Below are 281,544 nucleotides of genomic sequence, written 5' to 3'. Positions count from 1 at the left end.
TCACCACCGTGCCCTGGGCTGTCACTCCGTCAGGCCTCTTGTCCCTCCATCTCCCCTCCATCCCATCTTACCCATCCTCTTCCAACATGGCAGCTGAGGGAGCACATTCAGGCCCTCCCTCTCCCAGCATCCCCTCCACACTGCTTTAGGTGAGGCCACGCCCCTTGCTTTGGTGTCCTGGTCCTGCAGATCTCTCCCCAGCCCAAGGAAGACCCAATTGCACCTCCTGTGAGGTTGCTGATACTCAGAATGTTATTCCTGCCACTGGTACTCGTCCAGTGCCACGCAACTCCCAGGCTTCAATCAGTCCCAGTGGGCACCCACCTAGCCTCTACCTTCTCTCTGTAGAATTCTCAGGGATTCATGCTTGTCCACCAGGCCTTGGAGTTAGGCCAAGGTCCCTACCAGAGCTCCTCCTGTCTCTTGGTCTCCAGTGTGGGGCAAGGAGCACTGGGCCATGGGGCAGGGAGCACAGAGCATGGGTCATAATCAGAATTGTAAAAGGAGCTGCAGACTCCATCAATAGAAGTAATATTTCCCCCATCCCTAGATACAGGAGTCTCGATACACAGAGTCTCGAGCTGTTAGAAAAGGGCTATGTAAGTCAACTGTGAAACCATAAATTTACCAGGAATTGCCTTCCATCCCTCTTTAACCATATGTTGGGTCTTTTACTTTTTCTTCCTCACTCTTCTTCTCCCGACTACTTGACTGAACCGCTGATAATCAAATTTGTGCTATGGTGTCAGTGACTACCATGGCTTGGTATTATAAGCTGTAGTTATATTTATATAGGAAAAGAGGATAAATATGTAGGAAGCCAAGTAGATGAATTGGAGAGTTTTAGGAACTGGGGTCAGGGAGGGCCATACATTCTTGTCCTCAGAAAGCAGCTGGCTGTGGTAACGTCAGTGGGTGGCATAGTTAAATTAAAGAGCTTGGTTGGGAATTATTCTTGGATAGTTGGGACCAGGCCAAAGATTTAAGATTCATTTGTGCTTCCCTGGGGACAGCAGTGTCCTGGGGGTGGGGGAATAAAGCTGCTTGCTCCTCTGGAGTGACTGGACTGTGTGACCCTGAAGACAGTGTGTTACCTCTCTGAGCCTCAGCTGGCAGAAGATGGGAACATGGAGGGCTTGATCCAAGCTATGGGGACTGACACTACCAGCCACAGCTGTGTCCAGGGCTCATGTCTCTCCAGAACCCAGGAGGAACATCTGTTGACCAGGAGCACCATTAGTGCTAGTCTGCCCACTGCCCATACGCAGAGCCTCAAGTGCCCTGAGACCCGCCTCCTCTCCTACTTCTGGGAAAATAAATGTTTACCAACATTTGTCTGCCTTAGTTCCTTGTCATCTGTGTCACTGTGAGATAGAATGGGCACTATGACCTGTGCCATTTAATGGAGAAGGTTTGGCATTTAAATATAAAGAGACTTGTATAAGGTCACCCTATGGGTGGATACAAGACTTGGGGGGGGCAGCTACACAAATATGAACAGAAAAGCCTGGAATTTGTCCCCAATGCCCCCACTGACTTGGTTGGTCATGCAGAAGATCACTGCTTCCTGCTGGGTTCAGAGCTAGGCATTGAATGTTCATTCAATAGAAGAGTTCTTTCTCATATAGGTATATCCAACATTTTGATCAATGGACAGCCTCCCAGATGGATATCCAGTGACCTACAGCCTTCCTTCTCCTGGTCCTGTCTTTCTTCAGGGTCTGAACCCCTCCATGGAAGAGAAGGGAGGCTTGTGGAATGGTGGGAGAGAGTGTGTGCCCATTATGCCATGTGTCCTTGGTAGGACTCAGTCACATGGGTATCCTGACAGCACAGGAAGCTGGGAGACAGAGTTAGGTAGTATGGGGGCTCCCTAGGGTTGACCTCCTCAATCCTTCACAGGCCCAGCCCCTCTTTTGGGTCCCCAGTGTCTTAAGGTTTCTATTGCTGTGAAGAGACACCATGAGACTGGCTTAGAGTTCAGAGGTTCAGTCCATTATTGCCATGGAGGAAAAGCAGGATAGCATGAGGCAGACATGAATGCTGGAGAGGTGGCTGAGAGTTCTGCATCTGGATAGGTATACAGCATGAAGAGAGAGAGAGACATTGGGCCTGGCTTGAACGTCTGAAACCTCAAAGCCCACCCTAAGTAACACACTTCCTCCAACAAGGACTCAATTTCCAATAATGCCACTTCTTATGCGTCTATGGGGGCATTTTCATTCAAACCACCACACTCCACTCCCTGGTCCCTATAGGCTTGTAGCAATGTCATAATGCAAGATGTGTTTAGTTCAACTTCAGAGTCTCCATCGTCTTTAACAGTCTCCTCACTGTCTGAAAGTCTAAAGTCCAAAGTATCTTGAGACTCATACAATTTCTTAGTTATCACGCCCCATAAAATCAAAATCAAAATGCAGATCACATGCTTCCAACATACAATGGCAGAGAATATACATTATCATTCCAAAAGGGAAGAGAGGCAGCATAGTGAGCAAGGAACTGGACCACAGCAAGACCAAAAACCAGCTGGGCAACCTAACTCTGCGTCTCCATGTCTGATGTCAAGACGCTCTTCAGATCTCCAACTCCTTTCGGCGTTGTTGACTGCAACACACTCTTTTCCCTTGGGCTGGTTCCACTTCCTGTTGGCAGCTCTCCTTGGCAGGTGTCCCATGACACTGGCATCTGCCACATCTTGGGGTCTCCAAGGAAATCCGGGCTTCACCTTCACAACTTCACACAATGGCTTCCCTAGGCATGCACACAGGGACACCTCTGACATATTCCTGGCCTCAGTGGCTTTTCTTAGTCAGAGAGAGAAATTCCATAGCCCCTTTCTTCCATCCTTGACTCTAAAGCCAGAATCATATACCAAGCTCTGCCTCTTGCTGGGGCTGCAACATGGCCCTCTCTCTCAAATAGTTTTTACCAGCTTTCTGTTTTCAGTGGTTTCCTTCAGTGCCTAAGCTTAGCTATCCTGAAACTGCATCTGTAGGGCAGGCAGGTCTCTGCATTTCAGGGCTCTTGCAGGCCTAAGGTTGGCAAACATGGCTCCAGCAGATCTTGCCCCCCCCAACCCCCTCTTCCTTCCTAAACTGTTAGATTACAGTCCTAAAGCTGGCCACCGAGTGGCTAAATAAAGCTACTTCCTTCTATGGAGACTGTCCACCAAAGTCCAGCTACCAAAGTATTGAAGTCCAGCAATCAAAAGCCACTTTTGGCTCACCTCATTAACATAGTCAATTAAAACATGGAGTTTTCCCCTTTATCTTTATAAACTGCCATTTATTGCCTACGAGCCAATGTCTGTCTCCTCTCTATCCAGGGGCAGTCTTTGTCCCTCCAGGACAATGATCCCATCACTCCTCCCCTGTTCCTTTTCCTTTCTTCCTGGTCCTCTGTCTCCTGTCTTTGTCTCTTATTCCCTGCCCTTGTCCCTCTGGGACAAATAAATCTCCTTTGTGTGAGAACTTGGTCTTGAGGCGTCCTGTACTGACTCCAGTCCTTTCACATCCTATCAACGAGGGTTCACTTCATGTCTGCCTCATGACTCTCCAGGCAGGAGTTGCAGATGCAAAGCACTTGCCACAATGAAGCATCTGGAAGGGCTCACATAAAGGACTCAGGCAGGTGTAGGGCTTCTGAGGGTGTACCAAGACTCTCTGCCCCAGAGCCTTGGTTCTCTCTGTGTGAGCAAGGAGGAAATCAGTATGCATCAGTGAGAATCTGACAAGACAAAAAGATTCCAGCCACCAGCCAAATCACAAAATAGACAAGGTGTCAGAGGCAACAGGAATGGAGACACAGCTCCATGCTGGTGCCCACAGCAGCCTGGAGAGTTCTCAGAGACCTCTACTCAGGTGAAAGCAGGGCCTTTCCTTTGCCACAGAAAAGGATCCCAGGACATTCAATGTGAAGCAGACTTAGAGTTTACTCACAGGCATTTTTTGAGATGGATTTTGAAGCAGGAGTTAATGGGGAGGAACTCAGGAGGAAAAAAGAAGCTGATTGCGTGGGTTGGGGGTTTCTCAAAGACAGCACTGCCATGTTGTCATTTAGTATCTACCAGCCTGGTGAGTTTTGAGGTTTTTATCTTCAAAGGGTTGTTAAGGAATCCAAATGGGACCCCAGGGTGGTTCCTGGGGAGCATGTGACAGGAAGACAATTGATAGGTCTCCTTCACTGTGGACAAAGTTAATGTTTGAGATTTCCCAAGAATGTCTGGGAATAGAATAGACACTTCTCCAGGTCACAAGCACCTGGGCCTCATGCTTGTTTGCTGCTGTGCTAACATACCATGTCTATTAGAAACACTATTTCTGTGTTGACTTCTTGTGCCAATGTTAACAGTGCTGGCTAGAGGCTTCAGCTAGACTCTAGAAGGAGACTCTCCTTTCCCTTCCCATGTCCTTTCACAATCTTCCCTGTCTCCTGGGACTTGAAGAGACCTTCCTCCACAGAAGACACTTGAATAGTCAAGAAAAAAATATGAAAATATGCATAACATCACCACTCATTAGAGAAACAGGAATAAAACCCACAGAAAATACAACAGAAAACCTAAAAGGTAACAAGTGTTGGAAAGAATGTGGAGAAATTTGAACTCCTGGGCACAAGTTCTCAGAGCACAGAATGCTGCAGCTGCTGTTGAAAACACTGGCTGTTCTTATAGATATCGAGTTGCTGCAGCCATGTGACCCCGCAGTGTTACCTGTGGATGATATGTATACATACCAACAAATCAAAAGCAGGGTGTCTAAGAGATAGCTATACATTCATGTTAACACTCTTTGCAGTTGTCAAAAGGTGGGCACAGCCTGAGCATCCACCAGCAGGGGAGTAGAAAGCAGATGTACACAGCCATGGTAGCAGCCAGCATTTACAGAGGGGGATTCTGACACACGCTATCACACGTGTGACCTGTGAGGACATTATACTAATGGAAATAAATTTGTCCAGTCACAAAGGGGTAAGTATTCTATTTTTCTGTTTGTAGGGGGATTTTTGTTGTTGTTTACCCTTTTTTTTTTTTTTTTGACAGCCCTCACCCACCCTCACCCCTGGTGGTGACTGAACCAAGGGCTCCATTCTTGCAAGGTTTGTGCTCTATACCAGACCAAGAAGGCCCTAAGAGGAGTCAAAAACTCAGGGTGTGGTTAATCTCAGGACAGAAAGTAATGAATTAATATAAAGAATCAATGAAGCAAAGAGTTGGTTCTTTAAAAGGACAAGACCGACAAACCCTCAGCCAATTAACCAGAAGAAAGGTGAGGAAGCCCCGAATGTACAAAGTCAGAAACGGGGAAAGGAGACACCACATGACAGAAGAGATCAGAAAGTCATCAGGGCATGTTTTAAGATTTAAATGAGTGCCACTCATTTAGACTGGAAGATCTAACAGAAGTATATGACTCTCTAGAGCAATGGCTCTCAAACTTCCTAAGACTGTGACTCTTTAAAACAGTTCCTCACGTGGTGACAACCCAACGTAGAATTGTTTTGTTACTTCTTCATAACTGTAATTGTGCTACTATTATGAATCATAATGAGAATATCTGGTATACAGGATATCTGATATGTGACCCCTGTGAAAGAGTTGTTTGTACCCCAAAGGGGTCACGACTCATAGGTTGAGAACCACTTTTCTAGATAATTATGATTGTGGTGTTTGGAAAGAAAATGGCCCCCATAGGCCCATAGGGAGTGGCACTATTAGGAGGTGTGGCTTTGTTGGAGTAGGTGTAGCCTTGTTGGAGGAAATGTGTCACTGTTGTGATGGGCTTTGAGGCCTCATATATGCTCAAGTTATGTCCAGTATGGCACTCAGTCTCCTTCTGCTGCCTTCAGAACAAGATGCAGAACTCTCAGCTCCTCTCTAGCAACATGTCTGCCTGCATGCAGCTGTGATCATCGCCATGATGATAATGGACTGAACCTCTGAAATTGTAATTGAGCCCCAATTAAATGTTTTCCTTGTAAGAGTTGCCACTGTCTCTACACAGCAGTAGAAACTCCAAGATAATTACCTACCAAAGTTAAACAGACCTATGACAAGCAACATGATTGTACTAATAATTTTTAAAAATCTCCCAATTGAGAAGAGGTCTGGGCTAGGTGACTCTAATACAGAATTCTACCATGTCTTCGAAAAGAAGAATGAAGAGCAGCATCGAGCTATTTCACAAAACTGAAAGGAAGAGGGCCGGTAAACGACTCACCAGATAAAGGTCCTTGCTGTGTAAGCCTGGCGATCTTAGTGTGGCTCCTGGAATCTACATAAAGGTGAGAAGAGAGAAGTTAAAAAGTTGTCCTCTTGTTTCTATGCTTGCCCACACCCCATGCTAATAAATAAATAAGTAAGATTTTAAAAATAGGAAAGAAACACTTACAAATTCTTTTTAGGAAGCCAGTTTTATTTAGATGCCAAAACCAGATAAATACACAACAAACAGAAAATTATAGGCCCAATCTTCCCAATGAAGATAGAAAAAAAAATTCTCAATAAAGTACAAACCCAATTCAGTGTCACATCAAAAAGATCATCCACTCTGATCAAGGTGGCTTCATTCCAGGCATGCAAGAGCAATTCCACACACAGCAGTCACTAAATAAAACTCATCACATGAATGGACTAAAGATGAGAATCATGGTTACCTCAACAGAGCCTGAAAAGGCCTTTCATAAACTCCAACATCCCTCCAAAATAAAGCCCTAAAGGGGCTAGGAATAGAGAAAATGTGTTTTAAAATGATAGGCTCTACCTGAAACGTCTCTTTCTGCTATCATGACAAATGGAAGAAAAGAAACCCAAAGCATTCCCCACTAAGATCAGAAACAAGACAGAGGTGTCCACGCTTACTTCTATCCAATATAGTGTTTGAAGTCTTAGCTATAGCAATAAAACAAGAAAAAGAAGTAAAAGGGACATAAATAGGAAAGAAAAAGTCAAAGTATCCATATTTGCAGATGATGTGATTCTGTGTATCAGAGACTCCAAAGACTCCACAGAAAACTCTTAGATCTTACAGATATTTTCAACAAAATGGCAGGTTACAAAATTAACACTCCCCAAATCACTAACCTTCCTAACTATCAAAGACAGACACACTGAACAGCCAGGCCAACAATTCCATCCACAATTGCCTCTAAGAGGGAGGAGGGAGCTGGAGGACCACCTAGAGGTTAAGAGCACTTGCTACATTTGCAGAGGACCAGAGTTTGAGTCCTGAAGGGTCTCTAGCAGGCCAGAGCATGGCAAACATGGCGTGCCTTGCCTTTCCCCCATTCCCTCTTCCTTGCTAAAAAACCATCAGGTTACATTCTTTTTTTTTTTTTTTGAGACAGGGTTCCTCTGTGGCTTTGGAGATTGTCCTGGAACTCACAGAGATCCTCCTGAGTGCTGGGAATAAAGGTGTGTGCCACCCCCATTCGGTTTAGGTTACATTCTTAAAGCTAGCCACCAAGGTCTATTCCCTCATTTGGCCATGTCCTCCTCCTGAAGGTGAACACCAAGGTCCAGCTATCAAAATATTGAAGCCCACAATCAATAGACCCCCTTTGACTATCCTAATTAACATGCCCAATCAAAATTAAACACCTCATCCTAGCACAGGGTTTCCCCTTTTTCCTGTATTAACTGCCACCTGCCTACAGGTCACATCTGTCTCCTCTCTGTCCAGAGGCAGTCCTTTGTCCCTCTAGGGCAAATCTCCCTTCCCCCACTTCCCTTGTCCCTTTTCCCTTCTCCTTTGTCTTCTATCTCATGTCCGAGTCTCTTATGTGTCCCTCTGGGACAAGTAAATCTCCTTTGTGCTGAGAACTTGGTCTTGGTATGTCCTGTGCTAACTTCAAGGTCCTTTTGGGTCCCAGCACCTATGCTGGGTGGGTAAGCCACCTATAACTCTAATTCTCTGGGATCTGATGCCCACTTTGGGCTTCTGAGAGTACAGGTACACATGCACTTACCTATACAGGGCCTTGATTTTTTAAAAAGTTAAACAACAAGAAACCATCAACCTCAGCTTGATGTGGTGGCCCACACCCATAATCCCAGCACTCAGGAAGAGGAAGCAGGTGGTCTACAAAGTAAGTTCTAAGGTAGACAAATCTACATGGAGAACACTGAACTGAAAAACCAAATAAAATCAAACAACTGCCAGGCATGGTGGTGCACTCAGCACTCAGAAGGAAAAGGCAGGCGGGTTTCTATGAGTTTGAGGCCAGCCTGGTCTACACTGTGGGTTCCAAGCCACTCAATGCTGCATAGCAAGACCCTGCCTCAAATAGATAAGCAAAAACAAAGAAGGAGCAAACCCAGTTAGAAAGAGGGTTGTGGAGCTGAAGAGAGTTCCTAAAAGAGCTACAAATGGTAAAGGAGGGCCTGTGAGATGGCTCAGAAGATAAAGGTGATTGCTGTATAAGCTTAGTGACCTGAATTCAAACCCTGGAACCTAAGTAAAGGTGGAAGGAGATACTGGCTTCACAGAACTGTCCTCTGACCTCCACATACAAGCTATGGCACATGTGTGTCTCCACCAAGCACACAGAGTTGCAACGGTAACAAATTATCAACTTTTAAAAAATATATAAAAATGCTTAGAAATACTTTTTAAAGATTTGTTATTTTATTTACATGTACGTGTGTGTGATAGAGCTAAGCTTGTGTTCAATGAGATACAGAGTTTAAAGAAAACCCTAAATGCTAGATGGAATAAAGAGAGTGATGACTTCAGGGCAAGACCCCATCCAACAAAGCTTCCAACTTGTGAAAAGGAATTAAGGAAAAGCTTTAGCAGTGAAGGAAACCATCCAAAACAAAGATGATGAAAGTGTGTTTGAACAAGGAAGCCAAGTTCTAGCCCCAACAAGAAAAGAGCTTGACAGCTTCACTTTCATAGTTCTGGACTCAGAGTCAAGGGTACAAACAAGGAAGGGGTTAGAGACTCTCCCTCTGTGGCTAAGGAAAGCTGCCGAGGCCATGCATGTGTCAGGGCTGGCCCTGTATGGAGGCCCAGAAAGGACTTTGCACAAAGCTGAGAAAGTGAAGGCTGGATTGCCTCAGAGACCCCAAGATGTTGGAGATACTGGAGTTGTGAGATACCTGCCCGGAAGAGCTGCTAAGAGGGAGTGGAATCCAGTCCACAAGAGAGTCAACAGAAATGAAAAGGGCGGGGGTGGGGGTGGGGGGATCTGAAGAGCACTTTGACAACAGACATGAATCTACAGAGTGTGGAGTTTGTCTGCCTGGTTTTAGGTCTTTCTTTGGTCCAGTGTTTTCTATGTTCCTTTTCCCTCCTTTTGGACTGTAATATATATTTGGTGCCATTGTATGTTGGAAGTATATAACCTGCTTTTTTGATTTTACAGGGCGTTACAGTTAAATTGCCGTGAGTCTCAGAAGAGACATTGAACGTTAGACTTTTAACAATGTTGAGACTGTTATAGACCATGGGAACTTTTCAAGTTGACTGAATGCATTTTTTTTACATTGTGATATGCTTACAAGCCTATGGAGTCCAGGGAGTGGAATGTGGTGGTTTGAGTAAGGATGGTCTCCCATAGGCTCGTAGATTTGAATGCTTAGACATCAGGGAGTAGAAATACTTGAGAAGGATTGGGAGGTGTGGCCTTGTTGGGGGAAGTGTTTCGCTGGGGGTGAGCTTTGAGATTTCAAAAGCCCAAGCCAGGCTCAGTGTCTCCCTCTTCCTGCTGCCCCTGGATCTGTATGTAGAATTCTCAGCTCCTTCTCCAGCACCATGCCTGCCTGCACATCACCATGCTTCCCACCATGCTGACAATGGACTAAACCTCTGAGACTATTAGGAAGGTTTAATTAATGCTTTCTTTTATAAGAGATGCTGTAGTCATGTTCTCTCTTCACAGCAATAGAACAAAGGGTTTTATCAGGGGTGGGAGTGTAGGGATGAGAGAAGGTAACAGGGGATGAAAATGATTAAAATATGATACACTTTTAAAAAAATCTCACAGGCAAAAAGTAAAATTGTGGTTACTAGGGGCAGAGGGATGCAAGAACCAGTCATGTTTTAATGGCCTCAGTGGGGGGAAGATGAGAATTCCAGAGACAAACTGCCATGGTCAGACAGAGTAATGTGCTGGAAGCCTCCAAAAGAACCAGCTAAAGGGGCATCGGGGTGTACACAAAGGAGGGCCTGTATAAGGTCACATGTCTCACTTCTGGAGGATGACAATGGTAGGCTCAGGCAATGAAGGTAGTGGGACCCAGATTGGAACAGTTCCACCCAGACTGGTCTGCTTGCTGGGTCTTGCCCACAGTCCAGAAGTACTAAGACCAAGATGATAGGAGAGCCAGGACAGCAGAGAGTAGACAGACTTACACATGTGAGAGACCAGTCAGAAGCACTTCTGAATTAAGACCATGGACTCTGCGGTGTGGAAAAGCACTGAGACTTGAAGGTGAGTGGGCCTGGCCAGGCACTGCAGGAGATTGAGCAGCTGAAGAAGCAGATCATAGATGCTCATAAAGCATGTGCAGATGCATCTCTCTCCCAGATCACAGGCAACACGGATGCAGTGGGAATAATCCAGATGTGAACCAAGATGCTGAGGGGGCAGCTGGCCAAGATTTATGCGATGCACTGAGGCACAGACTCCAGGCTCCTTGTCAGTTCCTTCATGATGGAAAACACGTCATCTGGGAAAGCTACACCACAAACAAGGCCCATCTGCTCTCCTCCTGGGTTATGACTTACGCGGACATTCTTCCTGGGAATTATATGGCCTGTAATGGCCTGGATAACATTTACTCTTTGTAATCTGAAAATTTCTTAAGAGAATGTATGTGAGAGTTGACTGGAAGAATACACAGATTATCTGTCCTGTTGCTGGTTCCTGGATAGCAATCAGATAGTCACCAGTTCTGGAGACACCACATGTGCCCTGTGGGATGTCAAGAAGACAGGCCAGCAGATGACCACATTAACTGGACACATTGGAGATGCTGTGACTCTGTCCTCATGTCACGAAACAGTTTGTCTCTGGTGCTTGTGATGGTTCAGCCAAGCTCTGGGATGTCTGAGAAGGGACGTGCCCGCAGACCTTGACAGGATATGAGTCTCACATTAAAGTTATTAGTTTCTTTCCCAATGGCAATGCCTTTGCCACTGGCTTAGATGATGCTACGTGCTATTTGCCATCCATGCAAACCAGGAGCTCAAGACATCATCTGTGCGATCACATATGTATTCTTCTCCAAGAGTGGCTACTGCCTCCTCCTCCCTGGGTACAATGATGTCTTCAACGGCAACATCTGGGAGGCACTCAAAGGTGACAGAGCAAGTGTCTTAGCTGAACACTACAACAGCATCCGCTGCTTGTGGATGCCTGAAGATGGCGTGGCTATAGCAACAGGGTCCTGGGATAGCTTTCTCAAGATCTGGAACTAAGGCCACAAGTGGATGTCACAGAGACTAGACGACCATTCCAACCTTGAAGAGTTATATAGCAATAGCACCTCATATCCAACCATACTAACTTGGACACCTACACCTCTCCTCAGAACTTCGAAGGGGCAATATCTTTTCCCCTTTACTTATTGCTGAAGCAAAGAACACAGTTCCCATTAAAGAAAGAGATCCATACTATTAACTAAAACACATTGTGTTTTTCTTCTGGGTCATTGTCTCTGTTTTCTTTTTCATCTTGGATGAATTTTAAAAGGAAATACTGCAGTAAAATGTTATCACAGGATAACCCTGAGTACAACCATGAGACAGACACCTTTTAGACCAGTGGTCCTGTTTTGTGTCTTCATCAAAAACTAGTTGAAGACTTTATCTATAACTGTTTTTAAATATCATTTGTAGCATTTGTAGGATTTTGAGAACATTCCCATACCTTTCTTTATATATATTCCTTTATGTTCAGCAGTTAAGAGAACCAGAGCTCACAGTCTGTAGAACCACAGAGCATAGGTATAGAGTGAGTCTACAGGGAACAGATAGATCTTATCAGGAATGGGAAGTAGACTATGGATGGACAGGGACAGGAGGATTGGAATGGGAGGATCATGAAGGGATGGAGAGGGAAGAGGGAATTGAGGGAGGAAATACAAGGAGAAACAACCAAAATTAAGAGGTATTTGAGGGGTAGTATGGAAACCTAATACAGTAGAAACTTCCTAAAATATATACATATATGAAGGCAATCCAAATGAAATTTCCAAATAATAGGGGTGACAGAGTCCTGTCTATCTTTTGTCTCTGAATGCAGCTTCCAGGACCAGGACTGAGTTCCATCTAATTGAGTTGTTGGGGTCTCATGGAAATCCCCAAACAACCCAGGCTATTACCAAGACAATAGGTTGCTCTCCATAAATTGACAAGGCCCCATTTCCAAAGACAACATCTACACAACTCACTGAACATGGAGATGTCAAGCTGGTGCCTGCATAGAGCCTTAATCCCTATGTGCTAGTGCCTTTGGTACAGGAAGGTACTCTACAGGCTACCATAAGAGAAAAGTTAATACCAAGTCAATCACAAACACTTTGATCTTCAGCGGTGTCTGACTGCCAGACATGCTAGGGCAATGGTGGCACAAAGATTGTGGAGGTAACCAACCAACACTTATTTGATTTAAGGCCCACTCCATGAGAGGGAACCCATACCTGACACTGCTTGGTTTACCAAGAACCAGAGACTAAATAGCCTAGGGACCTAGCATAAAACCAAATACTATTGGTCAAAAAGGGTGGTGGGCGTAGAATAAAATCAGTGCCTTGTTCAGCCATCATCAGAGACGTTTCCTCTTGCAGCAGATAGAACAAATACAGAGACCCACAACCACACATACAGAGAGTGACAGATCTTGCAACAACCGGCCGTAAATGAGATGTCTCCATCAAATCCCTCCCCTCAGAGCTCAATGAACACAGAGGAAGAGGATGTGGAAAGAATGTAAGAACCAGCGGGGATGGCAGACACTAAGGAAACAAGACCCTCCTCAACGTGAGCAAAGTCCACGAGAACGCAGAGACTGAAGCATCAATCAGCAAGCACAGGGCCTGCACAGGGCCACAGCAGCTCCTCTCCTGGGTGTACACATCATGGCTTTCGGTTTCGTGTTTTTATGGGGACTCCTGCATATGCAAATGAGCCTCTGATTCCCATGCCTTCTCTTGGGCTCTTTTCCTTTTGTTGGCTTGTCCTGCCCAAAGTTGATGTGATAATGTTCATGTTCTCATTTTGTGCTATATTTTAATATTGTCTCTTAGAAGCCTGATCTTTTCTAATGAGGCAGAAAAAGAGTGGATCCTGGTAGGAGGGGAGGCGGGGAAGCATTGGGAGGAGTAGAGGGAGTGGAAACCATATCTGGAAATAATACACGAGAAAATCTATTTCCAGTACAAGGTGGGGGGAGGCTGAGAAAGCCAGAGGAAGCAAGCCAGTAAGTAGCACCCTTCCATGGCCTCTGCCTCAGATCCTACCTCCAGTTTCCTGCCTTGTTTGAGTTTCTGTTCTGACTTCCTTCAGAGACTGACTACAGATGTGGACGTGTTTGGCAAATAAACCCTTTCCTTCATGCCTCAGCTCCAAAAGAGAGAACCAGGGCTCATGGCAGCCCCTGACTTGTCAGTGATGCAGTTTTATCCCTGGTTTTTGTTTTTTGTTCTGTCTCATGTCACAGATGGCTGTTCCACATAACACAGCGTAGTGGCAGGAAAAAGATTCGGAAGCAAAGTCACCATGCACGTGTTGCAATGGCCATGAATGCTTGGTCAGAACCCTTGCGCTTTGCTGATCAGCGAACCCATTCCAGCACCCTTCCCTCCCAACATGTTCTCACTGTCTAGTTTCTGCTCATAGCCTGGGCTTCTGAGGAAGTCGGAGGGAAGTTTGTAGTCATGTGATACTAGGTAGCCATCCCGCTCCTCCTGTCAGAAAGTTGTCCAGAGACAAAGCACCTGCCCTGTACTTTGACAGTCAGTTGGTTATTTGTGTGTGAAAAAATGTATAAATTAACATTTTGAAAATAATGATCTCAGATTTCGTAAATTAAAATTTAAACAACTTTATTTGCTGTATTGGGTGGGTTTATTAGAATTGCTATAGAAGTGCTCTGTAGTGCATACAGGACTCAGTCCTTAGACAGTTTTTCTTTGAATTTTAATAGCAGTAGCTTTGCCCATTCCTGTTGTTTCTCTGCAAACACTGGAATTAGCAAGGGCTTTGCAAGTTTGAATAATGGGATAAGTCACTGTTTTCTTTACTTAAAACAAAACAACAACAAAAAAGAAACAGTTCTGTTGGGAATGATTGCTGTTGAACGCATGGTGTGTGGCAGGAGAGACACACGCTACCTTTGCCACTTCCTAGATGCCTGCCTCCACCTCCTCTACAAGAACAGTGTTTGCATGTGAGAAAGACCACTTTTACACAGGCCGTGCAGATCTTTATGGTTTTCATCTTGAGTCATGTTCATCAGCAGCATTTGGAGCACAGTGTTCTGTGAGGTTTTTGTTGTTTGCTTGTTTTCTAAGGTGGTATACCGTAAAAGCTGCCATGACTGTGCTGTAGGCCTGAACCTGAGAAAGGGAACACAGTGAAGCCCTTCTCTTCCCACCAAAGGACTGCAAAACTCTCAGTATCTGCTCCCTTCTCAGCTTTTGCATTTAATTTTTTAAAGTGTGTATACTGCAAGGAGTCTGTCTGGAGGCTGGATGCAAGACAGGTATTATATTAACTTATACTGTTATTTAAGACGTAATACAGCAGTTTGACATGAGAAAAGAAAAAAAGTGCCATTTCTTAGATTGATCATGCCACTGTTGTATTTAGCCACACATTTACTTGGAGGCAATCAGGAGTGGGTTGAGGGTACTATAAACAAAAATTCCAAGAAGTTCCCTGTGGTCTTCTGGGCAAAGGAAGGACTTTTTTTTTTTTTTTCTTTTCAAATTACAGGGTTTGGATGGGCACCTAGTGGCCTAAAATATGCTTTCTATTTTTGTACACAATGGCGTCTTGCTATGCATCCAAGGCTGGTCTTGAACTCCCATCCTCCTGCTGCAGCCCCCTAAGGGCTGAGATTATTGGTGTGAACAACCACACACCACACTTTACCCCCTGTGGTCTTTTGTTTAGAATTCTGTAGACACTAAGTGTTTTGTCTTGTCTTGAGTTTTTTCATGAGCTGAGACTTGGTATCCTGTATGTCTGTTCCGAAGCCAGGAACTTGAACCATGCTGTTTGTGCTTCTCAAAGCTTGTTACAACTCTGAGGGATGGCATTCAGTATAGGTTTCCACTCCTGCCAGCTTTCCATGTTAATTAAGGGTTAGGGAAGGTACTTCATACAACGATTGATGAAAAACATTAAGAGTTCATCTATATGGTACTGGGGATGTGATTTTAAAGAGAAAAAAAAAGTGTGTAAGACTATAGTCTGTGGATTAAAAGCAGTTTCACCTAAGAACATAGCAAATCTGACACCTCAGAATCAATTTTGTATTTATACTTGAGTTTATTTATTTATCTTGCTTGCTATATAGAGAAGCAGTGTGCTTATGGACAGAGTATGTAGCTTCGCATCCCTAGATCTTAGATAGGCTTTCTTACCTCAAAGCATCACATAAGCATAAAATGTGAATGAAAACGCTGTCCCTCCTATGCAAGTACACACAGTGACAGCAAATACCACACCACTCAAGAGTTTTTTTAATTTGGCTGTTTGTTCTTCTTACCAGGAAGGCTGTTAGATAGTTCCCATGCCTAAGATCCCACAGATGATGGTTTTGGAGTCCTTCAGAGAATTCTAGTGTCATGTTCAAGTTTTTTTGGCAGAGGACTCTGTCCCCTTTATCTACAAATCCAGTTTCTCTCTGGATCCTGAGTCACTGGTTTCCCTGAGAATTCAGTAGAATCACTAGATTTCCTCAGTATCCCCCACACTCATCAGCTCATCTCCCTTCCCCAACTCCATAGCCTCACTACCTGTCTTGTTGTGTATGACTAACATCTGACCCACACAGACATCCCTTCCTCATCCCTGAAATTGCATGACAGTTTAACCACAATATTCAACATCTGCAATGTAACAGTAACAACAACCCTCTCTATTGTCTGTTGTTTTGGGTAACACTGCATAGTTCTGGGTTTCAGCTCAATTGGTAGAGTGCATGCCTAGCATGCCTACAGCCCTGGCTTCAACCTCTTTCCTATAAAAACCTGGGGCCTGGTAGAGTATGCCTGGCATCTCAACACACATGAGATAGAGTCAGGAGGCTCCAGAGCTCAAAGACAGCCTGGGCTACATAAGAATCTGCTCCCCCACTCAGAAAATACCCCCACTATATAATGATAAAGAATAAAATGCACATTTTAAACAAATAAACTAATAAGTGAGGTGAAAATAAAAATAGGAGAAAGGGTGAGGCATGGACAGTCAACAGCCCCCTGAACGTATAAGTCTGTGGGTGGGAACTGGAGGAAGAGGCGGGGTTGTGGCTGTGCTCTCCTGACTGGCCAGAGTGAAATGAGAAGAGCTGGGGGGGCCTGAAAAGGCAATGACCCCCCATAGGTGGTCTCAAAGTCACCCTCAGTGGGGCTATAGGAAGCTCCCCCTTCCTCATGCACAATTTAAAATTGCTTCCCTGGTCATTCCTTAGATCAAAGCCCCTCCCCCTATCCCCAACTTTCCTGTCATTCCTTGTCTGTGGTCCAATTGCAGCTTCCCCAGAGTCCCTTCCTGAGAGCCTGTCATAGACATCCCCCTTGTTATGAAGGGGCCTGCACTTTCATCTGGATTAGGCTCTTCCTGAACCTGCCCGTAAGCCTGGTGTCACTGCATGCTTAGGAAGTGCAGGCAGAGGATTCCAAACTCAAGACTAAAATGGATTATATAGTGAGTCCTTGGCCAGCCTAGACTACCCCAGAGAAAGATGAGTGGATAAATGAACAAATAAACAAATCAAGCCTGCCTGTATGCATATTGCGAGGCTAAGACATACCCCAACATTTGTGAGTCACAAGACAATAGTAGTTATACAATGAAGTAAACTCATGCACCTGCCAATCCATCTATTCCATCAAAAGTAAAAGTGTGAGCATCCTGCACATACATGCCTCACACTATTACTCATACCAGCATCTTGCCTTGAATACATAATCTGGGTCTCATCCAATATGTCGGTTGAAGTTCTGGTTTATAGGAAGCACACAGGATAAGGATCAGGAAGTAACTAGATAATTTAGAATGAGAACATTGTATAAACACAGTCTTGACTCTGAAAGGTCGATGTCATAAAAATAAAAACATTCAAGTGATCTACCAGGGCTAACAGAAAATAACTCTGCAGCACACACACCTAGTTTTAGTTGATTCAATAAAATAAAAGCAGGAGCTGCCAAGTGTGACTCAAGCCTGGGTTCTCCAGCATTTGCGAAGCTGAGGCATGGGGATTTTGGGCTATGTATTAAGAACTTGTAAAAGAGAGGGGAAGCGGGGGGGGGGGGAAGGAAAGGTAAAGAAGGGCTGGAGAGAGGCTCAGCAGTTAAATCACTTACTGCTTCTGCAGAGGACCTAGGTTCAGTTCCCAGCACCCACACGCATCACATGGCTCACCACTGCCTGTCACCCCTCTCCAGAGGATATCATATTCTTTTTTGGCCTCAACAGGCACCTGCTCACAGGTGGCACTCACGCACATGCATGCACACACGCACACGCTCACACACACACACACATACACACACACTCATAAAAATAAATCCTAAAATAAAGAAGAAAAATCAAAAGAGAAAGCAAGAAAAGGATTTGAGGTAGGGAAAGGGAAAGAATACATTTGAATGTGAGCTGGGTACTGGATGACATAGAAGAGTTACTACTAAGTCTGTGAGGTGGGACAGTTATAATTGTATCGTACTTATGAATGAAAATGGAGGTGCACACTGGGTTATTAGGGCCAAAATGCCAAGCAGCCAGAATTTACTTTGCAGTAGTTTGGCCAAGGGGGAAAAAAAAGTTGAAACAAATATGAAAAATGTTGACTGTTGAATCTTGGAGGTTACAATATGAAAACCCTTCATGCCATTCTTCTATCATTCTTCTATTTTGTTTGATATTTTACAAAAAGTGGTTGAGGAACCAAACCTCCTTTGCTTGCCTTTGAGCTGGGAATTCATCTCCCTCTCCTTCCTTTCTCTGTTCCTCCTCCCCCTCCCCCGCCCCCTGGATCTCCTATGTCACAGGCTGGGTAGATGATGATGATGATTTTTTTGAATTCTGATCCTCCTGCCTCCACCTCCCAAGTACTGGGATTGGGGGTGTGAGCCAGCACACCTGGTTTCATGTGGTTCTGGAGATGGAAGCCAGGCCCTCACTTACGCCAGCCAAATGCCCTACCACTGAGCTACCCTGTCAGCTTACTGCTTTCTTGCTTCCTGCTTCAGCCCCACAACCTGAGAGTCCTTGTATCTTCCTCCTGGTACTGAGCTGGGGCTCATGGAGGCCAAGGATTATGATTTATTTACTTGCCCCTGGGTCTCTTTGTCTTACCACAGTCCCACACACACACAAGGGCTTTGTAAACACTACCACTCTTTCATGCCAGGCACGAGAAAGCCATTAGTTTTATTCACTCCCCAGGGACTTGGTGAGGTGACCATTGGCATTCCAGTATATAGATGGGGATACTGCACCCTGCCTAGTGAGACCTTTAGTGGTGGCAGAGTTGTGCTTGTGTTGGGTCCAGTGGACCTGAAAGCCTGGCTACTGTGTCCAAACTGCACCACAACAGCTACTTCTCGATACCTGTAAGTGAGAAGTTGAACCCATGGGGAGCACACACAGGCTGTCTCTGGAACTGAGCAAGTTAGAATAAAGCTGTTTTTGTCTTTTCACCTACAGTGTGGGCATTTGAACACTTACAAGTCAAATGGTTCCTTGCCAAGGGATGGAGACTCAAACCCAAGAGACAGCTAGCTGGGTCAAGCCTTCCTTCTTCACTTCCTACCTTCAGCTACCACAGTGATAAGTATTAGTCTTAAACCCTGGGTTTGTGATCATGACTACATGGGTTAATTGTGGAAAACCCCCTTAAGTTTCGTTGTGTGGTATTGGGGATACATTCCAGGCTTTCTGCATGCTAGATGATGAGCTATGCACCCAGCACCTTCTTAGAGCCTGACTCACAGTAATTTAGCATCTCCTTTCCGGTTTTACAGAATACAAACATTGTGCAACAACTCCAGAACCAGTCCTGCATCCTGTCTCTTCTCTCTCCCCTCCCTCCAGAGTCTCCTCTGGAGCACACCATCAGGTCAGGGATGCCAGGTTCTTAATTCTACATCCTTCTTTAAAAAACACAAGTGCTGTTTTCCCACAATGCTCCCTTTTCATCTCCTTCTCTCTTTCTCCTCTGACCTCATCTTATCCTATCTTCTGCTCTTACATAGCACAGCACAAAGAAGCCTGGGCCTCTGGATTTCTGTGCTTGTTTTGCCAGGCTGACCTGGAAGTAACTATGTAGCCCAGGCTAACCTGCAACTTCAGGCAATCCTCCCTCAGCCTCTTCAGCGCTGACCTTGTTGAGTCCTTTCCTTGTTAAGTCTCTCCAGCTGTAAAATGAGACTTCCTAGCTTATCTGGCCAGGTAAGGGCAGGTCATCTGGGCCCGAGTTGTACCTTGACCTCACCAGAGGAGCCGCCCCCAACTCTGTAAGTACCCAGCTGCCCCACACCCATTCCAGGTGCCAGCTCTGCTTTAGTGGGTAGCAGGGGAGAACAGAGGTCCTCTGATGTGGCAGCTGCAACCATTCTGCTTGACCAAGTATGGACCAGGCTGGCTATGATCCAGTTGGCTCCATAGCCAGGGACACTTTTCTAGACAAACTGGTTTTCCCCTGCTGGCTGGCTGCCCAAAAGAGTAGCATAATTCATTTCTGGCTGAAGAGGCTCTAGCTGACTGTTCTAGAATCCCAGGACTATACCCCCTGTTTTCAGGAAAGCCTGCTGTGAAAGCAGGTTATGTGCAGTACCCCAAGCCTTGCTGCTAGTTCTTGCCTGGTCTCGGCTTCTACTAGAAGATCAGATCCTCCCCTTATAGCAGCAGAGCTGCCAAGGCTCTGCATTAGGGTTCAGGGAGAGTCGAGAGGCCCATGGCTCTGACAAGTTCATGGTTTGGAATGGTCCCTCCCCTCTCCGGGTCTCAGTTTCCTCATCTGTCCTTGGGAGGCAGGACTGGATCATTCTTTCAGCAAAACTGTTTGCCGGGCTGTGTGCTGAACCCCGCAGACACATTCGAGGAAAGGTACTTGGGAGCTGGGGTTCGGCATCCCATGCGCGAAAGACCCTGACTGCCCCCAGACAAGAAAGGGCTTGGCAGATCCGGAATGGCAGGGTATAGCGTTGTGCATGTCCTTGGCTCATTGTCCATTTAGACGACCAGACCTAGGCTCTTCAGGGAAGGTGGCCCAGTGCAGTGTGCCCCCGGATTCCCGCCGCCGCTCCCGGAACAGAGCTATGCGCGCGAACGGTTCCTTGGCAACCTGGGAGGAATCCAGCCTCAGCCACAGGCTCTTCCTCTCCCCTCCCACCGCCTCCTACTGCGGGCGCCGGGGGCGGAGGCTGCCAGCCCATTATAAAAAGCAACCGAGGCTGGTGGCAGAGGGACTAATTGGAACTGCGACGTGGCCCAGCCTTCTAACCCACCGGATTCCTGCACTCCAGCCATGGTTCCCTCTCCGCTCGCGTGGCTGCTGTGCCTGGCCGCGTTCTGTCATCTAGGCACCCTGCTGGAGGGTGAGTGGGTCTCGACCCTGCTTGGGGGAGAAGGGAGGAGTGTGTTGGTGTGCAGACAGCATCTCCCTGGGGGAACTCGCCCCCCAATCCCCGCTAGTCCCGGCCATCCTAGTGGGGCAGGAGCAGGGGGCGACAGCCTGGAGGGTCTGTGGGAGGCACAAGGTGTGTGGGGAGGAGAGTAAGGGCTATGAGAACCTGAGCAGGCAGATTGGTCTAGTTCTTCCTACTGAGGTTAACTATACCTTTATAAGCCCTGGTCCGAGGCCAGAGAAGAGTCAGGACTTTCTCCTGCCCTGGTTTTCAAGGCCCCCAGGAGTAGTTAAAGTCAAGGTCACTGCAGCTTACGGATGGATGGGGCTTGTCTCTGTACTGCTGTGCAGCTTGTTTGTGCACCTCTCTGTCCGTGTCTTCCCCATCATCCTGGCCACTTCCTCCAAACCCAGCTTAGAACATATTTTATCTCCACGGACTTGCTTTCTGGACTCCACTACCTGGTAGTACAAGGTGTAGGGATACCTAGAGACATAGGCAAGATGAAGACCCAGAGCCGGTCAAGGATCTGAGGATGCTCAGCCAGCAATCAGAACTGGAGAGGATGATGCTGACCGCCCCACCTCGGCTAACCCCTAGAGTTAGCCTCATCTCTGGGAGGACCCAGGCCATTTGGCAGGTTGATGTTCAGAGAAGGTTGCACGTTACCTTAGGGCACACAGTGAAACTGGGAGAATAAGAACCAACCCCCAGCTTCCAGGATATCTCCATGGACCTAAATCCCCAGTGCCACAAGGAGCTAGTGAAGAGTGTGGGTGGGGAGTGGGGGAGGAGGAACGAAATTGTGCCTGGCTTTCTGCTGTCTGAGCTCTGGCCACAGGCCTGGGATATTTAGGGACAGTGAGCACTGGGAAATGGGAATCAGGTGGAGGGTGCTTTGCCATCACTTGCTGTGTGTCCCTGAGCTGGGTCTTGACTTCTCTGGTCTCAGCTGCTGTACCTGTCAGTGTAGCCATTGCTTTGCTGGTGAGAAGGCTCCAGTGTCTAGGGAGGCATTTTGGAATGAGTGTTTGGTGGCAGTGGGATATCACTTTTACTAAGCTTGTAGGAAAATCCCAGGCCAGGGAGGAAAGGAGAGCCTGAATGTTTGAGGTCTGAGGACCCTAATCATGGTTGCTGGCTTTGCTAGGAGATGGTGAGCAAGCTGCAACCCTCCTTTTCTTCTCCCTCTAAATGAGGTATTCAGCTAGATCCACCCTGGTGCTCCCCAGCAGGGGGTCTCGGGCTTTAGGGCTGCTGGAGGCAAGTGCATGGCTGGTGCAGGGAGGGCATCTGCGTCAGTCCCCAAATGTGGGTCTGCCAGGCTGTGTCAGGCGACAGCTCAGTGCTTTATGTAACAAACCTGCAAATGCAAGTTAGAGCAGGGAATACTGCTCCCCAGCACTGACGCATTCACTCCCACTCAAGTCTCAGCAAGAAAGAAGAGAGAAAAATCTGTTTTTGGCTGTTACAGCCTCCTTTCCCCACCCTCAGTGGGGGTGGAGGGGGTAGAGGCAGACAGCTTCGGTGTCAGATCCAGGGCCCTGTGGATTTAATTAAAAGCTCTCGCTTCTCTGTTGGTCAAGGTTTTATATGCCAGTAAGCATTCCCCAGTGCATCTTGTCTATTCATTTGGCAAACACAAGCAGGACACCTGCTGTGTCACAAGCACACATCCTGGTGCTGGGACCCCAGAAGTGAATAAAGGGGCCGAGGAGCCCAGCCGAAATTTGATGCAGTACACAAAATAAACCCTAAGCCCTTTGGTCTATTAGGAGGAAAGAGAATTGTGACTTGTGTGGTTTGCTTGGTTTTTGTTGTGTTTCTGAGACAGGGTCTTTCCATGTAGCCCAGGCTGGCCTCAAACTCATGCTCATCCTGTCTCAGCCTCCTGGGAGAGGGCTGGGCTGGGAAATGTGCTGGTCCTGGCCTACCATGCTGACATTATCTATGGGACAAACATTAGGGAAAGGATGAGCTCTCTCTAAGGTGATAGTCCTCGCAGGTGATATTTGGCAATTTCCAGAGACATATTTTATTATTACAGATGTCCCAATATTTTTGGCTCCTGGCATAGAGTCCACAGCATCAGCCTCCACAACAAAGAATGGGTAGACCTAAAATGTGAATAGTATGGCCGTTGAGAAAAGCTGTCCCAAGGGCAGAATGCTCCAACCATTAAAAAAAAAAAAACAGCTACTCTCTAGCCACTACATAGTGTCATGTCCATTTTAAAGGTGAAAAAATTAAGACCCAGATGAGAAAAGGCTCAAGCCCTCTCTGTTAGTGCACCCAGGACCCAGTGTGTCTTCGAAGTCCTTAAGAGACAACCTAAAACACACTTCTTCTAGGAAGCCTCCCCTGATTACTCACATTTGAAAGTTATCTCACATTCCTATAAATCCTAGTATGTTTGTGTGTGGCCGGAACATTTAACCCTTTACTAGGATTAAACCAGATCTGCCACAAAGTAGACTGTGTTCTGGGCAAGACTGAACCTCTTGGATCTTCAGATTCTGCATCTGTAAGAAGAGGGTAACAATGTGCCCTTTGCAGGGTCTTGGGGGCAGATAGCACAGGAGCTGATGCACAGTAGGTGCTAGCAGAGAGGCTCTCATCCCCAGCATCTTACCTGCTTGTAGATCTGGGGCCCTTCTGAAGACAGAGACAGGCCCTATTTACCCCCTCTATGTCTCACAGCAGTAAGAGAGAGGAGCCAGCATTTATCCATTGCCTAAATAAACAGTGATCACTACAGACAACATCACCATGTGCAGGAGGAAGCTGTCTGTGTTAAAGACGAGAAGGCTCCTGGCTGTGCATAGACTCAGAAGTAATTCAAGCTGATGCTGGCTGATTGATGAAATGCATGCATGGATGGATGGATGACTGGTGAGTGGATTGGTGACAGGCAGTAGGTGGAAAGAAACTGACGAGAAGGGTGGGACTTAGAAAGAGTGACAGATGGGCAGGTGGGTGAGTAGTGTGGGTGATAGATGGATGGGGATGAGTGGAAGGTAGCTAGGAGGATGGAGGAAGTAGGAGGATAGAAAGATGGGTGGGTGACGGATGGATAAGTAAATGGGTGCATAAATGGATGGATTAGTGGGGTGGGCATATCCAAAGGAGGGACAAGTAGACTGAAATGTTGCTTTATTTTATGAATGTTTACTGAGAGTCCATGTTGTGGTCAGTGCAGAGATGCATGGTGACATTGCGACAGACACAGTGCAGTCTCTGGGTCCCTGACTCGTTTGGTGGACAGTAAATGGCTGGCTGCATAGAAGCTCTGCCTCCCTTTCTAGAAATGAGAACTTTGTTCTGAAGAAGGAAAAGGCCTCCCCGAGTTAGTGACGTAGCTGTCCTGGTAGAGCCAAGTTCTGACCCCAGCCAAGGGCTCTGTACCGCTCTGCAGGTAGCAGTGGTCTTCTCTATGTTAGTCTGGGCTCTTCGCTGCTACACAGCCTCCTATTCCTCCTCCTATTGGAGGTCACCCCAGGGCTTTCTCAGGAAGGTATCTGCCAGACCAATGCAGGAGTGGCCACCAAGCTACTGTCACCAGGGACTGGGCGAGGAGTGAGGATACAGCTAAGTTATTCTTAGGTCCACTGGGAATGGAGGAGGAGGGTGACAAGTCTGCACTATAATTGTGTGGTGTGTGTGTGTGTGTGTGTGTGTGTGTGTGTGTGTGTGTGTGTGTGCACCAAGGATCAATCCCAGTGTTGTTCCTCCACCTTGTTTCTGAGACAGTCTCTTCACTGGGATCTGGAGCTCACTGATTCGCCTCTATTGGCTGTCTCAGCTCCTCCAGTGCTGGGATTACAAGCACACACCACCATGCCTGGTTTTCTATATGGTTTCTGGGGCATCAAACCAGATTCTCAAGCTTGTGTGGCAAACACTTAACCTACTGAACCATCTCCCTGGCCCTAAACTGACTTTTATATCCTGCTTCTTAGGGGAGAAAGGACAGCACTGTGATTCAACCAGTGAGTTCAGGAGCCACTCATGCTGGCCTTCAATAACCCAGCTCAGACCCGTAGCCCAAGCTTCCTTTCCCACAATGTGGAGTGGCCCATGGCCCAGGAGCAATGCGGAGGAGAGTTGGTTAGGAAGTCCGGGTGTATGTTTGCCTTTGGCTATTTCTATTTTAGAGGTTGTGCTGAGGATAGCCAGCCTCGTGCATACCAGGCAAGCACTGGATCCCTGAGCTTCACCTCCAGCCTCCTATGTCATTCTTGGTGAGATGGAGCGTGCGTTTGCACATCCATATGTGTGTGAGTATTTGTGCAAAAGCAGTGTGTTTTGGTGGGGGGCTGCAGAACATCTAGGCTCCCAGGTCCTAAAGACTGAGCCAAATCCACACTGCTTCCTGGAGAGTCTCAGGTTCTAGATGTTTGACATGGCCTTTACTCAGATATAGAACCTGGGCTCCTCTTCATTTTTTCTTCCCATATTCCATGAGTACACACTGGACAGACAACAGGACACTGCTGGAAATTCAGAACAGTGGTTCTCAACCCTTTGGGGGGCTGTCGAATACCCTTTCACATGGGTCTCATAAGACCATCTGCCTATCAGATGTTTACACCATGATTCATAATAGTAGCAAAATTGCAGTTATGGAGTAGCAGTGAAAAGGATTTTATGGTTGGGGTCACCACAACATGAGGAACTATATTAGGGGGTTGCAGCGTTAGGGAAGTTGAAAACCATTGATTAGAAGGGGATTGGCAGAAATAAAATGCTAAAGAATGCAAGAAATGTCAAATGTTTATATCAGATAACTGGGTTTCTCCACTCACAGAAACCCCTGCCCAGGGGCTTTTGCAATGTAGCTATCTGGATGTCCTTATGCCCTGTTCTGCTGCCCTTTTTCCTGAACTTAACTCAGACTCACTCTGCAGAACACAGAAGCAACCTGCTCAGCAGACTCCCCACTCCCATTTCCAGGCAGGGAAGTTACCTTTACCATGTGTGAGGAGCAGGAGGAGGGTGCAGGTGTAGGGTGATGACTAAGTACATGATTTATTGTGCCAAAGACAGGAATGGGCAGAGCAGGTAAGACTATGGGCCAGGGAATGGGACTGGGCAGGGCAACTACCTCCCCATGCAGACGGTCTGTGTCTCCCTTAAATTCTTCTCCCTTGCTATGACTTCATTTTAAAAATAAAACCCTTCCTGTCTGGGCACCATGGCCCGCACCTTTAATCCCAACACTCGTAAGGCAGAGGCAAGTGGATGTTGGTGAGTTTGAGGCCAGCCAGAGCTACATAGAAAGATTCCCTGATAAACAACAACAAAATTAAATGCCTCCTAGGTGCTACGCAAAAGGAGATTTATAGATAAAGGTTTATTTCTACCAGTCCAAAACAGCTCCAGAGGCAGACTCCTGATGTGTGACAGGCTAGTAAGGGGTGAGTTGGATGTGGGTTAGTGCTCTGGCTTGGGAGTATATCCAGAAGAAGACTGAAATGGGAATGGGACACCAGATGCCCAGGGGTCCTACTGACTGGGGGCCTCTGTGGACTCAGGTCAACACCTCGGCGTGACGAAATGCAACATCACCTGCCACAAGATGACCTCAGAAATCCCGGTGACATTGCTTATCCACTATTGGCCGAACCAGGAATCGTGCAGCAGGCCCGCCATTGTGTAGGTATCACTTGGGCCTCAGAAGGCTCTGGGACATCCCAGCCCTCTCCTGCCTGCCTCACCCTGGGCTTCCTGCCAAAGGCCTTGCCAAGTTCCCCCTTGTTGCAGTCCCACAACCTGCCTCACTGACCTTAAGGTCAGTGGCAAACAACAGAGGTGAGGAATGGCTTCCTGGATGGTTCACGGTGGTCCAGGGGGTCACCCAGGAAGGTGCTTCCTCTCAGGATACAGTCTGTTTACACAGCCCGCAGCCCACTAGATCCCATGGGGAGGTTGAATGAGGTGGCCTACCAGAGCAGGATCCAGACTCCAGCAAGTCAGTGGGGGACCCTGGTCACTTCTTACCTCTGTGCCTTGGTTTTCTTACCTGGGAGGCGGGTAGCAGGAGGGTGGAAGAAGGTGGAGGAGCTAAAGTGGTTGGGTAAGCGCTTGGAAGGCATGAGGATGGCTGTCAGCAAGTGACAGAAGAGCAGAAACCCCAGAGCCTCTGAGGAGGAAACAGGCCCAGTCAGCCATTTTCTACCTGGCCAGTTTGGTCCCTTGTTCTGTCTGGGGCACATGGTGAGTATTGCCCATTTGCTCAGTCTGAGTCTGCTCCCCAGGGCTGACGATGGCCCCCTGAGCAACCTCAGCCATGCAGGAAATGACCAGAGACCTTTTTAACTCGGGCTTTGCTAGCGGAAATCCAGTGCTTCCTGTCCCCCAGACAGCTCCCCCAAGGGGCGAGATGCAAAATGTATTCCTGCCTGCCCTCTGTTTCTCCACCAGACACCCACAAATAGTTCCTTCTGTCTTCTAAGGAAAGTGGAAGGGGAACATGGCAGCCTTGGGAGCGCTATGGCTTCCCAGGGTACCGCAGTTGGGCACATCATCTATCAACTTCATCTTTCCAACTGTTAAATGGGGTTTGCATGGTAGCTGCAATGCAGACTGTGTATGACCTGCAGAGGTTGTAGCGTGGAATGGTAATCAGCTCTAAGCTGCTGATGGGGCGAAGCAGCCATGCATAGCCTCACAGAAGGCTCTAGATTTAGACCACACTAAACAGCTTTGGCTCTGAGAAGCTGCTTCAGCCTGAGGACAAAAACCTAGAGGAGAAAGTTGGGGTTCAGAGGGCAGCCATCACCATGAGACAGGGAGCTTATGCACAGAGTGCGAAAACCTGCCTTGACACGTTCCTGGTGCCAGAGAACACCTATGGCATCCCCAGGCATCCCCAGAGAACGATGGCATCCCCAGGAGACCTGAGTCCAGAGCTGCTTGCCTTGATGGTAGTGATGTAGTTATTAACACTCTAATTATCCCTCAATTTTATGAATTTGATTTATTTATTTTTCTTAACAATAACACAGAAGTAGGTTTCCCATTTGCCTGGGACTTTCCTGGTTTTGAAAGGGGTAGTCCCTCAAGCTGAGAATGCCTATTCTGAGGTGGTGGGTTTCCCTCCAGACCACAGGCATTCATGTCTCAGCCAAGGGCTAGGAGACATAGAGGATGGAGTGACCCAATGCCTCATGCTAGTAAGGCTGGTCAGTTTGCTTGCAGGGCACGTGGGCAGTGCTCCCCACCACCCCAGCCTGGCTGTCTAGCATCTGGCATCACCAGCCCCCTGTCTTCCTTATAGCTTGGAGACGAGACTGCACAGACACTTCTGTGCTGACCCAAATGAGAAATGGGTCCAAGACGCCATGAAGTATCTGGACCGCAAGGCTGCTGCCCCAGCTCAGAATAATGGCAAGTTTGAGAAATTGGTCAATGTGACATCTGGGATCACCCCAGCCACCAAGGGACTGCCCCCATCTGTTCTGACAGAGCCTGAAGCCACAGAGACCTTGGAGCTGACTACTATTCCCCAGGAGTCCCAGAGGCCTATGGGGACTTCCCAGGAGCCACCAGCAACAGTAACTCAATCATCTCTCTCCACTTCTGAGGCTCAGGATGCAGGGCTTGCCACCAGACCTCAAACCACTGGGATTTTTGAAAAGGCTGCCATCTCTACCACCATTTGGCAGAGTTCTGCAGCCTACCAATCTAAATCTAGGCTTCAGCCGGAGGAGAAGGCTACTGGATCCCCATCCACTACAGCCCCATTGACCCAGGCACCCACCACTTCACATTTAACCCCGGAGAATGCTGGGTCTAAGGGTCAGACCCCCAGTCCAGTGATGTCTGCTGGGTCTAAAGGTCAGACCCCCAGTCCAGCGACGTCTCTAGGGTCTGAGGAGACAAATCAAGCTCATACTGATAATTTCCAGGACAGGGAAGCTGGCAACACAGTCCATCCCTCAGTGGCCCCCATTTCCTCTGAAGGGATCCCCAGCCCGGACCTGGTGGCTTCAGGCAGTTGGCCTCCCAAGGCAGAGGAGCCCATCCATGCTACTGCAGAGTCCCAGAAGCGGAGTGTCTTTATCACTCCTGTCCCTGACTCCCAGGCAGCCACCCGGAGGCAGGCAGTGGGGCTGCTGGCATTCCTGGGTTTACTCTTCTGCCTGGGAGTGGCTATGTTTGCCTACCAGAGCCTCCAGGGCTGTTCCCGCAAAATGGCAGGGGAGATGGTAGAAGGCCTCCGCTATGTGCCCCGTAGCTGTGGCAGTAACTCATATGTCCTGGTGCCAGTGTGAGCTACCTGACTGCTGGTGTCCATAGTTTGATTCAGACAGCTGTCTGGGGACCCCCATCCTCATACCCACCTTCACCCAAGCTGGGACAATGGGAATGGGGAGGTTGGGTCCTCCAGGAGCCATGTGCTCCAAGCCCCCTATTGTGGCCCTGGAGGCCACCTTCTACCATTACCCACTCATGAGAGACAGCAGGTGGCCCTTCCTGCTCAGCGATATTTGAGAGACTCCTCTGCTGCTGGCTGGTTGGAGGGGCCCTTGACATCCCAACCCTAGTGAACAATTATTTATTGCGTTCCCAGCCCCCATGACACCTGTTTCCTGTGAGCACCGTGGTCCACCCATCTCATAAGCAGCAGGTCAGGCCATCTGCCTGTGCCCCTGGCCTCCTCATGTCTCCTGGGTTTGCTGCAGTCGCCAGCCCTTCCCCCTCCTGGCCAGCTGCGGTGCTATCTCTCCCTGTCCCCTGTACAGAGCACACCTCCACCACCATCACCACTTTGTCCTTCTTTGCATGAGGTTAACGCTGTGTTTCCTGGAGCTCTCTGGGAAGGGAGATGAGCTAGTGTGGGGTTTTAATGCATTCCTCCCCAGACTGCTGTGACGGCATGCTGCATCTAAAGGCAGGGTCTAGTCCCCACTCGGCTACTGCACTCCGTCTGTGAAAGAAAAGAAGCATGGCCCTGATGTCATCACTTTCTCTGAGATCCTTGTCCTCCCGGGATGCAGTTCCCAGCCCTTATCAACACTGAGGTCACTGCCATCCCACTGGACTGACACCTTTGCAATCTAGACTCCAAGGGCAAGGGGTGACTTGAGAGTTCAGGTCCTACCCTGTGGGCCCCCAAATGGAGGCTGAGTTGGGGATTTGCAGGAACAGAGGCCAACTCAGAAGGCTCCTCTGTGTCCTCACTAGTCACCCCCTACCTGGCTCACCAAGATTACAGCTATAGGTCTGCCCTGCCTGAAGGACAAGCCACAGGAGAAAGGGGATGACAAGCCCCCGGGAGGCAGAGGATCCAGGGCAGGCATCTGGAGTGGCCACACAACTGATTTAAGTTCAGGGACTTGCACTTGTACCTGCACAGCCCAGATGGTTAGGAGGCTGGATCTTTTCTCAACTCTGAAAGCACTGTTCACGCCAAGGTCTCACCTTTGCCCCACTACAAGCAGGACCAGAACTCCCGTAACATTCTCCAAGAGCCCTGTGAAAATGTCTGGAAGGGACTCTGCCCTGGGCACAAAATGACTGCTGCAGCTTCCAGGGTGTCCAGCTGGGGACAGTTGGGTAGTACCCTAGCTGGAGCAGGACCTGCAGACCTCGCCCCTCAGGGCCCTTGGTGGCAGCTCTCCCCACCCTGCTCCTGATAGCCCCAACCCTCCACCTTCAGAGCCTCCCATGGGCAGGCTTTTCCCGGTGACTCACTTCTTGATAGGTAAAGGAAGCTCAGAACAGTTGGCTCTGTCCCAGAGTGAGGAAGCCAGCCCCCAGGTGACCCTCCCTCCTGGGAAGCTTGTGGGAGGCTGTGGTCTGGCTCCAGGGTGCAGGAGCTGCAGCCTGAGTGCACTTTGTCCTGGCTCCTTCAGTGGGGAGCCATCAGGGGTTGATGAAAGCTGCTGGGGCATGTGGTCCCCTTGATGGACTTTGTGGGTTCTCCCCAGCAGAATGTGGGCCAAGACGATCTGGGGAGTTGTTTGGAGGGAGTTGGTCAATCCTTTGGCTTTTTCAAGCATCATTATCAATGTCTGTGCCATTTTGTATTTTACTAATAAAATTTAAAAGTCTTGTGAATCAAATAAGGGTGCTTTTCTCTGGGGCAGGCCTGGACAGGAACAGGAGAGGTGGAAATGGGGGGAATGGCAGGAGAGGGGACAAATTCTGAGACCCTGTCCTTAGCTCATTTGCACCAGGAGCAGGGATTCTACAGAAGACCATGCAGGTGGGAATAGGGAGGACCGGAGCCTGGGCTGGCTCGGTGCTGCCTTGCTGCTGAGCAATGGTAAGCCAATGCCTTCACCTCTCTGGAGGTCTCTTGGTCTGGCAAGACTCAGGATCCGTGTGGGTCCTACTGAGTGTTCCAGGATCCACCACCTAGGTACCCCTGATCTTGCTGTCACTTGTCTGGTGTCCACATTTTCCTCTACAGTGTCGACTCATTCCTGCTTCATATAACTTCTCAAGAAACCAGGAAGTTCATAGACATGACCCACGTGTGAGCTGTTATGCGGGCTGAGAACAGCACAAGGGTGTCAAGGTCAAGTCCAGCCTATTGGTGTCTTTCGTGAATTCTAAGATGGACATATTTTTTAAGCAGGCCCTTCTTCTCATCATTTTATATATTTATTTACTTATTTTTGTTCCTTTGGAGTAATACTAAAACCCAGGGATACCAGCATGCTAAGAAAATGCTAACTATGTCCTTGACCTGCACCCTCAGCTCTTTTTAATGGTTTTTGTTTGTTTGCTTTTTTTGAGACATTATCTGAATTGCTCAGATTGACCTTGAACTCATTCAAGGCAGGGCTTACAATCCTCCTGCTTCAACCTCTTGAGAAGCTAAGATTACTTACTCTGCAATTATTAAATATTGTTGTTATTAAATATCAGAACCTCTTTCTATCAATAACATCTTAGATTTAGTGTCTATATCAGAGTCTTAAAATTTAGAGCAATCCAGGGCTGAAGGGGTAGCTAAGCAATTATGAGTGCTTGCTGCTCTTGCAAAAGGCACGGGTTTGGTTCCCAGCATCCACATCAAGCAACTCACAGGAAATCTGATACTCTCTTCTGACCTCCACAGGCACCTGACATACACATGCAGACACCCACACATACACATAAAATAAAAATAAGTTGTTCTTTGAAAACAAAAGTAGAGACAGCACTTAAAATCAGGGAGCTGGCCACATACATTCATCTTTCTATATTCTCTCAGTGACCCCAAAGATCCAATCCCATGGGCCTGTGTTCCCTCAAGGTGGCAGGTGGGGGTTGAGAGAGGGAGTTAGAGCCTGTGCATCAGCTGTCCTTTGCATCTCAACCACTCTTGGTGCAGTGCTCCAGACTCACTAGGCTGCATCAGTTGCCATTTGTCACCATCATCATCCTCTCGGTTTTCCTATGATAAGAATATTTTTCTTGGTGCTCCTGTCTCTATCAAAAACATATCAATGAAAGGCAGGCCATGATTTCACTTCCCTCACTTCTGGGGTCTCCCAGTGTTTCTTATCCATTTGCACCAGGAGCAGGGACTTGCAGTTCCTAAAGGATAGGGGATGCATCCTCCCCTCCATGCAAGCTGCAGTCAGCTCTCCCTCTGTGATGGGAGTGCTTCAGATCTGCATCCTACTGACCTGATTCCCACATCCAAGAAGGAGCCACTGCAGCCTGTTGTCCCAGGCACTTCCCACCCTGCAGGGCATGGCCACGGGCTTTTGGCTGGCATTTCTGGAGGTGTGAGCAACATCCTAGGAAAGTACAGGAAGAGGAAGGGGGTGGGGGAAACCTGGATCCCCGTTCAGGGATCCCTAGGGATCTTGCAGCACTTTGGCCTCTCATTTTCTCTTTCATATAGCAAGCTAGACTTAGCCAAAGCAATTCCTACCACCAGTGCCCAGTTTGAAAGGGCAGTCATCCTGAAACCCCCTGCAATCATGCTGATAGTGGCCATTCTTTCTTCATGGTTTCCACATGCCAGTCTGTGTGGCAAATTCTTCTAGCAGTGAGCTTTGCTACGCAAGTAAAGTTTGCCAAGGATATGTGAACTCCGGCCAAGGGTGCATGCAGGTCAGTGGTAGAGCACCTGGTCCAATCCCAGAGATGCATGGCTTGCTCCAGTTCACAGGTGCTGAAGAGCTGGCACTTGACCAAGCCTTTTTCCAGAGCTCAGATCTTAGGGAATGTGCCATTAGGCTTTGAGGGTTTTCGTTTTGGCTCATGAGACCAGCTCTTCCCTATGTGGCCCAGGCCTGCTGCTTTGGTGCTCTCTCCCCTGACCTCTCTCTATTTACTACACTGCAAGGAGTCCAGCAAGCATAGAGGAGCAGAGCTACCTGCCAACGAAGCCTAGATAATCTACCTCCTACCTCACCCTTCCAAGTTCTTGGATGTGTGCCACCATGCCCAACAAAGCCCTGTTTCTGCAAGCATGAGCCCCAGAGTTTTTAATGTGCAGACGCCTGAGCCCCCTGAGAACTCCTGCAGACAGCCCCTAGGAGTGTGGGCCAAGCTGCAGCCCCTCCTCCTCTCCGTTTGCCTCCATCTCACACTTAGACTTTGCTGGATGGCCAGAGTCTTAGAGCCCACTGCAGCAGGTGCACCCCTCCCCCCAGGGCATCAGGGACTCTAGGCAGTAGCCAGCCTCAACTTTCCTACTTTAGGCCTTTTGCCCTTAGATTCCCCTCCATTTGTGGCTTCGATGTGCATTCCCCAGAAGGGCGAGGCCAGACAGAAAAACATACAAATGAATGGCTGGGAATTTCCAGCTTTGAGCTGAATGATGGATGTTTTGGATAGTGTGCGTGTGTGTGTTTGTGTATGAATATGTGTGAGAATGAGTGTATGTGTGTGGAGTGTTATGAGAGTGTGTGAATGTGTGTGTGTAAGTGTGTAGAATGTATGTGAGAGTATGTATGAGTGTATGTGAATGTGTGTGTATGTGAGAATGTGTGTGAGTGAGTATGTGAATGTGTGTAAATGTAATTGTGCATGTGTGTGAATTGTGTAATTGTGTGTGTGTGAGTGTGTGTGAATGTGTATGTGTGAGTGTGCATGCACACACATGTATGTAAAGTATATATGTTCAAGTGTGGTATGCGCATATATACAGCTCCTCTGAGTGGTGGGGAGAACCCAGGGTCCTCAAGGGCCCATGCACATGTACTCAATAAATAATGTTTCGACTCCAAAGACTTGAAAACCGAGTACCAGGCTGGCTTGCCTGAACCAACAGCCAAGTTCAGCAACTAGAACCCCAAAGGGACCTCTGTAATGTCAACACATTGCAGTCAGTGTTGCCTCCACAGCCAGGAGAATTCCAGAGCAGATGTCCTTCCTTAACCTCCCGGGAACTCTGTTGTCCCTAGGGGGCAGAACAGAACTGTTCAGGATGAGTGCCATGTCTCTAGCAATACAGGGATACAATATGACATGAGGCTTGCTGGCTGTGTGACTTTGGCCAAGTTACTTAACCACCTTGGCTCTTGTTTTTCTCCTATATAAAAGAGGAATAATAACTGATCTCAGAGTAAAGAAGTCACGACATAATCCTCACCAAACATTTAAGAAAAGTGATGTGCGCCAGTGAGTTCTCAGTAAGTAAGCAGAACCCATGATTCATGTTTGCAAATGATTTGACACCCCCAACACACACACACACACTTTTTAGACATGATCTCGGGGCTGAAGAGATGGTTCAGAGGTTAAAATCACTTGCTGTTCTCCCACCCACAGCAGGCAGCTCAGAACTGCTTGTAACAATAGTTCTAGGGGATCCAATGCCCTCTTCTGGTTTCCAAAGTGACCGTGTCATGTACATATACTCACACCTCACACAGAGACATACATATAACAAATACATAATGAAAAAAGACAAGGTCTCACATAGGCAGGACAGGCCTCAAACTCACTGTGTAGCCAAGGGTGATTATGAATTCCTAATCTTCCTGCCTTTTCCTCCCAAGTGCTGGGATTGACACCATGCCTATTGGAAGGGAGGGGCTCAGGATATCCCAAGCTGCCCAGGCTGACCGCCAACTGCTGGGCACAGGATCCTCTCAACCTTAGCCTCCTAGGTATCTGGGAGTACACAGTGTTACTGAGTAGTCAAATAAGAGCATAGAACCACAGGTTCCCAGTCTTCAATGAAGGAAATGAAGAAATACCATATCTGGCCTCAGAGTTCACATGTGCTTGTAATCCCATCACTAGAGAGGCAGAGGCAGGAGGATTGCTGAGAGTCCAAGGCCAGTTGGGGCTATAGTGTAAGACCTGTTTCAAAATCAGGGAGAGGAGGAGGAAAAGGAAAGGAGAGGGAAGGGAGACAGGAGATAAGGGACATTATGGCATTATTAAGCAAATAAGAATAATCTAAAAAAAAGAAAGAAAGAAAGAACGAAAGAATAATCTGTAATTTGGGGCTAGAGAGATTGCTCAGTGGTTAGCAACACTGGCTGTTCTTCAGAGGACCCAGGTTCAGTTCCCAGTACTCACAGCAGTTCATAAGCATCTTTAACTCCAGTCCAAGATTCTCAATGAATCTGACGCCATCTTCTGGCCTCCTCAGGCACTGCAGGCACATGGATACAGGTCTGTAAACATAAAAAAATAAATAAATAAAAATAACATGTAAAAAAAAAATGCACTATTTCCCCCTAGGCTGTTTCTTGCTGTTTAAGTTGATAGGGGTTTTCTCCTCTCTATTGTTTTGGACTTTAAAGTAAAATTATTGACTCACAAATGATTCAACCCAGACAATCAAGAAGCTTGGACAGAAAGGGAAGCTTTTAAATTTTCAAGTCCTTAGAGACTGGGATTGTTATTAATGTTCCTGGCTTGCTGCCTCTCAGGCACATGACCTGGCACTCCTGTTGGGCCTGTGGGGTTGGGCTGGCAGTTCTGGTGAGTGAGATGGGAATTGTGTAGACCTCAACTTGGCAGAGTTTGTAGCAGCTGATTAGATGGACTCCCGTACCACAGGGAGTAAGTGGAGTCAGAAGTGAATTTGTGCTGTTGACTTGGCCATGGTCCTGTCAAGGGCCCAAATGCCTCAGCCCCATAGGAGTGCCAAAGCCTTCCTCAGGTGAGGCTCAGAGGGATGGCAAAGCCTTCATTGGGTCCAGTGAAAGTATTGGCCGTGTGTTCAGAAAATGTTCCCCCAAAATTTTCTCTTCCCCCCCCCACTCCCAAGTTTGTGGCCTAAGGGCTGCTTCTCTGCAGAGCCTGCTCCCACCCAGATTAATGAAACCTGCCTCCTTGCTCAGCTGTGAGCAATTACCCTGCCTCTTCATTTATCTGTAGGTAACAACCCCACCATCTGTCAACTGTATATATAAGTGTACCGAATTTCTGGGGTGCTGGGGCTTCTCCATCAGATGTTTGTACCATTTCTTCATCAACCAGCAGAAAGAGGCATGGTACCTCTGACTAAGCCTCTACAACCTTCCAGGAAGTGCCAGAGCTTCTGTCTGTGGAAAGAGCCCAACTGATCAACATAAACATGCAGAGTTAGAACAAATAAGCCTTTGTGGTTTTAATCTGGGAGGGTGGGAGGTTACTTATGAGTCAGCATTACCAGCCCATCTGGTTGGCTCTGATGCTATCAAGAAAAGACAAGCTCTGCTTGGAGGGTGACTGGGCATGATGCCATTTTGTGACATCTTATTTGGACACAGGTCTTGTATCAAAAGCATCCCAGACTGGCCTTGAATTTGCTATGTAGGAGAGGATGACTTTGAACTCCTGATCTTCCTATCTTCAGGTTTCAAGTGCCAGGATTATTACAAGCAAGTACCACCATGCCCAGCTGAACATTGTCTCTTAATGAACATAAATATGCTGCCCACATACTGGCTCTTTACTCATTACCCACACTCAGTAAAGAGGGCATGGGCATCTACATGGGCCTTCGGCTGCCTTTGACTCTCATCAAATGGGTTCTAAGGACCTGGATGAGCACATAAGGGAGTAAACAGAGAGAATGCTAACACCATCAGGCACAGCTCTGTTAAATGCCCTGGCCAAGCTAATGCTTTTCAAGTATATTCTCTAAGTCACAAGTGGAAACCTGAGCTCTCTGGATCTCAGGGTGCATTGTCACAGTTCTGGCACAGGATTGACAAAGGCACTTTCTGTGTCCTACAAAGATTCCCATCGGTCAGCTGAGCCCCAGCTTTGTTCACCTATTGTGGTTCCTGCATCCTTGTCCCCTATTATGGCTATTCTTGGTTGTCAACCTGACTACATCTGAGATTTACTGAAAACCCAAGCTGGAACATCCATGAAGGGTTTTTCTTGATTGGATCATTTGAGGTTGGAAGACCCGCCCTAAATCTGGGCTGTACCAGGCTTGGCAGCCAAGCTTTTGAAAGCCAGGCTGATTGTTCTTGTTAACTGAAGTGTCTACCCAGAACATGAGAAAGGCTCGGAGCTACACTGGGATCCAAAACACCCAGTGTAGTTGCTAACCAGCTGATAAAGACTTTCTATTGACTTAAACCCATGTCCAAGCAGTCTTTGTGGTGAATACCCACAACACTGATGAAGGGATTTTAAGGCTCAGGGGAACCACAATACTAGAGTTTGTGTAAAGCCTAATCCTCCACAATGGTAAGGCCCAAAAGATATGCCCTTCACTAATCCTATAAGATGCAAAATGGTGAGAGGGGCACTATCATATCTGAAGAGCTTTGTGGTTGTCCTTTTCCTATTGGTTGATTGAATTCAATGGGTTTTATTGAGCCCCAAAGTAGCAGAGGCCAGTGGCAGCACTGAATGCCAAAAGCAAGGTGATTGTAGTTATTGTAATGCGCAAAATAGGCAAGGCAATGTCCATGATGGCCTGACATGGACTGAGTACCACAGGTAGTGATGTGTGTGTGGCCTTTATGGACCTTTGGTAGTACCTAATGAGCCATGGTGTTTCCAAGCACAAAATAGATAAGAAGCCTACTGCATTTTTGCTTGATCTGTACAAGCAGGAAAAGACCTAAACAAATGAAAGAAAGGCTACATTGGATCATGGCAAAAGGGATTATGGTCCGGGTTCCCCTGAGGAAGGACCTTGATAAAATATCTAGGAGTTTACTGTCAGCCTTTCCCCAGTCATTCAGGACTGATGGCTTTTTTTTTTCTGTAGACCAGAGATCCACCTGCCTTTGCCCCCCAAGTACTGGGATTAAAGGTGTATGCCACTACCACCAAGCGACTATTGTTTCCTTTCCTCCAGCGTACAGTTACCTGACTAATAGCCTTTTACACTGGCAACTGTACCTTGGGGAAAAGGAAACAATCAGACTTTCTGGGTATATTGGATCCTGCTTCTGAATTTATTCTAATTCCAGGAAATCCCAAGAAGCATTGCGGCCCTCCAGTTAAAGTAGGAGCTTATGAAGGTCTGGTGATTAACTGAGTTTTGGCTGAGGCCCAATTCACTGTAGGTCCAGTGGGTCACTCATCCTGTGGTTATTTCCCCATCACAGAATGTATAATTGGGATAGATATACTTAGAAATTAGCTGAATTTCCACTCTGGTTTCCTGACCTGTGGAGTGAGGATTATTGTGGTTGGAAAGGCTAAATTGAAGCTTTTGGAGTTATCTTTACAAGGGAAAATAGCAAACCCAAAACAGTATAGCATCCCTGGAAGAATTGCAGAAATTAGTGCCACATTCAAGACTTGAAAGATGCAACACTTCTTCCTCTCCCTTTCCTATTTGATCTGAGCAGAAGACAAACGGTGGATGGAGAATGACAGCTGACTCCACAAACTTCACTTGAGGGTAGGAAGGGGACAGTTCCACTCACTACCACCCCTAGTGGCCTACTAGGAAAAGTTTGTTTTCCTGTTCCAGAGATCTCAAATTCTGCTAAGTTTTTGGTTCCAGAGTGGAGAATGCTTCTGCCTGGAGACACAGCAAGCATTCTATTCAACTGGAAACTCAGACTTCCATTTGGCCACTTTGGGGTTCATCTGATGCCCTTAAGCCAACAGGCTAAGGAATGAATAACAGTGTTTGGAGGGGTGGTTGACCCAAATTACCATGGGGAAATTAGATTGCTTCTCAACGGGGATAAGAAAAATTACATCTGGAGTGCAGGAGATGCTTTAGGGCATCTCTTGAAATTATCACACCCTGTGACTAAAACTACAGCAACCCAATACAATCAGGATGACAGAGGGCAAGAGCTCTTCAGAAATGAAGGTATGGATTGCTACTCTAGGAAAAGAGCCAAGACCTTGGAAGGTGATTACTGGGGGTGGAGGACATACAGAATGGGTAGTAGAGGAAGGTAGCTACAAACACCAGCTAAGGCTGCATGACCAATTGCAGAAATGAGGAATATAATTGACGTGCATGTTTCTGTCACATTTTGTTAAGAATGTGTTTGTGCAGATGTCTGTTTTCTTTCCTGGATTTCTTTACCATGTGATGTGACATCAGTTGAGGCTCTATCAGTGCTTATCATATTTGACTTATGAGACACTACAAGAATGCCCCTCAAGCAACATTGCTTCCTGTTCTATAATGCATAAAGTGTTTGAGGTTGTATGTGGGATAGTTATATTCTGTTAGGCATAACGATGACCTGGTTATTGTTTTTATTTGGAGATTAGGCATGACATAAGGAGATATGAGTGTGTGTCAAGGGGTGGACATGTGATGGCTATTCTTGGTTGTCAGTTTGACTACATCTTGGACTAACTAAAAACCCACAAAGCTGGGCACACCTGTGGGGGATTTTTCTTGGTTGGATCATTTGATGTAGGATGGCTCACCCTAAAGCTGGGCCACACCTTCTCATGGCATCCCACATATAGGACATGGAAGAAAGAAGCTCTTCGCTTTGCCTGCTTGCCCTTGCTCTCACTGGCAAGTCTATCCCTTCCCTAGCATCAGAGATTACTTCTTAGAGAATTGCAACATATACTGAAGACCAGCTGAGACTTACAAACTTGTGGCTTGAAAAGCTACTGGATTCTTGGACCTTCTGTTGAGAGACAACCGCTGTTGGACCAGTGGACCACAGCCTGTAAGTCTTTTTTTTTCCACACAGAGTTTCTCTATGAAACAGCCCTGACTGTCCTAGAACTCCCTCTAGACCAGGCTGACCTCGAACTCACAGAGATCTGCCTGCCTCTGCTTCCTGAGTACTAGGATTAAAAGTATGCATCACCACTGCCTGGCTGTAGGTCTTCTTCTTTTTAAAAAGATTTAATTGTCTGTCTGTCTATCTATCTATCTATCTATCTATCTATCTATCTATCTATCTATCTATCATGTATACAGTGTTTTCCCTGCATGTATACCTGCACTCCAGAAGAGGGCACCAGATTTCATTAGAGATAGTTGTGAGCCACCATGTGGTTGCTGGGAATTGAACACCAGGCCTCTGGCCCTGTGTATGGAGGAGGAAGTTTATTATAGATTTGTGGGAGAGCACAGCCAGAGGCAGGGACATCTGGGGGAGTCCAGAGTGGACTGAGCTGTGTGAGGAGTGTGAGGAGAGGGCACAGAGGAAGGGAGAGGGGAAAAAGGGGAATCAGGCACAACAACCAGGAGGCCCAAAAGAGAGGAGATGAAGGGGCCAGGTGACCGAAATGGTTTGGATTATATAGAGAAGGGCAGTCCAGCCCCTGGGCTGGAGAAGTTTAGGGTTAGGGGATGGGGTACACCAACCGGGAGGGCCCTGTAACAGGTAGGGACTGAGGGATGCAGGGAGAACCTGGCAGCCAGGTCCACTTTGGTGTGTTAAATAGGTACCTCATCCATGTGTCTCAGGTTTGAAACCTGACACACCGTGCTCCTTGTGAGCTTCCTGGATAAGGGGTTCCTGCTCCCGTCTCCATGGCAGTGCCTTCATGGATACTGGAAGTAGTGACAAGAGGAAGGGACAGAGCCACCTGTGTCCCTTGCACTCCCTATCCGATGTCTATGCTATGTGGGAGCTGCATGACTGGTGCATATACCTAATTGCCTCCATGAGGCGTGAGAAGTCGATGGCTGTCAGTGCAATGCACCCAAGTCCCTGTTGAGCTGGATGAGACTCCACCCACCATCACATCCTGTCAGGATATTGCTTCTCAGGCCAGGCCAGGACTCCCAAGAAGCCTAGGCTGACAATGCCCTATTTGTCCTCCAACTTCCTTAGACAAATGGCTAATAGAGGAGTCCAGCAGGACAGAGCTCTGGGCAGTCTGAGAACCTAAGCTCATACCTAACTAATTTCCTGGTCCATATTGCTCTCAGCTGCATGCATGGGACCCCTTTCCAGTGGCCCCTGTGTTATCAACCATGCCACCAGATACATAGGATTGGAGTGCCATCCACAGGGCCCATCTTGTTACTGGGTATGATGGCTAAGAACAGGTGAGGAGAAGAGCCACTGTCCGTTGCCAGAGACTCTGATCTCACTGACAGCTCCTGAGAGAGGTCCTCTTAAACAAAAAGCCATGACCTTTGGGGTCTCTCTCTCTCTCTCTCTCTCTCTCTCTCTCTCTCTCTCTCTGAGTGTGTGTGTGTGTGTGTGTGTGTGTGTGTGTGTGGTGTTGGGAAGAGCAACCAGAGCCTCATGCATGCTAACCACCAAGCCAGATCTCATCCCTGCTGGGAGCCTTCAGACAAATGTTCTCACATAACTCCTGTACTAAGAGTTCAAACTTATAGGAGCCACATTTTCCAGAGGAAAAAAATCCAAAGTCACACAGGTAGTAAGTGACTGAGCCAACAATCCATCATTTGTGCTGTAGAATAACATGCAGTCATGGGAAGAAAGATGCAAGCACCCACTAACACAGAGGGTTAGTGAGCAATGCCAGGGGATGGGAAACACAGACACAATGTGATCCTGTTAGTACAAAACTAAAGAATGCTTTCAGAACTCCACACAGCCAACCCATACCCCAGGGTCCACACACAAAACCAACCAACCGTGAGCCCAAAATATCAAGTACAAAATTTACAATCAGGTGTGGTGACACACACCTTTGATCCTAACCACAGAGAGGCAGAGTCCAGTGCAGCTCTGTGAGATTAAGGCTGGCCTGGACTACATAATGAGTTCCAGGCCAGCCAGGGATACTTAATGAGAGCCTGTCTTAAAGAAAGAACAAACAAACAAAAACAGGGCCCGGTATGTAGCTCGGTGGTAGAATGCTTGTCTTCTATGCATAAGGCCCTGAGTTCTGTCTCCATGAAAAATTATATCTCTGTTGAGCACATAGGACTCTTTTCCTTTATCATTTATTATCCTCCAGAGGTCCTGCATAGATACCATTTATGCAGTGCTTACATAATAGCAAACAATGTAAGTGATCACCTAGAGATGAATATGTAGGAGGATGAGCAGAGAGGCTAGGCAAATACTATGTCATTCCACAGTAGGAACTCAAGCATCCTCAGATGTTGGTCTGCCTGGTGAGCCTTGGACCCATCTCCCTGAGGTACTGAGAAACAACTGTATATTAAGGGTGTACTAATGTTTAGAAAACACAGAGGAACATGCGGGACCAGCAGGTGCCAGGTTCTGCTCTCCCTAGTACAGGAGGCTGTGACTGGAGAAGAACCTGAACCTTCGGGGACGTGGCTAACACATCTAAGGGTCTTGGAAAGACCCATGGCCATGGCTTAAGGTGTTGATGCCCGACTGGGGGTCCCTTTGGTTGGTCTGACTTCTCACACTCCTGAGCAACCTGGGACAGCATACAGAGGTTACCCTTCCGTTTGTTAAGTCACTCCACCACTTCCTTCTTACTCTCCGACTCCCTCACCACTTCCTTCTCCACCAGATGCTGCATTTTGTTTTGTTGAGATTGAGCCCAAGGCCTCATATGTATCCAGACAAAGGCTATTCTACTCCTTCCCATTCCCACCTCTCTTTTTAAAATGTTTCAATTATTTATTTTATGTATATGGATATTTTGCTTGCATGTATGTCTGGGTACCATAGTGTACCTGCAGCAGCCAGAAGAGGGCGTCAGATCCCTTGGAATTGGAGTTACAGGCAGCTGTAACGTGCGTGCAGGCATGTGAACTCGGGTCTTCTGAAAGAGCAGCCAGTGCTTTTAACCCCTGAGCTATCTCCCCAGCTGCAGCAAACTCCAATCTTACTTTTGTATTTTGAGACAGGGCCTCGCTAAGTAGCTCAGGCAGGCCTTAAACTTGTGACCCTTCAGCTTCAGCTTCCCAAATAGCTGGATTACAGGCCTGTGCCACCAGGACTTGCCTACATATCCTTAAAGACCCACCTAAGAGCCTGGTGGTGGTGGTGGTGGTGATGCAGGACTTTTATCCCAACACTCAGGAAGCAGAGCCAGGCATATCTCTGAGTCAAGGCCAGCTTGGTCTACAGAGTGAGTCCCAGGATGGTCAGGGCTACACAGAGAGGAAAGAGCCCCAACACCTGCTCTGGGGAAGAGAAAAGGTAGAACATCTGGCTGAGGAGGATTAAGGGAGTAGGGAGGATGGATAAGACACATGTCCATCCTCCCTAAGTAATCTTCAAAGTCAATGAAACTCCAGTTGTCTGTGGAGGTGGATTGGGCTCTGCTAGTTTCATTTAAAAATAGAAGCAGCAGTGCTCAGTGAGAGCTGGAAGGAGCCTAGCGAGGCAGCAAGGTGGGGATGTGCAGCAAGCAAGACAGGGAGGAAGCTGCTGCCCCTCCTGGCTGGGGCAGAGGCTGTGGGGTGCCTGCATCATCTCTCTGGGGTCTCCAGGGTCATGTTTCCTGGGTCTGGACCCTGCTCAGGAGCCACGCCCCTTCCCAATCCTGCCTGCTAGGGAAAGGTATGAAGTGGCTAGGAGGTCAAATTACCAAGTGATGATGGGGCTTAACCTCTTTCCCTGATGGTCTTTGGCTCTGGCTGGGGTTGGATAAGGTTATAGGGGGATTCTTCAACACAAACCTTTCAACCAGGCCGGATCCAGTAGATTCCTTAGAGCCACCTCCTAGACCTGGGTGCCTAGCGCTGGCCCTGGTGCTGAACTAAGAGGGTTTGAATGAGCAGAAAGAGCCCCTTGAAGCCTAAACAAGTTGTCACCCTGTGAAAAGTAGACAGCTGATTCTCAATGGCTTCTTTCATTCCATCCACCAATTGGGCCTTGAACTGTTGCAGTTCAAGGGCCAAGAACCTGACTTTGAGCAACTGGAATAAGTGCTCCTTGGAAAGAGCTGGAGGGGAGTTCAGTCTGAGGTTTAGACATTAGATATTAGAGATGTGCAGACAGGTTCATTATCATGAGTGAGAGCTTGTGCAAAAGCTTATGCACTCTCAGGAATGACACCAAGCTACTGCTCTCTCTCTCTCTCTCTCTCTCTCTCTCTCTCTCTCTCTCTCTCTCTGCTGACTTTGGGCCATGGGATAAACTTCACTGGACAAAAGACACATTTTGACCCAGTGGGAATGTGGTTGGGGTGCAGCTGGGAAACACGTGACAAGCACCTGAGAAGGAGTCTGCAGCAGAATGCCAGCAGAGAAGGAGCCAAGGAGGGGTGGGATGCCAGCTGAAACGGTGCCTCGTGGGACATCCAAACAAGGGTCTTGATGTTGTGCAGATGTCTTTGGACAGTTCTTCTAGGAGAGAATGTGTCTGCATGTGAGGTCAGTGTGGAGGCCAGAGTAGGGCAGACTCGAGAAGGCTGGAAGTATCACAGGAGGGCTATGGACTTGTTCCCTGAGTGAACACAGAGCCTTGGGGAATTCCTAAGCATGGCAGAGCTGTGATTTTTGGGCACCTATGTTGGGGACAAAGTGCAGAGTAAGTGTGGCAGAAGTGGCCAAGAGGTAGAGGGGGGAATCCAAAGGAGGGAGGATGGATTGTGAGGCTCTGAAGACCACACTGGGAGCTCTCCAGCAGATGGAATGGAGAGAGAGAGGAAGAGGCAGTAAGACAGCACCCAGGCTTCTGGCCTGTTCAACCGGAAGGAAGAGGCTGGTGGAAAATGGGGGTGGAATAGGAGTGGGGGCGAGGGGATTGGGAACTCAGCTTTGGACGTGGGGATTGAAGATGCCTATTTGGTGTGTTGAGTAGGAAGCTGTGTGTTTGAGACTGCAGTTTGTGAAAGTAGGAGTCACCAGCATATAGATGGCATTTAAAAACAGAGACACGCTCAGTTTGCCGGCTATAGTCACAGAAGGCACCATAGACCTCTGATGTCATTGCTATTATTATTATTTTCATCTTGCAGTTGTAGAGATGAAGGCTAGGAGGGAGATAGCTTTGAACCAACGTGTCATCACCCGTGAAAGGTAGACTGAAGTCCCAGCCTGGTACCCAGCTTACCATTTGCTCCTAACTCCACTGCTGCGAGGAACTCTGGCTTTGCATCTTCCAGGATATTATGCTTCAGGAGTAGACAGATTTGGAGACATCCTCCAGGACTGAAAGGGACAGCCCCAGCCACACAGAGATGGAAGGATATAGGGAGCCTGTGTTGTCAGCTTTTCTAACCCTGTGACAAATATCTAGGGGAAGCAGGTCAAAGGAGGAAGGACTCAGTGTGGTGTATATTTTTAGTGTGTTCACTCAGGTCTGTGTTGAGTCAGAAAAGCACGACAGGGGGACATGATGGAGCAAGGTTGCTTGTCTCAAGGAGGCCAGGATACAGAGGAAACTATCTAAGATATTTTTTATAAAGCACAAACCCCCCCACACACACAGTGATTTACTTCCTTTATTCACATCTCATTTTCTCACAACCTATTTACAAATTCATCAGTGGCTAAACCAAAGAGTGACATTAGCACATTAGCACCCTTGTGAGCTAATTGCCTTTCTCTATTTTTTTAATTACTGTTAAAAAAATGTAGAGTGTGTGTGTGTGTGTGTGTGTGTGTGTGTGTGTGCGTGTATCTGTGTCTATGTGTATGTGTGTGTCTGTGACATGTGCCACCATGTGCCTGTGTGGACCAGAGGACAACTTGCTGGAATTGGTTCTTACCTTCTATCACGTGGGCTCCTAGTATCAAACTCATGTTGTCAGGCTTGGCCACCAGTGTCTTTAGCCACTAAGTTAATTTGCCATGTTTGTTTATTTTATTTTATGGGTATGAATGTTTCTCTAGATGCCTGGTCTCCTGAAACTGGATTACAGAAGGTAACATGTAGGTGCTGGGAATTAAACATGGATCCTCCAGAAGAATAGTAAATGCCCTCAACTGCTGAGCCATCCTCCCCTCCAGCATGAACATATAAACCTTTTGGGGGACACTTCATATATCCAAACCATACAGAGCCATTTATGACTATTTTGGTGGGGTTCTCTATTTAATCCTGGCTGTTCTGGAAGTCACTATGTAGACCAGGTTATCCTTGAACTCAGAGACTCTCTTGCCTTTACTTCCTGAGTGCTGACATTAGAGGTATGTGCCACTACCTTGAGCAGTGGCTACTTTTTGAGAGAGGACAACATCTCACTCTGTAGCTTAAGCTGGTCCCAAGCTTTCAATCCTCCTTTCTCAGCCTCCTGGATATTGGGATTCTAGGCATGCATTACTGTACCTGTTCCACTGATAGTCCTTAGCCAGACATTCCACGGTCATAGTGGGCTTGTGCAAAAGTCACCAGGGGCAGGTCCACAGGCTAGGCGGCAGTAGGAGAAACTTCCCAGGAGGAAGTGGGCCCTGTGGGCTGTATTGTGTGGGTGATAGGGAAGAGAGTGAGGTGGTGGAATGAGGAGGAGGCGAGGAAGACTGACAGAGCAGAGCCTCTGTCTGATGAGGTGTGGGGGCTGGAGACCAGGGATGAGTCAAGGGCAAAACTTCAGACTGGGATGATGACAGGGAGCTGAGAATGATGCTAGTTTGAGCAGAAAGGGGGAAGCTGGTCCTGAGGCTGAGTGAATCTGGAGAAGATGATGTTCTGCCTTCCAGGAGCAAATCTGTTATTGGGACAGACTTCACAGAGCTGGCAGACTACAAGGCAAAGGACTCAGGGAATTCAGACAGACAGGTGAATGAGCCAGAAGAAGCGAAGACCTAGTGATCAGTGTCTGGAGCTGAAGGTGTAGATTAAGGGAGTGTATGTCCAGAGGACAGAAGCTTGAAGAAGATGTCATAAGGAGGGTAAAAGCAAAGTCTAGAACAGAGGCCTGGGCATGCACCTAACATTGTTTTCCCTATGCCCTGGGATAAGTTTCTAAATCTCTCTGAAGGTTCCCATTTTCTCACCTGAAAATGCAGAGGATCCTGTGGCTGTCCTGACCATTGCTTAACCACAAGCTATCATTGCTGAGTGCCCCATTGCAGGAGCATGGGGATGCTCTGGAGGAAGGAGCTCCAGGTAAACCAGGGGAGGAATCCTGTCCAACATCCCAGAGAGATGGAGTATCAGGAAAGGAATGGGATCTCAATGGGAGCTGAGAACAAGAAACTTTACACACTCACCTCAGCTCATTCACCTACAGCACAGTGAAGGAGAATCCAGCATCATGCCTTGGGCAGACAGAAAGGTGAGGGTCACAAAAATATCCTTGGCTATACCAATGTGGACACATGAAGAGAGACAGGACCCAGGAATGGTGATGTTGATCCCAGGGTGTCTGCTGAGTGGCCACACATCCTGGGATGAGTAGCCTTGGAGGATGCAGAGGCCCACATACAGCAGCTTCCCTCCAACTATACTGCCAAGGAGCAGTCACCTCATAGCTGGGCGGAGAGGAAGTATTAGTGGGAAGGGTGGACCACACAAAGGAGAAGGTGGTGCTGTCAGTGAAAGAAGTAAAAAGGCATCAAAAAGGGCGTGGGTCAAGCAGAGTTCTTTGTGAAGCAGAGGGATGGATAGAGAGGGCTCCTGGGATCCTACCATGGGTGGCATGTGTAGATCCTCATCAGTAGTAACTGTTACTATTATTATCAGTCATTATTGTGTCCATTGTTTATTTCCCCTCACCTGCTCCTGGCAGATTTTTCTGGCAGAAGCTGAGTCAATGTTAAAGCTATGGATGAGAAAGGAGGCTGCTCTGAGATGAAGGAAGGGTTGTGTGTGTTCTATGGTCAGCTACCATAGAAGCAATTCAGTTTGTCAGGCATGGCCACAACCCACAGGAAGTTGTGAACTAGATGAATGTTGCAGAGGTTCTTGTCCCACCAAGTTCTGCAGCCACCTTGTCCAAAATGAACACAGATGCTATATTCATTATAAACTGTTGGCCGACTAGAGCTTCTTACTAGCTATTTCTGTCTTAATTATTAACCCATTTCCACATGGCCTTGGCTTACTGGAGAATGTCTGGACCTTCTACTCCTTTGTGGACTACATGGTGACTGTTCTGGCAGGCTACCTCTGCCTATCTTTCCCAGAATTCTCCTTGTTTCCTTGTCCAGCCTATCTTCCTGTCTTATTGGCCAACAGTATTTTATTCATCAACCAATAAGAGAAACATATATACAAAAGGACATTCCCCATCAGATGAAGGGTCATGTCTACACCCTAACCACCCTGAATATGCCTGATCTCATATAAGAAGCATTTAGCTTAATTCTCCATCTCATTCAAGACAGAAAGACTCTAGAGACTCATGAGTCGTGGTACACACTGAGGCAATAAGTTAAACCCCATATGGTAGCTCACACCTAGGATCCCAATGGGAAATTGAGGCAGGAGAATTGTAATTTCAAGGCCAGCGGGGCTACATTAGAGAAACTCTATTTTAATAATAATAGTAATAACATTTGTCAAACTGGGTATTGTGTTGCATCCCTCTAATCCAAGTATTCAGGAAGCTAAGGCTAAATAGAGGAGTATGAGTTCAAGATAGCCTGCACAACACAGGAAAATAGATATTAAAGTAAAATAAACAAATTATTGTTCTAAAGTGAAGGCTCTGAGCATGAATTTGCCTGCAGCTCAGAAATTGGTAAGTGGCCATGCATGTATACTTACATCTATCTGTATGTTCATCTCTTAGTCCATCTGCATATTCACCTATCCAATCATTGACCCATCTGTCACATCTATCTGTATGTTCAGCTCTTAGTCCATCTGCATATTCACCTATCCAATCATTGACCCATCTGTCATCCATCCATCCATCCATTCACACACCTCTTCCATTCATTACCAGATGCATTTTACTGAGCACCTGCTAGGTTCTCTAGGTTCTCCTTGATTTTTTGCAGATTCCACCATCTTTTGAGTATAAGACAGCATAAAATACAATGTGAACACAGGCATGACAGGAGATTGATGACCTTTGAACACACAGCAGGTGGGGGAGGTCAAAGGCACAAGAAGGAGTCCCAGGGGTGATCTGAGGAAAACTAGAATAGAAGAAAGGTAGGAGTTGGGGGATTCTTTGGACAAGAGGAACAGCCCTGGGTGTCAGTGAACTAAGGACTGAGAAACTAACTGGAGGTGATGGGCTGTAGGAAGGGCTGAGGCCAGGGAAGTAAAGAGGGAGGTGACTGCATGAGGGTCGTGGGGATGTGAGGAGTAGCCTTCCTCGGATGATGTTGGGGAAAGATTCCTGGGTGTTATAATTGAAGACTTACTGGACAAGGCCTTGGGGTGACACTTCTGCCCCAAACCATTGAAGACAATGAAGAGCTTCTGGCCCAGCTACTTGCTCCTAATTTTGACTCAAACCTTAGGAACAGGCTTTCTCTGAGCCTAGGAAGTGTCTGAGACAGGAACAGGGACATTTCCTACCTTTCAGGGTAAAACACCCATAATTTCACTGGTCCAGCTCTTTCTGGTACAAATAGGGAGGAGGGCTCCCAATGCCTCTAGCAGCTACAGTTTAGCTGATTTTGCTCCAAGGATTCCCTTGAAACAGGAGCTCAGAGGTGGAGGCAGGAGAGGGAGCCAGAGCACAAGTCATGAGTTTGGCTCCCTTTAGGTGGAGGACTCTGAACATGGCATGCCCAAAGATGCTAAGGCATCCTGTTTGGAAGGTCCCCAGGAAATTCAGTTCACTGCTGTGATATTGGGGCAGGTATGGTGTGGCTAATCCCTGCTGAGGAAAGCCCCTCACAATTGTCCCTTGATGTGGCTTCCCCAACAGTGTTGAACTGTAGCCTGGCCCTGTATTCACCTCTTCTTCCCTAAGGAGTGTCACACTGCAGTTCTGACCTAGTACTTGGGCTGCTCCCCCACCCCACCCCTACCAGGTCCATCCTAGTCTCCCCAGCTTATCTCTGCCTGTGCTCCCCTCTGTATCTCTGCCTATTCTATGCCCTGGGTATAAATGTCCCCTCCAGTCCCTGGGAATCTACCTACAAAGACCTGAGAACTGCCCCTCCTCCAAGTGCCTATCTTCCCTGCAGCCCCCCTACTTCCTGGGAAACCTCCCCAAGAGTGGGGAATGGGCTGCAGGGCCCTGGGGGCACACCCAGGTGACTGCTCTGCTGCTCTGCACCTGCACCCCTCTTGTCAGGAGGTGACAGTTCAGAGCCTTTGGTTCCTGTTGCCATGGCTGCTTCCCTAGAAGGACAGGGAATTTGGGTCTTTCTGGAGAAATGATCTGAGTGTACAGTAGAACAGAGGCCTTGAAACCCACATGGGCGGGTGGGGAGTTTCCGAAGTGGTTCTCAGGCTGTGTCCCCAGTAACAGAATTGTTGATTGCAACAGAATCAGCCCTTCTTGTACCCTAGCACAGACCAGCATGTGCTGGCCTCTGCAACAAGAGGCTGGGAAGGGTGCAGGGGGCCTGGAAGGGGTGTTCAGTGTGGCTTGGAGAGATCCAAAAGGGGCAGATGGGCAGACAGATCTGTCCCACCCCCCTCCTCAAGCAGGGCTCCTGTCTCCAGGTTACAGCCTCCTGCCCCCTGGCTCTCAGACCAGCCCAGCCCAGCCTTAACTGAGACACCATTAGGTATGGATACCCTCTGTGGCCATAAGGGCATGCATCCTCCCTGCCACTCTCTGAAACACAGGAAGCCTGGCCTGGGGAGCAAGGTGCCCAACCAGACAAGCTAAAGGCAAAACCCCTACTCAGCTATTGCAGCAGCGGTGGGACTCAAGGCAGGCAGAGGACAGCTGGGTGAGTCCTGCCAAAGGGAGGCTCCATCTTTGCCAGCTCTGCCATCTTAAGTAGGCTCCTAGAAACGGTCTATACTTCCCTCTGCAGAGAATGAAATTGAGGTCCAGAGAGTGTTTATGAAATGCCCCAGGTCACACAATGGAGCAGTGGAGGAGGACCCTGTCCACAGGGAAGTTTGGCCAAAGTAGGGGAAAACCCAGGGCTCAGTCCTGAAGCAACACAATCTCCTGCAGTAGGGAAAGAACTCCTAGACTTTCTCTTCTTGACCTCAAGTGCGTTACTGCACACTGTTCTGAGGAGTCTGGTCTCTACAGACAGTGGTTGCTGTTCCTGCCATCACTTCTAATAGAAATGTAATGGCAGTTCAGTGATTAATCCGAGGCCAGGCCTGACAGCATGAGACGGAGTGAGGAGGCATGGGGTGTTATTGCAAACAGCCTCTGGTCACTTGCAGGCCCCAAACTCACGTCAGAATCAAAGCTGAGGCACCTGCAGACATCCACCACCCTGTCCCGCCAGAAGAGGATGGGAGTTTCGGCCCGGGAAGGCCTTAGTCTGGGAGACTGACCAGATTCAGTGATGCTGTGGCCTTGGGGCTGGAGAGAAAGAAAATGAAGGAGACATGGGAAAGGAAAGGGGCCTTTGCCCTGGTTCATTTCTAACTAGCTGAGAGCCAAGAGTTCCAACATAAATTGTGGGTGGAGCTGGGTCGGGGCTCAGTTCGTAGGGTGCTTGCTACAGTGCCATACATGCAAAACACCTGTACACATAAAAATAAGTAAAACTTGGGACTGGAGAGATGGCTCAGAGGTTAAGAGCACTGACTGCTCTTCCAGAGGTCCTGGGTTCAGTTCCTAGCAACCACATGGCAACTCACAACTGCCTGTAACTCAAGTTCCTGACACCCTTATAGAATCATACACATGCAGGCAAAACAGCAACATGCATAAAAAAATAAATATTTTAAAAATGAGTAAAATTTAAAGATTAGAAGCAAATACCCAAACAAGCCATGGTGGCTCACATCTTATCTGTGGGATTATGGGATACCCTAGGTTACACAGCATTGTGGGATACTCTAGTTTACACATTGAAGCAGTGCATACTCTTTTATTTTGTGATAGTTTCTTGCTAACTCCCATGGACTCTGGTAGACCAGGGTGACCTCAAAATTGAAACCTCCCTGCCTCAACCTCTCAAGTAGCCAGGGTACCAGGCCTAAGCCACTAGGCCTGATACTTTTTCTCAATGAACCCTGAGTTTGCTTCATAGTGACTTGTCCTGAAATTCTTTTCTGGACACTAATGTGATAGCTTCAGGCTATGCTGAAAGTTCTACATGGCTTTCTAAAAAGTGTGTCTGGGGCCTGAGAATACTGATCGACATTCCAGAGCAGCCTCTGGCGTGAGGCTCCTATAGAGGTGAATATCACCATCTCCGAGTCTCTTCACCCCACTCAGCAGAGGCAAAGCGCCAGCATGAGGGAAGGTCACCAGCATTAGGGCAAGGGGTGGAATGAGCTGAAGCTGAGGCCCTGGGCTCTGCTAATAGAGGAACCAAGAAATGTTCCCTTTGAAAAGAGAGAAGTATGTCACTGTTGTGGCCCCAGACGTACAGACTCCCACCTCCGTCCTGAGTGGAGTGCCCATTCTCTGGAAAGCCGCAAACATTCCCAAGCTGGACTTCTACTGAATTATCTCAAATTCTTTGAATTTCTCTAGTCTGGAAGGATTGAAGGAGGGGACAGGAGGCGGGGAATGACCTCCAAAGAGTTTAAATAGGTCACCTCAATGCTAGGCACCAAGACAAGCTGAGAGACCCATGAAGATCTTCACCTGTGTTTCTGACACCATGATGTCACTTCGCATACTGTTCCTGGCTGTCCTGCTTCTGGGGACTTCTCTGCAGCACGCCAGCACTGGTGAGTGCTGGGCACAGATAGGAGAGGGCAGGGAAGGAGCCCCTCTGCCACACAGACCACAGCAGAAACACAAGCTGCATGATTGATACCCCATCTGTCCTTACAAAGGTCACAGGGACTGGCAGCATGAGCACTGTGGGGAGAATAATGGTGCTGATGGTGGTGGGGCTGACGTTGATGGTGTCAGGCATCTGACCTGGGCATCCTCCTGGTGAAGAGCCACAGGCAGCACATCTTATCATGAGATGTTAGGACATTGTGGCCTTGATGGTAGGCTTATGATGTAGAATGAATGATTCTCAGAATTGTGATCATTTGTTTCACTAATGGGCGTCATCAGGGAACAGCGTAAAGACAGAGAATTGGTTCCAGGAATGTTTGAAAAGCGACTTTTATGTTTAGTTTAGAAAGGGAAGTTGAAATAAGGTTCCTAGACACAGACAGCTGTGCAATCGCACGCAGATGAGCATACAAACATGCAAACACAAAGAGCCAAAGCACGCGCAGACACTCCCCCCACACACACACACACACATTGTAACACACACACAAACACACCAGGAAAAAACAGAATATAGACAAAGAGGCACATGCAGTTATCATCCATAGGTCACACAGGCACACATGGGGATACTCCATGGCACATGAGCAGACCTTAGGACACCTGGTTTCTATTGTTCTTCTAGCTCGAGCCACCAATGTAGGCCGAGAGTGCTGCCTGGAGTACTTCAAGGGGGCCATACCCATCAGGAGGCTGGTGACGTGGTACAGGACCTCAGTTGAGTGTCCCAGGGATGCTATCGTGTGAGTCCCCCCTCTGTCCCCCCTCTTATACCTCTGACCCAGAGTGGTAAGTGGGTGGGCCTTGGGGTGTCCAGAAAGGTCACTGGGAAAGAGGGAAGGAGAACAGAGCCTTTTCCCCGGGCCAGCGGCTCTGGGCACACAGGGGAATAGAGGATAGCACACGCCTAAGCCTCTTTGTGTCACTTCTACTTGTCAGGCTTAGGCTCTGGGGAGCCAGGCATGAAGTCCTACAGCCCTGGCCCTAGGGAAGCTGGAATGGAGTGAGGACCCCAGTAGTAAAAAATTGCTAATGGCATATGTGACTTCATCCAGTTCTTGTTCTGGGACCTCCGAGTTCAGGTCAATGCAGGTGTGGCTGGTTGCAAAGCTCTGGAAGGCCTTGCTGTTTTCACACTCACTGGCTTCTCCTGTGTAGGTTTGTGACTATCCAGGGCAGGTCCATCTGTTCAGACCCCAAAGACAGGCATGTGAAGAAGGCCATCAGACACCTCCAAAGGCTACAGCCTTAGCCGATTGATGATCGTCTCCCGGAAGCATTCAGAGACAGCAGCATTGGTGTCCACGACCTCAACCCAAAGCTGCCTGCATCCAGCAGAGGCCTTAGGAGCCCAAGAGAAGCCATGGAGTGGGGGTCCTGTCCCCTTTTATAGACTCAAGCAACGGGCAAAAAACTCTGATTAAACTCCTCCTCCTCCTTTAGTCTGCATCAGTGTGTTCTGTCCCCACATTACAGAACCCCTTCCACTCTGGCTGGTCACACTGGAAGGGTCCTCATAGGACAGCTGGTCCTGCTCTGCCCAGGTCAGAAGGGTTAACTGGGGCTGAGGGAGAGACACCGTCCCATACAAGTGAGAGGTGAAACCATGGAGGCCTGGGGCAGGGGAAGGGCAGACCTGCACAAGTGCTTCTCCCCCTCTGTATTCGCTGGAAAGTGTCCGAAGGGGTCCCAAGGAGGGCCTGTCTTCTCTGCACCCAAGGCCTCCCAATCTCCCCAAGACTAACCCTACACTGAAACTACCCCTCCTAAGCTGGACTCTGTTGCAAACACGTCCGCACCCTTCTGCGTGTGTTTGTCTTCCTGCAGCCCCTGTCTTTTCATTTCTGAGTCCCCTCACTGCAGCCTGTCTAGCTCTGGGAAATTGTCACCTCTCCCCTTCCCTGAGCCACTGAAGGATTGGCACAGGAGTCTATGAGACCCCTCTGTCCAAGCCTAGTTCAGAGCTAGAGAGTTAGGGTCTTAGTATTCCAGGGCAACTTTGCCTACCCACATGCCTTTCTTTCTGGGTCAGGTTGTAGCACCAGCAAGGGTCATTCATCTCTTCCCCCCACTCTGCCAGCCTGTAAGTAGCCTGTCTGTCTGGGCAGCAATAGTGAGTCACCTGGGGGAAGGTTTTTAGCCTGTTGCTGACACCCTGTGGCCAGTTTTGGTCTTGCAGAATGCCAAGTGCCCTAGAAGGGGATTAAGACCAACACGTGAGCAATCAGGAAGCTGGCGGCCTTGAAATGACTTCTCTGTGAACCCAATGTTCCTGTCGCTGCAGTGGGCTTCTCTTCCCTAAGGACCAGGAGTGTCCCTCGGTCCTGAGACAGCCTCAGCTTAGTCTTTGTGAAAGTACAGTCTCTGGATCCAGGGGATCGAGAGAGTTTGTGGGGGGAGGCGGGGTGGAGAGTGAAGACCTGCGTCCTGTATTCCAGAGCCAGGTGCCCTCTGAGTGTGCTCGGTCGGTCCTGCTTGCGCAGCTTCTCTTTGCTGTTGAAGTCTTCCAGAGACTCGCCTTGGGTAAACTCAGATGGGCAGAGCAGACTGCAGAGACCTGTGAGAGGCGGCAGGTTTCTCATGGGCTCTGGAGGAGTAAAAGGATTGTCTCAAGGCTACTGGGCAGGAATGTGTGGGGTCACAACTGACAACAAAAGGCAGGGTACTGAACTCAGTGGTCAGAAGCAAGAGTGTAAGGTGTGTGGCAAAGTGCCACCACATTCCTGGAGCATTCTGGGGAACTGTGGCTTGGAGACTCTAGTGACTAAAGAGAGAGAAATGGGAAGGGTGGGTGGACAGTGAGGATGGGTGCAGGGTGTGTTTTGCTTTTTCGGTCTTGAAAGTGCCTCCCCTGTCCGTTTCTGAAATATGTTTCCTTTTGGTTCTCAGTGCCAATACCGCCACCCCATGGGACCTTCCAAGGTCTCCTTAATTTTGTAGGATACCACCAGACCAACATACACATCCTAATCTTGGCCAAACATCACCTGTCATTTAGCGAGGCTTAGATTCCCCCAATAAGTTTATAGTCTCTGGTAACTTGGGTCAGCAAACTCAGTAAATGAAAGATATATATATATATATATATATATATATATATATATATATTGGACATCCAAAAACATATTTTGTCAACCGTGGCTGAATGGATTCCTAAAGGGAGACCTATGGAGAAAGAAATTTCCAGAGGATCACTTACACTGGGGCTTGAAGCACCACTAAAGATGTAGAAATTAAAGTTGGGCAGGTCTTCAGTTTCCCAGTAGGGGGCGTGCCAGCACAGTAAGGAAGAGTGGAGATTGAGGAGGTAAGCACATACCCTGGCTACAGAAGGCCTTAGGCAGGGGTGTCTATGGCTGGTAGGATGACCTCCTGGGGGAGCAGAGGTCAGGATGCTACCAAATACACTTCCAGAGTTAGCAGGAATTGGGGAGGGGGGATCACAGGGACTTGGAAGGCCACCAAGAACACCGGGCAGTGCTTCTATTTCTTTCATCTATAACTGTCACCCATTTATCACAAAGCCACAAATATCAAGCGGTGTTTGTGTTTGGATATCCAACTTTTGTGAGTTTTTAAAAATCATTATAAACTAAGCATGTTGGCTCGAGACTGTAATCCCAGCACCTGGGAGGGAGGTAGAGGCAAGAGGATCAGGAGTTCAAGACCAGTTTCTGCAACATAGTAAGTTTGAGGGTCGCCTGGAGACTATGAGAGCCTATCTCCAAAAACAAAACAAAACAAAACAAACAAAAGAAGAAGAAGGAGGAGGAGGAGAAGGAGAAGGAGAAGGAGAAGGAGAAGAAGAAGAAGAAGAAAAAGAAGAAGAAGAAGAAGAAGAAGAAGAAGAAGAAGAAGAAGAAGAAGAAGAAGAAGAAGAAGAAAAGGCATTATAAAGTTATAAAGCCAGGGGCAGTGTAGCCTAGCAGACTGAAGCAGGAAAAGTGCTCACACCCAAGAGCAGCCTGGGAAATATATTGAGAACTCCTTTGTGTAGATGGAACATTACTGTCCTGCCTGGTCCTGCAGCCATTCAGTCCCAAATAAACACACAGAGGCTTATATTATTTATAAACTGATTGGCCGATAGCTCAGGCTTGTTACTGACAAACTCTTATAACTTAAACCAACCCATAATTCTTATCTATGTTTAGCTATGTGGCTTGGTACCTTTTCTCAGTAAGGCATTCTCATCTTGCTTCTTCTGGATCTGGATGGTGAATCCTCTTTCTTATCTTCTTCCCAGAATTCTCCTAGTCTGGTAGCCCTGCCTATACTTCCTGCCTGGCTACTGGTCAATCAGCATTTTGTTAAACCAATACTAATGGCAAATCTTTACAATGAACAAGAGCATTTCCCCACATCACATTTGTCTTAGTTATTTTTCTTTGTTGCTCTGATAAAACACAATGACTAATGCAATTTATAAGAGCTCAAATCTTTTTGTTTTGTTTTTTGTTTTTTTTTTGTTGTTGTTGTTGGTTTTTTGTTTTTTTTTTTTTTTTTTTTTTTGAGACAGGGTTTCTCTGTATAGTCCTGGCTGTTTTGGAACTAGCTCTGTAGAGCAGGTTGCCCTCTAACTCAGAGTTCTGCCTGCCTCTATCTCCCAAGAGGTAGTAATAAAGGCACGTGCCATCACCACCAGGCTCCGAGATCTTTCCAAAGACTTCCATCAGGGTTCTTAACTTTTCTATCCAAAAAAAAAAAAAAAAAAAAAATCCTTTCAGAACGAGTCAGTATGAAGCAGATTTGGTGCTTATTAAGAAGTAGCTTGGTGATTAAGAGCACTAGCTTTTCTTCCAAAGGATCCCAGTTTGATTCCCAGCACCCACATAGCAGTGCACAACTGTCTGTAACTCCAGTCCCAAGGGATCAGATGACTTCTTCTGGCCTCCAAAGGTACCAGGCATGCACATGGTATACAGACATATAGGCAGACAAAACACCCATACAGATAAAATGCATTTTCAAAGTGTATTTTAACATAGATTTAAGTACGGGAATTAGGGGAAAACAAAGGCACTTAGGGAATGGGCAGGGCACATTCGAGATGTGGTGTGATGTCTCCAGAGGTAGCAAGGGCCATGCAGGTACAGCATTAGACTGCCGAAGTCAAACCCTCGAGGGGATTCTAGGGTTCTCCCTCTCCTCCTTTTCCATCCTTCTCTCACTCCTTTTAGACTGGGTGTTACTAGGTAGCCCTGGCTGTCCTAGAACCCAGAGATCTACTTGCCTGTGCCTTTGGAATACTGGGATTAAAGGCATGTGCCACCATGTTTAGCTTGGAAAATTTCAAAATGAGCTCATAGGTGGTTTCTAGGGTGCACTGGAGTGTAGTAGACAAAGCCATAGATCCCAAGGATTAAAGAAATCCTACTATCCCAGGTCACAAGGGAGTTAAGACATGTTTTGACTAAAAAAAAAAAAATCACAATCATGTTTGTGAGATTCTCAAAGAAGATATTGCTTTCTCAGTTGTAACCTGTAAGGACCTTTGAGTTTGAAGGTCACATACACTCAGGCCTTCAGCATGACTCACGGCTGTTTCACACCCTTATTTGAAGTGACTATTCAAAGGAAGAGCGACTCTATGTAGGCAATTCTCGTGGCAAGTTTTATGTTTTGTTAGCCCTGCTGAAATTCTGGACTCTCGGTTGGGCAAAGTCTTCAACCAGACTCCTGTTGAGGGTCTCCTTTTCCTCGCTACATCCCCTCAGCAGGCCCCCCTCTCTCCTGTCCCCAGTCTCTGCCACGACCCAGCTGTGGCTCTCACACGTTTGCCTCGCTTCCCCCACACTTCTCCATCAACGATGAACTTGGCCCCGATGACCTGTTGAGGATGGACCTAGTTTTAAGTCCCTGCCTTTCTGCCTCTCACACTTCCCTTGCGGAGACCCTGCTGAGGCCTTGTGGTCCTGTTGTCATAATGCGGGCATTCCCTGCCTGTTGGTTGCTTTGTCAACTTGACACAAGCTAGATTTATTTGAGAAGAGGAAGCTCAGTTGAGGAAATGCCCCTGTCGGATTAGCCTGCAGGCAGCGCTATGGGGATTTTGATTAGTGATTGATGTGGGAGGGCCCAGCCGGTTGAGGGCAGTACCACCCTTAGGCAGGTGGTCCTATGATGGGAGATGTCATTCTGTAAATATGTTTCTCTTATTGGTTAATGAATAAAACACTGCTGGCCAATAGGAAAGCAAAATAGGTGGGACTAGGAGACTAGGAGAGGAGAGGAAGTAGTAGGGAGAAATTCAAGATGTAGGACAGAGAGATTAGAATGCCGGGCTCGCTCCAGTAAGAAGAGACCAAGTGGAAATACTTAGGTTAATAGAAATGGGTTAATATTTAAGACAGAGCTAGCTGATAAGAAATTAGTAACTGGCCTACAGCTTTACATCTAATACAGCATCTCTGTGTGTTATTTGGGGCTGGTGCGGCTGTGGGACCAGGCCGGCAGGAAAACCTACTCATAACAGTCCTAGGCTGTATAAGGCTGACCAAGCCATCAGGTGCAAGCCAGTGAGCAGTGTTTTTCTACGGCTTCTGTTTCACCTTCTGCCTCCGGGTTCCTGCCATGGTTTCTCTCCATGGCAGACTATGGCTTGAGATATATAGGCCAATAAACCCTTCCTTTTCCAAGTTGATTTCAGTCATGGTGTCTGTCACAACAATAGGAATTAGGACACCAGCAATGCCTTTCTTCAAAGCCCACACAGCCACTGCAGGGATAAAATACTCAGGCAAGCAAAGGAATCAGGACTTTGTCTAAACGTGAGGCCTGGTGACACACTGAAGTTAGGAAGATTGCAAGCTTGAGGGCAACCTAGACTACACCCTGAGATCCAATGGGCTCGGTCAGCATGTGTGTGCACACCTGTTCACCCATCCACAGGTGAATGGGAGGGAGGGACTTTCTGAGCACTTAGGAGGCCGGCTGACCCTCAGTGTGGTTTCTGAATGTCACAGGGTGTGCAGAAGTAAAGGACTCATGCTGGATGGTGGGCTGCAGGCCACTAGCTGTCAGGCCACTAGAAAGGAGCACACGAGATGAAGTCTGAAGTCCCTGAAGGCCAAGGAGCAGCTTCCCTGACTGCAGTGAAGGAATGCCTGCCAAGAGAGTGGCACTGTCCCCTCCCTACATCTACCACTGTGGCAAGACAGCAAAGGAAGCAGAGAGGGTAAGGCTGTAAGCACAACCCAGACTTCCCTAGATTCCGTTTTCTCTCACTCACTGTGTCCCATTGTGGGTTTGTTGGGGGTGGTTTTTTGAGGTAGTAGAGTCTCCTAAGCAGTCCAAGCTCACTCTAAACTCAGTCCTGCATCAGCATGCTGATGGCCAGGGTTACATACGTGAACATCCAGCCACACCACTCCTTTAAGGATAAGTGCCCACGCCCAGCTCCAGCAGGGTTCAGGTTCCAGAGAGGAGGTGTAGAGTCAGTGAGGGAAGGAGACTGACACAGTCTAAGAGTGAACCAGGATGACTGCCCGTTTATGGGAAATAGGCTACACCTTACTGTGTAATTGAGTCATAGTTTGACCACAAGCAGTACTAAAAGCAGACTTAATGATTCTGGGGCGAAAGCGGTCATCAATGTCATTAGAGCATTTTTCTTGAAGCAAAAAGCAGTAAGTGCCTCTTGTCCTCTGCAGTTCAGTAACCCCACCAAGCGCCCTCTTAGACTTCCTCCCGCATGGTCTCAGCCCTTGTGGTCAGAAGGTGTCAGACCTTGAGTCCTGAGAAACAAACCCATAAGAGCAGTTTTCGTTCCTCAAGGGGCATGATGTAGCGTTTGTACCGTGTAGCACAAGAATTGAGCTGTGTCCTAATTGCATTCTTTTGTGCCTTAGTCTTGTCATGTGAGCCTGTTCCCCTCATAAGCTCCCCAAATTACACCTTACACTTTTCCCATTATACCATACCATTCTGGTTTCTTCAGTGTATGTTCTTATTATATGGCAGAGGGGGATCAAGCCAGTCTAACTTCTTAACAGATCTGCTCCCTGTGAGGCAGACCAGATACTGCCATTCATCCAGTAAGCCACTGATCCTGGGGAGTATTCTGTACTTATTAGCTGGACTCTTGCCCTTAATGGCCTCAGGCTCTGAATCTGGGCCCGTTGTTTCTCTTGTTTGTGTGTGTTTCATTCCCGGGGCCAGGTATGCCCAGTTAGTAAATCTTTAATTTTTCTATTCTCGGTCTAATCATGGGAGCACAATGGGGAGTCTTGTGTGTGAAGTAGGCAGAGTTATCAGGCTATATGGTTCCATGGTGGTGGGGATGTTTTGTAAAGAATTATTTTGTTTAAAGAGACTGTCGTTGTTCTCAGCCTTCACCAAAGCCCACAAAATTTCCTAAAGGAAGTGGCATACGGAACTCCCATAACACATACAAATGAAAGTAAAATGATGATGGAGAGTTGTGATCTGCAATGTTGAAATGCTGGAACTTTGTCAAACAGCAGTGGTGGCCATGAGGTCCACACCAGTCGAGAATTGGCAAGGCCTCCTAGACGACGCACAACACACTGTGTGCAGGGCTCCCATCTAACTATAGATGGTTTTGAATACAACTATAATTTTCCATGGGAAACATTATTATCTTTTTAAAAATTAAAATCTCTATATTGACTTTTTTGTGTGTTTGTTTGTTTGTTTGTTTGAGACAGAATTTCTGTCACTATGTAGACCACACTTGCCTAGAGCTCAGAGATCCACCTGCCTCTCTGCCTCCTGAGTGCTGGGATTAAAGCCATATACCACATTGACTGGCTTCTCTCTCCCCCCTCTCTTCTCCCCTCCCTCCCTCCCTCTCTCTCTCTCTCTTCCTCCCCTTTTCTCTCTCAAGGTTGACAGTTTTCTTTGAAGATTTTTGTGTATGTGTGTGTCAATTTGTTTGGGTGCCAGAAGGTGTCAGATCCCAGCTTAACTCTTAATATCTGGATAATTCTTGAATTGTACCTCTAAATAATTGATATTTTGTGGGGGTTTTTTCTTTCCATTTCATTTTGGGCTTTTATTGCTTATTTATGCATTGCTCTTATTGATTTCCATTTTTTTTTTTTAGTTTTAAAATTTTAGTTTGGAGAGATGGCTCAGTGGTTAAGAGCACTAGCTGCTCTTCCACAGACCTGGTTTAGATTCCCAGCACCTGCATGGACACTAATGATTATCTATAACTTCAGCTCCAGGGGATCCAACACCCTCTTCTTCATACACATGGTACACATATATAGATGCCGACAAAATACCCAAACGCATACATCTCTACAAATTTTAATTGTGACTCATAAAATGGTGTGTACATGTATGTTTGTATGCATGTGTAGCAAAAGTCCCCCAGTGTGATGTTCCAATACAAGTTATCTGTGTCCATTTCAGCATCTGTCCTCCCTTCTTCCTTGTGACATTCCCAACACCCAGAATTGTTTGTCCTCGGTGAGCTTTGCCAGTAAGCATTCCCATCGTGTCATCCCATGCCTTTTACATCCCTGCAGTGCTCTTATGCCATTGCATGTTATATATTTGTGTAATTTTTAGCAGAAATATTGCCCAGGGTCAGTGAGATGGCATAGCAGGTAAATGGACTTGCCACCAAGCCTGCCAGCTCCCTAGGTTTGATCTTGGAACCCACCTGTTAAAGGCAAGAACCAACTCCAAGGTTTCCTCTGACCTCCTCACACAAATTATGACAAACACCTGCACTCAACACACAAGTAAGAGGGAAAAAAAGTAAGGTTTTTGTCCGTATTCATGTGCTCTGTGGTGACATTCTTTGTATTATTGCTATCACGTGCTACCTCCCTCTTTTCTAAACTTTCATTTTTCAGAGAGAATCTTGCTATGTAGCCCAGACTGGCCATGACTCCTCTGCCTCCTGCTTTTGCTTCCTGCCTTCTAGGGTTTACAGGTTATGTGGACTCTGTATCTGCTGTTGTTCCATATATGGAACAGTTCCTGAAGGTCTGTGACAGGAGATTCAGGACTTTGCTCAGGCCTACTGGAACTTTTATTAAGGCCCAGCCCTTACATTTCCTTAGTTTTATAAATGACATATCCCAAAATACAAAACATATATAACTCAGTAAAAAAAAAAAAAAAAAAAAATTCCTCATCCAGCTCCAGAGAGAGAAGCATCCATGGCTGGATCGGTAGCTCAGGGATTAAGCGTTCTGAGCATGTGTGAGAGGCCTTTGGTTGAATCCCACCACTGCAAAAATAAACAACCTTGCTAGTGCCTCGTGCCTAACACTCAGGAGGCTGAGGCAGGAGGACTATCTTTTGAGGTTAGCCCGGGCTACAAGGTGAGTTCTAGGCCAGCCTAGGCTATCCTATAAGACCCAGTCTCCAACCAACCACATTTCCTGCTGCCCTGGAAGCCTACTTCCCATTTCATCTTCACTCCAGATTATGCCCTGGTCTTGAGTTCATCAGCTTTCTGGAATTTCTTTGTCACGTGCACTCAAGTTACATGTATATGTGTGTGTCCTTTAGATATTTAAAATTTTCCTTTCACCCCACCCCTCTCTCCCATGTATGCACACACACACACACACACACACACACACACACACACACACAGCACTGTAGTTCTTCAGTCATAGCTCACCACTACTGCTGTAAGTCCCATGATGTAGCCCCATAACTTGTTCCTTCATTCTCTTAATGGCTACCTGAATCCATCCTAGGTCTTTGCTCTTCAAATATAGTTGCTTGGGATTTGGGGTTTTGTTTGTTTGGTCGGTTGTTTGGCTGGTTGTTTTTTTTTTTTTGGAGACACCGTTTCTCTGTGTAATCCTGGATATCTTGGAACTCATTTCGTAGACCAGGCTGGCCTTGAACTCACAGAGATCCATCTGTCTGCCTCCTGTGTGCTGGGATTAAAGGCGTGTGCCACCACTGGCACAGGGCTTGTTTTTTGCCATAGTCTTATCATGGAACCTAGCCTGATCTAACTTTTGCCTTGGCTAGCTTCAAACTTTCCATCTTTGTGCCTCAGCTTCCTGACTGATGGGATTACAGGTGAGCACTGCAACGCGAGGGCCTTTTTTTTAGCATGTTTTCTGCTGTGCGGAAAATTTTTCTCTAGCACAGAATACACTTTAGAATCATCGGCAAAGCCTGGCAAAGCACTGCTGCCCCAGGCCTACTCGAAGACTCTGATTTAACTGGACTTTGTAAACAAAACTCAGGCACAGGACGTTGCATTTTACTTTGGGGAGCTGCCCAGTGTTGAGCTGTTTAAACTAATCCTGCTGTGTTCCACCTGGCCACATCCCCACCCTTAGCTGCTTAGCTTTCCCCCAACTCATCGGCACATACTTGGTGAAGCAACATTGCTTCCTTCTTCGGAGGACTATCAGCCAGGTGCTTCAAGCAATGGCTGGCTTCCCTGTAGATACCTTGTTCGAACACCTTTACCTTTACAGCCTGCCTCCTGCTTCACACTTCATCTCCAAGCACCCTTTAGCTCCTTAAGTCCCAGCTGTCACCAAAGCCCAGGGAAGATGTGGCTTGCCTCTGCTGCCTATACCATGTGAGTGATTTCAGAACAGGGGGAGACTTGATGCCACACAACCACATTCCAAGGCAAAGACCTTAGAGATCCTCAGTTGTTAAGAACTTAGCTGCTTTTGCAGAGGACCTGGGTTTGATTCATAGCACCAGCACCATGGCTCATACCTGTGACTCCAGTCCCAGGGATCTGACACCCTCTTCTGGCTTCCATGAGTACTGCACTAACATGGTGCACAGACATACACATAAAATAAAATAAAGCCAGGTTTGGCAATGATGGCACATTCTTGCAATGCCAATATTTGGGAGACTGAGGATCACTGTGAGTTTGGGCTACACAGTGAAATTCAGGCTAGGGTAGCCAGATCTTGTTTCAGACAGGGGGAAAAGAGGAGGAGGGAGAAAGATAGAGGACAGCTTGGCCTACATGCAACCCAGTCTTGGAAAAAAAAAAAAAAAAAAAAAAAAGCCAGTGAGATGGCTCAGTGGGTAAAGGTAATGACTGCTAAGCATGATGACTTGAATTTGATTCCTGGGACCCACATGGTAGAAGAAGAACCAGCCCATGACCCCTACGTGTGTACTGTGATTTGCATGCCCTCACACATAAACACAAAGAAGTCATTACAAAGGCTCCCAGGCCACACCTGCCTTCATGTAAACTTCGGCTGAATTGAGTGACAACTGACACTGTTCCTGGATTCTATACTATAAGCTTACAAACAACTAAAACTTCCTCTTAGCCTGGCATCAGAGTCAAGACTGTGCTCAGAGAAATAGGACCACCCTTCCTTAGTGGACAGCTATGCTCTGGTCAAGTGCTCTCTCCACATCCCAGGACCCCAACTAAGCTGATGAGCTGGCTGCCGTGACTCTGGAAAGGTGGAGCGACTGCCACCAGGGCCCCCTTAATCATGTCAACTGCACCATCCTCCTTTGTGCCAGCCATAGCTGGAAATCAACAAGCAGGTCTGGAAGGCTTGTGGCATTTACTAAACCCACAAGGAAGCTCTGGCAGCTCCTCAACCCAGAGGCCAAAATGTTTGTCCCTCACCTTGGCAACTGCACAAGCAATCAACTGGTCTGTGGCTGGGCCAACTGGTCAAAGCTAAACCTAAACTCATCTGGGAGCTATTAGTTTTTGTTGCTGTGTGACAAAGCAGTCAGCTACATACCCATTTATTATCTTGGCTTCTCAGTCATTTGCTCTGGCCTGAGAAAACCTTTTTTGGTTTTGGTACTGGGAATCAAAAACAAGGCCTTGTGCATAGGCAAGTGCCCTACCCACAGATACCAGCTATTAGCTCAGGCACAGACTGTGTTCTCATTTGGAACCCGAAATCCTCTTTCAAGATGTCAGTGCTGGCAGAACCCAGCTCCTTGTAGTTGTGGGGCTGCAGCCCCCACTTTCTTGGTGGCTGTGCATTTGGGGCATACTGTATTGTGGTGATATATTATTTATGATTTATTAAAGCCTGCCTAAGAACTCAGAAAGCAAAGTCAACCTCAAGCTATAGAAGTCAGGCAGTGGTGATACATTCCTTTAATCTCAGCAGCCAGATGCTAGGTGGTGATGGTATATACCTTTAATCCTAGGACTCAGAATTAAGAGGAATATGAATCTCTGTGAGTCCAAGGCCACCCAGATCTGCACAAGATTGATCCAGTCTTAAAGAGAAACAGCTCACACAAAGATGATCTCAGCACTTGGGATTATATGTCTTTAATCTCAGCTCTAGAGGGGTATAAAAGATAGGAGCAGGGTCTTCAGTAGTCAGTATCAAGCATTCATTCCCCAGCCACATTGAGGATAGCAAGACATTGAAGTCTTGGGCTTCTCCAGCCACAATGAGGACAGTCTGAGGTTTGGTAGAGCCAGGATTGCCTTTCATTCTGAGGTAGAAGAGCTAGTGACTGGCTGCTTTGCTTTTCTGATCTTCAGCTTAAAGCTTGAATCCCAATATCAGTCTCTGGGTCTTTTATTTTTCATGCTACACTGTATACTTCTCAAAACTTCACAGCTGGGGGCTTAAGAGATGTTTTAGCAGACTATCTGGGTTCAATTCCCAGCACCCATATGGCAGCTCACAGCTGTCTATAACTCCAGTTCCTGGGGATCTGAAACACTTGTGCCAATTTATATAAATAAAATAAAAGCAAACAAACAAAACCTCCACAACTAACTTCTTTCTGCATGGGCAGCAAGACAAATGCTTTTTTTCTAGGTCTTTTAAAGGATCAACAGAGTGGGCCATGCTCACTCAGGATAATCTCCCTTGTAATTAACTGTTAAGTCCAGCAGGAACTATGAGTCCATCTGCAAATCCTTTCCCTTTGTTGGAGCTTCTCCACTCAGACCCAGAAGAGAAACCCCAATGTCATTCAGGTCTTGCTGTAATTGGAGGGGAGGTGATAAAAAGTTGAGGGTCACTGGGGCCAATGGGAATTCTGCTTCTCAAAGGTGTTTTTCACTACACCCACAGCTAAACTTCAGCAGCAGGGACAAGCAGAAGCAAGCCAGGAGAACCAAGTTTCAAGGACAGGTAATAGTGGATACTTTCATTGGAAACAAAAGATCAGGCACGATGGATTATAGGCTCGTGGACAGGCAGCAGGGAGAATGAAGGATCCCCTGTACTGACACTTACTGCTACTGGGCCAGCCTGCCTTGCCCTCCCCCCCCAACTCTCAACCTGGACTCTCCCACAGGAGATGGAGACACGTCCTAATCTGTAAGGCCAGGTCTGGCCCCATTCCTGTGTGACATCAGTGACATGGGCTTCTTCAAAAACAAGTTTCATAGTCCAAGTTGAATGTGGATGACTGTGACAGACTCCCACACATATACACACATTACACATTATGAAGGATACATAGAAACACGAAAGTTTAATATCTATTGTTTAACAGAAATGACAACAGGACACAGATACAACACCACAACAAAATGGGGTGAGGTGGGAGGGGCAGAGGGACACAAGACGGATCACAGCAACTGGGGAGTGACTTCTTTGGTGCCCCTGAGGCCCTTTGACAGTTGACCCATGGCTCCAAGAATTACATACCGAGTAAGACCAATCAGTTAGGTGGCAGCGTCACTGAGCAAGCCTGGAGCTTATACAGCATAAATATTCAAGGGTTCAGACTCAAGGGTGTGGACTGTCAGCACTGCACATCAGGAGGGGAGTCCCTTAGGTACAGCCCTTCTCCTAACACTATTAAGAGGCAGGTCCCTCACACCTTGGTCTTTCAGGACACAGCAGCACCACACACCACTGCACCACAGCAGCTTCACTCTGGACAGTCTTCTCCCTATGAATCCATGCTTGTGGAGTGACTGAATCAGAGGTGGGAGGAGGCAGTGGTGGGCTGAGGGACAGGAGTTGGCTGGAGGAGCAGGTGTGTGTGCTTGAGGTTCTTCCTAGGCATCCTGGAGATTGCTATTGCTCAGGAGCACCTGTTCTCCAGGCTTGAAGGCTGGCATCCCAAGGTAGGGACAGTTAGCGCAGCGGAAAGCGTCCCCCAGGTAGCACTGTGGAGAGATCAGGAGTCACACAGAGAGGCTAAAGGCCAAAGAAAAGAACATCTTAGCATGCCCACAGTTCTTGTTTTATGAAGTCAGTCAGTAAGGCTTCCAGCCAGGTGAAGCAACACAACTCGTCAAAACTGCTGTGCTTGGGAGGCTGAGGCAAGTTTACAGCCTACATGAGCTACAAAGCAAGCCCCGTCAGAAGGAGGCCAGAAGGCTGGTAGCTCAGGCAGCCTCTACTATAGGATCACAGCAATGTCAGCTCAATAGCCGAGTAAACCACATCCCACACAAGAGACAAAAGGGTTAACAAATTAAAGATAGGTACCCCTCACCCCCTCTCAGGATAACCTCTTCTCATCACAGCCTTTCACACTGGCCTACTATAAGAAAACCTGATGACCAATCCCTTAGGTTCAGCTAGCTTATGTCCCAATGTCACCAGGAGTGGGTGCATGTGGTGTGGTGATGTGGTGCAGGTACGTACATTTCCACAGGCAGACTTGGGCTGAGTGCCCTGCTCCTTTGACTTCTCTCTTTCAAGTTCTTCTGCAAGGCCACAGGTGCTGAGGGAAACCAACGGCTGGTGAATCAGACTTGCCACCACCCAAAACTTCAAATCTCTAACAATGCTAATACATATTTGAAAACGTTTCTCTTTACCAAGCATCAAATCAATGCTGTGGAACCAGCAGGCTGGGGGTGAGGCTGAGGAAGATAGCAGAGTCACCATAGTTTCCAAATTCAAGAACAGGAGGATTGGGATGCAAGCTCAGTGCTAGAGCACTTGCCTAGCACGTGCAGGGCCCTGGGCTTAATCCTCAACACCAGGCACACACAAAAATAAAAATAATAAACAGAAAAAAAATCTGGCTTGTTACTTGGAAGTCCTCTCATTTGTAAATGCTGGAAATTGGAACACCTAAAGCCTGAGGAGGGCTGCCCTGAAATCCCAGCACTGGGGAGGTAAAGAGCAACTCCAAATTCAAGGTCAGCCTGAAATAATTGTGAGACTGTCTCAAAAACCAAAACAAAAATAAATATAGTAAAATCAGTCAGTGGAGAATAAATAAGCCAAGCCTGCCTGACACTAGTAAAACACCAATGCAAGGCTTCCACGCTAGGACAGACTGACACGGGTGAAATCTCACCTCTCTCAAACCCCCACCAGAAACAATAATACACTTTTGGAGAATCAGTAACAGATAAACTAGCACTCCTGCTACACCCTGAAACCTTAAGGTTCCAAAGGGAAGACTTCCCCTGAGCAACCCAGCCAATCTGAGTACACAGGCTCTGGGATTTGGAGCCTCCCCACCCCCAACAGCTACCTAGGTTCCCTTCAATAAAAGTGAACAGATCAATTCACCCAGATGCTCAGTTAACATAAACAGCTTGTTTTCAACTTATTTTAAGAAGTTTTTAAAGTCAGTCTTGCTATATAGTCCAAACTAGCTATGAACTTACAACCCTGCCTCAATCACCTGCATGCTGGGACTTAAGTATGCACCATCACACCTGACTGTCCTCCACTTTTAAATTATGAAGACCATTACCACCAAGGATCCTAAGAAGTCCTCTAACCAAGGAGTCAGAGGCCACCTAAAAGGCAACTTGGAAGAAAGAGAATAAGGATAGAAAGGGCTGAAGAGATGGATCAGCTGTGGATACTGCTCTTGCAGAGGGCTTGAATTTGGGCTTCATAGGTACCAGTGTATACACATAATTAAAAAAAAAAAAATAGTGGGTTGGTGGTGGTGCATGCCTTTAATCCCAGTACTTGGGAGTCAGAGGCAAGTTAATCTCTGAGTTCAAGACCAGTCTACAGAGCTAGTTCTAGGCCAGTCAAGGCTACACAGTGAAACCCTATTTTGAAAAACCAAAAATAAAATAAAATGAATAAAAAAACAAAGAAAAAACAAAACAAAGAATCCAGCAACACAAAAAACAGAGTAGGACATGGTGACACACATCTTTAACCCCAGCACTGGAGAGTCAGAAGCCGAAGGAGCTCAGTGGGTTCAGGGACCAGTCTGGTCTACACTGTGAGTTCCAGGCCAGCCAGGGATAGCGAGACCTGTCTCAGAAAGCCTGGGAAGGGTGTTAGTTTCTTTATATCCAAATGAAAAAGGATGTTCAACATACTGAGTGTGTGTGCGTGCTGGGGGGGGGGGGGCGCGGCGATGACAACACACTAGCAAAGAGAAAACTATAAACTACAATCATGCTAGGAGGAATAAAATAATAACAAAAGGGGAAAAAACTGGAAGATGTAGAAGGAGAAAAAAAATTATAGGACCAGCTAGATGTGGTTGCACACACCTTTAAAGTCAACGCTGAGCAGGCAGAGGCAGGCACATCTCAATGAGTTCAAGGTCACCTTGATCTACAAAGCAAGTTGCAGGCTAGCCAGGGCTACACAGTGAGACCTCGCCTCAAAAACAAACAAAGAGGACCAAAGAGGTTCAGCATCTAAGTCACATGTTCCTCAGACAAAACCAAACCAAAACAAAAACAAAAACAAACAAAAAAAAACTAGACAAAACAAAACACTACTCCCAGGACCACACAGTTGGTTTTTTAGGACTGCAGAGATACACCGGGTGGTTAGTGCACAAGAAAATGACCCTACTCAAGACAAACTATTGCAATATGATACCAAGGAATGAGGGCCCCAAGGATTTCTTTCCAAAATGGAGAAAGTGGTCAAGACTTTACAGAAGGGTTAAAGCCAGCTGACTTCAGCCTTATCATCACAGTCATCCAAAACAGAAGATAGTAGGGCTGGCTCTGAACACTGAAACCATACAAAAGAGTGACTTCTGACCTCGGAACTATGACCACTATGATTCTTTCATTTCCTTTCTTTTTTCTTTGGCTCTTTTGAGGTGGGGTCTCACTGTGGAGCCCCTCCTGTCCTGGAACACTCTATGTAGACCAGGCTAACTTTGAACTCAGAGAGATCTGCCTGCTTCTGCCTCCCATGTGCTGGGATACCCAACCAGGATGCTTCCATTTCTTACTATAGACCATGGTGTGCAGGTCTTTTCTTTAAGGGTTACCTATTTGGTTTACCCCTCTATATACCTCACAGGATAACCCATTCTCAACAGACTGAGGCACAGAGATGAGTCTGGAGAAGAAGCTTCAGCCCAGACTTGTTCCCTCAGTACTCACCAGTTCTTACAGGCCTTCCTCTTTTTCCCTTCCCCACACGAAGGAGCCTTCAGGGAGGCTGGATCGGGCTTCTTCAAATCTTCTGGATCTAGCAGTTCATCTGAGTCAATGAGATCCTAGAGAGTGATCAAAACAATTAACACCACAGCCGTGGTCTCTGATGAAAAGCTGAGCTAATCACATGCCAAGAGCACATAAGGGCAAGGGCAAAGCCACACCTGCTATGAACTCTGCCACAGGCTGAAGAGAGCTTTGGTCCATGGGAGACTGACTGCATGAGGTCAGAAATAGTTGCACAATTGGCTGGTACTCTGTAAGAATGTGTGTGTGTGTGTGTGTGTGTGTGTGTTCATGGTGAGGTAAGGGTAGGAGCAGGTGAAATGAACAGAGGTGTATTTATTTCAATACATGAATAGTCACAGGAATGAAGTCAAAGGAAAGAAAACATTTTCCATAAAATTCTACAGAAATAAAAGCAAATAATTATACATATAAAATAATTATACATATATTTGTGTACCCTTTTTGGTAAATGTTAAGACAGATATCCCTATAAATTCTGAGAGAATGTGACTCTGCCTCTGCCTCCTGAGTGCTACAATTAAAGGTTTTCTTATAGATGTGGCAGATGAAAGGGGCAAACCCTGAGTTTAAGACACTGAACATTCAATGACTTTCATCGCATTTCATTCAGTAAGCATTCAGCTGCCTAGACAGAGGCCAATAAAATACCTCAGTTGACAAATTCTTTCCTAGTTTATGTCTATAAGAATCTACTATTTCATGTAAGGGGAAGACAAGAAAATCTAAAGATACTTAAAAAAAATGCTACTAATATGGAATGTCTTAATAAAAGACACCGAAGTCAGGCACCACTACATGCAGGGCCTTAAACTCCTTCACACCTACACATCTAAAAGGCCACAGTCAGGAAGCTAGAGACATGGCTGGGTGGGTAAAAGCACTTGCTACTCTTGCAGAGGATGTGGGTTTGGTTTCTAGTACCCACTCAGCTGCTGATAACTACCTGTAATTCTACCCCAATTCCAGGGGATCCAACAATTTCTTCGGGGCTCCAAAGGCACCAGATAGACAGACAGACAGACAGAGACTCATACACATGAAATTAAACAAAACAAAAAATTTAAAGCCATTTCTCACTACAGCTGTTCACACTGAATTCAAGGCCTGAGAGGGTGCAGTCAAGTGACTAGAGAGCCAACTCACCATGCTGTCATCCTCCATGTCATTGGCTGAGAGGGTCCAGAGCTTGGCAGCAGCGGGATCCACAGCAGGCTTCGCTAAGTCCAACCATAAAAAAAAAGAACTCTTTAAGCAGTCAGAAGCAAACCACAAGCAAGCGCCAGCAAGTGTAGAGACTAGAAGAGAGTGACTGGGCAGACTGAGAGGGCAGGCTCGGCACTCAACTTCTCACAGGAAAGCTGTCTGCATGCATGACCCGTTTGCTCAGTGCTAGGCACGCCACCAGTGCCTCCATCATCTCACCTAGCCCTGCTATGAACCCTAGCAGAGGTATCTGCTGCCCTAGTTTTATAGCTGTGGGTATATGACCTACAATCTCCATCCCATGCTGCCTTTTCCTTGCTACCTGAGTTCACACCCCTGTAACATGGGTTGTAGCATTCCCTCTGCAGGTATTTTGAGAATCAAATCAGAAGTAACAACAACTTCCAAAAAACAGCAAAGATTTAGCCTCACTTAAGCCTGTTATGTAAGAAAACAGACTCCAGTGCTGCTGGTGGCCTGGTTAAGTCAGTGACAGAGCATTTCCTGTCTGGGTCAGGACACCAGAAAGAATCTAGGAGCCTCAGGGCTCGGGATTTAGAGGAGGAAATCCTCAGTAAGATCTTTTGGGTAAGCACACAACCAGGGATCATCACTGCCACGCTGATGCTCAGAACGTCCACAAGGCCAACTGCTGACCTAAGCTGTCCCAACCCTCCCAGGAACCATGAAATCCAAGGTCCAAGTATTTCCTAAGGCCAGGTTTGAGAACATGGGTCTCTAATTCCTGCCACTCAGAGGGCAGAGAAGGACCAGAAATTGAAGTCAATATAATTCACAGAGAGAGAGAGAGAGAGGAGAGAGAGGGGAGAGAGGAGAGAGAGAGAGAGAGAAGTTAGGAAGGAAAGAAGGGAGGAAAGGAGGAAGGGAGGAAGGAAAGAAGGCAGGCAAGCAGACACACACCCTGGAAACCAAACAAGGGACCCTGTACACCATCACCACCACTGTGAGATTTCATGAGGCTAAACCCATTCTCCCTGAGCCTGAAGAGACTTTATCGACTAAGTGACTCAGGCATCTAAGATGAGGTGGCCTCAGTGCACTAGGAAATATCCACATATTACTTCAGGTTTGTATACTAATATGTAAGCATTCTGCAATTTGCAAATGACAGAAATTAAAGGATTAATTTAAGAATATTTAGTCATGGTTCAATTTCTAACACTCTCCTCAGGCCTACCCACATAGAATGTCCCCAGGCTAATCTTACCTGAAGAAGGCTTCTTGTTGATAAAAAGCTTAAGCTGGCTGGAAGAGCCCACTTCAAAGTTTGGCTTCTTGCCAGTGATATGAACTGAGAGCAGGCTGTCACTGTGGTAGCCCAGGTGTTCCTGGACAGACTGCACCTCCTCAGAGCATAATGATTCCCGCTGCAACTGCAAGTGAAGACAGCCAACACATCAGTCCACACTTCTCCATTCACTGTTTCACCAAGCCAGCCTTGTGGCCAGCCTGGACAACATCCAACAGTGAGTCTCTGTCTCAAAAAAGAATTTAAGGCCTTGAATCACATTAAAAAAAAATCAGAAATATAACAATAACATCTCTCCAAAACCCAGGAAATGTGTTGCTGGTGTTTTCTTCTTTCCAGTCTGGCCCTGCAGCTGTTTAGCCCCAAATAAACACAGAGATGCTATATTAATTATAAAACTGTTGGCCAATAGCTAGGGCTTCTTATTGGCTAGCTCTGTCTTAACTATTAACCCATTTCTATAAATCTATGTATTTCCTTGTGGTCGTATCTTACTGGAGAGAAGGGTCTGGACCTATTACTCCTTCCTCCGATACATGGCATTTCTTCGGTCTTTCTCTATCTTTCCCAGAATTATTCTCCTCTCCTAATCCCACCTATCTTCCTGCCTCTATTGGCCAAACAGTGTTTTATTCATCAACCAATATGAGAAACATATACAGAAGGACATTCCCCCATCAGAAATGCTAATATTTTAAAATTTAGTTTCTAGAGAAGAATATGGAACTATAAATGCCTCTGCTTAATTGAACATCTCTACTCAACTGTCATAAATGCACAGCCCCACCCTTAGTCTAGACTCCCACCAAAAGGTCTAAGGGACAGTATTCCATCTAGGCCCGAGAGTTGTATACACTGAGAAAGAGAAGCAGAAACCTCCTGTCTCCTGCAGCACAGCCATCACTGTCAAACAATTCCAGGGAGACCAATACCAGCCACTCAGTCTTCAAAAGGGATCTGTTCCCAAGGGTTTCTTCTTTATGGTGTCTCATATTTATCTCTTAGGCAGCATGTTTCAAATTGCCTCCTAATTCTGTAGAGCACCTCTAATCTCACTTGTCCCCAACTACATGGACATACTCTCTGGGTTTGAGTCACCCAAGGTTTACATACCTAACAAGGAAGGCTATGTCTACACACCTACCTCTTTTACTTCCACAAGACCAGAAAGAGTCAGGGCTGAACACAGCTTAGAGGCCGTCTTCATTTTGTCATTGTTAACTGTCAAGGAAGACCCCAATTAATGGCTTCATATGGCAAAGTTGGGGAAAACTGTAAAGACTCTATCCTATGTGAGTCAGGAGGCTCTCAAAGAGTAAAAACCTACTTTGTTTAATGAGTGTATAGTTTAGTAACAGCATCTTAACTTGAAAAATCTTTTGGGGGGCTGGAGAAATGGCTCAGTGGTTAAGAGCTCTCATCTGCTCTTCCAGAGGTCTTGAGTTCAATTCCCAGCACCCACATGATGGCTCATCTCTAATGGGATCTGTAATGGGATCAAATTCTTCTGATGTGCATGAAGACAAAGCACTTATATACACAAAATACATGAATAGATAAACAAATATTTTTTAAAAACCAGGGAAAAAGAATTTGGAAAACACTTAGAAATTGAGACCTTCCTAACTCTAACATTGAGTGCCACACAGGGGAATCTTATTTGGGTCTCAGACGTGATTGAGTTAAAATAAAAAAAATACTATCTTTTAGTTGTTCCAAGTATTCTTTTTTTAGCCTAGTAGAGGCCATAATTCCATTATTATATAACACTCTGCTTTTTGGAAACCCAGAGAATGCTGGATAATTAATAAAGTTATAAACTGTGAAGTACATAGAAACCTGTTTGTGTGAAGTACATAGAAACCTATTTGTCTCTGTAAAGCTGTCATAGACACCATTCAGTGACTCAAGGTTTAAATTTCCAGCAAGGGGCTGGAGAGCGGATCTCTGTGAGTCTGAGGCTAGCCTGGTGTACAGAGTGAGTTCCAGGTCAGGCTCCAAAGCTACAGAAAAACCCTGTCTAGAAAATCCCCCCCAAAAAAGGGGGGGGGTTCAAAAAAAAAGGCAGCTGCAGTTGTTCCAAGTACATACTACTCTTGCAAAGGATGGAAATTTGGTTTCCAGACCCACACTGTGAGGCTCACAACCACCTAACTCTAGCTTCAGGGGGTCCAACACCTCTGGCCTCCTGTACTCATGTTCATATGCAGACAGACAGACAGAAGGACTAAGGGTTGAAGGACGAACTGGACTACATATGAATTCCACTTAGCTAGAGTAAGATCTTGGGGTAATATCTATCCCTGAAAAGGGAATACTGATCCTCGAGTGGTACTTTTGGCTCAGGAGAGACAGCATGCACATGCAAAGACTCAGCTATGTAAAATGTCATCTTCTGAGTAAAGATATCCTTACTTACCTACAGCTGTCTCCACGGGTTCTTTCAGAAAAAGACAACCGCCTGGCCGAAGGATTCTGGCCATCTCAGCCAGAACCTCAGCACTGTGCAGAAAGGCACTTCCTGGGACCACACCAGACAGAATAACATCGAAGCTGGATTCTTTATGGGCAGCTGAGAGGAATAATCAACAGTTGTCTACCCAGGGATGAATCTCCCAACCCTCCCACAGACCTCGCACAAAGAATACAGTATCAACCCAGGGGATGAACCTACAAAGCAAATATGAAGCCCCTGATACTAGCAAAAGGGTGTTAAGACTCTGCTCCATATCTCACTGACTCCTTGACCTTAATAAGACTAGGGAAAAAAGTAAAAAAGGAGCCTTTTAAAATAAGGGACAGCACCAAAGAAAAGAACACACAGAAATTACAAGCAAAATGCCCAAGTGTGTGAAAAACTGGGGTGACCCCAAACAAAACTCAAGTATCAGGAACTACAGACAAACAGCACCCCATGGAAAACTCTTCTCACCCTGAGAATAAAAAGGTAGGTAGGCACTTACATTGCAACAGCTGGCTGATGTTTTCTGTGAATACTTGGCCCTCGCTGCCAGTTAACACTTGAAGACTATCTACCAGTTTTTTTAGGGCTTCCTCAGGAGATGACTTGTCCCAGAATACTGCCACCTGCTGGCCAGGAGAGATCCCAAACTCTGCCATTTCTGCAACTGCCGGACCTAAAAGCTACTGACAAAAGAAACCAAGACAACAGTGGAATTTAACCCATGGGTTATCATTAGGTATGATTAGAAACATTACCTACTTCCAACAACCTCCCACTAAGAATGCATTACAGCTTAGGTAGACCCTAAGAGTCTGACTAATGAACCTATAGCCTCAAGGCTTCATAATCCCAACATTCCCTGACATGACAAGTAGACAAGACAGATATGGCAAAGTCAAGAAAAGGGATTAGAATCAAGTAAAAAGGCTAGAGAGTTTAGGCTGACTATAAAACAAACAGGGCATTCATCAGACAGAAGTGACTCACAGAGGAAGGCAATACATTGGCAGCTATCCTAACCATACTTATAGCTTTAAAATTCTAAGATTTGCAAGTCATTTTTCATTACTTATAAAAATTCAGTTGCACTGAATCTGCAGTGACCAACACTATTTTCAACATTTATCATCAGCCAGCATCTTTGAAGCACCTTATACCTCAATATTAGGTTATTCCCAATGTACAGTTAAAGATCCGGGTCAGTCAACAATATACATACCAATATTATGTGGGTAAAACAAAAGTTGGGACTAGAATCTTAACCTGTATAACTATGAACACTTCCCACCTCGGGTTAGTTTTCTCTTCCACTTGATATGTCAGACTGTATACAAGACACTGTGAAGGAGGCCAAGGGATACCTCTGTTAAGCTCCTCCCTCTTTAAACATTAATGCTACCAAGTTTCTAGCTTCAAATATGTGAAGCAGAGGTGGTGGTTGGAGGTTCACACTTCTGACTTCTGCAGAAATGGCCAACTCTGTGTGGTGACACCACCACACTCCCAGGCTGAATTTAAGTCACATGCATCACACTTTCCTTCTATAAAAACATTCACTTCAGGGGTCAGCAGATGCATCGGTTGGGAAGGGCACCTGTTGCCAAGCTTGGCAATCTGAGTTCAGTCTTCATGTACCCACATGGGGCAATAGAGTCTACTTGTACAGGTTGTCCTATGACCTCCACCTGTGTGGCTGTGGCACAGATGGTTACACACAAATAAATAAAACGTAACTTATTTCACTTTTCTGTTACTTTTTTGGGGGAGGAATCAGGGCCTCATATAGCCCGGGATGGCCTTGAACTTCTTAATCCTGCCTCTTCTAATTCCCAAGTACTAGGGTTACAGGTATGCAATGTCATGCTTGGCTTGAAAAATGTTCACCTCAAACAACTTTCCTTTGTGTCTAAAAACGATGACCTTTAGCCAGAGTCACCCTTGATTACACAGCACTTTGTCATTTTAGAAATAAGTTACTAAGAGTTTTAATTTCTATAGCAAAACTGAAGTCCTTAGCTGGCTAGCTTCAAAATCTAACTTCCATTCCAAAAGGACTCTCTCCTCCTTATTGTGTCTTCTCTCATCCATATCTTTTTGTTTAGTTTCTTCATGTGAACACCAGTTCTGTGATATCCTCCTGACTCAGCAAAAAAGGCCAAGAGGCTCCCACGTGATTATCAGGCAAGCAGGAGTCTTTGGCTGTTAAATTTGGGGTTTTAAATCCCTAAAAAGTACCCATCAAGAATGAAAACTTTTAAGCTTTTAATTGTCACATGATTTTGAGAAAAACTGCTTGTAAATCTTTAAGTTGGATAACTTGGGATCAATCTCACATTTAAGAGCCTGCCAGGGAAAGACAAGTGTGGATGGAAGTCTTACTGCTGGGTAGTTAGTTATTAAATATAAGTAGCCTGTAGATCTATTACTTTGTTTCACCAGGTTCAGGACTACTTCAAGTCTGCCTTTCTGAGTCTCCTTGTCAATAAACAAGAACAGTAAATAACCTCATATTTTTAAGACCAATAAACCCTGGAACAGTAAGTAATATAAAGCGCTCAAGCAGATGCTGGTACACAGAGTTCAATGCAATAATGTTCAGTTTGTCTTTGTTTCCAACAGTCTTGGTAAAAATCTCTCTCCTCCTTACAGATGCCTTGGAACCTCACAGGAGAGCATCACCTTTGACATCCAGTACCAGTGGGACTGTGTCAGTAAATCAGAGTGTTAACAAACTATTCTTCCCATAACAAGGCTGAGTCATGAGTAGATTAAACTGTAAACCTCCACCTACACACACACCACACACAACCTAACAGCTTTCCTTCAGCATTTCCTGAATAGACAATGTTCTTTTAAGCTCTAAGAGCCAAAGTGTAACAATTTTCATCAGATTTTTTTTTTTGTTGCTGTGGCAAATCTGTTTAAAAATAACAAAACCAAAACTATTAAAAATCCAGTGCCTAAGCCAGCACACCCAGGAGCTGTGACTCAGGGCTGTTTCACAACTTCAAAGAGATGAAGTGGAAGTCAATGTCACACAAGTGACCTTGTTTGTTAGATGCTTCTCCAACTAACATCCACCCAAGGCTTTTAAAAAATGTCACTAGCAGCTTTGTGTGGCATTTGCCTTTAAAACCACCACTTCAAGACAAAGGCAGGCAGATCTCCAGGAGTTGGAGGCCAGTCTGGTCTATACATCAAGTTCCAAGGCTACATAGTGAGACTCTACTTCCAAAAAACAGTTACTATCAGGCAGTAAGAGCAAAAGCAAACATCTGAGAACAACTTCTGGAGTTGGGCTTATTTACCTTTAAACACCTAACAAGCTGATTCTGAGGCTTCTGGTCCCATTTAAGGGGGCTGAGGGGCTGGAGATGACTCAATGCATTGTTGCAGGTGTCAATGATTAGGGACAGGGGTTCAGTTTAGTGGTGGTTGTGCTTAGCCTGTGTAAGGTCCTGGATTCAAACTCCCAATACAACAAACAGCAATTAATAGCAAAGAATGGCAGAGGTTGCCTATAAACCTAGTTCTCTTGGGATACTGAAGAAGGATCACGATTCTTGTCTCAAAAACCATTATTGTCAGGGTTCTGGGGACCGGTGTAAAGCCCATGTTTCGCAAGCACAAGGCCTTGAGTTTGAGCCTCAAGAAGATGACTCAATGGGTAAAGGTGCTTGCTACTACACTACAAAGGCCTGAAAACCTGAGTTCAATCCTCAGAACCCCAAGTGGAATCTCCGACTTCCACTCTGCACATCCCATCCCCCTACAAAATAATACATTTTACAAGCTTATGTGGCTGGGTATGCAATCCTGCACTGGGGGGGGGGGGCTGGAGGGGGGCAAACTGGTGAGCTCCAGGCCACCAAAAACCCTGTCACAGGGGAGGTGGACAGGGTCTGATGAAAAACAAAATTATCCTCTGGCGTCCACACACATGAATATGCACCTACACATAGATGCTCCCTCCATGATCGTAACAATAAAACACAGTTAACTTCTCCACTGGCGGAAAAGCGACGCGCTCCGCTCCACTCTGAAGATCGCAGCTTGGACTCAGGCACGCCAGACGCTAAAAAGCGAGCCTCTCGCAAACTTACAAATGGTCCGTTAATGCTAGATCCCTGAACCACACTCTGGCACAGGGTCAACTCTCAGGACAAAAGCCTGGGTTCGTTTTCTAAACAAGCATCCTAGACAGTCGGGAATAAATGCCAGCCTCAAACGGACAGACAACCTGTGACTCCAGGATCTCCCTAGCTTTCGTGCTTTCCGCCGGGTGCCCTGAAGGAGACCCAAGGTAAACTGGCGATCCCGACGCCAGCTCCGGGTTTCACGCGGGAAGAAGCGGCAGACGAGCCCCGGCGTCAGGAACGCCGCCGCATCAGGGCCCCGGCCGCCGTGGTCCCTCACACCGGCTTCCCCCGGCAAGCCAGTGACGGCGCCGGGAGCTGAAAGGAGAGGGCGGAGGGTGAGAGTGGGTGCGAGGAGGGCCGTTAGGCCGGGTCTAGTGCTCGAGACTACCGGAACAAGCTCACCTTCCTTCCTTCTAGCCAGAATACCCGCTCCGCAGACACCGGCTTTGCGTCTCCGGTCTCTCGCGAGAAGAGGCGGCACAGCACCTAGTCCTGGAAGGTACACGCGGCCCCAGTGACGACATGACGCTGCCCGCATTGCCGCCGTCAGCGTGCGTGCCCACCTCCAAGATGGCGGCGACGGCAGCCGTGTCTGGCGTCCTCGGCCGGGTGGGCTGGAGGCTCCTGCAGCTGCGGTGCCTGCCCGGTGAGGTGACGGCCAAGGCCGGGCGCGGGGGAGAGCGGGGGAAGGAGGAACGGCGCGGGCCCGGGCTTGGCGCAGGGCGAGAAAGGCCGTGGTGGGGGATAGCAAGGTACAGATGAAGGACATCGGCGTTGAGCTCGCTGAAGTCGCGAGCTGGAAATCAGTGGGATTCGATTTCCAGACTGGAGCTGCGAGGGGGCACAAGCAGCGGGGCAGCCCTGTCACCTGGGTTCCCCAGAGGTAATGGAGCTTCAGAGAGGGCTTGGTGTGCCCAAGGTCACAGAACTCGTCCATTGCAGAAGCGGTCTCAATCCGTTGCCATGGGCACTGGGCCAGCCTTGCTGGAGGGACAGAGGGAACCAACCACTCGAGAGTGTCAAGAACGGTCTATCCCCAGAGACAAGTCATTGCCACCCCCGTCACTAAGTTGGTGACATTCTCTTACCGTCATTGTTGCCATATGCTCAGCATTTTTATTTCTTCATTAATATAGACATTTACTTAAAAAAAAAAACTTTGCACAGTGGTGCCATTAAGTGGAAAAACAAAAATCACTGCCCTTAAATAGAATATTTCTACATTGAATTGACACATTAACATAAATATGCGACTAAACCTTCTGAGCTGCAGAGATTTCACAGCCATACTTTGGGGACCCCTCTCTTCAAATTTTGTGGTTATTGCTCCATTTTCTGTGCATATACCAAAATGCTGATGTTTTTATGCATGGTGTTCTGGTTTCTTTCCAGGTTATTGTTTTCAATGACTTCCTTTTTGTCAGTTTTATCTAAAGTTTCAGACAAGATATGTGTAGTAAAAATAATACCAGGGCCAAACAAATCCAGTCTTAGGTATTTAATCAAGAAATCACACTGCAGGTGGTGGCCCTTTAATCTCAGCTCTTGGGAGGCCAAAGCAGCGGGATCTCTGTGAGTTCAAGGACAGCCTGGTCTACAAAGTAAGTTCCAGGACAGCCAGGACTGTTAAACAGAGAAACCCTGTCTTGAAAAAAAAGAAAAGAAGAAAGAAATCATGTCCACAAAAAGTTGAAGTGTATTCACAGCAACTTTATAATGGCTGGACCCTGAAAAGCCAAACATTCATCTTTTTTGCAATACTATGCAAGCACTCTGCAACAGGCTCCAAAGCATCCCTCCCTTTTCTAAAACTTTTGAGACAGGGTCTTACTCTGTGCCCCTGGCCGACCTGGAACTTGCTATGACTGACCTTGAATTCAGAGAGACTGGCCCATCCCTGCCTCCTGAGTGCTTAAAAGAGTGCCATCATGCCTTTAAATAAAAATACTGTTTATTTATATAGAAGAGTGCTCTGTCTGCATGTATGCCTGCAGGCCAGAAGAGGGCATCAGATTCCATTATAGATTGCTGGGAATTGAACTCAGGACCATGCTCCTGGACTTGTCTTACTTTATTTTCAGTGCCTCTTTTTTTCTTAACCCTTGTGCTTAAGCCTACATTAAATCTCTTAGTTAAACCCTGTTTTAAGCTGGGTGGTGGTGGCACAGGTTTGTAATCCCAATACTCTCAGAAGGCAAAGGCTCCTGTGAGTTCCAGGACAGCCAGGGCTACACAGAGAATTCCCCCCCCCCCCCACACACACACAAACACAATATCAAAACATCAGCTTATATTAGTTTGAGACGGAGTCTTCCTATATAGCTCAGGCTGAGACAGGACAAAAGAAAAAAGTAGTAAAAAAGAAAAGCATGGGGTTGGAGAGATGGCCCATCTGTTAAGAGCACAGGCTGTTCTTTCAGAGGTTCTGTCCCTACTAGTCCCATGGGTCCATAGTCTCTTCTGGCCAGCATGGACACAAGGCATTCACATACTGCACATATATACATGCAGGCAAAAGACTCATACACATAAATCTTTGAAGGAAGTATGCTAAACAGGTCTGGAAAAATGACTCATCAGTAAAGAGCACTTGCTGTTTTTGCAGATGCCCAGGATTCAGTTCCCAACCCGCTTTTCTCACCTTTGTGGTCATTAGACAGACATGTAGTCATATATACATATGCAGGCAAAACACTAGTACACATAAATAAATCTTTAAAAATTAGCCAAATGGTGGTAGCATATATCTTTAATCCCAACAAATCTGAATTTTGAGGCCATCCTTGTCTGTAGAATGAGTTCCTGGACATCCAGGGCTACACAGAGAAGCCCTGTCCTAAAAAACAAACAATTTAAAAATATGTATGAAACTAAAGAAAATTTTAAAATATGTAGATAAAACTAATCTAAGGTATAAGTTTCAGAACAGTTATGGGGACTGAAAGGGTGGGAGGGAGTTTTCTGGGGTGATAGTAATGTGTATCTACATAGGATCCACGTTATACAATAGTATGTGTTTGCATCGCTCACAGGAATGTATTTTTAAGATTTGTATATTTTGTTCCTTCACCTCATCTACATGTTTGCAAATTCTGATGATAAAATGAGGGGGTAGGGTAGTATTGAGTTTTGCACAGGAGGTACTACTGATATTCCCTAAAGTAATGGGGCTGCAAAGCCTAGGGGGATGGCTTAGGGGTTAAAGTGCTTGAGTGTGAGGACCAGAGTTGTGGTCTTTAGAATCCACATAAAATACTGAGTGTGGTGGCACACACCTTTGATCCAGCACTCAGGAGGTAGAAAAGCAGAGTTTTGGGAGTTTGAGGTCAGCCTGGTTTACATAGTGAGTTCCAGGCAAGCCAGGACTACGTAGTGAGATCGTGTCTCAGAAACAAAACAAAACAAACAAATGAAAGAAAAGAAACCCAAAGGTGGAGACTGGGGATCTCTAGTTCAGGCTGACTAGCAGACTAGTCATATCAGTAAGCTCTGGATCTGATTGAGAGACCCTACCTCAGTGAATAAAGTGGAAGAACAGATTGAGGATGATTCTCAAAATTGACCTCAGGCCTCCACATACTGTGCATGCTCATCTACCCACATACACACGAACATGGAAAAGAAGGAAAAGAAAGGCCATGTAAACACTTGGAAGGTAGGCACTGTTACATGTATATAAGTGTAGCATTTCACTTTTAGAGGCTACCTTAGCTTTGTCATTGAACAAATAGAGATTAACACTCTTAATCTGTGGGGTTCTAAAAAACTGTGTATTATGGGACCAGCAAGATGGTTCAGTGGATAAAGAGGCTTGGCAACCTCAGTTCCATTCCCAGAGTAGATGTAAGGGTGAAAAGAGAACTAGCTCCACAGAGGTATCCTCTGAGCCCCCAACATGTGTCATTGAATGGATATCTGTGCACATCATGCACACACAGTAATAATTAAAACAATTATTTTAATTTGCATATCGAGGGAAATGTTTTATACAGAGCCATACAGCTGACCAATGGTAGAAACAGGCCAAGAAGACAGCCAGGCCTTCTGTTAACTGGTTCCATGACTCAAGGTTTTTGTTTTACAAGGTACCAGTGTGGGACTCAACACTGTAATGAGTGGCTGCAGAGGCATCTCTACTGTGCATTTCCTCCTCATGCTCATTGCCACTCTGGGTCTGAAAGGATATTTCGTGGTGAATGTCACTGACCAACAGTCTGGTCTCTGTTTCAGTGGCCCGCTGCCGATCACCTCTGATGCCATGTGCTTTCCACACTTCTGTGGGCTTCAGGTCTTCAGAAGAGCAGAAGCAGCAGCCTCCCTCATCCTTTTCTCAGCAACATTCTGAGACACAGGGGCCAAACACACCCGGCTCAGAGTTTCCTCGTCAGCCCCCCAGGTGAGCATTAGTGTCCATATCTACCCACTGCTGGCCACTTTGCATGCTTCATAGTATACCTCTCTCCTCACCAGCCCCTCTTGCCTTCAGACATTTTTCTTCTTTTCCTTCCTTCTGGTTCTTTACTTCCCTCCCTTTTCCTCTCCTCCCTTCCCCTCCTCTCCCTCTTTTCTTTCTGATGGAGTCTTATTATTTAGCTCTTGTTGAGCTGGTGGTACTTAACTCTGCACTCCCAGTCTGATAGCGCAAACTTGAGCTTGAACTCTGGGAATCTTCAGCCTCTGTTTCCAAAGAACTGGGGAGTCAGCTACTATGGCTGGCTGTTTTCAGTTAAAGGATAAAAACAATGCCTTTCCAAGCATTGTGGAGAAGAATACTTGAAATCATACACAGAGATAACTCATCTGACATAAAAATACCTTCTAGATATTTCTTTTCTCTTTTTCTTTTTTTATGTTTTTTTTTTTTTAGGCATGAGTGCTCTGTCTGCATGTATGTGCGCAGGCCAGAAGAGGGCACCAGATCCCATTTATAGATGGTTATGAACCACTATGTGGTTGCTGGGAATTGGACTCAGAACCTCTGGAAGAGCAGCCAGTGCTCTTAACTTCTGAGCCATCTCTCCAGCCCCTTTCAGATATTTCTATAAGCATTTTTTAAAGCCGAGATCTCACTCTGTAGTCTAGGCAGACTTTGAACTCAGCATCTTCCTGACTCAGTCTCCCGAGTACTGGGATTATAGATGCATAGATGTAGATTCTTAATGTCTTTGTCATTTTAGTAGTGGTATAACATTCTGGTAATGAATGAACAAAAATGTCTTTAACCTGTCTTATTGATGACTGTTTACATTGCATTGTTTGATAGACCATAATATGATAAAGATAAAGCGTGTGTGTCTCTCTCTGTAGAAGTGGGAACTTTGAAGTGAAGAACTTGGAAGAAGTAATCTCAACTACTTGAGTATCTTAGGGTTTCCACTGCAGTAATGAAACATGACCAAAAACAAGTTGGGAAGCAAAGGGTTTATTTGGCTTACACTTCCACTCATGGTCCATTGTTGAAGGAAGTCACGAAACAGGGCAGAGTCCTGGAGGCAGGAGCTGATGCAGAGGCCACAGAGGAGTGCTGCTTACTGGCTTGCTCCTCATGGCTTGGTCAGCCTTTCTTGTAGAATCCAGGACCATCAGCCCAGGGATGGCACCACCACAATGGGCTGGGCCCTCCACCATCAATCACTAGTTAAGAAAATGCCTACAGCTGGAATTTATGGAGCATTTTCTCAATTGAGGTTCCCTCCTCTCAGATAACTCTGGCATAGAGGCAAAAGACAAACACATTTAAAGTTTCATTTTCTGTGTAGGGCCAGCTTGGCTTCCACAAGGTAATAATGATTTACACTTTCATTAGATCTGGGGTTTTTTGTTGTTGTTGGTGGTGGTGGTGGTGGTGGCTTGTTTGTTGGTTGGTTTTGGTTGTTTTGTTTTTGTTGTTGTTGTTTGTTTGAGACAGGGTCTCTCTGTGTAACTCTATCTGTCCTCTGTCCTGGAACTAGCTATGTAGAGCAGGTTGGTGTGGAGGGAAATTTCTGTCCTGCCCAGTCCTATAGCTGTTTTGTCCCAAATAAACACACAGAGGCTTATATTAACTGTTTGGCTGATGGCTCAGGCTTCTTATTGGCCAGCTCTCTTAAATATTAACCCATTTCTATTAATCTGTGTCTCTCCACATGGTCTTAACTGATGATACACAGACTTCTTGCTCCCTCTGCTGCTACATGATCTCTCTCTCTCTCTCTCTCTCTCTCTCTCTTTCTGTGTGTGTGTGTGTGTGTGTGTGTGTGTGTGTGTGATATTTTACAATCACTTTGTTATTAAGTCTTAATATGCTAGATATTTGCTACATGGCTCAGTTGGGAGGAGACATAGGGCCTGGTGGCATGCCCTTTGCCACAGGTGGTTGGCCACCTTTATCATGGGCAGTTCAGGTCAAGAGATGGCATTTATAAATTAGTACTCTCCTGTGAGGGATAGTCAGTGGGAGAGGTTAAGTGGCCACAAAGAACTCTTAAGAGGCAGGAGGATGCAGAGCTAAACAGAGGAGTTCCCAAGAGGAAAGCTACAGAGCTCAGGACCAAGGAAAGACTAGATGTAGCAGCTGGGAAGCTCCAGGGAACAGACAGGAGCTGGAGAAAGTTTGGAAGCTGCCACAACACACATGTAGAATGTTTAGTTAAAGCACCAGGGAAGAAGAAAGGAACAGGGACAGGCTGGAGAGTGCTAGTGGAATGTTCAGTCTGTACTGGGCATCAGCAGTCCTTATCATTTGCCCAGTGATCCTATCCACACCATAGCCTGTCACATCAAACAGAAGAATGTCCACAGCTTAGAGAGGGAAGGAAACTTGTCCAAGGTCATGGAGCTGGACGAGTTAGGATCTGAACTGAACTCAGTCTTTCACAGATACACCCCCCCCCCCCCATCTTTCCTTTTCCATAATTCTCCTCTTCTGGTAGCACTGCCTACACTTCCTGCCTGGCTACTGGACAGGCAGCATTTATTCATCAAGAATAAGAGAAATGTACATTCACAGCATACAGAAGGACATCCCACATCAGGCTAGCCTTGAACTCACAGAGATCCTCCTGCCTCTGCATCCTGGATGCTGAGATTAAAGGTGTGCTCCATCACCCCCAGCAGATCTGTTTTTCTTATTAATCCTGCCACTGGAAATTGAACTTTCCACAATAGAAAATTAAAGTATTCATCAGTTTTTCTACAAAAATTTGTTTGCTTGTTTTGAGACAAGGTCTCACTATGTAACCCTGGAACTCTCCATATAGATTATGCTGGCCTACAACTCAAAGAGATCTGCTGACCTCTGCCTCCCAAAATGCTGGATTAAAGGTAGGTATGCCTAGCCCAGTTTTTCTAGTTTTTTTTTTTTTTAAAGTACTTTAAAAAAAAAATGGTGGCCCGGCAGTGGTAGCACACGACTTTAATCCCAGCACTCAGGGAGGCATAGGCAGGCAGATCTCTGAGTTCGAGGCCACCTTGGTCTGGTGGTCTACAGAATGAGTTCCAAGACAGCCAGGGATACACAGTGACTCTGTCTCAAAAAAAAAAAAAAAAAAAAAGGTGTGTGTCTGTTGTGGTGTTGTGGGATGTGCACATGTGTGCTGGGGCCAAAAAGACCAGAACAAGGCATCAGACCCCCCTAGTACAATGGTTCTCAACCTTCCTAATGCTGCAGTCCTTTAATATAATTCCTCATGTGTTTTCAGTGACCCCTGTGAAAGTGTTGTCAACCCCCAAGGGCTTGAGACCCACAAATTAAGAACTGCTGTCCTAGAGCTTAAATATGACAGTTGTGAGCTGTCGGATGTGGGGTTCTGGGAACTGAACTCAGATCATCTATAAGAGTAGTAAGTGCTCTTAACTGCTGAGATATTCTCCAGCCCTGTTGTTTATTTGATTGATTGTTTGATTGAGTGAGTGATTGATGATTGATTTGAGGCATGTTCTTGTGTAGCTGAGACTGGTCTTAAACTCCTGAACTTCCTCCTGTCTCAACCTCCCAAGTTCTGGGATTGCTAACAGATACTAGCTAAATACTTTGCAACTCAACAAATATTTTTTGAGGATCTATACCTGTGAATAAAATAACAATTTTTCTTGCTCTCTTCAGAGTTCGGTGCAGACATAAGAAAAACCTTTATGTGTTAGCAGGAGTGTTCAACCTCTGACTCTACAACATGACCTTGTCATCTATAAATATGTTGAGCCATATCCATAGCTCTCCTGGGGCACATGTTGCCTATGGGCCCCAGGTTGGACACACTATCTAAGGATGAGAAGCAGAAACCCAGGCCTGTACAGGGCCATTGTCTTCATATAATAAGAACTCAAATCCCTGAACATTTTCTTACTGTGGGAGAAGTGAAGGGATGATACCATGTTGGTATTAAAAACATCCATACTACTGCAGGAGTAAAGCCCTTCTTAACATGCTTAGAGGAGACTCAGGATCTCTGTTTTTGGTTGGGCTCATTCTGATGCCAGGCTGTAGACAGTGAGGTGATGTGTGCTGGCCTCTGTATCTCAGGTACACAGACCAGAGTGGAGAGGAGGAAGAGGACTATGAGAGTGAGGAGCAGCTGCAGCATCGCATCTTGACAGCAGCCCTAGAGTTTGTGCCTGCCCATGGCTGGACTACAGAGGCCATTGCTGAAGGAGCCCAGGTAGGTGAGGATGGGGCAGCAGGCCCAAATGAACCCCAAGTCAGAACCACAAAGGCCTCATGCTTTGTTCCAGGCTATCACAGTTACAGGATTGTCTGGCTTATCTTTTACTCTCTTTCTTCCCCATAGGATAGAAATGGTTTTTTTTTTTGTTTGTTTGGAGACAGAGTCTCTCTACATAGCCCTGGCTGTCCTGGAACTCATTATATAAACCAAGCTAGCCCCCTAGAACTCACTATGTAAACCAGGCTGGCCTCAAATTCAGAGTTCCTACTGCCTCTGACTCTCAAGTGCTGGGATTAAAGGCATGTGCCAACATGCCCAGCTCTTTTTTTTTTGGGGGGGGGGGGAGTTATATCCTCAGGCAGCTTGCTTTTGTAGCAACAACTTTTGATTGCTTGTTTTTTGAGACAGGGTCTTTCTATGTATTCCTCACTGTACCCAAGCTTGCTATGTAGACCAGGCTGGCCAGGAACTTACAGAGTATAGAAGTTAGAAGAAGAGGCTCTCATCTTCCAACATGTGGGTCTTGGGGATTGAATTCAGGTGATCCAGCTTGCCTCGACAACCATGGTCTTTTCTCTGCTGAGCCATCTTGATAACTCCTATTTTCTTTCTTTCTCTCTCTCTCTCTCTCTCTCTCTCTCTCTCTCTCTCTCTCTCTCTTTCTTTGTTTCTTTCTTTCTTTAATTTAGAGACAGGGCCTTACTATGTAGCCTGGGCTGGCCTCACTATGTATTTGAGGCCAAACTTGCAGTGGCCCTGCTGACTCTGCCTCCCAAATACTAGGATTACAGGCACATGCCTCTGTGCCCACACCCTTCAACATCTAAACAGGGTTTCTCTTTGTAACCCTGGCTGTCCTAGAACTTGCTCTGTAGTCAAGACTAGCCTTGAACTAAAATACCCACCTGTCTCTGACTCCTGAGTATTGAAGGCATGCCCTATCACTACCCAGTACCTATTCTTTGAATGTGAAAAATAATTTAAGAAATCTTTGTCATTCTTTAAATATTTATTGAGCAGTGATATGTACCAGCCACTGTGCTAGGGACAATGACAGTGTTCACATGGTACAGTCCCTTTCCTTGTTGAGCTATGTCTAGCAACATTTTTCTTAAATTTTGGGGTTTACTTATTTTTGTTTTGTGTGTGTGTGTTACCTGCATGTATGTATGTGTATATATACACATAGGTACCACATGTGTATTTGTGCCTGAGGGAGGCCAGAAGGGGGTTTTGAATTTCTTGGAACAAATGGTTACAGATGGCTGTGAGCTGCCTTAGGTGTTAGGAACTGAGCCAGGTTCTCTAAAAGCGAGGATGTAAAGACTTCCCTAGACCCAAGATAAATGATAAATGGGTGTTTATTAGGGAACCCTTACGTAGAAAAATAGAAAGAACCTTTGGGGCATTTCTCTGCCCTTCCTACAGGATCATTTGACCTACCAGAAAGGAGCTGTCAAACAGAAGCCATGTCTCAAGCTTCCCTCTTTCCACTTCCGCCTAAAGCCACACCCCAAGGGGTGTGGCCACCGTTACAGGTTCACAGACAAACTGCCTACATGTCTGTTCTGGGTTCTGGGAATTGAACCCCTTTGTCCTCTGGAAGAGCAGCCAATTCTCTTAACCACTAAATCATCTCTCCAGTTCCTATTCTTTGTTTTAATATGGACTTTTCTCTTGCTAAGTTATCCAGACTGCCTTACACTCACTCCAGCCCAGGCAAATCTTTTATTTATTTATTTATTTATTTATTTATTTATTTATTAGATGGAAACTTCACCTAAAGCATACTAAGCTAGTGTTCCACCTCTGAGTGTTTACCATCCATTATATTTTGGGGCTAGCATACAAAGAAATGGATTTCATTATGACATTTCATAACTATATAGTATTATTGTTTGTATTCCATGTGTTTCCCCCCTTTTCGCTTCTTTCTCTCTTGTTGATCTCCTTTCTCCCTCCACCCCAAATAGTTTCCCATCTGCTTTCATGACATAATTCGATTGTACTTCCTTGCTCCCTTCCACTTCTAGATCACTCCCTCCCGTAGAGTCCCCTTTCTACTTTTGTTACATTCACACTTAAGTCTAAATTTTGCCCATGAGAGAAAACATTCAAGTATGTGTCCTTCTGAATCTAGCTTATTTTACTAACATAATGTCCAGTTTCATCAGTTTTCCTGTGAATGCCTTCATTTCCTGTACCTGGCTGTTCTCATCTATTCTCTGCTACCAGAAACTAGGGGTGGGGATATGTTTCTTTATATGCTAGACTATCTGGGCCTGGCATTTTGTCTTCTGAACTTTTTGATTTGTTAACATCTGGCCCTCCAAGCTGGAGGTGTCAATCATGTATAATGGATCTGAACGAGAAGAGCTAGTAGGACTACAGCTGGCTATTTGAGTATCCTACTGTGTGTCTGGATGTGAGTATATGGCAAGAGTATAAAGTGGAGAAAATCCCACTTATATGTGGTGGCTCACACCTCTAATCCCAGCACTTGGTAGATTGAAGCAAGAGGACTGCTGCAAGTTTGAGGGCAGCCTGGGCTACATATATTGAGAGCCTAACAAGAGAAGGGCTGGGAAGGAGGGAGAGTGGAGAAGTAGGTCTGGAGAGAGAACAAAAATATCTTCCACAGCTCGCTGTTGGTTATTGTAGCAATAGCTGTTGAAGTACTGGTCAGAAGTCAGAGGGAGGGTCTGTGGCATGGAGGAAGTAGAGAACCATTAGGCTGAGAAGACTGTGCCAAACTGGGGAAGTGGGATGGAGGTTGACATGGTTGAATACTTATGGGGGTAAAAAAAAAAAAAAAAAAAAAAAACCCAAACACAAGTGAGGGTGGAGAGAATAGAAGAAGGCAGGCAAAATCCAAAGCATGAGATTCCTAAGGCAAGAGCTGCAGAATCTGGAAAACAGGTGGAAGACTGGCATTAGACATATTGGGGAAGACAACTTTGGGTTTAGTTTCTTTTGGGGCTAGGGTGGGGGTGGGTCATGGTCTCTCTGTATAGGCTTGGCTGTCCTGGAATTTACTATGTAGACCAGGCTGGCCTCAGACTCACTGGACTTAATTTCTAAATGTTAAGGGAAGCCATACAATGGCTTTTGATTTCTTTTCTGAGTGCATGTGATAGTTTGGTGAACCTAAGTTTAGTAAGAAGTAGGAGGAAGCAGAAATTTGTGGGAGAGGGAAGAAATTGATGGAGATTTTACAAATGTGAGAGAAATTAATAGGATTGTTTGGAGAAATCAGATGAAACGGAATACTGAGCTAACTGGCTTTCCTTTTATTCTCTGTTTTGTTTTATTTTTTGAGACAGGTTTTCTCTGTGTAGCTTCGGAGCCTGTCCTCAAACTCACTCTGTAGCCCAGGCTGGCCTCAAACTCACATAGATCCATTGCCTCTGTCTCCTGAGTCCTGGGATTAAAAGTGTGCACCACCAATACCCATCCCCTCTTATCTTCTATAGACTGCTGACCCAGTTTGTAGGTGAGAGCTGTAGGCCGCAGTTTCCTGATTTGTAAAATATAGCCACAATGTGCCCGCTGACTAGAGCTAGTATGCGGTGCAGTGAGATGGTGTTTGTAATGTACACAGTGGCCTGCAGTGATTGTAGCTACCATTCATCTCAGCCCTGCTGCACCCTCCTTAATGGCCTTGCTCTCCTGCAGAAGAGAGGCAGTTCCCCTGCCCTGTAGGAGGATGTCATATTATTGTATTTTTGTTCTTTTCCTTCTGTCTGTTGCTGTCACTATCAAGGTTCTCCCTTCAGTAGATGCTCAACAATCAATATGGATTAGGAAAGCAAAGGCTGTCTCCGGCTTGTTTAACTCAGTGGCTGTAATGAAAAAAGTATGTTTAAACAAATGACAGAAACTTGGACTGTGGCTCATTGGTAGAATGCTTGCTTAGGTTTGATCCCTGTACTTCAGAAGTACTTGAATGATTGAAAGACAGATGCCTGGCAGTCCCACTTTGCTGGAGCTCTGGGTGAAAGGAGTGTGTCAGGGGGCTGGAGAGATGGCTCAGCAGTTTAGGGCACTGCCTGCTCTTCCAAAGGTCCTGAGCTCAATTCCCAGCAACCACATGGTGGCTCACAACCATCTGTAACAAAATCTGGTGCCCTCTTCTGACCTGCAGACACTGTAGATATAATAAATAAATAAATTTAAAAAAGAAGATGAAGAAAGGAGTGTGTCAGGAAGGGCATGTTCTTTCCAAGCCCTCGCAGTGTTGTTTAGAGCCCCAGGTTTCAGTGCTATAGATCCCTTGGCTCTAACTGGCCCAGATTAGGAAGGGGTATTTTGACCTATTTAATGACGGGAAGTCTGGAAGGAGCCAGTGTCATAGTCAGTGTAGCTAGAATGTGTTCACCAGGAGGATCACAGCATGGTCCTTTTCAGCTAGGCTGAAATGGAGCAGCAGTCCGTGATGCTTAGTTTTTAGTTGCCACCTTGCCACAACCTAGAGTCACCTGAGAATCCTTGATGAGGAATTGATCTAAATCAAGCTGTCCTGTGGGCCTGCCTCTGGAGGAATTGTCTGGATTGTTCATTGAGGTGAATGTGGATGGCACTATTTCATGAGATGAGCTCTTCTTGATGGTAAGAGCAGAGAAAGCTATCTGAACACTTAAGTAGCAACAGACAGCAGCTAGGGTGGGTGGCTCTGTTTCTCTCTGCTCATGACTGTAGATATAGAAGGACTAGCTGCTTGAGTTCCCCAAAATGATAACATATAAAACCTAGAATTGGAAATTAAATGAACTCTTTCCCATGTTGCTTTGGTTTTGTTGTTTGTTTTGCTTTTGGTTTTTTGTTTGGTTTGTTTTGTTTGTTTGGTTTGTTTTGTTTTGTTTTTGGGAGACAGAGTTTCTCTCTGTAGCCCTGGCGGTCCTGGATCTGTAGACCAGGCTGGCGTTGAAATGAGAGACCTGCCTACCTTTGCCTTCAGAGTGCTGGGTATTGTCACAGCAACAAAAATGAAACCAGAACCTTCACATACTAAGCAAGATTCCTAAGGTGCACTCCTGAGTTCTATATTTGGTCATATAGCCATCACGAGCCAGCCACTGAACTCCAATGTGTGCACCTGGAGCCATGCTTTGCATAAACTAAGGGATTTGGTGGACCAGTGGTGGTCCCTGAAATCCCACGAGCTCAGAGTGAAGGATCAGGGGTCTCCACTGAAAATCTAGCCCCTGTTTAGGAAAGACATATTTGTGATAATCAGGCTTTTAACCCCAATGTGCTTACTCAGTTTTCTGTTGTCTCTCCTGTAGTCCTTGGGTCTGTCCAGCGCAGCAGCCAGCATGTTTGGAAGTGACGGCAGTGAGCTGATTCTGCACTTCGTTACCCAGTGCAATGCTCGCCTTACCCACGTACTAGAAGAGGAGCAGAAGCTGGTGCAGCTGGGCCAAGCAGAGTAAGTTGCATGGCTTTATGGCTTAGGGTAGCAGCTACTTGCCCGCCAGCTGTCCCCAGGAAGCTGATACAAGAAGTGCCAAGAGGGCAGTACTAGCAGCCTACAGCTTAGATGGGTCTGAAGTCAGACTGTGCTGACGATTTTCCTCAGGAGCTGGCAGCACATTCCTCCTGCGGCTGGGTAGGCAGTGTGGCTCCTGCTTTTGAACTAGAGACACAGTGTTTTCTTTTCCTCTTCCAGGAAGAGGAAGACAGACCAGTTCCTGAGGGATGCAGTGGAAACCAGGCTGAGAATGCTGATCCCCTACATTGAGCACTGGCCCCGGGTACAGAGTCCATGTTAAAGCTCCAGAGCAGCAGTAATGATACCCCACCCCCAGCACTGTGTACTGGGGGGACATTAGCACACTGTTGATAAGTCAGCTCCTGAGTCTTTACTATAGGGCCAGGAAAGCCTGGAACACTTGGCAGAACTAGGTTCTTGCTAGGGCGTGCCATAGGGAACAACTCCAAACCATACCAGTCAGGGTCCTGTATACTAGTTCATATCACGGGTGCACCCAGTAGCCTGTGTGTGCCCCCAGGCTTTCAAGGAGAAGTGGTCTTCCCTGAGAAAGGTCACAACAGTCAGAAGCTTGTATCAGCCATCTTTACTCAAGAAATGCCCTGTTGTGTTTCATGTCTTGAGGGCTGGGTTTCTTGTTATGTTGCTAGGGTAATGTATGCCGAAAGCGTGTTCATCTCAAGGACTGCCTCCATTTTCTGAAGGTCTTTTTATCCTTTCTGAAGTGTGTCGTGTGTGGCACATCAAAAATGAGGGTGACACGAGCACCCAGTGTCCTCTTTCCAGCAGGATGAGACTAGAGTGTGGCCGTGGTGGACCACCTGGTAGACTTTGATCACCTATGGTGCACAAAGCCTGGGCAATGCAGGGTTGGGTTTCCTGCTTGCCTGGGACACAGTGCTGCCTTCTGGGCCACTTTCCATCCAGTGAAGGACCTCTCTGCCAGCTCCACAGCCAAGAGGATTAAAGAGTTGGTAAAGTGTCAAGAGCTTGTTCATTTGGGCCTGGAGAAGCTGGTATTTGTGAAAGGAGGCCCTCAGATTGGTTCTGGCACTAGTATCAACTGGGAGAATTTTGTTTTTTGGGGGGGGGGGGCAGGAATCATCTTGAGTCAAGCAAGGCAATAGAAATTTATTGTGACAGAATGGGATATCCTTCCCATCCATACTTTCAAGACTCTTAGGAGTAACCCCTTCAGCTGTCAGTATTCCCAATTTCAAATGTTGGCCTGGAGACTCTGATTAGGACAAAACCATGCTCTTGGTCCTATCACTTCTGGTCAAGGTTTCTTGCTGCTACCTGCACCCATGATTGGTTTCAAAGAGCAAGAACTAAGCCATCCCTATGACAACCCCTCCCCCATGTGAGCCCTGTGTGTGCTGCTGTTACCTGCATATGTTACCTCCTTTGTTATTTGTTCTTCAGGCCCTCAGCATCCTCCTGCTTCCTCACAACATCCCGCCCAGCCTGAGCTTGCTCACCAGCATGGTGGATGACATGTGGCATTATGCTGGGGACCAGTCCACTGATGTGAGTATTTTCTATAAGCCCATAGCTTGCTAGTAACGGCTTGAGTCAGGAATTTCTTGAAGTTTATGAAATTTCTTTGATTAAAAGCCTGGAAGGGCAGCAGTGTTGTTCCCATTTCAAGAGGAAAGGTCGTTGATGAGCCAGAGTGGCATGTGGATCATTGTCTTACAGGGACCAGCATTTGAGCATCAATAGTGACTTACCCCTCCCACTTGTAGAGGTGGCTCGGACCTTGGGGCCTTATGACAAGGCTGCTCTATCATAACCATCTTCCCTCAGTCTCCTAAGACAGAAACTCTGAAGCAGATTCCTCCATATCTGCTTTGAGACATTGCTTTAAAAAGAAATTCCTCCCCCATCTTGACCCATTTTGCTAGGAGATCAATAAACCCCTTTAAGGAGACACCAGGAAGAATATGACTTGTTAAATGCTACCATATTTCTGGTAGGATATTTTAGTATACATATATATATATATATATATATATATATATATATATATGATGTATGTGTGTGTGTGTGTGTGTGTGTATACACACACACACACACACACACACCTTCATAAAGGAAATTAAAATATGATAGTACTTTGTGGTCCCCAGGATAGGAAGGTACACAGATACATGCTCGCACCATGCTTGTAACAAAGTGTTTTAATAAACTTTCTCTGTGTGGGAATATACCACCAACAGAGATAGTAGGAAAACAAAATTAGAGAGCAAAGAAATTAAAGGAATAAAACACTGAATAGCTGAGCTGGTCCTCTGAAGAGCAATTACCAGGGCTGGCAGCAGTCACCAGGGACTCAAACTCTCAGCTTCACCCAGGTGTTATAACCTGTCTGTTTCTGTGTCAGCCCTCCCAATATGGTTTAGTCATAACTGTTGGATTGTAGAACCTCCCCAGGACTCAGGGCATTTCTCCAGTCGAATCACCTCAGCTGCTTATTAAACCTCCTGGTTCCTAGTACTTAATTCAGACCCTCTGACTTTCAGTCTAAGAGGTTTGGACCAGGAGCTTACAGCTTTAACCTCATAGGCAGCTTTGATGCCTAGCCAAGTTCTGGGCAGTGGTGGTGTCCAGAGGGCCATATGTGTCAGTGAGAGAGAGAAGAAATGAGAAAGAAGCCTGGGAGTCCCTGAGGTCTTGAGTGGGAAAAACCCAAGACTCCTCTAATGCACAGAGCAGTGATTCTATGCCTGCTGGATGGGTCTCTGCAGTTCAACTGGTATACCCGCCGTGCAGTGCTGGCTGGCATCTACAACACAACAGAGCTGGTCATGATGCAGGATTCTTCCCCGGACTTTGAAGATACTTGGCGTTTCCTGGAAAACCGGATTAATGATGCAATGAATATGGGGCATACAGCTAAGCAGGTAGTTGGAGACTGGCCATTTGGAAACCCTTTCAGTAGGCACGCCTGTCTGTCTCATGCCACATTTGGTCATTTGGCTGTTCTCTTGCTTCCTGTTGTTCTTAACTGACAGCCCCAGAGGCTGGCTGTTCTTCCTTATGCTGGACTTCCTTAGAAGTCTGCTTTGTCTCTCAGTGCCTTTGTTGTCTGTAGGCTCTTTTTCCAGTACATTCAACCATCTTGACCCCACTGTGAGGCTCATGGGCTCCCTGAATTGTCCTACCTGTTCCACCTTTGAGCTCACTCTGGGGGCTTAGCAGACTCTGACCCAGACCCCTCTTAGGTGAAGTCCACTGGAGAAGCGCTGGTGCAAGGCCTGATGGGTGCAGCAGTTACGGTAAGTGCTGCCGAGTTCACTACTGCCTGCCTCCTGTCCCACCCTGGTCCCATGCAGTTGGTAACATGTCACCAACCCAGATAGCTTTGCACTGCGAGCTGAATAAAGCTGATCTTGGTTTAGCCTCAGTAGCTTATTCTTAAATAAATGCCCCACCTTTTCTTTGCTGGCATCAGAAACACTTGCTAGAGCTGGGGAGGAGAGACAGTACATCCCTGTATTCCGTCACTCACTCATGCTAAGGCAGGAGGGTAAACAGTTCCAGGCCAGCTCGGCTACATGGCAGTCTTTCTCAAGACAAACAAACACAGCAACAACAGCAAAAACCAAAACCACTTCTGCCTCTGGGCCCCTAGTATGCTTGAATCTGTGTCATAGCTGTCCCTGTTGCCTCGAATAACCCAGGGTTTCCCGTTGTAGTCTTGGAGGTAAGGCAAGCCTCACCACTGTCTCTACTTGTGTCCCTGTGTTAGCTCAAGAACCTGACAGGTCTAAACCAGCGCCGGTGAGAGCAAAGGGGAACCCATTTACCTGGAAGGAGCAGCGGTAGACATGAAGGGCTTTGACAACATGAACCGTCCATTGAACAGCATGTTAATGAGAACACCGTGATGAAGAACTTGGAGTCACCATGACAGCCACGAGGCTGGAAATCACAATGAACTTGGTACTGTTCTGATCTTGAATTGGGCCACTTCTTCAGTCCCTAATATCAGGCCTGGCCTCCTGATGCCTTTCTGCACTGCAACCGTGTGATCGGAAAATGAGACTTACATCCAAGTTTTCAAGCCACAGGAACTTGGCATGGCTCCACCATGGTCTCACAGGCATCTTGATCATCATGTCTTGACCTTAAAACTGCTCTCTGAGAGAATACATGGTAACCTGTATTCTCAGCACTCAGGAGACTGCCACAGCAGGACTGAGAGTTCAAGGCCAGGATTGTCTATGTAGAGAATTACAAGCCTGTTTGAGCTACATAGTGTGACCCTGTCTCAAACAAAATCTCCAAAAATTCTTAGGAGCTCACAACCAAGGTCAGAAACCGCCACACAGTGGCAGCTCCTCCCCAGCACAGGACAGACCATGTGCTCACAGAGGTATGTGCCACTGGCCGTTGCTCCTCTGGGTCCCCTCAGAAAGCTGCCTCCCGTGAGGCAGGTACCTTCTGGACAGTCATGCTGAGCCTGGCCAGAAATGTGATCCCAGGCCTCGCATCATAGACACCAGCATGCATTGTAAGGTCACTAGTGTATTTAGAATCTGTAAAAAACAATAAATACGTTTGAAACAATTTCCTGTTGTACAGTTTCCATCTAGACAATGTTGAGTATCCTAGATCCCAGCAGTAGACAGTTGTATATGGAAGAGGCCTGAGTTAAGGCTTTGGCACCGCCTCATACCTACAGGGTCGCTATGCCAGTTCTGCATTCTGGGCCCAGGTATTCTGTCAGGCACATGAGGATAAGAACTCTTACCTCAGGCTGAGTTCCCTTGTCTCCGCTTAGTCTCTGACTATCTGAGGGCAGTCCTCAGCTTTCATGGTCCTCCAGCCCCTATGCTGGCTGGGCTTCCTTTGTACCCGTGGTGAGCATTGTCTTCTGTGCTACTCTCCTATTTAAATCGGATCTTGTCTTTGGACTTTCTGTCGGATTCCTTCTATACCTCTCTGACTTTTTTATGCGTCTTGCCATCCCATAAAGTTACTACTGTACTTATTACACTTTATCCTTTGTAGCATTCCTGTCACTCGGCAGACGAGTGTGATTCATAATTCACTGGGATGGTGTGTGCTTAGGAGCAGGCCCCCCTCTGTCAATGCCTTCCTCTATCTCAGGAAGAAATGTCACCCCTGTTACAGCAAACTCTTTATTCTCTGGTAACTTCTGCCCACTGAGTGTAGTTTCTTCAGGGTTCTGTTTAAGGGCCTCTTTTCTCTGTGTGAGCAGCTGCCACTTTTGAAGCCTGTTTAAACTCTTCAGGTGCAACTACACAGACCTGTAGACGTGGAGAGCTTTACTTCAGCTGTACTTTACTTCAGAAGTATATCGGACGACCAAGAGAAGAAAGGAAAGTGTCTCGTTCAACACATGGCCATTGTTGAAGTATACTTTGGGGACCTTTGAGGCAGCTGGGGGGGGGGGTGGCAGCTGGGGGGGGTGGGGATGGGGGTAAGAGCACTTGCAGTCAAGCCTGACATCCTAAGTTCAGTCTCAGGGACTTACATGGTAGAAGGAGAGAATTGATTCCCGCATTGTTCTTTGACTTCCACACACATGTGTTTACACCATTGTGTACATACACTTATTTTGTTTGTCGTGTGTGTTACAGCACTTAGGGGTGTGTGTGTGTGTGTGTGTGTGTGTGTTAGCACTCTTGCTGAAGTTAGCTTAGGTGTGGGTCTTTTGTTGTTTGTGTTGTGGTACATTATCTAACTGGCCTTAGAACTTCCTTTGTGAGTGATCTAACTGGCTGAGAACTCCCAGGGGAACACTAAGATTATAGAGCTGCATTGCCATGCCCTGCTTTACAAGAGATCTGAGGATTTGAACTTGGGTCCTCATTTTCGAATATAAATCATCTTAACATACTTGAGTCACTTTCCTCAGCCCTCTTGTTTATCTGTAGATGCACAACCTCATTCTTCTAAAAGGTTTCATTGTATTCCGTGTTTTTAAATTATTTTTATAGTTTTCACTTTTAAAATGATAATATCACACCATTTCCCTTTTCCCTCCCTTCCCTCCTGCCCCTTCCATATACCTCTCAAATCAATATCCTGTTTTTTGTTAATTATTGTTACACTTCCCTAATAAATGAATACAACTTGTTCAGTCCTTGTAACGTCACCTGTATTTATATGATCTTGGGGCTTTTGATTTTGTATTGGATAACCCATGGCAGGGCTCTTTTTTGAGGAAAGTTATTTCCCCCACTTTCATCATCCCCCAGTTCTTTGTGTAGGGTTGAGATCCCTCTTCCTTCCATGTTAACATGTCCATTGGTGTCATTGTTCAAGTCTCATTTAGGCAGTCATGTTGGTGAGACTTGATGTTTGTAACAATTCTAGGAGACATAATCTCACAGCAAACTTAACCTTCCTCTGGCTTTTACAGATTCCGCTCCCTCATCCACAATGATCCCTGAGCCTTGGGTACTGAATTAGTTGTGGATATATCAGAGACAATCTCTTGTTCTCTGCATTTTCATTGGTTGTGGTATTTTGTTGTTCTTGATGTTTTGTTTTTGTAATGGTCTCCTCCATCTTTTACAAAGAGAAGTTTCTTTCATGAGAGGTGAGAACTATATGTATCTTCACACTGCTCCCCTGAGAATCTTTAGAGCCCTGATCCTTCTTCCAGAAACTAGCAGATGTCCCCTCAAACAAATGTGTCAAATTGCCATCTCTCTTTCACATTAGTAAGGGAAGCCCTCACACACTGGTCAAATGTCTCCTTGCGTCATATAGTTTCAGAGCTTACTTCATTATCATCATGGCAGGGAGCATGGCAGCATGAATGGAGCTGGAGAAGTGGCTGAGAGCTTTACATCCAGATCCAAGGACAGCAGCCAGAGAGTATTTTTTAAATTATTTATGTATACGGGTGTTTTGCTTGCCTGTATGTCTGTGCACCGTGTGCCTACCTCGTGCCCTCAGAGGGTATCAGAGCCCCAGAAATTGGAGTTAAAAGACATAAGCCGTCATTCGGGTGCTGGGAATCCAATCCAAATCTTAGGGAAAGGCAGCAGGTGTTCTTATCCATTGAGCCATCTCTCCAGCCCCATATGTATGTTTAACCAAGTCTCCATCGATCGTTACCTAATGAGTTATTTTTAGCAATTACAAGTAACACGGGTATGAATAACCCTGTACATGTCCCTTTGACCTTTGTGCTATATCTCGGGGATTCCAGGAGTGTAGGGAGGGCCTGGTGCATTTTGGGGGCTGTGGTTAGAAAACGCAGGCCAGGAGAGTTCCGGCCTCCGGTCAGCAGGTGGCACTGCGCGCACGTCTAGCCGGAAGCGCCGGAGACCCCGCCGACAAATTGCTGGTGGCGGCGCAGGCGCGCTGCGGGACTGGCGCGGGAACCTGGCTGCGGGTCGCAATGCCGTACGCCAACCAGCCTACCGTGAGGATCACGGAACTGACCGAAGAGAATGTCAAGTTCATTATCGAGAACACGGACCTGGCGTAAGGCGGCGGGGAAGAGGCGGGCGGTCGGGTTCTCGGGCTCCCCTCTGCGGGGCTGTGGCTTCGGGGCGCTCACACGGTCTGGCTTTCCTCCTGTAGGGTGGCCAATTCCATTCGGAGGGTCTTCATCGCCGAGGTGCCCATAATAGGTATGCGACCCTCAGGTGGGCTGAGAGCGCTGCGGTGCTGCACACTGGGCTGGGGCGGCCTGGGCCAGCCTTGCTCGGCGGTGTGGATTCCAGCACAATTCTGACTACCCGAAAGCAACAGATAAATTAACACTAAAGACTACCAAACAGCTGAGAGCTGCGGCCTCCTCATTCGAAGAGTGTAGACGCTAGGAGTCGTTAGCAGATGATAACCCGAGGTTAACTAAGTCCTGTAGACGCTCCTTTGCTTTTAAGTCAGTGTTGGATACTAGTGGGTGTCTTTTGAAAATGTATGTTAATTGTACAAAATAATGGGCTTCGTTATGGCATTTCCACGCACGACCCCCCCCCCACACACACACAGTACTTGAATTGTAATCATTTCCCCATCCCTTCCTTTTATTCCCCTCCCACTGTTATCTCCTGTCCTTCCTGTTAGTACCCTGCAATACTTTCTTGTCTCTACCTCTCTCTTCTTTAAAACATTATATTTAACTGCGTATGTATGCATGTCCCTAGTGCAGGGGCGCCACGGTGCATGTGGGAGGGGTTCTCTTCTTCCATGTGGGTCCCAGGGATTCAACTCAAGTCTCAACAAATTAGTGCCTTTACCCTGCTGAACACTTTTTTTTTTAAAGACTTACTTATTATGTAAACAGTGTTCTTTCTTCATGCCATAAGAGGGCACCAGATCTCATTATAGATGGTTGTGAGCCACCATATGTTTGCTTGCTAGGAGTTGAACTCAGGATCTCTGGAAGAAGAGCCAGTACTCTTAACCTCTGAGCCATCTCTCCAGCCTGAACTCACCCTTCTTAAAAGTTGAGATTCCACATGAGAGAAAGCATAAAGCATGTTTGTTCTTATGACTTCCTTCTGCAAATGACATACTTTTGTTCTTTATGGTTGAATAATAAGTGTGTGTGTGTGTGTGTCCGTAAGTAAGTAAGAGAGAGATCACATTTTCTTTATCCATTCTGGTAGGTCTCTCTCTCTCTCTTTTTTTTTTTTTTTTTTTTTTTAATGGATCTCTTACTGTGTAAATCATGTAAGTTCCAAGCTAGATGTAGATAAGACATGGACATACACCAGGCAAAATATGGCAGGTGTCTTTAGGGGTCTCAACAGTTTTTTGTTTGTTTTTGTTTTTGAGAGAGAAGAAGGAGCTCAGAAAGATGGAGTGACACACAGGGTTTTTAGAGGCTGGGAGTTTTCACCTGCTAGGGTGTTGGGGGTGGGTGGGGAGGTAGAGTAAGGGCATGAGAAAGCTTGGACGTGGTCCTTGCTTGGTTGAGAAAGTCCTGCAGGGCAGAGCAGATTGGGTCCTCTGACCTCTTTTCCCTGTGTCAATGCCAGTTATTTGAGAATTGGGCTCTTAACAGCATTTGGTTTCTGAATTTCATTATCTACGTGCAGGTATTTGCTTGTGAATGACTAGGTACTTGTTTAAGTGAAGCCTCTGTAAGTACATAGGCCTATACTGTCAACAATGGACTGTAAGGTTTTTCCACCCACCGCCTGGTCTTGTCCCTCCACCATGCCAGCCCCAATTAACACACTGAGACTCTGTATTTGATATTATACTGTTGTCCAGTTACTTGTTTCTTATCAGCTAGCTCTGTCTTAAGTATTAACCCATTTCTGCTGATCTATGTATTTCTCTTACTGGCTGGCATTCTGCTTTTTCCAGACTCTCCATCTTGACTCCTCCTTCCTACTTCCTCTTTCCTCCTTGTCTCCTAGTCCCACCTATCTTGCTTTCCTATTGGCCAACAGTGCTTTATTCATTAACCAGTATGAGAAACATATACAGAATGACATCTCCCATCAATGGACTGGGAGGGATTGGGTTTTATTGTTAGTATTCTTTCTCTATTGAAGGAGTAACTGACTGATGGGAGTAACACTGAAATTCTAAGTAGGTGATCTGGTTATTTCATAAAGTGAGATGTGGACAATAGCAGTGTTCTATGTTTTCCCTAACTTAAAATTTTTAAATTATTTGTAATTATGTTTCTGTGAGGGGGTATGTGCAGGTGAAGGCAGATGCTAGAGGAGACTAGGGGTCTTAGATCCCCCTGGAGCTGGAGTTCCAGGCAGTTATGAGCCACCTCTCATGGCTACTGGGAACCTCTTAACCACTGAGCCATCCCTCCAACCCATGTTTTCCCCAACTTCTAACTGCCAAATAGCTTTTATTCTTGGATATGGTATTAACGCAGATAGCAGATTTAAAGTGCTGTTTAGGGAAATATTCAACTCCCTAAATATTCCACTCCCAAAATACTCTCTAAGTGAGCATTTCTTTTTATGGTACCAGCGAGCCATATCCAGTTCGCTGGAAGCAGGAAGGAAGGTGTTAGGTATGGTGTATGTGTGGTTTGTTTAAATTGGATGCCTGAACCTCGAGCTAGCACTTTGGAGACAGTCTGTGGCCGCCTGGCCTGGGTACCTTCAACTCTGTGAAAACAGTGATTCTTTTCTTTCTTTTGTGAGTTTTTTGGTTTGTTTACTTGGTTGGTTGGTTTTGTTTTTTGATGGGTTTTTTTTTTTTTTGTTTGTTTGTTTGCTTGCTTGCTTGCTTGCTTGGTTGGTTGGTTTTGTGTTTTTCAAGACAAGGTTTCTCTGTGGCTGTCCAGGACTCAGAGATCTGCCTGGCTTTGCCTTCTGAGTGCTGAGCAGTGGGTGATACTGAAGTCTTGAAAGCAGTACTGTATATCTGGAGATGCTGGAGGATGTCAGATTCTCAGATGGTGGTTGGTCTCACTTGTGCTGTTTTGTTGCCTTTTCCAGCCATCGACTGGGTTCAGATTGATGCCAATTCCTCAGTCCTTCACGACGAATTCATTGCCCACAGGCTGGGTGAGTTTGGGCAGGGCATTGAGAAGTAGAAGGAATTAAAGTGGGGTGTCCCCAGCCCAAGGGACTGACTTGTATGTTCTTGTGATGACTTTTCTGTGTCTTGCAGGATTGATCCCCCTCACTAGTGATGACATTGTTGACAAGCTGCAGTACTCCCGGGTATGTGTGTTGATGAGTAGATTGGGGGCACAGGGAGTGGGGTGGGGCTGGGGGGGTTGACTAGTTCTCCCAGCAATCTTCCTTCCTTCTGGCTGACTGTAGCATCTCATCAGTGAGCCCTCACAGAAGGGGACACACATCCTGGAATGTCCATAATTCTCTTTTTAAAGATAGTTTTTTCACTTTTATGTGTGTATATGTTTGTGTCTACGTATGTGTGTGCAGATGGGTTAGGGTGCTGGAAAAGGTCAAAAGAGGCTAGAGTTACAGGCATTTGTGAGCTGCTGGATGTAGATTCTGGGAACTGAACTCGGGTCCTCTCAAGAGCAGCAAGTGCTCTTAACAGCTGGACCATCTCTCCAGTCCTCCTCCCCCAAACACACACATTTATTCTTTTTGTTTTTGTTTATTTTTTTAAGACAGGGTCTCAAATGTAGCCCTGGCTGGCCTTGAACTCCCAGAGATCCGACTGCTTTGCTTCCTGAGTGCTGGGATTAAAGGCATGTGCTACCATTCCTGGCTGAGAAACATTAATAAAATGCCCACTTATTTTTTTTTCTCTATAGTTACCAAATGCTAATAATGTTTTACTGCAGTTACCTTATTTTTTTATATGGTGTTATTTCCCCCTAACTTTTTAGAAAATAAGTTACAAGCATCCTGATCCTTCTTCTTTAAATATTTGAGCACATGCCAGTGTATCCTGTATGATTGTACCCCACTATTTAGGAGGCTGCTTAGTGAGGTATACCCTATCTCCGAATGTACAAAACACCCCAAAGCATGGCAAATGTTGATAATTAAGAAACTGGAAGGTGAGTATAATAACTGGCAGTCAGTCGTCTTTGTTTTTGTATATGGGTGAAATTTTCCTTAAGAGGTCTTGAAGTAAAGATTAGCTGAATGCCTGTATAATCCTAGCACTTCGGAAGTACTAACAGTGGGATCTGTAGTTTAAGGTTCATCTTCAGCTACATAGTGAATTCTGGGCCACGTGAGGGCTCCCCATCCCAGGTAATCTAGAACTTAAAATGTCCTGCTGCACTGCCCCCCTTCCCTTCCCTTGCTTGTTGTGTTTTCAGTAATTCCCAAGCTGGTCCTGTGTAGCACTCCCTAACTACCTTGGTCCTCTGTGGCAGTGTGCCCCCTAGTGGTAGCCTGCAGCACTGGACGTGGAAAGGAAGTGTAGTTGTCAGTAAGTAGACTGACTATAAGCTTGAGCAACCATGAGGATGGTCTACCGATGTCACAGCCCAGAAGAGGCCTGGGACTGTAGTCAGCCCCTTTTTTGCCAAGAAACTGAAAGGATCTGGTCAGTACAACCCGGGAGTCCGGTCTATTCATTCCTGCTGCCCTTCCTGCCTCAGGACTGCACATGTGAAGAGTTCTGCCCTGAGTGTTCTGTGGAATTCACTCTTGACGTGAGGTGCAATGAAGACCAGACTCGCCATGTTACCTCTCGAGATCTCATCTCCAACAGCCCCCGGGTTATTCCTGTGAGTGCCTTTGCTCTTCTCTGTCTGGCTCCAAGTGGATCATTATGAGATGTGGTCATAAAGTCACCTGCCCAGTGACCATCTACTTTAACTTCCACCTAGAAATGCTGGTCCTGAGTGCTTGAACAGAGCTGTATTAGTGCTATATGTCCTGTGTTGTCCAAAGACCCTCTTAAAGGCCATCGGGCTGTTTGGACAACTCTGCCACCTCTTTCCCTAGCTTGACAGATTACAGCCTGGATTTACCGGGAGACAGTTGCCAGAGGGGACTGAGGTGAGAGACTAATGCATACTTGTTTGGGCTTCCTACAGGTGACATCCCGGAACCGGGATAACGACCCCAATGACTATGTGGAGCAGGATGGTAAGAGGATGGGGCAGGGTGGTAAGGGGGTGGGGCGAACATGCTGGTGGCCAGAGGATGCAGAGACCAGATGTGCCCTCTTGAGCTGCCTGGTCTCTGTTGCTCATCTTTAGACCATTTTGCCCAGATGTGGGCTGCCTTCATGCAGTCCTGGAGGTCAGAAGCTGGAGAACTGGCCGCTTTTGGTTCCTGGCTCACTCTCACCTCTCCCTGCAGACATCCTTATTGTCAAGCTGAGGAAGGGCCAGGAGCTTAGACTTCGAGCCTATGCCAAGAAGGGCTTTGGCAAGGAACATGCCAAGTGGAACCCCACTGCAGGGGTAGCTTTTGAATATGATCCAGACAACGCACTTAGGCACACGGTGTATCCCAAGCCTGAGGAATGGTATGCTCTGTGGGGGAAGGGATACTATCCCTGACTGTAACGGGGGGGGGGTAGGTAGATGCTCCAAGAGCCTTGCTAAAAGCAGAAGTAGCCACTTGTGCTTCACCCATGTTTGCCCTCAGGCCAAAGAGTGAGTACTCCGAGCTGGATGAGGACGAGTCACAGGCTCCCTATGACCCCAACGGCAAGCCAGAGAGGTAAGACCCCAGTTAGTCCTGCTTGGGACTATAACTGTAAGAATATAGGTGTGGGAAGTGGCTAGGCAGTCACATATCCAGTGCCCCTACATGCTTTCTCCCATGTGACGGCAGAACTAACTGTCAAATTCATATATACATTCTGAGTTGGTCTTCATCCCTCTGTGGTCACCATGAAGAAAGGAGCCTTATTATTGCCTTATGCTGTTTCTGGCCTGCCTGTTGAGGCTCAAGCCAGAGCAGAGCTGCCCATGTGTAGCCCTATCCTGAAGAACTGAAGAGCTGTAGCCAGTGATAAATGTATGATTTCTTTTTTCTTTTCCTGCTGTCTCTGGTGTAGAATTGCACATACACAGTCATTTTAGAGGCCTTCAACAATGTCCTCTTTTGGGGGGAAGGGTTTCAAGACAGGGTTTCTCTGGGTAACAACCCTGGCTATCATTTAACTCGCTCTGTAGACCGACCAGGCTAACCTCGAACTCACAGAGATCTGCCTGTCTCTGCCTCCCAAATGCTGGGATTAAAGGTGTGTGCTACCACCACTCAAAATATCCTTTTGAAGTAGCTTTAGCTTCTTTGAGGAACTGCAAAGTGGATCTGGACCACTGCATAAGATACTTTAGGTAAAGGGAAGTCAGCCCTGTCCCAACATAAGTGAGTGCCTCATAGGAATGAAATCAAGTCTCCAGGGATAGAAGGGAAGCCTGCCTTGAGATGGCTCTCACCCTACTCTTGTCTCTCAGGTTTTACTACAATGTGGAGTCCTGTGGCTCACTGCGCCCTGAAACCATTGTCCTCTCAGCCCTGTCTGGGTTAAAGAAGAAGCTGAGTGATTTACAGACTCAGTTAAGCCATGAGATCCAGAGTGACGTGCTCACTATAAACTAGCCACGGTTCACCCTGTGCAGAAGACTAGGTTCAAGGTCTTCAGGTCTTGGGAACGAACCCTTCTGGTTTCTGGGCTCTGGACTGCAGCTGCTCAAAACTGCTAGAAGGTCACTGGAGAGATTGCCAGGGGTTCTACTGGTGTTAGACAGGGCAGTTTTTCACTGGGCATTTAGCATTCTGGGCCCTACCTTGTTGATCACTGTGGTATGCTTTAGAACGCCAGGCACCCCTTCCATCCTGTTTCCTGTCTTACTTGTAAGGAGCCTTACTGCTTGCTGTTTGAGAGCCACTGACCTAGAATTTCTGGTCACTCCAGCTTTTTAAATCTCTACCCAAGGAAAGGCATTTTCACAGCTGTATCTTAGGCTTCTTATGTTGGGACTGAGTATTAAGACTTTCACTGAAGCGGCCTGTGACCTTTCAAGTTCTTCCCAGGGTCAGGGCCAACTACTGGCACTTGAAGTTTCAGGTGTCCCTAAGCTGAGATGTCACCCTTTAGGACTAGTATCAGACCCTTGCTATCCTCTGTCCACAGGTAAACTTGCTGTTTTATCATCTGGCCTGACCTGCCCTGGGGTGGGGTGGGTAGGGGGTGGGGGGGTAGGGGGTGGGTGACAGACCACACACTGCCACAGACCCCTCCTACATTTCCTTTCTCTTTAGTGATGTTCAGGCCCTGCCCTTAGTATGTCTCCAGGTAGAAACAGACCTGCCCATAGTGGTTTTCAGGCAGCCTGGGGAAAAGCACACACCAGCACAGAAAGGAAGGGGTATTTATTGATCAACAGTAGTTGTCTTTTTACAAGTTTTTATTTTTGGCAATAAAGAGCACAACATAATCTCCTTCATGCGTCATCGTGCTTCTAACTGAGCCAGCTCTGCCTCCCTCCCGAGGACTGGGCCCATTTCTTTTACAGACTAGCTAACCCCTGGGTGGTCATTGCCTAAGTCACAGTCAGAGCTGGGCTGGCTGAGCTACCTCCCTGGCTCTGGAGCCCCTCTGGGAGAGGGCCTCCTTATTATCCTGCCACAAATGTCAACAGTGATTATTTACAAGGTCTGTTCCCACAAATCAGAACCCTAAAGTATTAAAAAACAGAAACACAAAAAAAAAGTTTGATGTAAATAGAAAGATAGCCCTTCTGCACGGTAGTCAATAAATACCAGCACTAGAAAATCAATTGCTTTAATTGCATTTCAGCAGGGAGCCTCAGCACCTTGTGGAGAGATGGGAAGGTCTTGGTTTTAGAATCTGGCCTGGGGTGGCTAGCCCAGGGCAAGGGACTTCTGTTACTGAAGCACTGTACCCCCTGCTCAGTAAAAGGGCACGGCAAGGTGCTCCCCACAGCAATCCTGCTGCAGCCTTTCAGGCTGGCCCAGCCATCCTCTACTGTTGAGGTAATGGGCGCCCCGCCCGAAGACATCTTCAGCCTACTGAGCAGAAAGGAGCCAGTGCAGAAAGTGCATTTTAAAACCAGATGCCACCTCTGCTTAAAACTCCTTAGGGGCAAGGCTGCCGCATGGTACAGTGAAGCTTGGGTCCTTCCTGTGTCACTGTTGGCCCAAAGGACAGAAGCTACCTGCTTTTTTGGCCCTTAGACTTCTGAGAAGAGCCCACAGACAGCACCAGGCTGATTGTCCTCCTCTGACCCTGGCAGCTCACACAGTCTTGGCAGTTGTGTCACTGAGGACAGGAACTGCTGCCCTCTTACTCAGAAACAGCCTTGACCATGCCTGGTCATGGAATTAAAAATGGTATGCGTTGGGGAGGGATAAAGGGAAAGCCTCATTAATACAGAATATGTCATAAGCCATATATATTAAAACCATCAACAGTATATAGTCCCACGGTGGCACCAGCCCCTCATGCTCAGGTGGTGTGGCCAGCCATGTGCTGAGGTCCAGCCTCACCCTTGAGGGCAAGGAGGGACAGCTTGCTCTCTTCAGGCTTATGGCCAACAGCTCCTTAAGGCTGTCCATGGGCTGCTGCAGTTAGCCTTCCAATAGGCAGCCTAGCAGTCATCTGCACCCACCAGTCCAGCTGTCACTGGGAAGGGGTCTTGGTCTCACCGCTGTCCTCCTGGCTGGGCTGTGGCTTAAGCAGGATGAATCTGTTCAGGAGGTCTGTTTCTGAGCTGGCCTGGGCTGCCCCATACCCTTCACCTGTGGACAGAGATGCAGGCTCAGAATTTGAATCCAGGACCAAAGACCCTTGCCCAGGAGGCCTTCACAGGGATAGGACATGGCGACTCACCATAGCTGGAAGCTTCGGCAATGTTCTGAGACCCCGTGATATGGTGCCAGTATGCACTGCGGGGCAGCATCGTGGTGGGTGTGCAGGGATAGGAGTAGTGTTCGGTGCCCTTGTTCAGCAGCTGTGGCACAGAGAAGGGGTCCCTAGTGTTGGTTCTGGAGACACTGCTGCTAGCCCAAGGTCGTGCCTTGACTCACCAGTGAACATGCTGGTGGAGACTTAGCTGCCACGTCTGCCCCACCTCCCAGTGCCCGGGAGCAACAGCCACTGCCTCACCCTCACGTTCTTCTCCATTTCCAGCAGGACCCGCTTGTGTTGCTCAGCGATTGCCAGGGTGGCGCTATGAACCCGCTGGTAAATCTGCTCCCCCTCCTGTGTCTGAAAGGTGTAGAGTCCTTCCCCAGCATCGCACATCCTAAGGACACAGGTAGCAAGGAGGGCAAGGTTTCAGAAGCTCCACCGTGTGGGTGTACAAGTTCTGTATGCCAGATGTGGTGGTACCAAGGCCTTCAGGGACAGGGTGGCCATAGTCTGAGGGCTTGGCCACAGTGCACCCCGGTGGAGGTATGAAAGCTTCGCACAAGATAACCGAGGCAGCTTTTCTACCTCTGGTCTGCACACTGAACAGTCAGTTTCCTCACACATTTTACAGAAGAGGAAACTAAAGCATCCAGTGCGAGTATCTCAGCCAAGGTTACACAGAGGGTGGCCAGAGCTGAAGTCTAAGCAGGCTAGTTGAGTCCCAGCAAGGGCCTTCCTTATCAGGCTGGGTGCTTTTTAAATCCCCTATAGGAAACTGGCACTGAGGATATGATCACAAAGGCAGCAGTGGCTGAGCCAGGGAGCTGTGTTTCACTCTACCTGCCTGTTATAAGCTAATTACTTCTTTGGGCTGAAGTTCCTCGTCTGCAAAACTGAAGCATTATGTCCCCCTTGGGTTGCAATGCTGGTGAGTGAGTATTCCTGATGCCATGCCTAGAGCAGTCTCCATAGTGGCCGTGTGGGATAGGATGGGAGGAAAGAGGGTACTACCTGCCCGCCTCAAAGGTAAAGCGTGTGGCATCTCGGCCATAACGGCGCAAGGAGCAGAGAGGCCACGAGACGAGCTTCACGCGGGGATTATGTATGTCCCAGAGGTAGATGTTCTCGTGGGTGATCTGCAGCTTGCACTCGCCATACACGTCCAGGTTGGGGCAGGGCAACAGGAAGACATTGAAGCGATCTGTAGCAGCAGGGGATGACAGCAGGGTTAACTGAGAGCTCCACCTTTTCCCTCCCCACCTTGAGACCCAGCACCAACCTCACCTGTCTGCTCACACTGTACTCCTGGGGCCAGGAGGTCGGGCTCTCCCAGACTGATGTCATTGAGCCGTGACCCTAGACATTCCACTGACAGTGTCTTGTACCACTCCTCTGCCTCCAGCTCTAGAAAGAAATTGTACTTTATAGTTCTACCGACCCCAAGTCCCCAACAGCCCACCCACCCAGCGTGCCTTGGCTTAAGTTATTGCATCTTGCAGGGAAGGCGAGGCTTTACTGCTTGCCTGTCCACCTCAGTCTGGGGACCTATTCCACCAGGGACACACCTCTCCCACCCTTCCTAACAGGGTTGGCCCTGTTCTGTTACCCCACTGCCTAGACTGCTGTCACCCACCCGAGGAGACCAGTTGGAGCCTGCAGCCCTGGAGCCTCACCTGAATCACAGGTGAAAGTACGAGCCGAGTCGTCTGTGAATATGATAGCCACTGCCTGCCTCTTGGTTTCCTTGGGGAGTCGTGTGACACACTTGACATTGCTGATCTCAGTCACCTGGGAGGACATTCCGAGAGGCTTAGCCTGGCTGGGGCACTTTCCCCTGCCTCCCATAGCTATGCCCCCCAGGAAGGTACTCTCAGACCTCAGGACTCAGCAAGTCATCTTTGCTCACAGGTGGGGGGAGCTAGGGCCCAGGCCCCTAACCTTGGGGCAGCCTCGGAGGCACACTGATTTCTCATCGGGATATTTCTCCAGCCGCTGGGGCCCCTTGCTGGAAGATTTCCGAAACACCAGCCAGCACCTCCGGTAGATCTGTGGATCAAGAACAGAAGTCAGGTTGCTGCTGGACCTCTGAAGTTACCCAGCCTCCTAGGGGCGCAGTACATCCTCCCTTGGAGCCTAGCCTTGAGAAAGACTGAGGATGGTAACTGCCCTACAGCAGTCCAGAGGGGACAGCCCTCCCCAAATGGCCAAGACGGGTGTTCGTGATCATCTCTGTTCTATGATCCACTGTGTGCTGAACGTGACTGGTGTAATAGAAGGAACATTTGTGGAGTGCTTCCTAGACAGTCAGTGTCAGGGTCTGAGGCCACTGCTAGTGCTGCCTCTATTTCAGAGACAAGTGGGCCATGGAAAAGGCAAGGAGGAAGGACCTAACAAGTGATGGAGCTCCTGTTAAGACGGAGACACACCCATCACCACAGGACAGACGGATCTCCCAGGGACAGGAAGCAGACCCTTGCACTCAGCCAGCTTTGCATCACCATGGCTCTGTTCTTGAGCCCGGGGAAGGCTCTGGTGTAAGGGGTATCACTCTTGACCCCGGGCTTTCCCTCACCAACAGTGTATCACAGGGGTTCCCATGGAACCAAAGGCCTACAGAGGGTAAGAGGGCAGAGCTTAGAACCAGCTGTGCCCACACAGCACAGTCCCTTCCCTTGACAGTCTCTTGCCTGTCCCAACCACTAATGCCCTGTGCTCTAGGCCACTCAGATTTCTCCAGAAACAAGCAGGCCTATCAGACACCAAGAAAGGTGGTCCTAGCATCTCCATAAACTGCCCATCTGACCTCTTCTTGCAAGGTCTATCTCACCTATTGGCTTTCTTTAGCCAGTCTGTGATGGATTTACCAGCTCCTGCCAACACAAGTCTGGCAGGCCTACTCCCCAGACATCCCTGTGCCACTGCCATTGCAAACAAGAGGGTCCTAAAGGGGCTCTGGGATGAACAGAGGAGGGGAGGATGCCACTGGGCCACAGTCCCAAGGGCTGACCACCAACCCAGCCCCCTCCTGTCTATGCCCACATAGTGAATGTAGACAATCCTTCTCCCTGGAACTCCTAACTAGAGCTGGGCCACTTCAGGCTCCTGTCTGGAACCCTGAGAAGCATGTCTTCCCCTGTACCCCTGACCCTAGCTCAGCCCTGGTCTGTCTACTTGAACCTTTTAAAGCTGAGACCACATATACTGTATTCTCACACTCGTTGCTCAGACCTGCTAGCAATTACTGACAGCTATGCTGAGCTGCTGAGCGGCCATGCTAAGGATAGGGTGGACAGGAAGATGGGCAGGCAGATGAATGGATAGATGAATGGATGGGAGCTGCCCAAGAACCCCGCCCCCAGCAGGCCGCAACACGGGAGTAGAGGCCTGCCCCCCTCCCCAGCACCCTGGTTGCCTGGTTACAGGATATACACTCACACAACCCCAGGGAGCCATGCACTCAAGAGCTCTCTTTACTTCTCACAGGTCTTTGATCAGCTCTTGTAAGCACTCTGCCAGGCTCCACTCTGCTGAGGGAGGGAGGGAGGGAGGCCCGGGCAGGTAGGAGGGGAGGGCAGGCTCTATCCTTCTTCCGTTCCTCTCAGCACCCCCACCCCTGCTGTCTGGAGACAGAGAAGAACACTGCCTGGGGCGACTGCAGCCCCTCATGAGCAGGGCAAGCTCAGGTCTGTGGAGAGAGAAGTCCCTGGATAGAGTAGATACCAGTCTGGGTCAGGCCACACCCCACCTGCCAGTTCATCCCCTGGTCTGTCCACTCTCCACTTGGGAGTCTGGGAGTCTCCTGGGGACAGGACTGACATTGGCCCCCACATGACTGCCTTGTAGTCAGTGCTTTCCTGCCAAGCCGTGTCCTGCACCGAGCCTCAGCTCTGCCAGCCCCTAGGGACTTGTTGGATCTAAACATGGCAATAAGAAATGGTGGCAGGAGCAAGGTCCTCGTTCTCTGGGCCTGGCCTCAGCCTTGCTCTTTGTTCTGTCTCAGAAAGAGCAGGGTCTGTACCAGGCTTGGGACAGTGAGATGCCAAACAGGCCCAGCAGCCCTGCCTCGATCCACTGATGGCCCAGCTGATAGCAGTGAGCTGCTGGCCCTTTTCTGGGCACAAGACATCCCCAGAAGGGCAGGAGGAGCAAGAATCACCGCCTTCCAAGGTGGCCCTGAGGAAGCCAGGTAATCCCTGGGCATCTCCTCATCTTCAGGCTAGCCCAGGAAGCTTTGAGCTGAGCCCATCAAGACAGTGTGGGGGGGGGGGGACACGGACAGGAGTCCTGGGTAAAACAGATTTGAGTCACCTATCACCAGGGCTTGCTTTCCTGCTGGGAAAAAGCCTCTCACTGGAAGCAGGGGATGAGCAGGGGGAACAGAGGTTTCAAAGGGACCCTGGGGCCCACACTCATGCCTCCGGGGGATTTTCCTCACCTGGAAACCTGTATAGGCTGAGAAGGGGTATGTACCCCTCCAAGTCCCAGCTCAGGGCCACCGTGCCAACAATGCCAGCAACTCGAAAGAAAGCAGCCTATCCCAGAGCAAGGACCATTTCACCCATGCATGAGGGAAGTGTCAGCCTCTGCCCCGCCCCCACACCCTTACCCTTACCTCCCAACAAGCCACTCTCCTTCCCAAGCACACCTCTCTAGCACCCAAAACAACCACCTAAAATATAAGTCCAGGCTCAGGACATGCTGAGAAGCGGGTGCGCGGTGGTGGTGGCAGCACGGGGCATGGGGGGTCACTTTAAAAAAAAAAAGAGGACAGAAGAGGTGGGGAGCAAGGCGAAGAAGGGAGGAAAAGGGGTACGCAAGGGGAGGAGGCCCAGGAGCCAAAGCCTCTCTCTGCTCTGACAGCCTCCCTCTCCAGCCATTCCTGCTACCCTGCTATCCCGTGGTGGCTGCCACCTCCACTGCTGCCGCTGCCACCACTGCTGTGGCCACAACTTCAACAATAGCAAGGATGCCTCTGCCAGACTGTCAGCTACCACTACTGGTCCAGTGGCTGGGATGCCAGCCAGCCCAGCTGGGGCAAGACGTGCAGTAGGCAGAGGCTGGCTGGGCACATGCCGGCCAGCCAGCGTTGAGAAGCTTTGAACCACAATCACACAGTACCCAGTGCTGGCGGGCCCTCACACACCCATGCCTCCAGACCCGTTCTCACTACTGTTTGCTGACAAGGGCCCCTGCCAGGGTTGCTCACCCCGAGCTTCCTGCTCTTCATCTTCACATAGCCTTGCTTGACGATGTCGTTGAAATTGGTCGCCATGGTTGCCCCTCTGTCTTTGGTGCCGGCTGGGCTGAGGCCGGGGAGGGGTGCCCAGGTGATAAGCCCAGGTGTCTCGGTCTTCCCTGATCACCTGTTCAAGACACTCCTCACCTCCCCCGCCTCAGCATTGTTCTAGCAGCTCCTTTGCCCAGCTCCTGCTGGAAATCCAAATGACAGGGAGATTAGAGCTAGTGACATCTTCTCTCTCCCCGGCTGGCTGTCTCGGTCTTTTTTCCTTCCTCTTCCCACACTCCTCCCTCTGCCTGCCCGCCCTTCCTCCTTCCCTCCTCCCCACCCCAGGACGGCAGAACCATTCAGGAAAATCGAGGTGGAGGCAGAGCAAGAAAATGGTCCAGCCCAGTCCCCTCCCTCAAGGCTGGGGCTGGCAGTTAACCCCTTCCTGGGCTGGCTGGCTGGCTTCCGTTTTGCTTGCTGTAGAGGTGATGGAAAAATAAAAAACAAAAATAAAAAGAGAGAGAAAGGACCAGAGGTAGCTAGCTCCGGAGGAGCCTGGCCCCTCAGTTTGGCAATGCCTGGCCATCCTGTTACAACTTTGGGGCAGACTTAAAGCAACTGGCCAGAGCAACTGCTTCTGGGCACTGGAATTCCAGTGGAGAACTTTCAGGGCCCTGTGTCTACAGAAGCCTGCGCTCCCAGGTTAAAGACAATACAGTCTTGGTTTCAAAGACTGCAAAGCCCTCTGCCCACACTATACCTGGTTCTCTCCAGCCCTGATAAGAGACTGGGGGTCACCAGCTCAAGCCATTCAGAACCTGCTCCCGGCCCCTGAACTCTTGGACAGCTCTTCTGGGTGCTGGTGTCTCCTGGGTAGGAGGGCAGAGTCCATGGGGTGGGGCCCCCAGATAAGTCTGAGGAATGTGTGGGACTGTAGGCTGTGGCCTCTGAGGGAGTAGACACTGGCCCTGAGCTAGTAGGAGTAGGACAGCCTGAGGGTGGGGACATGGCCCCAACAGGCCATTTGGTTTAGCCAAGCCAAGCAATGTTATGTCCTGAGCATGGTCAGGCATTAATTATAGGAAGGGTAAAGGATATAGTCTAAGCAATGCAGGAAAAATGGAAGTTGCAGGAGGAGATTTGGGATCAGTTAACACAGACCTAGGCAATCTCAGCAGTGACCCAATCTAACACCTTCATACTATACACCAGAAAAGAAAGTTGCCCAGAGAGAGTAAGTCACCAGCCTAAGGTCACACAGCAAGCCCAGGACACAGCGAAAGAGGAATGAGAAGCTCCTGAGTGGAACGTTGTCCTGTAGCCAGCCCCCTTTGGCTGCCTGCTACCATCTAAGTGTTCTCTGCTATAAAGCCTCGGGAGTCAGGGCTGTGCTAGAGACATGGCTCCCCACATCTCCAGGAACACTGGGTGGCAATGTGATAGCATTTCTGGAGTCAGCTGGACATCTGTGTTTCCAGGATGGGGCCCCAGGGCAAGCATGAATCTCAGTCCACAGCATCTTGGCATTAATTAATCTCTTGGAGGCCTGTCTATCAGTCCCTAACAAGGAACAGATGGGACACCCCAGTGGGCACATGCAAACAAGAGGTGAGGCAGAGTGTTACCTCTCTCCTGTGTACAACCATAGTCCCATTGGCCCTTTATATCCCCTCTTCCTGTTCCCATGTCTAGAATGTGTTCCCCAGAGCAAGTTCTCTGCCTCTCCCAGGTCTAGTCCTCACCAGCCCTGTCACACCTGGACTCTGGCAGCCAGAGAGGGGTCATTTTCCCAGCTCTGTCTCCACAGCCTGCCTCTGGGGTTGTTTTGTCCCAAAAACAAGCACTGGCTCCATGGAGTTCCCTCCTAAGATGTATAGTAAGCTGATCCCTGGCAGTTAGTCCACAGCACTGAAGGCAGTTTCCCAACCTGCCTTCCAGAAGCCACTAGGCTCAGGGTTCACCTAAGGTGGCCCAGACAGTTTGACTCTAGTAAGATGTATAATTCTCACTTTTCACATTAGGGTTCCCCCCATCTAAAAGATCTGGGTGGGATGTGGTGATAGATGCCTGTAATCCCAACACTAGGAAGGCAGAAGGAGAAGGAATGCCACAAGTTCAAGGCCCTTCTTTCTACTTTAAATGAGGAAGTAAAGGCAGAAGGTACCCACATGCTCCAGACGATCCTGCCCAGTCCAGGCATAGACCCACTACAAACCAGCCTCCATATGCCCAGTGCAGGCCAGTCCTTGTTGGCTCCATCAGCCAACTCCCCTGTACAACCCATGGGCCAATGGGTTCCCTAGGTCTCAGAGCTTCCTGCTATGTCTGTCCACAGAATATCCAGCCCTAGAACCACTGAAAAGCAACATTTATGAGGGAGCCCAAGACCTGGAAGCCTGCTCTGGCCTCTCATTCAGTCCCCAGTTAGGTCATAGGAGCAAATACTGACCCAGGGCCCAAAATGGGATGTAAAGAGGGTTGGGAAGGTGAGGATGGAGAAGGAAGCACCGAGAGGGATCCATGCCCACCCCTCCCCCTACCAGAGGGAGTATACCGTCTTAAAGAGAAAGCCATCTCCAACCTGCCTCAAGAAAGTCCCTCAAAGGCTCAATAGGCAAGCACTAGGGGCAGTGAGAAAGCCCCTGTCCCTCCATGGCCACCACCAGCCTCTCATAGGCCTGCAAAGGGACAGACACCTCCAAATGTGAGAGGACCGGAGACGTAGCACCCTCAGCTTTGAGCACGAAGCCCTGGAGCACTGGATTCCTACCTAGATGGATACACAGGTTTCCAGTAGACAGTTTTCATGGTTCTAGGGGATAACCCCCCCCCCCAATCTCCTCTATCCTGGTACCAATGTGGATGGCTATCCTTGGCGGGACAGTAGTTGCCCTGGGCCAGGCCACCACAAAGAGCCAAGCTGGACCACACACTGCTACCTTCCCCAGGAAAGAGGACACTGGGTCCCCTCCTACCCACCTGCCCCATGGACAGCACTGAGTGCTTCCTTCCATAACCCTGGAGACTTTGGCTGGCAGAGTCTGGGTGCTGCCTGCCTGGCCATGCTGCCCCACCCTACAGATCAGACCTTATCAGGGGTGCAAATCAGCCCTCTCTGGACACCATCTCACTGTCACCTGTCTGTTTCCACCTCACAGCAGAGGTCTGGTTGCAGTCCTGCATGGAGAACTCTCCCCATTACCCAGCTGCCCCATCCTTCTGTGGTTGCTACCTAGGGCCAGCAGGGTGCGCTTCCACAGATTCCCATGCCCCAGAAGGTCCTGTCCAAGGAGAGCCACAAAGACAGACCAAATACTAAACTAGGCAGAGGAACATCAGGGAGCCAGAACATCTGGATGCTCATGGTGCCCAGGAATGTGGTCCAATGCCCTATACCAACCACTGCCTCTGTTCTTCCCTAGTACGCTGCCCTTCTCAGTATGCAAATGCCTCCTCAGGGAAGCTCACTGCGCTTGCTTTTCCCTGCCTAACACAATTTCCTCCCATGCTCTCAAGGATATTCCACTGCCTCATTCGGATCTCAGCCGAAGGTCTACCTTCTCCTAAAGACCCTCCTGACACCCTGGCCTGGATAACCAGCTGCTTCACAGCATCCAGTGTTAAGGGTCACCATGAGATTTTTCCTGATCTTATCTATCACTTGGTCATGTAGAGACACCTACAGTGACAGCTCCCTGATGTCTGAGATTCTTCGGTCTAGCTATAGTTCCATCCCAGTGACCAAGACACTGACAGAGGACAGAGTGGGTGCCCAATCTGGGGAGGGATACTAATTTTATCTGGGATTGTCCCCATCCTTCCCCCCATCACTACCACTATCTAGCTCTGCTTCCTGAGTGTGCAAGCAGCAGCAGGCTCTCGCTTCTCTGCATCTCAGTGCCAACGGGCAGGACCAGCAAAATACAAGAGACCAGGACAACCAGTGGGGTCCATGATCCACAGTTTGGTTCAAAGCTGCCTCAGGGGACTTGTGCTGCTGCTGACATTCACTGTCTCTGAACTTGGCTAAGGGCCCTACCTGAGCTGGGGTTGTTGGATGAGGTCACACCCAGCCTGTTGCCCTGCCCAGGAATACCCAGCACCCAGGCACAGAGAAAAGCAACAGAGAGGGACAGGGCTTCCAGGATCCACCTGGGATGCCTACACAGCAGCCACACTTCTCTGAAAGGGGCTGGCAAAGAATGCGCAGGAAACACAGCCCCTGGCGACTGTTGGAATGTGCTAGAGTGACACCCGGCCCCTAGCTGCCCTGGCTTATCAAAGCCCTCTACCCCAGCCCTCCATTCAAGTGCTTGGCAACTGTTCTGCTCCCACAGTTCCAGGAAGGCAGGCGGCACAGAGCCCCTGTCTGTCCAAGGCTCTGCTCTTGTGACAGAAACCAGGTAGCTGGCTCCAAGAAAAGAAGGCGGACAGAATCCCAGAGGAGAAAGATTTTAAGGGCTGACCCGAAGGACTGCAATAAATAGGAAAGCCACTTCTATGTCCGGCAGGCATTAGGGGTTAGTCTCTTGGAATTTGGGGAGCAGGAAGGCGAGGAAGGCTGCTTCGGTAAAGAGGCTAAGGGAGCCGGGGATCTAGATTGCTCTGATGGGATACGTGGAGGTGCAGGTGAGGTAAGGTCCAGACCTGAGCTTCCCAGAGATGGGAGCTGAGTGGGGGACGACAAAGGGAGTTTCAGGGTCCCGCTGGCTTCGAGGGGCGCATCTGAGCCCTCCTCCTTTAAAACAGATGCTCCCGTGGTGGGAGAGTCTGCAGGTTCCCGAGGTGACCTAGGGCTCCCCAGGGTGAGCGTCGCAGGGATCTCACAGCTCCCTGCGGCCTAGGGACCCCCTCTCCGTCTCCCACTCCCCTATTTACCTGGGTGCCGAGGCCCGGGCCGGGGACGCAGGCTCCGCGGGTCGCAGGGCGGGCTCATGCCCGCGTCTCGGCTCAGCGTGGCGGTGGCGGCAGGGTGGCGGCGCACGGCTCGGGCTGGAGACTGGAGCGAGGCGCAGCCACCAGGTCCGGAGACTCGGGAGGTAGCCGGTTCTGCTGATCCCTGGACGCCACGCCCCTTGAGGCCACGCCCCGCGCAGCCCTGGCGCCATGCCACGCCCTACGCCACGCCCCCGCCCATCCCTGGCGCTGTCACGCCCCCTTCCCGGAGCCACGCCCCACCCGGGAGATCCTCCGGGTTCCTCCTCTCTGCCGACACCGTATTCCTCCGAACTGCAGGACAGTAGTTTCCACCTGGCAACCCAACCCTCTGCTCACCGCTAGTACCAACTCATCACACTAGCTCTTCCCTGTGCTCCAAAGCCCATATTCACGTTGCTTCGTATCTTCTGGAGGTGAATCCTACATCAACTCCCAGCCTTTGAACCTCACCTCCCAACTTTAAAAGTCAATACCGTGTTACCTTGTCTACCTGTGACACCCTTTGCCACTGCCCAGGCCTTGCTCTACTTCACCAACAGCACACTCAGCTGCACTCATCTGTTCCCCCCTCAAGCCTGGGCAGACTACATCATCACACTTCATTTCTTTCTTACTTTTTATTATTTACTTTTATGTATTTATTTAGATTCTTTTGTTTGTTTATCGAGACAGGGTTTCTCTGTGTAGCTTTGGAGTCTGTCCTGGAACTCACTCTGTAGACCAGGGAACCCACAGGGCTCCTCCTGCCTCTACCTCCCAAGTGTTGGGATTAAAGGCCTGTGCCACCAACGCCCCTTTTTTTTGAAACTAGGTCATGTGTGAATGCGCGCGTGTAGGCATGTGTGCCTTGTGTATGTGCATGTGTGTATGTGTGTGTAGTGTAGTGTATTCATGAGTAGAGGCCAGAGTCTGATACTGAGTGTCTTCCAGATAGTTAGCTCTCCACCTTGTATTTTGAGATAGGGAGCTCTGCAATTTAGGCTATGTTGGTTGTCCATGAAGCCTTGGGATCTATCTCAGCCCCACAGAGCTGAATTACAAACATATATCCCTCTGTACTTTGCTTTGACTCAGCCCAGGATCTTCCTGCCTCCAATTTCTGGATACTGGGCTTATTGTTGCCACCATGCCAGATTACATCTGCACACTTTTGCATCCATGGATCTGAAAACATTGTCTCTCAACCAGGGGTTTAGATGCTCTCATGAAACAAGCTCCATACTCCACTCCAGATGTGTGAAATCAGAATTTGTGGGAGTTGCAGGCAAAATCTGTTCACTATCTCTCCAGGTGCTTCTGTCAAATGCTGACATGCTAAGACCCCCTACTTTAAGCCATAAATACAAGGCAAAACAAAAGGCTATCCTTAATTGACTGAAGTCCTGACAAATGAAAATGCCCAAGTTTAATCCTTTTCTATGAAGAATTATTAGCCTAGTGCGTGAAGGAACCAGGAACCCACCAATGCATGGATATCTCCAGGGCATCAGAGATTCAGCTTTGTCCCTGGGAAAATGCCCCAGAATTGTCACTGGAATACATATTATGTGTAAAGTGGGTCATGGGGCTACAGGACAAGGAGGTGGCTTTCCCCTTCCTCACTACTAAAGATGGACCTCCTGGCCATCCCATGACCTCATGACCTTCCCATGCATCTTCCAAACTTGACCCCATCTGCTTTGCTTCAAACAGCAGCTCATAAAGTCCTCAGCACTCGAGTCGTCACAGTGAACTGCTTTCATCCCCAGACACTTGGAGGAGTTATACGGCCACAAATTAAAAATGAGTTTCTATAATAAAGAGACCTCTTAGCCTGAGCTGGTGGCACAGGCCTATAATTGAAGGCTGAGGCAGGAGGCTGATGAGTTCAAAGCCAGTCTGGAGGACTTAGTGAGACCCTGCCTCAAAAAAAAAAAAAAAAAAAAAAAAAAGAACAAGAAGAGATTTGACTTGCCCTAGGTTCAATCCCAAAAATCTCAAAATTAATCATGATAATATAATGAAATTTAAGAAACATCTTCTCTAACTGGGATTTCTGAGCTTCTTTCTCTCACTCTCAAAATTTTTACCCAACCTAACCTCTACCTACTGTGATTGATACCTGATCTAACTGCCTTTTATCTTTTTTTTTTTTTTAAAGACAGTATTTATCTGCGTAGCCCTGCATGTCCTGGAACTCACTCCACAGAACAAGCTGGACTCAAACTCAAAGAGATCTGCATTTTTGTTGTTGTCGTTGTTTGTTTTTTGAGACAGGGTTTCTCCACATAGCTTTGGAGCCTGTCCTGGAACTATCTCTTGTAGACCAAGGCTGGTCTTGAACTCACAGAGATCCACCTGCCTCTGCCTCCCAAGTACTGGGATTAAAGGCGGGAGCCTCCACCATCTGGCTGAGATTGGCCTTCTTCTACCTCTCAAGTGCTCTCATACCCAGACTTTTATTGAACTTTTGAATTTACACTTCTTATTTGGCTGTTTGTAGTTCTACACACAGGTAGATGGTTTAACGCAGAGATATCCAAGTCCCTTGCAAAGCCACAGTACAAGATAACTGGCAACTCAACATTACCATGGGGAGTGTTTCTATTCCTGCAAAAGTATCCCCCTACCCCATCCCTTCTCTAGCCATACCCAATTCCTTTCCTCTGTAACCCCTGGCAGACACCTCAATGCTCTCCATTTCTACATGTGGTAAAAGGCTTCACAGGTGGCAATGTTGGGATATTAACTTTCCTAACAGCAATGAAGAAATGACATTTCCCATGCTCTCCAGCATTTGATGTCATCGCTACTTTTCAGTTTGGGGGGGGGTGCTTTCTGATAAATGTAAAGTGATATCTCATTGTGGTTTTAATTTGCATTTCCCTCAGGGCTGTGATACTGAATACATTTTTATGTGATAACTTGCTAGTTGAATTCTTTCTTCGGTGAAATGCTTCTTGTTGTCTTTTCTGAGTCCTGGTTTATTTACTTTTTGTTGTTGGTTTTTAAGTTTAAATTTCTGTGCTAGGGACCAAACCCAGGGATTGCTTCCATCCACATAGAGTCTTACAACTACAACTCCAGTTCCAGGGGATCCAACACCCTCTTTTGGTCTCTGAAGGGCACTTTCATGCACATGGTACATGTGGTGGTTTGGCAGAAAATGGCCCTCAGAGGAAGTGGCACTATTACAAGATGTGGCCTTGCTGGTGTGATCTTGTTGGAGGAAGTGTGTTACTGTGGAGGCGGCTTTGAGGTCTCATATGCTCAAGCCATGCCCAGTGAGACAGATCACTTCCTGTTGCCTTCAGGAACAATATGTAGCTCTTTCTCCACTCTTGACTCCTTCTTTAGCACCATGCCTGCTTGCATGACAACATGTCATGAGGTTCATATGATAATGAACTAAACCTCTGAAACTGTAAGCCATCCTAATTAAAAGTCATGCTGTCTTTTCACAGCAATAAAAACCCTAAATAAGACAGTGCACATATACACATGTGCATGCACATAAAATAAAATTAAGCAAGTCTTTTAAATAATTATATTAAAAATGTCTCTTGAAGATAGCACATAGTTTTATCATATTTTTAACTTGAATATGTTGGTCTCTGTCTTTTAATTGACATGTTTAAATCATTTGTATTTACTGTAATAATTGATATGCTAGGGCTTCAGTTTACTGTTTGTTGTATTATTTGTTTTTGTTTTTGTCTGTTTTTCATGTCTGTGCTTCCTTTTATTGCCTCCCTGTTGGATACTGGAATTTTTTCTTTTCTATTTGATTTATCTATTTTCTTCTTCTCCTCCTCCTCCTCCTCCTTCTGCTCCTCCTCTTCTTCTTCCTCCTCCTCCTCCTTCTTCTTCTACACTGGGAATCTAACCTAGAGCCTTGTGGACACCAGGAAATTACTCTGTGATAAGAGTTATAGCCCTTGTCTTACTTAGTGTGTGATATATGTGTGTGTGTGTGTGTGTGTTCATGTGTGTTTGTACATGCTTATGGAAGCCTGAGGTCTATGTTGTGTGTCTTTCTCAGTTACTCTCTGCCTTGTGTTTTAAGGCAGGACCTCTCACTGAATCCAGAGCTCCTGTTCAGCTAGTATTGCTAGCCAGCTTGTCCTACAGGTGCTCTGTCTCTGCCTACTGCACACTGGGATTAGAGAGGGGCTGGCACTCCCAGCAGGCTTTCTACATAGATTCTGTCCACCTGATGGCATCTGGAACCAACTACAATGCAAGCCACTCTGCACACCTGTGAGGGATTTTCTCAATCAGATTATTGGGAGCAGGACAACCCACCTTCAATATGGCAGCACCTTCTTGTAACAGCCCAGATAAAAGGACACAGAAGAAGGAGACAACTATCTGCCTGCTTGCCCTCACCTTCACTGGCAAGTTCATCTATCCTGTTGCTGAGACATTCTTTCTCTGATATTAAAAACAACTTCTTTGAGATTCCAGTACACATTGGAGGTTTCTCTAAGAAACCTCCAAAACTCAGACATATAAAATAAATAAACCTTTTTAAAAGTGTGTTTGTGTGTGTGTGTGTGTGTGTGTGTGTGTGTGTGTGTGTGTGTTTAAAAAATGAAATTTGGGGATGTAGAGATGGTTGCAGAGACAGTTCAGTGTTAAGAGTACTTGCTGCTGGAGCTGGGGAGATGACTCAGTGGTTAAGAGCACTGGTGGTTCTGCCAGAGGGCCCAAGTTCAATCCCCAGCACCCACATGACAGCTCGAAATAGTCTGTAACTTCAGTTCTAGGGGATCCGACACTCTCATACAGACATACATGCAGGCAAAAACATTAATGCTCATGATATAAAAATAAATAAAAAATAAAAAATAGTGCTTGTTGCTTCTCCAAACGACAGAGTTCAGTTGCTAACATGCACATCAGGTGGCTTACAGCTACCTGTAACTCCAGCTCCAGGGGAATCCAAGGCCCTCTATTGGCCTCTTGACACCTTCATCAGTACCTGTATACCTATATGAATGAGAATGTGAATACACACACACATAGGCATGCACACGCGCGAGCATAAAAATAAAGCCAGGCAGTGGAGGCACATGCCTTTAATCCCAGTACTCAGGAGGCTGAGGCTGGATCTTTGTGAGTTCAAAGCCAGCCTTCTCTACAGAGTGAGTTTCAAGACATCCAGGACAGAGAAATTCTGTTGGAAAACAAACAAACAAACAAACAAGAACTAGTCAAGGGATGATGGTGCACACCTTTAATCCCAGCACTCCAGAGGGGGAGGCAGGCAGATCTCTGTGAGTGTTAGGCCAGCATGGCCTATACAGTGAGTTCCATGGCACCTAGGCTACATAGTGAGACACCTTCTAAAATAAAATAAATAAAAACAATAGGAAAGATTAATATATTGTATTCTATATTAACACATTAATATAATATAGTTGTATATTAATATATCTATGTTACTATGCTGATATTATTGCATGTGGTTATGTATTAGTATATACTATGTAAGAGCAGGAAAGCCATTCCTTTTCCTGCTCACCTCATGCTCTATACCATGCCCCCTGATCGTCTAAGGTGCCTTGTTTCTCTGCTTCTATTTGGAGAATGCTAACAGTGGGTAGAAACTGTTAGCTTGTTTTATGGTAAAAACACTATATTTGCTTTGTTCTAAAACATCAGTCTCCCTGGACACAGAAGAGTGGGTTGACAGCTCTTTTCTTTCTGCATGCAGGAACTATTATCCCATTCTTTCTGGCCACCATGGTTTCTGGTAAGACATCTTCTGTCACCAGCACTGTGTTCATGTTCCCCATAGGTAATACATCCGCCACCACCTGGTGGTCTTCAAGATTTTCTTCTTTAGTTTTCAGTCATATAATTCTGGACAGTGTTAGGTCTTGTGCTGTGCCATTTGAGGTGCACTTGGCCTCCTAAATCAAGGTTTTCCAGCAATCATCCTCTTTGTGTTTTTCCCAGTTCTTATTCCTTTCCTTTTTCAGGGACTCTGATGGCACACTTCTCAGACTTTTGCTATCCTAAAGACCTCTGAAGCTATGTTCACCTTTATTTTATTTTTTTACTTTATTATTTTATGGCAAGTCCCACTGTTCTCTTTCCAGCCCAGAGTTCCTGGTCTCTGCTGTTGAGCCGGCCACCGAGGGATCAGTCGTAGTTATTGTGTCTTCAGTTTCACAATTCCCATTTGGATTTCTTTGTTTCTTCTGTTTCTTAGCTGCTGAGCCATCTCTCCTGCCCCTAGTTTCTTCAAAATAATTTCTTTAAATGTGTATGATGTCTCACCTACATATATGTCCATGTACCTACCACATGTGTGCCTGGCGCTTCCAAAGGCCAGAGTTACAGTTATGAGCCACCATGTGTGTGCTGGGAAATGAACCCGGGTCCTCTGAAAGATCAGACAGTGCTTTTAACCACTGAGCCACTGATGCAGCTCCCTCCTGGCGTTTGTTGAGACTCTCTACTTCCGTGTTTGTTTCCAGCACCTTTGTAGTTGCTCACTGGAGCATTTTATGATGACCACTTCAGCTTCCTTCCCTATTAGGGAATTGTAACAATTCTGGAATCTCAGTACTGGAATTTATTGATTGCATTTTAAAAACCCAGTTTGGGGTCTTCTCTTCATAGGTTCTACATAGGGCCTGAATGTTTGGTCTTATGAGATTCCAGGACTGATTTAAGCCTCTGTGACAGCTGACATTCCCTGCTGTGCTCCAGCAGGGCAACCCATCAGGTAGAGTAGTAGGTGGGAACAGAAGCACAGCTTCTTCACTTGCCTATGCAAACTCTGCAGATTCTTGTTGCTCCTCACTGAAGGGCAGGGGTGGCATAGTTCCATTGACAGCGCTGTGGGGCATGCCTTCTTATCCTGGGTTATATGAAAGTCTCCACTATTACTATACTTCCTCTGATTAGAGAGGGGGGGGATTGGGACAGCTCATTACTGCCACTGCTAGGTTGGACAGTTCCATGTGGACGCCTCTGCTTCTGGAGCAGGAACACCTCTGTATTAGCTGGCAAAAGTTATGTGTGCTTCATGATGCCTAGCAAGTGTGGAAAACGATAGGGTTCCACACTATTAAGAGTGAAAATTCTACTACTGATTTTTTTTTTCCTGTGATTTTTGGCCAGAGTAAGATGACATTAACTGAAACGTTTTGTCTAGTAAGGATGCCTCTTTCCTGGTACTTAGATTAAAGATAAAGGCTTTATGTGTTTGCTGTCTGTTGTTGCTCTTATCTGTGCTCACAGCACTGCCAAGCTATTGCTATCTTCAGCTCCACGTGTAGTACAGAGGACAGAAGGAAAAGCCAGGGATTCCTGGTTGGGCTGCTCCCCAGACTGTGAGCTTTCTCTCTACCTTCTAACTTCTTGGGTGTGTTCACAGGTCACTTCTGGTGTTATTAGTTGCACTTAGTGGAAGGCATAATGGAAACACCCGGCTATTCCACCTTCCCAGAAACAGCACACACGCACACACACGTCTAGCATGAAAGTCATTCCTGATCTTCCCTGAATCAAGCAATTAGTGTCTGTCAAATCATGAGTCTGATGGTGCTAGTAGAATGAAAGTGTGTGAGTATGTGTGTGCTTGTACATATGCAGCAATAGCAGTCACTGATGTATAACTGACATGTAATAAACTTCACATATTTCAAATGTGTTGAATTTTGACAGGTATACACACTCATGAAACTATCAACATTCAACACAGTGAACATCATCCCTTCCTCAGTTCCCTCCTTCAGCACACCCCTTGCCTTGCCAAGCCGCCAGTATCCACATGTTAGTTTATAATACTGATAAACTGGAGTGGTGATGCACAGTCAGGAGTTAAAGGCCAGCCCCAACTGTATAGCAAGGACAAGGTTGATCTGAGCTCCTGGTGAATTCAACAACATAGGTGACTGTTTCTAAATCATTATGTGGAGGGAACATGAAAGAAGTCAGTCCAAAAAAAAAAAAGATAAACCGAATAATTCCATACACACATGCACACAAGCATACATATACACAATGCACGTGTCATAGTATAACCTATATGGTATATACATGTACATAGCATATCTCCATAAGGAACTGTTTTGTTCCTATACTATCTAATATTCAGTATTCATAAACAGCTATTCTGAGACTCTTCCCAGAGGACAAGTTATTTGGCTCAGCAAGTAAAAGCACTTGTCAAGGCTGAGGGCCTGAGTTCTCTGCCCAGGACCCACACAGTAGAAGGAGAAAATGATCTTGTAAATAGTTCTCCGACCTGTACATATGTGCTGCGGCATAGCTCCCCTCCCCCAAGAAATAAATAAATGTTAAAAAATATAAACCTTATCCAGACACGGTAGTGCACACCTTTAATCCTAGCACTCGGGAGGCAGAGGCAGGCTCATCCCTGTGAATTCCAGGCCAGCCCTGTCTCAAAAGAAAACAAAATCAACTCCCCAAGGTCCACTTTCAGAATCTGAACTCTGAAGTTGCACACTCTAAATGGTCTTTCAACTCTTGAGGATGGGAGGGGATTGGAGGATGGAGGGTAGTGAGGATGACTAAGTTAAGACTTCAAAGGAGACCAGAGGGTGTGTCCCAGCCTCAGCCTGATAGTCCTCTGCTTACAAAGCCAATGGCAAGTCTTTTCCTGCCTCAGAACCCCAGGTCTTCTCATTTACAATCATGGGTGAGATCAGGGCTGGCTCTGAATCCAGGGATAAGAGGGCTGACAGCCCCAGTGCTGAGCAGGGGAGGATGGTGTCTGCTGTTAGGGAGGATAAGCAATGCTAGTATCAGCCCAGTGTCTGCTTGGCTGGGGTTTGGGGGGCTGGGCTAGCAGTGTGCTGAGCTAAGGGACTGGGTCCCGGAAAGCTCATGGAGACATTCAGCCCCCACTGCTCTTTATGGAGGTCTATCAGCCCCACAAGACTGGCCAGCTTTATTGTGTGCTGTTTTCAATCCTGCCTCTTTTCCCTTCAGGGCCTGCAGGACACTCTCCTCTCTAGCTCCCTTGGCCCATTTTGTCTGAAAGAGACCCTACAGCCTGCAGTTGGAGCTCAGTGCCTAGGAGGCCTGGAGCAGTGGGTATGGCACACCCAACTTTGTGCTTGTGTTTCCCTTTGAGTTCTTGGGGGTCCGATGAGAAACTGTGCTTTGAAATCCTGGAGAACTCAGAAGACACAGGTTGTGCTCAGCACATGGGATGGGGAAGCCAGGCCATGGTTTCCACCCCTGGGAGGCTCACTTGCCCCTCTGCACCTCAGTTTGTCATCTGTGAGGCAGGGGGGTAATAGCGACCACAATGACAATATGATGAGGACAGAGCATCCCCCCTTCCCTTAGAATGCCGAGAAAGTACCCACAAAGGCCTTGGGATGGGACCTGGTACCTGTGAGGGGCTCCCCTCAAATACTTCTTTTATTTATGTGTGAGTGAATACCATGTGTTCTCAGGAGATGGTATCAGATCTTTTGACGATACAGTTACAGCTGCTGTGTACTGCCTGACATGGGTGTTGGGACCTGAACTTGAGTCCCTGCAGGAGCAGGGAGGTTCCTAACCTCTGGGCCATCCCTCCAGCCTGTGCTACCTTTTTTTTTTTTTTTTTTTTTTTTAGATTTATTTTGATTTTTTAGAAAAATAATTTTTTTAAAAGTTTTTATCCCATGTGCATTGGTATTTTACCTGCATGCATGTCTGAGGATGTTGGATTCCCTGGAACTAGAGTTACTATCACGTGGGTGCTGGGAGCTGAACCTGGGTCCTTTAGAAGAGAAGCCAGCATTCTTAATTGCTGGGCCACCTTGCCAGCCCCTATTTATTTCACTTTTTAATCGTGTGTGTGTGTGTGTGTGTGTGTGTGTGTGTGTGTGTGTGTCTGTGTGTGTCTGTGTCTGTGTCTGTGTCTGTGTCTGTGTGTGTTGAATCCCCTGGAGCTGGAGTAACAAACAGGTGTTTTGAGGCCCCCATGTGGGTACTGGGAACTAAACTCTGGTCTTCTAGGAAGAGCACTTAACCTTTGAGCCATCTCCCGGCTCCACTGTATTTTTAGTTTTGTTTTGTTTGAAACAGAGTGTCATTATGTAGCCCTAGTAGTTCTGGAACTTGCTATTTAGACCAGGGTGGCTTGGAGCTTGGGTCAGTTACTTGCCTTTGCTGAGTGCTAGAATTACAGTTATACACCACTAAGTTCAGCTAAAATGTCTTACTTTCCCCTAACAAATGCAATTACTCCTCTTGTTTCCTGCCGTGGATTATTTGGGGGTGGGGTGGGGTGGAGTGGGGGTAGTGCCTAGTGAGGGATTTCTTACCAGATTCTGATCAGCCCTGCATACAGTAGGCAGCCCACACAGGGCCAAAGCCATGCATTGCGCTGGGAGGGGTGTGTGTGTGTGTGTGTGTGTGTGTGTGTGTGTGTGTGTGTGTGAGGCATCATCCCTGGCTCTTAGAAGTGTCCCTGAGGACAGGAGGAGGTAGGTGTCAACAAACAGCAGTTGTTACAGGACTGTGTGGTCCCTGGGTGTGCAGAGCACAGCTTCATTTTTATCATTTGCATATCTCTCTGGGTTTTTCTGAGAACTTTTCCCCCTCAGGAATGCAAAGCCTTTCTCTGAAGCTGAGCCTTCAGGTTCCTGACTTCACTCCACATTTATACTTCTCAGCAGCTACCAAAGAATCTTTGCCCACCTCTCTGGAGTAAGTCTCCCCAAGCTCCGGACACTCTGGCCATGTACACTTGTGCCAGATTCAAGCAGCTCCCATTGTTTGCTCAGGTTCTTCCTTACTCTGTTGCTTCTTCCTCCCCCCTCCTCCCCCTCCTCCTCTCCTTTCAGTAAAAGTACAAGCATTGTAGCATTGAGCCACATCCTCAGGCCTCACTTGCAGTCTAAAACCAATGTCTCTCTATCCTTCCCACCTCCTCTTCTCTTCCTCCTCTTCTGCCTAGGAGATATGTATCTTTGTTGTGTGTTTTTCTCTGTGTAGCCCTGGCTGTCCTGGTACTCACTCTGTAGCCCAAGCAGTTCCTGAACTTGAAATAGTCCTCCCAATACTGGAGTGATAGACACAAGTCAGCACACCCGATTTGTGTTATTGTTGTTATTTCTTCTTCATTTTTCATTTTATTTTAGTGTGTGTGTTCCAGTGTGTCACAGCACACGTGTGGAGGTCAGAAGACCACTTGTAGGATTCAGTTCTCTTTTTCCTCCATGTGGGTTCCAGGATCTTCAGGCTTGGTGACAAGCCCCTTTACCCACTGAGCCAGTCCCACACTGGTTTCATTCTATTTGGGTTTTTTGTTTTGTTAAAGGATTTTATTCATTTTAATTTTATGTGTCTGGGTGCTTTGCCTGCCTGTATGTAAGTGCATTGTGTGTGTGCAGTGCTTGAGAAGGGCCCAAGGGAGCATTGGACCTCTGGGAAGGAGAGTTACAGAGCATCCAAATGGTGCTCACAGACATTTGTAACTCCAGTTTCAGAGGATTTGACCCCCTCTTCTGCCCTCCGTCAGCCCCAGACATGCCTGTGATGCATACATACAGGCAAAACACTCATATACATAAAATAAAATTAAAAATAAGAAGACTACAGCAAGAGCTAGAGAACGATGAAATTTATGCCCCATCTGCCCAGGGCCTTCTCCTTGAAAAGTCAGGAGATGGGGAGAAAAGGAGGAGAGAAAACCAGGTGTGGTGGTGATGGTCTGTAATTTCTGCTAATTATGAATTTGAGGCTACTCTAAGCTACAGAAAGAACTGAAGACCAGTTTGTGGAACTTAGGCCAAACCATGTCTTTTTTTTTTTTTTTTTTTTTTTTTTTTTTCCCTTAACTCACTATATGGACCAGACTGTTTTCAAACTCACTCTGTCTCCGGAAGACTAGGATTAAAGGTGGGTACCACCATGCCTGGCCAGAACACATCTTACTCCCTATCCTAGCCCCCATCCTACCCCACACCCTTTTTTATTTTTAAAGGACTGGAGCTTATGTCATAGTGAGAGAACTTGTCAAGCACAAGGTCCTGAATTCAAACTCCAGCACTGCGAGGGATAAAGCAAGAGATCAGCAAATATCCTGCCTGTACTCTGACCTGGTGCTGGGTGGGCCATTCAGCATCCTGAGATGGATACTAAGGCTCCCATAGTTCTGTGAGTTCACCATGGAAACATGGCCCTGGCTTCCTGGGCCTCCCAGCTTTTATCCAGAGTACCATTTCTCACAGAGAAACTGAGGCCCAAGAATAGAAGAATCTATCCAAAGGGAGATGGCTCAGCCAGTGCTTACTATCCAAGCATGAGGATCCCTAGAGCCCATGTAAAAAAGGCCAGGTTGTGTGGTGGCACAGGCTTGTAATCCTGTGCTGGAGAGGCAAGACAGGCAGCTCCCTGGGGCTCGATGGCCAGCCAGACTGCTTATGGAGCTCCAGGCAAAAGAGGCGTCCTGCCTCAACAAACAAGGTGGATAGTGTTCTTGAGGAAAGGTAACTGAGTTTGACCTCATTTACACTCCCACTCATGAACACACACACACACACACACACACACACACACACACACACACACACACACACACCCTCTCTAAGATAACACAGTTGCTCAGATTGTGAACTGGTAACCATGGAGACTGTTTCTTGGGAGGTCCTTGCTCATGTCACTTCCACATATGGGGCCTCCTGTAAGATCCTTATTCCCTCAAAGCAGCCCAGTTCAACTCTTGGGCAAAAAGCAGGCTTGGCAGAGCCACACCCAAGAGATGAAACCAGGGCCTCGAGGAATCTCCAGCTCCAGCCACCAGTACAGCCACAGGCCTGATGAATTCTTTTAAGTGAAGCTGGTGGAGTTGGTGGGTGGCCAGTGTCTTTGAGATCCCAGGATCCTCTGCACAGGCCCCCTGAAATCCCTGTCCTTTGGCCAGTTAAGATGAAGCCCCTGTGCTTCCTAACGCCAGCTGACAGTGACAGAAGCCAGTCTCCCCAGGAAACTTTACATCAAAGGAGAAGGACCAGGAGGGATGGAGAGGAAAGAGGTGGGCCCCTAGCTGCTTCTGTTTCCTTCCTCTAGGGATGCTGGTGAGGGGCCACTTCCTATTTCTGATAGTCCAGGAGAGCAGTCCTCAGGAAGGAGGCTCAAGACAACAGCCCAGCCCTCCTCCAGCCCACAGCTCTCACAGCCAGTTCCCCAGGTCACTGTCTTGAGCATTTGTGAGCAGAATGGCAGGTCAGACAAGCTGTTTCAGGGCAATCACACCCATCAGCAGTGAAGAGAGGCTTCTTGTCCTCCTAGACTCACTGATACAATGAACACCTGAGCACCTGATGTAGGCCAGGTGTTGTGCTGGGCACTGGTGGTCCACAAGCACAGCACATGTTCTGTCAGAGTCCACAGTCTGCAAGAAACAAGCCTTGATCTAAGCTCCCACCAGCTGCAGGGAGGACTCTAAGAAGGGTGGAAGAGAACAAAGGACTATGGTGCCCATAGCGATAGAGGGAGGCCAGACTTGCGGTTAGAGACCCAGGTGAAAAGGGAGAGTGTTCTGGCTTGAAGGAACAGCACATGTAAAGGCCCTGTGTCAGATGCAAGCATGGCCTGCCTCACAGCATGGGAAGAAGCTAGAGGGAAGCATGGAATTTGGTGAGACTGGCCACACTGGATCTCAAAGGATCATGGAGAAGAGGAAAAGATTGTTAGCATCTTGAAAACATCCCTATAGCTGTTTGTAGAGAATTCTCAGAGGGACCTGCATGCAACTGCAGAGTAAGTCAGGAAGTGAAGGCAAGCCTTTGGAAGAGGTATTGGGTGGTCACAGCGGGAAGACCGGAGATGCTTCAGGAAGTCGGCTCCTGGAAGCCAGAGATTTAAAAAGAGGTCAGAAAAGCAATGACCTCAAGACCCCCACCCCAGAGAGTCCTGCTGTATGCTTTTGCAAGTCTGATTTGTCCTTCCGGACTTCCCCCTTCTTTAAAAGGCAGCTTTGTGTTTGTCTGAGTGCCCCCAGAGGACACCAACACCCACCTCTCCACCCGTGTAATCTTTTTACGTTTGTAAACAACACTACAGTGAGTACTTATGTGGCTGAATATTTGCACCCACGCTTATAGATCGAATGTGCTCACGCATGTCCTGGGGGGATATGGCCAAAAGTGAATAGTCTTTGTTCTTGATGCATTTTGCCAGACTGCCTTATTGTCATCTAAGAATAAGTATTACTGGTGAAGAAAACCTTTCCAAGGCCTCAGGTCAGAGCCCTTGTATCTTTAATATACATTCCTGAATTATAAAAAGTCCAAACACAAGTTCACCAAAGGCCACTGTGCTGTCTCTGAGTCATTTAAATTCATTTGTACTCCTACTGTTCTGCCATCCCACATACCCCTTGGCCGATGGTTGGACGGATGAAGGGAAAATGATGTGAGTCTTATGAACATGGGGATTCGGGAACACCCCAGTGGTGTCTGCAAAGGTCTGTCCCCACTAGTTAGCAATTATGTGGGAACTTAGAGGATTGTGGTGTAGTGTGTGTGTGAGATCCTGATGGGATCTGGCAGGACATGGTGGAACCTGGAGACAAATGAAGAGAAGGTAGAGCAGGGACAGTCTATGGTCAAGAAGCAGAGAACTTCCTTCAGAACCCAGCCTGTGGCCATTTTCTGAAACAGTACTGTACCTTGACAACAAATCAGGCTATGTAATTTGTTGGGTCCTATGTAAAATGAACGTATGAACTACCCCATTACAAATCATTAATAATTCTGGGGTAGCAAGGACAGAGCATTAAGCCACACAAGGGGAACTCCAGAAATGCAAGATGGCCCCTGCAAGGCTGTCTGTATGTCTTCCTTGGAATGTGCCTTCTTTCTCAGTGGCCATGGGTCATGGGCCATTGAGTGAAGAAAGAGCCAGGGTCCAGTCTGGCCCATCCAGCCCTGGCCCACTGCTGCCAGGCTGTGGGTAAGGATGATGAAATGAATACACATGGTGAATAGGACCAGTAGATGGAACTAGAGTGGGTCTAGAGACCTGGAAGACAGGTGTGCACAAAACAGGGCTGGGGAGTACATTGTGTGTGTGTGTGTGTGTGTATGTGTGTATGAGAGAGAGAGAGAGACAGACAGACAGAGAAACAGAGAGAGATTTGAGTCTTTTTTGCAGAGCTGGTAGAAGGATGCTGGGATCAACCCAAAGCTGTTTTGCACATTTGTTGTTCACCAGGCTCTGGGCTCAGTCCTCAGTGCTAGAGCAGTGTTACCCATTGGCTTATGGGAAAGAGGTTCTGCAAGGGGAAAGGGGCAGAAGTGGGTACTTTGCCTCCCATCCGCTCTCCTCTTTCACCTCTTAGTCCGGGGATGGCAGGGTGCCTGGAGTGGGTGTGGCCTTGGCCATCAGTATAGCTCAGGAGGATCCAGGTTCCCCAGTCAACCCATTCCAAGGCCCCTTTCTCCTCCTGCCTCCATGAGACTTGGCTAGGTCTGGAAGAGTGTGTGAGGCAGTGTCCTGGCCTCACAGGGATTTCCCACCGTCTTTGAGGGAGTCAGCCCCAGCCAACTAGTATCCTGAGCCAAGACTGGCACCACTGTCACGGCCCCCAGCTGTGCATCCTTGATGCCTTAGCTGCTGTTTCTGAATCACTGTGCGGCAGACTTTCCACTCTACCAGGGTGTGCTCATCCATAAAAAAATTAATGGTCCCTGCAAATAAAGAGGTACAACAGCAGAGGAAGGCTTTTTAGACAATCAATTAAAAGCCTAGGAGAGAGATTATCTCATTGAAATATCAATTTTTAATAGCTCTGCATCTTTGAGTTTCCTCTAAAAAAAACTTTGCCCAGGCCATTAGCTTGCTTGCTTCTGACTTTGGCTCCTGCTGCCTCGACAGAGTGGGCACTCCCCATAGCTGGGCCCGAACAGGACATAGTGCTGGCTCACTTGTTCAATAACTCCCTTCCTCCTCCCTCACCTGCCCACCCACCCATCCTGTGCAGTGAGTTCAGCTGTGCCAGGTAACCCAGTGAGCCAAAGGAGGGATGTCAGGTGAGCGAGAGACTGGGAGGCCAGCACCAGCCCGGTGACCATGTGAGCAGTCACAGAAAGTAAAACCATCTGGGAAAATAAGCCTCAAGGAACAGAAGGAGGAGCCATGGCTAGCAGAGCCAGGGAAACACTTGTCACCCCCTTCCCTGTGGGAAGTGGCATTCTAAATGAGACTAGAAGCATTTGAGGGAGGGAAGAAAGTTCCAGGAAGAAAGAATAGCATGTCTGGTAGCCCCAGGGCAGGAAGGGGTTTGGGGTCCTACAGGAGTGGAAAAGAGGTCTGAGGCTGGGACAAAGAACGAGAGGTTGTGGGGGCAGGAAACCTGAAAAGGGATACCATGACCATCATGGCTCTGTAGCCCCAAGAAGGGGTGTATGGTACATTCAATGTCCCATGAACCTCTGGGGCAGCAAAGGGCTCACACCCGCTCTGGAGAGCAGCCCCAGTTCAGGAGGTGCTTCTGAGTGGCTAAGTCATTCAGGAGGCTGGCAAAAGCCTTGGCCTGAGTTCCTCACCCATAAGGTAGGAGAACAACTTTGCTGATTGTCCCCCTGGGCTGTCAAGGGTGTGGCAACTGACCTAGGCAGACTGCCCCACCCAGCACTTCCTCCTCTCTTCTACCCATCTTCTCTTGGCAGCCTCTTTAGTTTACCCCCCAGGGACTCTGGGATCAGATAAGCTCTGTGTGATGAAAGGTTCCCACCAGCCCAGTTCCCAAGCAGATAGCTACCCCACCCCACCTTCAATGCCCCAGCTGGCAAAGGGGGCCAGGAACAGTCAAACTGATTGCCCTCTGTGGTTGCTCCACTCCGTCCCCTCACAGAACTAACCACCAGACACCTGAGTAACCATCAGGTTGGGAGTCTGAGATTGCACTGTGTGGGAGAGAGTGGGAGTGTCTGGGTGGGATGGTCTGTCTTTGCCTCTGGACAGGACTCCAACCCCAATATGGACACATGCATCCCATTCTGGACAACTGGCTTCCCACCCGGACAGGACAAAGGTGAAGGAAAGATGTGCTGCTGGAGGCCTGACACATGTCTCTTCTCATTTCCCATAGGCTATCTCCAAGGAGCATATGTGGAAACTGAGGCTCAGAGAGGTGGTGCTTCTTGCTTAGTTAGCAGCATAGGCAATCCTCATCTGCTTGCTTGCTCTCTTCCCAGTTACTTCATTCCTTCGGTGTGTGTGTGTGTGTGTGTGTGTGTGTGTGTGTGTGTGTGTGTGTGTGTGTGTGTGTGTGTGTGTATGTGTGTATATGTGTGTGTAGCAAAGGTCAATAACATCAGGTGTCATCCAATGACTCTCCATCTTATTTTTTGAGACAACATCTCTCACTGAATTAAGAGCTCATTCGAGTACCCGTGAGGAGCAAGCCAGGGAGCAGCACCCTTCCATGGCCTCTGCATCAGCTCTGCCTCTTGGTTCCTGCCCTGCTTGAGTTCCGGTCTTGAATTCCAACAATATGGAAGTGTAAGCGGAATAAATCCTTTCCTCCCCAGTTGCTTTGATCACAGTGGTTTCATCAACAGCAATAGCAGCCCTAAGATAGTACCTCTCTTTGCAGTGTGAGATTGGAACCCAGGGGATGGAGTGAGTCTTGGGGTGAAAAGGGGCACTGTAGAGGACCCAAGTCCCGGTGGTGGCTGTGGTGGTATCCTTAGCTCAGCGACTCCCCACATTCTTGCCTCCAACAAGTTAACCAGCAACTACTCAGAATCAGGCTTCAGAATCACCTAGATCCTAGTCCTGACCCTGCCAATCATTGGCTGACTCCCCTCTGTGATCTCAGTTTTCCTATTTTACCCACCTCCCAGGCAGCTGAGAAGATTAACATTCAGTAGCACAGATGGGAAAGAGGAGCATGATCCCAAAGCCTCCTGCTCCTGTGCTGGGGTGACCAGGGTCCTGCAGGCAGGACTCCCTTCCTCAGAGGTTGAAGTCCAGTCCAGCTAGAGAAAGACAAGTAGCTCCCAGGCCTTTGTGGAACAGTCTGGCATCCAGTCTCCAGACTGACCTAGTCAAGGGTGCTCTGACCCACAAGCAAGTTCAGAGATGGTGTTTGGAAAGTCAGCGGGGGAGGGGTAAAGAGGGATCTCCAGCAGGAGGCTTGTCTTGTCTGTGGCTGAGTGCCAGGGTGCTCAAGACAAGAGTGGGTCCTCGGGTATGTGGATGGAAGCTTGAGCAGTGGTGGGCAGCCATGGCTAGTTCTTGGGTGGGGAGGGAAACCTCCACGTGGGAACCAGAGGCTTCTGTTTACAGCCCTCCAGCCCCCTCCTTTTGGAGGACTAGGCACCACAGAGATTACCCAGTGCAGGGGGGGGGAGCTATGGACTGGGGGAGGGCTGGAAGGCCTTTCCAGGGAGCCCCTGCTCCCCTGAGAGGCACCTGCCTGGGGCCAGGGAGGCAGCTGGCTTCTCACAACCCTGCAATTAGTAGATAAAGTCAGCAGTCTTCTGCTGATGGTGGCAGGGAGGGCAGAGGGATGAGCTGCAGCTAGCTCCTGAGTGCTACCTCTGTCTCTAGTCCCCACCCGATGCCTCGGAAGGGTTGGTGGGAATGGCTGTCAGCCTCCTAGGTGGGCAAGGCGCTAGGGTCTTGGGTGGCTGTGCAGAGCAGTGGAGGAAGGCAGAAAGAACATGGGTGGTGGTCTCATAGGAGGTAGGCATGGCCAGCCCATGGTTGTGGTCCCTTTTGTACAGAGAAACTGAAGTTTATCATGGACCATACATCATGTAAATCTGGAGGGCTCCAGTGAGGATGGCTGTTCTGGAGAGACAAGGCCTGATGAAGTCTTCTTGGCTTAATGATCTCTGCTAGGGAGCAAGGGCAGACTCTGGGGTCCCCAGCCCTCAGTCACAATGCAGAAAGAGGAGCCGACCTGGGATGCAAGTACAGCCTGTCTGGGAACTCTGAGGCTTGGGATAAGAAGCATTGAGGTGCTGGGTGGCTGCTGCACTGAACCCCTGGGCTGCCTGCTCTCTGAAGACTCAGATACGGACAAGCAGCTGGGGTGGGCCAGGATCTGGTGTCAGCCCTCCTTTCTTCCTCCACACCCCACCCCCACCCCACCATGTGCCCCTTCAAGATAGGGTCTCACTATATAGCTCTGGCTATCTTGGAACTCACTATGTAGACCTTGAACTCAAAGAGGTCTGCCTGCCTCTGCTTCCCAGTGCTGGGGTTAAAGGTGAGCACCACTACACCCACTTTCTCCCAGCTTTCTCTATCCCTCAGTCATTCCTCTCTCCCATTATCCCAGGACACTGTGCTGCTGGCTGGTGGGGCAGGGGTAGCAGACAAACAAGCATTCACACTAAGAGAGAAGTGATAGGCTGAGGCTGCGGAGGACTGTTGGGGGAGGATAATTCTGGGTGGTGACAGGGGTTCAGCCAGGCTTGGAAAGGCTGCAGAGAAGTAGGTGAAACCATAGGCTCATTGTCCTGGATGGGTAGCATGGGCAGGTTGAGCATTCAGACTGCCTGGATCGTCACAGGGCCATGATGACTCAGCGGTGTGGTTGTGGGATAAGTCACTTGCTCCCTCTGAGCTCCTGGGTACTGGCATAAACAGGACAGTGACAGTGGTACCTATTTCACTGGCTGGTGGGAAAGACTGGTGAGAGTTGCCTGTGAAACTCAGCAGTCACCCTTCCAGTGACCCAAGCCTGTAAGTGACAAGTGTACCTGGCATGGCTGTACCTCACACTGGCTGCCTTATCTCCCCTGACTGCACTGTGCAAAAGGGGTCTTTGTCTTCAAATGCCTCTCAAAGAAGGCACAAGATAAGGCTGCAGGGGCTGGTAGGAATTGGGGTGCAGATTGCCTCTCAGCTTCTGAGAGCAGCTGTGGCCACGTGGGAGCATGGGCTGTGTGGTCAGAGGTGCTGATGGCCAGGAGAGCGAAACCCACATTTGGACGGGCAAGCTTCCCACGGCTAATATTAGCAGTGCATTAAAGATTTTCCTTAAGGTACCATGTGAGCCAAAGCTAATGCTTCTGTGGGCTATGACCCCTAGGTGACTTTCGCTGAAAGTAGCAGTGACCCCATGGGAAGGCTGTGAGCAGGGCCCAGCCCCCATACCCCACATGCCCCCAGATACTCCAAGCCTTGTTCCTGGGGCTTCCCTTTCCCAGGCCTGATCCTCTGTCCACTGCTACTCTCCAAGCAGTCTGGTGGGGAGATAGGCACTAGGAGGAGGCCCCTGCTCCACGCTATCTCTCTGGAGGTGCCAGGGAGTCTGGGGGAGCCAGGGCTCTGCTCTGTGTCTGGAAATAGCAGCTGCCAGTGAGGGTCTGGCTTCTAGCTCCTGGGGGTCAAAGGGCAGCACTCTCAGCGTTTCCTTGGGCCCATTTCCTGTTTGAGAGAGGAAGAATGATCCCTGGCAGGAGAGGGTCTTTCCCTGCTGGGGTGACACCTGAGGACAGCTTTCCGGAGTATGTGGGGGGCGGGGTGGGGGTGGGTGCCTCTTTCTCCCTTCTTCCTCCATCTGGGAGCCCAAGAGGGGACCAGGGCCCTCTGACACCCCACTAGCACTGTCAGTCAGGCATGGTGAGGACAATGACTCCCGGCTGCGGGCCACAGCTGGGGTGCCTCAGCAGCCTCACCCCTTGCTTGGTCCCCAGGGCTCCCAGCACCTCTGGATCCCAGCAGTGTGGCCTCTAGGGACATTCCTGACCAGATCACAAAGTGTTTACTGCAGCTCTCCATTCCCAATAGGGAGCCTTTTTTATGAGCTCAATTTAACTTCTCTTTGTGCTAGGCTGAGCCCTAGTCTCTTGCACATCCCTGAATACAGAAAGCTCACCACCACCTGTGGGAGGGAGCAACCCTCACATCTACAGAGCCTGAGCCCATCGTCGGGAGGGCAGGATCCCTGGATTCCCTCTGACTTTAGGAAATTTACGTATCTGCTGCTGTGACTCCGATACCTATTTCCTTCAACTTCTATATAAATCTGCTAATTAAGTTTGGAAATTGGATATCAAAAATCAAAATACCATCTGGGTGTGGTGGTACTTGGAGACTGAGGAAGTTCAAGGCCAGTCTGGGCTACACACTTTCATGCTAGCCAGACCGTACCTCAAATAAACAACCAAGAATCAAGGGTTTCCTATTTCCTGTGAGTAAATCTCCATCAATCACCTAATCCTGCAGCAAACAGCTCTTCACCCTACTGGCAAACCCTCCTGCCCACGGTAGACCTTCAAGAATTTTAACATAGTTTTTAGTTACGAAATTTATTATTGCCATTATTATTAGTGTGTGTACATCTATAGAGGTCAAAGAACTTTTTTTCCCCCTTTGATTTTTTTCAAGACAGGTTTTCTCTATGTATCTGTCTGTCCTGGAATGGGCTCTGTAGACCAGGCTGGCCTCAAACTCAGAAACCTGTGCCTCCCAAGTGCTGAGACAAATGGCGTGCACCAGCCCCACCTAGCTGAGGCCAGACGTCTTTATAGACTTCATTCTCTCCTTCCATCCTTATGTGGGTTCCAAGAACGGAGTCCAGGTTGTCAGCCCAGTGAAACATGGGACACTAACTTATAGATGAAAAGCCTGAGGCTCACAGAAGGGGAGGAAAATCCCTGAGGTTGCAGTCAGTAAGGGAGAGCAGAGATTTGAGCCCAAGAGGTTCTGGGACTGAGGCCTCTTCCTCTCCACACCAGACAGACACCATACTTTCTTCTTTCCCAACAGGCTGGAAACCAGATGCCTTAGCCACTCAGGTACTCATTCATTCACTCAACAACCCTGGGCTCCAGTTCAATGTTAGGTGCAGGTGACCCACCATGCCTCCTTCTCAAGTCTCCTGCAATTCCAAGACTCTGCCCTGAGAGTTTGAACTCCATTTATTATGAAAGTCACCAGACCACCAAGCCTCCCTTGACACGTTCCATCCCTGCATGGAGTCCTATGCAGATGAGGTCTTAAGAACTGGGTCCCGTGTTTATAAAATCGAATGGGTCCAAGCAACCCTGGGCATATATACAATATACATATCCAACAGGCTCCCCATCAATGGGGTGTGAGTAGGGGAGACGGCAGCCTTCCTGGGAGAGGAGGAAGTGGTCCACAACAGGGGGATGGGTCCCAAGGGAGTGCAGAGAGCATGGAGAGCTGCACAATTTGCTTTGAGTGGATGTTCAGCTGGGCACCCGTGGCTTCAGGCCAGTCCTGTTCTGCCCCAGATGTTCTAGGCCACCTGGATTTGCAGGTCCTCATCCTCATCTAGATCGCTGGCTCCATCTCCGGCTTCCTCGGTGCCAAATCGGGTACTACGGATCTTCCCAAAAAGGGGGGCATTTTGCTGCTGCCTGCGGAGCCTGAGGGGTGGGGGTAACAGGTCAGAGCAGGAATCACAGTGCATCTGTGCTGGTAGTGGCCACACCCTTTCCAGCTGCAGTGTACACCGAGGCAATGTGCTCGTATGGTGTGTGTGTGTGTGTGTGTGTGTGTGTGCTATTGCCACTCCAACTTATATACCAGGAAACTGAAAGTCACTCAGACAGGAGATAGTGGGGTTGTGCTCTGAGCCATAGTGCCAGCTCTGGTGTGGATGGCGGATTACACTGGTGACTGAGATGGGGTTGGTTCATCGTAGGGATGCAAGAGACCAAGGAATAGGGTGTGGAGCACACTACGTTCCTAGTGTCTGCTCAGCCCAAGTTCCTCACATTACAATTTCCAAAGGCAAAATGTGCTAGACAAACTTCGCCCACAGGACCAGAAGGAGGTGGAGGAAGCGCACTGCCCCCAACAAGGCAGTTGCTCGGTGTATCTTACTGGAAGGCATGAATTATTAACGAGGCAGGGAGGGGCGAGAGTGCGGCTCCATTACTGCACAGTGATTTAGTGCGCTGTCCCAGAACATTAAAGCAAGAAAAGTTACAAACTAGAATGAGGCAGCAATCCTGGGTGGCCCTGCCCGCCCCGACAGAGGTGCTGGGGAGGCTGAGCAGAGCCAGCCTGCCCATTTTGGGAGTTTATGGCTCCCCAGGAATGTGGCTGAGACTTCTGAAAAGCCCCAGCCTGAGCGAGTGGCCTGTTGAGGGGGGAGTACATAGGGTTGGACAGTGTGGAGCTGGGCATGCAACAAACCTGACTCATATCAGTGCCTGGGCCCAGGCTACAGGGGAACTGAGACTCCCTTGATTATGTCACATAATCGTGAGGCCTGGCTCCAAAGCTCTTCCCAACCATAGGCATACAGTACCTTGGAGAAGATGCTCAATAGCCCAGGAGAGTCCAGGAGGGCAGCAACTATTGTGCAGGGCTTTCCTCTGTCTTCCAGTCCAGAGGGGAGAGATTGCCCCTTCTTTGCCTCACAGCAGGCTCTTGACATAGTATCTATCTAGCCCACACCTCAGCCCCCTTCCAGGAGAGGCGATGAGAGTGGCCAATCAGTGCAAATAGTGACTCAGCATTTGTTGGTCCAGATGCATCCCCTACAATTCTCATGCAGCCCAGGCTAGTCTCTAAGTAGTAGCTAAACAGGCTAGTCTCCAATTCCCTATGTAGCTGAGGATGACCTTGAACTTGTGATTTGTCTCTACCTCTTGAGTGCTAGCATCACACCCATGTAACCCCATATTCAGTTTATGTAGTGCTGGGAATCAAATCTAGGTGTAGAATATTTGCAGCAAGCTGAGCTACATCTCCATTCAGGTACAAATGATGTCACAGCATCTGTTGGCTCAGGTTGCTTTTTAAGATTCAATAAGCTCTCTTCACTGTCTCAGTGACAGATCTCCATTTTACAGGGGGGAGAGACAACCCACAATGATTCAGAGTCCTAAGGTCATTCTGGTCTCCCCCCCTACCCAAGAATTCTGGCTGCAGGCCTGGGTCCTTCTACCCACAGGTATGGGTGGTATCACCCGCTCTTGGGGCTTCCCAGCTATGACTCTGGAGGGCTCTGCCTGAAGTGCTTTGACATGTCTAGGTGGTCTTAGAAGTGGGAAATGTATGGAGGAGGCAGGATTTAGTGTTGGGACAGGAGAGGTGGCTGTGTGCCAGGTGGGCAATCTAAGCACCTCTCCACTTCCTTCAGGGGCTGAGGGTTCCTGCTAAAGCTGAGGGACTTGACCTGTCACTCTGTGATTCCCTGCTCTTCAACCTCTCATATTCCTACAGACCCTGGGTCACCCATCTCCAAGACCCCAGATGGTGCTTCTTGCTAAGGATTCCCCGCATCACTGGGCCTACCCAGAGCCTAGCCTCCTTGGCAGCTGGCCCAGAGCACGGCCTCCTTGGCAGTCCTCCATGTACTCACACCACCAGCCGACCCACCCAAAGGAGACAATTCCAGAGCCCACAGCTGGGCTGTCTTCCTGCAGCCACTCCCCACCAGCTTCCTGGCCCTGGCCCTTCCTGTTCAGAGGGGACAGGATTCTGGCCCCAGGAGCTCTTCCTTCTTCGTCTTCCCCTCTGGCTCTCTTGAGAGTTCTTGCCCTTGCTTCTGTGCACTTAGGGTCCTCCCCCAGCAGGGCACCCCTGCCCACCTGGACTGCAGGTGCTCCAGCTGCACCTGGAGGTTCTCGCTCTGCTCTGTCTGCTCGTCCAGTGACCGCTGCAGCTTCCGTGCCTGGTTGTGGGCCTCATCCAGCTGGGAGGAGCAGGGCAGAGAATAGGAGGATCAGCTTGGGCAGAGGCTGCCTGGCTCAGCCACATCCCTTGTTCTGCTCTGGAACTGTGCCCAGTTTCCAGCTCCTGTCCCTGAGGCTCCCTGGGACCACTTCCATTCCCTTCTCCATCCCTGTAGGCCACCAGCCTCCAAATCTACCCAGCATGTACCAATCTACCCGGCACCTACTCATCTCCCCCGTCACACTTCCTCTCCCCCACACTCACCTGGCTCTCATCATATGCCCTTCGCTCCCTGTCCCTTCACCCACCCAGTCATCAGTCTGTTTATACACCCATCATCCACCAGCCACCTGTTGCTCTGGCTCATCCGTCCACTTTGCTCTCCATCCATCTGTCTAGTCCTCTGTGCACGTGGAGTCCTCCTGCCTTCTATCTAACCATCTACACCTCCATTCACCTCGTTTGCTCACTCACCTCATCCACTTTCCTTCCCCCTCCACCAGCTGTCACCTGCTCACCACCTCGGGTCCAGGCCCGGTTCACAGCAGCACAAGCCGGCCTGTGACCCATTCCTCCCAGGTCTGCTGGTACTTGCCTCGTCCTCGGCCTGGGCCAGCTCTTTCTTGAGCTCTTCCACCCGCAGCCGCAGCTTCTTTACTTCTGTCTCGTGCTGTTCCACGCGCCGATTGGCGTGTGCCAGCTCCGCCACCTTCTCCTGAAACTGCTTCTTGAGCTTGCCATGCAAGTGCTTCAGATCTGCCAGCTCCTACAGGGATGGAGAAGGTTTGGGTCACATGCTCACCCAGGGAGGCCCATGGGACAGTCAGCTAGGAGACCCTGGCATCTCCTCTACAGGGGTGTCACACCTGCTGTTGAATGTTAAAGCTTAGTGATCGGCTGGGGGCTAGCAGTGCCAACCCAGTGAGGTGAGAAGGCTAGGCGGGTGACTCAGTGGCTCCACATGGCTGTATAATGGTCATGAGCCACGAAGGTGTCCAGTGGGCTGTGGCGCTTCAGGTCACGTGAGGATCCGAGGGAGGCGACGAGGTCTACAGTCTTGGTGACAAGCACGTGATATGAGATTTCTAAGTCTGGGGATGAGCTAGACAGTGGAGTAAGTGTGTGGCACAGGAAGAGAGCTGAGGTCAAAGTGGGACGGTCAGGAAAAGAGATGGCCACCCCACTCATTTCCCATCTACAGGGTGGGGGCCAGCCCCGTCTTCACTTCGTCCTCCACCACCCCAGCAGGGCCTGGTTGTCTATCATCCCTTGCAGCCTCGGGAACCGCAGTGGCTCGCCACCCTCTGTCCTACCACCGCCTTCCATCTGGCAGCTGCCCACCCCACCTCTGCTTACTGCTCCCAGCACAGCCCATGGTTCCCGCTTCTTCTACCTGGGCCCCCTTGTCACCCCCATTCAGAGTCCCCATTTCATCTATGACTCCCCAGCTCTCACCCTACCGTCTGGAAAGTCAGTTTACCACCAGTTAACTCCCGCTTCTCTTTGGAGACCTCCGCCCAAAGTCACCGCCCCCCCAGGAAGCCTTTTCAGGACTAGGTCTAACCGTATGTGATGGAGAGAGCAATCTGTCCCTCTAAGCTATCAGATTCATGGGATAGGCAGACACACCTGTCTGCCCATTGCTGTCACTATCACACAGTAGGTGCTCAGTACACGTAGCTACTATAACTACCAACTGCTTTATCTTACAGTAGTTGCTTAATAAATGCAATTGGAGGTTGAGTATCTTTTATCTGAAAGTGCCTAGGCTCAAAAGTGGTTTAGTTTTTTCTTTTTAAGTGGAGTCTTGTAGGCAAGTGTAGTGAGATATTCACCTTGTCCACACCTGTGGCATAGACCACACTCATTGGGGGTGGAGACAGGGCCGGAGGTGACCTGGGAGAACTAAGGCTGAGGAGGGGGCTAGGAGAGCTCTTGCTTGCAGCACGGGGACAGGAGCACATTGGGAGGCATCCTTGGGACCAGGAACCTGCTGGTGTTCATCTGTCTATGTTGTAAGTTATTTCTCCCAGAATAAACATCTATTCAGCCTATTTGCTTCTCCTGATCCTTATTAAACATCAATAGGCAAGGATGACTTTGAACTTCTGATCCTCCTTCCTGTATCTCCTGGGTGCCGGGACTATAGATGTGAGGCATTACACTGTGTTACATGGTGCTGGAGAGGGGACCCAAGGCTCTGTGTATACTTGGCAAGAATTCTACCAAACTTTATCTTCAGCCTAGATTCCAGAAGCTTTGGGCTTTCGGGGTACTCACATATACATCATGAGATCTCTTGGGGGACAGGACCTGGGTCTAAACATAGAATCCATTAGTTTCATGCATGTCATTGGGGTCTGATTGCAATTTCCTCTAGCATTTTTATTTGCCCTCGCATTTTGCCTGGGACTTACCACACCCAAGTGTGAATTTTTATGCTCCTTTGAGCCATCCTGTTAATGCCCAAAGTTGGGGGTTTGGGAGTGTTTTGGATGTCTGCTTTAGGGATCAAGGAGGCTCAGCCTATACTGTAGGTATCCACACGCAAGACATACAATAGTGTGTTGGTTAATACGATGGGGGCCCCGGGAATCACTCCCTGTCCCACCTTGTTCTTCTCAAAGAGAGCGGCCTGGCTGGCCCTCAGGTCACAGTCCAGGGCGCTGGCATTCTGCCGCCGTCTACGAGCCAGGGCCTCCTCCAGGTCTCCAACCTGCGCACGTAGCTTCTTGTTCTCCCTCTCCAGGCCCAGCTTCTCTGTCTCCAGCCTCTCTCTGCGACCCCACTCAGCTGCATTCTCTGCCTGAAGCCTTTCCATCTGCAACAGTGAGGGATGCATGAGACTCCCCAGGGACAGGGGTGGAGAGGCGAGCTAGATGTACCCCCCCCCATCCTGAAGCCAAAAATGGCACCAGGAAGCAGATCCAGCTGCAGCAGCTATAATTACGCTGGGCTTTTTTTTTTCTTCCCATGGTGTTCAGGATGTGGAGGTGCTTCTGGGTTTTGTGTAGGAAAGGGGGTGTCTCCTGGAGGCTAAGCCCCTGGAGTGTGGCTGGCCCTTCTGCAACACAGCCCAGGCTTCTGTCTTTTTCCCACTGATTGCTCAATAGATCCCCCGAACCCCTGAGCCCCAGGGCATTGTCCCTCTCTCCTTCCAGCCACTCACCTCACCCCTCAGCTCAGCCATCTTTCGATCCATGCTGGAGCGTGCGCCCAGCTCATCCTCCAGGTCTTCAGACATGCGGCCCAATTCATCCTGGTGTGTTTCCTTTAGGATGCTGAGCTGTGAAGACATCACCCAGCCTCGTCGCCAGGACCACCAGGATACATCCCAGAGGCAGTGCTGCAGGTGAGCACCAGCCCGGGTAAAGGGGCCCCAGGGACCCAGAGCTGGCTGAATGTGGCCACTCTGTGCTTCACACATCTGTCACCTCCTACCTCATCACAATCTGGCCGCACTTGGCTGGGTCAGCTCACTGTCCACCATGGGAATCAAGAGTGAACTCTAACAAAGTCACTCCACCCTCCCACCCCAGCACACTAAAGCCCCTCTGAGGGTTTCTTGGTACCTTTAGATAGACCCTAACTCGCACATTCTCACAAAGTCCTGCAACATCGTGCTCCAGTGTGCTCCTTCCATCCACCTGGCCTCATCTCACTGCCCACAAGAGGGCTGAGAGCTTGGCTGCCTCGCCCATGGCTCTTAACACACACTGGTGGCCCTGAACACCAGTGTGCATGTGTAGACATAAGAACTCCAAGCTGCCGCTCCACACAGGCACACAGCGAGCCTCTAAGACAATGCTGTGGAGGGAAGCCACAAGAGGATTCTCTGCTCGACCGTGCTCCACTGGTGTCCCTCCAGCAACTATGGAAGTCTGAATAGTGTGGGCCAGGCTCCTGGACTCCAAAAAAAGGGAGATTAAAGTAGGCAGGGAGGGGCCTAAGGCTCTTTTAGGAGCTTGAAGAGATAGATTCCCAGGGAAGACTGGGTCTAGGTGATTTTCCCATGCAAATCTCTGGTCTTTGACCTCTGGGATCCCAGAGGATCCCAGCAAGACTTTCCCAAGACGGCTGCGCCCCCTGGTGGCCATACCTGTGGCAGCCAACCTGTCAACCTCCATTGCCTCATGGTAAAAAATGAGGACTTGGCCCCTTCAACTGCATGAGGCTTCAGTTTCACTTGACGTACATTAGACAAATGTCACATCTGACACCTCCATTCTGGTCACAAACCCTCTGAAATTTATCCCCTCAACCCCCACTCTGACAGGATTCTCCAGCTAAGCGAGCCTTCTCTGTGTCCAGCAAATATCAGGTGTCTGCTGAGCAACCCTATGGTCTCAAGAATGACTTCATCTAGCCTCTTTAGGTCTCACTTCAGTCAGCATCTTGCAGGGAGTGGAGTATCCAAACTGGCCTTGAAATTAACAGGCAACCCTCCTGTCTCAGTCTCCCAAGTGCTGGGAGCACAGGTGTGACCTGCCACATCCGGCTTGGATGTCATTTTATAGAGACCGGCTTGAGCCTATCATCCCATCTCCTTCATGATGTTTTTCTTTTCCTTTTCCTGAGACAGGGTCTCTCGGTGTAGCTGTGGCTATCTTTGAACTTGTTCTGTAGACCAGGTTGGCTTTGAACTCAGAGGTCCACCTCTCGAGTTCTGGGATTAGAGGCATGTGCCCTCCCTGCCTCCCCAGCTCTTCAGGCTGTTCTGATGCCTTTCAACACCATCATCTCCCTGCCTGCCCTGGTACTCAGAACCATGGCCGAACGAAAGGATTCCACCCTAACCTGTCCCCTAGGTTGGAATTCCCAGAATGCAGCTGCCACTGCCAGGACACCCCCCCCCCCGCCATCCTTCAGCCTTACCTGCTTGAGCATCTCCTGCTTGGTCTTGCTCAGCTCCTCGTACTTTATCTTCCACTGGCTAAGCTCTCCCTCCAGCTTCTCGATGCTCCTGCTCAGGGCCAGTTTATCCCTGGGGAGGGAGAGGCAAGCACACTCCTTTTGTTTTGACTCCATATTTCAGGGGGGTGCAATAGCTTGATTTTGTTATCACTTCAACAGTAGAGTGTGTTCTCCCACATTCTGTGGCTAGAAGTCCAAGATGAGGTGTGGGCAGGCGAGGCGGTCAGAAGGGACCCATTGTGTCCTCTCCCCAGCTTCTGCCAGCTACTGACCCTCTTGGCTTTCCTTAGCCAAAGGTGCAATCATTGCTCCAACGCAGCATGGGCATGCCTTCTTCCTTCCTCCCTTCTGTTCTCCATTTCCTTCCCTCACCCTACTCACTGAACCCCAGGTTTTATATATATATATATATATATATATATATATATATATATAATCACTCTACCACTACGCCAACCCCCTCTTCCCAAGCTCTTACACATGTGTGAACCAAGTATGTAATCTATATGCTTATTTCCAGGTCACCAGAGTTGCAGAATACTCATGAACATCCAAGTCATTGACTGATGACCTCTATGCTCTAAATCCATTGGCCAGCTAAGTGCTCAGTCTAGCCATCCACTCTCCTTATTAAACAGTCTCTCTTGCTTCCTTCTCCCTGAAAATGGCTCCCCTTCCTCTCTCCCCACCCCTTCCTCTAGCCAGATTCTGAACCTGACAGAGCCAGGACTCCTGCTATAACCTCCTCCTTGCCTGTCCACTTCTGATTCTCAAATTCCTGGCTTTCAAGGTCACCTGTTCATTGATGACCCCTGTCCTTTCCCCTCTAGACCAGACTTGTCTGGGTCTCCAGACCCATCCACTCACCAACTGTTACCTTCCTGTGCCAAACACAACTCCTCTAAAACCAAACTCCCCAACTTCCTTTCCCATCCCCTCTTTCCCAGAGCTTGCCACCGTCTTTGCCATCAGAAGTAAGCTTGAGGCCGCCATAGGCCACGCAGTGAGCAAGGTCAGCCTGGGTTCACATACTGAAGTTCTACTTTAAAAACAAAGGATGAGGGATGGAGAGATGGTATAGCGGTCAAAGTATTAGCTGCTCTTATGAAGGACCCAGGCTTGGTTCCCAACATCCAAAATGACAGTTTACAAACATCTATAATCCAGTTCCAGGGGATCCAATACCCTCTTCTGGCCCCCACGGGCACGAGGCACTCACACGGTACACATATATACACATATACATATAAATCACTCGCACACATGATTTGGTTTTGTTTTTTGAGACAGGGTTTCTCTAGGTAACTGCCCTGGCTGTCCTGGAACTCACTCTGTAGATCTGCCTGCCTCTGCCTCATTGGTAATGGGATTAAAGGTTTGTGCTGCTGCCACCGCCATCACCACCCAGCCAAGAAGGCAAACATAAAAACGAAACAAAAAACAATTTAAATCTTTATAAAAAAAACAAAAAAGACACTGTAGTGGGTTCACTGCTTTAAAATCTTAGATTGTGGGCTTGGAGATTTAGCTCAATGGTAGAGCGCTTGCCTAGCAAGTCCAGAACCCTGGCTGGTTCTGTCCTCATCTGACAGGGGTTGGGGCAGGGGAGGGAGATGACAAAAAAGACAAAAACAAATAACCCAAAACAAAAACAAAACCCCCCAAAACAAATCCCAAACCACCCACAGGTAAAGTAAAATATGAACTTGTGCCCCAACAGCTTTCATGTAAATCACCCAGGATTCTGGGGTGCCCAGCCCCAGGCCCCACCCTCCCCGAAGGACTCACTCTCGTTCCTTGAGTAGCACCTTCTGGGATTCATCCAACCGTAGCCGCAGGGCAGTCAACTTGGAGGCATCCTCCTCTGTACTGGCTGTGTCCTCCCAGGGCAGGCGGTTGCGGTCCTGGCGGCCTGAGCTGGCTCGAGAGCCCGCAGCTGCCACACTGCAGGCATCCCAACAGCCCTCAGGCTCCTCTGGTCTGCTCTTCAGCAGGCTCTCTACCAGGTCCAGCTCCTGTGGGGACAAGGTAGGGACTGTACCAGGCCCAGGGCCTCGCCGTGGCCACTGTCCTCATGGCCATCTCAGGCCCTGCTCTGGATTGAGATTGCTAAGTGACCTGGGGCAGGTGACACAGTGCCTCCTGGCCCTGGAAACTTTTGCTGCTGCTTACTTCATTCTCCTTCTCTGGACCTCTCCCTTCACATCCTGGAGGTACACTGCCAGCCACCAGGGTTTTCCTTATCCTGGGAGGGCTCCCTGTCACCCCAAGTATGCAAACACTGGGTGAACTAGTTGGAACAGATACTGAAGGAGGGACTTCTAGTATGGCTTAGGATTCCAACTCAGGGGCAAACACAGTCACTGGGAAATTAGTGGCTCTGAGGAAGTGAGAAGGATGACCTTCCACCCTCCTGACCTCAGCTGGTCCTGGCAGGGCACTCTGGTTGCCACCTGGGACAGACAGAAATACCAGAAAGGAATGTGGAGTGTCTGGTCTGGTACAGAAACTCAGACTGCAGACTTGAGGCTCCCTAAACTGTCATTGGAGGCTCTGGGGCATGACAGCAACCAAACAAGAAGAGGATGAGGCCCTGGTACCTAAGTTAGAGAATATCTTCAAATACCAGGCCAGAAGGAGAGGGCTAGGCCAGAGAGGAGGATGTCAGCTAAGAGTCTCATTGTTAGGATCTGGTCTCCTAGGGACCAAAGCCCAGAGCTTGACTGTGTGGCCTGCCCTTGCCCCATCATCCTGCCCCAGCCATAGTGTTACCACTCACCACCAGGAGCAATCCCAGCAGCTGGAGAAGCAACACAGACCTTGGTTCTGTACCTCCCGGTCTCAGAGCTGCTGTGGGGACTAAGTAGATAATGCATCTATAGGCATGGGGTGGTGGGTACAGCTACCACCATTCCCCAGGCTCATCAGGCCTCCAGCCTACCAGCTTTTGCAATGACCATCAACTACTATGGATTGTGGCACTTCCTACAGCTGATTTGTATGTCTCCTCTGTCTCAGCTAACTAACTTCTTCAGAGAAAGCCTTTTAGACGCCCCTCCCAAAGGTCTGGCTCCCGGACCAGAGAGCCAGTTCCCTTCAGGATAAAAGAATCATGAGTCAGCTCTACCACTCTTCTAAGCCAAGTCCATGGATCTCTCCTGTGCTTGGCGTGGAAGATTCTTTTGTTGTTGTTGTTGTTGTTTTGTTTTTCGAGTAGGGTTTCTCTGTCTTGCTTTGGAGCCTGTACTGGAACTCGCTCTGTAGACCAGGCTGGACTCACAAAGATGCGCCTGCCTCGGCCTAGTGCTGGGATTAAAGGTGTGTACCACCACTGCCTGGCTATGGAAGATTCTTTGACTTGGATGACTTCTAAGGTGTGGGAGGTGGACAGATCACCAGAACTTAGAAATCCCCAATGCAAGGTGATCTTTACCTGTTCTCTCCACCATCAGACCTTTACTAGCTTTTTTCAATGCTCCCTCCCACATGTGGCCCTATACAAGCCTGGCCAGGATGCCAGCCTTCTTCTAAGCTGTGTAGCTGGGCGCACCTGGCTGCCAGGCGGCCTCTCCGCCCCGATGTCGCGTACAGGCTCATGCTCGCGCTCAGGCTCCGGGCCATCGTGTGTCTTGTCCACCGTGCCACAAGCTCCCCGCAGCCGAGCCAGCTCGCGTCCGCGCGCCTCGCACTCGCCCTGAGCCTCCTGGCGCTCGCGGCGCGCGCCCGCCAACTCCTTGGTGAGTGTGTCCAGGCGCTGGCGCAGCTGGCGCACCTCCTCGCGCGCACGGTTGCGCTCGGCGCGCACCTTGCTCCACTTCTCGCGCCAGTTCGCAGTGCAGTCGGACCACCAGCGCATTGTTTTCTCCATTTGCGCGGCTCGCGCGCGCGCCTCTTCCAGCTCCCGCAGCCGCAGCTCCTCGCGGCTCTCCCAGTCGCCATCAGCCAGCAGCGCGGGCGCGGGCAGGGGTAGAGTGGGGGGCGGCCCTGGTGACGGCGTGCCGCTGGGCGGTGTGGGTGGCATCGAGTCGGCCGGGCCCATGCGATCAGGGGACGGGCTGCCCAGGATAGTAAGCAGGCTGCTCTTGGATAGCTGTGGTGACTCGGCCAGCCGCGGGCTGGGACCGTGGCTCATAGTGAGGCTGGGCAGGCTCTGGGTGCGAACTCGCCTAGGCTCAAAGACGACGCCAGGGACGAGAGACCTACATGATACCACTGTGTGTGATGGACGCCGGGAACCACTTATTCCTAGGATACCCGTCTGGGACGCTTCTTCAGACCTGTGGGAGGATACAACCATTATTGGGATGTGACCACCACCACCGACAGACAGCCCTATGCATGCTCAGGGGACGAATGGTGCAGTACTGGCAGAAGCAGGAGGGGGGAGGTGCGTTCCAGGGTGGCCCCAAGGAGGTCAGTAGGGGCCTTCAGCTACTCTCTCCCTGGCTCCAACTCCCCTCATCCCTTCAAGGCGGCTGATGGGAACACTTGATTTGTTGTGTCTGAGCCTCATGTAAACCACAGGGCCTTTCTGGGCTTCGGCTTCTCTGCCTGTACTATGGGAGCTGGGTGCAAAGTAAGAAAGATCAGGATACTTTCATTGGGGTGTGCTTCAGGTTCACCTGGAGCCTTGCTTAATAAACAATCAGCAATTCCATGGCCTGGGTGTTTGGCAGGTATAAAGCAGGGACTACATTTCAGGAGTCCGCGTTTGGGGCATATGAGTATTCGAGTAACCTCGAAGCAGGCTCAAGTCTCCAGGTCTCCCCAGATTCTCCATGAAAAACCATTAACAAGTTCTCTACTACTGAGCCCATGTCACCCTTATTGCTTACAGTTCCAAACATATCTCATCCCCAAAGACACTGTATGGACAGCCACCAGACAGCCACAAGGACCCAGGCTCTAGTTCCTGACAGGCAGTGTGCCCTTTCTGACTCAGTGTCTTGGCCTGTGTGATGAGCTGGTAGCCTTGGCGCCCACAAACATCTAGACATTTCTGCACACACAGACACATCTGGGAACATGCGAGCAATCCCACCCATACAAAACAGGGGCAAATGACATATACAGTCAGAGATGGACCTATGGACATACAGCTATACAAATAGACACAGAAACACTTGTATACATGCACCAGCACACTAATGGGCCCCCAAACACACACTCCTAAGAGAACTCTGAGCACACACACTCCTTCCCCATTTTCCTGGCCCAGTTCCATCAGAACAGTCCTAAAAGAAACAATACCAGCATCTGCAGGGGAGAGGAGAGGAGGGGGGTTGGCAGGAAGCCTAAGTACCAGTCCTACAGTAGAAGTGTGGCGGGGGGCTGCTGCAGCCAAAACCACTGCCTCGGAGCTGCCAGGCCTGGCATTGGGCTCTGCTTGGCTTTGAGAGGACTCCAACTGCCTCCTTCCACAAATTCTAAGCCCATGGTGCAGGAACAGGGCAGACATCATGCAGGCCTCTAATGGCTTCCAGGCTGGGGCCTCCAAAGTCAGCTCTGGCCCCTCTGGGGTGTAGGGTGGGGGAAGGTAGGAACAGTGGGGTAGGGAGGCTCTGAACACCTTCTGCCTTTCTCCTCAGGCCGAGGACAGGTATGCACACGCACGGGGGAAGAGGCGGAACATGTCCACCCCACCCCCACAAGCACACCTGTGCAGACCCCCGTGCAGCTGGCCTCTGCCTAGCAGCACATCCACGTCCCTACCCTACTCACATAACAGCCTTGGAAACACTCAAGTAGCTGTGGTAACCCAGGTACACACAGGCCCTGCTCATGCCTCGTGCTATAGACAGTCAGGCAGGGCCCAGCTGCCTGTCACTTGCCCCTTCCTCCCCAGGTCCAGTACCTTCTCCCTTTGGTGACATGGGGGGTTGGGAGGGGCTCCTGATTACCTAAGGCTACCACTGCACTCCAGGGAGCAGTTCTCACAGGCCCAGTGAGTTCCTGTCTTCATTCCTCCTAAAGCCAGCCAGCCCATACTTCCAACTCAAGTGCCACTATTAGGAAATGCCCTGATATGCCCTGTCCCATCCCACAGCCATACCTGGCCAGTGACCTCTCTTATAGCACTGCCTTCCACTCCACAGGGACATCTATGCCACTTACAGCTTGTAAGGCAGGTCTTGCATATAGGACTTGCCTAAAGTTGGCTAGTGGGATGGAGGATGTAGAGTTGAGTAGATTTCAGAGTTCCTGAACCCCAGGCATAACTCGGTCCCTGCCTGGTCCAGGAAACAAGGACACTTTGATTGGATACTCATTACAGGCTACAGATTCAGTGCTGCTGTAGAAAGTGACCAGGGTCTTCTTTTGTTCATAGACTCATTGGGAACGCCTCTCCCTCTTCCTGTCTACAGTTATAAACTCCTACATGCCCTTCAAGACACGCCTGCATCATCTCCTCGCCTGGGAAGACCTTTCTAGTTTTCCTAAACAGCAGACCCTCCTTGCTTGGGGGAATGAACATACTGTGAAGCTCTCAAAGGCTTCTTGGTCTTGTTGACTATCTGAACAGGGCTGAGCTGTAGTGGATGCTGTGCGAATGTTTCCTGAGCCCATGGAAGACAGACAAAGCTCCTCTTAGGGGGTCTCCCTGTGGTCAGACAGTTTGGGAGGGTTGTGTCATACTAAATATCAGGAGTTGGTTTTCAGCCCAGCACTGATACAGGTAGGTGTCTACGTCCGTTTGTGGTCAATGTCAGGGTCAGATGTTTGAGCTCTTGCCTGAGGAAGTCTGATTGGGGGGGAGATATTCAACTTTATATTCTGTCCTCAGTGTTTGGTTTGTTCTCTCAGTATCAGTGAAGAGGAATGGGCAACATTAAGTCCTGGATGGGGGCCAGCTGAGGGGATGGGAGCCTGGGCTCTCCACAACTCAGACTCCTCCCATGCCCTCTTAGAATCATTCAGGTGCACTCTGGGCTAAGCCCAGGGCCACAGGCCTAACTGTGGGTAGGGATTAGAGCCCAGTAGGAAACCGCAGGGGTACTGCCTGATTGGATAAATGCAGGGCCCAAGGCTGGTCAGCCCGCAGACTATGGGCGTCTGTCCCTCTGACCATGGATACTTAGAAAGCCCAGCATACAGCTGCTGGACCTCCAGGAGAGAAACAGAGGAGTGTGAGAAAGGGAAGAAAGTTAGGTCTCCATGCTGGAACAGAACCCAGGTATCCCTATATCGAAGTAGGAGTCACAAAAATATCCTAAGTCACAGATTCCAACTCTTTCCCTTACAGCTGGGTCAACTGAGGCCTAGATGCTACAGCATGCAAGCAGTAAACAGACCTAAAGAGACGAACTGGATGCCTCTGAGGCTGGGTCACGACTACCCTGAAGTGCACCATGCCCCAGGAAGCGCCTACTGGGGGGGGAGTATCGTCAGACATTAGAGTCACCAAACAAATGTGGCTTGGATAAGGGAGAGTGGACACCTTTCTGGGCACCGACTCCAACACCAGGACTCTTGGGATCGCACATTCGTATAGAACAGACGTTAACCCTAGCTTTGTTACTAATAATACCGTGTGGTATGTGCAGGTCCCTGATCTCTGGGCCTGTTTCCCTATGTATAGAATCGAGAGGTACCAACAAGATTCTTAATACCTCCAGCAGGTATGAAGACTTTGTGCCAATAAAAACCAATCCAACTCCCACAAAAGCTCAGGGAACCGGTCGAATAAGGGACATATCTCACATAGATTGAAGCCGCGGGATGGGGTAGAGGCTTGCAGACTTCACCCCAGCACTACCATGGGACTGGGTTGCTGAAACCCCTCTCTTAGCACCCAGCCCTTGTTCCCACCTGTCCCCATTACTTTCAGAAGTTAGTTTTCCGTTTTCCAGGGCCCAGTGCAGCCTTAGTCCCTACTTGGTCGCCCCTTCGTGGGCCACCAGCCCCGCTCCCCCTAGTGGCTGGCTGGGTGCAGGGGTCTGGTCCTGCAGCGCGGTCCCGCCCACCCCACCGCTTGGCTTCCATTGGCAGCGCTGAGGGTCTGGGAGTGAAGCCGTGCTCTGATTGGCCAGTGCCACCCGTCCGTCCGGCACTCGCCATGGTGACCACGTTGGGTCCCCCGGGAGAGTTCCACATTCCGCCCCCGCCCGCCGCCCCTCCCGGTCCAGCCGGCATTCCACGGGCGCCCCCTCCCCCACTGTCCCGCCGCGGGACCCGGCCTCTGCCGGGGAGGGGACGGGCTGGGGGACCCCAAGAGGGGACTAGAAAGTTAGGCTCAGAGTTTGGGGTTTGTCGGCCCCGCCCCGGCTCCTGTCCCCGCTGCAGAACTCTTCCCGCGCGTGAGAGGCTCCCGGCCGCAGCAAATCCCCTGCCGCCGTGACCTCCTGCCTCGCGATCCCCGCTCACCTCGGGCTGGGGCCGGGATTCCGGACGTCCGAGATGCCGCGCAGGGTGGAGAGGGCGCGGGGCTGGCTGCGGCGGCCGTCGGGAGGCCGGGGGAGGGCCGCCGAGTCTCCTCCTCCCGCCAGGGGAGGGGAAGGGGAGCGGGCGGGGGCCCCGCGTGGGGCGCGGCCTGCGGCGGGCCGGGGCAGCCCGCGAGACCCCCGCTGGTTCACCCTAACGTGGGGTGTCCCTTGCAGGTTTCGCGACCTCGGTTTTCCCGCCAACCACGGACAGGAGTGGGTACCACGGGCCCACGTGGAGCGTCACCAAGTCCTCTGGTTAACTGCATTCTTCCTAGTGCCATCCTTGTCACCGACTGGACCTGGGCCAAAGAGTCCATGTCCTCAATGAACCTCAATATCCCTTATTTGTACAACCAAAGCTATCTCAGGCCTATAAGGGAGCGTGATGGGGACCTACCCACACTGTGGAGTTTTTTCCCCTCTAGTGTGCAATGATGCTTAGCAGAGCCATCCTACCGCCTTGTGCACAGTCCTTTCGGGGCTACCTTTGTCCTGGGAGTAGCGTGTCTGTAGTCTTCTCAAGGGAAGAGGAAGATCAGGATGGTGCCTCCACACCACATCCTACTGCGAGGTCGGTCTCACAGATAGGACCAAAAGTCACAGAAATATCTGTAGGCTGCGCTGATTATTCTCTAGAAAAGATAAAGATTATGAAGACAAGTCATATCTTTTGATTAAGAATGTTTCAATTCTAATTATGGTCATATGCTTGGTAGTTTGTGAAGAATTAACCAAGTACCGAGGGTTAAAGACTTTTTTTTTTTATACAAAGTTGAGCAGTAGCATCCTTCCTAGCTGATTTGCTGTAAGAATTTTTTCCCCCAAAAAATATCGGGGCTAGCCAGGCCCGTGGTGGTACACACCTTTAATCCCAACACTTGGGATCTTTAATCCCAGCATATGGGAGGCAGAGGCAGGCAGATCTCTGAGTTCGAGGCCAACCTGTAACTACCTACATAGTGATTTACAAGACAGCCAGGGCTATTATAGAGAACCCCTATCTTACAAAATGAACAAACAAGGGCTCCCTTGGAAACAAGGGTCACTTTGAATTTTTCCCCCTCTAAGAGCACCATGTGTGTCAGAAGAGGGGGTCAGATCCCCTGAAACTGGAGTTATGGATAGTTGAGATCTACTACATGAGTGCTGGGAAGGAAATAGCATCAAGTGCTCCTAATCTTGATGCTGTCTCTTCAGGCCCCACTGTGAGTCTTCTGAGAGTTGGGTACTTCTTTTTGAAGTCAGCCACTTCCCCAGTCTGTGGCCTTCTGCTCCCCTTCCTGCTTGGCCTCTACCAATTTCGTGAAATCCCACAGATTTTGCAAGTTCTATAGTTTCACTTGTCCTTTGCTGTGTGGGTAGTGCATGGTGGATGCTCGACTGCTGCTCTGATCTGTGGGAGAAGTGTTTGGGCGGGCATGCTCGAGCTTTGGTTGGCCTCTGCAGATTAACAGCCTGCAGGTGCTCCAGTGGCTGCCCTCCGCTTCCGGTACAGGGGCAACTTGTGGGATTCACACACTGAGAACTCAGGACAAAGATGTCTTCTTTTAAGACTGGGGAAATGAAAGTTCAGATTGGCCTTTGGCTCAGATGGGATCTCACCGAAGTGAGCTATTCCAGTGACAGCCCTGAATCAAGAGCTCTTTCCCTAGTGTTTGGAGTTGGTAAAGGCTAGCAGGGTGATGGAGGTCAGGTTGATGGTGTACCTAGCCTGTGGCTGTACTTCATCACAACTGAGCCCTCCCTGGGTTGTGTGTGTGTGTGTGTGTGTGTACATAGGTTTTGCATAGGGTATGTGAAAGGAACCACTCACTCAGAAACCTAGTACTTGCTAGCCGTAGGCTAGACAGCTCCCATCAGTTACCCAGCTACACAGCTATTCCGTGTATTGGATGTCATTACCAACATGTCATGGTGAAACCAGTGAATATTGGAAAGCCAGTAACCAGTGGCTTAAATTCACTCTGGGAAGTCTCAGAGCCCATATCTCTCAGTTTGATCACTGTCACTTCTCCAGGCCCCTCTGATGAAATACTAATTTGGTTTTAGCTTCCCTCACCAGTAAACAGGGCATGGGGTTTTGTCTTCAGACTCAAGATACTGGAGGTTGATTATGGCCAATGCTAGTATGTATCTTCTATACCCCTGCTGTTATCTTTGCCATCAACACATTGACAGTTTTTGAGTCAATTACTTTTTAGAATATATATATATATATATATATATATATATGTGTGTGTGTGTGTGTGTGTGTGTGTGTGTGTGTGTGTTTCAAGACAGGGTTTCTGTGTAACATTACTGGCTGTCCAGGCTGGCCTCGATCTCACAGATCCACCTCTGCCTCTGCCTCCCAAGCACTGGGATTAAAGGTGTGTGCCACCACTGCCCGGCCATGACTGAATCTTGATGGTTTGCATTGTAGAAGGACACACACTGTGTGACCCTAGCTATAAGATCCTTACAGTTGCTGCATTAATAGAGACACATTAGAAGAGTAGTTGCCAGGCCTTTGGGTCCTGAATGCTGGGGTTAGAGTGTGCCCACCACCATGCTCTACCTGCTTTCTATGTATAATAAAAGAGTGAAGAATGGGGAGTGGGGGCACAAGTTTGGATTAGAAAACCCTTGCCAGGCACAGAGGCAACCCCAGCTGCCCCAGAAGGATGGCCAGAGCCTAGAATCCCTAGGCTGTTGTAGTGTGCTATGCTGGTTTGATGTCCCTGCCAAGTGCCACCTTAGTATAGCTACTGCCAGGTTGCTTTAGGAAGGGGAACTGACCCAGATCAGCAACTCAGTGGGTTAGAACTTGTGTGTTCATCAGAAGGAGGCTAAAGACATTTGCCTCTAATTGAGAGTGGGGAAGATTTAGAGTGTAAATGACTCATGGTGTTACCCACCTGCTCTAGTATCCAGTCGGCTCTCAGTTCCTCACAGGTTCCCCTGTGGGGAGACCCTTGCCGATGTATGGCAATGACCTCATCCTCACCTGAAGAGGGCACTGATTGTCCCTTCATGCTGTTGACTCCATAATGTCTTTGGGGGATCAGGAGTGAAGTTGGGGGATGATGCTAAGTCCATGTGTCTCACGAGCAGACGTGGGCACGGGTGTGACTGGCATGTGTAGAGCCAGGTAGGAGCTGGCTGGAGGGCAGATCATGGAGGAGATAGGAAGTCATTTCTGGCTTGAGAGTGTCTGAAGGCGAGTTGTACAGTGTTGTGTGCAGGGGTAACCAGCATTCCAAGCTGAGGCAAGAACAGTGAGGTAGGAAACCGAGGGGCTATGAGGGCCTGGGGATCAGAGCTCTACCTAGGTCTTCAGAACAGCTGCTCACTGGGGAGCAGGAAGGGGTTGGCAGTTTAGTACTGTCCTGGAGGCAGCCAGGAGACCCCTGATGCAAAAAGCCACAGTGAATGTCTGGTTATAATGGTCAAAGAAAAACAAAAGCATCGGGGAGAGGGAGCTAGGGGTGTGGTTCAGTGTGCAGATAAATGCCATGCGTACACGAAGGCCTAGAGTTGAGGCCAAGCATCACAAAAGACAATAACAAGGAAAAAAAACCCCAATATCCAAAAAGGGCAAATGCTTATCTAAGTCACCCATTGGGAGTGTGGCCAAGGAGTTGAGACACAGTTGTACCAGGGTTCCTGCAAAACCTTTGGTGGCATCTGGGGTGGTACTCCCTTTCCTTCTGAGCCCCTTGCAACCACTGTGAGCTGTGCTAAGTCAACACTTGAAGGAGCTGGTTTGAGTAGCAGGGAGGAAGGACACTGCACTGGGACCTCCCTGCTTTCCCCCTTTGGCGGCATCTCCATTTCTACTGCCCCCACTCCCAGGAGTAGACGTGCATGTTGTTGGGTCATAGTTTGCCCAGGGAATTTGGACGGGCATCTGTGCTTTCCATCAATGAATCACTTCCTCATTCTTGTTAGGGCTCTGTAGAAAGCAAGGCTGGTGCTATAGGGTAGGCTTGTGGGAGTTCTGGCTAAAGGAGAGGCTAGTCAGCTTTGCCTCCCTTGATGCTCTGGCCATACTTTCTGAGGTCTGCCTGGGCCACCTGGAGCTGGGTTCTTATCCTCTCTAGACTATCATCTGACCATCAGTGACACTTGCTGGTCTTACTGCTGATATGTCCCTGTCCAAAGATGCTACTGCCAGCACCTCCATTTTACAGAGGGGAATTGAAGCTCAGTCAGTTTAAAGATATCACTCCAACTCTCTTAGTCCATGGAAGATGGGGAGGGGGGCTTGGAATTTTAACCTAGACAGCATTTCCCAGCCCTTGCCTCAGGTCTCTGGATCAATCCTGTGGACTGTCAAGTCAGTCAGAGGCAGTTTCCCCTACCTATAAATGGGAAACTGAGACTCAAGGAGGAGTCATAGTTTGCCCATGGGTGCAGAGCTGCCAGCATCTTGAGGCCTGCACGGTAACCTGCTGCCTTTCCTGGCATCTCTTTGGAGGTACGCACCCTACCCCTGGAAGTGCAGGAGGGGCCCCAGAGTGAGATCAAGGAGATCTTGATTTGGCCGACAGCTCAGAGGAAACAGAGGCTCATACCACGAAAGAAGAAGTGAGGCAGGAGCATAGGGTGAAGTGAGACCAGAGAAGCCAGGAGAAAAGGGGGCTGAGGTGAACAGGAAAGCCACAGCTTTCAGCTCCTCCCTACTTCCTTTTCTTCCTGCAGACGCTGGACGACTGAATCGAGAGAGCATCAAGGACTGGGCTGCAGCAGCTTCACAGGTTAGTCCCTTAGACCCCATACACAGCCCCACAGGCCCCTTCCCAGGCATACAGGCCTCATGAAATCCTAGGGGTATTGAGCTAGGGACCCACCTCCTTCCAATTCCGAAGACACCCCTGATTTCAGTGACTGATGAAGTCAAGGCATGGTTATGTTTTGGGGCTTAGCTTTCCTGGACCCCAATTTCTCATATATAAAATGAGACGAGTCCTGTCATGAGTCTTGAGTGACAGAGTGTTAGAGGCTCTGCAGAGCCCATGCCCAGCAAATGGTAGCTGGTGAAGTTCCTGAGCAGCCTGGACACACAGTGTCTCAGAGAAAGTGCCTCTAGACAAGCTGGGTCAGACTCCTTGGCATTTTGCTGTGGCTTCCCTTGCCCACTTGTCACATAGACTCATAGTGGCATCTCTCTGAGCTATGATTTGCTGACCCACTGGCCCATTTCTCACCAGAGGCAGCTAGAAGAAGCCTGAGGCAGGGTCCCCACCTGTGGTTGGGGCATGTCCTGATGCTGCTGGGGTACGCGATCTGTTCTGGGAAGAAAACGGGCTGTCCAGCCTCATGCACAGATGCGTTTATTCCTGCTCAAGCCATTTGGTTAGGCAGGGTCTGATTCCCATAAGTAAGGATTCCGGAAGGGGTGGTTTGAGTTCTTCCTGGGAAAGTGGTCTCTTTGGCCTCATTTTGCACATGAGAAAGTTGAAGGGACAGTGAGGCCAAGTTCTTAACCCAGTGTCACACAGCCTGGGCACTGGACAGTGGAGCTGTGTATTAAACCCACAGCTTTCTAAGCTCTTTCCTTTGTTCATATATAGCTTAGTCTCCCCATTGACTTAAAGTAGAATGTTCTTGTCTACTGCCACTTGGCTCTCCAGCCACTTTTGGGAAGCTGCTGTTGGTGCTGGCTTAGAATTTGGAGCTCAGGTTTGGGTCCTAGCTTAGCTACAGGGTTACTGTTGAACAAATCCTTTGCTTTCGTGGTGTTATTTTATCTTGCAGTCTCCTGGAACCACATGGAAAGTCAGGAAAGGGATTCCTGTTTCTCAGGGAGCTTCAAGTGATGAGCTGCAGGGTGGAAACCTGATGGCTGAGGGAACAGGGTGGTGGTGCATGGGTCCTGCTCATCAGGGACAGGAAGGGTACCTGGAGGTTACAGGCAGAAGTAAAGGTAGTAGTTTGCTCCTGGGAGTGAGGTAGAAACCACAGGTTCTGTCTGTTTTTTTTGGGGGGGGGGGTGAGGGGAGAGACTTCTGCTCCAGCCTTGATTTTTATAGTTCTATGTGGAGTCAGGCCGCTCCCTTCTCTGTGTCTGCCTGGGAACGGCATGGCAAAGGCCTGGGAATCAAGCCTTAGGGGCTACACCCTTGAGGTCAAATCCTTCTGCCAGTTGGCTTTCAGTTTCTCCACTAAGAGTTCCATCAGCTGAGGTCTTCAGCTACCAGGTCTTGGCTGTCTCACTGGGAACAGTTCATGTGGTCCCGTCTAAAGCCTCCTCAGTCTCCCCAAAGCTTGCCCCACATCCCTACTCTGAGATCCCAAGAAGCTAAGTGAATCATGAAATCAACAGTCCAGCTCCTTTCCTCTCTTAAACTGGCTTCTATGTTAATATAGTACTAGGAAAAACTGTAGACTCTAGAAGTAGCTTTGTTTGGAGTGTGCTTTGCCCAGCATGCACAGAGGTCTAGGTTTGATTCTCCAGCTCCACATAAGACCAGGTATAGTAGTGCCTGCCTGTGGGAAGTGGAGGCAGGAGGATACTAAGACTGAGAACAGCCTGTTACATAGTGGGTTTGAGGCTAGCCCAGGTTACACAGTGTGACCCTGTCTCAAAACCCAAACTAAAACAAATCAAAAAATTAAAAATGATGCTTCTATATCACAAAACAAAGGGTCATGTGATGTTGCAAAATGTCAAACTAGAAACTATTTGTGCTCATGTAATAGACAGGGGCTGATTTTCCTGTTTTGGAAACTTCCTAAAAAGTGATATGTACATTGTATCCCATTGTACAATGGCGAACCTGCACACATTGGAAGTAATGCCCACACAGAGACAACTTTTTGTTTCTTGTAGCACTGGGGATGGAACCTAGGGCATGGGCATGCTCAGCAAGCACTCTGCCAATGAGCAACACCCTTGCATGGCTGCTTATTTGTAAGAGCAAGACTAGAACTAGCCAGAGGGTTTAGAATCCCTGCCTGTTAAATGCTATTAACAGAGGACTGTGAGATAAATCCTGACTCATCCCTAAGACAATGTTAGTACATGCAGTTGAAGAGGTGGCATCCTTGGATACCACCACTGTAGCAGACTCTTTCGGACATGTTTTCAAGAGAAAAAACCTAAGGCAGAATAGTATGGCCTAGGCTCCACTTTGTGTATTAAATGACAGAAGTCTCATTTGTCTGTATTTGCATAAAGAAACATTAGAAGCTAGCTTGAGCAGACTCCAAGAAAGGGAGTATCCTGCAGGCCACTGACCCGGGACTGAGCAGCTGGGCTTGCAGAATGGAGGACTGCTTTGTATTTTATAGCTTTTTGTATTTATTTTTTTACTTGCTGTTTACATTTGAAAGATATAAATATCTGAGCTGTCCAAAAAGTAAATAGAAACAGAGACATGCAAGTGTAGCATATGATGAGGAACATAGATGAGGGCAACAGAGAAGTGATGTTGTTCCCTTACAGATGTATACCTTCCTGCTTTTGCACATGTAAGAAATGAGACTTGTTTTTGCAAAGATGGGATCACATTTTTTCACAACCTTAGACGATTTTACTTTATGTGTATGGATGTTTTGCTTGCATATATGTCTATGCACTACTTGTGAGCCTGGTGTCCAGGGAGGTCAGAAGAGGGTGCTGGATCCCTTGGGACCAGAGTTCCAGGTGGTCATGAGCTGCCATGTATCCTTTGGAACATCAGCCAGTGCTCTTATTTGCTTGACTGCTTGCCTCTTCAGGCCCCAGTATTTACAACCCTGGAGACCACCAGGGTTTGCATGTTCTAGGAAAGTTCTCTGACACGGAGCCTCACCTCCATCCCTCCCTGTGTGTGTAACTTTCAGAGTCTCATATGCTATGTTGTGCTCATTTTTAACTTTAAAAAGTAAAATTTTAATTCACTGTACTCTCTTAACACTGGCAATCAAACCTAAGCCCCATGCTTGCTAAGCAATTATCACTGAGCTACAACCCTGGTTTCCCTTTTTTAACTTAATTTTGGAAAAAAAGTTTCAAATTCACAGGTGGTTGCAAAAAAAATTATACAGAAAACTTCTGTGTGCTCTTTATCCAGTGCTCTATAGTGATATCTTGCACTAGCATAATCTCCAGCCCAAGAAATTCACTTTGGTTTGATTCAGAGATCACCAGCTCGATATTGTTTACACAGCAGTATAGTGTGGGTGAGGATTGAGTTCTATGCACTTTATCAAATGTAAACTCCTGGAACAGCGAACACAGTCACAGCACAGATTGCTCCATCACCACATGGGTCCTCATGTTCCTCCTTCCCAGACACACAGGAGCCCTCCCTTGCCTGTGGCAACCACTGATCTCATCTGCATCTCTGTAATTATCATTTCAAGCATGTTCTGCTAGTCACATCACACTGTCTTAACATTTTGATATGTATATATATTTTTTTGGTTTACCCAGTAGAATTCATTTGAGATCCATCTAAGTATACAGTTGTGGGGTTTGTTGTTGTTTGTTTGTTTGTTTTGTTTTTTGTTTTTGGCTTTTATTGAGATAGGCCTCACTAGGTAGACCAGTCTGGCCCAGAACCCACACAGATCCTCCTACTTCTGCCTCCCAAGTGCATGTGCCACCAAGTACATAGATTTTTAAAAGAACTGTATTTCTCTGCATTGCTGAGTTACATCTCATAGCATGGCTGTGTTACATACTGTTGCACGACATGTGTGTGAGTGGGATGCACATGTACCATTGAAATAATGTTGATTTCAAAGGACAACTTCATGGATTTGGTTCTCTCCAGCCTTTATATGGGTTGCAGGCACTGAACTCAGGCCACCAGTGCCCTTACCCACTGAAATCATCTTGCCAGCCCACCAGTTTGGGATATTGTTAATAAAGCCAATGTGAATGTGTACAGATTTCTTTTGTGAACATGCATAGGTTTTTATTTCTCAGATGAACACTCAGAAGCTACCGAAAGCTCACATGGTAGATGTGATTTTAGTTTTAGTTTCTGTTTGTGGTGCTGCTGTGGAAACCAAGCTGCATGGGTGAGTCAAGCACTCTACCACTGACCATCACCCTAGTGCCGGCCGGCTTGTGCACACTCTCCTTCTTCCTCTTTCTCTAGCTCCCTCCCTCTCCTCCCCCACCCCGATGTACACACACACACACACACACACACACACACACACACACACGCCAGGAATCATTGACCCCTATCTTATTCAGCTATTCCTCTATTAATAGACATTTTTAAGTCCCCCCTTTAAAAAACACTTATTTATTTGTAATTTTTATTTTATGTATATGTGTGTTTTGCCTGCATGTATATACGTATCCTGTAGTGTGCTCAATTGCCTGCAGAGCCTGGAAGAAGAGACAGCATCAGGTTCCCTGGAACTACATTGACAGATGGTTGTGAGCTGCCATGTAGGGGCTGGGAACTGAACCCAAGTCCTTTGACAAGTACTTTCAACTGCTGACTCATCTCTCCAGACCTTCAACTTTCCTTCTATAAAAATTATTATTATTACTATTTAAAATGACAGGGTCTTCCCATGTAGCATTGGATAGTTTGGAACTCCCTAGGTAGACCAGGCTGGCTAGAACTCACAGGGATCTGCTTGTCTCTGCCTCCACAGTGCTGAAATTAAAGCTGAGTAGTAGTGCTAGGCTTTAAACTTTTAAAATAAATTTATTTACTGTGTAGGTGTGTGTAGTTCATAGTACATGTGTGGAGGGCAGAGAACAACTTGTGAGAGGTAGTTCTCTCCTTCTACCATATTGGTCCTGAGGATTTAACCCAGGTTCTCAGGAATGGTGGCAAGTGCCTATACCCACTGAACCATATTGCTGGAAAAACTTTTTTAACAAAAGATTTTCATTTGTCTCTGTGTGTGCAAGTTTGCATATGCATGCATATAGAGGCCAAAAATGATTGTGAAGCATCCTACATCTTCTTTAACTCTTCCTCTTAGGCAGGGTCTCTTAAACCTGGATTTATGCCTTGGTTAGGCTGGAAACCAGCAAACCCCAGAAATCTCCCTGTCTCCATCCACTTGGCATTGGGGTTTACGTGTTTGTGGGGAACAGTGGCTTGTTACAGGGATCTGGGGTCTGGATTCTAGTCCTCATGATTGCAGGGCAAGCACTCTTAACTGCAGCCATCTCTCCATCTCCAGCTAGCTTCCTCCCTCCCTCCCTCCCTCCCTCCCTCCCTCCCTCTCTTCCTTCCTTCTTTCCTTTTCTCCCTCCTCCTTCCTTTCTTCCCTCCCTCCTTCCTTCTTTCCCTTCATTTCTTTCCCCTCTCTCTCTTTTTCTTTTTTTGTGGTACTGGGGATAAAACCCAAGGCCTCATTTATGCTAAGCATATGCTCTATCACTGAGCTATATTCCCCAGCTCTTTTTATTTTATTTACTGTCTTTGGGTTTCAATTGCTGTGATAAAACATCATGGCCAAAAGCAACTTGAGGAGGAAAGGGTTTATTTCAGCTTACATTTTACGACTGTCTTGAAGGGAAGTCAGAGCAGGGGCTCAAGGCAGGAAGCAGAAACTGAAGCAGAGGCCATGGAGGAATGTTTCTTACTGGCTTATTCTTCATGGCTTGCTCAGCCGGATTTCTTTCTTTTTAAACTTAAAAAAATGTGTATTGATATTTTGCTTGCATGTATGTTTATTCGCCTTGTAGTGCCTGATGCCCAGAAGACGGTGTTAGATCCCCTGGAACTGGAATTACAGATGGTTGTTGCCACCATGTGGAACTGAACCCAGATCCTCTGGAAGAATGCTCAGTAGTCTTCACTGCTGAGTCATATCTCCAGCTCTTAGCCTGCTTTCTTATGGCACCTAGGACCACCAACCCTGGGTGGGCACCTCCCACAGTGAGCTGGACACTGTCCTATCAATCAGCAAAGGAAATGCCACACAGGTCAATCTGGTAGGGTGATTTTCTCAGCTGAGGTTTCTTCTTCCCAAATTACGCTAGCTTGTATCAAACTGACATAAAACTAGCCTGCACATTAATTAGTTATGTTGCACACGAGTGTGTACGCATGTGTATGAGTGTGGATCTCTGTGTGTGGCTTTATTTTTCTTTTTAACATTTATTTATTTAGTGGGGGGGCATCAGGCTCCTAAACAGCAAGGATGTGGAGGTCAGTGGCACCCTTTGGGAGTGGGTTATCTCCTTCCACCATGCGTTCTGCAGAAGGAATTCAGGTAGTCAGGCCAATGCAGAATGCTGCGTAGGTTGTTTTGTTTTGTTGTTAACTTGACACAAGCTAGAATCATTTTAGGAAGAGGAAACATCCGTTGAGGAATTGTCTTCCTCAGATTTTCCCATGGGGTAATGTCTTAATTAATGATGAGGTGGGAGGGCCAAGCCCACAGTGGGCGGTGCCACCCCTGGACAGGTGGTCCTGGTTTCTATTAAGAAAGCAGGCTTTTCAAGTCACAAGGAACAAGCCAGTAAGCATGTTCCTCCATGGCCTCTGCTCCAGCTCCTGCCCTGACTTCCCTTCATGGTGGAATGTGAGCTGTAAGCTGAAATGCCCCCGACCAGATGCTTTTGGCCATGACGTTTGTCACGCAGCAAGCACTCTTACCATCTGAGCCCTATTTTTAAAAATTCTTCCCCTAATAGCTTTAATTAATTCCTGAAGTAATTTAATGAAAAGTAAGTCCCACTGATCAGATTAGGCACATTCTAAACAGACGATTACATAAACAGACTGTGTATACCGCATACAACGTGTGTGAAGGGTTGTTTTGCTTATTTTTGCTAAGCTTATTTTTCCTTTCCCAGTTGTCATCCTTTGGGGCTCATGGTTGCATTCTACTGGATGAAGTCACAACACAGACATACAGTTTGGGAAACGTTAAGGTCTGATGCTGTGTTATGTCAAAAGCGGGAAACAGCACATGTGGCCAACAGTCATGGATATCTTCATCCCACTTGCTTGGCAAAGCATTCTCCAGGTTCATTCAGACAGCATACATGGAATTTTTGCCATATTATTTTAGTCTTCTATTAAGAATTTTATACCAACTAGATTCTTGGTCTAAATGAATAATGTTGCCATATCACTAAAAAATGTTGTTAAGGCCAGGCTTGGTAACAGTGACTTTAATCCCAGCATTCCTAAGGCAGAGGCAGGGGACTCTCTGTGAGTTTGAGGCCAACCTGATCTACATCATGAGTCCCAGGACAGTCAGAGATACACAGTGAGACCCTGTCTCAAAACAAACAAACAAACAAACAAACAACCTAAAAAAACCAAATTTGCTTACATTTATCCATCCACCTACCTACCACCTCCTTCCCTCCCTCCCTCCCTCTCTCCCTCCCTTCTTCTCTTCCTTTCTCCCTCCCTCCCACCTTATTCAAGGCAGCAGCTCTCAGTCAAACCCAGAGCTAACCAATATAGTTAATCTAGCCAGCTTGCTCTGGGGATCCCCTGTCTGCCTTCTGAGGCTGGAATAATAGATTTACATAGGTTCTAGGGATCCAAACTCAGGTCCTCTTGTTTATGTGTTACTGCTTACCCATTGGGCGATTTCCCTGGCTAAATCCTGAACACATTTAGCCTTGTATTCCATCCGCCTCTTCAGAGACCCTGATGCCTCCCATTCTCATGTGCTTCCAAGGCCATAAGACTTGAACTAGCTGGTGTCTCCTTGCTCCCCAAATGTCTCCCCTCTTCCCCTCCTTCCCCCGTTGCAATACTAGATAAAACTGACAAGTTTATTTTCCAGGCAGCCACTTGCTCGGTGTCACTAGAAAAATCTCAGCTGTCATCCTCCTCCCCATTTTTCTGTCTTGTGGCTTTGTGCTTATCTTTGTTTGTTTCTCTGCGTAGCTCTGGCTGTCTCAGAATTCTCTATACAGCAGGCTGGCCTCAAACTCAGAGATCCACCTGCCTCTGCCTCTGCCTCTGCCTCTGCCCCCCCCCCCCCCCCCCCCCCCCCCCCCCCCTCCCCCTCTCCCTCTCCTTCTCCTTCTCCTTCTCCCTCTGCCTCTGCCTCTGAGTGCTGGGATTAAAGGCGTGCACCACTATGCCTTTTGCTTTGTGCTTATCTTACCTGTCCAGTCTCCTTTTGGAAGGATTTTGGGGGTAGAGATAATCTTACTGTATTTAAGTAGAAGTCCATTCATTCATCTAGTCCCTCTTTTTCTGAATCCTAGGAATTGAACCAGAGCCTTGGATTTGCTCAGCAAGGTCTGTCAACATGGAGAGAAACTTGGGAAAAGATGCAGGAAGATCCTTATTTGTATTAGTGACAGGATGGGTCAGGGTTATGCCTTGCTTGCTCTTAGTAATACCCACACCCCACAACCCAGTGTGACTGAGGAAGCCCATGGAGATTCTCAGGCTGAGTAGCTAATGGCAGCTATACTCAGTGGTCAGAATTTCTGGGGCCAGGGACAATTGGCTTCAGCCATCTTCAAGCAAAGACAGACTCTTAGGCTTCAGCCTGAGTTTCCTTATCTGAACTGCGGGAGTTGGAGAAGCTGCAAAGAAGCTTTATAGTCAGGGATGGAGTTGGGTTGGTAGAGTGCTTGCCTAACATTCTTGGGGCCCTGGGTTTGATCCTCAGTACTGTTGGGTGCTGTGATGAAGCATGCAATCTCAGCACTTTGTGGGGAAGGAGCAGGAGGATCAGAAGTTCAAGGTCTCCCTCAGCTACATAGCAAGTTTGAGGCCAGCCTGGGCTACAGAAGATCCCATCCCAACAACAGCAATGAAAAAGAAGAGGGAGAGGGAGAAAGCTGGGGGTTGCACAAATACCTAGAAGGTAGAGGTACTGACCATGGTGTCCCCTCTCCAAGGCCAAGAGGATATCAGCTGAGGACATGGATACAAAAAGGTCCCTTTTCTTCTGTCTGTACCTTCTGGCTGCTCAAAGTATCTCAGTAGGTAGGTGATGACTCCATGGGGGAGGAGTGCTGAGAAATTGGCTCAAGGTCTGAGTTCCACTGTCCGCAGAAACATCGCCAAACCTGCTGAACTTGATGAAGTACCTTGAGCAGCCCATAGGCCGGTCCTTGTTTTCCAGAGTGAGGTGAGTCAGGTGTACCCTCGGCCATACACATACTTAGCTTGTGGTGACTGAGTACCCATTGTGTGAATACCCACTGTGTGCCTGGTCCCGGGATCTGGAGTTTCAGGAGAGGCTTGCCACATCCCTCCAAGAGTTTATTGTCTATCGAGGACCCTTGATGAAGTGTTATGAGCCAAATGGGTCCATGTATTTCCTAGGCAGGGGCTCTAAGACTTGGGGTGAGGATATGGGTTATCCAGGGTGGGTTGGGGTTGATGAGTAGAACTGTTATAATGGGAGTGCTGGGTGGGGGTGGGAAGCCCCACCCCCAGGCTGTCTCCAGCTCCTCCCCTACTGCTTCCCAGTCCCAGGCACATCCATCACCTAGAGCAGATGCTGTTCAATGCTAGCTTCTGTGGACACAACTTGACGCTACAGACAAACTCCATCCAGTCTCTGATCTTCAAGCTGGACTGTGACTTCTCTGGCCTCTCCCTGTCCAGTGCCACCCTAGCAAATGTCCCCCAGGTCAGAGGCAGCCAGGGAAATCCTGAAGGGGCTTACAGTCAAGATCTTCCTTTACTGCCTGGTACCCCAGTCCCCTGTCCATGCTCCACCTAATCAGCTGGGAGTTGCCTCTTTTGCTTTACTCTGTGGAGAGCAGAAAGAGGAAGTACTCCACAATACATGGTAGTCAGGGCCTTCATCTGGATTTTGCTTGGAGGCAGGTCCCTGGGGCTGGTGGCACCTGTGTCCCTTTAGGACTCTGGTGTTAACAGAGCAGGATGTAAGTTTTATGCTGGGGTGGCTCTGTTCTCAGGGAATGAAGATGGGAGGGGGAGTCTGGGAGGAGGTATCAGAGAGTGGAGGCCCAGGGGAGGGAGCCTAAAGGTGTTGGGACTGCATCTGTGGCCTCTGCTCATGAGGCTTCAGCCCATGTACTGCCATCCACAGGCCTGGGCTCCACATGCCATGCAGTTTCCTGCTGAGCTGACCAAGGGTGCCTGTGTGACCTCCAGGCCTGCCGAGCTCCGACTCATCTGCATCTATTTCTTCAGGGCACACCTCTTCCAGGTCAGCAGAGGATGGCCTGTGAATGGTGCCCAGATCACTGTACAACTGTAGCCGGTCACTGCCGCTCCTGGGCCCACATCCCCTACCTGCTTTAGGGAGGGACAAAAGCAATTTAAGGAAGGAAGAATTTGTTTGGGCCTGTAGTTTGAGAGTGTAGTCCATCACAGTGGGCAGGAGTACATAGGCCTATCCCAGCCCAACCTAATCTAGACAACCCCTCACTGGCCTGCCCAGAGGCTTGGCTTAAGGTGACCCGAGATATTGTCAAACTGATAATCTATATCAGCCCTCACAAGGAGGCAGGGTTGCAGTCTACAAATGAGACCCAAGACCTTTAGTGCCTCAATGTCTGTTCTGAGCTGAGAGACAGCCAGAAGGCACAGGGAGGAAGAGCTGGGATCTCGCACAGAATCTCTCCGGCTCAGCCCCCTTTTCACTGCCCTCCCAGGACGACAATAACTCATCCCTGCTCAATAACTATGTCCTGGGGGCCCAGCTGGATCACAGGCCAGTGAACAACCTGCAGAAGCCCATCAACGTCAGCTTCTGGCACAACCAAAGCCTGGTACTGTAGAGCCCACCTCCACCCCAGCCTATGAAGCTTTCCCGTCAACCCTGGCTTGGCCAAACTGAAATTCATGGCACCATCTGGAAAACAACTTTAAATCTGTTCCTTGAAAATTTCTGTAAAGCAACCAGGAAGAATTCTGTCATTTTTTTTTTTTTTTTAGTTGCTAGCACTAGAGAGCCAGCTTAAGCTCTAAAGGGGATTTATGCGTTCCTATCAATGGAATGTTCAGGGGAGTTCCACCTTCAGGTATGGCTGGGTCCAGGCATGGACATAACTGTTAGGGTTCAGTCTTCTGTAGTCTTTCCTGCCTTGGCTTCCGTTCCTATGTAAGATGGCTGCTGAAGACACCGGGCTTGCATCTCTCCTTGGAAGGTTCTTCTCCACCAGTGCAAACCAGGGCTCCAAGGGATTTGGCTGACTCATGTATCTATGGCTGAACCAGGCTGGATCACCTGGGATGGGGGTAGTGCTGGTGCTGATGCTGGCACAGAAAAGAGTAGCCAGGAGGTGCAAGTCCTGCTGTTGCTGCTTCTGGGCCCCCAGTCTGCCTGCTTCCCCATGAAACCCAAGTGCTCTTTTCTGCTTCCATCCGCCTCAGTCTGGGCAGGAAGGCTTACATTCCCAGCTTCACAGCAGCCTTCCACGAGTGTCCCATTCCATTTCCATTCAATCCAGGTACCCCCAAGGCCCCACTTCCCCCGTCCCTCCTCTGTTGCTTTCCATAGCATGCCTGTGTTGCACCCCTTATCTCCATCATAGGACTTGGCTGCCAATGAGTCTCTCGTGATGGGTCTGTATCTGGGAGGGGGTAGCAAACAGTGTTTTATAGAAGATCTGTCATACAAAGAGGCAACACTGCCACCCTGCCCCCTCCAAATGCTGAATGGCCTTTTGTGCTTCTGCTAACCTTGTGGCTTGGATATCTATGGTCCATTTTCCAGATGAATAAACTGAGGCACAGAGAAGCTTTCCCACTTATCCAGGACACTAAGAACTTGTGGTGAAAGTGGGGCTGGCATCTGGGATTGTCAAAGCCCGGTCAGCACCCACAAAATGTTGACAGTGGTGCAGTTAAATCTCTCTTGGGTCCTGGGCCCCCAAACCCTAACACAGGATCTCATCCTGCACCGCGGGACTGACCCTCACATCTCATTTCAGGAAGGGTACACAGTGACCTGTGTTTTCTGGAAGGAGGGGGCCAGCGAGCACAGCTGGGGGGCCTGGAGCCCTGAGGGCTGTCACACAGAGCAGCCCTCACCGTCCCAGGTGCTCTGCCGCTGCAACCACCTCACCTACTTCGCAGTTCTCATGGTACATGGGCAATCGCCTTGAGTGAGGGGGTGGGAGCTACAGGGGCCCTGGATAGGTGGTACAGGAGCAAAGCTGAAGACAGCATAAAGGGTGGAGATTAAGTCACACATGTCAACTTAGGGGCCCGCATTCCTTCCAGAGTGTGTTAAGCTTCAGGCATGGCTTGATCCAGGGGCTAAATCTCACTGAGACAGGATTCTATCTCTATCCTTCAAGTATGCCTGCTCCATCCTGGCTTGGCTCTCAGCTAGGATGCTGTAGGGGATGATAACACAGCTGCCAGCATCTTCAGGCTCATGCCCTGCTGCTGGCTTTCAGATCAATGGCATTCAAGAACCACCCTTAACCAGTCTCAAGTCCAGGCTTGATGTGCCTATCCATACAATGGGAGAAGGGTGCCCCACCTGTGTGCTTGGAGAGGGGTGAGTGTGCCTTCAGGGGGTTGTAGGTGACAAAAGCCACCACAGTGCAGGCTATGGCTTCATTCAAGGCAGGACTGGGCTGGGCTGTGGGGAAGGGACTTGGAACTGGGGTCTAGAAGACTCTTCTGGTAGAACCCAGAGAGAGCTGGGCATTTCTACGCTTCAAGCCTCCTTTGCCCTGTAGCAGCTGTCTGGAGACCCAGTGCCCGCCGAGCTACAGGTGCCTCTTGAGTACATCTCCCTGGTGGGCTGCAGCATCTCCATCGTGGCCTCACTGCTCACCATGCTACTGTATGCCCACTCCAGGTAATCCCTGCCTTGCCCAGCCCACTTGCCCTACTGCTGCTTCCTGTCCTGGGGAGGTGGGAAGGGTCACAGAGCATTAGCCATCCTAACAGTGTGTCAGCTATTGGGTCTCTCTCCATTCAGTTTTCCCATCATTGTGCGTCCGTGAGCCAGGCCATAGCGCTAATCTGGGTGATGTCCTACCCACAGGAAGCAAAGCAATTCCATCACACGCATCCACATGAACCTGCATGGCTCTGTTCTGCTCCTGAATGTGTCCTTCCTTCTGAGCTCCCAGATGGCTCTGCCCACAGTGCCCAAGTCAGTGTGCATGGTGCTGGCTGCCACCCTACACTATGCACTGCTCAGCTGCCTTACCTGGATGGCCATCGAAGGCTGCAACCTCTACCTTCTCCTGGGCCGTGTCTACAATGTCTACATCCATCGATACTTGCTCAAGCTGTGCGTGCTGGGCTGGGGTAAGGGACATCTACCTCACTTGCCTCTGGAACTTGCAGTGTACAGGGTGCTGACCCCAAGTCCTCCTGCCTATCTCAGTAACCATTGCACAACCGTGAGCTACCATTCCTGCCAACACTTACCACCATTTCAACATCACTAAGCTCTCTCTGCCACCTCTAACTCCATCTCCATCATTGGCATCTGCTCCACCTATCACTCTATCCCCGACACCACCATTGCTCCTGCTTATCATCACCTCCAGATCTGCTTTTGTTTTCCACACTGTCATTACTACTATTGTGACCTTCGCCACCTCCACTCTCAGCACCACCATCGCCCCCAGCCCCCTGTTCCCACTATCGCCACCACCATTCCCTGCCTCTACCACCCACACCCGCCTTTACCCTAATTTCCACCACCCGTCTCCTGCGTCCTCATCACCTTCCTCACCTTCCCTGCACCTGCCACTCTGCCCTTAGTCATCTTTACCACAGCAGTACCACCACCGACACCTCCACCACCTTAGCCCATCTCGTTATTATCTCTACTCCTCTCAAGTTCCCCAACCACCCCCACCTCCTGTTAGCTCCCTGCCACCTTCCAGGTGACCACCACCGCCGCTGCCGCTCAGCCCAGTGTGCATCCCCTCCCGTCAGAGGGCCCAAGGACCAGAACCACCCCTGTCTTTGTCACCCCTCAGGGTTTCCAGCCCTCTTGGTGCTTCTTCTTCTGGTGATCAAAAGCTCAGTGTACGGGCCCTGTGTGATCTCTTTCTCCAGTAGCCAGGACAACGGCACAGGCTTCCAGAACGTGTCCATGTGAGTGCCTGGTGGGCCTGGGCTCTCTAAGGCGAAGTGATGGCTGAGGGGCTAAGAGGGAGTCATGGTTTGGGGAGGGTGGAATACCAGTGGGTTCTGCCCACGCTTTCCGTGTCCCTGAGGTCTCTGCAGGGGTGGATGCCGGCTCTATGCTGATTGACTAGGAAGCCGTAGAGCTGACACCAATACTTGCTGAGCCTCCAGGACCAGCTACAGTGTCCTCAACCTTCCCAATGCTGTGGCCCTTTAAGATAGTTCTTCATGTTGTGGTGACCCCTAACTATAAAATATTTTTGTTACTGCTTCATAACTGTAATTTTGCTACTGTTATGAATTGTAATGTAAATGTCTGATGTGTCACCCCTGCGGGGGCTCTAACCCACAGATTGAGAACCACTGAGTTAGGAGGTCCTTGACTGTATATCACATGGCCACATGGTTGGTCCTGTGGTTTGAGCCAGTGCAGGCCCCAGAGCTTCCCAGCTCAGCTGGGACCTGACTTCTGTGTCATGTCTTCACCTTGTTTACTGGCAGGCTCAGCTTAGCTCTTCCTTCCTTGTACAGAGCACAGGACATCACCAGCACCCCAGCTCCCACGCTGCTGGAGTGAGACCTGGGGGAGGGGAATGCTGTGGGGGACAAACTCTACTGTAGCTTGTTATTACTTAACACTTCCAGCAGCTGGGTACCGTATGGTAGTGTGGGAGACTCCTGTGGAGGGTGGGTGAGACAGCTTGTGGGTAAAGGCACAGACTTACAACGCAAGTTCTATCCCCAGAATCTATGGTGGAAGGAGAAGACTAGCTCCCCAAAGCTGTCTTTCACCCTCGTATCTGTGTGTGTCACGGCATTGCACATTGCACATACCACACACATAAAATAATAAATAAAATAATGAATAAACTCTGGTGAAGCCATCTAGAGTTGGTAGTCCAGCCACCACGGCTCTCCCTGGCAGCTCAGGATGGCTGAAGGCTTGTGGGGGCAGACTTGGTGGATGAGTGTGTTCAATGTTCACAGCGAGGGCTTAACCCCACTGCCAGCCCTATGTCACAATAGGGCAACTGAGGCACAGACAGCTCAAGAACTCATCCATGAGATCCCAGGCTATCAACGAAGAGCTGGGACTTAGCCTACCAGCAGCCCCAGAGTAGTCCTCCAGACATTGCCCAGCTCCAACTCCTGGCTGTCATCGGGAGTTTGGGGACGAGTGTGAAGTGGCATGGATGTTGCTGAGGGGTGAGCCCTTTAAAGATGTATCTCATTATGTCATGGACAGAGTGAAGAAAAGAGCTTAACTGACAGGACCCCAGACAGGAACACAGCAGTGTAGAAATGGGAACCTTCAAACTATGAACTAGTGTCCCTGTATTTTTCTCACCCATTTCTGTCCTTCAGGAGATCATTATCCCTCGTTGGTGGCTTTTATCTTCCATCAAAAACTCATAGAAGTCTATCATACATCTGACCAGCTATATGTTTATCTATTATCTATTACCTATCACCTACTAATCCATCTGTCCGTCTATCTATGTATCCGTCCATCTTTTGACCTATCATTTGTCTTAGATACTTTACTGTTGCTGTGATAAAATACTCTGACAAAAGCAGCTTAGCAGAGAAGGTTTTTTTTTTTTTTTTTTTTTTTTTTTTGTTTTGTTTTGTTTTTGCTTTGCTTTGTTTTGTTTTTTTGACTGCCTGTTTCAGAGTATAGTTTGTATCATGGTGGGGAAGTGGAAGTGGCAGGAGCTGACGCAGTTGGTCACATGTCTGCATTTGACATCAGAAGTAACAAATGTGTGCTCCCACTTAGCTGCCTTTATCCAGTTCTGTAGCTCAGAATCCCAGTCAAGGAGTGGTACCATTCACACCACTCACAGTGGAAGGGTCTTCCCACCTCAGTCAACGTAAGATAATGTCCAGATCTACATTCTGTTGATGATTAGTACTAACCCACAGGGTCGGTCTGTCTATCTACCTATCTACCTATCTACCTATCTACCTATCTACCTATCTACCTATCTACCTATCTATCTATCTATCTATCATCTACTTACCTATATACCCTGCCTTTTTTCATCTATCATCATCCCTAAACTGAAATGACATTTTTAAAAGCACTCTTCAAATGCAGTCTGGTCATGAAGCAGGGATGCTGGTGGTAGAGCCTTCATATTAGAGTACTTTGTAGTGATAAAGTGAAGGACCCATCATGCTGGTTACCAATGTGCATGGGTCCTGCAAATGATGTTCAAGGATACTGTGACTCCAGTGTCAGCACCCCAGGAGGGGTATCTGTCAAAGCTGTCTTTGAGGGGCTGCAATCGGAACCAGCCGAGCGGCCCCAAGTTCGTACCTGAGTGGAGGTGTGTGGCTAAGGGAAAGGCTAGCAAAAGACAGAGACACAGAATGAAATCAGGAGGGTAGATTCAGTTAATACTGAACTGCCACGAATTTATTTTTCACCACTCTTATATACCTTAACCAAAAAGAGGAATGTGGTATTGTGTATACGGAACAAACAGACTTTTCTTCCTCGATTATTCTAAGGGTTCAATAGCCACACCTTAGATTCAACTTCTTGTTCCCTAGCCTTGAGGGTCAGGAGATGTAGATCAGGTCTGTTGTTATTTTGAATAAGACAACCAAACACACTACTGTGTTTGACATATAGGCATTATGATTTGCTGAGGACAGTTTTGAACTCTCTGACCTTGTGCCAAGATGCAGTGCAGCCATCTTTATGGCTACTGACTGTTATCTAGATACAAGATTGTGACAGGAACCCAGACTCAGGGCCCAGACCAAGGGGCTTCAAGTTCCACCCTTGTCTAAGCCAGCGTGTTCTCCTGAGCAGAAGCATCAGTTTCCTTAACCGTGGGAAGGAGATGGTTAGGCACCTGCCCCTGGTCTGCCATGAGATAGCCTGGGATAACCTATGCTGACCATGGAGTATACTCTGACCTAAGCAAAGATTAGCACCTATCTTGAAGGTGTCCTGGATGGGGAAAGCCTGAGGCCTCTTGAAGGCCCTAGGTCAGGGCCCAGCAGGCACCCCAGGTTCAGTATCCTCTGTAGGATTTCCCTACTGCTAACCTCTCCCAAGCTCTTTCATTTTAGAGCATCTAACCACCAAACTGTGGGTAGTGCTTCATGTACTGCTCAGTTCTAGGTGGGAAATGTCAAGGGAGGTATGTCCCATTGCACAAGATGGTGGCGATAGTGGGTAGGATGGAAGAGGAAGCCTCCAGAGTGAGAACCCCGGCCAGTGATCTACTAGGACATTGATCAGGTTGGCATAGAGGAGGTAAGGCAGCAGAGTGAGGAGAGGAGGCTTGAGGCACCATGGCTGAAAGGAGGCACGTCAGGAAGTGGACAAAGGCACTGGTGACTGATGGAAAGCTGGGCTCGGGGCGTGGGCATGTGAACCATCAGGCAAGTTCCAATCACTGGAACAGCAAGACCAGGCAGGGGGGAGAATTGGTCCCAAGGCTCAGGTGCACTGGGCCTCCTGCAGGTCTTGGGGCCATGCTAATCCTGGCCTTCTACCCTTTCATGCAGGTGCTGGGTGCGCAGTCGCATTGTACACAGTGTCCTGGTCATGGGCTATGGTGGCCTCACATCTCTGTTCAACCTGGTGGTGCTGGCCTGGGCTCTGTGGATCCTGTGCAGGCTGCAGACACAGGAGAAGGCACTGAGGCCCTGGGCCTACCGGGACACCATCATGGTGCTGGGTCTCACTGTGCTCCTGGGCACCACCTGGACCCTGGCCTTCTTCTCCTTCAGTGTCTTCCTGCTGCCTCAGCTCTTCCTCTTCACCATCTTCAACTCGCTTTATGGTATGGCTGCAGGAGCTCACAGGGCGGCAGGTGCTGGGAGGGGGCTGCAGGAGCTCACAGGGCTGCAGGCACTAGGAGGAGGCAGGCTAGTAACTGAGGGTATCTAGGTCAAGGGGTGGACGATGACTGAACCTACAGCTCCATTTAAGCTGATCTAGGGACACATCTGCCCAGAGGAGAGGCTTGCTTCTGAACTGTGTGAAGGTGCCCTCTGGCTCTGTCCCTCTATTTCCCAGTGACAGGAGGTTGTTGGGTTCTGGCGACATTCACACTAACCAGCCTGCCTTGCAGGTTTCTTCCTCTTCCTGTGGTTCTGCTCGCACAGGTGTTACTTGGATGCTGAAGCCAAGGCAGAGATGGAGGCAGTCAGCTCTTCCCAGATGACACATTAACCCACTTCCCAGCCTCAGCCTCTCCTACTGTCTGGCAGCACACAGTTGGCCCATCCACGGAAGGTGGTTGGCAGCCTATGACCTTGACCCATCCAGGGAAGGTGGTGGGCTGCTTGCAGACTTTGCTCTACCCTCCAGGATCTCTTTCATTTCTCAGAATTACCTAGGGCAGAAGGCAGGGTATTGCTCCTCATGCCTGGGTGCAACTTTATTGGCCAGGCTATGGACAGAGCCCTGGACTTTGAGCCAGGAGGCTATGCACCCTGCTCAGCACTTACAGATGCTCACAGTGTTGTGGCCTATGCCTGGGGCCACTTTTCCTTTTGCCAGTCCCAAATGATATTGACTTCAACTTTCTTTCTTTCATTCTTTCTTTCTTTCTTTTTTTCTTATTTAATAAAGTTTTATTTTTCCAAATGTACAGCTGATTGAACCTGTTTATGCATCTTCACCAGTAGCTGGGGCATCTCCACCCTTTGTGTTTCTGGGTAAATTACTTGGGCTCTGTGCTTTGAAACCAGCTTGATAACTCCTTTACTAAGCAGCTCCTGAAGGGCTGCTCTGGCCAAGGACCCTCGAATCTTCAGTCTCTCAGAGACCACAGCCGGAGTAATAAGCTTATAATTGGGTACTTCCTTTCAGAGTTTGTCGTATGTAGCTTTGTCAAACAGAACTAGATTATTGAGCTTGTCCCGAACCTTGCCTTTGGGCCACTTCTTCTTTCTGGCCTTGCCACCAGACTTGTTTACTGGGTCTTTGTCTTTCTTGGCCGACTTTCCGGCATCTTTCTTCTTCTTGTCATTCTTAGGCGGCGGCATGATGAAGCTCGGAGAGTGGAGATGACCACTGCAGCCTCCCTAAGATGTCGGGGGTGGGGGGGACTTCAACTTTCTATCTTTCCAAAGGTTAAGAAATCCAGCCCTTCCTTTCCTTTACCCTTTAACCGCCTTAGCGGGTGATAAAGACCAGCAGCCAAGGCCAGGCCTCTGTCTTTTCCCCTGAAGTAGAGACAGCTGGGCTTGAAGGACCAGATTTTCCTGGTGGACATGAGGATGTGTGTTCAAAATCTACTGACTCTGCCCACAGTGGGAGACAATCTGCACAGCCTGTTAGAAAAGGTGGGAGATGTCAGTGCTTTCCCCAGGATGGACAGTAGGGGTGCTGTTGGCTTGTCTGCCGAGGTACTGGCTCCAAAATTGCCCCTGGAAATGCAGCTGTTACCTGTCTGAGGACCCATCCACCAGCAGGAGAGTCTGGGACCTCTAACACCTTTGGCTTTCACACATCCATTGTCTCTTTCTCTGTGCAGCTGAACAAGGTAGTGTTTGGGGGTTTGTGCCCAGGCATTCCTGGCACCTGAACAGCTGGTTGGGGTAGACTCTCAGGGCCATGGCAGCCATCAGACACATCATGTACTTGAACCACAATAAGGAAATCAGAGCTAGCCACCATCCTGTTAGGTTCTCTGTCTTTCTGGGTGTTTCTGAGTAATATGTACTTAACTCCTCAATGGCTGGTGAGTGTGCAGGCTCTGGGCCAGGCTGCCTAGGCTCAGATGCCAGGTCTGTTAGTGGCTGTGGACATGTCATCCAACCTCTTAGTGCCTTAGTTTTCCCATCTACAGCAGGGACAGCAGTAGTAACTCTTTACAAGGTTCAGTATGAGAGAAAAAAAAAAAAACACTTAAGACTTACTACATGAAGCCTCAATAAATGGCTACTGCTATTATTAGATTTAAATTATCATTTTTATTTGTATTATTTGTGTGTTATGTTTGTGGTGCATGTGCATACATGTGTGCAGGTGCAGCATTCTTGCACAGATGTACCGGATCTGGAGAAGGTTGTTGACTATTGTGCTGTATACTTTGATTTATTTCCTTGAGTGGGGTTTCTCACTCAACTTGGAGACAGGCTGCTGAGAGCCAGCAACCCCAGTGATCCTCTACTTCACCCTAATACCCCCTGACACCACACACACACACACACATCACACACCACAGACACACACTGCACACACACACCATATACACACACACCACATACACACACACCATGTACACACACACCACACACACCACACACACACACCACACACACATACACACCACAGAGACACACACACACCACACCGCAGACACACACACCACACACACACACACCACAGACACACACACCACACCACACACCACACACACACACACACACCACACCACACACACACACACACCACAGAGACACACATACACCACACCACAGACACACACACCACACACACACACACACCACAGACACACACACCACACCACACACACACACCACACACCACACCCACACCCACACACCACACACACACACACACACACACACACACACACACACACACACCGGCGCTGGGGTTACAGGCTCCTGTGACATACTTGGCTTTTCACATAGGTGCTTGGATCAGAACTCAGGTTCTCATGCTTATACACAAATGCTCTCAGGTATTAAACCATCTCTTCAAAGCCCCTGTTATGGTTGTTAACAGCTTCAACTCAGGAAAGCTGTTCAGGTTCCACTCCTGGTGCTGTCTGAACCCACAGCGGGACTGGGCGGGATGGAAATTCTGTTTTCTTAGGCATATCCTTCCATTCTTATTTTGTGGTCTCCTCTCCCACTTTTCTTGGAGGAGGACCTTGCTCAGCTCTTCTGGCTCTGACTATGCCAGTGATATCTCCTACACCACACAACTCCAGGCTGGCCATGTCTCCATCTCTACCCCATTTCTGAGTCCTCTATTAGTCCATTTATCACATCTTCTATGAAACTTCCCCATCTGCACCCCAGGGAAGGCCCCATGGTTAGTCCAGCATGGAGATCCTTGGGTGGGGTCTCCACACTAATGAGGATGCTGAGGGATATTTGGATGACTGGGTTGGTCGGGGAAGTGACCCAGGTAAGCAGGGCCTTGCTTGAGTCCAGGACCTGGCCTCTCAGGACCAGTAAACACAGAGCCACCCAAAGGAGGATGTGGCCACAGTGACAGCCCTAAGCCTGTGGCTCTGAGCCCCTGGGGTCCAGGCTCTAGGGTAGCACTTTATGTAAATATTGTAGTGAGGGTGAGGAGTTGGGTAGGGCTGCCAGGTCAGCTCTAGCTGTCTTCAGTGTCCCCAACAGATGGACTCAGCCTAGGTGGTGGACCAGCTTCTGGGCTTCCAGACCGGCAGGAGGGCAGGAGGGTCTGGGATAGAGTTTGGGGATGCTGCTCAGAGGAAGGATCTGAGGAGGCACTTGGTGAAGGGGACAATGGGTATGGGGTCAGGAAGGCCCCAAGCTATTGGACCCTGTTATTTCCTCAGGTGTGTGCCAGTGTGGGTGAATGGCAGCTGTTGAAAAGAGAACCCCAGATAATGCAAAAGAACTTCACTTGGGAAGACATGCTTACACCAAAAAGTTAACTCGTTTATCTGAAATTCAAATTCAGCCTCATGTCCCATATATCTATTTTAATTTTTGCTAAATCCAGCCCTAATTAAAAAGTATTGGCTCAGAAGTCTAGGGTGTGTTCTCTCCATCTTCCAGATCGCCCCAGCCAATACTAACTGAGCAGCCCCTTTCCCCATCAAATGAGCCCACTCACTCAGCCCACTCAGTGTGCTCTCCCACCAGCAGAAAACCCAAGGGTCCCACTGAGTCATCAGCCCTGGCTCTGAACCAGCCACCCTCTGGACAGAGCCCCCATACAGGCCAGAGGGAACCTCCTGCCCTGCAAACTCAGCGTGTTCTCTCCACAGCTGAAACCATCCCACACTCCCTTCCTTACTGCCAAACTACCAGTGGATCTTGGAAGTGTGGGAGGTCTGACCTGTGACCTCTCTCCAGCCCAGCTTCCCCTCCACAATCTTGCCCACACCAAACAACTTCCATTCCCCCAGACAGCACCCTTCTCATCTTTGGACTGGTCTTTTTCTGCAACGTTCTCCCCGATGGCTTTTGCTGTGGAATGATGGCAACATATCCTTAGCATCTCAGCTTGGTCCATCCCTAGCCCCCTCCAGCCCCAGCAGAGAAGCCCCTGACCTCCAGGCTGAATGGAGCTTTCCTTCCACAGTCCCTCCCCCCACAGCAGAAGTTGCTTCTCCATCTTGTAGCAAACTGTCCCTGTCTGGCTCAGCTGCCAGACGGAGAGCATTTGCAGACAGGTGCTGTGTCTCATTTGCTCATTCATCCATCATATAATGGTTTAACACTTATATTTTGGGCATTGCACTAGTTGCTAAGGATATATAAATGAACAAGTCATCGCATTCTAGTGCGGGGGTAGCCTACATGAAGCAGTTTAGCAAACGGATATAAAGTATGACAGCTGGTAACATGCACTGTGAAGAAACATAAAAGAAAGTGAGAAGTGGGGGCTGAACTCTGGTTTCATCAGATGGGTGCTGGGGTATTGGGCATGGGGGTACAGGAGAGGGTCAGTGAGTTGACCTGAACTGATCATTGCTGGGGCAGGATTTCTTTCTTTCTTTTAACAATTTATTTATTTGTACTTTATGTACATTGGTGTTTTGCCTGCATGTCTATGTGAGGGTGTTGGATCCCCTGGAACTGGAGTTACAGACAGTTGTGGGCTGCTATATGAGTACTGGGTATTGAATCAGGGTCTTCTGGAAGAGCGGCCAGTGCTCTTAACAGCTCAACCATCTTTCCAGTCCCAAGGGACGGGGTTTCTTAAAGCAATTCCGTATAGTAGTAGTGAATTTTGGAGAGCCTAGGGATAGGGAGGATGGGAAGTCTCCTTCGAGATTAAGCTCCCAGGGAGCTGAGATGGTTCTGGGTTGGGAAACCCTCTGGAAGAGGGTAGTGGTCTCAACCTGAAGGAAAAAGTCGATAGGGTCACTCAGGAATTGCTCTGTGAGTAAGACCAGGCAAAAAGGTTCCACATTTATCTTCCTAAATCACAAGAGTGTGAGCCACCGTGAGGGGCAGGCCACAGAGAGGAAAGGAAGAACAACAGAAGACCAAGAGGCCACAGGAGATGCCTAAAGAAATAAAAGTTGTCATGACAGGGTGTGCACATCACTAAGACAAGTAAGAACGGGGATAAGAACGGGGAGGGGGAGGAAGAAGAAAAAAGGAGGAAGAAGGGAGCAACAAAATGAAACTCCTAGAAATGAAGATTCTAAAATCTAAAATTCAACAAACAAGCCAAGGAGAACGGAGGAGTGAGCTGGGAGATGTTTGCACGGCAGCAGAGACACGACATGACAGAGGCACAGAGAGCAGAATCAGAAAATATCACAAGGTATCCCGGAAGAAGGAATGAAAAGGGACAGACACAGCAACTTCAGGTTTTCTGGAAACAACGAGGAGCAGATCCACAGAGCCAGGGAGCTCAAGTGGGACACATGAAAATGAGGGAGGACAGGCAGCATGCAATGTGAGCTTCTCCATGGCCACCAGAGGCCGGGAGACTACAGTGATGTCCCAAGAGAGGGAGACAAGGAAAGGTCAGCTAGAATTGCCTGCAGCAAACAGCCCTTCCACCACCTAAGACAAAAGGAAAATGTGTTCTAACATTTAAATGTGAATAAAAGCTGAGAGCAATCTAAAGGGATCTCAGAAAGGGTGTGTTTCACACAGGAAGTGATTCTGGAAGATCACCCTGAGACACAGGAAGGGATGGCGAGTATAGGAAACTGGGTGTAGCAAGGCCAGTCACACTCGTGTGTGTGAAACAGAGTACTCATTTGTGATGTTGAAGACGGACAGATCTGAAATGCCAGAGAACAGAATTGAAGGCAAGACAAGAGAGCTACAATGGTCAGAGGCCCTTGTTAGGTTGTCAAGACATTGGCATTAGTGGTTTGTGTAGGATTTAAGTGTGTCCTCCTGATGCTCACATGATAGAAACCTGGCCCCCCCCCAGTGTGGTTGACGCTAGCAGAAAGGGACTAGTGGAAGGAAATGTGGAGACCTAGCTTTGTCATTGTCATTGTCTCACCTAGCCCCAGCATCATCCAAACTTACTGGGTAGGGCAGGCTGGCTCCCTCCCTCTGTCCCTCCCTCCCTCCCTTTCTCCCTCCCTTTCTTCCTTTCCTTCTTCCCTTCCTCCCTTCCTCCCTCCCTTTCTTCCTTTCCTTCTTCCCTTCCTCCCTTCCTCCCTCCCCACCCCCATCTGTCTTTTTTGAGACAGGGTTTCACTGTGTAGATCTGCCTGTCCTGGAACTGTCTGGAATCTGTAGACCAGACTGGCCTTGAACTCAGAGATACACTACCATGCCCAGCTTGGTCTTGAATTTCTAATCCACATGCTGCCTCCTCCAGTACTAGGATCGCAGGCAGGCAGGCATCAGCAAACCCAAACAGGTTATTGTTCTCTAGAGAGTAAACTCTGATTCTTATCTTTTCCTGTCTTATCATGTGATCTCTTCCAAGCAGCTCCTGTCACTACCTCAAGGCTCTATCAGAGGCCAGATCAGACCCCAAACAATAAACTAAATGAATCTCTTTGTGTAAAACACCCAGACGTATATTTTGTTATGATCATGGACAGTAAGCTAATACAACTAGATATTGTTGTTTAAATATACATGGCAAAAGTTCAAGGGCAACAGTTAAAATAAAACTGAATGATATGCATTTCATTCTGGGGGAGGGGAAAAGTGGTAAATAAAAAAATGATTTTTATTTCCAATGTATGGGTGTTTTGCCTACATGCATGTGTGTGTACCACATCAGTGCTCGGTGCTCATGGAGGCCAGAAGAAGGCATCAAATTCCCCCTGGAACTGGAGATGGTTGTTAGCTAGTATGTGGGTGTTGGGAACTGAACCCTGATCCTCTGTAAGAACAGCAAATGCTCTACCACAGAGCCTATTCTCCAGCTCAAAGTTCAGTTTATTTTTTAAATTATTTATTTATTATATATACAGTGTTCTCTCTGCATTGCAGAAGAGGGCACCAGATCTCCTTACAGGTGGTGGTGAGCCACCATGTGGGTGTTGGGAATTGAACTCAGTTCTCTTAACCTCTGAGCCATCTTTCTAGTCCCCTCATTTTATTTTTTTTAAGGAAAGGAAAAAGAAAAAGTGTGACTAATAGAAAAATAATATCCAAAAGCAATATAGTAAATACTCATCCAAATGTATCAATAGTTATATTAAATATAAATGGACTAAACTTAACGTTTAAAAGGTAAGTGCTGCTAAGATCAAATGCAGAAAGAAGACACATGGATATGGTATTCCCAAGAAGCATGACTCCAGTGAAAGGGCTTTGGAAGTATACAAGCAAAAGAAAGTTACCATGAGACACTGTTTTATACAAATTGACAAAATCTGACACTATTAAATGTTGGCAAGGGTGTGGTCAAGAGTAAGAGGGTAAGGGGGCTCAGGTAGTGACCATTCAAGGTCCAGGCCATCCACTGCCACCCAAGAATGATGATGACAGTAATTTATGAAACAAAATGACAGGGGAGAAAGGGCCTTGTGGATGGAAGACAAGGGCTGGCTGGCACCCAGATTCCATCTTGCCAGGGGTGATGGGAGCAATTTACATGGGTCTCTGGAGAGACTATTCTTAGCCACCAAAAAGGAGCTGGGCTAATCATTCTTGCAGTCCCATTGTGGACCACCTACTACCACTTGTTCAGATATAACATTCAAGAAAGATCCCTGATCAAGAGGTCATGTGACCAGCAGTGTTTGATATTTTCCTTTATCCTTTCCAGGCAAGACTGATTTTATCATTGAGACACAACAGAAACAACAAAGTAGGCTCAGCTTGGCAAAGTGGTGCAGGTTGCAATCTCTGCACTTGGGAGGCTGAGGCAGGAAGACCATAAATTCCAGGCTAGCATGAGCTACATAGTGAGATTAGGCCTCAAAAACTAACAAAACAGAAGAAAGCAACAACATAGAAGAAAAACTAAAAAAAAAAAAAAACCAAACCAAAACAAAACAAAAAACCCAAAAACAAAAAACCCAAAACAAACAAACAACAACAAAAAACCCCTAAAGTACTTCTGAAAAATTAAAACCAGGTCAGGTATGGTGGCACATGCTTTTGATCCTAGCACTGGGAAGCAGAAGCAGGTGGGTCTCTGTGAGTTCTAGGCCAGCCTGGTCTACATAGTGAGTTCCAGGATAGCCAGGGCTGTGTAGTAAGACCCTGTCTCAAAACAACACTCACACAAAACTCAAACAAACAAACAACAACCAAATGAAACCCAGACAGGCCTGCTGGTAGTAGAAGCAAATCAGCCCACTCATTAGCTCTGTGCCCTGGCATGTGCTGTCAGGCTACTCTACTCTTACGATCCCAGCAGGATCCTTAACAGCATTGTTTGTGATTGCAGAATTGTGGGACACAGCCCCCCTTGCCGGGGAACATTGAGTGTGGCTGGACAAGCTATGCCCACCACACAGTGAAATGCTATAAACACATGAAGGCTGATCAGCCCTGCTCCACTCACTGCAGGAAAGAGTCAAAGGACAGATAGTCCTGGAGAACACAGCCCTTTAAAACGGGAAGTCAGCATCACAGTACACACACACTGTGCTAAGTGAGCCATCTAGACAAAGCAAAGCAGCAACGGCACAGCATTGTGTCTGGGAGACAGAGGGGAGCCCCCACCCTCAGGAATTTATGGTCTGTTTGCAGGTGGAGGAGGAGGCTGCTGCATTTCCTTCCCTTCTTCCTTTGTTTCTTGTGGTGCTCGGGATTCTTGTGTGTGAAGTGTAAGTACTGGATCCCCAGCCCTTCGTGGAGTTTTTGAGAAATGGTGAAAGATAGCAGGGGGTAGGAAGTTGCTATGTTTTTAAAAAGGATTGTTATTAAATTTTTAAATTATGTGACTATATGTGTGTTGGCATGTGCTTGTGAATGCAGTTGCCTGCAGAGGCCAGAAGGGGGCATCAGATCCTCTGGGGCTGGAGTTAACAGGGGTTGTGAGCTGCTGGGAATGAAACTCAGGTCCCTTGAAAGAACAAACGGTCACTCTTAACTGCTGCCCTAGGCATCTCTGCTTTTGAGATTTCAAGCTTTTCTTCCTCTGGGCTCTATTTTCTTCTTTCAAAGAAAGACTTTCTTTTTGTCAGATTGTCTATACATATTTTATCAGCTCATTTGCTTTTTACAATAGACTTGTGAAATCTGTATCAGCTAGCCCACTGGAGGAAACTGAAGCACACAGAGAGGCTTACCCCAGGTCACATATTTCTTACACTGATGTTGACTCTGCTTCCTTATTGGAATGGGGAGGGTGGGCGTTATCCCCAGGCAGCCATCTCCATGGAGGTTGCAGGTATGTGTTCACATCAGGATAAGCAGAAGGTTCTTCTCAATAATACTGCAGGTCTCAAAAAGCCAAGGCATGGATCCCAGGGAGCCTGGGCTCAAATCTAGGCTGTCACCTGCCTGCCTTGGTTTGGCAAGCCTCTGTGCCTCTCAGTGACTGTTTTCATAGCTGCATCATTGAGGTGGTCCTGGCTGATGCTTCAGGATGGTGCGAAAGGCCAGACAGAGAAAGATGTGAGGCACCTGGCTCACTTCCCCCGTGTGGCAAGCCTTTGGATTTGTTGTCCAGACTGCTGGGTACCTGTCTCTGACATCCCTGGCAGCTCTCCTTGGGTTTCCTGCAATAGCTCTTAGCCAAGAGTGGGTTCTTCGGGATGTGATGGACCAATGGGCCCAGTGCCTTGTATTCTGCAGTTGCAGTGCACTGTCTCAGAGCCTCTGATGGAGCCTCAATCTGCTCTGTAGCTCCATTACCAGCATCCAGGAGCTGAGACGCTAGGACTGCCAAGCCAGGCTCTGGAATGGTCATTACCACAGTGGCCACCAGGGGTCAGTGTTGGCCATTTCTGCCTTTCTTGACGTCCCAGCCACTGAGGGAATGCAGTTTAGGGTAAAGCAGAAGCACAGCATTGCCATCTGCCGGCTGGGGAATCTCCAGCTAGAGTGCACTTGGGATTCTGGCTTGATCTAGTTTCTGCTGGAGAGGAAAAGTAGGGGGGTCCATTGGTTCTGACAGTGCCCACTCCTTTATCCACTCATGCGTCTGTGTATCCATCCATTACTCCGTTGTCTTCCATTTGCTCAACTGCCCTCTCATTTATCTGCCCTTTTGTTGTTTTCCACTTCCAGCTAGCCCCTCTCCCTCTCCTCCATCGCCTGTCTGCCCTGATGTGTGTCATCTTCCTGCCCATTGTGTGGATTTATATACACGTCCATCGATCCGTCACATACCTGTCCAACTGCCATCTCTCATAAAGAGAGAGCCTTTGCTGAGCCAGGCCTTGTTCAGTCTTAGGGAAGGAGACTTGGAAGCCAGAGTGGTGAGAGGTCAGATGGTAGAACTTGGGTAGTGGTAGGAACTGAAGACCTAAGGCTTTCTTTACTCTGTGTCAAGGAGCACATTTCGAGTGAATGGGGACAGTAGACTGGCTGCAGGGAGGGGTAACTATCCTTGATTGACCCTGAGAAGACAAGAGATGCTAGTGCCTCCCAGCCCCCATCATGCTGACCTTGAGAGAAGATGGCAGGTAGAGGTGGGATCAAGGGTTTGGGTCTCAAGAGGCAGAGGTGAACAGGCGGTGTGTATGGTGTTTTTTTCTTCAGGGTAAATAGCAACATTTATCCATTTAACTATCTATCTATCTATCCACATACACACACATGTACACATACACATGTACACACATGTACACACACACGCACACACATGTACACACACAGGCACACACACACACTCATTTTCTACCTTCAGACCACCCTCTTCTATTGAGACCTTTTCTTCCGAACAAGGGAACTTCAGGAGTCCATTGGCTGGCCAGAACAGTCCCCACCAAGGTCATTGGCACATATCTCTTGTTCTAGAGGGGTTTCCCCTCAGAGAACTTCATGACAATTTGTACCCAAAGGAGGTGATGTAACAGGCACAGGGTTGGCTCCTGGTGGAAGTTCCCTTTTTACCCAGTTCCTGATGAGGCTTTAGGTTTGTCCCCAAAAGAGCTGAGCCTGACTTAGCTCAGAGTTACTGTGCCCTCAACCCTCTTGGTCACCACACAACTCAAGTGAGAGCTCCATGGTAGGATGCTGGGTCACCTCCTGATAGGGGCCAGGGAGAGGATTAGTCCTGCGTACAGAGGTGAGGGGTGATTCTGGGTACTTGTTCTCTGGGCTGACTCCAGTCAAACCCAGGGCAGGAGATGAATGTGAACTCAGCCATATCTCCTGTGACGTTGTGTTACTGGCTGAGACAGATACAAGAGCAGGAGTCACTGAGATAAGTGATATGGGCAAGGGGAGGACAGGAAAGAAAACAGTGACTAGGTTGTTCCCAGCCTTTTAACATGGAAGCAATGACAAGTGGTCACAACAGCCAAAGAAACCAAAGGCTGAAGAGCAGAATTCACATTTCCCTTTCACTCAGCCTCAGACTTTAGCCCTATGATGCCCCAGCCTTCCTACAAACACCACTGAACCATTGAACTCTGGACCCTGAGAATGCCAGCCCAAGCTGTGCCTTGTGGGGTTCAGGGAGGAGGGACCTGGGAATTGTATCTTGGGACTCAGCCACAGTCATTGTGGGGACAGATTCTGGCAGAGGGCAATTGGCCACAACCTGGGTGGCAATTACTGACTTGCCAGACAGAGAAACTACATCAGGAATCCCAAGTACTTGGACCCAGAGCCAAACAAATGCCATCAAAGAGCTTTGGGGCAGGACATAGAGACGTAGTTTCAGGATGCTATTCCAGGAGGGATGTGGGGAATGAGGGTGGAGCTGGCAGGATTCCACAGGCAAAGCCCTCAAGTAACACCACTGGCAGGTTAGATGGAGGACTGGTCCTTCCTTGGAGGACTGTGGATGCACCTTTGACTCTAACTGGCAAACAATAGCAACAGGGACTTGTCTCCTCACGCAGCCAAAAAGCCTGGCCTTTCTGTGGACACAGAAGGTCCCCAACTCTGCCCTTGCCCCATAGCCTCCTGGTCACCAGATTCTCATTTGGACTTCCTTAACAATTCAAATGGAGGTGTTGAGATGGCTCAGCAGGTAAGACTGGTCCTTGGAACCCACATAAAGGTGGAAGGCAGAATGGACCCTGGCCTACACACATGTGCTATGGCATGTCCTGACTGTCCCCTCCCCACACGAACCAGGCACATAACACACACAATATTAATAGAACAAATTTAAAAGTAATGGCAGAACACCGGCCCCCTAAGAGCCACCCACATGGGGAAATAATAAGTCTATGAATGCTTCAGCTAGGAGGGTCTTCCAGAAAGCCAAGACCAGTCAATCTGTGGGAAAACACAGGCAAGTGACCGGATCTCCCACAACAGACAAGAAGGAGTTTGGTTGGAGATTGACAACCAGAGGTACTGCTTGTTCCTGGAAGGCCAATTTCTATCTGTGTGAATGTCAACACCTCTCTGGTGTGATATCCACACTCATCACAGTGTTCATTACAGCTAGAACGGAAGGGCTGGGTAAGTATACTCAGGACAGGAAGAAAAGAAATACAATGTAAAAGAAGCCTAAATGGCCCAACATTTCTGGCTTTTTTGTAGGAATGAGAATTTGAGTATGAGAAAATATTTTATTTAAGCATTTTATGGGGAAAACACTTTAGCTGTTAATGTTGAGTCACATAGAAACTGAATCCCTAGGGGGCTAGAGAGATGGCACTGTGGTCAAGAGTGTATGCTGTTCTTCCAGAAGATCTGAGTTTAGTTCCTCGTATCCGTGTTAGGCAGTTCGCACTACTCATAACTCCAGCTCCAGGGCATCTGATGCTCTCTTCTGGTTTCTGTAGGATTCTGCATTCACATGGCATACACATTCCTACAGACACAAAATGCACATAAAACAAAACAAAAACCTAAATCTAAAGGAAGAAAAAAGAAACAAGAAGATGGATCTGCTTAACAAGATGTCCCTTCTGTCAAGTTTTGTCTTCTAATTCCTTGTGTGACATACGCCCCTGGGTGGGAGCCACTGCTACATTTGAAAGTTCTATTCAGGCATGCTCTGATCTTGGCCTGCTCCTAACACTGTGCTGTCCCTAAGCAGTACAAGTGTCCCATGACCACTGTTTCTGAAAAGATGCCATCAAGGGTCCTTACTGTCTCTGCTGCAGTGGAAGATTGAGTATGTGGTCCCCATGTCCCCACTCAGGCTGACCTTGAACTTGCTGTGAAGCTGAAGCAGGCTTTGAACTCATCCTCTAGGCTCCATCTCGCAAATGTTAGGATTACAGGCATGCCCTACTATACCCTGTTTATTCATTTTTATTTTCTACTTTTTTTTGTGGTGTTTTTGTTTTGTTGGTTGGTTTTCTGAGACAAGGTTCCTTTGGGTAGCCATGACTGTCCTGGAACTCACTCTGTAAACCAGGCTGGCCTCAAACTCATAGAGACCAGCCTGCCTCTGCCTCCCAAGTGCTGGCAGTTGTTAGAGAATATTCAGAGCATATACACAGTTTAACAAAAACAACCAGCAAACCACATGCCAGTACCACCCCAGTGAATAAAGAGAGCTTGGGTATCACCCCAGCAGGCTCTTGTCTTCTACCATGATGCCCCTGCCCCAGACTGGAGATGCCCTGACCTTCAGGAAAGTCCCCTTGGTTTTATTTTAACTTTCCTACCTGTGTCTACATTCCTTAATGATGCAGTATGGTTTTGCCTGCTGGAGAAGTCTCCTTTTCTCCCTCCCTCCCACTTTCCTACTTCACCAGGAGTGAACTTGAGGGCCTTTTTCACCCTAGGGTTGCTTCTCTTGGCTCTACCCCCCAGTCCTCTTTAGAAAGTTTCTTCTTTTGAGGGTCTCTCTTCCCAGGTGTGTTAAATTGACAGCCAAGATTAGCCATCACACACACAGACAGACACATTAAAAAACACGACAAAGCCAGGGTGTGGTGGCACACACTTCTAATCTTAGCACTCAGGAGGTAGAGACAGGGGGATATCTGAGTTCAAGGCCAGCCTGCCTGGTTTACAGAGCAAGAGTTCTAGAATAGCCAAGGCTACACAGAAAAAACTCTGTCTCGGGAAAAAAAAAAAAAAAAAAAAAAAAGAACCCACACACAACATTTGTTGTGGATTCTTTGGTTTTTTTTCTTTTTCTTTTTCTTTTTTTTTCTTTTTTCTTTTTCTTTTTTTTTTTTTTTTTTTTTTTTTGTACTTAGCATGTCCTGATGAGTGATGAAGCTGATTTTATCATCCCAGTTTCTGATTGTTTTATTTCCCCTTCCTTACAGCCCAGGATAGACCTCAGAATAACACCATGTGTGCTTTTGTGAGCATGCATGCTCACACAAGTGTGTGTGTGTGTGTGTGTGTGTGTGTGTGTGTGTGTGTGTGTGTGTGGTGCTGCGGACCAAGCCCAGGGCCTTGCTGAGCAAGCTCTCTACCACAAAGCTATAGCCCCAGCTCCTAGGACAGCATGACAGCTGTGGTGACAGCAGCCTTATTTATCTCCCTGCTCACCTCAAGGGAAAGTTCTTGACAGTGTCACCTGAAAGTATAATGTTTGATGAGGTGTTTTTTTTTTTTTTTCATTAAAACAATCACATTTAGGAAGTTCACTTCTGTTTCTGATCTGCTGAGGTTTTGGTTTTTCAATCTTGAATGGGTTGGGTATGATAGTGAATAACCCCAGCACTTAAGCAATAGCAGCAGAACTGTGAGTTAAGACTAGCCCAGGCTGTATAATGAAGCCCAGTCTAGAAACAACAAGCATGAATAGATGTCAGATTCTAACCCACACTTCTCGTAGGTATATTGTAATGATTACTTTGTCACTTTGATCTGTCCCTGCCATGACCACAGTCCTTTTCCTATCTTACTTTGATAGGATGGAACTTGGTAAGACATTGTGTTTTCATTGGGACCTAGAGTTAGTTTACTAATATTTTGTTAAGAACGTTTGCATGGGGGGGGGGAGAGAAGGGAATACTATAACTTTTTTCTGTTTCTTGTTGAATTTGAGGGTCTAGATTATATTTACCCTAGAGAAAGATTCTAAATCTTCACTAGAGTTTGGAGCAACTTGGAGCTGTTAGTTCTCCGGAGAATGTGGGGTAGAATTTGCCCGTGAAGTGGCCTGCATGTGACTTTGCATCGTGGGAAGATTTGTGAGTTCAGTTACAAGGTCTTTAGTGTATAGGACCTTTCAGGTTTGCTATCTCTTCCTTAAGTTTTTGTTGACATTGCATTTACATATACTGTGTGCATGTGTGTCTGTTTATAGGTGTGGGCCCTGGTGTGTATGTGGAGGCTGGAGGATGACTTCTGGGAGTTGGTTCTTTTTTCTACTGCGTGGGTTCCAGGGACCAAACTTAAGTTGTCATGCTCAATGGCAAGCATGTCACATGCCCCATAATTACTTTTAATTGATTTCTAACGTGATAATCTCATGCCAGAGGGGCCATATGGATAACTAAAGACCTTGGAAACCTATTGAGATTTGCTTTATAACAAAGAATATGAGCCATGTTTGTAAATGTGCTGGAAGTGCTTAAAAATTTAATCTTCAAATTGTAACCTCTGATTTGTTCATTCAGTTTTTATTGGATCCTTCAATTCTTCTATAGTACTTTGTATTCTTTCTAACAAATTTAAAAGGTGTCTTAAAATCTATAAATGTATAAATCTGTCATTTATACATTTCAGGCTCATGATATAACTGTAATATTGTTACAGTTATAACTATAATATTGTTATGGTCTTTTAGTAAAACTAACTTTACTATTATCTTTTTAAATAATTCATTTGTCTGGATTGGTGTTTGCCTACATGTGTGTCTATATAAGGGTGTTGGATCCCCTGGAACTGGAATTACAGTTGTGAGCTGCCACATGGGTGCTGGGAATTGAACCTAGGTCCTCTGAAAGAGCAGCCAGTGCTCTTAACCATTGAGCTATCTATCTAGCTCCTTTTACTGTTGTCTTTACCTCTAGTAATGCTTTTTGCCTAATGTTTCCCCTCAATAGAAATATCCTCTGAAGGTTGGTTTATTTGCTTTTTATTTATGTGTATGTGTGTGTGTGCTGGTGCCCAGAGGCCAGAGGAAGGCATCAGATCCCCAGAGCTGGAGTTACAGGCTGCTGTGAACCTTCCCATATGGGTGCTGTGAACCCAATGTGAGCTCTCTGGAAGGGCTTCAAGGGCTCTTCACCACTAAGCGATTTCTCCAGTCTAGTATTTTTATTTTCTAGCTTTAAATTGTTTGTTAGAACGCTCTGTCTCCTTTTGTAATTGTTTCCATCCATTCAAAATAAGTTTTCTTTAATTGGAGCATTAGGTTCATATTTATATTTCATATAAACATAAATATAATACAGATTTACTCTGAATATTTAAAATTAACCCTGTTACCTTAAGTTGTATTATGATTCTCACTCATCCTATTCTTTTCCTTTTCTTGTCCTCTAAACATTATTTGTGTGTATGTTATAATTGTCTTTGCTTTTTTGAATTTGGAACCACAGCTCTAACTCTAGTCCTTTATTGTAACCTTTTCTGTCTAAAGTGCTAGATGATAAACATCCCACTTTTTCTGGCTTGTAGGGTGCCCTCATGTTCTCTCCCTTGCTGGCCCTGGGCTTGATGTCTGTCCTGCTCATCTAGTAAATGTTCTAACGTAAGCCCACCTGTGTGCCTCTGTGGGCGTCCTTGGCACCAAAGTGGCTTCAGTGGCTTTGTTAAGGCCCCTCGCCAGACAGGTTCTCCAAGCCCTTTGGCATTATTTCTAAGTCCACAGAAAGAGGAGGTCCTGCATTTCCAGAAATGGAAATCTCAGTTATTTTACATTCCTGGGGCCTGAGGCTCCAGAGGGACCCGTCCATTAAGTGGTCATCTTGTGCTTGCACTCCTTAAGGGAAAACCACATCAGCGTAGCACTGTTCTCTGCCAGTAGCTTGTTGCCCACTTCTGTTGGGGAATATTATGTTAAGGTGTCCGACCTTTGTTTCAGCTGCATCTGTTTAACTCTGTGAAGCTGTGTTACTGTGCCTGCCTAAAACACCTGGTGGTCCTAATAAAGAGCTGAATGGCCAATAGTGAGGCAGGAGCAGGGATAGGTGGGGCTGGCAGGCAGAGAGTACAAGTAGAAGGAGAACCTAGGAAAGCTGCAGCTAAAGAACAAGGAGAGAAGGGTGTCAGGGGACAGACACCCAGCCAGACACCCAGCCAGACACCCAGCCAGACACCCAGCCAGACACCCAGCCAGACACCCAGCCAGACACCCAGCCAGACACCCAGCCAGACACTGGGAAAGGATGACAGTGAGATATACATAAGTAAGAAAGATAAAAGCCCAGAGGGACAAGGAAGATGGGTTAATTAAATTAAGAAGAGCTGACTTGGGGCTGAAGGTTAAGAGCACTGGCTACTCTTCCAGAGGTCCTGAGTTCAATTCCCAGCAACCACATGGTAGCTCACAACCATCTGTAATGAGATCTGGTGCCCTCTTCTGGCCTGCAGGCACACATGCAGACAGAACACTGTATACACAAGAAACCTTAAAAAAAAAAAAAAAAAAGAAAAGAAAGAAAAGCTTACTAGCAACAAGCCAAGCTAAGGCTGTACATTCATAACTATGCATAAGCCTCTATGTGCGAGTTATTTGGGAGCAGTGTGGTGGGCCCCTCAAAAAGCCAAAAAAGTAAAGAATTAAAAAAATAAAAATAAAAAGCAATATGAATATAATGGTGACCAACATGGGGTGCCAATTTGCTGTTTTTCTTTTTTAATTGCTGTTGCTTTTTAAGCTATGGCTATCCTATTCAGCAACTGCCACTCCATTGGTACCGAGTCGAAACCTAAGGGAAGTCTGTTCCTTCAGGTACCAGACTCTTTCAAAGCTACTAATAAAACTTATTTAAATCTCTGTCTTGCTAAAGAACTCAAGATTCAAAGGTTGAGATAGAACCCTGCTTCCCAGAGAGGCTGAAGAGCAGGCAGCTCACCTCTTCTTTGTGTCTTCAAGAAGTCCTCACACTTTGTCTCTCCCCTCCTTATAAACTTTCTCCTCCCTACAACTTCCTGTCAGCTATTTGCTGACACAGCCTCCTGACCCAGATGAACTTTACTGAATCAAACACATCTTTGCATCATTAAACAAATGTTCCAAAGCATAAACAAAGGTAACACTGCTTAAAATAATAAGTCTACCTCACACTTCCATGTGCCACGGCCAGCACACTGTGCCTCCTGAGATGGTGTGAATGGACATGAGTTAGCATGAACTTGAGTTTGTATGGCAAACAGGAAGCTGAGGAGGCTCCTGGGGAGGCAGGAAAAGGGAGGACCACATATCCCAGTGACTACTTGTCCCTGATAGTTGCTCTGATGTCCCTCCTGCCTCCTTTCCCATGGTTTATGAATTGAGAGTAGTGTGCTGACAGGCTCCGAACTTGGACTTAGAACCATCTGTAATGGGATCTGGGGTCTGATGCCCTCATTTGGCATGCAGGCATATACACAGACAGAACTTACATGGCTAAATCAATCAATGAACCAATCAATCAATCAATCAATCAATCAACCAATCAATCAATCAAAAACAAACAAATAAAACGTATTCTGATAGATGCTTTTATGCCCCTTGAGGTCAGCTGGAATCAGGGTGTGTTCCCATCACTTTTGCTGTTTTCATGTTGCAAGCTTCATCCAAAAAAATCAGAAACTGAGATCCAGAGAGGGCACCCAGCAGAAATCCAGGGAAGCGAGAGTCTAGGGTTTTAGTTCTGTTTCACGATGCTGTGCAGCTATGCCTAGTCTATACTGTCCTGGGCCTTAGTTTCCCTACTGGTCATCCTCCTGCAGCTTCTAACTCCATCTATCCCCTGGGGTCTGTGCAGGGGTGGGGGTGGTTAGTGGGATCATGGTTGCTAGGGTAACCCTAGAACTTTGCAGGGCTTTGGCATGTGCGGTGGACAAAGCTCGAGGAGATCCAGCCTCAGCTGTGCCGCACCCAGAGCTTTAGATGTCACCAGCTTTCTTTGGAGCTTCTCACAGGGAGTGGATCTGGCACCAGCAGACTTGTTGCTCTGTGGGAGCTGGGCAGTTTCTGGTAGACACACCTCCCTCTATGGGTTTCTGGGCCCTTCCATGTCCTGAGTTCATTAGGACACTGGGAACTGGCCTCTAACTGGGCCTCCCACCAGCTTCTGCCTTTCCTAGGCTCAGGTTCTGCTCAGGGAAATGTGCCTGAGGAAGTGGAGATAACTCTCAAGAGTCCCATCGGGCAAAATGTAACCATCCTTTGAGACTGGCCCTCGTCTCCACTCCTTCTCCCATTCTGGAATGGAGATGAAGAATATTGAGTAGGGGAACACGGGGCGAGGGTCCCCCAGCTATCTAGCTATGACCTCTCTGGACCTCATGTTGTCAAACTCATGCTCCTTCTCACCACTGGTAGCCACGGGCTTCACAGTTTGGCCCAGGATCTGTGCTTAGCAAGGCAAAAGTCATCTCCCCCTTACCATGCCTCTACCAGACTTGTGGCTGGGGCCATTTCCTGAACCAGAGGGCTTTGGCTTGGGAGCTCTGGAATAGGTTCCAGAGGCTTCTTGGGCAGGAGCTTCTTCTACATACCCAGAGCCTACCCTGCCTCCAGACCATGGGTCAAATTAATTACATAGGGTTCTTAGGCTATATAGGCAGGTAATTGCTTTATTAGTAAAATACAAAGACTTTAATGAGCAATTAACTAGTAAGTGGTAATTGCTAGACCGGCCATTTCTCTCAGTGGGACCAATGTTATTAGCCACCGAGGGAAGGCTGATGTCATGGGTTTGCATCCCTCAAGAGCCTATGGGAGATGAAAGGCGAAGGACTGTCATCCTAGAAGGCCTGCTGGAGACCAGGCAGTGTGCTCCATAAACCTGCTTCTCCCTGTCCATTTAGAAAGTCACTGTTGCTGTGCCCATTGTCCAGCTGAAGGACTGAATCTCAGAGAGCTTATCTGCTTCTCCAGGGTCACACAACCTAGTGGAACTAGGAACTAATACAACCAGGAACTAACGGTTCCTAGCCCATCTTATTCCATAGTCATCTCCCTCTTGAGACTGAGTCTCATATACACTCAAACTTGCTGTGTTGTAAAGTCTGATCTTAAAATTGTGGTCCTCCTGCCTCCAACTGCTGTGGGATGGGGTGACATATATGTGTCACTGAGTCATGTGGTGGTTTTCCCTTGAGGACTCTCAGGTACCTTCTCTTTTCTTTTATAGCTGAATGTTAAAGAGATATTTCCCAGCTCTCCATGGCTTTGCAGGCAATAGGTATGGGGACTCAATTCTGTTCCTATTAACTCCCCATCTCAGACCCAAAGCAGGCCTGCCCCCTCAGCCCCTCTTCTGCCCTTTAGCTACTAGTTTCCACCTGCAATTTCCAGATCCTTCTCTGGCTGCCCATTTCTCTGTCCCAGGGCAGAGTATTGAGCTACACTCACAAGTTTAACTTACTTTTTTTAAAAAATTATTTTATCTGTGTAGGTGTTTTGTCTGTGTGTATATCTGTGCACCACATGAGTGCCTAGTGCCAGCAGAGGCTGAAAGAGGGCATTGGGTCCCCAGGAACTGGAGTTACAGATGGCTGTGGGTTCTGGGCGTCAAACCCAGATCTTCTGGAAGAGCAGCCAGTGCTCTTAACCAGTGAGCACCTCTCAAGCCCTGAGAATAACTTTTAAAATATGTGCTTTTATCATTTTAGTGTGTGTGTGTGTGTGTGTGTGTGTGTGTGTGTGTGTGTGTGTGTAGGTGTCTTCAGAGGCCAGAAGAGGGTGTAGGATCCCAGAAGGTTGTGAGTTGCCCAACAAAAGTGCTGGGAACTGAACTTTGGCCCTGTGCCAGAGTAGTAGCCACTCTTAACATGTGAGCCATCTCTCCAGCCAGACCATTAACTTAAAAACATTTTTAAACTGGGCAGTGTTAGTACATGTCTTTAATCCCAGAACTTGGGAAGCAGGCAGATCTCTAAGAGTTTGATGCCAGTCTGGTCTACAGATTGAGTTTCAGGACAGCCAGGGCTACACAGAAAAACCCTGTCTTCAAAGAAAAAAAAATTAATTATCTGTGTGTGTGTGTGTGTGTGTGTGTGTGTGTGTGTGTGTGTGTGTAGGTACATGGGTGGGTTGGTATGTTGTGTGGCTATGCAAGTCAGTTCTCTCTTTCCACTAAGCAGGTCTCAGGGATTAAACCCAGCTGTTGGGATTGGTGGCTTGTGCTTTGTTCAGGGAACCATCTCACTGGCTACAAGATTAACTTCTAATTTTAATATCATGCTTAACCCCTTCTTTAATTATGACCCATGACCCAGATCATTTAAAGTTGGGATATTATGTCTCCTTTTAAAAGACAATTGTTTTGAGTCAAACACAAAAAGGATCAGCGAGGTATGGTGCTACACACTTTCAACCCCACACCTCAGGTGCTGAGACAAAAGGATTGCTAGGAGTCTGAGGCTAGCCTGGGCTACATAGCACAACTCTGTCTTAAGCAAAACAAATAAAATAACAATAGCAGCAACAACAAAAACTGACTCAGAAGATAACGGTAAGTAAATATTTTACAGGTTTTATTCTTAGCTTTGGAAATACTGGCCAAATGGAGCTTGTTGAGGTAATCTGGGATGGGCTCTCTCTGGCCTAGAAAGTACTAGTCAGTTCCACAAGGAAGTCCTCAAGCCTTCAGTTCCACGGGGATGTTTGTCCCTGAAGCTCTTCTCCTGCTCTTCGGCCATCAGCCAAGAGCAGGCCCCTGAGGGAAGTTAGCTTTCCTCTCCGATCAATGCCTGGTGCTACTGGGTGGCTTATTTCTCTGAAAAATGTTATCAAGTATCTGCACACATACATTCAGAACAATCGCCGTTGCCTGTGGGGAAAGGGGCGGGAGACCAACTGCACAGAAAACAAAGGAACTCCTGAAAGATGGACATATCTTGATTGGGTGAGGGTCTGGTTGCACAAATGACACACACACACTGAGTCACTGCCCTGTAGCTTGTACCAAACCAATGTAAAATGTGGAAATTTTAAGGTAGACAAATCAAGATGGTTTGAAAGTAAAAGCCACACCAAAGCTGTGATCTCCATCCACAATACTGAGTTTGGAGCCCTGTGCTCAGCTGTACAGTGGTGGTGCTAGCTCCTATCCAGCCATCATTCCAGCTGTGCCCAGAGCCAGTGTTCACAGAGTTCCACCGTGTGCCAATCTTGACAGCAGTGCCCAAAGTGTCGGAGAGATGTCTGTCAAAGGGTTATCACGTCAGTGGGGAAGGGTGGCATTGTCCGTAGAGGAAACTGGAATAGCTGCTCTCCAACAGAAGCAAATAACAAAACCCTACTTTATGTGGTGTGCTTGCTCGCTCACGTGCACTCTCCTTCTTCCTCTTTCTCTAGCTCCCTCCCTCTCCTCCCCCACACCGATGTACACACACACACACAAAACACACACACTGATGGCTGAATGTGACTAGAAATGCAACATTGCTAAAAGAATATAAAACAGTTACTGTGCCCACCCTTCTCTGGGTCCAGTCCCCTCATAGTGACATGGTACGAGGCCCTCCTTCTCTCCCCACTAGGCAAAGGTGTGACAATCTCTCTTTTTGCAGTAAGTCAAGAAAACCAGGAGTCATATGAATATATGGCATTGTGAAGTTTTTCTGTGATCAAAGACATACCAAGAAAATGGGCATAAAATAGGCCATGGGAAGATGTGTGTCTCATATCCTTTAAGGAATTAAGGTTCTTACGTGCAGAAGGCTCTATGAGTCAGTGGGAAAAAATTACAAAGGGCTTAATAAAAATGGGCAAAGTATGCGAGTTTGTATTTCACAAAAGAAATGAACATGGATGACGAACTTCTAAAAGGATGTCCAGACACACATTGAGGCCAAGGTTGCAAGATGTATAGCATGAGGTGGGTGCAGTGGAGGGATCAGGAGTTCAAGGCCGGCTTGTGTTACAAGAGACCCTGTCTCAAAACAAGGAAAAATGAAAGAAAATGCAGAATGAAAGTACATGGTATGGATATGACTCAGTCAAAGCTTTCTTGTGACATTTGTGGTTTCTAAATTGATACTTCTTATTAATAAAAACTTTAATTATGTAACATTTGTGGCCTAGTTATCTCGTTTAGAAATGTTTCTGTCAAAAACAGCCACTCTTGTGCCCCCAAAGCCCTGCCAATCATTGCAAAGTGTACACTGTGAGTGAAAACTTGCTGTTCTAACTAGTTTTGCATCCTGTATAGTGCAAGTCCTGCACCAACCAAAAAGAGTGAACTAGGTTTTTCTGTATTGAACTGGATTGAACTGCATTATAGCCTGGAAAGGGCCATTAACTGTACATACCAGAAGCTTGGAATTAGTATTCCTGTTCTGTAGTTGGAGAACCTTGGGCCCAGAGTGATGAAAAATTTTGCCCAAAGCGGTGTATCTGCTCACTTATTGAGGGAGACTGACCATGCAACCTGACTGTACAACTTGAGCATGGAAACTGAGTGTGGCTTTCCAGACCTGCTGAAGAGGTCTGCAAATGCTGCAACCTCACAACCAATACTGGAGAGTACTGTCACTTTTAAACAAACAACTCTACCAAACTAATAAAAAGGGCTTACAGCAAAAAGTCTGGGTTCCCATTCCTCTGCTTGGCTTTGGCTTTTGTGGCTGCCTCTAGGCAATAAATGACATGCTTTGCTTAGCCTGCTATTTCTTGATTTATTAACCTTGGACTTTAGCTATCGACTTCTGCGAGCCCTCAAGAACGCTAGCTTACTTCCCCTTCCTGTTGTTGCTTTGCTTCTTCCCCCACTCCTGCCTGGACCCTGGGCTAGATATTTGCAATCTTGCTTCTGAGATTACTTCAAAGTCAACAGCTCTGGCCTTGACAGGGTCAGTTTGGAGAGAGAACCTGGTCTACCTAGGCCCTAGGCCAGGCTGTTTTGTCTAAGTAACTCTTAGACTACAGGGGCTCAGCACAGCTGTGAGGTGTTGTAGCTGAGGGCCTACTAAGGCTGGCAAAGGTTGCCTGCCACTCGGAGGCATGGGCAGGTGTGTTTGAGAGGGGCAGGTAAAGCTGCTTGCTGTCAGCCAGTAGGAGCTTTATTCGCTACCACTGGCCTACACATTATCTCAGGGCTTTCTGCACATCTGGCCTTCCAGATCACAGGGCCTGGGTCTCCAGAGGAAAGATGAGCCGGTGGCCGAGGTCAATGGAAGGCTGGCACCTGAGACTCTCGGGGAAGAACTGCCTTTCCATTGCCAAGTAGAGTCACCCGGTAGGAGCTCTTCAACACTGGGTGCCAGTTCAAACATGTTAAGTCAGAGATTGTGGTGGGAGGTGGAACTGGATGGCAAGCTGCCCAGACAGTACAGTGATTGGCAGAGGCCACGATATAGCCGAGAGGACAGGAGTCCCTAAAACCTCTTTATGTTAGGGGGGAACATAGGTCCTATCTGTGGGTCTGAGAATAGACAGGCTCTTTACTCAAATTAGACTCTCCACCTCTCCAAGCCTCTGCGCTCTGACGGGGGTATATGGGGAGCAGGAAGGAGTCTGGTTTTGAAACTCTGAACTGTGGCTGGTTCAGGGGAAAAGTACTTGTCTAGCACACACAAAGTCCTGGGTTCTGTCCCCAGCGCCATGAAAAATAAATAAATAAATACACATAAAAAGAAACAATAATAATAGCTGAGGAAGATTCCTATACCCATGCTAGATGGATTGTTACTATGGCTATGCTAACTGGGACGGGGTAGTCATCGGTCAGGAAATACTCTGGACTGTTCAGGGAGAGTATGGCCATACAGGGCATCAGGTACACATCCTTCTTTTGCTCTCCACCCCAGGAAATGACCTTCATCTGGATTTATTTTAAAAATATTTATTTACTTGTTTGTTGTTTATTTTGTGTGTGTGTGTGTGTGTGTGTGTGTGTGTGTGTGTGTGTGTGTGTGTATTTGGCGATACATACCATGGCATATGGAGGTCAGGGGTCAGTGTATGGGAGGTGGCTCTCTTCTTCCACCATGTGGGTCCCAGGGATCAAACCAGGCTGTCAGTGGTAGCAGCTGCTTTGATGTGAGTCCTCTCACTGCCCAGACTGCTTCTGTTCAGAAGCAGGGAGCCCAACAGCGCAGACTCAGCTTCCTGTGGCCACCTGCTGTCCAGGGGTCAGTCATACGAACACCCTTAACTGCAAGGTGACCTAGCAAAGGATATTTGGGCCCAGCTGAAACAGCAGCAATGACATAGGGAAGCAGCCAGCGTCCACACAGACTCTACAAGGGCTTTGGACAGGTTTCATTTGACTTCCAATGGCTTTAACTCTTCAATCACTGCCCCACTTTTAATAATTGGGTTTTTTTCACACAGCAGTCACATTTCTAGCTTATATGGAAAAGCAGAGGGCCAGACCACACTGTCCCGAATTGGCTGCAGTGAATTTTCTCAGAGCTGGGCATTCTGCTGTGTAGCTGGGCTCTCCAGCTCATCCCCTCCCCTCCAGCCTGCCTCGTTCCCCCTGCACTGGCCAGCTTTGTTGCCTGGCCATGAGCACCACAGTTTGTAATTCTTGCCCCAGTACAACTGCCACCATCGCCATCCAGAGACAAAGACATTGAGGCCAGGGACCAGCCCTCACAGGACACCCCAGGCCCAGCCAGGTGTCCATCTGTCTGGGAGGAAGAGTAACCTAGTGGATAGCAGGTATGGCATGGGCTTCCACCTCGATCCTTTCTAGAACAAGTGACATCAGTTCTGAGTCTCATCTTCAGACTTCATCTTTTCTGACAAGGTGCTAACAGAGTCGGCTTCCTCAGGACTGAAGGTGGGGCTCCTGACAGGGAATGTCTGCTATGTTGGCTCTCCTAACTGTACCAGATGTTATGTGAACTCGGGACAGCTGGAAAAGCAAAGGTATCCCCCCTGCCCCCCGCCCTGTGGGCCTGTGGCCACCAGGTCTGTCTAAGCTGCAGTTTCCTCTGTGGCTATGGCAGCATCATGGCGCTGCAGCTTCTGTGGTATGACCAGCACCGCGAGGCTGAGGAGTTGAGACTGAGCAGTGCTGCAGGCCTTGCATTTCTCCATCCTTTGGAGCTGCCCGCTGGGGTTCAGTTATGGCCTGGGCTGATATAGCCTTGGGGAGATCCAGCTCCCTTTTGAGTCAGCTGTTTCAAGGAATGATATGTTTCAGAACTGGGGTTAGCCCTTAATGCATCCCTACCACAACCCCACGTCTGGTTTCCACCTCTAGATAAGCCATATACCTAGGTACTCATGAGTTTTGTTTTAAACAAACATCATTTGCACAGCCGCAATGGAAACAATTCTAAAGTGGTTTTTAAAAGCACCCACAGTCCTAACCCAAAGGTTCTGTCCCCTGACAGGATTGCCTGAGAACTTGTGACAAGTGGGGCACTAGCATGGCGTATGAACAAGCTTAGATGGAAAGACTGAGGCACCCAGTGGGAGGTCACCTCCTCAAGGTCACTGGAACCCAGCTCCAGGGTGCCTCTCCTTGCGCCACACATCTGCCATCCTCAGACTTGGCTCAAACACTCTATAATTCTTGTACCGTGGAGACTTCCTTGGGTTCCAGCTTGGCCTTCGAGAAGAAATACTCTTGAGACCAGTAAGGATACAGCCTTTGGGTTTTCTTTATTTCTACTAGACATACCACTACATTAAGCATGCTGTTGTGGCCACACAGATGATCATGTGAGCAGTTGTCTGGGTTTGTCTAGGATCAAACAGTTTCTTAGAATGCAGAACTTTCCAGGTAAGGACAATTGGGGACAAAATGAGACAGCTGGTCACCTTCAGGGTGAAACCTGGGGTGAGTGTTTCTCTTTGCTTGTCTGCCTGATGGCCCTGCCACAGTTCCTTGTCATCAGAGTATTCCTTCCTTGGGGTCTTCCTCAAGATGAGGAGACCTCAGAGGAGACATTCAAGACTCAGACCCATATTGTGACCCAGCTCTTACCTAAGCCCGTGGGAAGCCACCTGGGGACCTAGGATAACCTAAGGGGAGGAGTGGTAGGTGCTGGCACACATGGCTGTTAAATGTTTGGACCGCCTGTGTGGCTTGGCTGTTAAACAGCCGCTGTGAAGTCACATGACTTGGAGGGAGTTCAGTAGTAGAGCGATTGTCTAGCATACTTGAAATCCTGGTTCCAGTAACTCACACACACAGACTTAAAGCTGGGCATGTGCTTGTAATCCCCACTACTTGGGTGGATGAGGCAGGAGGATTGTTTGAGCCTGGACGTTTGGAACCTGTCTGTACACAGCAATTCCTGATCACAAAAAGGAAAAAGAAGGCAGCTAAGGGGAGGGGTGTAGAAGAGGAGGGGAGAGGAATTAAGTTACATAAACAAAATTACAAAGTAGCTCTAAACACCCTTTTTTTTTTTTTTTTTTTTTTTTTTTTTTTGCTGTTGTTGCTTTATAGACAGAGTCTCACTGTGCAGACCCTGCTGACCAGAAATTTTCAGAGAACCACCTGCCTCTGCATCCAGAGTGCTGGGATTAAAGGTGTGTGCCAGCATGCCCCACTTTCTAATGATCACATTAGGCTATAGTCTGTCACCATTGTTCAACTCCTGGCTCCCTTTGCTTTCTTTGTCATGGGAATCGAGGTTTACACACCTGAGCAGAAGATGTGTGACAAGTGAGCTAGAGGCTCTTAGGGTCAAACTTTATGAGACAGGGAATGTGAGCCCAGCCATCCATTCAGGGTAGGTGGAGGCAAAGACCTAGGAATGCTACCCACCCAGGAGAGTCATAGTTTGGCCTTCATCCACCAGAAGCTGGGAGAGTTGTGGAAAGGCTCTTGGGCCCCTCAGGGGAACTAGCCCTGTTGACACTTTGATCATCAACTTCTGGATTCCAGAATCAACAACACATTTTTGTTCTTTAAACCACTCAGTCTTTGGTACTTTGTTACAATTCCCTGGCAGACTCACACCTTCCTCTTGATGTTGGTGAGATTTACTACATGGATATGGGGGCAATACTGTAGAATACTGGGACTCTGGGCATCTTTCTTGGTTCTGAGTCCAGCTTGGTCTCTTCAAGCTGTCTGTGATGAGACTGAGATATGGGAATCTGAAAGCGATGGAAACCAGGCTTCAGTCACTACCTTGGTGATCATCTGGATGGATTCAAGGAAGAGGTGGAGAGAATGTTAAATAAGGCACATTTGGTGACTGTCATGCCTGTAGCCACCACTGTCATCATGAATAATGACAGACAGTGGAAAAAATGATGCTAATCATCTAAGCAACCTAGTATCTTGAACTCTTCTCTAATTCAGAAAAAAAAAAAAAAGTTTGTGTCACTGACAAACAAAGAAAGTTCCACCAGGTTTCATCCTACTTAATGTAAATGAAAATGCCCACATTGAGTTCAGAACAACACCCAGAGCCTGTCATTACCCTTAGCCAGCTCTACACTGACTCAGGACAGGCCCCTGGGCTGCCTGCCTTCCAGTTTCTCTGAGTGAGTGCAGTGGGTGTCTCTCCGAGGGAGTGGTCCTCCTCCAGCTCCCACCACGTCCACCAGTTGTCAGGTTCCCTACACTTGTGCTCATGGCCCTCTCTGTCTTTCCATGTGCTGTTTGTCCTGCCTACCCTTCTTCCCCGCTCTGAGAGGGCTTCCCTGACTTCCTAGGTAATGTGGGTTCATGATTTCACACTCTTCTCCATCACTCTTTATGTGATAGGTAAATATTTGTTTTCATATTTATTGGGTTAGCATTTCTTCAATTTTTTAATCCCTTACATGACTTCTTCATCAAGGCAAGATCACCTTAAAAGCAGACATAGTGTCTGTCTGGTCCCACAGAGACCAGCTTGTTGCTTGGAACATGTTGAATGAACAACATCATGAAGATTCATGATGAAGATAAAGCAGGGATCAGTAGTTCATTCGGATTCTTCTGCTGGCTCTGTTTGGCAATGCAGTTACATTTTGGTCTCAGCCTCGTGGTCAGTCCACAATTCCTGATGCAATCCAAGTACAGTCTGAGACTCAGTGTTGGGAAGGGACCTGGTGCACAGAGGTGATCCAGGGAGTTCATCTGGATGCTCCTACAGGTAAAGGGATGTGGGACCTTGTGGGCTGCCAGTATAAGGACTAACTTCCTACAGGAGGGTGGAGTGGGGAGGACAGGTGGAGTTTCCCTGGCAGAGGAGGGGTGGGAAGAGAGTCCCCAGTGTGGGTGGAACCTGTCCTCGGTGCTAACTCCCCTCTATGCTTCTCCCCTGGGGGCCCAGATGTGGCATTTGGTTTCCCCCAGTTTCCTGTGTCTGTCTAGTGGGCTTACTGTGAGTGCTATCTCCAGGCTGTGGTGGGGGCGGGGGCCGGGGCGGGGGCTGCAAATGTGACTCAGTCACCTCAAGAGACAAGGCCACTCAAAAGCAGTGTCATGAAATATTGGGGACATGGCCTGGTAGTATTGACTCACAGTGGAGTGGCACATCTCTCCCTGTGTCTCCATCTATAAAATGGGGACAGATATTGCTCTTGGATCTGTGGGCATGGGTGTGCCCTTCAAGCCATTTCCCATCTCCACCCCACCTCCTCATGCTACTCCCTGGGAAACACTTCAAGATGGACCTCTTTTCTCCCCTACTGACTGACGGTCAGAGCAAGGCTCCAGCTCCAAAGCACTGAAGTGTTGCTAAGTGGCAAACACTCAGACCACCAAGAGGTTTCCCATCTCTGGCTTGGGCACAGGTGGGTGACTCTGTATGGAGAAACCTAGAAGGCTAGACTTGAACATGACTGAAGGACACAAAGCTGAGAATGAGCTCACTGAGACTTAGCAGAGCCAGGGTCTGAGGTACAGCCCAGGTTGGCCCTGAACTCTCCAGCCTCTTGCTTCAGCCTCTTGTTAGGACGGTCATTACGCCTGGCTTGCCATGAACTTAACCAAGTCTAGGCAATGCCATCAGCTCTCCATCCTGTCTCCTTTCTGTAAAGCATGGTAGGCTTCCCAGGATGCAGCTGGAGTGGGCTCTAAAGCAGTGACCCTGCATACTCACATTGCCACAAAGAGTGACTTCTGCTAGGGGTGGCCACTGGAAGCGGCAGGGGCCACCTCCATTCACCAGCAGGAACAGCATTGAGCACATGAAGGGCTGCCTGCCAAAAGCCAGTAATTCAGTAATTTACCTTCCACTGTGCACTGGGAACGGGGGGGGGTGTTGTCAGGAGGGCTTTAGCATCTTCCCATGGAACTGGGGCAGCACTGGGGCAGCACGAACAGGTGCCCCAACACCTGCTGTGCACAGGGCTGAGGCTGAGGGAGGACTGAACAGCAGGTGGAGCCGGGCTCCAGGCAGTATGCTCCAGGGCCCTGGTTACACCATCTCCTGAGCTACCCAGGGTGTTTGTTTTTCTGAAGCAGAGGCCCCACACCTATTACTTACCAGGCAAATATTAACTCAGTGGTAAACACAGAAACTAGTGAGAAATGTTGCAACTCCTTTAATCTGTGACTAGGAAGTCCTGTCAGAGTTTAGGCAGTTGTCGCCACACATGAAGCAAATGCCTTTTCAATGCCCAAGCAGAGCTCAACGACAGCTCTCCACCCTGGGTTTGTGGGCATCACCAGCTCTGAGAGGGGATGTGAAAGCTTCGCTTGAAAGCATGGGGTGCAGACCCGGGGACCCTCTCACCCCACTCCTCAAGTGCCTGGAAGGGATCTGTATTTTCTTTGTTTTCAGTGAGGGGCGGTGGGTACATCTGCCTGGGTGTGACTTCAGCCCTGTTCCTGGACCCCACTCTGCCTTATTTGGGAGTACCCCACCCCCCCAGCACCAGGCAACTACCCCCTCCAGGGTGAGGGGGCAGTCAGTGTGACCCACAGCCTGCTTTGTGGCTATTACAACTGTCTCTGCAGCTGGCAGGTCTGAGGCTTGGACACACTCTTGTTATGTCTGGTTTACTTAACTGGCAATGGGTTATCCCAGGGAATGGTCTGGGTCATCGGGAGATCAGGCTTTCAAACTCACAAATGCTCCTCAGGCGCCTACCTTGCCAGGGCACACTATACTTCCCAATTCTTGCTGTTTTTGAAAGGCGAGCAGAGCAAAGGCAGGATTCCTCATCTGATAGATGACCCGAGGCACAGAGAGGTTAAGCAACCTTCCCAGGTGCACCCAGCAAGAGAGGGCTCAAGACTGGGACTCTAACATCAGCCCTTGCTGTTAAATGACAGAGAGCAGTGGTTACATCACACGCCAGGGGCCCTGGGGACACATGGGAAGATGTGAAGTGTGGGTGTCACAAGTGAGGAAGTCACCAATGGGCATACAGGAAGTTACTGGGACTCCCCTTGTGTCCTTGTCAGGCTGATGGTATCTACGGGGAACTCTGTAGTCAGGCTTTTCCTGTGGGCCCTCTCTTAGACAGTCATCTTCCCTGGTACTCCTCATTGGCCCAGTTCAGGGGACCCAGCTTGTGCTGGGCAGAGCAGGTATGTTTGCCCACATTGTAGCCAAGGAATTTTCGTGTGGAAGGGGTGATGGTGCAATTGAGGGTCTCAGCAGAGCGGTCACCAGCAGACAGGTGCTGACATCACCTCCCTACAACACTTGACCACACCTGTCCTCCCCAGACCCCTTCTGTCCATCTGGCCATCCTTCTCCTCTGTGGCCTCTACCTTTGGCTCTTTCATTCAGCCACAGAGCAGTGAGCAAGCTCTTCCTAAGCCCTTCAGTCAGGCCCACCTGCCTCAGGGCCTTTGCACAGGCTCTTCTGTCCACTTGACACTAGAATGCACCACTCTCAATATCTCAAAGGCTGCCTCCTGTGAGCTGTCTATCCTCAAGCATCAATTCTCACTGAGAGTCTCACCCCACTCCCTTATCATTCCCCCAAACTTGTTTTCTTCCCACAATTCTTAGCATAGCTCTGAATAGATTTCATATTCATTGCTTATCAATTTATGATCTGCATCCCTGCAGCTCTGAGAGGGCAGAGATTTTAGTGTGTGGTCTCCCTTATGCCTATCACAGTGCTTCAGTCACAGTTGGCTTTCCATAAACATGTGGGTGCATCCATCAATCATCCATCCATCCATCATCCATCCACCTATCCATCCAGCCACCCACCCATCATCCATCCACCCACCCACATCCATCCACCCACCCACCCATCATCCATCCACCCACCCACCCACCCATCATCCATCTACCCACCCACCCACCATTCATCCATCATCCATCCACCCACCCACTCATCCATCATCCATCCATCATCCACCCATCCATCCATCCACCCACCTACCCATCCATTATCCATTATCCATCTATCCATCCATTATCCATCCACCCACCCATCCACCCACCCATCCATCCATGCATCCATCCACCCACCTACCCATCCATTATCCATCTATCCATCCACCCACCCACCCATCCATCCATCCACCCACCCATCCATCTACCCATCCATCATCCACCCATCCATCCATCCATCCATCCATCCACTCACCCACCTACCCATCCATTATCTATCTATCCATCCACCCATCCATTATTCATCCATCATCCATCCATCCATCCATCCATGCATTAATTCATCTATCTATCCATCCATCCACCCACCCACCCACCCACCCACCCATCTATCCATCCATCCATCTATTCTCTTTTCTTATTCACCTACCAGTTACCCAGTCGTTCCTGTAGGCCAGACCCTACTCTGGGCCTGCTCTGGTAACACCAGGGCACACAGACAAGGAAAGCAGGAGGAATTGATCTGGGTGGCAGCAAGAAACACAATGGAGTGTGGGGACCCTCATGGCCCTGGCCCATAAGAGCGTATGATAGATAACACTTTGTTCAAAGGATCAGCCTCTGCTTGAGTTGGTTCTTGGGATAAGTATGACTCAGTCAGCAGATCTCAGTGCTGGGGAATGGGTATATATCAGAAGGACCTCTGGGATACTGGCGCCTGGTTGTAAGAACGTTGAAAAAGGTGAGTGGCAGAGGCTGGGGAGGTGTATGCACAGGGCCTCTCCATTGCAGGGTGGAGCTTGCCTGGACTTCTCCCCTGGCACCCTCCCAAGACACCTGGGGCAGCTGCCACCATCCGTGCCTAGGAAAAAGCTCCATCTCTGCCTCTACCTACCTCCTGCCAGCTCTGCTTCTACCTTAGTCCAGCAAGATGTTTTGGGAACCCCACCCACAGCCCTGGAGGGCCCCTGCATCTAGCCAGTGGCTGCTTTGTGTCTATAGCAGGGCAGACAGGATACTGCAGGATTTAGGTTGGGCCCCAGCTCAGTGGAGGCGGGGACAAATCACAAAGAGTTGGCAGTTTGCAGATGTGTGGGGCGTGGCAGTATGCCTCCCACGGCCTGGAAAGGTGTCTGAAGCCCGGAGGCAGGGTGACCCCAGCCTCGCACAGGGCAGCTCATACTGTCTAAGGTAGAGATACCAAAAGTCCACGAAGGCTGAAAACCATTCTGCCAGAAACTTAGAGTGTCAGGAAAGCTACCGGCAGGCACCGGAAGCTAGAAGGGTAGGTGGAGCCTCACCTGGATGAGTTTACCTCTGCCTAGACAGGCTCAGACTAGGAGCTGGGCACCTAGAAGGGCCAGGAGGCTGCAAACATTGTCAACAGAAGGGCCTGCCTAGACCTGAAGGTGAAAGGCTGCTGACCAGAGAGGGAGACAGAGGTAAGAAAGGGCAGTGGGTATGGCATGGCCTTATCCTGGCTCGGCTCACTTGACCTTGATCTCAGGTTCAGCTCAATGCTTGGGAGTTCTCATGAGTGTGCTTGATCCCTGGTGTCTCCAGGGAAATGAGTTAGAGCCTCAGGGGTTCCGAGGTCATTCCTTGCTGCCCAGAGTGTGGCCTGGGCATGCTCACATGGGGCCCAGAAGATACTGCAGGGTGTGAAGTGTGCCCCTCTTTGCTCAGAAGGAGCCCATCCATTTGAGGGCCAGAGTGAAGCTTGGAACCTGGCAGCATGAACCCCAACTCAATCTTTGTCCCCAGTACTCCCAGAGCAGTTTCCTTCTGAGATCCATGAGGAACCGGTTTAGCAGCAGGCCACCCTACTTGTTTGACTTTTTAGGAGGAAGAGGGGGTAGGCGGATTTTCCTGGTTCGCCAGCAGAAGGGCAGAGCTCAGTTATGTCTGTCTCTACCGCTGCCAACCAAGGGTCCCCTTGCCTCAGCCCAGGTATGTCACCCCATTTGCATGAGTCTAGTCAAAGGTTCCCCTCCCCTAACCAGCTGCTTCCCTCACATGGTGGCCCAAGACTGCACCTGGACAGGGAGGAAAAGTTCAGGCTTGCGGTGGCCTCTGGTGGGACCCTGGCATTCCTGTCTGGAACCATGGCCCTAGCTGTACCATGATGGAGGTAGACAGGGCCCCAGATATGAAAGCAAATGCCCAGCCCCCAGCCCCAGCTCATGGCTCCCACCCAACCAGACAAAGGTGGGCGGCTGGCGCCGCTGCTCGGCTTCTGCCAACCTGGCTCCCTGAGGCATGTGGGCTGCACAGTGGGCCCCTGCTAATGAGCATCTGCCATCTCTCCATTATTGCCTTCTGCGCCACCTGCGCCCCAGCACTTAGTGGGAGACCCCCAGGGAGGGGGAGGGAGTTCTCTGGCAGCTGGGCATAGGGGCATGCAGAAAGTGGGAGGTGTTGGGGGGTTCTCCTGGGGCTAGGGAGCCCTATGCTCTGTGGGATTTTAACGAAGGACGTAGGATTCTAACTCTTCATTGTATCAAAAGAGAAGTGTTGGAGCTAGGCGGGGTGACAGGTCTGTAATCTCCACACTAGGGTAGCTGAGGCAGGTCAGTTTTGAGTTCTAGGCCAGCCTGGGCTATGTGGAGAGACCCTGTCTCAAAAGGGAGGGAGAGGGAAACAGGGAGGAAGTGGTGGCAGCCTACTGGGCTCTCAGGTGAGGAAACAAAAGTGTCCTCTTTGGAAATCCCTGAGTGAGTCTCCCACCTCAATACACCTGTGCGGTGTATGTACTGAGAAGTGGATGTGGGCACACGGGAGGGCACAGCCAAGATCCAGGTCCTGTAGACTCTGGTGGTGGGTGACCTGGCACAGTGTTTTCCTCAAGATGAGGCAAGTCTTATAAGATCTTTGTTCACTGCTGTACTACCTTGTGGGCAGTCACTAAGCCTTTCTGGGCTACCCTTGCCTGCCTTGGCACAGATGAGCTAATGCCTCTCTGCTTGATCAGAGACAGCTGGCCTGAGTCTGGTGCCTGAGCAGCTGTCACTCAAACCTCACAGGGCAGGACCTGGGGAGGGGCGGCCTACATGGAGCGCAAGTGTGGAACAGTTGGCAGCAGCTGGCATGGCTATGCTGGTCAGCTCAGATCTGGTCTGAGATGGGGTAGCTCCTGTGGAGGATCCAAGTCCCTCTGTTCCTGCACACCGGGGATGTTTTCAGGGCAGACCCATGGAGCTAGGGAGATAGTTCAGCTGGTAGCACCCTTGCCGTGCAAGCCGGAAGACCCAAGTTTGAATCCCCAGCACCACATAAAAAGCCAAACTTGGTGCTTTGATATAAAAAGCCAAACTTGGTGTTTTGCGCCTGTACCTCAGCCCTGGGGAGGCAGACACAGGAGGATCTCCAGGCTTGCTGTCAAGCCAGTCTAGCTGAATCAATAATCTTCATGTTCAGCGAGAGACATTGCACATCAAAAAGTAGTGTGGGACCAGGGAAATAGTCAGGTTAAAGAGCACTTTCCTTCAAGCCGGATGACCTGATGCAAGCAGAGAACCAACTCCTGCAAGTTATCCTCTAACCTCCACAGGCATACAGTGGTGCTAATAACCTGCATGAAGCCACACACAGGAATGCACACACACACATGTAATTCTTAAGATGTTTAAGACATAAGATGGATAGTGACAGAGGAAGATTCACACACTGGAAGTTGACTTCTGGCCTCCATACAGGTGTGTACCACATGCCCCCACACAAACATTATGCAAGCATATACTTCAACACATGCTCAAGAGCAAACCCAGGATGATGCTGCACCCATTTTACACTAGACTCCCATGACAGTTATGGAGGCCTTTGGGGCAATACTGTGGGGAACCAGAGCAGGGAGGAGAGTGGTTTGGAGTCAGTCAGTGGCTATCCTGGGCCAGGCTGCTTCTGAGCACATGGCAGGGAGCCACACCGTGAAGAGGCTGAACAGGAAGGCCTCATCATGACAGCTTCTCTGGTCACCTGTGCTGCAAAGGGAACCCTGTGTTCAGAAATGGGTAGGGTCTCACGGGGGACCCTAGGCCTCTGGATCCTGAAAGACAGTCCCAGGCTGACAGACGTGATGAGGGCTTGTTCAAAGTGCCTCATCTTTGCCCTGGGCCCAAATACTTACAGGCAGATGTGCATATCTGAGCATGATCTGGCTGGACACTCCTGCTAAGTGCTCTTGGGGTGGGGGTGGCTAAGGTGAGGGTCAGACATTCCGTCATGCCACAACACGAACAGAAGGTTCTTGTCCAGTATACCTGTCTTAGGAAGCTGGGCACCCAGGCATGCCCACCTCCTAGGGCAGCTAGTAGGAGTGGCCTTGGACGCAGCCAGCCTGAACTTGTCTAGGGAACAGGACACTGGGGCGGCCTCTTTCTTGCACGCTGGAATGAGGGATGCACACAGAGAAATGATGTGTGTCCATGCCAGGAACCAAGGCCACTTCTTGTTGGCATGTTGCCAAACAGCATTGGCACCAGGAAGAGGGACCTGGGAGAAGAAACTGACCTGAAAGTCAGACCCTGGTTTAGGTCATGACACTGGTCTCCTTCCCTCTCATACTGTAAATAAGGCAAAGGCCCTTAGCTGGGTTGTAGGAGAAAACACCAGCTGTCTGTATGGCATACGGCAACTGCGCCACAGCTATTTGGAGTAAGGGGTGAAGAGGGACAGTGCTGTGGCTAGAAGGGGACTAGAGAGTTTCTGCTGGCATTTGGGGGGTGTCTTCCCAGACCACAACCCCAGGACTTTGGAAATCTGAGGAAGGTAAATACAGGCGGGCATCTGCTTGGCTCCACCCTCAGGGAGCTGGAGTGGACTCCAAATAAGGTCTCAGAAAACAGGATTGGGCAGACTCAGCTCACATGCTGTTGCTAGCCTTCATTCCATTTTATCTGACATGATGTCCTTGAACCCCAAGCCCAGGCTTGAATCCTCATAGCAGCCCACTTTAATGGCTGAGAGGGCACCCTTTCCCCTCATCTTGGACCGGCCTGGTTTTCATACTCCTCCCTGGCTAGGGGAAGGGGATGTCCCCCAGTGGGAAGGGCTGCCCTGGGCACTGGCACACAGCTGCCTTTGTGAGGGTGGCTGAGTCACATGGGCACCGCCATCCATGCTAGACCCTGGGGCAACATGACGGGAGATGGTGTTATCACGGGGGCTGTCGCTTCCCCTACACTTGTGGGCAGGAGGTTTTCCCACGGGAATGAAGGGAGTAGGGAGGTGGTGGAGGGCACAGCATTAACACATCTTCTGGGTTACAAGCTATGGGATAGTGGGGTGGCTTTGGGAAGGTCCTCTTTCTGGGCCTCAGCAGGTGTTGCTGCTGTATAGAGGGCACAGCGGGTGTTTACTATCTGGGCTTGGTGCCCTTGTGTGCACGTTAGGGTCAGTATGCTGGGTGTTGTGCTCCATGATATCCAAGATCACTAAGTTTGCAAGAGACGCCTGTACTTGAACTCTTCTTGTCTGATAGAAACCCACCTCTGGGTAGGCAGTGGCTGTCCAGGCCCCTGGCAAGAGCAGACACAGCTCATCGCTGTTTGCAAGGCTGGCTTGTGCAACCTGTTGTTTTATCTGGCAGGTTAGAAAGAGATCGAGCCCTGAATGTCTGTTGCAGTTCTACCAGCCACATAGTCCATCCTTCTCTGCACCCAGGCCTTGCCTCAGACAGCAGCCACAGTAGGCGGCATGGTTTCTTTCCATATCCTAGGTTCATGTGCCCCTGAAGGTCTCGCCTCAGCGTCCAGGAAGCAGTTGCTGGTTTTGTCCTCAACTGACAGCAAAGAGGTGGCTGGGTAGATTCGCTTGTTCAAGTCACCAGCTGGCAGAGTCTGCTGTAGCCAGTTGGCTCCAGATCAGCATCAGTATTGCCTCCCTTCCATCCCTTATAAAGAAGGGGCAACCATCAGCTTCCTGTTGCCAGCCTATAATCCCACAACCCTCCCTGTGGAACCACAGCTCTGTGGCTGAGTCTGGGCACCACGTTTCCAGTGGCCATGGGAAGCAGAGAGGATGCATGGCTCTCATCCCAGTAGGCATTAGGGCAGCCTTTTCTCACCTACACATCAGGGATGCTTTTGATACCTCCCCTCTCCCTGTTTGACTTTCCCCAGGCCCACTTCTGGTCTCTTGGATGAGAGACTTCAATCCAGATTCCCTTTGTCTCCATCGTCAAGGCCCCGGCTGGAACCCAGCCACCTGCCCACACTTCTTACACCTTGTTCAATCCCTTAGAGGAGAGACTATTTAAGCTATTTAAATAGAGGGCTATTTAAGCTTTGCCACACACTGTAACCACCTGGAAATCCTATTAAATGTTAGATTCCCATTGGACAGATCTGGGGTTTCTGACAAAGTCTCTGTGTGTCTGTGACAATAATTTGAGTGCTGAGCACAAGTACCCTTTACTCAAACACCCATGACTCCTAGTGACTTTGATTAGTCCTTCAGTCCCATGCGTTCAAAATATTCCACCATCTGCTCCCATTTCTTCAGCAGATCCTATTTCCTTCTAAACATGGATCTCTCCAACTCTCCATCCCTGCTGCTGCCCCCTGCAAGGCCCTTCCAAGGGCCTCTGTTTATTGACATTCCTGTCATTCCCTTCAATGTTCAGCAGGGGTTCTGGGACCCCTTGGCTTATACCTGGCTTCTAGCCTTTGAAGGGTGTGGCTGACAGCCCCTTGCTTTCTCTATACCTGCAGCCTCTTCTGTGTGATGGAGACATGGTGGAAATGATGCGGTTAAGGGCCTGTACCTGCTAGATGTTTGCTAAGAGCCACAGGCCCACCCACACCTTAGCAGTAGTGGAGGCGTTGTGATGTGGACCACTGGGTTCCCGCCTGACCCCTCCACATCCCTAGTTGTGTGACCTTGAATAAGTTAATTCCCTTCTCTGAGTTTAGTTTCTCTGCCTTGCCCTCTTCCTTCATTACTACATTCCTGGAGAATATTTCTTGAGACTCATTGTCTGGGCAGGTGCTGTGAAGATGGCATGAGGGAGGCTGGAATGCAGTCGGTGTGATGGCTGCTGTTCTGTTACCATCACTATTGTTATTGTTACCACTGCCCTCATTAGATTGTGAAATTCTCAGAGCGCTTAAGACCTAGGACTTGTTTGCTGGTATTACATGGAGAGGAAAGATGGGAGAGTTCACTCTGGAGGACCATGCTTATCCAAAGCACCCGCTCCCACCCCCAGCTGTGCAGGACCAGTGCACCTCGGAAGCGGAAGGAACAGCCAACACAGAGCCTGCTAGCCAGACCATGGTGGGGGTGGCCCATTTCCAAATTGTTTTTTCTGAGGTTTTAGAAGGGCTCTTTACCTGGGCCTCAGTTTCCCATTTGGCAGACAGCCTAAAGAAGGCTACTTCCAGAAGTCCCTGGGGTCTTGGAGTCCAGGACATGGGATTTGAAAGGGTTGAAACTAAAGGAGAATGGGGGAGCTCTGGTCTGGCTCCCTGTTAGGAAAACACTCAGAGATATCGGTCAGCAATCAGCCACGAATGGCCTCAAGCCAGGCAGCCTGACACCCCCTTCCTCCAGGAGTGCCTTCCTGGCTTCTGCCTGCTGCCAAAGAGGTTAGACTGTCCTTCAGGAAGGGGCAGTAGTTGTCTGGGCCTGGAGGAGGAGCCAGCATCTGAGTGGCCTGTTGCCATGGCAAATTGGTTTCTTTGACAGAACTTCAGGGGAGCAGCCCCCAGGGACCTTGACAATAGGGGGTTGAGGAGGCACAGCCACCCCAGCTCATTCCCATCCCTGAAAAGGGCACCAGTTTTCTGAGATGATTAGAGGTGAGACCCAGGTCCCCACTTGCCAGGCCTGAGTCATGGGCATCCCCCAGGGTCCCTGCTCACCTCTGCCAGCCCTGCCTCCTCCTGCCTCCCTCTGAGAAAGCCATGACTCACAGCTAGCCAGTCATCTCATCTCCAGCCTGAAGGGAGGAGCTAAGCGAGGGCAGCAGGGTGTCCCAGCCCTCCCTCCGGTTCTACAGGCTGCTGACTATAGGAGAGGGGCTGCCGCAGCCTCCTGCCTCCCTCCAGCCTGTGCACTTGCTAGCTCTCACTCTCTCTCACACTCTTACCCATGAGAGACCCAGACTGGCAGATTCGGCCTTGGAGGTGAAACCTGAAAGCTGGTCCAGCTGCCTGGCTTCTTCCAGAGCCTTCTGCCTGGTCCCAGATACTGGACTAAGGGCGGTCAGTAGGTGCTAAGAAGAAGCTGTAGAAGGTAAGGGGATCGTGTGTGTGTGTCTGGGGGGGGGTAGGGGTAGAATGGAGGGGTGGGGGTATAGCTCAGATGAGTAAAATTGTGGGGGTGCCTCTAGCATAGAGATGTGTATAAACTGAAAGCTGCTTAGAAATGGCACAGGATCAGAAGGGACAGAACTTTTGGAGCCATTTGTTATTGGGCCTCTGGAACCAAGGTTCAAGTGGTACGGTCTTGGGCCCAACAGTGTGGCATCTGGGCTCTGGGCTTTTCAATCTGTGTTCTCAGCCAGGGGGTGTGGCACACACCCATAATCCCAGCATTTGTGGGGGAGGCAGAGGCAGGAGACTCTCAAGTTCAAGGCCAGCCTAATCTACAGAGATCTCTGCTCCTATTGAGAAGTGGGAGAAGGGAGACTCTGAGAGGGCAGGTGGCTTGCCTGAGGTCACACAGCATGCAGAGATGGAGAGCCAGGCTCCAGAAGAAGGCACTGTGATGGACTGAAGCTGGCTTCCCCTATAATTTCCCTCAGGGACAGGCCAGGGCCCCCAGAGAACCAGGGCTGTCTAACAACCTGAAACCCAGGAAGGAAGGCCTGGTACAGATCTGGTCTGAACAGGAGGCACCTGGAGTGAGAGCCCTGGGAAGTGAGGCTGAGGGGCCAAGAGCTCCTTTCCCTTAACCACAAGACCTCAGGGCCCCCAGCTGCTTGGGCCTGATAGGACCTTAGTCCCCCTTCCCCTGGTGTAGGAAATGGGGACAGGGTTCCTGCCCTCCCCACTTTCCAACCAGCCATCTGTTGGTGACTGTTAGGGCCTCCAAGGGACTCATTTTACTGAGGGGGTGGGGTGAGTAGAGGCAGAATCCCTTTTGTCCCCCTTCCCCTCTTAAGCGACTGTGGCATGGGATGGTTGATGTGAGCGGGGGAAAATCATATGCCTCCTTCAGAAGGCCAGGGAGGTTGCTTATTGTAAGCATTCACTCGGTGCCTACTGAGTGCCCCTACTGTCCTAGGGGCACAGTGAGCAACAAGACAAACAAGGTCAGTTGGAACTTATAGGTGGCCCTCCCCTCTGCAAGTCTCCAGGAGTCAGAGACTGTGGGAAGGGGCAGCTCTGTCCACTGGGAGCTGCACCTGGCCTCTGTCTGGGTTGCTAAATTGGCATGGGGGCGATCCTTGCCACACTGCCTTCATGGTCCAGGGACTTGACTCCAAGAGTCTCAGGCAGGGGGATCCTGGCCCCTGGTATGATCTTTGATTAGGAGGCTGTCTGAGGTGGCTGTATGTGGCATCTCCATCCTGTTAGGGACAGGCTGGTGAGGAGGTGTGGTTGCAGAGGGATGTGAGTGGACTAGAGGAGATGTCAGGAGCCAGGGGTCTGTGAGGAAGGAGGGGTGAGTCTGGCTCTGAACTAGGCAGAAGGGAAGGGGAGGAACCGTGTCTGAGAATGGATGGGTGGAATGTCCATGCAGAGAATGTAGTATGGGAAGAGTGGGGGAACAATGAAAGCTTGGAGGCATGGGGCCAGCAACAGTACTGCCATGTGACATGGGTCACCTCAGCATACTTGGTGTCATGCCGGAGGGTCTCAGTCTTCTGTGCAGGCAAAGCAGTGGTGACAGGACTGGGCCACAGGGTGGGAAGAGGGCAGACAGAGCTGTGATGGGTAGTGTGTTCTGTGGGGCTGGCCTGCTTAATCAGGATCCTGCACGGCAAGGGTAGGAGGCAACATGGGCAGGACAACCGTGAAGGGGCCCACCATAGGTGATCTCCTGTCTAGTGGATGCTTAATCCTCACTGGGATGTGGGATGAGCATCTAGGCAGTAGGGGAAGGGAAGGGGCAGGGCCCTGAGAGGGGTGTTAAAGATACTGGTGGGGAGGCTGGGGGAAGTGTGACAACCCCAGTGTTGTACCCTTTCCCTAAGATTGATTAGGGCTTCATGCGCCCATCCTGGTCCTTAGGGTGGCCCTGCCTTCTGACTCACATCAGATGGGGGCATCATGTGAGTGCACCCAGCAGCTGAGGGTGACCAGCCTCCAGGGACCTGGCAGATGGCAAAAAGGGGGTGGGGCAGAGCTGGCACAAAGGGCCTCTCAGATGCAGTGGGTGGAACACTGGCAAGCAATCCCTTGCTCGGCTGAGAGCTTGTCCCTGCTCCAGCGTCTGGAATTGCTGGGGACCCAGAGGAGCCTGTAGATTCTGAGGTCAGGCCTGAGCTATTGAGGAGAGGGCCTAAGGTTAGTGCGCTGCTAACCACTGGCCTGCCTGGTGTGAGGGGGTCTGAAAAATTCTCTAAATTCCCTGAGAGCCTAACCCGGATCGAAACAACCCCAAACCTTCTAATCTGGACTTAGTGCTTACTTTGAAGACAAGAAATATGGGTGAGGAGGCTTCCCCGACAAGGGATCTGAATCTTTGGGACTCCAGGTCCCACTGCTGTCTCCTTCTGTCTCTCTTGCTATTCAAGGAAGTCTTTGTCTGGGTCTTATAATAGTTGTGGGGGTGCATATGCTCATACCCTGCCACTGGCAAGCCTGTGCATTTGGTGATGGGATTCAGGCAGGCTTGCTCAAAGAGACCTTGGCATATACCCCTTTTTGGTTGTGTGGGCTTGGACATGTGCCTCTATTTCCTCATCCTCAACCATATCTTCAGGAGCTTGCTCTGAGCGTGGCAGAGTTAACACAAAAAACGTTTAGAATAGCACTTGAATCATGGGGAGTTAGCATTTCTCTCTCTCTCTCTCTCTCTCTCTCTCTCTCTCTCTCTCTTTCTCTCTCCCATTGGACATATGGGCATACCGAAGCCAGAGACGTCACTTTTTCTTATCTCCACTGCCTGTGGGGGAGCCGGATACTGGAAGGAGTCAGCCTGCCCCAACTAGCCTGCTCTGTGTGTCGGCAGGAAGGCTAGTGAGGCTGGGCACCAGGCTCCTGGGCTGGCACTGACCTTGGCTATGTATGGAGTGTGATTCCAGGCAGACAGAGATAAGAGCTTACTGGGAGATGCTGGCCAAGCATCCAGCATCAGCAGAGAGTCCTTTCCATGTTAATGGGAGATAGGCTGGGGACAAGGGGCCAGCTCTCCTAGAGCCAGCTCTGGTCCCCTGATGCATCCATGGTTCTGTGGCTAATATCTTCAGCCTGCCTTCCCTGTTCAGGGCCACTTTGACTCTAAAATGATGAGATAGAAGACTGTCTTTACTGCCTCTTCATCCTGCCCTTCTGTCCTCAGGCCTCTTCCTTCCTTCCAGCAATATCTGCCTGGATACTTAATTCCCATGGCAGAAAGTGGGTGGATACCAGAGATTCATATTACACTGCGAAAGTGCATAGCTTCTCTGGGCCTCAGTTTCCTTGTCTGTGAGTGGGAGTAACCAGACCCATCTCTTGCAAGGCTTGTTGCTGGGACATGGGACAGCATGGGATGCTGATGTATCACTAGCACACTGCAGGTGTGCAAGTCCTCAGGAAGCTCTGCTCAGGTCCTGGGGGTGCTTGAGTTACAGCTAAGTTCAGACCCTTGAAGAGTGACCTTGAACAAGAGGCCCTATGCTCTGCCCTCCTCTCCTCTTCAGTCTTCCTTTCCTTTTTCTTTTTCATACTGGGGTCACAATATAGCCCAGACTGACCTCAAACTGGTGATTCTTCTGCCTCAGCCTCCCAACTACTGAGATTACAATTAAGTGCTACCTACCATGTCTAGCAAGTAAATTCCTTGCCCTGAGTCTTAATTACAGTAAGCTGAGAATGAAGATACCCAAATCGCCAGGAGGGGCTTGTGGAGGGGTGAAGGGGGGAGTAGTCATCTGTCGCTGGGGTTCAAGAAGAACAGGCCTCATCCCTGTCTGCCCCAGACCTTCTCTCCCAGTACGGCAGTGCCCTAGGATAGGTGCACAGGTGATTAGGAGTGTAGGCTCTGGGGCTGCCTGATTCCATGTCAGAGCCAGCAGCTGTGTGAATTTAGACAGGCGTGTTAACCACCCTGTCCCTTGTTTTCATTCTTCTTTTTTTTTTTTTTTTTTTTTTGGACAGGATTTCTCTGTGTAGCCCTGGCTGTCCTGGAACTCACTCTGTAGATCAGGCTGGTCTCAAACTCAGAGAGATCCTCCTGTCTCTGCCTCCTGAGTTCTGGGATTATAGACGTGCATCATTGCTGCCTGGCCTTTCTTTAGTTTTAAAACAGGAGAAAAAATGGCATCTTGAGAGAGTGGAGGGAGCCATGAGATTTTAAGTGCATTGTTCCCAGTTCTGTAAGTGTTGTGCTGTCATTGGTACCATTCTGGAACCTTCTCTGGGGAAATAGCAGACACTTTATCCCAGAGCAACAGTCTGCCCCTTATCAAAGATGTTATTAGGAAGACTCCACTCTGTAGATACCCACACCCTTACATATCCCATTGAGAGGGTCTTTGTTGCTGCTTTGAGGATTGTCCTGTCTGGGACTCCATCCTGCTTCCTCAGACCTGGGGTCTTACTGCCAAACTCATCCCTGTTGTGTGCCACTTGAAAGCCAATCAATTATGTCCAAGAGCCACCTCCTTTGAGGCTGTCTTCTTCAGGTTCCATCTGGGGTCTTCGGGTGCACAGAAACTCTTGCATAGGGAGGAGAGGAGCAGAAAGATGGTGGAGAGACTACATGATGAACAGTCTTTGCCATCTATGGTATCTCGTCCTCCTTTTTCTAGAGAACATCACTGTTGACCTTGATCTCTTAGAACGCTCATGGTCCCTCAGATGTTGCTTGTCTGCAAGAGAAATCTTACAGTAGTTTATTGCTTGTGTTCATTGACTCACAGCTGCTCAGTAGTAGCAGGAATGCAGCCCATTCTAACACAACTAAAGGTCATCAGATTCCCTGCAGTCTTCTGCAGTCTTTGAAAGAGATGACTTCACAGTTAGAATTACTGTCATTTATCTGAGGTTTCTCTTTAGTATTTCAAGTGCAGGGGAAAAGGATGGAAGACCCCTTTGAAAAGGCATAGCAAGGGAGGTGACATTTAGGCATTGCCTACTGTTAGATCTTGGCCTGTTTGGCCGCCTTCCTTAGTTCAGAAGGGATGCCTGGGTTCCAGCCAGGCTGGTGCCCTGAGCAGCTCCCTCTAGTCACTCCTCTTTTGGAATGAGTCCCCTTGGTCCCTGGGGCCTGGGTTGAGTTACCATCCCCAGCTGAGCCTATTTCTCAGGGCACAGTTCTGTGTCTGGAAGCCTGGGTTTTTGATCTTGTGGTAGGTGACAACTTTCCCGACCCACCTGTTTTGATGCTGACAAGTGTGAGGGGCAAACCTCAGAGGTTGGTGAGGCAGCTGAGTCATGCTGAACTTGGATCTGATTCCGGTCTGTTGTATCATCATCTGGGAAGGTGCCAAATGGCTTGGGCTGGCCAATAGCCTGCCCCTCAGCATCACTTCACTGCCCAAGGTCCTCATTCTGTCTTTGGTATTTTTGCTCCTCCAAGGCTTAATGCTTATCCACATTTCAGAGATGATGAAGCAGGTTGAGGGAGGGATGTTCCCTGGACAGTTCATGGTGGCAGGGACCTGGTTACTTGCCTCTGGTCAGATTTGTTCCTGTTTTGTCACAATGTCTGTTCCCACTGGAGGTGGTGAGCACTCCATCCTTTCAAGTACTCAAGTTGCCAGAGGAGCCATGAAAAAGCCTTGGCAGGGGTGGGAGGTGGTAGTGGTGGTGGTGGTGGTCATGGGGCCTTCTTTACAGTTGTTCCAGGCATGAGCTTTCCCAGCTCTGGGGAGATGGCACCAATGACCATGTCCTGTAGAGCTGTTAAGTGTTATCCAGAACACGGGTGGTGTCTGTGGGCGACAGAATGCCCCGCCACTACCTTGCTGGTCATTGTACCTACCTCCACCACTGGTGCATCTGACTACACCTTCGGGGTGTTTTCTAAGACAGCATGTGAGGAACTGGGAGTGAGCAAGGTTATTTTGTGCAGGAAGGACACACAGTCACCTGCAGAGTCTGGGGACTCTTGATCATCCTTATTCTGTAGTCTTGAATCTGGGCAGGCATGCAGGCTGCCCCTCCCTTCCTCCCCAATACCGCCTTGCTGGAGTTGTGGGCAGTGGGCAGGGCAGTAAGGAACCTTCTTGCCAACACTTGTTCCATGCTCTTCTGGCCTCTGCCTCTTGTACGTATTTTGGAGCCCTGGTGGTAGGGTCTGGCCTCTGAACCTGGCACAGGGTTCACCAGTACCAGCTGTAATTGGGGAAGGCAGTTGGCACTTCTCCCTGGAGACCCTGCCATGGATGTCAGCATAAGCAGGTGTCCCACCTCTGTCCCCCTACCAGGGGAACCAGAGTTCAAAGCTGCAGTAAATATGATAGGTGAGGACAGGGTGCTCACACACCACCTGAATGTAGAGGGGCGGTCTGGCCCAGTCCCTCAGCTGTGAGGCTCAGGGTTGTGCTGCAACCCCACCCTCTAAGCCCTTTCTCTACCTCTGCAGAGTGGCATGGTGAGCTAACACTCTATGTTTCGGGGCTGCCAGTGCAAGAGTGGGGTGTTGCAACGGTACAATAGAGACATGTGGGCGAAGGGGTCACAGACTGAATTAGGGTTCAGTTTTACCAGCCCCATGGCTCTGGGCAAACGGCTCCTCTCCAAGCCTGCTTCCTCAGTTGCACAATGAGAAGTCTCCCTCCTCACGGGTGGCAGTAAAGGTGTAGAGGCAGGGGCATGTCACAGGCACGTCCCTGTCATGACCTAGCACTGCTTGGTGTGCCCAATCCTAGTCTTCAGAGGCAGCCACCCCGGCTCCCCTTACTGATTCACTGCAGGAGCCCAGCAGGGAGTGTGATCACAGTGACAGTGATAAGTGAGACTTCTTCCGGGGCTCCCTAACCCCACAGGAGCAGGCCCTTGAGGGACACAGGCTGGTAACATTGCCTGTGCGTGAAGAGAAAACCTGGGGCTTGGTTTCACAGTTGCTAGTCAGCTATCAGATGTTATGTCATCCAGAAACCTTTGGAGTGCTCCCCCCCCCCCAACCAGGGAATAGGAGTAAGGGAACCTGGGTGCTTCAGCACTTCTCAGGGATTTTTACTATGTGTGGAAGGGGATGTTAGCCTAGAGTTTCTGACTCTCAGCTCTCAGTGGTCTTGGGATTCCTGTAGTGGCCCAATACAAGGCAGAGGTGCTGGCACCTCCCTCCCTAGTCAGAGGCTGGGGACAGCTCAGTGCCCCGCCCCTCCAGCAGATACCTTTAACATGGATCTATAGTATCAGGCTTGAGCCTCAGCTCATCTCATTTGCTCAGCTAGCAGCACTGGGCAGCTGCTGTGGTCCCCACGCAGTATTAGCAGAGATGTCAGGTGTGCAAAGCCAGTCAGACAGAGATGGAGAGATGCAGCTTAGTGGTTTTGCAGGGACTTGGGTTTGAGTTCGAACATTCATGTCAGGCAGCTCACTACCACCTGTCACTCCAGCCACAGGGGGATTTTATACCTCTGGCCTCCAAAGCACCCATGCTTACATGCACAGATACACCGAGAAACAAATATGCACATGCATGTAACTGAAAAAAAAAAAAAAACAGAACAACAACAATAACTTTAAAAAGAAAAGACAGCAAATGCCATTGAAGAATAGTAAACAAGCTAATGGCAGGGACACTTCAGAGATGACCATGAGCCTTCAAATAAAGCCAGGTGACTACAAACACCATGATGGACACAGTAGACAATTTGAATTTGGGAGTTACAGATAGTATTTCAGGAGGGGGGCGGTCATGGAAAAGCCACATAGTGGTGAGGGGGCAATCGTGTACAAAGGCTCTGGGGTGAAGTTAGAGGTGCACTGGACTTGGTGACTGTGAGAAAGGCAGGGCGGCAGAAGGTGGGACTGGAGTGGGGTTACTGGTTTGTGTTGACAGCTATATTGCTCTGTGTCTTGGATATGTGACAGACATTTCTGATCCTCTCCTCCTCTCGGCTCAGAGCATCCTAGAAGCTCAGCAGGCACAAAGCTGGTCTAGCTCGGGCTGTAGTTTCTGAGCAGCAATGGCTGTGTCAGGTTTCTCAGGGTTGAAGATGGGTAGGAGGCACGGGAGCTGTAGGTGGGAATGAGGCTGCGCCCTGCTTCTTGCTGCAGTGAGTGAGCACAAGTGTGTGTAAAGGGCTGGGGTGCCCTCCCCTTGGGTCCTCAGAGCCTCAGCACCCTGCCAGCTTCTTTGAGGTCCCAGGGTCCTTTGACCCTACATGGCTACCTTCCCAGCTAGTGGGCCTTGCATTTCTTTCTGGAGGCAGGGAAGGTGTCCCCACCCCCACCCCTGCCCAGGACAGCAGCTCCTTTCTTTGCTTTCTTTTCCTCTTCCTCCTGGCCCAAAATAGAGCTTGAACAGTCCCAGACTCTGGCAGGGAGACAATAGTGGCCTCCTGACCGCGACAGCCTGCTGGCTTGGGTCCATGGGCTAGAGGCACCGGGCTAGCGTGCCCAGGACCCCAAGTCCTGCTGCCTTTCCCAGGGCCTATGCCAGGTCCACCTGAGGCGTGGGATCCCCTGGAGTTCCCACCGGTGCTCTGGGGAAGGGCTTGCCACCACTCAGCGGAGGCCTGGGACCCTGTGCCTCGGCCCTGGTATCCCCACTCTCTCCTTACCTGCCGCTGACCTGGAGCAGGAGGCCCTTTGCACACCTCCCCTCTCTCGCTCAAGTTCATCTGAAGCTCAGGGGTCACCCGGGTGTTCGATGCCTTTCCCTTTTGTCTCATTGGGTAGGAAGGCTCCACAGAGGGTGGAGCTGTGCCCATTTAGAAGGAAGTGAACATCTTGTCCTGGAGATCAAATGGAGCTTGGATGTGCATGGTTTCGGATGAGGTGGGCACTTAGAGGTGCAGACATCTGTGTTTGTGTTCTATAATCTGTTCTTCCCAGTTAAGTAAGCCTTGAGCAATCACATTTCCTCCCCAGCCACTAGGGTCCTGTCGTCTCAACATAGGCTCAACCCACTTTGTCATGCAGAGTGATGGAAATGAGCTTCTAAAATGCCCAACACTAGGTGCTCAGCGAAGGAGCCAGAAGCCTTGACTCCGTCCTGCTTTCTTCCTAGCCAAGTATGGAGGGGCTCAGAAGCTCATGCCCCAGCCAGAGAGCTCTGGGAGAAAGGTAGGAGGAGCCCTAGCCCTGGATTGTCTTAGAAAGGGGATTATGAGTGATCTATGGCAATCTGGGAAGGCTTTTAGGAAGAAACAGATTTGGCATTTTCAGGGAAGAATGGCATACACTCTGTTCACTGTAGCCAGTGGTAGGGAACAGAGAATGGTCCACCTGGCTTGCAGTCAAGACCATGGGGAGGCAGCCAGCAAGTGCCAGCTTCCAATAGGTATCATTTGGTCAAGGGTCTGGTTCCCAGTGTGTTCTAAATCTATTTGATGTTAAAGTCACTGCTGAGGGCCAGGAGTGGTGACACACACCTATAATCCCAGTACTTGAAGCTGAGGCAGGAGGATAGCAAGTTCAAGACTAGCCTGGATTACATTGCAAAACTTTCCCTCAAGCTTCTCCCTTAAAACAAAGCAATGCAAAAACAAACCAGTACCAAGTAACTGGAAGATTTCGTGCAAAAATCTACCATTCTGCTTCCGTAGAGGACTTGGGTGCTCTGGGGTTTTGAGGTCTTCTCAAGAGAGATGGCCTATGCTCTAGGGACTGCTTTTTGGCACATGAACCCAACTTGTCCCTGCCAGTGCCTGCCTAGCCCAGGCAGCCTCAGGATAAAAGCACTCACACTCTGGTACAGAGAAGTTAGAGAGCCCGCGCTCTAAGCCAGGCAGTGACGCAGTCCAAGCAGCTGCCAACGGTTGCCAGGGGAACGGTTGCCAGGGGCTGCTGTCACCTGCGCCCCTTCCTCCCCCTTGGCGCTGGAGGCCCGTCTTCTCAGCCCAGCTTCCCGCCTGCCCCCTTTGTTTGAAGCTCTAGTAAGGGGGTGGTGACTGTGGGGGGCAGGCTTCCATGCGACCTTCAGCCCCTTTTACTAGGGGAGAGTGTCCCTTACTCCAGCAGTCTGCTGCCTGCAAACAGGGAGTCTTCGCCCAGTCACTCTTGCCTGGAGGAGGAAGCCAGGTAGATTTTCGTTCCTGCTCTCTTTCATCTCCTTTTTCTTCTCCCTTTTCTCCTTCCCCCCACCCATCGTACCATCTCCTTTTCTTCTTCCGCGGCCTCCTTTCTTCATTCGCCTCTAACCATGCATCCCCCCTTTCCCTAACACTGACATGTAGATAATGGTGGTGGGCTTCCAGGGACCCCAGGGGCACCGTGGCTGGTCCTCTAAGGGGACTCAAACAGCAGCAGTCTGGAGAACCACCAGGAAGTGGTTGGGGGTAGCCACACACCCCATCCCTCTCTAGCTGAACATTTTGAGTCAGCTGCAGCTGTGGTCACAGCACAGGTCTCAGAGAAGGGTTGCGGGAGATAACCAGGCGAGGAGGGCTGCAAACACCACAGCCTTGGGAAAAGCCAGAGAGGAGCTGTGATCCATGGTCACCTGGGTAAGTTCATGCTGTCCCCTGAACTGGAGCCTTGTGCAGATGATAGTCAGCTTTAACCAAGGAGAGCATTTCGCTGTTACTTCTAAATGGAGGCTCTCACTAGCAGGTACACTTTCCATTTGTGAGCTGGCCTCTTCTGGAGCTAGCCTATTCCCATGCAATCTCCACTCCTCACTGTGTGACCTTGGCAGGTGACTTGGCTTTCTAGGGACCTCATGTTCATCTGTTCGGTGGGTCACGGTCCTTTTCTCATGGGTTTTTAAAAGAAGATTAGAAGCCAGTCCTGGTGGCCCAGGCTTGTAATCTGAACACTTGGGAGGCTGAGACAAGAGGATTATATGTTCATTGCCATGATGGATACATAGAGAGACACCATCGCAAAACACAAGCAAATAAATGTATTAGTTGCTCATAGAGCTTTGAGTGCTGCCCTGCCTTTCTGAAGTGTTTGGTTGATGCTAGTTGTGTTACTGCAGGGGTCAGTGCCTGCTTGTGGGTGTCCCAATGGAGCTGAGGGAACCTTTGTGGGCTCAGGGAGCTGGGAGCTCAGGGAGCTCTGGTCAGTGCCTCCTGTCTCTTCCCTGCAGGGGCCTTGGATCCAGTCATAGTTGCAAAGTACCTGGCTTTGTGTCCCTGAGCTGGCAGCCTCTGGGCCAGGAAGGAGGAGGAGAAAAGGGGAGGATTGGTAGCTGACCTTGGGAACAGAAAGATCCTACAATCCACAGATGGGCACTCTGCCTGGTTCAGGGGAGCCCAGTGCAGCCCCCAGAAAGCCAGCGGGTGGCCTTGGGCAACTCAGGAAAGCAGATGGGAAAGGGGAACTTCCAGCAGACACAGAGACTGCTGTGGTCTGAAAGGGAGGAAAGTCTGGCCAGGGCTGGATGTCCTCTTTGTCCCTCACTGCCAGCTCAGAGGTAAGGTCTTCCTTCACCTGCAAGGACCCTGAATCTGCCCGAGTAACAGGCAGAGGACACGGGTCATATCGCCCATTGACAAGGCAGGAAACTGAGGCCCACTGAGAGGCAGATTGGCCTGAGATTCCAGGCTTAGGTGGCCACAGAGCTTGGTTGGCCTCTGTGCCTGTAACTGCTGCCACCCAGCCCTGAGAGGCAGATGCTGGCTCAGTGTACTAATCCAAGAGGCTGGTCACAGTGGTCCGTTAGATAGGACTGTGTGCTGGACCCTTGGCTTTGGCCTGGCTTGGAACACCCAGGACAAGAAGCTGAGCAGGGCTGGCCCCAGAGTCCCTGAACTGCCCAAGCCCTAGCCCATACTGGGTTAATTGTGGTGAGACAGATGTGGCTTCCCGGCGGTTACCCCACTCCCTCTCCCTTAGCTTCTCAGATTCTCCAGTTGGCCCCCAGATTCCACGGGGCTTTGAATATCTTCATCCTGGGACTTCATCCTTGCTGTCTTCCAGAATTCCCAGTGTTTTAGCTGTCAGAGATTGGGACATAAACCCAGCCTGCCAGGGGAGGATATAATGGAACATTTTGGGTCAGGCATGGTTCTGCTCTTTACCCATGAACCCCTGCCGCCTGTGAAGGGAGGCAGCACCAGCCTGAGTACACCTCAAGCTCACAGGGGACACATCGACTGGAAGTGTCAGAGATGGTGATGAGAGGCCCTGGGGATCACTGCAACCTAAATGGCTCCAGTGGCCCATCTTGTGCTAGCTAATGGCCTTGGGGACAGCTCAGAGATGGACAGGGGCTGGAGACTGTGTATGCGTGTGTACACATGTATGCACTTACGTGAAGGTGTGTGTGCTAATAGGCTACTGAGGGCTTGTTTTTTGGTTTTTTGGTTTTCTTTTTCACATGAATGACATTGCTTTAGGGGTTCCTGGCCCCAGTAGTTTTGTGCTGTTTCTCTTGCAGCACTTATTAGAGCCTTTTACTATGCCAAGGCATAAGAGAAAGTAGGGTTCAAAGTCTCCCTAGTCAGGAGATAAGTGGCAAGTTCCCCCACAGTAAGTCCAGGGATCCTGAGGGAGGGAAGGGACTCAGTAACCACAGTGGCTGGAACCATTGTTTGAGGTTAGATGGACTTGATTTGAGTCATGGTGTGCCTCTCCCTTTACTATGTGATCTTGGCAGTGATGTAAGCCCTTTGCATTTTAAGTTCCCTGTTTTTGCATAAGCATTGTTCCAGAATTAGAGGAAGGTGAATGGACTATATAGACTTGAGAGCCCTGGGACACATGTGGCAATGGCCCCGCTGGTGCTGGTACTATGTGCTTGCTGGAGGGGACCTGGATTTCAGAGTCCCTTTCACCATCCTGGATAGATCCCTCCTGAGCTCCACACACTGTCTGCTGTCTACTGATCATCGTGGAGCTGTGGAAGAGACAGAGGCCTGAGCCCAGGACAGTGGAATGCTACAAGTTGGCACCACGGGAACGGCCTGTATGTAAAGACAGTTAAGTGAGTGGCCAAAGCCAGCCCATCCATGCTTGGTGAAGATCCTTGGCCTTCCTAGGGCCTCCTGTGTGCGTGTATACTTGCAGTAATGGGAAGCTATGGAAGGATCAGCAACTGAGGCTTAGAATCCTTTGTGCCCACAGGCCCTCAGTTGGCTGGCACTCAATGGCCACATCTCTCCTCCCATGGGGCAGGGCTGGCAGAATGGTGTTGCAGCTCATGGACATGAGTAGGAAATCACAGGAAGGTGAAACCTGTGCTAGCCATGTGGTCCTATAGCAAGTCTGGGTTTAGAATGGCAACTGTGCCCTGTATGGTGGCTCTGGAAAGGTAGAGGCAGGGGGATAGCTGTGAGTTTGAGGCCAGCCCAGGCTAAGTGTGAGGCAAACAACAAACAAACACAGAAAATGAAGGTTGCCCTAGTGGGTAAGGCCTGGGGACCTGCCAGCCTCCAGCAGGTGCCAACTTGATTTTTATTATGCAGTCTAGACAGATTCCTGAAGCCTGAGGTCACTGTGCTGCCCTGTGTCCCCATTGCTCCTTCTCAGTGAGGGGTAGGTTCTGGAGGGGTCAGCTTGCTTGGGTGTCAGTCACCCAGTTGTGGTGCAGGGCAGCTGAAGAAAGCAGGGCCCGGCATTTACAAGCATCGTGCTCAGAAGCTGGTGGCATAGCCAACTGAGGTGTGGCTGAGCGGAGAGGCAGCACTGGTCCCCTGATTTGAGATGCATCTCCTTTCAGCGTCTGGGTATGCAGTAATTGTAAATAGGGAGCTGTCCTGATGGGCCAAGCCTGGAAGGTGTCAGAGGGAGGGTCCTCTCAGCCCCATGCTCTATGAGGCCCCACATTCCAGCCTGTGCAAGCTCATGTGCCCTGCGCCCACTCTGGCCTTGACTGAGCCTCCTCCTCTGTAGAGATAACATAGTTGACTCCAGCCTTTCTCACCTCCCTCCTCACCCAGTGCACATTGCAAGTGTGCACTCATGGGCTTGTGGGCATGCACACTCGCAGCTCTGCATGCTTCTACTCTGAAGGCCCCTATTGTTCCCTGAGCCTCCAGAACTCTCAAGGAACACATTCCACAGCCCTGTGTTAGAAAGTAGCTGATGGCAAGCTGGGCCTCTCCTCTGTCTCCCAGATAGATCCTGGGTTGATCATAAGAGGCTCAGACCTGGAAACTAGTTGGCTCCCTCCTTCCTCTTATGGGCTTTATTTTCTTTGGGCTATGCCGTGGGATGCCTCTCAGATGACCAGCCACTTGCCAAGTACTGGGGACCATGTGCGATGTCATGGGGACGGGACAGGAATCAGGAGAGGAGGATTGCCCCTTGTCCCTGTCCAGGGCTTGTTCCTTCACAGCCGAGTAAATGTAACAGGCCCTTTCCTTGCTCTGGTGTTGCCTAAGTGCAGCTGCTGAGTACCCCTGGTTCCCACATGTGACCTGTCAATCACTGAATACTGCTAAAGCCGGGCTCCAAACCCCACCTGAGCTGTGTGCTCAGGACCCAGGCCTTAGCTTTCAAAGTATCTTCCTGGGGTGGGTTCCCGTGCACTGAGAGTTTGGGGCCCCTCTAAGTGGCTCTTGGCAGGGAGGCACACAGGGCTGTGCGTGGCTGGGAAGCAGCCGGTACTCCTGTAGACTTGGGCTTTGAGCAGACCACAGTGGGAATCTGCCATTCAGAATCCAGGACATGGCTTGAGGCTATGATGGGTACCCTTGGGATAACCTGTGACCCCAGTGGTTATAAAGGGGTCCCACTGGACACTTTAGGTGGCTGCCTGGGAAGAGTTAATTCAGAGCCCTTCTAGTCCTATCAGTTCAACTTCCACCTCTGTCAGAGGAGGAAATGGGTTTTCCAGGAGCTGGCAGTGTCTAGGTGGGTGACGCAGGTCCACACAGGATGGCAGGGGAAGTGACTCAGGCCTCTGGAGAGAAAGTGAGTTCTGGGACTGCTGCCCACCATGTGGGGGACCACTCCCCAGCAACCAGTCATACTAGGAAAGGGGTATCTGGGCTCACACAGCCCTGCCCCCTCTATTCTCGGGACTCCCTGGGGACTCTGATGTCCTCCATTGTGTTAGACTGGCTCTGCTTGTTCTGTTCTCAGCATGTTTACCGGAAGCTGAGGTCAAGGATGGCTGCTCTGAAGGAACAGAGAGTAGGGGGCTCAGCCCAGCAGCTCCTCTCTAGGCTGGGCTTGTCCACCGTGTGCCTGTGACCCCCCACAGCTCCTGCTTTTCTCTCTGGGGGGGGACCGCAAACCAGGGGTTGTGTACCTTAGGGATCTTTGGAGAGAGGGCTTGGCAGCAGGCCTGTGTGCTTTTAGGATAGACAGCCTTTTTGTGGCCTCAGTTTACACATCTGTAAACTGGTAAACCATGGGACCTGGTTATTCTCCAGATGCTGCTGTTACTATTGGGATGAGGCTGCGGATCCACTTTCTCATAACTGTTGGTTTGGGCAGTGCTGTGTGTGGCAGGTGGCTTGGTATTTGGTGGTCAAGGTTGGTCTGCTCTGCCATTCTTCATCTGCACAGGCCAGAGGTGGTCCCTAGGAGGTGGGCCGCTGCTTCTAAGATGTGGCTTCTAGAACACACAGGCCCCTCTTTCTGCCTAGGTGGCAGGCTGTGGAGATAGGGTGACCAGGTCTTAGGATGCCTGCAGAGGGCAGTAGGGGCTCCATCATAGGCATTGCCTTGTGCCCGTTGGAGTAGGAGGTTGGGTGGACAGTCCTGGGAGGGGCTCAGGGAGGAATATGCTAAGTGGGTAAACAGCAAGGTATTCCCCCTGACCCATGTGGGTATCCTTTAGTTATCTGAAGGGTAGGCCCTACCCTTATCGTCCTTCCTCTCCAGTCCCTGGGAGTCTGTGATACTCAGGGCCAGCTAGGAGGAGGGAAGTTCTCTGGGTGGGGTCACAGCCTTCCCGCTACTCTGTCCGGAAGGGAGGCTCATGTTCTAGGAATTTCCCCTCAAGTGCTCCGAAGGCCAAGCTGGCCACCTGCAAAGGACACAGGACTGTGGAGGGAAGCATAGAATAGGGAGTTGGGGGAGGGGTCTGGGTCAAGGACAGGCGTGCGATGGTTGGAAGGTTTACAGACAACCTGACTTCAATGGTACCCTGTGTGCATCCCGGTTCAAAGTCCTTTATAGAGAACAACAGACTTGATTCTCACAATGACATCTGAGGTAGGCTTGATTTGCAATCCTCTTTACAAGAGAGGGAAATGAAGCCCAAATATGGTGAGTAACTCAAGGACACACAACTAGTAAAGTATAGAAGTGGGATTTGAACCCAGGTAGTCTGGCTCTGGAGTCCACTAACTAAGAGGTCCAAACAACAAACACCTCCTCAAGCCCCAAAAATGCTGACAGGGGCATGTGCCGTCTTTAGAGTGGCCCTCACAGCTGGGGTGGAAAAGGGAATAGGTGGGGGGCAGATGGCCCCTTGTTTGTGTTTGATCGCTTCCATGGGTTGCCAGGGTGACCCAGCCTCACTGTGCCTCTCCTGTGATGGGAGCTCACTCCCCTCCGGCCTCCTTTCCTCTGGGGAGGATTAGTGGAAGACATATGGTTCTGTCCTGTCCTGGGTCTTCTGCTGACAATGGTGGCCCACTTTGAGAGGGACGTGAGTCCTCTCCAGCTGTGTAACCTCATAAAGTTGTTGGTTGACTCTGGGCTAAACATCAGAAAGTGGAAATTGGATCAAATCTCAAGTGATCTGTGAGCTTCAAGCTGAAGTGAGGAGTTTATCTGGAAGAAGAGGCATTAGGACTAAAGGAACCACGACAGTGTCAGGGGCTGCAGAAAGAAGGGAAGGGGCTCTGGCCCATTCCCAGATGTTGGTCCTTCTTCTGCTGGTTATGGGTGCCTGGCGGTGGTGTGACCGGATGCAGGGAAGCCTATGCCCACATGGAAGACACACTAGCTCCTCCCACAACTTTGGTGCTCTCTCTGCGGTGCTCCAGCACCGAAGGAGGACCACGGCCTCAGAAACTGAAGCTCCGTTCCTCTTGTCTGGGTCTTTCTCTTGTCTGGGTGTTCCTCTTGTCTGGGTGTTGTGAGGGACTGGCTCTCACTTGAGGGGTCAGCTAGACTAGAATGAGGCTAGCCCAGGAAGGAGACAGTAAGATCCTCCTTGGGTCACCTGGGCGCTGAGTTTAACATCTGCCTCTTCTAGGAGCCCTTCTAGTTTTCCTCTAAATATTGACTCCTTTTGTGCCTCGGGTTCTAGGCTTCCTTTTGCCTGGTTTTGTGGCAGAAGAGTGTGTCACTGTGATCTGACACAGTTCCTCACAGTGAGGAATGGTAGCCTGCATATGTCAGCACCCAGCTTGGTCCCTGGGCCAGCTGGGAGAGCTAACAGTAGAGGACAGCTCCATGCAGCGTTGGTGTGCAGTCATGTACATGTAGGGTAGAGTGGCCAGGCTGGTAGCCAGCTGGCACTCAGCTAATAGTGGCCCATGGGCCAGTGTGGTGTGGATGGAGCTGACCCTCACTGGGCACAGGGGTAGGGGTGAGGGTGTCTGTGTGTGCGTGCGCGCGCGCGCGCGCGTGTGTGTGTGTGTGTGTGTGTGTGTGACCATCAAGAGAAAAATCACACTTCTCTGCTCCAGCTTCCCAGGCCCTGGTGGCTGGTTCCCCCTGGTGGCCATTACAGTAAGCACCCTTCCTGCCAGTTCACCCTGCTGCTTTCCTGCTCTAGGCTATCTCTCAATGTGGCCAGGAGCAAGCAGGCTGAATGAGGAGGGACTGTGCCAGCTGGTGGTGTAGAGATAGAGGACCCAGGCAATGGGGTAGGGGGGTATCAAAGGCAGTTAAGACTGGTCCCAGAGGCTGGCTTCCTGTAACTAAGCCTCAGGGTCTGTGACATGTGGTTCCTAGGGGAAACGCAGACAGCCCATTTCCTTGTCTCTCCTCTAGGCCTGGTAGCTGCAAGACAGTGGCTGCAGGTGGATTCTGGAAAGGCTACTCTACGGCCTCTGGAACCCTCTGTGAGCCAACTAGACTATGTGGTAGAACAACAAAGGCAGAGTGGTGGCTGTGCCTTTTGATAGCCCCTTGCTGCTCTGCAGAGGCTTGACCGTTTCTGCATGACTTCTCACTCCTACCCCCACCAATAACAATAACTGTGGGGCTGCCCCCTCCCCCAATAATGCTCTCACTCTTTTCCAGGTAGTGACTTCTGGGGAGTAAAATGGCAGTCCAGCTGCTGCAGATGTCATATCTCCTACTGAGTCTGTTCTTCCTGCCTCAAGGTAGCTTTCTCAGGGCCCTGGGACTGTTGTGACCTTGTTTGATACCTCCATGTTGTGTGTGAACTCTTTGGGTAAGGGGTGGGTCTGCAAAGCATAGTGTAAGCTGGTTGAGGGGACAGCTTCCTTCTGAGATTTAACCCCAGGGAGTACTCATGTGATGGGGATCATGGCCTGGCTGTCAGCCTCCCACTCATTTGCAGGGAGCATTCTCAGACAGTGCACACTTGCGCTACAATCAAAAACAGCTATGGTCTCATTAAATAACGTCTATTAAACCTGAGTTTTTGACTTTGAAATCATTCTTTGTTTTCAGTTTTATTTTATTTTTGAGCAGTAATTTTTGAGCAGATATAGACTCAATGTTATAGACCCTTGAAGCGCATAGAGCTTTGGAATATGTGTGAGTCCCAGGTTGTTGCCAATGGCTGGTCCCATCTGTAGCCTCTGTCTCCTCAGATGCCCATGGTGGCAGCCCCCGAGAAGACTTCCGTTTCTGTGGCCAGCGGAACCAGACACGGCGGAGCCTCCTCCATTACGACCAAATTTCGGAGCTGCACATCTCTGTGTGGAACACGGAGGAGGCCCTCACAATTCGCGCCCCCTTCCCTACAGTACCTGAGGCCTCCCATTACTTCCCAGAACCCAGAGGGCTCTATCACTTCTGCCTGTACTGGAGCCGCCACACCGGGAGGTTCCACTTGCGCTATGGCAAGAATGATTACTTGCTGAGTAGCCGAGCCTCCAGCCTCCTGTGCTTCCGGAAACAGGAGCAGAGCCTGAAGCAGGGAGCCCCGCTCCTTGCCACCTCCGTCACCTCCTGGCGGAGCCCCCAGAACACCAGCCTGCCGGAGGCTGCCAGCTTCGTCTTCTCTTTCCACAGTAAGGGAAAAATGGCTGTTGGGTGGGGGGCACAGTGGAAAATCTGTCGAGGGGGACCTGGGTTCTGATGGCAGCTATGGTCACCGAACCTCAGCAACCTCTAGCAGTAGGGAGCCATGAAAGGTGTCTGAGGAGGAGAGGAGCGGGATCCAGGGAGAATGTCTGTGAAACAGCAGAGATGAGGATAGTAGGTGGAGCTGGGTAGCCGGTGACTCTGGAGAACATCAGCCCTGTCCCACATGCCCTGAACCATTTGTCTGTCCATGTTATGATTTAAGATCTTTGTGATGGCCATGCATCTCTTCAGCCATTGGGGCATTGCCTTAGTTACTTTTTCTCTCTCTGAGAAATTGCTCTGACGAAAGTAACTTAAGGGAGAAAGGGTTTATTTTGGCTCACAGTTCTAGGGTACAGTCTATCCCGATGGGGAAAGTCCTGGTGGCCAGTGCTTGAGGCAGTTGGTCCTTTGCATCTGCAGTCAGAAGGCAGGCTGTGATGAATACTTGCTCAGCAAGCTTCCCTCCTGTTTACCCAGCCCAGGACCCAAGCCTAGGGGATGGTGCTGTGCCCTAATCTAGATAATCCCACATAAGCAAGGTGTGTTTCATAGGTGATTCTACATCCTGTCAGGTAGGTAATCAATACTAACTCTCACAGAGAGCAAGGACGGAGAGAGTTTATAATTTGCAAGTCTTGGGGTGCAGTATATACATGAAAGTCATATTTATACACACATGAAGGATAGGACACAGGAAGTGGAGGGTAGTGGGGAACACAACTTGACCTGGGGATGTAACACTAGAAAATGTCGACACTGGCAGAGCCACAATCCAGCTTCTATTCAAAGTACAAGGGCTGGAGAGATGGCCCAATGGTTGAGAGTGGTTGCTGCTCCTGCAGAGGACCCACGGAGCACCCAAACATCTGTAACTCTAGTTCCAGGATCCCCTGCATCCTCCTCCGGTCTCTGCAGGAACCCAACATGGACACACATAGCTGTATAGACACACACACATGCACGCACGCACACATGCATGCACACACGCACAAACACACACAAATAAATAAATAAATGGAATGATTGATTATATCACTAAAAAAAAGAAAAAGAAAAAGAAAAACAAAGTGCAGATAGGAGCCACATGAACTATAACATTCCATACCTTTACACCAACAAAGGAGAAACTGAGGTACAGAGAGCTACACAACTAACAAATTAGAGCATGAATCTAGCAGCTGATTGGTAGTGGCAGTCAAAGGACAGGAAAGCAGGGAAGCTGGCAGGGAGGTCTGGGGACCATGTCCTTGTGGGTTAGGGAATGGATGCTTTTCCTACTTGCCTTAATCATCTGGGTCTCCTCAAGTCCCTGGAGATGCCCAAGTTCTCAGGGTTCAGGTAGAGGTTCCTGGAGACAGAGAGGCTAGGGATTGTAAGGTCCCCAGACACAACCCACATTCTTCTCAAGGAGATCTGCTGGGCCTGGGCCCTCAGAGCCTTCTATGTTCATGTGCAGTGGACCCTAGGAGACAGCCTTGCTTCATGCTTCAGTGCCCTCTGGTCCCTTCTGCTTCTTGGACCCTTGTTTCCTTCTGTAAACTGAATAAAAGTGTGGTGTACTACATGAGGGTTGCATAGGGGTGTATGCTGGCCATTGATCTCAGTGGCAACCTCAGGCAGTCTGTTGCCTTTCCAGATGCTCCACAGAAGGTCTCCCACAATGCTTCTGTGGATGTGTGCGATCTGAAGAAGGAATTGCAGCTGCTCAACAAGTTCCTACAGCATCCTCAAAAGGCCCCCAGGCGGCCCTCGGCAGCATTCATCAGCCAGTGAGTCTTAGGGGTTGGTGAAAGATCTGACCTGAGTCAAGAGAGGCTGGGGACACCTTCCCTGAGGCTGGATCTCTCCCCTCCCACTGAATCCTGCTGTGCTGTCAGCAAAGACAGATACCAGCATATGCCAGACAGTGCCTAGCCTATTCCCCACAAGAGACTCCATCCTGGAGTCCAGCACATTGATCTCTGAGTGGCTGGGACCAGCGCAGGCATAAGTGGGTCAGAGTCATGAACTGAATTCCAGAACAATGTCCTTCGCTGCCACTCCCCCATCTCCATACCCAGCTGCTCTGTGCCCTTTGTCCTTGGTCCCCTCTCCTCTGTTCTTGCCTATCTCTGTATCTGGATCCCCTGTCCCGACCCTTCCCTCTGTCACCGCCATGCTCTCCCCAACACTAGGCAGTTACAGAACCTGGAGTCAAAGCTGACTTCTGTGAACTTCCTGGGAGACACCGTATCTTTTGAGGAGGATCTGGTCAATGCCACAGTGTGGAAGCTGCCACCCACAGCCGGGCTAGAGGATCTGCAAATCCACTCCCAGCAGGAGGTCTGGTGACCTAGGGTAGAGTGGGCTAGAAGGGCAGATGGGAGCATGCCATGTAGCATGGCACCCCTTGGCTTTCCCTGGGTGCAGGGACAATCCAAAGCCCATGGGAGAGCTGGTGTCTGAAGACTCCATTGAGGGCCTCCTAGCCTAGACTCCTGCCACCTGACTCCCTGGTCTCTTGGGGCATAGCCCAGAGCTCAATGGTTAGGAGGGGGTTGTTTGGTGCAAGGTGTTTGGAGGGGAACCTGGGGCATCCACTGGGCCAGGCACTGAGGGTCCTTGATATGCAGGAGGAACAGAGTGAGATCCAGGCATACTCTGTGCTGCTGCCCCGGGCCCTTTTCCAGCAGACCAGAGGCCGTCGCCGGGATGCCGCCAATAGGCTCCTGGTAGTGGACTTCAGCAGCCAAGCCTTGTTCCAGGTATGGAGTTTCCCCTTACCTACTCCTCGGGGAACTGATTTTTTAAATCTCTGACAGAGACGGCGAGACAATAGCTAATCTCTCTCCTCCAAGAGCCAAAGCCTCTCCTTCGAAAGCAGAAAGGGCATTGCAAGGCATAAATGTCCTGGGAGAGGTGTAAGTGGTACTGTTCTCATGACAGTGTGAATGACCCACAAGGCTCTCAAAGCAAAGTGCGAGGAGTGACAGTAGTCTGGCAAGGGTGGGTGGAGGCCGCCTTAGCGTTTCTTCTCAGACTTAAACCTCCAACCTGTCCCCTCAATCTCATATATCTAGGACAAGAATTCCAGCCAAGTCTTGGGTGAAAAGGTTTTGGGTATTGTTGTGCAGAACACCAAAGTTAGCAACCTCTCGGAGCCTGTGGTACTCACCTTCCAGCACCAGCCACAGCCGGTAAGTGAGATCAAGCCATCCTCAGGGCAAAAGTCCCTCCCTGCTCCCATCCCTCCCAACTCACCTGTCTGTAATGGAAAGGTTGCCTGGCTGAGAGCACCCAACAGCCAGGTCCCAGATTGGGGGAGAACTGCAAAATGGGTTATGAAGAGAGTATGAAGGGTGGGTCATAGAGGGAATGGGGTGGGGTGGGGTGGGCAAAGAGAACACAGGGCAGGCTGTAGAGAAAACATGTGGAGTTGGCGATGGAAGGAACACAGATCAATTATAGAGGACCCTTTCTTCTCTTCCCCGCAGAAGAATGTGACTCTACAGTGTGTGTTCTGGGTTGACGACCCGACATGTGAGTTTGGAGGGGCCTCTTCGAGAGATGAGGATCCCCAGGGATAGACTTCTGGAGAAGATGGGGTTAGAGGGGGAGTGGTGGAGGCCAGGGGTCTGCTGGTGGAGGGAAAGCTTGCTGGAATGGTCCAGTTTGTGCTGAGGACATGGTGGGGTCTCAAGGACTGGGGTTGATCCGAGTCCCATGCATTCCCTCAGCAAGCAGCCCTGGGAGCTGGAGCACTGCGGGCTGTGAGACTATCCGCAGAGACACACAGACATCCTGCCTGTGCAGCCATCTGACCTACTTTGCAGTCTTGATGGTAGGTAACTCCCCCATAACTCCTTGCAGTCTGGCCACAGACCGAGCTCGTGTGCTGTGCTATGTACTTGGAACCCGTTGACTCATTTAATCCCAAATAACCTTCCAAAGTAGCTCCTCTCATTATCCTGCTTCAAAGGAGGCTAAGTAACAAATCCAAGGCTGCACAGGTCATTAAGTGCTGGTTGGTAAAGCTCCTGTTTGCTCTTTGTTCTCAAGTTTTGGTGTGTGATGAAAATGTAGATTCCCACCCACAGGCCTGGGCCAAGACACTGTTTCTTATATGCCTCTAACCAGAAGCCACTAAGACTGGCTCCTACAGTCCCCTAAATCTCAGGGGCTTTATTGACCTGACTTTATGCTCCCAGAATCTCTTGGTGTGGGAAGCTGGGGAGCTTACCTTTGTAAGAAACCAGATTTTTTTTCTTGGCTCACTATATGGTTACATTCTAATTAAATCCACTGTGAGGAGAAAATATACCAAGCCCCCCCCCAAAAAAAAAAATACATACTCTGTCTACCAGCTCTTCTGAGTACACAGGGCAAGCATCTTCTGGGCCGCAGGGATGAAGCCTCAGTGGTCTCAAGAGATTTCAAATTCTGAGCACAGCTTCTGCTGGCAACTGGTACCTGGTACCAGCGTCAAATGGACAATCCCCAGCTAAAGCTGCCTCAGCTAGGGCTATGTGTGGCTCAGGCTGGCCAGAGCCTACTTCTTGGGTGATGATTTCTGGTCTTTGTGGGTCAGAGACTGCCTGGGATGGGAGGAAGTTCCAGAGGCCTCCAGAAGGGCATTCGGGTGGAAGGAGCTTACTAGCTCCCAGTTGATCAGGAGCACACACTGGAGGAGAGCATGCTGAGGCCGCCATTCTGTTCCCACTCAGGTGTCGTCTATGGAGGTAGAAGCCATTCACAAGCACTACCTGACGCTCCTGTCCTATGTGGGCTGTGTCATCTCTGCCCTGGCTTGTGTCTTCACCATTGCTGCCTACCTCTGCTCCAGGTATTCCAGAGGAAGTAGTGTAGCTTCACCTTATCTCTGTAAGCTAAGACTCTGGCTGAGCAGGCTTGCTTTACCCAAAATATGTGCGTCGTTGTGAAGCCGTGGATGGGCTATCTGCTGACCATCTCACTCAGTGGACATTGGATACCAACAGTAACGTTAGTTAGTCCAGCATTAGCACTGATGATCTGAGCAATGAGAACCCAAACTGTGGGGCACACAGAACAGCGGTGATGGAAATAGGACTAAGTGACTTTGCATGGAGTATCCACATGCTACATGCGTTCAAAGAGGGTAGTCAACTTTTAGGGCCTCACATCAAGGGAGTAGCAGAGGTCAGTTAGACTCTGGGCCTGCCTGGATGGAGGGGAGACACCCTTAGCTCTAGGAAACATGCAGCAGGTATTCAGTTGTCCTGAAACAGGAAGAGGGATAGCATTGGGTTCAGGTGTGTCGCGAGCAGGCACATTGTGACCAGGTGCATCTGCAGCTGTACAGCAAGGCTAGGCATGCACTTCTGAGGACAGTGATTGGCATTGTGGAGGGGTGGGCACAGGGGCGGGGGACTACTAGGAAATGCAGGCCTCTTGCAGCAGACACTTCGCCAGCTCAGTCCTGCCACAGTGTAGAAGACAAGACAGTCTGAGGTGAACCGGACTAGCTAGCCCAGGGCAGTACAGGATAAAAGAGTCAGTGGGGGATGGTTATGGTGGGGCCAGTGTTTGCAACTCTGGAACTCCTTAGAATCCTGGAGTATAGGTACAACCACATTTTGCTGCCGGGCAAGTGTCCACAGCTACTCACAGCCACATGGGCAGACAGCTATGGAGCAAACACAGAAGGCTTCCTGGAAGAGGGGCATAGGAAAAAAAGAGGAGGAAGAGGAGGGAGAATGAAATAGGGCTATGCCCCTGCACTGGCCCACCAGTACATGCTCTTTGTAGGAGGAAGTCACGTGACTACACCATTAAAGTGCACATGAACCTGTTGCTGGCTGTCTTCCTGCTGGACGTGAGCTTTCTGCTCAGTGAACCCGTGGCACTGGCAGGCTCTGAAGCAGCCTGTCGTACCAGTGCCATCTTCCTGCACTTCTCCCTGCTTGCCTGTCTCTCCTGGATGGGCCTCGAGGGCTACAATCTCTACCGCCTGGTGGTAGAGGTCTTCAGCACCTACGTCCCTGGCTACCTGCTCAAGCTGAGCATCGTGGGCTGGGGTAAGTGGCAGTGGATAGGGGACCCCATGAGCCATTGTCCACTAGGCTTTTCTAGCCAAGCACAGACAGCAGGTTCTGCCCTTCCCTGTTATAGAGACCCACCAGTTCCTCCATCTGGACTGGGAGCTCTTAGGCCAACAATGACCCCCCTTATAGATCCCCAGAACCTATGTGGCAGAGTCTCTATGGCCTTGGCATTTGATCTTGTCTGGTAACCTTACCTGTGACTCAGACTATTCAAGTCATACTGGGTGGGATCCAGAGTTTCCTACCATGGGTCACTTTGGACATTGCACAGACCTTGACTTCCCCACATCCCTGGCCCCCCTTGCTGCTCTTCCTGTGTCCCTGTCATTCACCTTCTGCCAAGGATTCACAAAACTCGAGCAGCCTTGGCTATGTGAAGCCCCCTCCCTTCCTTGGAACTTTCCATTTCTACTTATTAGTGAGTCAAAGTTGTCCTCTTTGCCAGAGTTCCTGATATCCTCTTACTGTCTCCCACAGCCCCATCATCCTGTCATCTTCCTTGTTTGATCATGCTTCAGTAGTGGACCACAGGCCTTTCCTCCCGGGAGACTTGGGAAAGGGCAAAGGAAAGGGCAAAGTTGAAAGAGAGCCTACTCATTATGGGAAACCAGAGAGGACCTATTCAGGTCTATTGGGAACAGAGGAAATGGGTTCAGAGGGTGGAGCCAGAACCTCTGCTTGCTGTCCACAGGTTTTCCTGTCTTCCTGGTTACTCTGGTGGCGCTGGTTGATGTGGATAACTATGGCCCCATCATCCTGGCTGTGCGCCAGACTCCAGAACATGTCATCTACCCCTCTATGTGAGTGGCTGGGGCAGGGAGGGGCAGGAGTGTGGGCCTCAAGGGAGGGTCAGAGACCCTCACCAGGAGGCTGTGGGCTGCAGTGAGCTGAAGGGATGGGCCTGGCAGTGATCAGAACCCGGGGCTAAGGACCACAGGGACTAAGACAGGCAAAGACTGTTCCTCAGCAGTCAGGCGCCTATGTGCAGAGCTGGCCCTTCTCTGAACCACAATGGAGAAGTGTTGGTCTCCCGGCAGGCTTCCTTGCCACAACTGCTGGTTCTGAGGCTGATGGAGGACTACAGCCCAGAGGGCACGGGAGCTTACTCTTGGTCGCATGGTAGTTAGCGAGTGGCTCAGCTGAGGGGAAAGTGGGTTGATGTGGAGGTAGGGTCAGGATGAGTCCCCACCCTCCTATCCTACTCCAGCTGGCAGCAGACGTCTCGAAACTAGACCTGAAGCCAGGGCTTTTGAGTACCAGGCCTGGAAGGAATACTTTCACTGGTCCATGTAGATGACATGTACCCCCTTGTACTAGGCCTGGTGGGTTTGCCTCAACCTTGCACTGTCAAGAATGTGGTTCCCTTAATACCTTCTTCTAAGTTATTTGACTGCATAACTCAGCATGTCTTTAAAAGTGACACCAAAGACGGCTCAGTGCTGATCTTGCAGAGGACCTGAGTTTGGTTCCCAGCACTCACAGCCACCTGTAACTCCAGTTCCAAAAGAACTGACACCTCTGACCTCTAATGGCCTCCATGTACACCAGCACTCATGTGAACCTATCTACTTGCACACGTAATTAAAAATAATAAGTTTACTTTAAAACTGGCATGGACACAGAAAGGCAGCAGTGCTTGTAAATGGTGAGCAGTCCCGACGCCTAGCCCAGCACCCTCCAGGGACCTGCTGCCATTCCTACTCCTAAGCTAAGCCTCCTATGTACTGAGCCGCCCACTCTCACCCAGGTGCTGGATCCGGGACTCTCTGGTTAGCTATGTCACTAACCTGGGCCTCTTCAGCCTGGTGTTCCTGTTCAACATGGCCATGCTGGCCACCATGGTGGTGCAGATCCTGAGGCTTCGCCCACACAGTCAGAAGTGGCCCCACGTGCTGACACTGCTGGGTCTCAGCCTGGTCCTTGGCCTTCCCTGGGCCTTGGTCTTCTTTTCCTTTGCTTCTGGTACCTTCCAGCTTGTCATCCTGTACCTCTTCAGCATCATAACTTCCTTCCAAGGTAGGCATGGTGAGGGCTCTACCCCTACTCAGTATCCTTTTCCCCTCCAGCTGGTACACACAGTTCACATGTAGAACAAAGGGAAGAAATACCCAGGGAACCTCAGATGCTGCCTTCTCTGGGCCTCAGCTGCCTCATGAGTATACCCAGGCCATATGCAAGACAAGCCTTTATTGAACACTTACTATGTGCACTGAGCCTTGTGCTAAGCCCCAGGGTTGCCGCATGAGCAGCCCCATCAATCCTCATGTAGGAGACAGTGTGGTCCAGAAAGTGTGCCATCCAAAGGAGACTCACAGAGTAGGAGAGTTGTGGTAGGCAATGGCAGTGTGGCACCCAGTATGAACAGTGGTCTTGGGTCAACTAGAGTCAGAATCACTGGGGGCTTGTCAGAAAGGCAAACTGTGGCCCACTCAGACCCACTGATTCTTTCTGCATTTTAACACAATGCCCAGGGTGGCCTGCCTATGGTGCAGGTCAGGGAACTCTGGTATAGGAATACCAGGTGCAGGAGGGGCAAAAACAAAAGCCCTGTGGTTAAACAAGTGTTGGGAGGATGGGCGGAGGGTGTTGTGTGGCCTGAAGGTCAGGTAGTGAGGGCTGGAGGTGGGACCCTGGAGGCCCCAGCTTGAGACCAGTAGGGTCCACACTCCTCCATCCCATGTCTCCCATACTCAGACAAAAGGCCTATACACCTCTGCACTTGGCTGTGCCGACTGAACAGGGGCCACATGGCCATGTCAGAGTCAATGGAGTCACCATGGGATGGAACGGGTGAGGGAATTTATTCCAGAATCTTGTTAGGTATCTCCATCTTGACCCCTATGAGGTATGAGAGCCTAAACTAAGGCCAACGCTGAACCGCTGATATGCTACTTTGTATTGAATCATCCCTGGTGGCTCCAGGGTCCTGAGTATATGGCTGGACCCTTGGAACAGAGGGACTCTGAGAGGGAACTAAGGACCAGATGGGGTCTTGTCACTTGATGATGTACCTACCTCATTGCCTACAGGCTTCCTCATCTTCCTGTGGTACTGGTCCATGCGGTTTCAGGCCCAAGGTGGTCCCTCCCCTCTGAAGAGCAACTCGGACATCGTCAAGCTCCCCATCAGCTCTGGCAGCACCTCTTCCAGCCGCATCTAGGCCACCGGCACACCTCCTCATGGGAGGACACACGCATGGCATCTGCTCACATTGTCTGTGGCTCAGTGCTGTGCCCAGCCTTGGTTGGTTAGTGGCATACTAGAGAAGGCACTGGTCCTTGGAGGGATAGGACTATTGCTCTGATAGGTAGATTCCTAGCTGGCCTTGGGGACTACTCCACTTCCAGATCTGGTCCCCGAAGCACACTGTCATGCTGGCTGTGGGAATGTTCTCACAGCTGCTTCAGGCTGGAGCTGAGGTCTTGTCTTACTGGTCACCTCTGGGCTTAGCTGTTGCTGCTGGGTGTTAAGACTTGCAGACCCAAGCCAGGGTCAGGGTTAGATCTTGGAGGCTGACACATCCTGAACTGTTGTTCCAAGTTGCCTTGGCTCATGCCGCTCTGTCCCTGTGGTCACCATGCAGCGCTCTGCCTGTCTCTGACTTTTGGTCCCAAGGGTGGCACTGAGGGTGGATGGGCTTGGAGAAACTTTGAAGCCACAACACCTGAAGAGGTGAGCCTCCCCACACCTGCCTGTAGGCCCTCCTCTTCCTCCCCCACTCTCCTCCTCCTCTTTAGTCCCCTAGCCTTCCACCTGCACCTTGGGGTCCTAGGCCAGTGCTGCGGTTTGAGGTAGCGGTTCTAGGAGCTGGTGCCTGCTATAAACTTCTATCTTGCCACCTCTGGCTCAGAGCATGCTCCTGGGCTAGAACAGGCCAACCTGTCTGAGCCCATCTCCAAGCTGCTTCCCCTCGGCTCACACCTCAGAGGGGCTTCCACCTCTCCTGAAGCCTCCCTCCAGCATGAACTGTGGGAAATGGCACTTTTTTCAGCCCAACATTCTGAAGACCAAGACGGCCCTCTCTGGTGACACTGGCAGAGCTTGATGTTCTTGTGAGGGGTGATCTTCAAATCACTGCAGATGGCCCAGGCCTAGCGTGATTTCTGTCCTACTAACACACATTGGTTTTAACACATTGGTGGTAGGAACACAACCGACCAGACCTGGCAGTGGCCCTTGAACACTTCCACAATGTCCTGGAGCTTCAGTTACAGGAATGAGGAGCCACTGCTGTTGGCTGGGAATCCAGGAGGACTTCCTTCAGGAGGTAGCATTTCATCTTGACCTCGGTCTTCAAGTTGGGGAGGATGTTCTTTTTAAATACCAATTCATTTGTCTTTTGATATTAAAGCTCTTTGTAGAGAGTTTGGAAACTGTAGGAGATTGCTGAGAAGAAAAATAAAAATCAGCTGTTATCTGATGTCATGGCAAAGCCCCACAGTTTGGAGAGTTTCTGTCTTGGTTTTGTGTGTGCACGTGCGCACGCATGCGTGCGTGTGTGTGTGTGTGTGTGTGTGTGTGTGTGTGTGTGTGTGTGTGTGTGTGCGTGCGCGCACACACACACACTCGGGCGTGCACTGTTATTACTAACATTGCTGAGTCAAATGTCTCTGGGCCAATCAGAAAACAGCAAGGAGGAGAGGGCAGTGTGGGAAAGAAGGCACCTGGGGACACTTCCTCAGTCAGGAAAACAGAGAAATGGGCAGCTGGTGTCTGTTTAGGGGTGATGCGTGGCCGCAGTGAACTGGAGACCATGAACATCTGGACACTGCTGACGTGGAGGAGGACCTAGGTAGTCAGACCACTTGCCTTTTATGGGGTCCAGACAGGGACATAAAATCCACTGATCTTACAATTTTGAATGTGCAAAACCTTCCCAGCCACTTTTGAGAGCTGAGTTCAGGTTCTGGCTGGTCATGTGACACAGACCAGTCTGGAGCAGGTGGGCTGCAAAAATGAAATGGCTCAGTTTCTTTCCCAACCCTGCTTCTAGGCTGCTCCTCAAATCTCTCCTCCTGCTTATACAACACACGTTAGATATGTCTCAGGTATCTGTCCCCTAATGTGTGATTGTCCCCATCCATGTTTAAGTACAAATAGGTATAAAAAGCAGCATGTGGTGGCATACTGTAACCCCAGTACTTGAGATGTGGAGGCAGGAGGATTGAGAGTTCAACACCAGCCTGGGCTGTATAGTGAGACTCTGTCAAGAAAGGAAGGGAGGGAGGGAGGGAAGGAGAGAGGGAAGAGGGAAGAAGGAGGGAATGGAGGGAGAAAAGAAATCCCACTGCATTTGAAGTCTGAGATGAGCCCAGGTCCACAATCACACCCCACCCCACCCCTTGCTGCTCCAGGGGAAGCTGAGGAGTAAACTAGGAGTGGGAAGCTGCCTTGGTGGTTCTAGGTATATGAACAGTTTCCATACCATGGCATGAATGTGGCAGATCTGAGGACCTGCAGGGACCTTGGCATGTGGGAGCCGCTGGTGCCATGTCTCCAGTCTTCCTCCACAACTTTGGTGGCCCCTGATTCTACTTTGGGGTTGTTTGGTTGGTTTTTGAGACAGGATCTCTCTTTATGTAGCTCTGGCCATCCTGGAACTCACTATGTAGACCAGGCTGTCCTGGAACTCACAGAGATCCACTTGCCTCTGCCTCTTGAGTGCTGGAATTAAAGGTCTTCACCGCCATTCCTGACTTATTTTCAGGTTCTTTAGTCCCTACCTATGAGGAAAGAACCACCCATTCCCAAGGCCCTCTACCTGGACAGTCCCCTGCTGGCCACCCAGCAGGAGTGCAGTGCTTATAGGCCTCTAGATCGCTGTGAGAGGGTCTCTTTGACTGACACCCTCTCCCCTTTCACAGTCAGAAAGCACCCCCTCTCAATTTCCTCTTCCCTGAACCTCTGATTTCAAGGCTGCCTTGGATAAGGGAAAGGGACCCCTAATGGCTTTAAGGGGCTCCTTTGGCCCTGGTGGCTCTTTCTAGGCTGAGGAACTGTTGACAACACTCTTTCCCACTAAGACAAGCAAGGGAGCTTCTAAAGACACGTTTATGGTTTGTGATACAACCAGGGTAGCCAGATGATGCTGGCTGGCCTGGCAGAGGACTTGAGGCCTTGCTGACTAGGAGACATTGGGATAAAGTGGGGTGGGAGATAGTAGAAGGGGACATTACTGTTCTGTTAGCTCTGAAATGTGGGGGCCCCAGGGCTCTGGATGGGAGCCTAGACCAGTCCCTGCTCTCATGGGGTCTTCCTAGGAGCTCTGTAGAGTCTGACTCTTCCTCCTCCCAGTTGTCCGTCTGCCTCCAGGAACAGGACACCATGCCTCTGTCTGCAGATTACCAGGCCTTTTTCAGGTACCCATGAGGCTCACGAAGCCAGCATGGGTTCTAGGGTTGTCCCAATATGCCAGGGCCCACCCTCTCACACACCCTGACCCTTTTGTGAAGCTAGGAGGAAGGCCAGAAGCAGCCAGAGGAGGCTGGATGGAGAAGTGGTAGGCCTATTGGCTCTCACCTTCCTGTTAGAGGAAGCTCGGGGACACAGGAACTTCTGGATCCTGACCTGGGAATCCAGGCTATATCCCCCACCCACATTCTATAGAGCAAGAGTGACCCTTCTCACACCCCCTCGGGTCCAAAGGGCCCTAGCAGGGGCCATGTGGAAGGAAGGGGAGACAGGATAGCTACAGATGGATAGCTCTCCAGAAAGACCCCAGAGCGGAGTGGAGCTAGCTCGGATCTGAGAGGGGTGCTAGTGAAGACAGTCTGTCCATCTGAGTGGTTGTGACAACACCAAGGACTTGGCCTTACCCATGACTTCCTTGGGGTCAGCAGAGTGGTAGAGTCCACCCCTTCCCTAAGCTTGTATATGTGTGCTTGTGTGTTTGTGTGTATGTGTGTATATGATTCCCCTTCTTCCTGCCTGGACCAGCGGTGACCAGGGAAGGTGACTGTAACTACACAGCGCTGATCACCATCACGTGCCAGTGCTGGTAAACCCCTCCACAGAGCAAGTCCACATGCATCGTGTTACAAGTCCTTCCCATGCCTGTGAGAGGGCCAAGCAACAGACAGCTAGTACGGAGTCACCAGGCCAGGCAGTGGCCACAACAGCATGTCAGGCTGATCACCTTCCACAGACCCTGGACACCTCCCATGTCCCTGACTCTCCCTGTTACCCTGCCTTGTGGGAGAGGCTCAAGGCCCACAGTGTCAATGTCGCTCTCCTCTCGGGCCCAGCAGGTTAGGTTTGCACATGGCCTTCCATGTCTTTGGCCTCATGGGTGTGCTAGGCTGGTTACGGGTCTCATCAAATCCAGACACTGACAATCAGCCTGTGCACAACCCTGCGCTGGCTGTCTGCCCCTTGGCCTCTCTCACGGGCACGGGGAGGACTTGTGAGGTGACGAGTGGAACTGCTCTGTGGAGGAGGTGCGTAATCAGCTAACCAGACCTGGCATGCGATGGCAATCAGTGCTGTGAAGTTACAGTCACCCTCCCCAAGCTGGTCACCGCTGGTCCAGGCAGGAAGAAGGAACTGTATACACGCATACACGCATACACACTTACATGCATACAGAGGCCCTCACCAGGGTAACAGGGAAACCTTAGGGCTTCTCTGTCCAGAGCCTCCTGTGGCTGCTGGGCTCCAGCTCTACAGTGCCCACTGTCAGGGTGATGGGAATTCAGCCCAGTCCCATCTGCAGGTGGTCTCAGGGCCATGTGCATCACAGAGCACCGCCCAGCTCCCCACACCCACCTTTCACAACCCCACAGATGGCGCCATTCATTGGGCAGGAAGAGCAAGAAAGAGGCCACAGGAAACAGTGGGCCGCACGTCAGGCAGGAGGAAGGCCAGTGGACAGAGCTTGTGACCAGGAGGCCACACAGCCACCGGACTCTGCTGACTACTGATGGCAATAGCCAGGAGCCTGGGCCTCCTGCTCTTCCTGCTACTGGATTCAGGTGAGCGAGCAAGCCTGTGGGTCCCCCTAACTCTCTTGCTAAGCCTGTGAGAGCCTGTGCTGCAAAGCACCCTGGGAAGCAGGGGAAGATACCCAGGGATTCAGATAGGCTGGGGAAATGAAGAATCAGAGAGAGGGACCACCTCACTCTCTCTTTTGGCATTCCTGTCCTAATAAATCTCGTCATGCTGGGTCTCAGGCTCCCTTTGTCACTCCACAGTGTGCTGTAGGTGGGGAGGAAAGATATTGCCCATCCATCCTGGCTAGGCTAGAACCTGGTTCTAGTATGTGATGGACCAAGCAAGCTATTCAGTGGTTTCTGGGCTTCAAGTAGAGGTGTTGGGGCCTGGAAGCGGAGCCTCGAAGGATGGGCAGCTGCTTTGCCCCCACAGCCCATCTGTCACTTGCTTCCCCTCCCGTCACCCCTGTTCAATGTCATCAGTGAGAGGAGCCAAGACCCAGACCACTCCTGTCACACACATTTCAGCTTAATACACCAACACGGGGTTCCTAGTCCTACCTTTACCCTAGGATGCCAGCTACCAGTCTTAGCTCCGTGGGTGGCTCAGTGCCCTCCTTGGCTGTTAAGGGGTGGCTGTCTAGAGTGGTGAGGTGCTTCCATCTCAGTGCCCTGTCTTTCCTTGTTCGCTCCAACTTTGACAAGCATCCTAGGTGTCCATCTCTCTTCGTGTCTGTCACTGGTGGACATGTGACCGGCCACATGGGCCAGTATCTGTTGGTTCAAAAAAAAATTCTTTTCGATAAAGGACAGAGTTCAATGTCTGGCTCAAAAGTGGGCAGGTATGGTGACACGTACTTGCACTTGGGAAGTAGAGGCAGAAAGATCAGGAGTTTGAATTCTGCCTCAGCTACATAGTACGTTTGGAGCCAGCCTGGGTTACTGGAGACTCTGGGTATAAACACAGATAGAAAGTGACTGTACTGTCTTTCTCATGGTCAGAGGACATCCTGGGGCAGAGCAGGCTGTCAGGCAACCCTGGGCAGGCCAACAAGGCTTCTCCAAGTGGTGATGAGGACTCAGCAGTGATGGGGATGCTCAGGACTGGGTGATGTCAGTCATCTGAGTGACACAGGGGTTGGCAGATTTATATTAGACATTCGATTCTGTCCTTCGTGGTCATTGCTGCAACAGATGCCATTTGTCCATTAACCCAGTGGCTCTTTACTCAGCATGCGTGGTGCTAAAAGGGGGCACTAATGTGGTAGCTGCCTGCCTGAGCCTGAAGGGAGAGGAATGGGCTGTGGTTGCAGAAGCTAAAGAGTCTGGTGATGAGTGGAGGGAGGGGGCTAAAGGGACAAGGGTCAGGGTATAGGGGCACATGGGCCACCTTCCGGCCTCTGACCTCCAGCTTGTCCCCACCTTCTATATCCACAGCTGTTAAACTCACAGCTAGACATGCAAAGCCCTCAGAAAAAAACATGAGATACATGTTTAAGTCTTCTCTCGGGTATGGAGACACCTGCTGTTCCAGCACTCCTGAGGAGGGTCTTGAGTTTGAGGCCAGTGGGCTCATAGCACAAGGATGAAGAAGAGGAAACCACAGAACTCTTCTCTGTGCTTCTGTATTGGCTGCTAAGAGTGTCCCTCTGCTGCCCTGCTGGGATTCCCAACAAGATGAAGGGAAGCCCACCCTGAGGCTACCGCCCCCTTTCCTAACCCTGACCACTTTCCCCTCATCGAGTCCTTCCTCCTCCTCTCCACCCCTCCTCCTCTCCACCCCTCCCCAGATTTCATGTGAATGCAACCGTGAACAGTCTCTGCATCTACCCCCAGCACCCAGCCTCAGTGCATCTTAAATAGCGCCCCTTCCTAGCTGGAAGTGGAAGCAAATTTAACAGCATTGTCACATAGAGACCTAGTATGCTTTATACTGTTTACTTTTTGTTCTGCCATTTTTTGTCATAAATTTTGCTTTCTGTTCTAATACTTGAAAATGAACCACCTTCTTTAAACTTAAAGTAGTGCTGTCCATGGTGTTTTTTAAATCAAACACCAGCAAAGGATATTTAAAAAGCAAATTCCCAGCCCTCCTCTCCCCCCAGGACTCCACATCTTAGCTCTGTCACAGTTCCTGGTGGACCAATCTGAAGGTACCAACCTGCAGTCACACACACACACACACACACACACACACACACACACACACACACACACACACACAATGTGAAAGATCCAATACACAGATTCCTAGAGAGAGAGAGATGGGAATGGACAGCAATACACAAAATGAAGTCATTCGCTTTCTACACTAGAATGAGACTGCCTTTGATCTCTTGGGCTGGCAGAGACTGGAAGATCTGGTGAAATAAAGGTATTGGAAGCATGTGAATGAATGACTACTCTTGTCTCTTTTAGGGGGAATGTGCACACACATTTTCTGAAGGGAAATTTGATACAGCCTAGAAATATTTATTTCTATATTTATTTTTGGAAACAGAGTTTCCCATATGCTGAGTTGCATGTCTTGTGAGCCCTGTCCCTGACCATGCTCGCTGCCTTGGATGCTGGGACTGACCCATTGCATGCACCAGACAAATGCTCTCCTGAGCAACACTCTAACCCCACATCCCTGGTAAAAATCTGATCAAGATTCCTGTGTTATGAGCATTTTCTGATCATAGCAGAAGCTAGCAAAGATACAATGGAGGGTAGACACATACACACACCAATTACTTCAATTAAAAGTCACACCATATCCAGATGTGGTGGTGTATGCCTTTAATCCCAGTACTCAGGAAGCAGAGACAGGCTGATCTCTGTGAGTTTGAGACCAGCCTGGTCTACATTGTGAGTTCCAGGACAGCCAGAGATATATAGACAGGTTGATTCAGTCTTTAAAAAAAAAAAAAAAAAAAAAGGTTACATCATCCAGCATACCTGAGATGAGCTGTGAGCTGTGTGGCCAAGTATAATATCTGTTTCCAGCCTCTAAAACACTAAAACACAAAGAGGGAGAAGACCAAGCCTCAGTGAGATTGAGTAACTTTCCTGAGGACAAACAGCTAGGCTGTGACAGGAAGCTTCTGTGCTCCACAGCACAGGGCTCTGTACTAGAAGACACAGAAGCCAGTCTCTAGTCTTGGAGCAGCTTCCACTTGCTTCAGGGCTCAAGCCACTCTTTATCCTGACCCCCTCACACCCACCCCAACTCTGCACCTGGCCTCAGCCTGCTGCAGCCTCCACCTACTCCAGGCAAAGCTGGGAGGCTAAGGTCAAGCAAGCCTTGTGAGCTGAAGTCAGCCACAGCTGTCTGGCCTGGAAGGACTGATGGAGCAATGGCAGGAAACCAGGCAGGCTCTGTGGAGGAGGGCATTCAGGCAGGACTACTGACAGAGAGCTTTTTACTGCACACTACCGTGTGAAGTCTTTGTCTAGAGAATTACATGCCATGCCTTCCCCCAAAGCACCTCACCAGCTCTGTGAGGTAGGAGTGAATCTTTCCCTTGGGAACTGGGGATTGGGGAGGGTGGAGCTTGCTGGAGGGGGCAGCTACCTGGATGACAGATGCAGCCACCACATCTCCTAGTCTACTGCCCCTCTGCTAACCTGCCCTGTCTCCCTCTGCTTCCTCCCTTAGATGAAACCACTGAAAGGTCAAGGAACGTCTGCCAGCTCAAGGATGCCCATGAGTATGACACCTTTGACTTGACTGACATTGCTAAGTGCTTTACCAAGTGTGAGCAATTGGAAGACAGCTCCTGTGATGTAGGGAACTTACAGAGGTAAGGGGAAAGGAGTCTGGGAGGAATGGTCTGTTGGGAATCCATAAGGCCATAAGCCCCCAGGGTCCTAGAACATGCTGTTCCCTTCCTCACCCTTCCATGTTCTCTCTGGCCTGGCCCCACCCTGGCAATCAGAGTCCCGACTGTCTAGGGCAGTGGTTCTCAACCTGTGGGTCAAAAACCCTTTGGGGTTGGATGGCCCTTTCACAATGGTGGTCTAAGACCATCAGGAAATTTATGTTACAGTTCATAACAGCAGAAAAATTAGAGTTATGAAGTAGCAATGAAAATAATGGTGAGTGGTCACCACAACATGAGGAGCTAACTGTATTAAAGGGTTGCAGCATTGGGAAAGTTGACAACCACTGGACTAGGGGATGCAGTGACAATCATCCTATCTCTGCCTTGGGAGCAGTGGAGGGACAAATAGGGATGCATATAGTGATGACTCCACGCTGTGGCCAATCAGAAGTGTGGATCAGGAGCCAGCTTAGCAAAGAAGTTGGCCAAGACCTTCTCCAGGAGGCAGCCTGGGAAAGGGATTTGCAGAGCATGGAGCATTTTCCAGTGGACCCGTGCAATGGTGGGTGATATGGCTGCTTAACATCACAGTGCTGGGGAAAGCCTACAAGGTTTGAATCATGAGAGTGCAAAGAAGTTCAGGGGGCAGAGGTGACCATGTCAAGATGGGACAGGTGGAGGACAGAACTGGAAATATAAACAAGAGTCAAATGTGAAGGGCTGTGTTAACTAGATGTTATGGGAAACCGGGACATGGCACATTTGAAGTTAAGAAGGGTGAAGGGTTTGGTCAACTTTGCATTCTAGACTAAAGGTTGCTTGGATGTCAGGGCTGGATCCAGGGGTGGTGACACAGGTAGAGGTGACATGAGGTGGGATGGTAATTCTGCAGGCACCATGGAGCTGCTCAAGAAAGATAGCCCAGGGAAGCCAGAGGTGGGATTCCCGAGACAACGAGGCTGGTTAGATGGGGCAGGGGAGAGGAAGCCTCCCGGAGCTGTCCCAATAGAATCAGTGCCATAGTAGCTCTGCCCCTCCACTCTGCTCTGGCCTCTAGGCAAAGGGGCCCAAAACTCATCTGAGATGCCACCAAAGTGCCCAGCTTACAGCCAGGACCCAGGAAACGGTTGTTGAAGGGATGAATGAAAGCCTTGCCCAAGGCTGGCTGTTAAGACAGTGTTCAGATTGACATTCACTCTTTCAGTGGCCTGAAGAAAGGCTCCCAGCCCCTCCTGCTGCTGCTCTGGCAGCTTCTTAGATCTGAAGAAGTCCAGGGCTCCTCTGTTGCCACTCTGTGGCCTGGGTAAGCACCTTGGAGAGAGCAAGTGCCTTGAGGACTGAGGTGTGGTCTGTTCCCACTCCATCCCTTGAGTTTACCCTTTTATCTTCATAACACTATCTTCAGTTACTTTTCTTATCACTGTAACAAGATATCTCACACAAGCAACCTGTGGGAGAAGGCTGGTTCACAGTAAAAGGTGCTGTCCTTCAGTGGTGGGGAGGGTGTGGTGGATGGAGAGGCTCTGTCCATGGCAGCTGAGGCTTATGGAATTACTTGCTCATAAACACCTAGTCAGGGAGAGGAATGGGAAGCAGAGACCAAGAGAAGCAAGCCTTGCTTGTATTCTTCAAGGCCTGGCCCTTGTGTTCCACAGCCACCACCTAGGCCCAGCCTCCCAAACAGCACCACCAGAGGAGATTGAGGTGTTCAAATACAAGAGTCTGTGGGACATTTGGCATCCAGGCCATAAAATGCTCCAAAGTAAGTTCTGCTATCAACCCATTTCTCAGATGAGAGAACTGAGGCTCCATGCAGTCAAATAACTTGCCTATGTTCTCACAGCAGGTCAGAGGCAAAATTGACAGGAGCTGGCTTAGAGAAGGCACTTGATGTGACAGGCTGGACCCTAGTAGTGTCTTCTAGTTTACCCACATGTAAAATGGAATTCACAAAATGATGGCAGAGATTAATAAATACACAGTCTACACCTGGGTGCTGTGGTTGTGGGCACCATCTACATTGCCACATTGCCACATTCTCACTCCTCTGCTCTAGGTCTCTTAGGCTTCCTCACAGTATCACTGAGGATTGAGTGAGTAATGCACGGAGGAGTTAGCAGCAGGAACTAGAAAACTGTTAGTGTGCTCTATTTTAAAGGTTCCTTTGATTATAAAAATAATATATGCCCAGTATGGTGGCCTTTAATCCCAGCACTCTGGAGGCAGAGCAGGCAGATTATTGAGTTCCAGTCTGCTTTACACACTGAGTTCTAGGACATCCAGGGCTGCACAGAGAGACACTGTCTCAACAAACAGAAGCAACAATAGAAAGTAACACATATTCATTGGAAATCAGCATAGAAAGGAAGAGAAAGTTTCCTGTTACCCATCAACAGGCGACGGCCATTGCCTTCGACAGGAAGTGTATTGTAGTGAACTTGTGTTCCTAGGCATGGAATTAGTGATTCATGGGGGAAGCATAGGATTAACTCCAGCAGAAGTTGGCTGAGTGGTCGGATTGAATTTCACTCCCACATGCAGATTGTGTCATCACAGTTGCCCCGCAGCTTTGCCAACTCTTAGTATTGTTTGCCTTTTCCCTTTAGCCATCCTGACAGGTTTCTAGTGCACCTCATGGTGATCGTAATGGCATTTTTTCTGATGACTGACATTGAGCACCTTGCTTTATTCCTTTTGTGCCTTGACATCTCTACTGTGCTTGTTGGTCTACAGAACTGTTTGGATTTTCTGTAGTGACTTTGGGACCCTTTGTGTGTTTTCTTCGTGTGCCTCTGTGAATATATACATTGGGAGGATTCTGTGTGCCTCTGTGGATACATTGGGAGGATTCTTTCTCTTCTAGGACTTCCTGTTCCCTTTCTCGGCACTGACTTTTGACCACTGCTAAAGCCTTTAATTTTAGTTAATACAATCGATCAGATCTTTAGATATGCATTAAGCGTTATTTTGTGCGTGTGCATGTGTGTATAATGTCAGGGGCACTAGGATGTTGCAGCATGCGTGTGGAGTCAGTTTGCTCCTTCCTCCTTCCACATGGGTTCTGGGATTGATGACAAACACCTTTGCTCCCTGAGCCATATCACCATCCCTATTGCCTTCTAAAAGAATGTCTATTGTACACCAGGCAGGCCAGAACTCAGGAGGTGGGAGCAGAAGGCTCAAAGAGATCAAGTCCATCCTCAGCTACATGGTGAATTTGAGGTCAGCCCCACCCTGTCACAGACAAAACGGAAAGAAAATAAACAAACAAAAATTAATTGTTTTCTATGCCAAGATATTCTCCTTCTTTTGTTTCTTCAAAAGGTTTATTGCTTCCTTGCTCAAAAGTCTGAGATCTGGGGAGAAAAGAGCAGACTGCTTGGTTCCTCAGAGCTCCATGCTTGGTTGGTGGAATCAGCATATGCAGTTTCAGCAGACAGTATCAGGAGGAAAACTTGTTTTAGGGCCACTGAGTCTCTCTCAGGTTTGTCTCTCTTCCCTCACACGCCTCCCTGAGGCCTCCTGATGCCCTGCTATGGCTCCAGAAATTCTGTGTCTGTCTGAGGCAGGGCCTCATCTCACACCTGCAGTAGTCAGCGCTGAGCAACTTTCTCCCCCTGGATTTTTCTGTCCTGGAGACATAAAGTGAGTTAGACAGTAACTGGGAATGGCTTCCTTCCCTTAGTGTGCTCTTTCGGTTCATTCGTGCTGTGGCTGGTAAGGAGTGTTCTGTGACCCACAGTGACCTCTATTAGAAACTCAAACTCTCAGTAGAGAGAACTTAGGAAGAAAGATGTTCCAAGAGAAGAGAGGCCACAGGTGCTGGACCTCATGTTTATGGTTTTCTACGGGATGTCACCTCGAGGTCGTCACTGTCCTAGCTGCTGTTGACAGGGTGTCACAACCATCTTTGCATGACTTGGTTTCTCCATGCATTTTTGGGAGAATATACAGCCCTTCCTGATTCTGAAGCACAAGTCCCAAGCTATGCTTCTTAAAAATAGATACGTTGAGACATTAAATAATAACAACTATTATCATTTTAATGCACAAATGTTGGAGCTAGAGAGGATGACTCAGCAGTTAAGAGCATTTGCTACTTCTGTAGGTGGCTCACAATCACCTATAATTCCTGCTGTAGGGAATCTGACACCCTCTTTTGGCCTCTTCTGTGGCCTGTCTCGAGTGTGCTGCAATTTACATATGACTACACACATCCTTCAACTCCCACCCTCAGAAAGCCGATAAATATTTCTGTTCTCACAGATGTCCTCTCATACTCCTCCCACTGACACAAAGGGTGATATCAATGGTGGTGGTCATGATATGGAGATTAGTTTTTCCTAACATTTCATTTTAGATATATTTTATTTTATTTTATGTGTGTGAATGTGTTGCCTGCATGTGTGTATGTGCACCATGGACATGCAGTACCTGTGGAGGTCAGAGAGGGCATCAGATCCCTTGGGACTGGAGCTAGGAATGGTTGAGCCACCATGTATGTGGGTCTTCTGCAAGAGCAATGGATGCTTTTAACCACTGAGCCATTTCTTCGGCCCTTCATGGGGACTCTTGATTGTCAACTTAACTGTGTTGAACAACTAGATGACAGAACATACCTCTGATCGTGTCTGAGTTCATTTTCAGAGATAATAAGTTTGTTTGTGAGGGCCTTGAGCTAGCCAATAGTTCAGCATACTCATGAATTCAAACTTGGAGTAAACTGCTGGGGGCAGAACTGGGAAGGTGCTGCCTAGTTGGAGACATCCTTTGAAAGGGTACCTCTTGGTCCTGTCTGTTTCCTGTTATGCTCTGCTTTCCAGCTACAATGAGGCGATCAGCCTCACTGTGACAGAGAAACACTAAAGATGCTCACCCGGGGGCCGAGCCCTCTGAAGTCATGAGCCAAACTAAATATTTCCTTCTTTAAAGTGTATCTTTCAGGCAACACACTGATTACAACAGTGCCATTGTGGTCACTAGTCTATAGTCCGGTGCTTTTTAAACTTTACCTGTTCTCAAGTAACACACCATTCGCCCCTTATCAGCATGCCTGTGCCACCATGAGCTCTCTCTCTCTCTCTCTCTCTCTCTCTCTCTCTCTCTCTCTCTCACTTTCTAGCCCAGGTTGGCCTCACACTCACCATGTAACTAAAGATAACCTTACCCTTCTGATTATCTGGCCTTTATCTCCTGAGTACAGGGATATAGTCATGTACCACCTCACCTGATTTATGCTGTGATGGCTTCTGGCATGCTACATTTTATTTGTTTTTCAATGTGGGTGTATCTTCTTTTTCAGGGGTGGATTGGGGAGGATCAGGATCTCATATAGCTCAGGCTTTAAATTGACTAAGGATGAACTCTGCCTCCACCCTCAAGTGCTAGATCACAGGGGTGCACCACCCCAGCTTGGTATCCTGATGTGGATACAATGGATAACACCACACACCATTCATCACTAGAGTTCGGTATTAGAATATTTGCAAGGCGTGAGGCCATCACTGCAGTTACTCCCTTCTGCTGTGTGCAGCCTGCTGCTGCTCCTGCCCCACCACAGTCAAGTCCGGCCAGCCTAAGCTCCTCCTTAGGCTTTCCTCTGGACATCTTGTATAAAGGGAGCTCTTTTGAGTGGACCTTGCTTTAGGACAGTTAGCCTCATTCATATTTTATGGTATTTATTTTAGTTTGATTACCCCATGCAGATATATTACATTACATTGTCCATTTGCCAATTGATGAGCATTTGAATTCCTGCCAGTTCTTGATTGGTCTGAATATTGTTCCCATAAACATTTTAATTCAAGACCTGAGGCCATATGTTGCCATTTGGTAGGGGATCTATGCCTAGGGACGGAATGGCTGGAATATACACTGAATATATGCTGAGCTCCATGAAAGACTGCCAAACTGTCTCCCAAAGTGGCTGTGCCATTTGCTCTCTGTCAGCAGTGTAGAAGGCCCTTGTGTGGTTCTGGCTGCTCAAGTGCAGAGGGGCATCTCCTGAGGTTCCCACTGGCATTCCATCATGAGCAATGAAGCTCAACATCTTTGCATGTGCTCATTGGCCATTTGGAGATTTTCTTTAGTAAAATGGCTATTTAATTTCTCTCTCTCTCTTTATCTCTCTCTCCGTCCCCATCACTCCCCAATCTCCCTCCTTCCAGATTCTTTGTCAGAAGTTCCAGAAGGTCAGTATTGTATCGGCATGATTGGTATAAGGTTTGGCAGGGGGATGGTTGGTCAGTCAAGTAGCTTGTTTCTATCTGTCCTCTTGGGGAGAGGTGATCAGAAGCAGTGACTGGAGGGTGGGTGAGTGTGGATACAGCTTCTGAATGGGAGTGTTCCACTTACATTCAAGATGATTGGAAGCTCCAGTGTGGTGATGAACACCTGTAATCCCACCCTCAGGAGGTAGAAGCAGTGGGTGAGAGCTTGAGGCCAACCTGGGCCTGTTTCACAGAAGACGTGGGGGGGGGTGTTGACCTAAAGCAACATAAAATAATGAGAATTCATTGTACCCGAGAACCATGCTGGGGAGGGTGTCTTCCTTAGGAAAGTGAATTGGGCTGTTTTGCAAAGGTGAGGAAGGTCTTTAAGTACAAAAGGTAGGAAACATATATAATAAACATACATTCAATTCACTATTTACCACTTTATGTGGCAACAAAAATCTCAATCTTCTACAATTTCTTATTTTATTTGGTACCAATAAAAGTCAACACTTCTCTGACTATTAAAGGCAAATCAAATCAGTATAATATGTGCTGCTCAATAAATTCCACAGCCTCAGCCCTCTGTTTTTGGTTCAATGGTTTTCTTATGCTGTCTCCATCCAATAATAGTTGCACATTTTTGCATGGTTTGCTTTTCTATTCTGCGATCTATTTTCTGTTGTCTCTATAGGGTCCTTTCTCCTTAGTAACTATGGTAACAGTAATAAGGACCGGGATGTAGTTTAGTGGTAGAGCCTTTGCCTAGAATGCCTGAGATCTGTGTTCCATTCCCATCACACACACAAAGAGAGAGAGGGAGGGAGAGAGGAGAGAGAGAAGAGGGAGAGAAGAATAGGAGAGAAAAGAGAGAGGGGGAAAGAGAGGAGAAACAAGGGAGAGAGGGGGAATAGAGAGAGAGGAGAGAGAGAGAATTTCCATGTGTCTCCATAGCCTCAGTCTTGGTGTATCTCCCTCTAACCCTCTTGCCTCCTATCACTACACCTGTTCGGGGTTTCTTGGAAAGGTGAATAGTGAATAGAGTCCTGGGGAGATGGCTCAGTCAGCAAAGTATGTGGGGCACAAAGCATGAGGACTCATGTCTGATCGCCAGGACCATTTTTAACATCTTAGTAGGTAAAGGGTCTTGACACACAAGCTTGACAACCTGACTTCAATTCCTAGGACCCACATCGTAGTATGAGACAGCCAATCCCTGCAAGTTATCCTCTGACCTCCAGATGCAAACTGTGGCATGCAGTGTTGCCCCACAATAAAAATAAATAAATAAAGATAACTTTTAATTATTTAAAGCAAGAGGTGGAGCATACATAGCTGTGATTCCAGTGCTAGAAAGCTAGCAATTAGGGCCCTGGGCTAGGGAAAGAGACTCAAGCACAGGAACATTTCTAAATTTCAGCACCACGGAGAGTGACACCAGCCCCCTTTCCCTGTAGACAAGAGCTTTCTCACACCATCTGCTTCCAGGCAGTCAGTTCCCATGCGGCTTAAAGTCTCTCTCTCTCTCTCTCTCTCTCTCTCTCTCTCTCTCTCTCTCTCTCTCTCTCTCCCTCCCTCTCTCTCTCTCTCCCTCCCTCTCTCTCTCTCTCAATTTTATATATATATATATTTTTTTTAATTTTTATTTTATTTGAATTGGTGTTTACCTGCATGTAGGTCTGTGTGAGGATGTCCAGTCTCCTGGAACTGGAGTCACAGACAGTTGTGAGCTGCCATGTTGGTGCTGGAAATTAAACTCAGGTCCTCTGGAAGAGCAGCCAGTGCTTTTAACCACTGAGCCATCTGCCCAGCCCTCTTTCTTTCTTAAAAATTTATTTATTTATTTTCAAGACATGATTTCTCTGTGTAGTCTTAGCTGTCATAGAATTTGCTCTGTAGACCAAGCTGGCCTTGAACTTAGAAGTCTGCTTCCCTCTGTCTTCCAAGTGCAGGGATTAAAGGAGTGCACCACCACTACCTTATTTAGTTTTCTTTCTTACACACACACACACACACACACACACACACACACACTTATTTAAGCCAGGTATCATGGCACATGCCTTTAATCCCAGCACTTGAGAGGCAGAGGCGAGTGTATCTATGAGTTAAAGGTCAGCCTGGGGTACATAGTGAGTTCCAGTATGCCAAGGCTATATAATGTGACCTTTAAAAAACCCCAAAAATGTATTTATTATTGTGTTTATGAAGTGGGTAGGGGCACACATGTCACTGCACACTTTTGGAGATCAGAGTACAACTCTATCGAGTCAGTTCTCCCTGTCTACCTTTATATGAGTTTCAGGAATCAAACTCAGGTCATCAGGCATCTTGCTGGTCTCTGGCTCAGTTTTCAAGTGCTGAATTTTTAGTGTACAATTAACACTCAATAAATATGCCCAAAGAGATTTATTCAAATAAGATATGTGGAACAAAAATCATATGAGAAGATGTTCAGCCTCACTGGGTCATTAAAAAGATACAAATAAAAGCCACCACAAGACACCTCTTTATACCCATAAGTATGGCTACCGTTGAAAACAATACAAAACAAAACCATCACATTGGCAAAGCTGTGGAGCTACTGGAACTTTCATACACTGCAGATATGAGTGTGAAATGGTGCAGCTGCTGTGGAAAACCATCTGGTAGCTGTTCAAGAAGCTAAATGGAAAATTACCAGATAACCTAACAACTCTACTCCTGTGTATATGCCCAGCGAATTTAAAACAAGTCTTCCACGAGCACACATACATGAATTTTCACAGCAGCCCTATTCACAATAGGGTATTCTAGTTTGCTTTCTGTTGCTGTGATAAACACCACAACCCAAGGCAACTTATGGGAAGAAATGGTTTATTTGACTTCCGTATCCACAATATGGTCCATTATTACTAAGAGGAGTCAGAGGCAGGAACTGAAGCAGAAAATTTGAAAGGAGGCTTCTTACTGGCTCATTCCCCATGACTCATTCAGCTTTCTTTCTTATACAACCCAAGGTCACCCATCCGCAGGTGATGCCACCCATAGTGGACTGGGCACACATTAATCTTGAATCAAGAAAATGCCCCACACACAAGCCCATAGGGCAATATGATGGACTCAAGCTCTCAACCCCTCTTCCCAAGTGACTCTAATTAGTGCCAAGTTGACCAAAACTGTCCAGAACTATTGCATGGGAAATAAGATTCTGGGACACAATATAGGCTGATTGATGTTTATTCAGGGAGAAATCACTTACACCAGAAACAAATGACTGTCGCAGGTTCCTGCTTCAAGAATGCCCCCATGCTCTGTCTCAAATCAGGAAGTAAAAGAATGAGCTGGGGTCTGGGGCCCCAGACCTAGACCCCACAGGTCACGTCTGCACCTGTCCCCACGCCCCAGTGGGCATGGTCAGTGAAACAGGTGTGGGTGGGGTAGATATCTCACTACACAGTACAGTGGGAAATATTCAAATATCCATCAGTGGGTTCATCAGAGGATGGATGCAAAGATCCATACGCCCATAAATGGTGGTATTCAAAGATCTATATGTTCCCACCAGTGGAGGAGTGCATCTGTATGCCCATTAGTACAGGTCTATATGCCCATCAGTAGATGAGTGTGTTTCCTCCAAAAAGACTGAAATCACAATTCATGCTCCAGCAATGATGCATGGAAAACAATGTGCTAAGTGTGAGAAGCCAGACTCAGAGGGCCACACAGTGTGTGCTTCGGTGTTCTGATTCAAAACGCGCAAAGTTTGGGCAGAGTGTGGCTAGGCTGATAAAATGCTTCTCTAGCAAGCAGAAAGCTTAACACTGTAAAATGGGTGTGGTTAATGCAAGCCTGTAATCCCAGCATTCCAGAGGAGGAGGAAGCTGGAGGATCAGGGGTTCAGGTTATACTTGTCTGAATAGTGAGCTCAAGTCCAGCCTAAGCTCCATGAGACCTTGTCTAAAGAAGAGGGGGGAGGATGACAGAGGCATAAAGCAAAATAGATGAGTGTTTTCCAGGGGCAGGAAGGGGAAAGGCAGCTGCTTAGTGAGCACATGGTTCCCTTCCGTGGTGATGGGGCTGTTCTGAAGTAAATGGTTGGGATGGCTTCAGAGCACTGTGAGTGTGCTCAATCCACTGAATACGCTATGCTGAAATGGTTAATATATGGGTTATATCTGATATTTTACTATTATAAAAGACAAGCACGGGCTGGAGAGATGCCTCAGCAATTAGAAGCACATGTTGCTCCTGCAAGGACCCAGGTTTGTTTCCCGGCACTCACATGGTGGCTCACAACCATCCCTAATGCCAGTGACAGGAAACCTGATACCCTTTTCTGAATTCCAAGGACACCAGGCATGCATATGCACAAGCAAAACACTCATACACACAAAATAAATAGACATTTTGAAAGACAAACATTAAGATATCCAGAGGGGTCTTTAGCCAGACTCCTTCAGGCTCAGTTCCCAAGTTGTTCCTCTTCCTCACATTATGAGCAGAGTCTCTGGTATTCTGGGTTTGCCATCACCCCAAGAGCCTGATGAGTGGGCAGCTCAGCCTGCAAGCTCTTCCCCCTCTGATCCCTTGCCCCTTGCAGATACTGGCTAAACTATGAATCCTACCTACTGGAGAATTCCATGGAGACTGTGGACATGCCTTTTGTTAAGGCCTTGATCCAGAACATCAGCACGGATGTCTCAGAAGACCTGCTGTTCTCTCTGATGCCCTCCCAGGTGACGAGCTTCCTGGTGGTGGTTCAGGCCTCTGCTGGTGCCCATCAGAGCTTATCCCTCCTGAGTAATATTCAGCATAGCTCTGTCAGTCATTAACAGAGCCAGTGAAGTAACTGAATGAGTGGAATCTGGTGGTGGATTAGCCAGGTTGCTGGGAGATCCCTGAACTAGCTAGCCCTCCTTTCACTGCCCTTGATGTCCCCAGGAGTCTTTCTCCCAGAGGCCTTGGAGGCTCATCTGGAAGATGAATTTCTGGCACCTCCAAGCCTAACGTGCCCATTAGCCCCTTCGCCATAGCACATCTGGAGTGAGAGTAAGGGCACACTTGGCCTCAGAGAGATTGAATGGGGGGGCTCTGGGTTTACACTGGTCCAGACTTAAACTCCACCTCTGCCCTTACCAGTCATTGCCATCATGGCACACTGCCTTTCTGACTCTCAGTTTTCTCACTTAAAAATGATAAGGACATTGCCCACTTTCAAGAATATCAGAATCCCGGCAGGATGATGCATACTCGTTCTCCCAGCCCTCAGGAGGCAGAGCTCCAGGCTGGCACAAGCTATACAGATAGCCCCTGTCTCAAAAACATACTAGAAAGAGCACCTGAGCTAATATCCAAGGAAATTTTGGTCTGGCGAGGGCTCAGTAAGTCCCCAGCCTCCCTGTATGGATAAAGTTGAGGGGCAGAGGTTCAGGCATCTGGCTGAGTTGCTCCTCACCCAACTTCCTTGACCTTATATGACGCCATGCCCTCTGGGTAGAATATGCACTGGCCCAGGACATCACCCACTTGCCCTTTGGACAAGATCTGGACTAGGAAGGTGAAACTGGGGCTTCAGCCCCACTCTTAGCTTCCTGTTCCCATGCGCATGGGTCCTTCTAAAGCAGGGAACTAGTGGGTGCAGGCTGAAGCCCCAGGGTGCCCAGGAGGTCAGAGACTAGACGAAGCATGCCTGGTGATCTCTGGGGAGGTTTGTTCTAACATTCTAACTATTCTTGGTCTCTAAAACACTTCGCAGCTGGGCAGCAAGGACTTCACACTCAAGATGAACAGGAGTCCTTGTCTTCGCACTGCTTCCCCCTTGCTCCTTTCCAGGGTACCCCCCACTGGCGATACCCACACTTAAAAGCAGACCACGGCTGCACCAACTCAGTTATGCTCAGTTGGTCCCTGTGATGGGGAAGCTGGGGTCCCATTGTTGATGTCTGTCCAAGGGCCTCACCTGTGAAGAGCAGAGCCTGGACTGAGCCAGGTGTTCTGCCCCTCACCCCAGAACTAAAAGCCCTTAGATGCTGCCCCTTTACCTGGCATGCTGCAGCTTCTTTCCCAACTGGGATAGTAGAGACACCTGAGTTGGGGCTGGAATCCTCCAGGTAAGATGGGGGTTTCTGGGTCCGTGGTTGCAGATCCCAAGGCAGGTGATGCAGGGTGAGGACCAGCCCACAGACAGAGTCCGACTTCCCAAGAGCCTATTTGGAACCCTCCTGCCTGGCAACAGGTCTGCCGTCCGGTTGGCCATAACTGTTCTGAACATTGGTGCAGGAAATGTCTTCAAGGTAAGAGGCTTGCTGGGAGCTCAGGAAGTTGCAGTTAAACACTCAGAGAGCCAGGGTCCCTGAGATGGTCTCTAAGGCAGCCGGGCCATCCAAGAGCCTGAAGATTATTCTGATATCTACAGCACCCTTTGGCTGTGTATGAAGACCAGGGTACTCATGCATAAACACACATGCCCATCTGTATCCCTGAGAACATGTAGTCAGGTGTGCCCAGGTATGATTGTGTCTACATGGGCAAACATGCTTTCCTGTGACAATACATGCCAGACTGTGCTCCTAAGGGATGCATCCACCCACTTAAACTTAGATATATGCACTCTTGGATCTGGATGCACTCATCCCTCCACCTGGAGGCAGCCACTGGCATTTACCCCATTTCTTGGCTGACCTTAGCCTCAAGCTCTTCCAGTTCAGAGATGTCAGGGGTTAACTTTCAGCAAGGTGATAATGGAGCCTAGAGTATATAGATAGCCCAGCCTAGCCCAGCCGAAGCATGTTATAGGGAGCAGCAGGAAGAGGGCTGCCTATGCCCCTGGGTCACTGGATCCCAGGTCCCCTAGGCTCAGACTTTGGCTGCAAGAGAGAGGACTTCCTAGAGTTCTCTAGACCCCTAGCTAGGGCAGATAAGGTCAGCCCATTCTTCAGCTTAGCCTCCTGCTATTCCCTCCCAGGGCGCCAAGCTCCTCCAGGACAATGGCAGCAGTGTGTTGAACAACCGCATGGTAGGCTTGAGTGTTGGCCAGAAGCACACCACCGGACTGTCGGAGCCAGTGGAGATCACCTTCTCTCACCAGCGTCAACTACCAGTGAGTCTTCTGCCCAGGCATGGCAGCTACTGTGGGGCACATAGTGCACGAGCTCTGAGAAGCCATGCATGGCACCTTGTGCCCTTTACCCAGAAGAAACCATCAGGGCCATGCACACTTATGCTCAAAGACATCTGTCTGGCCTGCACATGTGAACACACCCCTGCCATACCCTCCCACCTCCATGTTCATAAATGTGCGAGGACCTGGAGGACCCATCTGTGTACATGCTTACCACACCCACCAGGCAATGATCCTGAAGGTATTTGTGCAACAAAGACAGGCAAACCCTCTTGTGCCATATTTGTTGTGTCTCTCACATGCACAACAATGGTCCAGAGAGCATCAACTCCCAGGGATGCAGTCAGTCTTTCCATATAGCCTACAGAGGTCTTCCTCTTAAGGCATGTGTCTCCTGGGAGCGCCCTGTCTCTTCCCTGCCTTCCTCCTCCTTCATCTCTTGACTTGTACTCTCTGGTTTCAGAATATGATCCTTACTTGTGTATTCTGGGATGTGGCTAAAGGTAAGTCTGGAAGACTTTTCTAGAATTAGAAAAAAGGAAGCCACAGGCTTCCATGGGACTGAAGGTGAGGGTAGAGGCTTGTCCCCTTCCCTTGTCCCCTCCAGGCTCCTCTGCCCTTACCTTTGTGTGGCCCGCAGGAAACTGGGATTCCCAAGGCTGTTCCACAGAGCTCGGGGATGAGAGGACTGTCTGTCACTGTGACCACTTGACCTTTTTCGCCTTACTTCTGGTAACAGTCCATGCCACCCTGCCCCCAGAGGTGCAGCCTCTGACCCTGAGAGGCTTCCTGGCTGGGGTTTGGGAGATGTGTGGGCCTGGCCTCTTGGTGATGTGATCTGGACTTGGGGTCATCTACAGAGGCCGATATTGGACATGGCCACAGCACAGACTCTCACTCGCATCTCCCAAGCAGGCTGTGGAGTCTCCATGATCTTCTTGGCCTTCACCATGGTTCTCTATGTAACCCTTAGGTAAGTAACCCTACCCCCTTTTCCTCCTACCCTCAGGGAGGGTTAGGAAAGGAATGGGATAGCTTTGTCCTGTGGCCTCATGCAGCTATCTTCTCTGGCCCCTAGTCCTCTTGCTTCCAAGATGGGACTAGGGATTGAAGCTAAAAATGGGAGAAACTGGATTCAGATTGGCCAACACCAGTGATTTAATGGAACTAGAAAGCTCACAGCATGTGGCCTCCAGGCAGGGCTAGAACTAGGGGCTCCAGCAGAGGCCCCAGGGGTCCGCCCCTACCTTTCACAGCTTTTCTCTCTCCCTTATCAGGATGCCAATTTCACCCTTTCCTCAAGAACCGCTCCTTAGATATTCAAGCAAAGATGAAGCTCCAGAATTGAGGTCGTTAAAAACAAACATTTTGAAATAATTATAGATTAACTGGAAACTACAAAAATAGCATAGACAGTCTGCGGTTCCTTCCTGGAACTTTCCCAAGTATCATGTTTCTTGTTATTGTAGAGAATCATCAAAGCCAGGAAGCTGTCAGTGGCAGAGCATGGTTGTCAAGACTTTTTCAGTTCTACTGTTTCAGACATCATCAATGTGTGCACTCATGTGTGCGTGTGTGAGAGTACATGCATGCATATATGTGTGTGCACATGAGTGTGTACATGTGTGTTTGTGTGTCCCCATCCACACAGAATGGGGATATGATTGGCATGCCCCTGTCTAAATGAAATTACAATGGCTCAGTATTCAGAGTATTCATAATTGCAACAGTCCTGTGGGCACAGGACTCTAGGGGTCAAACTCCTGAGATACTGGGTGGTGTGTGTGTGTTTGTGTGTGTGTGTGTGTGTGTGTGGTGTGTGTGTGTGTGTGTGTGTGTGTGTGTGTGTGTGTGTGTGTGTGTGTGTTTATCTCAAGAAGATTTAGTTGTTTTAGGGTCTGACTTTGATCACAGGTCACTATGGTCACAGGGCAAAACACATAGGCCAGCCAAGCCATTTGGCTACTCTTGGATTTAAATGACAAGTTACTAGTGGTGACCTTCCTAGTTCCTTGTGGCTGAAGGTGGGGAAGAGTCCCCTTCAGGAACACACAACTTCTCCAGCAAGGAACAGGCACAGGACAGACACAAGGGACAGTCAGGCTATGGCCAAGAACCCCTTCTCATACCTGCTGCCTGTGAGATAAGACTCTCCCAGCCTGCCCTAACCCCAGCTCCTGGAGGCCAAGCTCATGGAACCCACCTGGAGCATCCTTTGGGCTTCCCATCTTTCCAGTCCAGGATTGCTACTGTCCTTCTCATGTGCCTCAGTCACCAAGCTTGCAGTGAGCTGCAGTCACGTCATCCCTCCAAGTATTGGCCTAGAACACAGTCCCTAACCCAGTCCCATCCTCAGTGAGCTGAGTGTACCATGCCAACTAGCCATGCTGCTGGATCTTTAATCTGAGCTTACAGTGCTAGAAGAAACTGATGCTAGCTTCCAATACTGGAGCCTAGTAGCTCAGGTAGACCTTGCCTCTTATTTCCACTCTAGAAAACCCTAGGCTCTGTTTCTTGAGTGGAAACCCTTCCGGACTTCATTTGCTAGGAATTCAGAGTGGAGAGAAGCCCCACAGAGAAGCAGGGAGCACGCCCTGGAGGTTCTGGACCTCTCTGAGCTTCATTCACTGCTACATTCTAAGCCTCATCCATTTGCCCATATCCACATCCACTCATCCAACTGACATACCCAGAGCCCTCCTGCCCACTGAGCAGGGCCCTGAGGGCAGCATGGGTGGACCCCCTGTGGCAAGGGGTGGCAGAGAATTTCACTATGCTGGGAAATGCCTGCATGGTCAAGCCTGGGAGACATAAGAAAGAAAACTCTGTCATTGTCACAAGTTCCATGATTTAGCCAAGGAATGTGCCAAAGGGTGAGGCTGGCAGGACCCAGTGCCCACACAGCCCACAGAGCCATGAAAGGGCTTGTGGATTTGAACCTAAAAATGCTTGCACACTAACCACTGGCAAAGGTGGAAACTGAATGGTCAGACAGGAGCTGGCCATGAGGATGATAGCAGCTGGCTGTGGCATGGAACAGGCAGGGAGGTAAACCAACCTAGGCACCGCCTGCAAGCTGTGGCTCCTTGAGGCTGCTCCTTGGCCCTTCTCTCCCAGGCTCTCTCTGCAGAGGTTCAAGTCTGAAGATGCCCCTAAGATCCATATGGCCCTGAGCAGCAGCCTGTTTCTCCTGAATCTTACCTTCTTGATCAATGTGGGGAGCAGCTCTCAAGGCTCCCCAGCCTCCTGCTGGGTCCGAGCTGCCATCTTCCACTACTTTCTGCTGTGTGTCTTCACCTGGATGGGCCTGGAGGCCTTTCATCTCTACCTGCTGGCCATCAGGGTCTTCAATACCTACTTTGGACACTATTTCCTGAAGCTGAGCCTGCTGGGCTGGGGTAGGCACAGGCTGGAGGGGTAAAAGGGAGGCTGGGGGGATGAGGAAGAAGAGCCTAGGGAAGAACAAAGTTTGAGGGATGAATGGCTGCAGGGACTGGACACTAGCTCACCCAAGGGAACCCTGGTGATATCACCTTCTTCCCCTGTCCCCAGGCCTGCCTGCTCTTGTGGTTATTGGTGTTGGGAGTAGCAACAGTTATGGTATTTACACCATCCGCAACCAGGAGAACCGCACCTCACTGGAGCTGTGAGTGGGGCTGTGGGGAGCAGAGGGTGTGGAGGCCTTTGACTTCATGGGAGGAAGGGAGGGAGGAAGGGGAGGTGGCCTTAGGAGAATAGCAATGTTAAGGATAGTCAGATCCAGCTGGCTTATGTCACAGGAGGTAAACAGAAGTCTGGAGTCAGAAAGTGAAATAAGGGAGGAGGCCCAGGAAAGCCAGAGGTGGTGGGGGTGGAGGGCATCTTCTTGGTTACCAAGGATCAGCCAAGGAAACTCCCTGGGGCTCAATGGTCATGGTTTCCACCATCCCCAGCAGCTACCCTCCTCTTCCAGGTGCTGGTTCCAGAAAGAGCCTGCCCTTTATGCTACCGTCCACGGCTACTTCCTTGTCAGCTTCCTCTTTGGAGCTGTGGTGCTGGCTCTGGTGGCCTGGAAGTTCTTCACTCTGCCCAGTGTCACAGCAGGCAAAGGACAGGGGCAGACCTGGAAGTCGGTCTTCACCATTCTGGGCCTCTCCAGCCTGGTAGGCATGACCTGGGGGCTGGCTGTTCTCACACCCCTGGGCTTGTCCACCATCTACATCTTCACCCTCTTCAACTCGCTGCAAGGTGAGGCTCCAGGGAGGCCACGGGCTGTCTCATCAGCACTAGAGGGACCTGAGGGTCAGGGACGTACTTTCTGGGACACAGGAGTCCACAGAAACTAGCTCAAGTCAAAGGTGCTGATTTTAGATATCCAAGACTCTTATGGGATCCTGGGCAGCAAGTGTGGCTGGCGTCACAGGGGCTACAAAAAAATCAAAGCAGATATCTCCACTTTCTGTTCTGCAGCTGGGTGTTGTCTCCTATCTACACTCTGTGGCAACTCGTTCCACTCTCTCTGCTTTCCAAAATGGCTGCCTAACATGGCTGCTTCAAGCCTCTGAGCTCTGAGCCAGATGACTATCTCTAGTTCTAACCAGCCCTAACTAGGAAGGCAGGGTCATGAGATTTGATGTGACATGTGACAGGACATAGATTCCTAAAGAAGCTTTTAATGCACTAGTTTTTTTCTTTTTCTTTTTTTAATTGTTGTAACAAAATACCCAACATGAGCAGCTTAATAAAGGCTTTATGTTGGCTCACATTTCAAGAGTGCAGTTCTCTGGGACGGGAAGGCATGGTGCAGCCGGTCACATCACACCAGTGTCAGGAAATGGAGAGAGACAGGCAGGTGCTAGCTCTCAGCTCTCTCTTTTTAGTATTAAAATTATGTTGATTTATTTATTTGTCCATGTGTACATGCATGTGTGGAAGTCAGAGGACAGCTTGTGGAAGTCAATTCTCTCCCTCCATCATGTGGGTCCCAGGAATTGAGCTCATGTCAGGTTTTCTGGCTAGTGCCTTTATCCACTGACCCATAGCACTAGACCTAGGTGTACTAGGCTAGGAATGGCGCCCCCCTACTTTAGGGTGAGTCTTCCCACCTGGGTTAACATGATCTAGAAACTCCCTCACAGACACACCTAGAGGCTTGTCTCATAGATGATTCTAGATCCTGTCAAGATGACAGTCATTGTTAACCATTGCCCCACCATCCAACCAGACAGTACTTCTGATCCCCATTCATCTCAGCATCACAACAGGCCTTGTCCCTCCCTCACCCCATGTTTCATGATGAATAAGTGCATGTGCGGGACCCAGGAGGTCTTCAACACACTGGCTTATCACCAGAGTCCCAGGCCAGAGGCCGGGCTCCCTCTGGAGAGCACACATAGCCACTTGCCCAGTCAACCAGCTGATGTAGAAAGGGAGCACATTGTAAACAGCTCTCCAGAGGAGCAGGAGAAACAGCACCTTCTGCCCTGACTTCAGGGTGATGCTGATTTTGGCATTGTACAGGGAGGGAACAAAAGACAGGCAAGCAGCACGCACAGCCAGGTCCTAGTTAACCATTATCTTAGGACAATTATCCAGGGACCGTCTGCAATAAGAAAGTGGCTTCCACCTTGGGGTAGCCTCAGCTTTTGTCAGAAGATGTTCATTTGTTAGTGCAGTTGTTTCAGGAATCCAAGGTGACTACAAGACGGGAAGACTTAGAAAAGGGACAGGTCAGAAAGTTGAGGAGGGGTGTGGTAGGTCTTCATGTGTTAAGCAGTGACTGTGGATGGACAGCTCTGACCCCAGGAACAGGGGTCCTGCAAAAGCTGCTGGTTAATAATCTACTGATCACATCAGCCTTGAGGAAGGATCACTGCCTTAGACAAACACTCCTTAAATGTTTAGCATGTCTGTGAGCTTAATTGAAGCCAGTCTGACCCAGGTTAAGGTATGGAAAGGGAGACATACCAAACTTTTACCCTGATTTTAGTCACATGTGGGCTTCTGTTGGCCCAGATGAAGATGTGTGCCTTTAGCCAACCTTTACAGGCACTGTATTACCTGCAGTGGAACTCAAGCACCACAGACACTCACACATGAAGGTCCTAGGTTTACGTTCTACACATGTATGTATGTGGGGTGTGGGCAAAGGTCATTAACCTAGAAAGGGAGCATGGAAAGGAAAAAGAGGTTAAAAGGAAGAGTCTGGGAGAAAGTGATGGAATGCATAGGGCACACGGAAGTGGACAGGGACTTCTGGGGGTAGAATGGTACAAGCTGGGAGACAGAGAGGTGGAGGGAGAGATCAACCAAAATAAACCATGTATGAAAATGTCACAGTGAGTACCTGGAGAGGTGGCCCAGTGGCTGAGAGCACTAGCTGCTCTTCCAGAGAACCCAGGCTGGGTTGCCAGCACCCACATGGCATCTGTAACTCCAGCTGCAAGGGATCCAGTGCCCTCTTATGGCTCTAGGCATACCTTCGAGTGCATTTACATGCCAGCAAAACACTCATGTGCATAAAATGAAAACAAATCTTTAAAGAAAAGAGAATGTTACAGTAAAATCTACTTTTTTGTATGTTAACTGAAAAAAGAAAAAAAAATAGATGATGGGCTGGAGAGATGACTCAGTGGGTAAGAGCACTTGGTGCTCTCAGAGAACCCAGGTTCCGTTTCCAATACCCAAATGAGAGGTTCACAACTATCTGTAATTCCAGTTCCAGTGAATCTGACACCCTTTCTGGCTTCTTCAGATACCTGGTTCACATACATACATGCAGGCAAAACATATATATAAAAAATCTTTAAAAACAACAACACACACACACAATTGCTTTAGGGCCATCTGAGATTACTGCCTCCAGATAAATAATCATTAGTTCACATTTGGAAAATCCCAGAGGTTTGGAATTGGGGAGAGAGGCACCTTGAAATCAGAGATAACATCATTATTCTTTTTTGTTTGTTTTGTTTTGAAGACAGGGTTTCTCTGTGTAAAGCTGTGGCTGACCTGAAATTCACTTCGTAGACAGGTTGACCTTAGATTTACAGAGATCCATCAGCCTCTGCCTCCTGGGTGCTAGGATTAAAGGCATGCACCACCACTGCCCAGCTGACATCACTGTTCTTGCATGGGCTACATTAATATTGAAACCTGAATGTCTCCCTTTGATGAATCTAAGTTATTCAGTATTCTCATCTCCCTCCATGCACAACATAGCCCTTGGTACTTTTTAACTCGCTGATGTTGTATAGTTTTCATTATAAATTCCCTTTAAACACAGTTTGTACAATAGTAGTCCTTTATAGCAGAACCATAGGGGAACCCAGTGTGGTAGTAGCATTAGTTTTATATATCTGAAAATACCTTTGTTTTGCTCTTCCTTTTCTGTGGTAGATGTGTGTGCAATATATTTCAAGGCCAATATTTATAGTCTCTAAGTTTTTTATTTGGCACTTTCAGGAAAGGTTTCATTTTTACCTAATTCTTTCATGAAGTGCTCAAACTTTCAGAGTGGCATCCCTTCTATGTTGTAGCCTGCTCCAGGCTCACTGAAACCCTCTCTTCGCCACAGGTGTCTTCATCTTCTGCTGGTTCATTATCCTCTACTTCCCGAGGCAGAGCACCGCAACCTCCTCCTCCGGCACTGCCCGTGTGGACCAGGCCCACTCCGTTTCACAAGAGTAGGCAGCTGCAGTTCGACCTCAGCTCCAGATGGGTTTGTGACCTCGGACAGCTCCCTACTTCCTTCTGGGTTCACTGTCTTCTCTGTACAGGGTGTCTGAGGAGGGAGAGGATGGAGACCAGGCTGAACCATATGGCTCCAAAGCTCCTACTTGGAGAGCTGGGTAGATTGATGGCTTGAAGAGGACACTGGTTCAGTTCCCAGCACCCACACGGAGGCTCACAACTGTCTGTAACTATAGTTCCGGGGAATCTGATACCCTCTTCTGGCCTCCAAAGGCACCAAAGGTGTTGTATATACATATGTGTGGACAAAATGCTCATACACATAAAATGGAAATTTTAAAAAAACATGTTGAAAAGCTCCTGTTCAGAAGTGTTCATGGGTCCAAAAAGCTACAGAAGCAGATTTGTGGGAGACCAAAATCCCTATTAGCCTGAGACCCCCCATCTGACAGTGTCATCTTTACCCCTGCTGCTGTAGAAGCATCTCTACAGCTCTAAGCAGCTGTTTTTAGCTATGGGCCACGTCTCATCTCATTAGGAGCCTGAGCCAAAGAGGGAAATCTTGATGAAACCCCTTGAAGAAACTCCAGTCTTTTCCCTCTTCCCCCATCTCTCCCCCTACAATCCCACCTTATAGATGCCTGCCCTCCCCTACCTGCCCAGGCATTCACAGGCTGGGGGAGCAGAGGACTGGAGGCTTCTTTGGGGACTTTGATGATCTTCTGCCTACTTTGCCCTAGTCAGGGCTCATCCCAATTGCAATTACTGCACCATTGAAGGTTAAGGTCCTTCTAGGTGCCCAGGACACTTTCAGAGAAAGCCACTCAGAGGGTGAGCTTCCAGGAACATGTCCACCCACCCCACTTGACTGCAGGCTGTGAGGGCTGAGTCTAGTCTGCTGTCTTTGTTGGGACAGAAGCTGAGTTCCAGAACTGGAGGCATGCTTGCTCCATCCACATTAGTGCATGTGGTCCAGGGGGACAAAGAGAAAAAGGTGACCCTTCTCACAATGTCTGTAATCCTATAAGCAGGGACCTGAATAGTCTTACCCACCATTTCAACATAGCCTGAGCATCAGGCCTGCCCATATTAAGTGAATAATTGCCACACAGATTTCAATAAACAAATACTTGTTGCTTGAGCGAGTGGATGTATGTGTTTGCATTAACCTGACAGGACTCCCTGACAGGGGGGATGCCTCAGGCAGGGCTCAGTCAGGTTAAAGCTCGATGCTTTCCATGCCTCACCTTTCATTCCTCAACCACCAGTGAGCGATCGGCTTTATTCTGTAGCTTCAGCAACCCTGAAGGAGACACAGGCCAGCTCGGCCATCTGCAGCCTGGGGAGTTCCCTTATTCCTGACTTTATGGAAGACAGGAATTTCTGTAGAGCCA

The 281,544-nt window shown here is 48.8% G+C and overlaps 11 protein-coding genes and 1 pseudogene across 19 annotated transcripts in view; 9 read left to right on the top strand and 3 right to left on the bottom strand.

Annotated features, from left to right (window-relative positions):
- The window catches only part of Ccl22 (C-C motif chemokine ligand 22), a 6,027-nt gene extending 4,696 nt beyond the window's left edge, over nucleotides 1–1,331 (top strand). Inside the window, exon 3 of the mRNA XM_051201974.1 lies at nucleotides 1–1,331. This exon is cut by the window's left edge and continues 186 nt beyond it. The gene's annotated coding sequence lies outside the window, so the exon portion shown is untranslated.
- A 7,649-nt stretch (nucleotides 1,332–8,980) lies between these two features.
- LOC127234874 (guanine nucleotide-binding protein G(I)/G(S)/G(T) subunit beta-1-like) lies at nucleotides 8,981–11,426 on the top strand (annotated as a pseudogene).
- A 9,070-nt stretch (nucleotides 11,427–20,496) lies between these two features.
- Cx3cl1 (C-X3-C motif chemokine ligand 1) lies at nucleotides 20,497–30,882 on the top strand. Its single transcript, XM_051201963.1, has 3 exons — nucleotides 20,497–20,779; nucleotides 26,344–26,464; nucleotides 28,089–30,882. The coding sequence occupies exons 1-3, from the start codon at nucleotides 20,710–20,712 to the stop codon at nucleotides 29,083–29,085; spliced, it is 1,188 nt and encodes a 395-aa protein (XP_051057920.1). The 5' UTR covers nucleotides 20,497–20,709; the 3' UTR covers nucleotides 29,086–30,882.
- A 19,958-nt stretch (nucleotides 30,883–50,840) lies between these two features.
- On the top strand, nucleotides 50,841–54,201 carry Ccl17 (C-C motif chemokine ligand 17). 2 transcript variants are annotated; one of them, XM_051201973.1, is made up of 4 exons: nucleotides 50,841–50,964; nucleotides 52,510–52,701; nucleotides 53,388–53,505; nucleotides 53,921–54,201. In XM_051201973.1, exons 2-4 carry the CDS (start codon nucleotides 52,602–52,604, stop codon nucleotides 54,012–54,014), a joined length of 312 nt encoding a protein of 103 aa, XP_051057930.1. In that variant the 5' UTR covers nucleotides 50,841–50,964; nucleotides 52,510–52,601; the 3' UTR covers nucleotides 54,015–54,201. The 2 variants fall into 2 exon arrangements, with proteins under 2 accessions (XP_051057930.1, XP_051057929.1); XM_051201972.1 differs by lacking the exon at nucleotides 50,841–50,964 and having other exon boundaries at nucleotides 52,290–52,701.
- A 12,948-nt stretch (nucleotides 54,202–67,149) lies between these two features.
- On the bottom strand, nucleotides 67,150–80,680 carry Ciapin1 (cytokine induced apoptosis inhibitor 1). Of its 3 annotated transcripts, none has more exons than XM_051201966.1 (9): nucleotides 80,548–80,680; nucleotides 76,506–76,689; nucleotides 75,962–76,114; nucleotides 74,687–74,763; nucleotides 73,501–73,666; nucleotides 72,213–72,286; nucleotides 70,986–71,101; nucleotides 68,296–68,374; nucleotides 67,150–67,811 (listed from the first exon to the last, which is right to left on the bottom strand). In XM_051201966.1, the coding sequence occupies exons 2-9, from the start codon at nucleotides 76,660–76,662 to the stop codon at nucleotides 67,701–67,703; spliced, it is 933 nt and encodes a 310-aa protein (XP_051057923.1). In that variant the 5' UTR covers nucleotides 76,663–76,689; nucleotides 80,548–80,680; the 3' UTR covers nucleotides 67,150–67,700. The 3 variants fall into 3 exon arrangements, with proteins under 3 accessions (XP_051057923.1, XP_051057922.1, XP_051057924.1); XM_051201965.1 differs by having other exon boundaries at nucleotides 76,506–76,686; nucleotides 80,548–80,654; XM_051201967.1 differs by lacking the exon at nucleotides 80,548–80,680 and adding an exon at nucleotides 80,247–80,295.
- A 4-nt stretch (nucleotides 80,681–80,684) lies between these two features.
- Nucleotides 80,685–98,844, top strand: Coq9 (coenzyme Q9). Its single transcript, XM_051201964.1, has 9 exons — nucleotides 80,685–80,791; nucleotides 84,376–84,541; nucleotides 88,646–88,781; nucleotides 94,073–94,215; nucleotides 94,456–94,540; nucleotides 95,704–95,808; nucleotides 97,029–97,184; nucleotides 97,506–97,559; nucleotides 98,033–98,844. Exons 1-9 carry the CDS (start codon nucleotides 80,716–80,718, stop codon nucleotides 98,066–98,068), a joined length of 957 nt encoding a protein of 318 aa, XP_051057921.1. The 5' UTR covers nucleotides 80,685–80,715; the 3' UTR covers nucleotides 98,069–98,844.
- A 2,739-nt stretch (nucleotides 98,845–101,583) lies between these two features.
- Nucleotides 101,584–108,446, top strand: Polr2c (RNA polymerase II subunit C). The gene is made up of 9 exons (XM_051201907.1): nucleotides 101,584–101,751; nucleotides 101,851–101,900; nucleotides 104,694–104,762; nucleotides 104,869–104,921; nucleotides 106,289–106,417; nucleotides 106,730–106,781; nucleotides 106,998–107,166; nucleotides 107,289–107,363; nucleotides 108,107–108,446. Exons 1-9 carry the CDS (start codon nucleotides 101,666–101,668, stop codon nucleotides 108,249–108,251), a joined length of 828 nt encoding a protein of 275 aa, XP_051057864.1. The 5' UTR covers nucleotides 101,584–101,665; the 3' UTR covers nucleotides 108,252–108,446.
- Nucleotides 108,447–109,042: 596 nt separating this feature from the next.
- Dok4 (docking protein 4) lies at nucleotides 109,043–120,715 on the bottom strand. Its single transcript, XM_051201893.1, has 9 exons — nucleotides 120,632–120,715; nucleotides 115,733–115,956; nucleotides 112,465–112,572; nucleotides 112,200–112,314; nucleotides 111,811–111,930; nucleotides 111,538–111,727; nucleotides 110,782–110,920; nucleotides 110,506–110,626; nucleotides 109,043–110,414 (listed from the first exon to the last, which is right to left on the bottom strand). The coding sequence occupies exons 2-9, from the start codon at nucleotides 115,796–115,798 to the stop codon at nucleotides 110,296–110,298; spliced, it is 978 nt and encodes a 325-aa protein (XP_051057850.1). The 5' UTR covers nucleotides 115,799–115,956; nucleotides 120,632–120,715; the 3' UTR covers nucleotides 109,043–110,295.
- Nucleotides 120,716–142,405: 21,690 nt separating this feature from the next.
- On the bottom strand, nucleotides 142,406–158,656 carry Ccdc102a (coiled-coil domain containing 102A). Its single transcript, XM_051201906.1, has 9 exons — nucleotides 158,558–158,656; nucleotides 153,744–154,470; nucleotides 151,982–152,208; nucleotides 150,155–150,263; nucleotides 148,449–148,565; nucleotides 147,891–148,100; nucleotides 145,875–146,045; nucleotides 145,195–145,298; nucleotides 142,406–143,016 (listed from the first exon to the last, which is right to left on the bottom strand). The coding sequence occupies exons 2-9, from the start codon at nucleotides 154,323–154,325 to the stop codon at nucleotides 142,887–142,889; spliced, it is 1,650 nt and encodes a 549-aa protein (XP_051057863.1). The 5' UTR covers nucleotides 154,326–154,470; nucleotides 158,558–158,656; the 3' UTR covers nucleotides 142,406–142,886.
- A 13,741-nt stretch (nucleotides 158,657–172,397) lies between these two features.
- On the top strand, nucleotides 172,398–182,200 carry Adgrg5 (adhesion G protein-coupled receptor G5). Its single transcript, XM_051201930.1, has 11 exons — nucleotides 172,398–172,481; nucleotides 172,551–172,626; nucleotides 172,971–173,133; nucleotides 173,560–173,679; nucleotides 174,128–174,244; nucleotides 175,409–175,561; nucleotides 176,168–176,289; nucleotides 176,479–176,747; nucleotides 177,431–177,548; nucleotides 181,110–181,387; nucleotides 181,679–182,200. The coding sequence occupies exons 1-11, from the start codon at nucleotides 172,418–172,420 to the stop codon at nucleotides 181,777–181,779; spliced, it is 1,581 nt and encodes a 526-aa protein (XP_051057887.1). The 5' UTR covers nucleotides 172,398–172,417; the 3' UTR covers nucleotides 181,780–182,200.
- A 33,139-nt stretch (nucleotides 182,201–215,339) lies between these two features.
- On the top strand, nucleotides 215,340–251,851 carry Adgrg1 (adhesion G protein-coupled receptor G1). Of its 5 annotated transcripts, none has more exons than XM_051201957.1 (14): nucleotides 215,340–215,479; nucleotides 240,350–240,432; nucleotides 240,889–241,311; nucleotides 243,006–243,138; nucleotides 243,544–243,691; nucleotides 243,982–244,113; nucleotides 244,429–244,545; nucleotides 244,843–244,888; nucleotides 245,086–245,189; nucleotides 246,073–246,191; nucleotides 247,136–247,404; nucleotides 248,123–248,231; nucleotides 249,179–249,447; nucleotides 250,461–251,851. In XM_051201957.1, the coding sequence occupies exons 2-14, from the start codon at nucleotides 240,372–240,374 to the stop codon at nucleotides 250,589–250,591; spliced, it is 2,061 nt and encodes a 686-aa protein (XP_051057914.1). In that variant the 5' UTR covers nucleotides 215,340–215,479; nucleotides 240,350–240,371; the 3' UTR covers nucleotides 250,592–251,851. The 5 variants fall into 5 exon arrangements, with proteins under 5 accessions (XP_051057914.1, XP_051057911.1, XP_051057912.1 ...); XM_051201954.1 differs by lacking the exon at nucleotides 215,340–215,479 and adding an exon at nucleotides 232,105–232,330; XM_051201955.1 differs by lacking the exon at nucleotides 215,340–215,479 and adding an exon at nucleotides 232,567–232,755.
- A 3,276-nt stretch (nucleotides 251,852–255,127) lies between these two features.
- Nucleotides 255,128–281,291, top strand: Adgrg3 (adhesion G protein-coupled receptor G3). Of its 2 annotated transcripts, none has more exons than XM_051201927.1 (12): nucleotides 255,128–255,401; nucleotides 259,000–259,144; nucleotides 269,960–270,095; nucleotides 271,503–271,652; nucleotides 272,324–272,458; nucleotides 272,943–272,982; nucleotides 273,120–273,211; nucleotides 273,340–273,452; nucleotides 275,597–275,877; nucleotides 276,032–276,125; nucleotides 276,432–276,621; nucleotides 280,035–281,291. In XM_051201927.1, exons 1-12 carry the CDS (start codon nucleotides 255,350–255,352, stop codon nucleotides 280,323–280,325), a joined length of 1,719 nt encoding a protein of 572 aa, XP_051057884.1. In that variant the 5' UTR covers nucleotides 255,128–255,349; the 3' UTR covers nucleotides 280,326–281,291. The 2 variants fall into 2 exon arrangements, with proteins under 2 accessions (XP_051057884.1, XP_051057885.1); XM_051201928.1 differs by having other exon boundaries at nucleotides 276,432–276,706; nucleotides 280,035–280,215.
- Nucleotides 281,292–281,544: the final 253 nt, after the last annotated feature.

This window comes from Phodopus roborovskii, unplaced genomic scaffold (assembly GCF_943737965.1).
Source record: "Phodopus roborovskii unplaced genomic scaffold, PHOROB, whole genome shotgun sequence".
Classification (NCBI taxonomy): domain Eukaryota; kingdom Metazoa; phylum Chordata; class Mammalia; order Rodentia; family Cricetidae; genus Phodopus; species Phodopus roborovskii.
Note: the sequence above shows the minus strand (reverse complement) of the source record. Positions and strands in the feature narration are given on the sequence as shown.

Bases quoted from the DNA above. Each gene is read 5' to 3' on its own strand.
- Cx3cl1 (XM_051201963.1), top strand. From the start codon at position 20,710: ATGGTTCCCTCTCCGCTCGCGTGGCTGCTGTGCCTGGCCGCGTTCTGT. The intron at 20,780-26,343 runs GTGAGTGGGTCT...CTGTGGACTCAG, and splicing joins TCTAGGCACCCTGCTGGAGG to GTCAACACCTCGGCGTGACG. The intron at 26,465-28,088 runs GTAGGTATCACT...TCTTCCTTATAG, and splicing joins TGCAGCAGGCCCGCCATTGT to CTTGGAGACGAGACTGCACA.
- Ccl17 (XM_051201973.1), top strand. From the start codon at position 52,602: ATGAAGATCTTCACCTGTGTTTCTGACACCATGATGTCACTTCGCATA. The intron at 52,702-53,387 runs GTGAGTGCTGGG...TTGTTCTTCTAG, and splicing joins TCTGCAGCACGCCAGCACTG to CTCGAGCCACCAATGTAGGC. The intron at 53,506-53,920 runs GTGAGTCCCCCC...TCTCCTGTGTAG, and splicing joins TGTCCCAGGGATGCTATCGT to GTTTGTGACTATCCAGGGCA.
- Ciapin1 (XM_051201966.1), bottom strand. From the start codon at position 76,662: ATGGCAGAGTTTGGGATCTCTCCTGGCCAGCAGGTGGCAGTATTCTGG. The intron at 76,115-76,505 runs GTAAGTGCCTAC...TATTCCTCTCAG, and splicing joins CATCAGCCAGCTGTTGCAAT to CTGCCCATAAAGAATCCAGC. The intron at 72,287-73,500 runs GTAAGATTAGCC...GGTTGGACTTAG, and splicing joins CAACAAGAAGCCTTCTTCAG to CGAAGCCTGCTGTGGATCCC.
- Coq9 (XM_051201964.1), top strand. From the start codon at position 80,716: ATGGCGGCGACGGCAGCCGTGTCTGGCGTCCTCGGCCGGGTGGGCTGG. The intron at 84,542-88,645 runs GTGAGCATTAGT...TCTGTATCTCAG, and splicing joins TTTCCTCGTCAGCCCCCCAG to GTACACAGACCAGAGTGGAG. The intron at 97,560-98,032 runs GTAAGTGCTGCC...TCCCTGTGTTAG, and splicing joins TGATGGGTGCAGCAGTTACG to CTCAAGAACCTGACAGGTCT.
- Polr2c (XM_051201907.1), top strand. From the start codon at position 101,666: ATGCCGTACGCCAACCAGCCTACCGTGAGGATCACGGAACTGACCGAA. The intron at 106,782-106,997 runs GTAAGAGGATGG...CTCTCCCTGCAG, and splicing joins TGACTATGTGGAGCAGGATG to ACATCCTTATTGTCAAGCTG. The intron at 107,167-107,288 runs GTATGCTCTGTG...GTTTGCCCTCAG, and splicing joins TATCCCAAGCCTGAGGAATG to GCCAAAGAGTGAGTACTCCG.
- Dok4 (XM_051201893.1), bottom strand. From the start codon at position 115,798: ATGGCGACCAATTTCAACGACATCGTCAAGCAAGGCTATGTGAAGATG. The intron at 112,315-112,464 runs GTTAGGGGCCTG...ATGTCCTCCCAG, and splicing joins GCCTCCGAGGCTGCCCCAAG to GTGACTGAGATCAGCAATGT. The intron at 111,931-112,199 runs GTGAGGCTCCAG...ATTTCTTTCTAG, and splicing joins TACTTTCACCTGTGATTCAG to AGCTGGAGGCAGAGGAGTGG.
- Ccdc102a (XM_051201906.1), bottom strand. From the start codon at position 154,325: ATGAGCCACGGTCCCAGCCCGCGGCTGGCCGAGTCACCACAGCTATCC. The intron at 148,101-148,448 runs GTGAGTGGCTGG...TCACTGTTGCAG, and splicing joins TGGCTGAGCTGAGGGGTGAG to ATGGAAAGGCTTCAGGCAGA. The intron at 146,046-147,890 runs GTGGGACAGGGA...CCATCCCTGTAG, and splicing joins CTCTCTTTGAGAAGAACAAG to GAGCTGGCAGATCTGAAGCA.
- Adgrg5 (XM_051201930.1), top strand. From the start codon at position 172,418: ATGGATACAAAAAGGTCCCTTTTCTTCTGTCTGTACCTTCTGGCTGCT. The intron at 172,482-172,550 runs GTAGGTGATGAC...CACTGTCCGCAG, and splicing joins TGCTCAAAGTATCTCAGTAG to AAACATCGCCAAACCTGCTG. The intron at 177,549-181,109 runs GTGAGTGCCTGG...CCTTTCATGCAG, and splicing joins GGCTTCCAGAACGTGTCCAT to GTGCTGGGTGCGCAGTCGCA.
- Adgrg1 (XM_051201957.1), top strand. From the start codon at position 240,372: ATGGCAGTCCAGCTGCTGCAGATGTCATATCTCCTACTGAGTCTGTTC. The intron at 243,692-243,981 runs GTCTGGTGACCT...CTTGATATGCAG, and splicing joins AAATCCACTCCCAGCAGGAG to GAGGAACAGAGTGAGATCCA. The intron at 247,405-248,122 runs GTAAGTGGCAGT...TGCTGTCCACAG, and splicing joins GCTGAGCATCGTGGGCTGGG to GTTTTCCTGTCTTCCTGGTT.
- Adgrg3 (XM_051201927.1), top strand. From the start codon at position 255,350: ATGGCAATAGCCAGGAGCCTGGGCCTCCTGCTCTTCCTGCTACTGGAT. The intron at 273,212-273,339 runs GTAACAGTCCAT...GGTCATCTACAG, and splicing joins CCTTTTTCGCCTTACTTCTG to AGGCCGATATTGGACATGGC. The intron at 275,878-276,031 runs GTAGGCACAGGC...CCCTGTCCCCAG, and splicing joins GCTGAGCCTGCTGGGCTGGG to GCCTGCCTGCTCTTGTGGTT.